A 259,669-nucleotide genomic window follows, 5' to 3' on the forward strand; every position below is an offset into this window, starting at 1 on the left:
CAGGCCCTCAGTAGGGAAAGTGCCGAGTCCTAACCATGGGACCACCAGGGAATTCCCTATTTCCACTTTTTAAAAAGTTATAATCTATTAACTTTCCACCAGTGGAAAAGGGGGTTTAGCTTTCTCATGAGCCCCACCATGACCACCATACATTAACACTCACTCTTCCCACCCCCCACTATAGTTTTATCAAAATTTAGTCAGATCATTATTCACTGTTTACATTACTTGAACAATGTAAACCACTTTCACAACTAAGCCATGTTTCTTTTCCTTCTCTGAAAATCTTTTTGTTTTTCTTGCTTTTAGTTTTCTCATTTTTTAAGATTTTTAAAAACTTAATTTATTTTTTATTTTTGGCTGCATTGGGTCTTTGCTGCCTGCACACGGGCTTTCTCTAGTGGCGTGCGGGGGCTACTCTTCATTGTGGTGCACGGGCTTCTCATTGTGGTGGCTTCTTTTGTTGCGGAGCACGGGCTGTAGGTGTGCAGGCTTCAGTAGTTGTAGCACATGGGCTCAGTAGTTGTGGCTCGTGGGCTCTAGAGCACAGGCTCAGTAGCTGTGGCACACCGGCTTAGTTGCTCCACTGCCTGTAGGATCTTTCTGGACCAGGGCTTGAACCCATGTCCTGCATTGGCAGGCTGATTCTTAACTACTGCACCACCAGGGAAGCCCCTGCTTTTAGTTTTCGATGCACGTTTCACTATTTTATCCCCATAACCTCCCTTTGCTGGATCTTCTGTTTCCTGGCTCCCATATATTCCACTTTATTAGTTTAATACCTCTTTTTGGTGGGGCACATCTTCCAGTAGCTTCCAGAGAAAAAATATATGGGTGGCCAATTTTCTGAGATCTTGCATGTCTGCAAGTGTCTTTATTTACTTTCCACTTGATTGGCTAGGTATAGTATTCTATATTAGAAACCATTTTTCCTCCAGAGTTTGAAAGCATTGCTCTATTGTTCCCTAGTTTGCTGTATTGCTGTTGAGAAGTCGAATGCCATTATTTTTCCTGATTCTTTTGCATGGGAAGATTTAAATATCTTTCTGCTGTCCCGAGGGTTCTGATATTTTGTAATGATGTGCTTTGGTTTTGCTCTATATGCATGTTATGGGTCAGACACCGTGGTGGGCCTTTCAGTCTGGACACTCATGTCTGTCAATTCTGGGAAATCTTTTTGAATCAATAATCTTAATAATTATTTTCCTTCCATTTTCTCTGTTCTCTCTGTAACTCCTAATATTCACACTTTGTTCTTTCTGGAAGCTCCTCCGATTTTCTTATCATTTCTTCCTATACATGTTCTTTTGATCTACTTTCAGGAGATAGTCATAACTTTTCTTTCCCACTCATCTATTGAATTTTTGTTATTATACTTTGTTCTCTGAATGTTCCTTTTTAAAAGCACCCCATTTTTGTTTCATAGGTGCCACATCCTCTATCTCTGAGGATATTAATAGGTTTTTAGAAATTTCCTGTTCTAAGAATAGTTCCTGTTTCCTCCAAGTTGCTTTTCCCTGCTTGCTTGTTGCTTCAGCATCCGTATGCCATGTTATGAGCTTTTCTCTTATGGGCCTAAGATCTCTACTCATATTTAAGAGTAAGAAACTAAAAAGCTGTTTGGAAATTATGCGAATGGGTTGGGTTTGTCAACTGTGGATGCATTGTGGAATGACCTAGCTAGACCATTTTGTTGAAAATCCCAGTGATTTAGCATCTTTAAAATTTTTCCCTTTATGATCAGATTGTGCAGAGAAGTCTGCCACCTCTTGCCTAGAAAGGGGGAAAGTCTTCTCAGGGGTCTCATGATTCAATATGAAAACTTCCACTTATTAACTATGTTTTCAGATTAGTACCCCCTCCCCCCCACATACTCTCATACTCATCTCTCTCTTATTCCAGGCACTACTGTGGTGACCAGTGCTGCTTGGGCACTCATCACATTCCCACAGATGCAACTTAACAGCCTTACCATAGCCCTGTATCATATGCTTCTCACCTCCCTCCCCGGGCCTCTCTGATGCTGTAACGTGGGGATGTCATGATGACCTGCTCTATGCTCATGTAGGCAAAACCCAGAAGTGTAGGGGAATTAACACTCCATGGGGTAAAGTTTTGACTGAGGGACATGGGAGCTAATGAATAAATGCTTTCCATCTCTCCCCTCAGACTCATGGCCCTGTAGGATCAAGCAATCATCCACGCACAGCAGTGGCCATGTTGGCTAACACCTCCCCATACTGGCTTCTCCTCCTTTTCTGCCTTGTACCCCTCTTCATTGCTTTTCTCCGTGAGATCACACTTCCCAACAAAATACTCATTCCCAAGTCTTTGTCTCAGACTCTGCTTTCTGAGATACCTTAGCTAAGACACCTCAGCTTCAACTATCCTTCAACTCTCCCCTTTCCCACACTGATCTTGCTAGCCCGGGCTCTCAGTTTTAATCAGCCTGAGAAAGTAACACTGACCCTTAACTGCCATTCAGAGAAAACACAGTGTTCTCGTTTAGTCATTGATCACAGGAAAGTCCTATTCTCATTCTTTATCATATTTACTCTCTTCATTTTTTTCCTTTGATCCAACTTCAAATAGAAATATAATAATAATACCTGTATAAATAAAAGTTAGGTTTAACTAAACAGAAATTTTGAGACCACCTAAGGGGGGAAAAAGATACCACAGAATTTCAGTATAGTATAAAATATCTATACAGTCCCTATAAGGTTGGTTTAATCAGATCTGATACATATTTCCCAAATCAAATCTCGGAACCAGAGTCAGACGTTTGAGATATAGACTGTGCTCAAAAATCCATTTCATACAGTGACTGTATCTACTTAAGTAAAGAGTTCTTCCATAAGAGATAAGAAGCATATCAGAAGGAAGTTTTTTAAAAATGCAAAACTATTTCAATCCCATCTATTCTATCCTTGGAAAATATACTACTACCCCCATCTCTTTGAGCTTAGAATCAATTACCCAAGCAAATACATGTCCTAGTTACTATTGCTATGTAGCAAATTACCTCAAAACTTAGTTGTGCTTCCAGAGAGAAAAAAATACAAAGCATTAGGAATCAAAATGGCTCCAGACTTTGCAACAGTTGCACCAGAAACAAGACGACAATGGTGAAACACTCAAAATTCTGAAAGAAAATTACCTCCAACTTGGAATTCGATACTGAACTAAACCTTCAAGTAATATTGAGTCAGATAGGGAGGGTGGGAGGGAGGGAGACGCAAGCGGGAAGAGATATGGGAATATATGTATATATATAACTGATTCATTTTGTTGTGAAGCTGAAACTAACATACCATTGTAAAGCAATTATACTCCAATAAAGATGTTAAAAAAAATATTGAGTCAGATATGCAAAAGTTTCAAAAAAGATTCCCTTCCCATGAACTTTTTTCAAGAAGCTACCGAAGAATGTGGTCTACCAAAACCAGAGGGTAAAACAAGAAAGAGAGGGCATGGATACAGGAGGACTAGAGCTAGACCATAGTCTACTTACGAGCAGAAAATGACTGTGCTCATGTCAGGCATCAGTACCTGGCCCCTGCTCAACCCCACCAGATGCCCCCCAAATGGAAATCTTTCATTTCCCGGAATCGTTCACAGCCTTGCTCCCTGAATTCCCCAAAAGGGCCCTTCTGAATTTTCAGGAAACTTGAATCCATTTAATGCCCACAGACTATGATGACCTTAGTCTGCTCGGGCTGCTGTACCAAAATGCTATAGACTGGGTGGCTTCAACAACAAACATTTATTGCTCACGGTTCAGGAGGCTGAGAAGTCCAAGATCAAGGTGCCAACAGATCCCTGTCTGGTGAGAGCCTACTTCCTGGTTTGCACATGTCTGGTTGTGTCCTCACATGACAGAGAACAGAGAGAGAAAGCAGGCTCTCTCTTGTGTCTTCTTATAATGGCACTAATCCCACCATGAAAGCCTCACTTTAACTACCTAATTACCTCCCAAAGGCCCCATCTCCAAATACTGTCATACTGTGGAGGTCAGGGCTTCAACATATGAATTTGGGGGGAACACATTTAGTCCACAGCAACGACTGAGTCTAACAGTGGCACTTTTGTCCTCTTTCTTTGCACAGCTAAATTTGTGCTTCTTACTCAGTTTTCAAATCTAAACAGCATATTGCTTAGAAATCCGTACATTGGAGGTAAAACTAAAAAGAAAAGCAAAGGAACAAGTCATCCTCCTGAGGGAAGATGGAGGGGGAAGGTGACACAGAGTATTTCTGAGATCATTTTAGATGGTGGTACAGTTTTTCATTTTATTATTACTCAATAAACTGTATATTATGTTTATATACTTTTCTGTATGTATGATTATCTCATAATTTAAGTAATATAGAATTTAGACTCATCTGATAAAGCTCTTTTCTCTTGTACCTCGGATGTCATGAAATTTAGTGACAGAAAGAACAAAACGTGGCAAAATGCAGTCCAAATCTGGAACCTGGCTCTTAGCCACATTAATGAGCGTTGGTAGTACAAATAAACCAGAACAGAAAGAGTTGACCACACTGCATCTAGATAAAGGGGCAAATGATTGCTTTATATTCCTTTAATTTAAATTGATTTCATATTTTATAAATGACACAAATACCTATCAAATTTTCTCCTGCACTCCCTTTCCTATCTTCTTATTGTCATATGACCTAGAAACCTTGATAATCCATAACTCATCTCCACCTCAGTATTCAGTTAGTGTCTAACTCCTATTGATTGTACATCTAAAATAGCCCTTGTAACTACCCTTCTCTTTCCATTACTCTGCCCTGGTGCTGATGTAGAGACCCTTCTGAGAAACTCTGATTGTTATTATATAATCTGCAAGCAGGCCTCCCAGACTCCAGTTTTTACCTTCTTCAATCTATCTTCAACAGTGCCACCAGAATTCAGCTTCTAAACTGTAGACTTTTTTTATTGTGGTAAAATATATGTATCATAAAATTTTACTATTTTAATCATTTTTAAGCATACAGTTCAGTGGCATTGAGTACATTAATTGTTGTGCAACCATCACCACCATCCATCTCCAGAAATTCTTCATCATCACAAACTGAAACTCTGTACCCAATAAACAATAACTCCCCATTCCCACCTTCCCTAGCCCCTAGTAACCACTACTCTACTTTCCATCTCTATGAATTTGACTATTCTGGGTACCTCATACAAGTGGAATCATACAATATTTGTCCTTTTGTGTTTGGTTTCTTTCAACTAGTATGATGTCCTCAAGGTTCATCTATGTTGTAGCACATGACAAAATTTCTTTCCTTTTTAAGGCTGAATAATAGTCCATTGTATGTGTACACCACATTTTGTTTATCCATTTATCTGTCAATAGACTTTTGGGTTGTTTCTACCTTTCGGCTATTGTGAATAATGCTGCAACAAACAAGGATGTATAAATAGTTGTTCAAGTCCCTGCTTTCAATTCTCTTGGGTATATACCTAAAGTAGAACTGCTGGATCATATGGTAAATTCTTTGTTTAATTTTTTGAAGGACATGCCATTCTGCTTTCCATAGCAGCTGCACCATTTCATAGTTCCACCAGCAATGCACAAAAGAGTTCCAATTTCTTCACATCCTGGCCAACAATAGCCCTCCTAACGTGTGTGAAGTGGTATCTGATTGTGTTTTTTTTTTTTAACATCTTTATTGGGGTATAATTGCTTTACAATGGTGTGTTAGTTTCAGCTTTATAACAAAGTGAATCAATTATACATATACATATGTTCCCATATCTCTTCCCTCTTGCGTCTCCCTCCCTCCCACCCCCCGATCCCACCCCTCCAGGTGGTCACAAAGCACCGAGCTGATCTCCCTGTGCTATGCGGCTGTTTCCCACTAGCTATCTACCTTACGTTTTGTGGTGTATATATGTCCATACCTCTCTCTCGCTTTGTCACAGCTCACCCTTCCCCCTCCCCATATCCTCAAGTCCGTTCTCCAGTAGGTCTGTGTCTTTATTCCTGTCTTACCCTTAGGTTCTTCATGACATTTTTTCCCTTAAATTCCATATATATGTGTTAGCATATGGTATTTGTCTTTCTCTTTCTGACTTACTTCACTCTGTATGACAGACTCTAGGTCTATCCACCTCATTACAAATAGCTCAATTTCATTTCTTTTTATGGCTGAGTAATATTCCATTGTATATATGTGCCACATCTTCTTTATCCATTCATGTGATGATGGGCACTTAGGTTGTTTCCATCTCCGGGCTATTGTAAATAGAGCTGCAATGATTTCCAGTTCCCTATTGATTAGTGATGTTAAGCATCTTTTCATGTGCTTATTGGCCATTTACATATCTTCCTTGGAGAAATATCTGTTCAAACCCTTGCCCATTTTTTTTAATAGCATGTTTTTTGTTACTGTCGTTGAGTTGTAGGAGTTCTTTACATATTTTGGACATTAATCCCTTATCAGATATGATTTGCAAATACTTTGTTTCATTCTATGGGTTGCCTTTTCACTATCTTGATAGTATCCTTTGCACAAAAGTTTTAAATTTTTATTAAGTCTGATGCATCTATTTTTTCTTTTGTTGTCTATGCTTTTGATGTCCAAGAAATCATTGTCAAATCCAATGTCATGTCCTAAGTTCTTTTCCAGGAGTTTCATAGTTTTAGCTCTTATGTTTAGTCTTTGATCTATTTTGAGGTAATTTTTGCATATGGTGTAAGGTAAGGGTCCAACTTCATTCTTTTTACATGTGGATATCTTTTTACATGTCCAACTTCATTCTTCTTCATTTGTTGAAAAGACTGTCTCCCACCCTGCCATCCCCCCACCCCCCCATTGAATGGTCTTTGCATCCTTGTTGAAAATCACTTGATCATATGTGCAAGAGGTTATTTCTGGGCTCTCTATTCTATTCCGTTGGTCTGGATGTCTGTCCTATGCCAGTACTACACTGTTTTGATTACTGTAGCTTTGTAGTTAGTTTTGAAATAAGGAAGTGTGAGTCCTCCTACTTTATTCTTTCTTAAGACTGTTTTGGCTATTCAGGGTCCCTTCAGCTTCCCTATGAATTTTAGGATGGATATTTCAATTTCTGCAACAACAAAAAAGGCATTAGAATTTTGATAGGGCTTGCATTGGACCTGTAGATTGCTTTGGGTAGTATTGTCATATTAACAATATTAAGTCTTCCAACCAATGAACATGAGATATCTTTCCATTTATTTATGTATTTTAAAATTTCTTTCAGTAATATTTTGTAGTTTTCAGTGTACAAGTCTTTCTCCTCCTTGGCTAAGTTTATTCCTATTTTATTCTTTTCGATGCTACTGTAAATGTACTTGTTTTTTCAAAGTGTAGATTTTTATCCTGTCACTTTTCTGCCCCAGAAACTTTTCATGTCTCTCCATTCATCTTCAGAATGGCATCCAAACAAATATCCAAATGACATTTCAGGCTTTCACAATCTTGGCCCAAACTCCCTTTTCTGCCTAATTTCCTACTTTCCCTCAGTTTGGGCTCCCCAGCCATGCTGATATGCTTACAGTTTCCTGAATTTCCATACATGTTCATATCTCCTTGCTGTAAATATTTTTTCTCTTAATCCTGCAGCCTCAGATGCTATTTTCCCCATTCTTTTGACATCAAACTCTTCAAATCTCATCCCAATGCTGCCTCTCCCACAAAACTCTTCTCTGACCCCTGCAATCATCAATTTTACCACAACTTCTGTGTTCATTCAGAATGACCTTTGCCTTAGTTTAACACTTATTTTCTTGTAGCTAATGTGTGCTCAATTACTAGGTGACCTTCCTAATTAGACAGTTTAGCATTCCGTTCAACAAATATCTACTGAACATTAACCAAATTCCAGGCAATGTACTTGACATTGAGATACATAAGAATAAGAGAAAGTCCTGCCTTCAAGGAGCTTCACAAGCTAGTAGAAGAATCAAGCATGTTAATAAACCAATAGTGCACAGGTGATAGTTTAAGTATTGAAAAGACACAGAGTGTTATAAAAGAGAGGATGGCTAAGGCTGTCTGGGATGGAAGCTGTCAGGGGAGGTCTAACAGAGTAGGTGATACCTATACAGGATTTAAAAGGAAACAAGATGGGAAGAACATTCTCGACAGAGGCACAAGGCTTAAGACACAAAACAAAAACTAATATTTAGGGAACTAGAAGCAGTCAACATCCCTGGAGTGGTGTTAAAATTCAAGGGGCAAGTAACAGATCATGAAGGGAGATGCTGACTGTTTCATCCTTTGAACTTTTAGGCAAAATAGTAACCTGCTGAAGAGTTTCCAGCATATCCCATATCAGCGGTCCCCAACCTTTTTGGCACCAAGGACCGGTTTTGTGGAAGACAGGTTTTCCACGGGCAGGGGTGGGGGAGGGGGGATGGTTCAGGCGGTAATGCCAGCGATGGGGAGCGATGGGGAGTGGCAGACGAAGTTTCGCTCACTCACCCGCCGCTCACCTCCTGCTGTGCAGCCCGGTTCTATACCGGCCTGCGGCCCAGGGGTTGGGGACCCCTGTTATATATCACTGTATATAGGGATATGTATATCAAACATGTAATTCTGGTAGCAGGGCATTCCCTGGATTGGAGTCAAGGGGGAAGCTTTGAAATTAAAAAGTACCCAGGACTTCCCTGGTGGCCCAGTAGTTAAGAATCCGTCTGCCAATGCAGGGGACGTGAGTTTGAGCCCTGGTCCGGGAAGATCCCACATGCTGCGGAGCAACTAAGCCTGTGCGCCACAACTACTGAGCCTGCACTCTAGAGCCCGTGTGCCGCAACTACTGAAGCCCGCGCACCTAGAGCTCTTGCTCCACAAGAGAAGCCACCACAATGAGAAGCCTGCGTACCACAATGAAGAGTAGCCCCCACTCGCTGCAACTAGATAAAGCCTGCGTGCAGCAACGAAGACCCAACACAGCCAATAAATAGAAATATAAAATTAAAAAAATAAAACGTACCCAAATATTTAAGCTACCCACCTGTTCATTTTAATATATATCATTAGTAAAATAATGACTTCTATTTATCCTGCTTATATTCACTGGGGCACACACATAAATGACTATTTCTAGGACTAGACTGATACATTTATTGACAATTGAACATGAATGAAGCTCTTGGTTGGTTAATAAAAATCAAGCAACATCACAGATTTTTGCTCCTTTAATACAGATCTATGTCAATGAAGTACCAATTGGGTTTCCAGCAGGAAAGCTTATCTTGCTACAACAGCTGTACTTCTGGGAGGGCTTGTCTTTATCAAATTTTTGATGGAAAGGAATAATAAACACATATGGAATTCATGTTAAAAGCTTTTCAAGAGAGAGGACAAACTACCTTCCTCTTTCAAGATTTTTTAAATGATCCCCAAGCATGCTAATTGAATGACAGACTTAGGGAATTTTGTTTTCAATTTAACTTGTTCTTTGTTAATAAATTTAATACTTGTTTTGCTTGTTGTTAACCCATGAAGAGTTGCTATTCAGTATTTTGTAAGGTAGTTTTTATATTTAAAGAAATGAATTGTGGGTGGTAGTGAGTTCTCAGCTGGTCAAAGTCTGTTGTTGCTACAGGGTTTATCTAAAATTACCTTCATTTTCTGATTTGTTCATGATTACATTATGTTGAGGGTAGGATACAAGAAACTAATTTTTTTTCAGAAGTATTATATAGCAAATTAAATATTTATCTAACTTATGAAAATAGTTTAGAACAAAAATGGATGACTGATGGAACATTTTTCTGCTGAGTGTTTTTTCTGATTATTTTCAGCTGTTTATATTACATGGTGCTATGTAATAAAATGCTCATGAATGTCATGAAGATGCTTATGTATGCTCATATGAGCATCTGCATTTATGGGGAGAATTTTTTAAAAAATTTATTGAAGTATAGTTGATTTATATATTGTATTAATTTCTACTGTACAGCAAAGTGATTCAGTTATATATATATTATTTTTTGTATTCCTTTCCATTATGGTTTAGTACAGGATATTGAATATAGTTCCCTTGTGTTATACAGTAGGACCTTGTTCTTTATCCATTCTATACATAATAGTTTTCATCTGCTAATCCCAGAATCCCAGTCCATCCCTCTCCCACCCCCCCTTGGTGAACACAAGTCTGTTCTCTATATCTGAGTTGGTTTCTGTTTCATAGGTAAGTTCATTTGTGTCATATTTTAGATTACACATATAAATATCATATGGTATTTGTCTTTCTCTTTCTGACTTACTTCACTTAGTATGATAATCTCTAGGTCCATCCAAGTTGCTGCAAATGACATTTCATTCTTTTTTATGGCTGAGTAGTATTCCACTATATATATATATATATATATATATATATATAAAATACACACACACACACACACACACCCCACATCTTCTTATTGCCTTTATGGGGAGAATTTAATAATTTCTATTATTCTTACCATCATTGCTCCACACTTATGGAATTTGAAAGCGAGAAGTATCCTTAAAGATCTTCTCATCGGAATTAGAAAACTGAGGTCCAAGGAGGTTAAGTGTCTTATCCTAGGCCACCAGTTTATTGGCTGAACCACAATTAGGGTTCAACAATTCCAGCATTGGTGCTGTGCCCTTCCCCCCATACAGACACCATTATCTTCATGACCTAACATGGGGGTCATCTATAGGGATGGAGCATTCTGGAGTTGGGCAGTGCATAATCCAGCATCCTTGTCCCTGTTCTCTCCAGGGTTTTTAGTTTAAAGAAGGTAACACTATAAAACTAATGACTGTGACATGGATAAAGGTAAGTAACATAGAGTAGGTATAAATATTGTGCAATGAATAGACTCCACTGCATATTTTATAAGTTTGTTATGTATGTAGGTGAAGGTACAGGGTTCAGGGGAAAAGCTTTACATTTAGAGCACAGGAGGAGTCAGTATCTTATTTAATCCATACAACAACCTTAGAAGTTATTATTATTCCTATTTTACAGGTGAAGCAAAGGAGGTAGAGAGGTTTAAAAACTTGCAAATATCACATTGCTATTAACAGGCAGGACCTGGACTCACAATCCAACACCCACATCCTTGACCACTATAATGTATCTCAACCTTTTGTGATTTGCAACCTCCCATTAGGAATTTTCTTAAATTGTATCACCATTTGCGCATGGCATATGATTAAGTGAGTATAAATTAAGGTATTTATTTATTACTGTGATGGTTAGTTTTGCTGTCAATTTGGCTAGGCTATGGTACCCAGTTATTCAGTCAAACACTCATCTAGGTGTTGCTGTGAGGGTACTTTTTAGAGTGATTAACATCTACAATTAGTTGACTTTAAGTAAAAGAGATTATCCTCAGTAATCTGGGTGAGCCTCATCCAAATCAGTGGAAAGGCCTTAACACCAAAACTGAGGGTTCCCTGAGGAAGAAATTCTGTGGTTTGCACTTGTCAGCTCCTGCCCAAGAGCTTCCAGCCTGCTGCTGACCTGCCCTACGTACCTCCAGACTTGCCTAACCAGATCCCACCACCATATAAGCAAATTCCTCGAAATCTCTTTCTCCCTGTAGATGTATCCTACTGGTTGTTTCTCTGGTAGAACCCTAATACAACTCAACTGTTACTTAAGATTATATTAAAAAGTTCATTTAAACATAATTATTATTAGTTGTATATATAATTTAAATTTTTTGCCATTTAATAAACCCTGCTGTTTAATTTACCTTAAAAAGATATTATAAAATAAAGTATGTTTTTTTCCCCCCACAAATTACCTCATGTTTGGTTTGGGGCTCGAATAAGTAATAACATGTGAATACATTTAAAGATGTCTGTGTCAAAAGTAGACATAATTGCTGTCATGCCCATATGCTTGAAATTATTGCATCTTACTTTTTAGAAAAAAACAATTACTCTGTTTTTATAATTTTCCAGTTTTTTTTGGTAAATGATGAAAGCCTCAGGCTGTTCTTTGTAAGCACTTCTTTGTATTTGACGTGGTAGGGGAGGAAGGTTCCAACTTCTGTCTGAATAGATGGGTATAATTCAAAATACTTGTACATTGCAGGTTTGGCGAGATTTCTGATAATATTAAGCACGTGAACCTGCCAAAATGGTAGCCAGTAGCCACATGTGGGTAATGATGCCAAAAACTCAGTCTCTGTGCACTGGTGCTGAATCAAATTTCAGAGACAGAGTTTTGAGTGAAGTAGAAAAGGATAGCTTTGTTGTTTTGCCAGGCAAAAGGGGACACAGTAGGCTCCTCCCCTCGAAAACTGTGTGTCTCAACCCGGGAGGATTTGGTGAGGAGTTTTATAGCAATGGTTCAAAGATGGGGTTGCTGATAAGATTAGGGTGTGTGCAGGAACTGCACTCCTTTCATCTGGTCTCAGGTAATCTCTTGATGAGCTTTTCTGGTTCCTTTAATCTGGCCTCAGGTGGTCTTCCGTGGAATGAAGAATCCTGACATCTTCCATTTGTTAGGGGTTTTAGATCTATAAAGAGCTTAAAGATATTGTTATGTGCATCCCTTGAAGAACCAGGATCCTGCCCCAAGGCTGCACTATTCTTTCTTGGCTGTTCTTCCCTTGTCTCTGCATCCCCTCCGTTCCCTGATTAGCAACTGTTTGAATCTGCCCTTTGGGACTCAGGGAAGATCACAGAACCTGGGGTCTGTTCCTTACAAACAAGGAACGGGGTACACAGAAAGGCTTCTGTGGCCAGGAGCCCCATAGGGTCCTGCTCGGTTTCAGTACTAAGGCCTGGAAATGTGGCTAGTGGGACTGAGGAACTGAATTTTAAACCTTACTTAATTTTAATTAAAGTTTAAAAATAGTCGATTTATTTTTGGAAAAAAGGTAAGTATATTTCAAGTAACTTTAATATGTGAATCTACTTTTTCAAGTGTAAATTTAGTGAAACCTAAATACGCATCAGGTATTTCCAATGAAAATTCAGCATCCAAATAGAAATTTACACTAAAGGTAAAATACACATCACAGTTTGAATTTAGTATGAAAAAAAAGTAATTCAAAATATCTCATTCATTTTATATTGAAGATATCGCATTAAACTGTCAACTGAAATAAAGAGGCAAAATGTAAAAGTTGTGAGTTAAGTTCTGTTCTGGGACCTTACTGAGGTCTATAGCCTAGGAGACAGCCTCTCGGATAGCTCTGAGGAACTGCTCCACAGATGTCAGGGAGGAGCCAGGAATATATACGAACTTTTTTGCTGTGAAAAACATTTGTAGTCAAGCATGAAAAGGTTACTGCTAATCACAAAGAACAGACATCTCAATGATTTTAGTGCTTTTCTACGTTTGGGAAGATGTTAGAATCTCGGGGTCACTGAAATTTTTCCTTAGCTATGTTTCTTATTTTTCCAGGGGCCAGTTTATCCAAAGTACAGAATGCTTCCTGTTTTTCTCCTTCCTGAATTCCCCTCAGGGTGCACTGTCCGTGAGCCACTGCAGTGGCTAATGGCTGGAATCTTGTACAAGTGGAACGGCAGGCAACATTTTTTTCTTAACACAACAAAATACATTATAAAAACAAATTTCAGCAGTTTCTTCAAACATTTTAAAGAAGCGGCTACCATAAGTGTAAAATTACATACGCGGCTCACATTTTATTTCCAGTGGCCAGCAATGACCTAGACGGCGTGGCAAAGAGTAAAAGCCCCCCAAATGGTGGCTATCATTTGTGTGACAGGAATGGGAACGACATTCCTTTGTGAAGATTAACAGTGCTTAACAGTGAACGTTGAGAATTTATACAGTACCCCGTTGGTTTCTGTAAGCCCCTCAAGTTCTTTTTGCAACAGGAAGAGCTAGAAAATAACAATTCTGGAGGAAAAAGAGGTAGCAGCTATTTTAAGGAGAGGTTTTAGATTCGTCACTTCAGGCTTGGTACCACGCTCAGAAATAGAAAACTGTGCCAAGTTTCCAGACTCCCATCTCGGTGCGTGCCCTATGGCAGCTCCCAGGACCTGCGGCCAAACCTGCGGTCTTTCCCGAAAACTTCTCAATTTCTTCCCAAAGGAGAAAGGCCCGAGTCTGCGAGGCTCCGGCGCCACCGACCTCCGCGCTCCGGGTGCCCAGTCCAGCCCCAAAGGCGGCTCGAACAGCACACTCGCGGAGGCGGGCGCGCCGCAGGAAAGCCCCAGGCCGAAGCCGCCCGACGCCTGCAGGGAGCGGCGGCTGGACAGCGAGCCACCTGGGTCGGCGGCGGGCGGACCCAGAGCCGGAGACGCCAAGCGCCCGGCGCGCAGAGACCAGCTCAGGGATCAGCAGCCGGAGGCGGGCTCCACTCCCCTTTCGAATCCCGAACGGGGCTGATGACGAACACAGGGAGCGACGGACGTACACACGCCCCGCGCTCGCACGACAGTACCGTGCAGGGAGCGGGAGGGAGCCTCGGTCCGTCACCGGCGCGACCAGCGTTTCGCGTCCTCCACTCCCTGCGCTCCCGCCACTTCGGCAACCCGACACCCGCCTACCGCCTCCGTCCGAGGCCTCCGCCGCTGCGAGGCTCGCGGCTTCCCTCCTGTCTCTTTAAATGGTGGGGCCAATGGGCCGCCCCTGCAGCTGCTACCGGGGTGGCCCCGCGCGCCGCTATTGAGGGGCGAACCAAGATGGCGGCGGCTTTGGCTCTGTGAGGAAGACGGAAGAGGCGACGGAAGAGGCGGCGGCGGCAGCGGAAGAGGCGGCGGCGGCGGCAGCGGCGGAGGGAAAAGGACTCTCAGTAGCCAAGAGCGCTCGTGCGCCAGGGGGCTCTCGGAGTCTCCCGCGTAGTGGTGGCAGCTGCAGCAGGACCAGGCGCCGGTCGGCTTCGGACATTTGAAGCAGGGGAGCGGAGCGCAGTCCCCGGCTGCGGTGGCAGGGCCAGGTATAAGGAAGGAAAACATGGCGGCGGCGGCCTGAGGAGGCGGCGGCGGCGCGGGAAGCAGCTTCACGGAGATCATGGCGGAGGCGGGAGCAGGGCAGTGAACGGCGCCGCGAGTTCCTAGCGCGGCGGGGCGGGAGGCTGCGAAGCGCTGCGTGGCCCCCTCGGGGCGGCCGGCCTCGCCGGGCCTGGACAATAGCGCCGAGGAGCCGGAGGCGAGGAAAGGCGGGGGCCAGAGCTCAGGCCCGGCGGCGGGCCATGAGGGCGGCAGCGCGGCCCCGGGGCGGCCAGCGGCGGCAGTGAGGCCGGGGAGCCCTCCGCTCGTGGGCGTCCTCTCGCCTCGGCTCCCGCCTTCCCCGGACCCCCTTCCCGGGCGACTCCGGCGGGGCCTTTGCCCCGGCCCCCGGGCGGCACGATGACCGACACCCGGCGGCGGGTGAAGGTTTACACACTCAACGAGGACCGGCAGTGGGACGACCGGGGCACCGGGCATGTGTCGTCCGGCTACGTGGAGCGGCTGAAGGGCATGTCCCTGCTTGTCAGGGCCGAGAGTGACGGTGAGTGAACCCCTCGCGGCGGGACCCTCGCCTCGCCCGCGCCCCTGGGCCACCTGCCCGGTCCTGTGGGGCTAGCCGTCCTCTGCCTGAGAAGACGGAGGGAACGGAGGCGGCGGCTTGGGCCGCGGCGGCCGCCGCCTCGGGGGAGGACGGGCCCCCGGCCCCCCTGTCCTCCCGGAGCTGCCCGGAGAGCGCTCCAAGTGTTTCTTTCTCTGAGTGCCCCGTCGCACTTGTGCGGGCACGGGCGGAGCCAGGCGCGTCTGAGCGGTGCCGCCGGGGCGTGTGCAGAGGTCGGGGGCCTGGGAGCGGGAGCCCGGACCGTGCAGTTACTTTGCACAAGAGTGACCTTGAGAAAGCTACTGATTAAACCGATCTTCTGCCTTAGTTCAAGCGTCTGTAAAGCAGCCATGAAACTTTTCTCGGAGCTGAGAAAGTTCTTAGCTGTTTAACTTTTTGAAGCATAAACATTTTGTTGTGCTTTTCTTCTTCTTTTTTTTTGTTTTTTAACGTATCATTGCTGCATCTTTCCGATCCTGTTGTAGGTGGGCAACCCTGGTTCTGGATCTGGCAACTCTGCACTCGGCAGAGGAAGTGCTTCTTTGCCGTGGGAAGAGAGATTTGTGTTCCCGCAGCGTTAGTTGTCTTTTTCGTTAGAAGTGCAGAACTTTGTGTGTAGTTTCACTGGGTAAACGCCCTGCAAGTTTGGAATCATTTTATCCGAGCATTTTATCCGTTGCTTAAATGTATATTCATAATTTGGTTCAGCTAACAGGTGGGGAGAAGTTGGCAGAAACCTTTAAAACCTTTCGAATCTGCCCTAGGGATGCATGTGTTTCACATATTTTGAAACAGCCCTTCAAGTTCAAAGACCACGTTGATTGAAGATAAGTGTTTCACATTTTTAAAGACTTAACGCAGTTTAGGGATTGCCACTTCCTCCGGTGGCGTACTATGAATTTCCCTTAAAATGTTCATATCAAGTAAAACTTTTTTCAAAATAGTTCCTTCTGAATTTGAAAATCTGCCTTGTAACGATAGCCTATAATTTTATGGTAGCTGAGTTTATTACGATTGTAGGTCTGTATCTAAATTACTACAAACTCATTTCAAGGACCTTTAATGGGACTTCCTACCCAGAACTCCAATTCCACGGAAAACAAATAAGACTCACCATTCTGTAATTGAAGACTGTAGGGACATTGCTTTTCAATTTGAATTGAAAGAAAAATGGTAACTTGGAGTATATTGCCCACAGATTACTTTATAAGCCTCCCCAAAATAACTTAAAACTGGAGAAAAATTATTTTTCCTTGGAGGCATTTAAAGGGTTTTGAACACATTGGGTAAGTTTTTCTGAGGCCTATATTATTTGTCTCTTAAAATACAAGTTTGAATGTGAAGTGTTAGTGTACTTTTCTGTATGACTATCATATAGTAACCAACTATTCTAACTTCTATGTTTTTGCTTGTTTGGAAAACTTTTTACATAGTGAGTTGGAAAGTATAGGCTTTATAGGTTCGGTTAATCGTGTAGATGTGAGATGAATTCTTTGAAACCTCATAATAATTTGAAATAAGACATACCTTCACATCACGTGTTTAATTGGACTCATTATACAAAGTCCTTTGTTTAAAGTATTTTTAAGCATTAAGTCTTAACGTCATATTGTCATAGGGAATCATACTCTTCTAACACAATAATATAGGAATCCGGGTTTTTTCCATTTTTATCTAATAGGGAAAGAGCTGAAATAAACTGACTGTCCCCTTGTAAATTTATAAGCTGTTAGGAAAACTAAATCCAAAGAGTAGGCTTAGAAAATTCCAGGATACTTGTGAAATACTTTGTAAATAATCTTTAATTTGACGATTTATGGGTTTTTTTTTCCTAACAGGAAAACTCCAAATAGGAATAATAGTCAAAATTTATTGAGTGTCTACTGTGTGCCGGAGATTCTTCACTTGTATCCTCTGGTGTCCTCTTGGTGTAGGTACTGTTATTAGCCATATTTATAGATCAGGAAACTGAGGCTCAAAGAAGCTAAATAACTTAAAATCACATAGCTAGGTTAAAAAGCAAGGAAGATCAGTGTTCGAACTGAGGTGGGGGAGAGGTGTCAGGGATTGAATAAGACTTCTAGACTATGACTTGAAACTAGTATTATGAATTACTTAATTAGTAATAGTGTGTATTTAGTAATGTTAGTAATGTTAATAGTGTGTTTTAAACCCCCATATTATTGTCTACTTGTATTTGCTGCTTTATACTTAGATTCAAGGTTCATTTCAAAGAAAATGAAAACAATTTTTAGCCTAAAGATATTTAAAATTATAGTTTATCTCCAAGCCACATGTGGGAGTTTTGTATTGGCTGCTAGCTTGGATTATCCATTATTGTGTGCTTCCCTCATTTTCCACTACAGGATAATTGAGAATTTTCTTTTTATTGCGATGAGCAAAATGGAAAGTTGTTTCTGGTTTTCCATAAAATGAGTCATTTATCTTGTTAGAGGAGCATATACACTTATCTAAAAATCAGGAACGAAATTTCTGAATGGAAGTATTTGTGTATTCCCTGTTACAGGGCATAGCTGTCTGGGTAAGTATGCCCTTCCCCTCTGGAGCTGAGTGCTTGGCAAATCTGTAGCTCTCCTAGCCTTGGAAGAGAGATGTCCCACTAAGTTACTGAGCCCATTTTCTGGATTGCATGCTTATTCAGTAGGTTCCTACTGGCAGATATGTTGTAGGAACATATCTTTTTTTAAAAACGAAGGTAGATTACCTCATTACCTCATAGCCATGTACCTGCAAAGTTCCATCCTCCAATAAAGATTACTTAGTATTGTTTTTTTTCTTCTCCCAGTTTATGCTGTCCCTGTTAGGTTGGTGAAGTGAGGGTAATGATGTCATCCTTTACTTCCTCTCTCACTTTATGTTCAAATCATTCTACTTGTTTTCTCCGTTATTATTTTTACCACCTCCACCTGCCAATTTTAGAATTGATAAAGTAAAGAAATTGGAATTTCTCCACACACTGAAGGATGTCTTTGAACATAAAATCACGTCTATACTCTTTATTCTGGATTACTTTGCCAATCATCAAGAATAGTGTTCTTGGGGCTTCCCTGGTGGCGCAGTGGTTGAGAGTCCACCTGCTGATGCAGGGGACATGGGTTCGTGCCCCGGAGCGGCTGGGCCTGTGAGCCATGGCCGCTGAGCCTGCGGCTGGGCCTGTGGGCCATGGCCGCTGAGCCTGCGCGTCCAGAGCCTGTGCTCCGCAATGGGAGAGGCCACAACAGTGAGAGGCCCGCGTACCGCCAAAAAAAAAAAGAATAGTGTTCTTATATTTGGTTTTCACTTTAAGTTTTATGAAGTATATTTTACGTTTCATAATGATTTTAATTCTGACTTGTCTAGTCAAAGTTAAAAAGATTTCATTTTCATTGTTATTTGAGGCATGAAGAAATGAGACATGAGGAAATGTTTTGTTCAAGGTAGTGCTGCTAGCTAATGGTAAAAACTGGAATCCTGTGCTTCTTCCTCTTGGTAGAACTTGGTTGTAGGTAGATCTGCCTCTACTCCTACTATAAATAGAAAAGGAGGTCAACAGTTTGGGTAGGAGAGTCTGTTTTGTGTTGTTTTGGCTGCGGTGGTGAGAAATAAACAGAGATAGCATCAGCATTTTTTATGTTATTCTTATAAATCAGTAAGTAGTATATAATCTTGCATATAGTAAGCACTCCAAATTTAGCTACCAAGAAGAACCCAGTGTCAGTACTGGGAGAAATATTTCACTTTGAAAAGTTGATATAAATGTGCTTTTTTTCTCCTGTGTAGACCTACTTTGTGGAAAATTAATAGGCTTAGGATAATCAAACCCTTATTTTCATCTGTTGCATGTGATAGCTTTTGAAAGTTTGAGGGCCATTGGCTACACTGGGTATACCTGATGGGGTTGGAGTGTAGTGAAGGCTTGACACAGGGGTGGGACCTTTTAACATAATGCTACCAAGTTTTTTTTTTTCCCAAGCCTTCATTTTAGGTTTTAAATGCCATGTGTAATCTGTGGTCCACAAAATTGGGAGGGAGGGACCTGGAACACAGACCTGCTATAGGTTTGAAACATACACTAGTCTCCTATCATCATGAGATTTTGGACTTCCATTAATTCATTTTGATGGTGTTTTCTTTCTCCTAAGGAAGCATAGTACCTAAGCTCTTGCCCTTAGCTTTGACCGTTGATAATCTCAATATACTGGAAAAGCCAGTATATTGCCAGTAAGATTGAACTGTTTACTTAAGAGCAGCAGACCTGGAAGCTCTTCATTCTGAAATCCTTAAGTATTTATCCAAATCTGAACTGAGGTCAGGATCTAAGTTTCTTAACTGCAAACCAGATACTCCCGTATTACCCGAATCTGATTGATTGGTTGGTATTGAAAATAAAGCCATAAAATTATAGAAACTATAGTATTATCATTTCTCCAGTGAAGGGAATTGATATCTTCTGAACAAGTGAATTTTCCAGCTAAATTAAACTGTGTAAACAAGGTTAAAAAATCTCAACAATTTTCATGGAATATTTCCTAAATACTATATATTAGAAGGTTTTTCTTAGGCAGTCTAATGAGCCTGTGTTGGTTAGCCTTTTATTTGTAATGTGTTTCTGGATCATTGTTATCAGTACTAATTTTTCTACTATTCAAGATTATAGTGATGCCAGGGAAATGATATTCTGATCATGCTGTTAAAGAAAAGTATTGAGTGCTGGTTATGTGATAGGTTCTGGGGTAGGCGCTTTAATATAAAATTTCAGTTAATATTCAAAAGCAACCCTAAGAGGTATTATTTTTTTCTAACCATAAGTCTTGGTGCATTGATTCTTTGATTGGATAGTTCTGGGGTCTTTTTTTCCTGTACCCAGCCAGAAATCTAGACTTTTTTTTTTTCCCAATGTAAAATCTTCCCATTATAAAAGATTTGCATGAATTTAGTGTATGAGTATGTTTGTTAGAACTAGGAATCAAACAAGCTGTCTGCTGGCTGGATCTATACTACAGGCACTAGTTTTAAGTTCTCCGATTTCAACTCTTCAGATGAGACTTCATTCTGCATGTACTAACTACCCTCCCCCATCCCTGGAGGTGTTTGTTTTGTTTTGATAGGGGTGTATTGGGGGTTTGCAGCAGGATACTAGAAAAGTTCAGGAGGAACCAAGATGTGAAGTAGTAGGGAGGGAACGTTTTTAATGACCTAATTGTTTATACCCATAATTGTACTGTTTGTTTTATTGTCACTTTTTCTTGCTATCAGTCTATGACAGCTTTACCTGTAGTTGTCTTGGTGATGTTATGAGTGGCATTTCCCCTTCTTTACCATTGTCCCCCCATTTCCTGAGTGTACAGATCTCCTTGTTATCAGTATATTTGGGGCCTCTGTTGGTGTCATCTCATCTAAAACTAGCATAGTATTCCACTGTATATATTGAATTCACACAGTACAGTGTTGGTGGCATAGAGTAACATTTCTCAGATTTTTTCCCTCAGGATACCTTTATAGTACTAAAATTGAGGATCCCTAATAGCTTTTGTTTATGTTTAAATAAAAAATATCTTTTGATATTTAGCATATTAGAAATTAAAACAAGACTTTAAAAATCTTTTCTAAAGCAAGAATTCAGTGACAAGAATGTCACTGTTTTACAGTTTTACAAATCTCTTTATAATGTCTGGTTCAATTTTTTTTTAAGTGTTCTTTTCTGCTTCTGCATTCAATCTGTTGCACTATCAGTGTAGACACTGTGAGAAAAATAAAAATGAAAATGGCAAATAATCTCTTAGTAATATTATGAAAATAGTTTTGATTTTTCTAGGCCTCTTGAGATCCCCACACTCTCCAGCTGGCTCATACATTGTTTCTAGTTTTTTTTTGCCTTTACAAACACTGCTAATGACATCTGTATTCATATACTTGGCACCTGTATGAGAGTGTAGGATAATTTCCTAGGATTGTTGGACCAAAGAGTAGTATGTGTTTAGAAGCTTTGTAGATAAAGGCAAATGACCCTCCAAAAGGGTTGTGCTGATGTTCAGTTTGGGTAATAGTAAATGAGAATTAAGGACCCTCTTTATTTTTTGAAGAAGTATATGTGCAAATATGGCCTTGCACGCCTGTCAGAATCTTGGGGATGGACTCTGACAAGCATTTGCTGTGCAGGAGTATTTAGTTCACCTGAGCGTGGCTGATTTTGCTAGTGGTCTGAATGATAGATTCTGCAGTGACAAACTTAATTACATGTATTGATGCATTCCCCTTAGCTACATCAATCTCTCGATTTTTGTGTTTCCATATTTCCTTCCCAGTCATTCAGGTGGGAAGTGGGAAGACCTTTCTCAAGTCTTGATATTGGGGTTTGCTATGTAGGCTTGTCTTTCTCTTGTCTGTGTGAGTGTCTTTCTCAGATGTGTGAGGAGATGGTGTCATGGTGGGGGGTGGGGGTGAGAATGAATTCCTCTTGGAGGATAAAGGCATCTATTTCATTGGATAGGATGAATGTGTTCCTCAAATAAATTGGGGTGGGGGGCTGTTTTACGTATGTGTTTCAGTTACTAAGATATACTGGATCTACCCATTATCAAAAGCATTGTGTTCCCCTTAATGAGAACTTTAACTCCCTTGATGTCATTTAAGGTCTTCTATTAAGGAAAATTTTCCTCATTTCTCCCCTTGTTATCTCTGCTACCATGATAAATGCCTCACACCTATAGTTGAACTCTACATCCCCTTCCATACCCACTTATTACTGGGATGGAACTACTGTTCCCAGTACTGTAGCTGTAGCAATTGATAACAAATAAACTTGTTGGGGGGAAGGATTGTGTAAATGCATATTAACACTCAGCTGGATCTTTTTCAGTTGATTGGATAAGTGCTTATAATTTTATTCAGTAGAAACTATGAGATGGGAGTGGGGAACCTAATAGATGGACTAGGAATAAAACTAGAAATGTGTCTTTTCATTATTATCTTACTTAGCCCCCCAGTTAAAAGGCTGTTTCCCATATTCCAGCCTCTACAGCCTACTGACATCTTGGGGAACATGATATTTGGGGACCAGAGCTGGACTTTCTAAAGTTATATCTTAGACTAAAACCATTGGATATGGCTGAAATGGTTTCAGGAGAGATGCTTCCCCCTGACATCTTGAATGGCCCAGGAAAAAGAAAAACTTACCAGAAGCTTCTAGTATGTGCTTATTCTTGTTTTCACCAGCATTTCGGAAGGGAACACTTCATACTTTGAATTTGTGATTGATTTTTCCTTTTTAGTCATCCTAACACTGTAACACTACCGAGTTTTGAAACAAATGCAAAAAAAAAAAAAGGCAAAAAAACTTGTACTCAAAAAATAATAGTTGGTGTTGGTGTTTTGTTTTAGCAGTTGCCAAGTCAGGTGTGTGGGTTTTTTTGTTTTATTTTTAAATTATTTATTTTTGGCCGTGTTGGGTCTTCGTTGGAGTGTGCGTGCTTCTTATTGCCATGGCTTCTCTTGTTGCAGAGCACGGGCTCTAGAGCGCAGGCTCAGTAGTTGTGGCGCACGGGCTTAGTTGCTCTGCAGCATGTGGGATCTTCCCGGGCCAGGAATTGAACCTGTATCACCTGCATTGGCAGGCAGATTCTTAACCACTGCACCACCAGGGAAGTCCCAGGTGTGTGTTTCTTGAAATCACAACTTGAAGTGATAGCTCCAGCCCCTATGCTGTGTGTCATTTTACCCCTTCTCTTAAACTTAAAAAAAAAAAAAAAAAAAACTTTTAAAGTATAATACATCAAAAAGGTACACAAATCTTAAGTATTCAGCTTGATGAATTTTTCACAAAATAACCAGCACAAAGACGAAGAAACAACATAACCAGCACTCCGGAAACCTGCTTCATGTCTCTCTTCAGTCACTATCTCTCCCCTTCCCCTCAATAACCTAACTTCTAACACCATAGATTAATTTTTGCCACTTTTTGAACTTCATGTAAATGGACTTATGGTATATACTTTTCTCTGAGGCTTCTTTCATTTATGTTTGTAAGGTTCATATACATTTTTGCATTTACATATATTTGGTTCATGCATTAACATTGCTGTATGATATTCCATTGTATGAATATTTACACTTTAGCTTTTTTTTAACAGAATTCACATGCCATCTCATTCAAAGTGTATATAGTTCCGTATTGTCTAGTATATTCACAGGGTTATGCAACCATCACCACAATGAGAGACCATTTTGTCCTCTAAAAGAAATCGTGTACCCATTAGCAATCACTACCCATTTGTTCCCCCTTCCTCGCAGTCCTAAACAGCCACTAATCTACAAATCCTCTAAATTTGCAAATTCTGGACCATTCATATAAATGCAGTCCTAAAACATGTGGTTCTTTGTAACTGGCTTCTTTAACTTACGTTTTCAAGGTTCAGTTACAGCATGGATCAGAACTTCATATCTTTGTATAGCCGAATAGTCTTTCATTTTATTTACCCATTCATCAGTTTTTGGACATTTGGATTGTTTCCACTTTTTTGCTGTGTGTACACAAATTTGTGTGGGCAAATGTTTTTGTTTCTCTTGTATGTACCTAGGAGTGGAATTGCCCGTAACTCTTTTTGAGGAACTGCCAAATTTTTCCAAAGTGGATGCCTTTTTATATACCTACAAGAAAAATGTATGAGGGTTCCAATTTCTCCACATGGTTGCCAGCTCACGTCATTGTGTGTGTTTGATTATAGGCTTCCTAGCTGGTGTAAAATGGTTATCTTTTTGTGGTTTTGGTTCGCATTTCCCTAATGACTAAAGGTGGTGAGCTGCTTTTCATGTTTATTTTCCATTTGTATATCTTCTTTGGAGAAATATCTACTCGGATCCATTGCCCATTTTTAAATTGGGTTATCTTTTTATTATTGAGTTGTAAGAGTTCTGGATGCAAGTCCCTTATCAGATATATGATTTCCAAATAATTTTGCACATTCTGTGGGTTCTTTTCACATTCTTAATGGTATTGTTTGTAGCATTTTTTATTTTTGTTTTTAATTTTGATTATGTCCAGTTACCATCATTTATCAATGATGTCTGATTTTTTTCCTTTGTGCTTTTGTGCAGTTTGACTTTTAAGGTGGCATTACTTACTTAGTTTGGTTCTATGACATTAGATCTCTTGCATCTTCTGAAATATGTTATAAAGTAATCCATTTGTTTCACTCTATTATTTATGTAGTTTTCTGCGGATTGATTGTTTTTTGAGGACATGATATATTTCAAAGTAGGGTTTTTGGAATGTATTTTCTCATAGAAACATGTTTTGAATATGATTATATGCCATGACTCATCTTTTAAAAGTTTGATCCATAATGTACTTGACATACTTTGTGATTTCATTGGGAAATAATAGGGTGCAATTTTTGTTCTAGTAATTAAACAACAAACAGTGAAAGAATATTTACAGAGATAGTTGGAAATTTTAATACTTTTAAGGGACTCTAGGCATTGAGTTCGTTTGCTTGCTGCTTTTTCTTCTTATAAATATATCACTAGACAGCTCTTAGTAATTACCAAAATAAAAATTCGTTGATTGTGCATAAAGAAAATTAAGGGGCACTGGAAAATTTATTTTGATTATTGTGGCAAAAGTTGGAAAAATGGGAAGAAGAGTAATCAGGCTTCCTCCAGAATGTGAGAATATTTGTCTGAACCTCAGTGAGCCAAAAATAGTAAAAAGAAAAGAGCTTAAAGAAATGGGGTGTTGAGTACAGGTGGAGAAAATAGGGAGACTGTTTAGTTACCTTAAGTACAGAAAGGGTAAGAGACAGATTTTGGGTTAAGCAGTTCACCTGTGCTATACACTGGAAAGATTCAAGTAAAGTGGGAAGCTTTCTTGTGCACAAGGTGTTTGCAAATTAAGTCACTGCAGCTTGGCAAATGCTGGTATTTTACTATATATATTCAATATCACTGAGCATCATTACCAGCCCATGGTAGTGAATGATCAGTAAATTAGTAACACGGGGCAGTATCATAAACTTAGTAAACAAATTTTAACATAAAGGCAAAACTAGTCAAATTTGGAAATGTTAAGAGTGCCCTTTTCTCAAGTGTCTAGCCACTATTTGGAATGGATAAAGCAACTGTTTAATGTAATATGAGAAGAGTTGAAAGCTTTGGATGAGAGACAGCTGCAGAGGAAATGCTTTTTCTCAAGTATTTTGGGTCAGAACTTGGCTTTAAACTGGAATTGGTTGAGGAGGGGAGAGGTATACATTTAGTCTTAAAATTTGCTTTTTGTGGAGACATACAGATGGCCAACAGGCACATGAAAAGATGCTCAACATTGCTAATTATTAGAGAAATGCAAATAAAAACTACAATGAGGTACCACCTCACAGCAGTCAGAATGGCCATGATTAAAAAGTCTACAAATAACAAATGCTGGAGAGGATGTGGAGAAAAGGGAACCTTCCTGCACTGTTGGTGGGAATGTAAATTGATACAGCCACTATGGAAGACAGTATGGAGGTTCCTTAAAAAACTAAAAACAGAGTTGCCATATGATCCTGCAATCCCACTCCTGGGCATATAGCTGCAGAAAACTAATTTGAAAGGATACATGCCCCCCAGTGTGCATAGCAGCACTGTTTACAATAGCCAAGACATGGAAACAACCTGTCCATCGACCGGTGAATGTATAAAGATGTGGTACCTGTGTACAATGGAATACTACTCAGCTGTAAAAAAAGAGTGAAACAATGCCATTTGCAGCAACATGGATTGACCTAGAGATTATCATACTAAGTGAAGTAAGTCCGACAGAGAAAGACAAATACCATATGATATCACTTATATGTGGAATCTAAAATATGACACAAATGAACTTATCTATGAAACAAACAGACTAACAGATATAGAGAACAGACTTGTGGTTGCCAAGGGGGAGATGGGGTAGGGGAGGGAATGAGGGAATGGATTGGGAGTTTGGGGTTAGCAGGTACAAACTATTACATACAGAATGGATAAACAACAAGGTCCTACTGTATAGCACAGGGAACTATATTCAGTATCCTGTGATTAAACCATAATGGAAAAGAATATGAAAAATGTGTGTGTGTATATATATATATATGTATAACTGAATCACTTGGTTGTACAGTAGAAATTTAACACAACATTGTAAATCAACTATACTTAAATAAAATTTTTTATTATTATTTTGCTCTTTGTCACAAAGCAGTAGTTATTTTCTAATACCTTGAGTCTTACGATACTGCCGGGGAAAAACAGAAATGTGCAAATTAGCTTATTCTGAGAAGTAAATTGATAATTTGAAGATGGAGAAGTGTGATTTCTGTATTAAACAGAAATATAAGACTTTCTGAAGGTGAATCATAATGTGGGGATGTACTTGGGCAATGGATCATATCCTTGATGTTTATAGACTTTTACCAGTGATTTCTTATTTTCAGTCTTGAGAGAGACCAGATTTTATTTATAATGCTTATTTGCATGTTTTAAGTTATTTCTCTAATAATACTGTATATTAGAGATTTAATCCCAGATCATCTGGCTTCACACTGTGCTGTTTCACTACCTTCTGCTGCCCAGGAGTTGTTAGATTTCTCTTACTATCTAGTGCTCGCTCTTTAGATGATCGTGTCTGTTTTGTTAAAAGTAAACATGTATAAAGCAAGCATTTCTTAGGTTACAGGCTATTATATTTGAATTTGTATTGTTTTAAAATAATATTTCCTCAACTGAAGTTGTATGTGCATCAGTCCTTCAAAAAAGGAAATGTGTGTATATGTAAGGGAATATAATTTTGCTGCTTTACAGTTACATAATGGAATGTGTTTGTTTTTTCTTTTTCCTCTTTCCTAGGTTCTCTACTTTTAGAGTCCAAAATAAATCCTAATACTGCATACCAGAAACAACAGGTAAAATTTTGAAGATGTTCTTTATCTTGCATATTATCCTCTCGATTTGGTGATTAAATGAAAATTTGCCATCTGATTCCTTACAATGAAAATTTTGGAGTAGATTATAAGATGCTTTGCCAGTCTAATTCTAAAATCCAGTTCTACCAATCTCTGTATATATAAAGCAGTCTTTTAAATTAAAGAAAAACTTGCTTCAAGTTAAGCTAAGTTCTAGATATTTGACTAACTGAGCCTTATTCTCAAAAGTTAAAACCTAAAACGACAGTTTTCTTGTTTCTACCTAAAGAGAATTTAAAAAGTGACCACTGATGGAATAATCAGCTACTAACACAACTAAATGGTAGAAACTCCTTCCTTCACTGTTGTAAATGCTAGTGCAGGAGGAACATTCATATCTCTATACAGCAACTCAGTATAAATACGAATCTGATTTCTTATATAGCCTGACTGGGACCTTATAATGATGTAAGTTTTTTAAGAACTTTCAATTTGAGTACACTCTCTTTCTTGTACCCTTCTGATGCAAGAGATATCTGAAAGTAAATCTCTCACTTAATACTTGCAAGCACTGTCATCAAAATTGGTATTTATTTCAGAATATACCCATGTAGATAATACTGAGTGCTTTACAAAGCCAATGAAATCAGTATCAGTTCCCTCACTGCCCTGAAGATGCAGATATAAAATAACTTAAAATACACTACCAACACATTTATATTACTTTATAAATATATAAATATATAACTTTATAAATTATAAAGTGCTTTGCTTCATCATTGACTATTAAAATACTACTAGAGGCAAGTTAGTTTTATTTTGCACATAAGATGATGCCTAAAGATTGTGGCTTGCTTGAGGTCACACAGATAGTACCTAGGAAATCGGATATTTACTCCTAAATTTATATAACGGTGATTTATTTGTCCAACAGGTATTGGTACAATATGAAATATTTTCTTGATGGTTCAGTGGTCTGTTAAATACACTTTGTTGCATTTGGTGTTCTTAAGAAAACCCTCAGGTTAGATTGCAATGGCTGGAGACTAGAGTATTATTTGGTTTTGATATTCTATACATAAATTAACGTTTTGAGTTTTCAGTCAGCTGAAGAGTAAAAGCACATCCTAAGAAAAAGAAAAGATCAAGTCTCTTTTGAGGATGAATGAACAAATCTATATGTCTTAACCTATAGGCTGTTGGATGATAAGCAAGCAGGATGATTTGGTGAAAATTAGGCTCTTCAAGGAAAACAAGAGTAATTCCTAAAAATTTTCAAACTTATGAATTTGTCAAATGGATAACTAAGAGCGTATTTCTATCTGTGCCCTGATTTAAGCCTCCAAATGATTCTGAATATACATTGTAACAGAGTAGTTGCTTACAATTGTCTTAAACTTACCTTATTACTAATGTGATAGTGGTTTTAGACTTCTTCCAATAGATCTTACCTTATTACTGGTTTTCAAAACAGTATGATCCCATTTATTTAAAGACGAAACTGAGGCCAACTGACTAATTTCTGACATGTTGATCTTACAATGTTAATGTAAATTATTTTGAGCTGGAACAGCTACTCAGTCACTGGAACAGATTGCTTGCCTGGGATCTATGATCTCTTGAAGTTCTTGAAGATAATAAAAAGGGGTCTTTGAGCTCTTTTTTAGAATTCTGAGTAAGATTTGCGGATTTATCCTCTTAGTAATGCTGCACAGCCTAATCAGAGGATTGTTTATTTACTTCTGGCTGGCATCACTTTAGTTCAGTAAGAGACTATTGGTCTCATGATTGACAGTTAAATAATTGAACAGAGTAAATATGCAATTTAGCAGACAAATTTTTAAACATGGGATCCATTTGTGTACAATAAGTGGTGTCCTTACGAGGTACTGAAAAGTATTAGAAATTACATAGATCTTTTAAGATACCTTAAAATATAGTCATGTTTCCTCCTCAATACAGGAGCTTTTATCATTTCAGTAGATGCTCAGCCAGCCTTGGCTTGGCTCCTTTCAGTTACTTATTAGATTAAATTATTTTTCTTTATATTGTGTTCACATCTAATTTCTACTCCTAATTCGTCTCTTTGGACCAGTTTGAAAAAGGCTACATGGTAGCTGTTACATTAGGCTTCGTTTTCAAATGTAACTCTCCCTAGTGCCATTCACAAATTCTTAATGTGATTCATAGATCCCTCTGGAAGGCTCTTTTTTGAAATGGTTAATTGCTCAGAAACAGTGTATGTGTTTATTTATAGTCAGTAATTTCAAAAAGATACCTTAGACCCTATAAATATACCATGCATATTGTAGAATACAGACTATTTGTACTACAGGAAATATAAAGTGGTCTCGGTATTATAATTGTAGTGTCTTGCTGAGATTACATCTTAGTAAAAACTGTTGAACTGTTTATTAAACTATCATTAAAAAAACAAAAATTGGTATGAAATGAATAAAAGGGTGGTAGGTGGTAGGAGCATCTTGCTTCTTGAACTTTGGTGAAAGTTAAAAAACCTCTGTCCAGGTAAATGCTCACGTTACAAATTTAGCCAATAATTTCAAGGGCGTCATGGGCCTCAAGTGCCCCAGGTAAAGAACACCTGATGCTGAAAGTTAGAGAGGAGGAGGAGCAGCTATGTTTATTAATCACATCCTCCTGACATGCCCTTGCTACTGAATACTCAGGACTTCCTCTTTGAGCGTTTTGACTAGAGCATAAAATGTAACTTAATGTGCAAGCAAAGGATTGATATAATGTTTAGTTTGTATCTTTTGATATATTTAGATTATGTGCTCAATTTGTAGTGCTTTTCATATATTGGTTCAACTTCTCCTTAAGGAGAATGTTTTCATTTTATAGATTGGATAAAGTGAAGTGCAAAAAGGCATTGGAAATTACTGACATCAGTGTTACAAAAAGTAAAAATGAGTACCGTTCTCAATTCCCTATTGCTTTGTTCATTTGCCTTATACTTTGAAGTAGTTTGTGATAATATATGTTAATCATTCAGACTTCTTTTCTCTCAAGGACACTTTGATTGTGTGGTCTGAAGCAGAAAATTATGACTTGGCCCTTAGCTTTCAAGAAAAAGCTGGATGTGATGAAATTTGGGAGAAAATATGTCAGGTAATTTTAAAAATCAGAAAATCAACATGCTTTCTTTTTAAGCATTTTGTTTTTTGCTGTGCTTTATGCTAATGCCCCAAATTTTAAATAGAGACACATTTCATATAGATCTTCTAAATTCACTGCTGTCTGTGAAAAAGCTTGATTTATAGGAAAGTACAGTTTATTGACATTAATCTACCCAGCCCAGACCTTTTCTGAACTCCAGAGTTTTATATCCAGCTGCTTTTGAGAGCTCCTCCATGAGTGCTAACTAGCATCTCAAATTTAATAGTCTAAGACTGAACGTAATCTCACCGAGATTTGTTCATTCTCCTAGCTATCTCTCTCATCTCAGTAAATGCCACCCAGTTGCTGAAGCCAGAAACGTGTTTATCCTTCCTTCATCTTCTATATCCATTCAGTCCCTCAATTGTAAGTCTTAAATGCATTCACTTATCTTCATTTTCATTGCTGTTAGTTTACTAAGCCACCATCATTGCTTGCCTGGTTCATTGCTTTCATTCCCAAATCTGTACCACAGCTGGAGTGATCTTTTTAAAAATGCAAGTCTGATCGTGTTACCCCTTGTTCAGTAACTTCTTATGGCTCTTGACTGTCTCTTCAGTGTCATCACGCATGTTCTCAATTGATTCTGGAATTCCTTAATGGTTCTAGTACCTCAGTCTAGTGATAAAATCTCCACAGTCTTTTGAGAATGGTCATTTTTTATGCGCTCCGATGGCTAAAGCCACTGGTTCTTGTTATGGACTTATTTAGACCATTACATCCTAAGGATGCTTTCTCTATCTTCATGTTTATTTTATCTGGAGAATAAATAACTTTCAGGAGATTCTTTAATTCATTGGTTCTCAAGGTGTGGTCCTCAGACCAGCAGGATGAGCATGACCTGGGATCTGTTAGAAATGCAAATTCTGAGACCCCCATCCCAGATCTACTGAATCAGAAACTATGAGTAGGTACCAGTAATTCTATTTTAACAAGCCCTCTAAGTCAGATTTTCTCTGTAAAGGGCAAGATGGTAAATATTTTAGGGTTTGTGGACCATACAGTTTAACAGCTATTCTGTTCTGCTGTTGTACTGTGAAAGTAGCTATAGATAACACATAAATAAATGGACATCGTTCTCTTCCAGTAAAATTTTATTTACAAAAACAAGTGGTGGTCCAGGTTTGGCTCGTTTGTCAACGCCTGCTTCAGGTGATTCTGATGCAGCCTGAAGTTTAAGAGCCACTGACTTAGGAGAAGCCACAGTGCTCTTGAGGCACAGTTTCTCCTTAACTTGCAGGATTTATTTCTGCTATATAATTCTACTTAGCTGTGTTTTTCATAAATTAACCTGCCTGTTAAGCTGTCCCTTTCCTTCTCTTAACATGTGAAAAGCTAACATGTTTTTATGCTTTCTTCATGTTTTCTTTGCTTTCTGTCTCATACAGTTGTTTTTACAGCATGTTCCTCTAGATTTTTGTCATGTGGAGTTCTTCCATAGAAAGAGAAGAGATTAATGAGCTCAGGGTGGTGCTGAAAGCACCCGTTATTAAGAAAAATCTTGTTCTCTTTCACCTTTCTAAGATGAACAGTCCCACCCTGGACACAATCTTTTATTGGGTCAATATTTAACTCAGACCTGGACTCAATCTGTTAACCGTCATGCCTGGCTCTCCTTTAAAATTGTTGGGGTTTTATTATGCTTCTCCTTAGTCTGTAACACCATAAATTTTTCCGTCATTTTCTCTTGGGGCACAAGTAGTAGTACTTGTATACTTTGCTCTACAGTAACTTTCCTGGGAATCACTGCCTACTTCGTTGTTCCTTTCTGATCTTCCCCTCCCAACTTTTACATAGTTTATGTTCAAGATGTCATTTCTCAATGACTCTTATGATCCTGGCTGTACTTCTCAATTAATTTCTGGATCCTGGCTTATTTTAGCGAATTTACTGTATTGTTCTCTGAGATCTTATGTTTCTCTATTTCTTGAACTCATCATTTTTTTATCTAGAAACAACTAAAAAATCTCCACATTATCTAGTACTCTCCTTGATAGCAGTTATGTCTGGGTGCATCTCTTTTTCCTTTTTATATCTTTATGATCTTCACATTCTCATTTGCTTCGTATCTGTCCAGATTGACTTCTGAGATTTATCCTTTCTCATAAGGAAAGCTCTCTCTTCTAGCTTAGTCTACTTTCCTTTTTAAATTTTCATTCTTCTATTGCTTCTCTTCTGAAAGTAAGACTGAAACATATTTGTCAGATTATTACAGTTTCACCATGTTTCCCTGAGAAGATCAAATTCCTAAACACAGGTCTTTTTGATTACCTGTTCAGCCTTCATATTTGCAAATTAACTCCAGAAGATGGCATTTTTCATTATAATAAGGGCTCTCATCCCTTATCATTGGTTTTGTAAACAAACCCCTACCATTTTTCTATAGGTAGAGCCATAGCTTGAATACTAGGAGTCTAAAGCTGTGATGAGATCTTACGTAGTTTAAAAAAATCCAGGGCCAACTTGAGACCATGCCAGGTAAAAGCTGTGAATGTGCCTAGCCTCCTTTTAGTGGTGCTGCCCACTGGGTTAAGGTCAAGACGGTATTGCCTTGCAGCATTTTTCTAGACTTAGTCCAGGACTTCTTCCCTTCTAGTATCCATCAACATCTCTTAACCATGCTAAGCAATTTAAGTTTGTTGGTCATTTCATATAAGGCCTAAGTTTTCCATCCCTTTGCCATTCATCTTGGCCTTTTGGGCTGGTTTAGTGGCAGTGTCTCAAATTACAGGGCCAAGATAGCAAAACTCATTTCATTCCAAAATACGTCTTTGACCTTTTGTAAAAATTTTCTTTTACCTTAAAATGTATTTAATTGTGAAGACGTATAAGTTATCTTTTTATAATTAGAGCCCCTACACTGACATACAGTTGGGGTTTATGACAAACTTTAGAGCTTCTAGGGGATCATGAGAGGTATAGGTTTGGGTGTGTAGAAAGGAGAACTTCCATGGTTTGGTTACTTAACTTTAAGCAGGTATTCCTAGGGGATAGCTCTGCTACACATAGGTTGCAGTTACTTTTTATGTGGTTTTATTTTTGTGTGGGTGCACTTGTTTCCCACTCAGTTTTTCTTAATCATCATTTTGGGCTACCAACCAGCGTTTTCATACCAAATCAGTGACCTACTTTGGTCCAAAGCCAATTTGTAAATGCTCTTGGCCCTTGGTTTCTAAATTAACTGATATTAAATATTTTTCTTATTGCTTACAATTATATATTTTTTCTATGGTCACAGTATTTGAATTTTACTTAAACTTTGAAGAGTTTTGTGGCTCTACCAGAGCACAGTGCTAGGAGTGTCTGAGATTTGCCCTGGTCTGCTGGAAAAGAGGCCATGGATATAAAACGTGAGTGGATGTTTTACCACTCTATATGTTATGCGTCTGCAGGGCACTGTAAGTCACAGTCACAGTTAGTTTAGTGGATCTTTAGAATGTTTCCGTTGCTGGCAAACCTTGTACTTACAAGAAAGCTTATTCCATTTCTGAACTTTGAACTTCCTTCCTTAAAATCGAAAGGGTATGTTATTTGTAGAAATGTGTAGAAATGTGTTCAGGAAAGTAGGCAATTGTGTCGAGCTTTGTTTTTTTTTAACATCTTTATTGGAATATAAATTGCTTTACAATGGTGTGTTAGTTTCTGCTGTATCACAAAGTGAATCAGCTATACATATATCCCCATATCCCCTCCCTCTTGCATCTCGCTCCCACCCTACCTATCCCACCCCTCTAGGTGGTCACAAAGCACCGGTGTCAAGTTTGAAGACTTAAAGTTTGTCTAGTCTTAAACTTGAAAATTACCATTAATAGTTTTCTTATAACATCTCTTGTATCTAAGAATACCATTTAGATTTGCTTTGATTATACTTTGTCAGCTATCATAAATCTTGTTTACTAGGTTCAAGGAAAGGACCCATCAGTGGACATCACTCAGGACCTTGTAGATGAGTCTGAAGAGGAGCGTTTTGATGATATGTCATCGCCAGGTTTAGAATTGCCATCTTGTGAATTAAGTCGCCTTGAGGAAATTGCAGAACTTGTGGCATCATCTTTACCTTCCCCCCTGCGTCGTGAAAAACTTGCACTAGCACTGGAAAATGAGGGTTACATTAAAAAGCTCTTAGAGCTTTTTCATGTGTGTGAGGATTTGGAAAATATTGAAGGACTGCACCACTTGTATGAAATTATCAAAGGCATCTTCCTCTTGAATCGAACTGCTCTTTTTGAAGTTATGTTCTCTGAGGAATGTATAATGGACGTCATTGGATGCTTAGAATATGATCCTGCTTTATCACAACCACGAAAACATAGGGAATTTCTAACAAAAACAGCCAAGTTTAAAGAAGTGATTCCCATATCAGATCCTGAGCTGAAACAAAAAATTCATCAGACATACCGAGTTCAGTATATACAAGACATGGTTCTACCTACCCCTTCAGTCTTTGAAGAAAATATGTTATCAACACTTCACTCTTTTATCTTTTTCAATAAGGTAGAAATTGTTGGTATGTTACAGGTGAGTTAGATCATTCTTTTTTTTCCTACTTAAAAAGATACTGATTGCCTTCAACAGAAATAATTTTCTGTTCCTTTTAGGCACACAAATTGAATTTTTAATTTTTGTCTAAAGGTATGTATTTTGGTGATATTACAAGAGATTATAATATATAATACTGTGGGACCAGAAGGTTGTGTTGGATTAGGGGTGATAAATGTAATTTAAAAAAAAAAATCTAGCTTGAAGAAATAGGAAAAGGATCTTAATGAAACACTTGAATGTGGAATTTTAGGGATATTAATCTATCAGTTATGCATAGAACAGAATAGATTGGAAGAGGAAAGAAAAATAAAAGAGAAGCCAAGAAATATGTCATTAAATATAGAATACAAATTCTATAGCATTTATACAACTCCCAGGTAATTATTTATTAGAGGTACAGCAGATGTTGGCAAGTTATAGCTGCATGTCTCCCTACCAAGAGGCATGCTTTTGTAATGGATGAGAGTGTGGGGAGGTTAGGCTAGAGTATGAGTTTCAGCTCTGCCTGTCACTTAATAGCTATGTGGCTTGGGCAACTTTCTTAATCTCTTAAAGCTTCAGCTTCCTGATCTTAAGGTTGGTGATATTAGTACCTACCCTATAAGGTCATCTGAAGATTAGATCAGATGCATGCCTATAAAGCATTGAACATGATACAAGACTCCTGAGTATTATTTTAAAGTATCTATTAATAATTGCCTATTAAACTCCAGATTTTCTTTTTAGAGTATGCCCAGTCTCTTGGGTGTGGTGTGTTAGGGTGCTTGCATCAGAACTGCCTAGGATGCATCCTGGATTCTGCACATAGCACACAATCCAAATGTCTGAGCTGGCTGGTAATCTGCATTTGTAACACCCCCAAAGTCAGAGAATCTCTCAGTAATTTATCCCATGGTGCATGAATTAGTCTAGTCCAGTTGAAGTATGTTTGCATAGTGCAAAGATTTGTGAGTTGCACACTTCCTGTGTGTTTTGTTTCTTCATGCTCAAGATGTTGTAACAATAACAGCTGTATGATATGATTTGAAAGCTATTGTAAGACCTTACCTCAGATCTACAAATAAAATAATTATTTGAAACCTGGATTTGAATTTAAGAAAGAGGCAAATAAATGTCAGTTAGAGCTGCTTGGTAGCACATGTTATGAGTAAAACAGTACATTTAATTTTTGTCTATTCCTTTTTAGAAAATTGCTGTATTTTCAGTGACCCTGGTTTTATCACCTTAATATATATATATATATATATATATATATATATGAATTTAGATAGAAAAGTCAATTTTACCAAAACTGCTTTCCTGAAGCTAGTGATAAGTCCAGTTCACGTTGATTAATTTGACATGTTTTCCATTCATTTAAGACAGACAAATAACATAGGCAATACAGTCTGGTAAGTACAACAGTATTCCTTGACATAGTGTATTGTGATTGATAATGGAAGAAGAAGGGTGTTCTGGTACCAATTTTCATTTGTTCTTTGCTAAGGAACTAGTTTTTGCTAGCTACCTAATAGATCCTCTGTTCTGGTCTAGTTCTGATTTCTGGTCTCCTTGGATAGTCCTAAGCACTGCTGGTCCCTTTCTTCAGCTCCACATGGTTCTCATTTTGTTATATAGGGATTTGTCACTTCTTTGTTTTCTTGGTCTTCAGACCTGTAAAATGCCAGTTTTACTCATTAAGTATGAATAATTTCAAGTTGTTAAGTCTTTGTTTCCCTACAATACGCTCTGTAAAATGCAGGCTGCCAGTGCTGTAGGTCTTTCTGTTTCTCTTGATGCTGAGCATTTATATTGAAAGTGCTGCTATGAAGGAAGGTGAGTTTTACACATTTTTTGACAAGGAGTAATTAAAGCAGGTTCTTACCTTGTACACAGTCATAACCCTTACTGTTGACTGATTCTTTGTAATACTGTTGAACCTTCTTAATTCTCTGTACTTCACAGAAGTTCAGAGAATCTTTTTTAATCATTTGATTTCCATTTGGTGGGATATATTATGTCTGAGATGGATCTTGATATTGGATGCCATTTGAGGTGTGGCCTATTTGTACACTGCAGAAAAAGTAAAGGTGGAATAGCCAAACTAATTTGGTGTCACAGAAAATGTTTCTTGAGCACCTGCAGCAGTGAATAAGGGGTTTATAAACTAGTGGGAGATACACACATACATACATACGTACACATACATATACATGTATATATATACACACACACATACATATATACATTTAGACTTAGGCATGTCTGTAGGGCATGTAGTGTTGAATTTATTTCTACTAGCTGAGGTAGTATGGAATTAAAACAAAATCTTAACTAAAAATAGTGACAAAAAATTGAACAGGCAGTCAGGAAGGCTCTACCACCTACCTGCTAACTGTGATTGGGCATTGGGTAAATTTCTTAATCTGTCTCAATTATAAAATAAGGAGGTAAGATAAGATAACATATGAGGTTATTTCCAAGTTCTATACTCTAACTTTTACATGCCCAGATGAGTATCCTATGAGAGATCTTTTGAATCATTTCTAAAATAATTTAATACAATTTAACATAGAATAATTTAATAATTATTATATGTCTGTAGGTGGATAGCTTCAAATAATAGATGTTTCTTTAAAAGTTCTGAATTTAGCTTTTTACATAATTGAATCATTTCTGGTTTTAAAACATGAAGGAAGTTTTATCTTTATTTGAGTGGTTGTAGAACCTTAACTTCTAAAGTTAAGATTATGAAACCCTATGAAAATCATGGGTCTACAGACCATGTTTGTTTTTGTAAATAAAGTTTTATCTGAACAGAGCCATACTTGTTCATTGACATTGCCTGTGGCTGCTTCCTACTATAACAGCAGAATTGAGTAGCTGTGGTGGAGTCCGCAAAACCTAAAGTGTTTATAATGTGGCCCTTAACTAGACTTAAGAAATAGAGCCTTGCCGAAATATAAAGGATAATCTTTGTACAAATCCCCAATTTATCCTTTCATAGTTTTTTCCTTCTCTTTTAAAAAACAGCATTGCCAATACCATCTTCCCCTTTTCCAGTTATTGCGATTTATATCTTCTGTATTAGCGTTTTGAAAATATATTACACTGTTACTATTAGCATAATTAATTTATCCTTTGATTTCACAGGAAGATGAAAAATTTCTGACAGATTTGTTTGCACAGCTAACAGATGAAGCAACAGATGAGGAAAAAAGACAGGAATTGGTAAGAAATTTGATATTATGGAGGGCATGAAGCTAAAACAACACACCTTTTATATTCACTTATCCTTTTTCCTAATTTCAGGTTAACTTTTTAAAAGAATTTTGTGCGTTCTCCCAAACGCTACAACCTCAAAACAGAGATGCTTTTTTCAAGACTTTGTCAAACATGGGTATATTACCAGCTTTAGAAGTCATCCTTGTAAGTTTGTTTCTCCTTATACTTAATTACCATCATATTTTTAATCCACAAAATAGTATATTTCTTATGTAGCATGCAACTGTTTGATTATAGCCAATATTTAATATCAGTTGTGTATTACATAAAGTTAAAAAGCTATAAAATTCTAGTATTAGTCCTTACAGAGAGTACTGAAAGGACACATACAGGAATTTTCCATATTTTTAATATCGATAATTTGTTAACTTTGCAGCCTATTAGTTGAAATGTTAAAGTAGAAAAAAAAACAGGAGTAAAAGAAAGTATAACTTTATCCATAGAAAAAGAATTTTACATAAGCAGAATTTCCTTGACCTCTCTTTTTTTATTCAAATGTTCTCTTATAATTTGTTAGGTTTTGGATTTATATAGCTTCAAGTTCCATATTTTTGTTATTATAGGAGAAATAAGTGCTTTTTATCTGCAGGGCATGGATGATACACAGGTGCGAAGTGCTGCTACTGATATATTCTCATACTTGGTTGAATATAATCCATCCATGGTACGAGAGTTTGTCATGCAGGAGGCACAACAGAATGATGATGTAAGTAAGAAGTTAACAGAGCAAAAAATAACCAACAAGGTAAATATTATTTGCACTAACAGTAAGTATTTATACATGGGAAGCTATAACTGTATTTATTATTCATTTCTTAAAGATTTAAATAGTTGATGTTTGAGAAGAGTGTAGCCATAATATCATGGCTTATTCTTCCCTAACTGGCTCCTGTCTCAGTTTATAAATTGTCTTACAGCAGTTGTTAATGCTCAACTTAAATTTCTTTAAAAATTTTTGAGATCGGGCTTCCCTGGTGGCGCAGTGGTTGAGAGTCCGCCTGCCAGTGCAGGGGATACGGGTTCGTGCCCCGGTCCGGGAAGATCCCACATGCTGCGGAGCGGCTGGGCCCGTGAGCCATGGCCGCTGAGCCTGCGCGTCCGGAGCCTGTGCTCTGCAACGGGAGAGGCCACACAGTGAGAGGCCCGTGTACTGCAAAAAAAAAGAAAAAAAAAATTTGAGATTAAGTTTCTTAATTCAGAAGTTAATGTGCTATGTAGTGTTGTTTAAATCATTTAATCAATAAATTGTTCTTCTATATGTGGAATTATGAATAACTTCCCTAGGAAAACATTGGCTTTGCTAGGGATAGAGTCTCAAAATCATCAAGAATGACGAAGCACATTCCTTTGGAAAGTGTTTAGGGTGCTTTCTTTACTGCCTAACCATAGGGAACAAGCTGTTGTGTTGTGTACACACACACACACACACACACACACACACACTCACTCACTCACTCACTCACTCACTCACTCACTCACTCACTCACTCACATTCACTCACTCACTCACTCACTTACCCATCAATTTCAGAGTCGGTGAGAGAATGTATCCTGGTGATGTGAAAGGTTCTCCCAGAGTCTGTGGTACATGGCTTATGTGGAAGCCGTAAATGTTTGTGCTCTGTTTTCTTTTCAGATAATTAAACCAATCATCCTGATTTTTTATTTTCTCTTTCCCCCATAAAATCTTGGAAGTAACTTTTTACTTAAGAATAAACTAAGATATTCTGCCCTCAAACAGAGAGGGTAAAAAGACAATCTCTTAGAAAAAAATATATGTAGAATTCCAGCCTATCATATTTTTACAAAATGAGGAAATAGACTTTTTAAAGAGATCGTAATGTGTTGTGATGTCAAAATGAAGTGGAATGCCTAGTAACTTCTATATTTAACACTTGTTTACAAAATTGTAATGTCAGGGTAGGTGCAGGAAGTGCCAGTTTGAACTGTTGAATATTATGTCACATTTTGCTTTTATAAAATAGTCCTATCTTGAAAGCCTCTGTGTGTGTGTGTGTGTGTGTGTGTGTGTGTGTGTGTGTATAAAATAAAGGCTATTCTTGTTGGCGCTGTAACCCACTAGTTGAACATACATTGATGTACTTCATTCATACACAGTCGTCTTCTTGATTCCCAGTCTTGATTCGTTATTTCCATGTATGTCTGCATTTTCTCTGTCTATCCTACCATTGTATATATAGGCAAGAGCAGGGATTTTTCTCACTGAATGCCTCTCAATTTTTCCTCTTCAGCCAGGAAAACCAGTCATAGTAGAGCATCAGGAAAACTAAGTCAATTTTGTATGTCATTTGGAATATCTATAATATATTTGTTCTCCTGTGTGCTCTCTAAATAACGTAATCTTGTTTCCCCCAATTTCAGACATTCAGGTACCAACTAATTTTTTCTTAAATTTATTTTAAATGGAAACTTTATATCATTTCCATAAATGGAGAATAGGTACAGTTATCATCTGCCATAAATAGAAGGAATCTATAAAAATGCAGTGAAAGAACAATGTTATAAATTTTAGCTGAACATTCTTACTGTTAAAGCCCGTTAGCTTTCTTCAGAAGGGAGATTTTGTTATCCAGAGGTGTAAAAGATCTGTTAGCACCAAACTGAAACTTTGTTTTTATTTTCATCGGGATTTAAAGATAAATCCCCTTGATTAAAGATAAATTCTTTTTGGTACTATTTGTGTAACGTGCCAATACCATACTTTCGGAAAACTGCTCTGTATCCATTAAAGAAGTCAGTCAAGCATTTCATTTTGTTTGCAGTTAAGATAGCCATAGCTAGGTATAATGCTGTAGCATGTCTCATAGTATATGCTTTTTCCATTCCCTCCTATAATAAGTGATCCTTACTATGTGTATTTTTCTCACCAGGATATTTTGCTCATCAACCTTATTATAGAACATATGATTTGTGATACAGACCCTGAACTTGGAGGAGCAGTCCAGCTTATGGGCCTCCTTCGAACATTAGTTGACCCAGAAAACATGTTAGCTACTGCCAATGTAAGCTACGGGCATTTTTCTCTTTTTCATACTAGTATAATTTTTATTGCTGGTAGGAACCAATGCAGTTAAAGTTCATGGAAGTGTTTTCGATTCCTTAGAAAACAGAAAAGACTGAATTTCTGGGTTTCTTCTACAAGCACTGTATGCATGTCCTTACTGCTCCCTTACTGGCAAATACAACAGAAGACAAACCTAGCAAAGGTAAGGTAATACAGGTTGGTAGTTAAGTTCTTGGTTCTTGAATTCTGAAACTCAAAAAGTTGGTGTTAACCTAGAGGTTTACTAATATATTTTCAAAAGAGGTAATTTCAAGGTAAAATTTCTTTTAAAAGTGCTATAATCAGAGGTAGTAGAACTGTGAAAGAATATACTAGAGATAATTTTTTGCTTTCAGAATTTTAAAAATATTTTTTGTTAAAGCAATATTTGTATTTAGTTTGCATTTACATGTATGAAACAAATAGAAGGAAGAAGCTATTAGAAGATTCATTTTATTTGTACTCCAGGTGTGTAGATACAGAGCAGAGCTTGTGCTTAGTATTAAGCAGTTTTTCTTTGCATTGAGGATTATTCCAAAGTAGGATTATTTCTGCATTTTATTCCTTTAGCTTTGTGTGTGTGTGTTTGATTTAGAAAATAGTTTTAGGGTCTTCATTGGGAAATTCCTTATTGAAGCTTTGAGAATAAGTAAGTTATTTTGTCATATGAATTATCAATATAGTATATTTAACTTATGACACCACTTAGAATAAAATGTTAAATTTACCTTTTTTAATGACTCTAGAATCAAGTCTTGGAAATGTGATACTAATTTTTCTTGTCTACTTTATTCATAGTAGGTAAAGCTTGAGGCTTCTTTCCAAACCCACATGTTCAATTCATCAAACATTTATTGAGAACCCATTGTGTGGAAGGCACTGTGCTATATATATAATCTTTAGGGGTTAAATGGGAGAAATAAAAAGTGAGTAAAATAGTTTTGGAGGCTTATTGCCTGGTGAGGAAGATAAGCCAGTAATTATAATTCAGCGTGGACTCATTATGTGTAGTAAAAGGAGGCACAAAGTACATGAATCAAAGGAGCAGAGAGAGTAGTTCCATCAAAGCCAGATGATGTGTGGTAGGAGGACCTCCTGTGATATCTGTATATCCGTTGAGGGACATAAGACATGGTAGAGCATTCTTGCCCTCTAGAATGAAACAGATCTAATAGATTTGTATCCCAGTTTGCCTTACTAATATTTCACACCTGGGTCTTGTGACACTAATTCTTCACAGAGTTATTTAAATTAAATGTGAAAAAATGGAAAGCACAGTTCTTGGCACATGGTAGGCATTCAATAAATGTTAGTTCCCTTTTCCTTAACTTTAACATATTTGGGTTAATAGAAGGGATTTTACTTGATTAGAATTCGGATTCTTAATTTGGGGAGGAAAAGAATATAAGCCATTAAATATAATTGTGTTTTGTTTTGTTTAGATGATTTTCAGACTGCCCAGTTGTTGGCACTTGTATTGGAATTGTTAACATTTTGTGTGGAGCACCATACCTACCACATAAAGAACTACATTATTAATAAGGACATTCTCCGGAGAGTGTTAGTTCTTATGGCCTCGAAGCATGCTTTCTTGGCATTATGTAAGTGTTGCTTCTGGTAGAATTACTTATTGTCTGTATATTATTATTGTTATTTCGGTGTTATTGCCTGAGAAGAAAAGATCACTGATTGCAGGAGACCGAGGTTCTAATACTAAACTACACTGATAATGTACTTTTGCCATATTTTGATCAGGTGATTTTCCTGACTCTTCTTTCTCAATATACAGTAAAGGGGTTAAGAGTGTACCTACAAAATGTATTAAAGTATTATTAAAATGGCACCTTAAATCATTTTATTTGCCGTATTTATTTTTGACTTTATATAGCATGACAATCACAAATTGGACATTCTTGTGAGACCAGAGTCTCACACTGAGTCATGAAGAATACATTTGTAATTTGGAAAACATAGCTAATAGCACCGAGTTTCCAAAATACATTTTTTCTAAATTACAGAATGCCTAGCACAAATGCCTGCGGATGGTCTGTTCATTAATTCCACAAATATTTTTCCCCCAGCTTTACTGAGACATATTTGACATATGACATTGTGTTACCTCAGATACTTCAGAGAAGGGGTGACAGACCACAGCTGTGGCCAAATCCAGTCCATGGTCTGTTTTTGCACAACCTGGAAAGTGAAAAATAGTTTCTGTGTTTTTAAAGCATTGTTCAAAAAAAAAGCTACAGAGACCATATGTGGCCCACAGAGCCTAGAATATGTATTCTGTAGACCTTTATGGGAAAGGTTTGTCACCTCTCGTAGAGCAACAGATAGTCTTTTAACAAGGCTGTTCTTAGTTATACATGTTTTTCAAAAGTTGACTTTCACTGTATTCTGAAGACCCTAGTTTACAGAAGTAAAACATGTTTCTGAATTAGAAATAGGTTAACCCAGAATATTCTTGATCATGTAGCAGTCAGCCTTCTTTGGTAAGTTGGCACACCAGTTTTAAGAGTACCCTAGAGGCTCAATAAGAGATGTCTGTTGGTAACTAACTCTTTTTGGCCTTTTGGTTTTTATGGGTAGGTTTGGTTTTGTTGTTGTATAAAGGCATCATAATCATCCAGTAATTAGAAGCCTGAACATATACATCCATTTTTGCTGTCTTTTTTTACTTCATTTTAAATCATTTTGCTTGGGAATTCCCTGGCCGTCCTCAGTGAGTGGTTAGGACTCTGCACTTTCATTGCCGAGGGCCTGAGTTCATTACCTGGTTGGGGAACTGAGATTCCACAAGCTGTGCAGCGCAGCCAAAAAAAATGTTTTGCTTAATTGACTTTTAAAATATCCTTAAATTATGAAAACATTGTTTATAAGGATATTTCTGACATTGATATATTCTGTCAACATTTTATCTTTAAAATGGTATTCAAAATAGAAAGTCTAATGAATTTTTCTTAGAAGGAAACCTATTAGGGTGACACTTGTTATAGTTGAATTAGTTTTTCAGTCTGGTGTACACACTGCAGTATGAACTGAGAATACATGTGGTCAGATGCTTTTCAGCCAAAAGGAATATTGCATATAAAGGGCTCTTAAACTCATATTCATTTTCCTTATAAACCTATCATAGCAAAAGTGAGAGTCCCAAAGCAAGTTGAGAGGAAGTTAATAATGAACACTTCTTTGATTTGTTCTTTCATGTCAACATAGAAGGTTTTGTTTGAGTGTAGGAAAGGGAGTTTGAGCAGATGGGATAGAACGGGAAAACTGAATAAATTTAAAAATTAGTTTTATTTAAATAAATTTAACACCTACTACCATGTTTTATTCTAAGATATGCATTTATCATCTCAAATCAAGGTGAGTCTTAAAATTAATGGCATGTCATTATGATTGGTAGCTTTTTTTCTTTGTTTTGTTTTCTTAGTAGTAGAAAGGAAGGTTTTTTGCAATCAGTGGCATCTTACATTTGATGAAGTATGATGCATACCTAGTATTAGGAAAAAGATGATTGACCTGAAGTCAGTTGTCAAGTGGCTCAGAGTTCATTAGGAGGAGATAGTCTGTAAATACCAAAACAACATCAAAAGCACTATATCGAGGTGTGCTTGGATGTATAGTGGAAATGATTTATTCTCCCTGAATGAGGCAGATCAGGAAAACCTTGCAAAAAGAAGTAAAGTAAGTTGTGTCTTGATCATGGGAGAGTGTGAAATTCTTGGTTGAATACACAATTAAGATGAACAAATGTGAAAGTGTGGTATGTTAGAGGTTTGGTATAGGTAGAACACATGAGTCTAGTGGGAGAGTGGCAGGAAAGGGAAAGGCCTTTTCTAAGAGTCCTTCATCTCATTTTGCTTACAGTATTGCAAAGAAAATTTCTCACAGTTCAGTGAGAACTATGAAGAGAATCATGACAAATTAATGAGTTTATATTGTAGGAAATTATGCTAGCAAAAATCTTAGTTATGTTTTATTATTTTAATATTTTTCAAACTAAGTTAGGTTATCATTAATTAAACCTCACTCTTTCTCAAATGATTCTCACTCAGTGTGGCTCTCTTCCCAGGATTGAGAATGAGTGGCTTCTGAAAGAAGATGTCAGTCATTAGGAATGCACTCTTTAGGACTGGCTATACAGTAGGAGTTTTAATCAAGGATTTCTAAAAGAACTAAGCATAAATTTGCAGAGATTTACTATCTATTCAGTCTTAGGAAAGAGTACATTAAAATATTAAGTATAGTTTTTTTTTTAAGGGAGATTTTATAAGTAGATTTAGATGTCCACTTGTAAAGACAAAAGATTGGTTAAATGTACACAGTTTGGGGACTTTGAATTTTTTATACCTGCTGGTTCTTAATTATTATACTTGTATCATATTTAAAGACGACGTAGTCAAGTCTGTGAGTGAGAACAACAATCCTATTTAGTCTTTATAGGTTAGATATGTATGTGTATAAACACACAGACACACACACAGTTTTATCATTCTTGGCCTTTACCAGATTCTTGGATCTTAAATTGTAGCTTTTTAGTTCCTACCTATATGTTGTCTGGCTGTTTTTTAAAATACGGAAATCTATAAGAAGAATGAAGTAGAGAAGAATTTTGTGGTAGATGCTTTTTTTCAGCTATCATTAGTTACATATGCAGCAAAAAGTTTCAGACTTACATAAAATGTCATGTTGTGTAAGGTAAAGATTTATTATTTGTTTTAGAGATGATTGAAACTAAGCGTAAGAGATTCCTGGCATGTTAATAAAGGTTAGAGATGTGAGTGGTAGCAGAGTGCACTTTTACATTGAAAATCCTACATTTGTGCTAACTTGACCTATCGCAAAAGCTTTCTCTAACCTCCTTCGAGCAACTTGACTTCATTAGAACTCACTGGTAAATTTTTGAAAGTAACTTTATTCAACAGCAAGAATAGTGGTTGGACATTTTTCATGCAAGTTTCTTTTTGGGGAGAGGTTTGGGTGGAAATGACACGATTCTTGATATAAATAAATGAGGGCAAATGAGGAGCAAAACAAAACAAAAGCCCATTAGAATTACCTTCTGTCTACCTTGGCAGTTTCTGAACAAAACTGCTCTTGAGGAGATGGCAGTGGAGCCAGCTGCACACTCTGGTCTTAGCGAGTTCTAGGGAGGGAGTTTTCTTTTCACTTCCCCGGGAACTGCGTGCAGACCACAGGGTTCAATTAGTGTGTGTTATGGTAGGACACAAGTCTTCACAAAGCCTGCAAAGTTGGAGTAACAATTTTTAAAATAACAGCACTTGCCTTAATTACTAAAAGCTTAAAATTTGGCCTATTAGCATGAGCTCTAAAGTATTGATTTTTATTCTAACAAGTGGAACTGCCTAAGTTCCTTTGTCAAGTAACATTAAAAAACAAACAAAACAACAACAACAACAAAAAACAAGCTCTCAAATCATTGTTTTGGGAAAATAAACCCTTATTAGGCTTTGACTTATCACAAAGAAAGATGATGCTTATTGTTTAAAATGTCTTATTTCACCATGCTTATGTATTTGAAAATACTCAGTAGTTTAAAAAATAAAATGCAATTACTCTTCTATAAACTATTTTGAACTCCCTGCCCACAGTGTCTCTTTAGTAAGAGACACTGTTAAATAAGTTGGATTGTTAAGGCAGTTTATAATCAACTGTACCTAATTGGGCATTCACTTGTGGACCTCTTTTCTGCCAACTAAAGAAAAATTGAGCTGCTTTACTCCTCTGCCTTCCTACCCAGAAACCGTGTCAGCATGGTTGCCTGGCTACCTGCTCATGAAGGACTTGATTAATAACAAATTGGCAATTTAACGAGCCACTTCCATGATCTCCAAAGAAACCAAAATACAAACACAATATTTAATCTTGCCAACCGAAGACGATGTGACTGCATGAAGTGAGTATGCTTTTTTGAACTGTTTACAATAACTGGGGCATTAACTTACTGATAATTCCATTTAGGTAAAGAGGGCTTTGTTGAAGTCTAGCTGTCTGAGTATATTTGGATCTTGACGAATGGTGACTTAAGTAACTCCCCATACCTCAAGATGTAAATATACCTTTTAATCTGTAAGTTAAAGCCTAATTAATTGTAAAAAGGAAAACTAGGGGAAAAAAATAAAAAGCATACTCGCTGCAGTAAGCATAGAGGACCACATTTTAAAAACATCCTGTAAACTGATTCCTAAACTCTGGGAAGGCAAATTTTGGGTCATGCAGATTTCTGTGGGTTTACGGCATTTCTACAAACACATCCAAAAACAAATCAATGTAAACACCATTAACCCTGATAAGAGTGTCCAAAAATAAGGAAGATCAAATTATAGAGTGGATTGCCCTAATAAAACAATGTTTTTTCTGTTGTTTTGAAGGTATATACAAAAGGATATATTTGGAATTTTCTCATCTTAAGTAGTATAATAGGTTAATTCATTTATTAGCCCTAGCTTAGCTCTAATTTCAGATGTAAAGTACATTTTGGTAATCAGTAACTTATTTCCAGAATTCTTCTGGCTCTCTAAGACTTGTGTTCTATGGTGACATACACTGCTTTTAGAATACATTTTTCTGATAACCTTTTTGTAATCCTTATCTTTAGGTTCATACTTCTGGAAGCAGTAACTTATTACTGCATGAAGAACTATGTTTATTTAACAGGTTTTTTTGTAATTCTAAAATATGAAGATATGGTATGTAATTTGAACAACAATGCCTCTGTGTTTCAGGTGCTCTTCGTTTTAAGAGAAAGATTATTGGATTAAAAGATGAGTTTTACAACCGCTATATAATGAAAAGTTTTTTGTTTGAACCAGTAGTCAAAGCATTTCTCAACAATGGATCCCGCTACAATCTGATGAACTCTGCCATAATAGAAATGTTTGAATTTATTAGAGTGGTAGGTTCTATACTTTTTAGTTAGAATTTTGGTTTTGTTTGAGCAAATCAAATATGCATTGTTGGTATTTTGGCTTATTTGAGATTATTATATTTGGAGAGAATTTTTGAAAGAAAACCAGTGTTACCAAAAGCTTATGAGAGATTCAATTTGAACTAACAAAAACCAAAATAATCTCTCTCAGCAGCTAGTTTCAAACTATCTCAGGATAGTTTGAAAATTGATTTAACACTGTCACGGTAGTCATTTTAAGAAAGTAAAATTATAGTTGGCATAAGTATTCAGATGTGTTTTTTGTTTTTAACTTGGAGGTTTTTTGAATTTTCCTTGACATTCCTCCATATGTCTCTAAAGAGTAAATTTCATTCTTTAATGATACAGTAGGCTGGTAGTTCTCAAACATTGGTGTGTCTCAGAATTATCTGTGGCATGCTTTTTTAAAATTTCGGTAAAATAAACATAACAAAATTTGCCCTTTTAACCATTTTTTAAAGTGTACAGTTCACTGGCGTTAAGTGTATTCACATTGTTGTGCAATCATCACTGCCATCCATCTCTAGCACTTTTCTGTATATATGCCTAGGCACCACCCCAGACTTACTGAATGAGAATCATCTAGGGTAGGACCTGAGCATTTACTTTGGAAAGAGCCATGGATAATTCTGAGGTACACCAAAAGTCAGGGGCTATTGAAGTAGCCAGTATTTGTTATGCCCATTTGCATTTTTTTGTCCCTAAGATTGGATAATAATTTTAAGAAATTAAACCATTTTGGGCGGGTTTATGAGTTCACTACAATTAAGCCTCATATTTTGCTAATTTTTCCTATCATTTTTTATTATAATTCTTTTTTATAGGAAGATATAAAATCATTAACTGCTCATGTAATTGAAAATTACTGGAAAGCATTGGAAGATGTAGATTATGTACAAACATTTAAAGGATTGAAACTGAGATTTGAACAACAAAGAGAAAGGCAAGATAATCCCAAACTTGACAGGTAGATTACCACATATTTGAACCTATTCATTCAGTGACAAGTTTATGATGGTAGCTCTTTTTTGCTTGTTAATTATTTAGCTTGGCAGCAGAGGGGGAAATAAGCAGATGGAGGTTGTAGTTTTCTCTAATGGTCAATGTAAATGTTTTCCTGACGGTGTTAGGTGGGTATCAGTATGATTTGTAGACTTTTCTCAGGCATATATCAAGTTAGATAATGCAAAAGAAAAAAAGCAAAACACTGATATGGCAATAAGGCTACTTTTGTGTCCAAAGTAAAATCAGAATATTATTGTATTTGCTTTGCTTTAAGGTTACAAATTATTTTAATGCAATTGTGTACATTTTTTTCTAAATACCTGAGTTCACATACTTGTGGTATATTTTAAAATCCATAAATTAAGACTTGTTAATTCGTAGTGTTAGCAAGTTTAATAACTGATCTGTAACAGTACAATTTTGATAATGGGAATTTTGATTCCACTACTTAACACTAGATATGGTGGAGTGTAGTTTTTTGTTATATGCTAGGTAAAATCTGTTTTTTTTTCCCCCACCTCTGTGTGTATAAATCTGTATTATTCCATTTATCTATTAAGACTGTAATTTGGGATAATATTTGAAGACAAAAGTCTTTATATGAGTCTATTAATTCTACTTTCTTCTCTTTACTCATAGTATGCGTTCCATTTTGAGGAATCATAGATATCGAAGAGACGCCAGAACACTAGAAGATGAAGAGGAGATGTGGTTCAACACAGATGAAGATGACATGGAAGATGGAGAAGCTGTCGTGTCTCCATCTGACAAAACTAAGAGTGATGATGACATTATGGATCCAATAAGTAAATTCATGGAGAGGAAGAAATGTATGTTGAAAAGATGGGCAAGGAAATATTGAAGGCTTTCTCACTCTAGGTTTATCCTTTTTTTCTTGACAGAATGATTAGTATCTACTTTGTGTCACAACAGATATTAAAATTAAAAGACTCTTGCTTTATAGAGTGTGAATTTAATAGCTCTGTTGTGAAGGTATAGACTAAATTTTCCTAATTTGTCTTGAGTGAGATATTTCAGAAGGGTAGGAACACTGAGTATAATACTGAAGGTCTCCTTCCTTCTCAGTAGTAAAGTCCTGTGGATAAGGATGCTTAGTATTTTGCTAAGCTTTGTTCATAAACTGAATTTCAGTGTCGCTCTCTGGCAAAGGAGTAAGCTAGTTAATTGTGTTTTTAGTGCCACCTCACTTGGAGGTTTTTGAAAAGATGAGTATGGGTGACAATTATTGACAGTATTCTCATTTTTAGTAAAAGAAAGTGAGGAAAAGGAGGTGCTTCTGAAAACGAATCTTTCTGGTCGGCAGAGCCCAAGTTTCAAGCTTTCCCTCTCTAGTGGAACAAAGACTACCCTCTCCAGCCAGTCACCTGCAACAAATCTGCCTGGTTCTCCAGGCTCACCTGGATCCCCAGGATCTCCAGGCTCTCCTGGATCCATCCCTAAAAATACATCTCAGACGGCAGCTATTACTACCAAGGTATGTTTTTGACTCCCAGACCTACCTAATTTAAGCTTTCCCAACAATAAAATTGTTGTGACTAGTAGTCCCTTTGGTTACTGTCTTTTGGAACTGATTTTAACATTTGTGAACTAGGGAATAATTCTCCCACCAGCAGTTGAGAAATTTCTGAAAGTTTTTATGACCAATTCAGAAGTTTGAATATATTCTTATTTTGGTTGTTTGCATTTTAGCACCTTAAGTTCACATTTGTATGTGTCAAAACATTTACAGAAATTTTAAAGTTAAATTATTATTTACTTTTATCAGCTTTCCCAATTAATACCCAGATAAAGACTTCGTAGGAAGAATATAATCTAAATATCTGGACACTCCTAACTTAATTTTGTCAAGCAAGGTTTATAAAAAAGAATTAACTGTCTACTATCACTAACATTTCCTTTAGGAAGGATCACAATTTTACCACCAAAAATGTAGGAAAGACATAATCTCAGAAAAAAACAATTCTTTTGGCTGCCTTATGTTTCCCTGGACTAGCAGTTAACAGACTGGCATTTGGGATTCATTGATCTACATCGAGACTAAAGTGAGCTACAGTGGTTTCTGGTGAAGGAGCAGGGCTAAAAGGAAGGAGCCTGGATGAAATAATGAGGAAGGGACAGGGCAGAATCACTTTCCTAGCCTCCGATAGTCTGTCTACCCTCATTTCTAGTGGTCTGTTTATTTTCTGTGGTTTTAATTTTGATGCTGTTTAGACTCTGTTAAAGAAAATTTTTTTAATGCATAAAGTCTTAAAAACTTAAGTTTTGAATTTTAAATTCAGTAATTAGTGTTTATCTACTGGGTGTTTTGCAAGGATCATAAACTGCTTAAAATTTTATCATGGAAAACTTGGGAAATATGTAATGAATTTCAGCTGCATACAATCTCACCTCCCAGAAATAACCAGTTAGTATATTGGGGTGGGGGTATATCCTTTACCAGACTTAAGACATACGTATTTGAAAATGTAGTGTTTTCTTAAAGTAATCCTTATTTCCGAACAGGGAGGCCTCGTGGGTCTGGTAGATTATCCTGATGATGATGAGGATGATGATGAGGACGAAGACAAGGAAGACACGCTCCCTTTGTCAAAGAAAGCAAAGTTTGAGTCATAATGGCAGCTGCCTGTGATCAGTACCTGTTGAGAAAACTGGTTCTCTACCCCTCCCCACTACAAATCTATAACAGAGCAGTGGCCTCTTGTGAATGACTGATACAGCTCAGCTCGCACACTTGACTTCTGCTCATCAAGTGCCAATTCAGTGGAGCAGGAGGAGGGGATAATTATACATTTAGGGGGAAGACTTACACCTTCGAGGTCTAAGCTTGGACCACACATTGCCCTTTTCTCAGGGAAGGAAATGGAAACGAAAAGCCAACAGGGCAGGGGTTTTGTAAGTGGAACTCTGGATTGACTGGTCAGTTGCTACAATCAGAATATGCTTTCTCGGACCATGTTTGAGACTCAGAAGAATAGGCTTTTCTGCCCTAATTCTTCACTAGTTAAGAATGCCAGCAGTTTCTTTGTATAAAGAGACCTGCCTTTAAAATCGTACATTCTGAACATTTTAGTCAAGCTACAGCAGGTTTGGAAAAACCTCTTCGGGGGAGGGGCGAATATGAGGTTTCCTCTTTTTTATCTGTTCCCTTTGCCCTTCAAACTGCAGATTTTTTTTTTAAGTGGGGATTTGTCCCTACTTGATTAAAGATTGAGTGGAATTCTAGATGTGGTCATTTGTGTCATAATTTTTTTTGTTTCATTTTGTTTTTGATTTTTTTTTTCTCCTGAGTGTATCCTTAGTTGTTGAGTATATATATTTGGGACCATTAAAAACTTTTTTGATGTAATATAACCTAACGTTGTGCTGGTACCTGTTTTACCATGTGTAATTTTTGTTCTCCATCACAGTTCTTAATTTGTTTAGAGTTTTATGAAAGATGGAATAGTTTTTATTGACAAAAGCAAAGTAATCTTACAACTATGTGCATACAAAAAGCAATACTATTTTGTGACTAAATATTTTATATTAAAATTTACATCAGCAACTGTCTTGAGAATTCAGGGAAATAGAGTGGAATTTAAAATTTCAGCAGTTTTGTTAAACCTAGAAACATAAAATTAGTAATCCAAAGAGATTCTGAAATTTCATATCTTGGGAAAATGATGGTACATTAAATCAAAATTGAGGATGAATAATTTAAAAATAACGTATTTGACTTTTGAGTAATAAAAAAAGTGAAGAGTAAGAGAAATTGTATTAGTTGTATTTTTTTTTTCTTTTTTTTAATTACTCCCTTTGGAATACCAGTTGGAGTTGTAAGCGGTGGTTCCTAAATAAATACCTGGCCAGAGGACCATCTGATACCACTTCATTAAAACAGTATGTTTAAATAGGTTCTTTCTTTGTCTTAGGTGTGCTAAAATTCTTTTAAGGAAACGAACATAAATATCTCAATTCCACATACCCTCACTTTTTTAAAGTGAAGATTTTAGAACTTACTGAAGAATGTATTTGCAAATGTGAATAAAAATCCATATCTAGGAAAAGGATACTATTTTAAGTATCATATACTTTAACTGGATAATCTAGCAAGCACTGTGTGCTTCTACCTTAGCTCCTCTTTTGCTTAGCCCTCAGTACATTGCGATACCAAAAACAAGCTTATATGGAATAGTTGCATAGAAAACCAGAAAGCAACAACTTGCCACAGTCATGAAAAGTCTCATTGTTGGCTAATTTTTTTTTTAATGAAACTTTGGGTGCATTATTAACTGTAAGAGTTTAAGTGTATTTCACTACAGTATAGCGCTTCTTCTGGGCCACAAGTTCTGGCAATTAATCATTTTAATCAACTTATCTTGCAAATAAAGAGAACAGAAACTTAATAGGATGTAAGTTAATTATATTATGTCTTCCTTTATTACGTAGAAAGTCCCGTGTGAAATGTTTGTGCCTTAAACATACAGTTTAAACTGACCTTTCTGATTGACTCGTGGAACATGTATTTGTCTTGGTATTCTGGGGGTTCTTGGGTAGTGGGAAGAACCATCCCTTGTTTTTATGAATTGTGGTCCAGTATATTAAAAAAAAAAGATACTAACTATTGGCCTTCAGCATTTAAGGGATGCCCTTTCATTGATGGACAGATGGGTTACTGAAGCGGAACTTCACACATGCTGCTACAATAGGAGAAAAGTCTAAACAGCCGCTTGTTTCATGGAGGAAGACTCTTAGCAATAAATTGCTAGAAACACAATACTTGAATTGACACAGTACCGTCTGACTCAAGTCCACACTTTCAAGTATAAATACTATTTTGATAACCGATGTGAATATAATAATGTAAATACGTATTTTAATGATACCTGTTGGTTCTTTTGCTCATTTTAAAATGAAAAACTTCACTTCTCAGAGTGAGTACCTAGCAGTTTCTGAAAAAGATCTGTAATTGCTACAGAAAACACCCTGACATCCCATCTTGTCCAGAAATGCTATCCTGGCATTTTTTTGGTAGAATGAAGCCTGATGGGTTTTCTCTGCCTGATTGATTGTACTCAGATCCTGCATGTCATTTTCTCTGGAACACCAATGTTGCTGCAAGTCAATTTTGTGAATTTGGAACTGAGGGGGAGACATGGAGCAGGGGGGAACATTCCTCTGTTTTTATTCTTTATTTAAGCAGTGGCGTTCGTTTGTAAAGCTTGCAAGATTAGAACAGCAAGGAGTTTACACTGGAAGATTTCTTTAAGTGGATAACTTTATGTTATCAACCTATTTCTAGTATTCACCATGAATAACTTTGTTTAAACAGCATGGTAAAATCCCTTTGGGGGAAAATTTAGGACCTTCGAAATTCTTCTATACAAGGAAACTTTTTCTGCCGTAACATCCATTTTGAGCAAGAGAATTATAGAAACATTTTTACGGGATGGATTATTGTCTACCGTTATAGTGGGACATTGACACGTGAGGAAATGGGGCAATCATCAGTATTTGTACTCACTGCTAAATCAGTCTGATTTTCCTCTTTGGCCTTAATGCTTCTTCATCTTGGCTCTTTTGAAAGGAAACTGTAGAGAGGCTCTCTTCAAATAGATTAAACGTCCTAACTGTTGGAGTCAGATGTCTTGGTCCTTAAAATAACTCTAGTTGGAGACACAACTTTCCTTGACCTTTCTGCTCTCCTAGGTAAGTTCTTCCATGGACTCAAAGGGCATAGTGATTTCTTCAACATGATGCTAAATCGGCTTAATTTCCGTATATTCCCACCATGGTGTAAGTCACATCCTACCTGCAAATTCAGTGGCCCCTTTCCATCTTTATATTACTTGACACTTAGGCAGCATTTGCTACTATCCATTGTCTTCTTGATACCTTATTCTCTTGGCTTCTCTCACATGTGCTTTAACATTACTGACCTTTCTACTGTTTGATAGTTCCCTACTTTACCTCTTAAATGCTGGGATTCACTAGGGTTCCATCTTGGGTACTCATCTTCCCAAATTCCAGCCAGCCACATAATGTCCCTGTTCCAATCGTCCTGTGCTCTAAAAGACTGCCTTAACCTGTCACGTGCCCCTCTGAATGCTCTTCTTGCCTTGCCTGCTGATGAACTCATTTATCATTCAGAAGTGCTCCCCTGATACTTGGGACTCCATCCTTGAAGGAAGGGGTTATATCTTTTTCAACTTTGTATCCTTAGTATCTAGCATGATACCCAGCCCACAGATGGATCTCCACATGTTTATTGGATGAATAAAGGAAAGACTGAGTAATGTGCATGCAGTATAGAGACTGGGAAAGTCTTTTAGCTGATGCCCTTACACAGTCAAGTTTGACTCATTCTTGACCATGAAATTCCCTCTGTGGATATAAAGGGAGGACTCAAGACCTCTGTCCCGTCCTTCATACCTTTGAGCCTTAGGTTAACAACACAAGGGGGTATTTTTGGTTCATACAATTAGCATATCTTGAGTCATTTCAACAACCACTAAAATTCTACTTAGACCAGTTTTCCTGGTCTGTTCATCCTGGGCTCCAGCATCTCTAACTCTAACTCTCTTACTGGTCTGTTGGTCACAGTTCTTCACCTGTAAGTACAGAACCCTGCCTTTTATTGCTAGACTTAGCCATAGCTGTAGATTTCACAAACCACTTGCCTATTGGTCTGATGTTTATTTTATTAAATCTCATGCTCTAAAACTTTTATATCTTGGTCTTTTTCCTGGGGTGTGAGTTCCTAGAAGGCAGGCCCAGATTTAGATGATTAGGTATATAGGTAGATTGGTTGGGTAGATAGATTTTCTATGTAGAATCAATGGATACTTCACAAGAATAATAAAAGGGATGCATTTTCTTCATTGCTGAAAGAACATTTTAGATAACGAGCCTGAAGAATGTGATCACTCAAACTGTAGCACTGCATTCTAGCATTAAATAACCTTGTACAGGAATGTGTTGCTGCTGTCTTGCAGAAAAGAAGCAGATTGATTGATTTTACTTTAATGCTGGTGTAATTCACAAAGCAAAACCTGAATTGCTACTTCAGGTTTTCTCCTTCTAAAGTACTACTCTGGAAGGAGATGAGGAAATAATGATGATACGTTTCATTAACAACTTCCTAGATGGTTCTCTGGCTCATAGGTGTCCCAACAAAACCAAGAGTGCAGAAGAAATTGTCTTTTAGAATTCTCGGGTAGCTTTCAAAAAGGCTCTGAATGTGATTTGAATTATTAGTGAAAACCTTTTGCCCAAAGCCCTGCCAATTCAAGCGCTTCTTGGACCTACACTGGAAGACTAGAATGGGGGTGGCGGTTGGGGATGGAATGAACAAGAGGTTGAATGAGCACTCAAGAAACTCACAGTATGTGCTCCACACATGTTGATTAATCAAATTGATACCAAGAACAAATTTCCTGGGAGAAAGTGGTGTAAAGCTACAGAGACAAGGTGTAATTGCAACAGCATAGTCAGAATGTCCTGAGTTTGAATTCTTACTCTGCTACTGAGACCTTAGACAAGTTCCTTAAGCCTTGGTTTCCCCATCTGTAACGGGAGTAACATTACAAGACAAGTGTGAGGACTGTAGAATGAACGTGTGTGTGTGTGTGTGTAGATAAAGCAACTATCCCAATGGTATATATTCAGTAGATGGTAGCTATTTAATATATTAATGTAGTCCAAATCTGGAGAGAGATGGGTATGATGATTTTGTCTTTAAAACTTAAAACTGGGGCTTCCCTGGTGGCGCAGTGGTTGAGAGTCTGCCTGATGATGCAGGGGACACGGGTTCGTGCCCCGGTCTGGGAGGATCCCACATGCTGCGGAGCGGCTGGGCCCGTGAGCCATGGCCGCTGAGCCTGCGCGTCCGGAGCCTGTGCTCCGCAGCGGGAGAGGCCACAACAGTGAGAAGCCTGCAAACCGGAAAAAAAAAAAACTTAAAACTATCCATTTTCAGGAGTCAATTCAGTCTATACAGTGGGGGATTGATATCCAATATATTGGTTAAAAGTACATTCAGGACTGGCAACATGACGAGCTTGGCAAATCTGCCCCACACAAAATAATTTAAAAACTGGGTAAAATTGTCAAAACCAACCATTTCAGGACTCTGGACATTAGCCAAAGGTATATAACAAATTGAGAAGAGTTCATTCAAGAATCTTCTTTTTAAAAAGCGAGAGTCTGGCATTTGGCCTGGGGTTACTCCCATGCCCATCTTCCACTATTCCCTCAGCTCAACCAGCTAGGTAGTTCTACCAATGCAGGACAGCTGTGAAAACAAGCAGTTTCATTACTGGAAGTGGCTGACTTGATTCGAGTGGAGGAAAAAAAAATACATGCCCTCGGTTGTTCACAAATTGGTTGTTCACAGAAACAGTAGCCTGACCAAGAAAAATAGAAGATTCAAATTACTAAAATCAGAAATGCAAGATATTTGGTTGGGACACTGTTACAGAAATGAAAAGGATTACAAAGGAATACTATGAATAACTATGCCAATAAATTAGATGAAATGGACAAATTCCTAGCAAGATATAAAATAATAAGAAATAGACAAAAATTTGAACAGACCAATTATTAGTAAGGAGGTTGAATCAGTAATCAAGAACCTCCCAACAAACAGAAGTCCAGGACCAGATGGGTTCACTAGTGAATTCTACCAAACATTTAAAAAAAATTAATCCCATTCCTTCTCAAACTTGTCCAAAGTTTAGAAGAGGAGGGCACACTTCTGAATTCATTTTATGAGGCTAGCATTACCCTGATACCAAAACCAGACATGGATGCCACAAGAAAATAAAATTATAGGCCATATCCCTGATAAACATAGATGCAAAAATCCTCAATAATATAATAAGCAAACTAAATCCAACAATACATTAAAAAGATCATATCCATGGTCAAATAGGATTTATTCCAGAGGTGCAAGGATGGTTCAACATCTGCAAATCAATGTGATAAGTCCCATTAATAAAATGAAGGATAAAAACCATATGATCATCTCAATAGATGAAGAAAAAGCATTTGACAAAATTCAACATCCATTTATGATAACTCTTAACAAAGTGAGTAAAGAGGGAAAGTACCTCATCATAATAAAGGCCATATATGACAAGCCCACAGCTAACCTCATACTAATGATATAATAAAAAGCTGAAAGCTTTTCTTCTAAGATCAGGAACAGGACAAGGATGCTCACTCTAACCATTTTTATTCAACATAGTATTGGGAGTCTTAGCCATAACAATTAGGCAAGAAAAAGAAAAGGCATCCAAATTGGAAAGTAAAGTAAAACTGTCACTATTGGCAGATGATATTATATAGAGAAAACTAAAGAGTCCATCAGAAAATAATTAGAACTGATAAACGAATTGAGTAAAGCTGCAGCAACAAAATCAATATACAGAAATTGATGGTGTTTCTAAATACAAATACATTATCAGAACGAGAAATTTAAAAAACAATTCCATTTACAATTGCATCACAAAGAATAAAATATCTAGGAATAAATTTAACCAAGGAGGTAAAAGACCTATACATGGGAAACTTTAAGACACTGATGAAAGAAACTGAAGACACAAATGAATGGAAAGATATTCCATGTTCATGGATTGGAATAAATAATACTGTTAAAATGTCCATACTACCCAAAGCAATCTACAGATTCATTGTAATCCCTATCAAAATTCCAATGGCATGTCTCACAAATAGAAAAAACAATCCTAAAATTTGTATGGAACTACAAAGACCCTGAATAGCCAAAGCAATCTTGAGAAAGAAGAACAAAACTAAAGGCATCACATGTCCTGATTTCAAACTATATTACAAAGTTATAGTGATCATAACAGTATGGTATTGGCATAAAAACAGACACATAGATAAATGACATAGTACAGAGAGCCCAGAAGTAAATCCACACATATACAATTAATTTATGACAAAGGAGTCAATATATAATGAATGGGGAAAGAATAGTCTCTTCAATAAATGGTGTTGGGAAAACTACAGCCACCAGCAAAAGAATGAAACTAGACCACTATCTTACACCATACACAAAAATAAACTCAAAATGGATTAAAGAATTAAATATAAGATCTGAAACCACAGAACTCCTAGAAGAAAACAGATATTAAGCTCCTTGACATCAGTCTTGGCAAAGATCTTTTTGGATTAAGCAACAAAAGCAAAAATAAACAAGTGGGACTACATCAAACTAAAAAGCCTCTGCACAGCAAAGGGAACCATCAATAAAATGAAAAGGAAATAAAACAAAATGGGAGAAAATATTTCCAAATCATCTATCTGATAAAAGGTTAATCCAAAATATATTAGGAAGTCATACAACTCAATAGCAAAAACCAAATAATCCAATTAAAAAATGGGCAGAAGACTAAATAGACATCTTTCCGAAGAAGACATACAGATCACAACAGGCAGGTGAAAAGGCGGTCAGCATCACTAATCATCAGAGAAATGCAAATCACAACCACAGTGTGATTATCATGTTAGAATGGCTATTACCAAAAGCACAAGAGATAACTAGTGTTGGCGAGGATGTGGAGAAAAGGGAACCCTTGTGCACTGTTGGTGAGAATGTAAACTGGTGTGGCCACTATGGAAAACTGTATAAAGGTTCCTCAAAAAATTAAAAATAGAACTACCATATGATCCAGCAATTCCACTTCTGGGTATTTATCCAAAAAACCCCAAACACTAACTTGAAAAGATATATGCCCCTCTCCTCCATATTCACTGCAACATTATTTACAAATAACCAAGACATGGAAGCAACCTAAGTGTCCTTCAATGGATGAATGGATAAAGAAAATGTGGCACATATATACAATGGATATTATTATTCAGCCATAAAAAAAGAAGGAAATCTTGCCATTTGCAACAATATGGATGGACCTTGAAGGCATTATGCTAAGTGAAATAAGGCAGACAAAGAAAGCCAAAGTATGATATCACTTCTATGTGGAATTTTATAAAAACAAACCAAACCCATAGATACAGAGAACAGATGGGTGATTGTCAAAGGTGGGGGATGGAGGGTGGGCAAATAGTTGAAGGGGGTCAAAAGGTACGAACTTCCAGTTATAAAATAAATATCATGAGAATGTAATGTACAGCAGGATGACTATAGTTAATAATACTGTATTATATTTTAAGATCTACTCTCTTAGCAACTTCCAAAGTTCCTATCACAAGAAAAAAAAATTGTAACTGTGGGGTGATGGATATTCACTAGACTTATTGTGGTGATCATTTTGCAATATATACAAATATTGAATAATTATATTTTACACCTGAAACTAATATAATGTCATATGTCAATTATATCAATAAAGAAGAATTAGACAATTTGAACAGATCTATATAATACATGAAGAGATTGTATTAGTGATCAAAAAGCTACCCATTAAAAAGAAGCCATATGGCCCAAATGGTTTCAAAACTGAATTCTCTAAGTTTTTACAAATTCTTCCAAAAAACAGAAGAGGACTCATTCTGTGAGGTCATTATTCCCTGATACCAAATCCAGACAAAGACATCACCAGAAAACTACAAAGCAGTATCTTACACATATGGTCATAAAAATTCTCAACAAAATACTAAGGAATGAATCTAGCAACAAATAAAAAGAATTAGACACCATGACTAAATGGGATTTATCCCAGGAATGCATGGTTGTTTACCATCTGAAGAATCAATGTAATACACCATATCAAAAGAAAAAATACAAAACCTATATGATCATCATCACAGATGCAGAAGAAAGCATTTGACAAAAGTCAACCCTCTTTCATGATAAAACACTCAACACTCTGGGGAGAGGGAACTTCCTCAACCTGATAAAGGACATCTACAAAAAACCTATGGCTAACATTGTATTTAATGATGAAAGAATGTTTTCCACCCAAGATCAAAAACAAGACATGGATATCTGCTTTTGTTACTTCTATTCAACATTGTACTGGAGGTTCTAGCCAGGGCAATTAGGCAAGTAAATAAAAGTATCCAGATTGGTAAGGAAAAAAGTAAACCTATTTGTAGATGACACAATATTACATACAGAAAATACTAAGAAATACACTGTAAAACTATTAGAACTAATCAATGGGTTCAGCAAAGTCTCAGGATACAAAATCAATAAACAAAAATCAATAGTATTTCTATACATTTTCAATGAATACAAAAATGAAACGAAACAATTCCATTTACAATAGCGTGTGAAATTAGGAACAAATTTAACAAAAGAAAAGCAGAGTTTATAACCTGAAAACTATAAAACACTGTAGAAAGAAAGAAGATCTAAATAAATGGAGAAACCTCCTGCACTTATGGACTGGAAGACACTATTGTTAAGATAGCAATGCTCTTCAAACTGATCTACAGATTCAATGCAATCCCTGTCTGAATCCCCACCTGACTTGTTTGTACAAACTGAAAAGCTTGTAAAATGTATATGGAATTGCAGGGGACACAAAATAGCTAAAACAATCTTCAAAAAGGAAAAGTAGGAGGACACACACTTCCAAATTTCAAAATTTACTAGAAAGCAACAATAATCAAGAGAGTGTGGTACTGGGACTTCCCTGGTGGCACAGTGGTTAAGAATCCTCCTGCCAATGCAGGGGACACAGGTTCGAGCCCTGGTCCAGGAAGATCCCACATGCCGCGGAGCAACTAAGCCCGTGCGCCACAATTACTGAGCCTGCACTCTAGAGCCCGCGAGCCACAACTACTGAGCCCCATGCCACAACCACTGAAGCCCGTGTGCCTAGAGCCTGTGCTCCGCAACAAGAGAAGCCACCACAATGAGAAGCCCACGTAGTGCAACGAAGAGGAGCCCCCACACGCCACAACTAGAGAAAGCCCGCGCGCAGCAACAAAGACCCAACACAGCCAAAATAAATAAATAAATAAATTTATTTTTTTAAAAAAAGAGTGTGGTACTAATATATAGAAATACAGATCAATGAAATAGAATTGAGAGTTCAGGAATAAAACCACATCTCTGTGGTCAACTGACTTTCAACAAGGATACTGTTATTGGCTGAACTATGTTCCCCCAAAACCTATATGTTAGAGTCTTAACCCCTAGTACCTCAGATTGTGTCTGTCTAGGTCTTTCAAAAGGTAACTAAATTAAAATGAGGCTTTCGGGTGAGTCCAAATCCAACATGACTGGTGTCCTCATAAGAAGAGGAAACTAGGACACAGATACACACAGAGGGAAGATAACAATCTTTAAGCCAAGGAGAGAGGCCTCAGAAGAAACCAACCCTGCCGACACCATGATCTTGGACCTAGCCTCCAGGACTGTGAGAAAATAAATTTCTGGTGTTTAAGCCACCTAATTTGTGATACTTCATTACCACAGGCAGACCTAGCTAATAAAGGTTTTGGTACTAAGAGTCGTTCGAGAGAACAGAATCTTAAGGATAAATTTTCTAACTTGTTTTGAGATTTCTGGAATTGGTTCTCTAATCTGATTAGACTTAAAGGCACTAATGACTCCATTTCCAGAAGTAAAGAAAGCACAAATAGTCCATGGTGTGATGTGGCATGGAGATATTCAAAATATCACCAGTGGACCCTTCTAATCAAATACTTGTAAGAGGCAAGGTTCTGGGCAATCATGTATATGATACCATGGAACATTTTTGGTCAAACTAACAAGTGTAATGAGATTGGCTGGTTGTTCCTAATTTCACTGAACAAAGTAGGGAAAGAGAAGGATGAGCTCAGAGATTCAAATTTCCAGTTCAAACCCCACATAAATGACTCAGATGCTTCTGTGTCTTCCTGAAAGAGATCCTAACCTCCTATAGCTGTAAAGCAAACATTGCAGAAAATAAAACCCAGAACTTCATGCTGTGAGTGGCTGAATTACGATGCAGATTGCATTCTGAACCTCACAGGGTATATACTGTTAAAGCTGGAGCATTGACTGGTGTTGTAGACTAGACTGTGTCCCCTCACAATTCACACGTTAAAGCCCTAACCCCCAGTGTGACTGTATTTGGAGCTAGGGAGGTAATTAACCTTAAATGAGGTCATAAGGGGAGGTCCTTAATCTCATAGGGCTGGTCTTTATAAGAAGAAACACTGAAGCTCTCTCTGCACTTGTGCAGACGCAAGGCCATGTGAGGCCACAGCAGAAGGCGGCCGCCCGTTAAGCCAGGAAGACAGCCCTCACCAGAAATCAAATTTGCTGGCATCCTGATCTTGGACTTCTAGTCTCCAGAACTGTGAGAAAATACATTTCTGCTATTTAAGCTACCCAGTCTGTGGCATTTTGTTATGTGGACCCGAGCAGAGACTAATACAATTGGGAAGCAGTGTGATCCTGAAAGTTGTGATAAAAGATATTTTCACATAGCGAGGTCTGGGGAAGTCATTCTGGCTTATACATGAGTTAACTTGAATTTTATGCTAACGAAAACAGCCTGTTTGTGGCCTATCGAGCATACACTGTACATCTGCTTTAATTATTAAAGAAAAGGGCACACTGACCAGAAGTAAAGAATGTCCATGTTAAAAATAAAGATTAAATGCCTCCCTTCCTGGGATGCCCCTGCTGGTCCCCCGTCCAGGATGACTCCCTTCCCAGGTGCCAAGGCCATATTGACTCTCTGTGTACGTGCTGAGCCGTTTTTCTCTGAAACCTTGAAGGAAGGCATCCCTGACCTGTCTGATGTTCTTTATTCTGACAAGACACAAAACTGTGCTGAAAGCCATGCTTCTCCAGAGCAGTTCCTCACAGTTATCCGAGAGGCTGTCTTCCAGGCTACAGTCCTCAGTTTGGCTCAGATGAAACTCATTTCCCTTCCTATTATAGACTGTTTATTGATTATTTTCATCAACAGTTGGAATGGGGATATATGCAGAGATCCTGACGAATCTGGGAGCGGAGAACCCCTTAGTTCCGATAAGTCTTCTTTGCCAGCCTATCCAAGGAGATTACCCTGCTTTGCCTGAGAAAGCTGTAATGGTCCCCCTTGCGGTAGCTGCCTTGCCAGACCCTGCGGCCTCACCTCGGTGCCCACAACCCACCTCCCCTTTGCTTCTACATCTATAACTAGACTCAAGTCCCTTCAGGCTCCTCAAGGTGGGGTAAAAAGTGTGACCTGGGCTTCCCTGGTGGCGCAGTGGTTCAGAGTCCACCTGCCGATGCAGGGGACGCGGGTTCGTGCCCCGGTCCAGGAAGATCCCACATGCCGTGGAGCAGCTGGGCCCGTGAGCCATGGCCGCTGAGCCTGTGCATCCGGAGGCAACGGGAGAGGCCGGCAACGGGAGAGGCCACAACAGTGAGAGGCCCGCGCACCGCAAAAAAAAAAAAAAAAAAAAAAGTGTGACCTATGAGGCGGCGCACTATTCCAAAAAGGACCACACAAAATTTCCAATTAATATAGAAATCCGGGGAATGTGTGTGGGAATGGATATTAGAGTATGAGAAAATGGTGGAGGGAACAAGAAGGTGGGTCAAGCCGAATTTATTTATAGGGCGCCACTAGGCAGAGATTCTGTATTTAATGTTGTACTTCAGGGGGTTAAACAGGGTTCTAACAGTTTGGCTGGCTGAAACCCGAACCAAAAGGTGACTCCAGTAAAAGCGAAGCTGAAATGCCAGACCTGCCTTGGGATACTACAGAGGGAAGGATCCGAAGGCTTAGGGAGACGGGAATGTTAGGGACATTTGTCACTTGGAGATCTGCTAACCCATCCTGGGTGGATACGATACACCTTTCACTACACCCAAGGGATCTGTGAGCCGAGTCCCAGCCACCTGGAAGAGCTGCGTGACCCACCATTCTTTTCTGTAGGTCAGGAGTTTCGGTGGGAGCTGCTGCAATTAAATTGGGCAATCTAGGTGCCACAGGGGTGACTGGATCTGGGGGGCAGGGGCCAACACACAGCACGTGAAGGGAAATGCCCACAGTGGACAGACCTTCGAGCAGTGCACCTAGCTGTCCATTTTGCTTGGGAGGAGAAATGGCCAGCTGTGTGATTATATACCAGTTCATGAGCTGTAACCAGTTGTGTGGCTGGATGGTCAGGGACTCAGAAGGAATGTGATTGGAGCACTGGTAACAAGGAAGTCTGGGAGGAGGTATGTGGGCAGACCTCTGTGAATGGGCAAAAGCCACAAAGATATTTGTTTCCCCCGTGAACGCTCACCAAGAGTGACCTTGGCAGAGGGAGATTTTAATCAAGGGCACAGGATGACCCATTCTGTGGATACCGGTCAGCTTCTTTCCCCAGTCAACCCTGTCATCACCCCGTGGGCTCATGAGCAAAGTGGCTATGGTGGCAGGGATGGAGGTTATGCACAGGCTCAGCAACATGGACTTCTACTCACCAAGGTCAACCTGGCTACAGCCACTGCTAAGTGTCCAATCTGCCAGCATCAGAGACCGATACAGAGTCCCCGATATGACACCATTCTCTGGAATGACCAGCCAGCTACCTACCTGGTAGTAGGTTAATTATACTGCACAGCCTCCACCATGGAAGGGGCGATGTTTTGTTCCTGCTGGAATGGACGTTTACTCTGGATACAGATTTGCCTTCCTGCACATAATGCATCTGCCAAAATTGCCGACTGTGGTCTTGTAGAATGCCTTGTCAACTACCATGGGACCTTACACAGCATTACTTCTGATCAAGGAACTCACTTCACAGCAAATGAAGTAAATGCATGGGCTCGTGGTCATGGAACTCCGTGGCCTGACCATGTTCCCCACCATCCTGAAGCAGCTGGCTTGACAGAAGATGTTGGAATGGCCTTTGGAAGACTCAGTTATAGCATCAGCTAGGTAGCAGTACCATGTAGGGATGGGGCAAGGTTCTCTAGCAGGCTACATATGCTCTGAATCTGAATGCTGGCTGTTTCTCCAACAGCCAGGATTCAAGGCTCCAGCGATCAAGGGCTGGAAATGGGCATGGCACCACTATTACCCCTAGTGACCCACCAGCAAAATTTTGCTTCTTGTCCCTAAAACCTCATGTTCTGGGGCTTCCCTGGTGGCGCAGCGGTGGAGAGTCCGCCTGCCGATGCAGGGGACACGGGTTCGTGCCCCGGTCCGGGAAGATCCCACATGCCGCGGAGCGGCTGGGCCCATGAGCCATGGCCGCTGAGCCTGCGTGTCCGGAGCCTGTGCTCCGCAACGGGAGAGGCCACAGCAGTGAGAGGCCCGCGTACCACAAAATAAAAATAAAAATAACTCTTTCTCTCTCTCTCTCCCTACCGTCTCTCTCTATATATTATAAATAGACATAAGTACAGATACACACACATTTTATTGGTTTGCTTCTCTGAAGAACCTTGATTAATACAGATACCTAGATCAGTCAATGGGGAAAGGATAGTCTTTTCAACAAATGGTGCTGAAATGATAGATAGCCACATGCAAAAGAATGAAACTCATACAAAAATTAACTCATAATGGATCAAAGCCTTAAGCATAAGAGCTAAAACCATGGAATTCTCACAAGGAAACATCGGGGTAGAAATTTCTGATCTTGGATTTGGCAATGGATTCTTAGATATGACACCAAAAACATGAGTAACAAAAGACAAAACAGATAAATCAGACTTGAAATTTAATCAATGTTTAAAACTTTTGTACGTCAAAGGATACTCAAAAGGATGAAAAGACCACACACAGAATGGGAAAAAAATATTCAAGTCATACACCTGAAAAGAGACTTGTATCTAGAATATATTAAGAACTCCTGCAACTCAAAAATGAAGACAAATAACCCAACTAAAAAAATGGCAAAGGATCTGAATAGACATTTCTCCAAGAGAGATATACAAATGGCCAATGCCATGAAAAGATGCTATACAGTATTAGCCATCAGGGAAATGCAAATCAAAACCAAAATGAGATGATACTTCACACCCACTAGGATGGCTAGAATGAAAAAGTCGAATAATAACAAGTGTTGGCAAGGATGTAGAGAAATCATAACCCTCATACATAACTGGTGGGAATGTAAAATGATGCACTTTGGAAGACAGTCTGGCAGCTTCTAAAATTAATGAAAGACATAAACTAGCAATTCCACTCCTAGGTATATACCTTAGAGAACAAAAACATACATAAATGTTTATAGGAACATTATTCATTAAGAGTCAAAAGGTGGAAAACAACACAAATGTCCATCAACTGATTAATGGATTAAAAAAATGTGGTATGTCCATACAATGGAAAATTCAACCAAAACAAGGAATAAATTACTAATACATATTAGCACATGAAGGAACTTTGAAAATATCTGCAAAGTGAAAGAAGCCAGTAACAAAAGACTACATACTCTATGAATCCATTTATATGAAATGTCCAGAATAGGCAAATCTATAGAGACAGAAAGTAGATTAGTGGTTACTTAGGGCACAGGAAGGGGGGGAAAAGAATGTGACAGCTAAAGGATATAGGGTTTCTTTTTGAGGTGATGAAAATGTTCTAAAATTGACTGTGGTGATTATTGCAATATCTAGGAATACATTGAGTTGTACACTTCGAATGGGTAAATTGTACAGTATGTGAATTATCTCAATAAAGCTATTTTTAAAAAGAAAAAAGGGTCTCAAAACAACGATCTAGTTTCCACTCTTAGAAGCTAGAAAAAAAAAAAAGAGGAAATGAGACCCAAATCAAGAAGAAAATAAAGACTAGAAATCAATTAAATTGAGAATAGAAAAACAGACAAATTATTTTCCTTTCGGAAAAAAATCAAAGTTGATAAACATCTACCTAGAATTATCAAGGGAGAAAAAAGAGAAGATACAAATAACAAACAGCAAAACTGAAAGCCGAAAGGAACATCAATACAGACGCTCTAGACATTAAAAGGATAATAAGAGAATAGTATGAACAGCTTTTTGCCCTAAACTTGACAATTTAGATGAAACAGAAAAATTCCTTAAAAGACACAAACTACCAAAATTTAATCAAGAAGAAATAGATAACTTGAATAGTTTATATCTATTATAGAAATTAAATTTGTAGTTTAAAACCTTCCAGCGATTAGAACTCCAGGCCAAGATGTCTTCACTGGCAAATTCTACCAAATATTTAGCAAGAATAATGCCAACTGTACACCTCTTGGAGGATACACAGAGGAGAGAACATGTTCTAATTCATTTTATGAGGTCAGCATTACTTGACACCAAAATCAGACGAAGACATTACAGAAGAAGAAAATTCCAGATCAGAATCCCTCATAAATACAGATGTGAAAATTCTCAACAAACTACTAGCAAATTGAATCTAAGAACACATAAAAATAACCAATCATCATGGCCAACTAAGGTTTATCCCAGGAAAGCAGGGCTGGTGAAGCATTTGAAAATCAATTAATGTAACCTACTATATTGATAAATGTGACTATGTAACAATATATAATGTTTTCATGGCAAAAACAAACACCATAAGCAAAGTCAAAAGATAAATGATAAACTGGCAGAAAATAGTACAACATATATCACAGATAAAGGGGCAAAACAATCTTATACGAAGAACCTTTAAAAATTTTTTTAGACATCCAATAATCTTATAGAAAAAATGGACAAAAGATTTTTAAACAGGTAATTCACAAATCGAGATTCAAAGGTAGCCTATGAATATGATGTTCAAGTTCACTCACAATTAGAGAAATGCAAGTGCAAACTACACTGAGATTCCATTTCTTTCTGACGGGACTGCAAAGGCTCAAAAGCTTGACAACACCCTTTACTGGTGGCGTGGTGGTGCAAACAGGTACCTAGGTCTGAACATCTGATCATAAAACGGTGTTTTCAGACCCCAAGAGTTAGGACATTAGTCAGAGCCTGCAACAGGCTCTAAAAACGCTTTGTCCTGTTCTGCCTTGGCCGTATGAGCAGAGATTTTCAGGTAACTTTTCCAACGACCAGGAGAAGTCAATTTCCTGTTGATTTTTTAAAAATCTCCTTAAACAAGTAAGCCTTTGTTGAAGATATGCTCACTCTAAAGTGCTGAACAACAGACACCAGTCTCACCTATAGACTGTTCCAAATGAAAACATACTACAAGTCTGGAGTTTTGAAGTGAACCAGCCCGGTCTGGGACTTAGAGAACTGCCCTCTTTGCTTCTTCCTGCCGTCTCTCTCCTCACTCTGTGACACTTGGGTAGGCCTGTACGTTTCAAACCTTGTTTCTCCTCCACTACCCACATACTTCTGATGCCAGACACAGCTGAACATGTTTATACTGTGATGTGTCGTTTAATCCTGCATCTTTACAGTAAATCTACCTTTGCCAAAATGGTGGCTCATGCTAGAGGCCAGCTGGCAATGAAAGGGTGAATGGAAGCAGTGCATTCTAGACCCTTGCTTCTCCAACTTTCAAGTGCACAAGAATCAATCAGAGATCTTGTTAAAATGCAGATTCTGATTCAAGTTGATCTTGAGAGGGTTCTAAGGGTTTGCACCCCTACTAAGCTCCCCGGTGACACTGATTCACAGGCCAGGCCTTGCGAAGCAACAGGCTGTGCAAGGCGTTTGGGTCGGGCTCCCAGGGATGGCGGCATAACGCAGTCTTCCTCCCTACCCCAACATTCAGGGAATCACCAACTCTTCTCTCCACCTCTTCTGCTCTAGTTTGGACCCTAATCATCCTTCAGGTGCCTTTTCCCCTCTCTGATCCATCCTTTGAGACTGCACAGAGATGATCTTTCTAAAATGCCAGCCTAACCAAGTCCCACCCTGCTTCAGCCCTTCTGATGACTCCTTCTCTTCCTTAAGATAATGTCTACACTCCTTATCTGGGCCCCCTCAGGCCGCTCACAAGCTGGCCCCTGCCAGCCCCGCCAGCATCACCTCCCTTTATGTCTGTGCCATGTGGGGTTACCTGCAGTTCCCTCCACATGCCCTGCACAAGGAGTGCCCACCTCTCTGCAAGACGAACTCTTGTTCACCCTTGAAAACTCTGGTCAGAGATCACATTCTCAACAAAGCCAAGGGTTAACCACATTCTCCTCTGTACTATTTCTATACCTTATACAGGCTTTCCAAGATGTTCTTTTAAAGTACTTGGTTCACACACTGCTCCCCCCTGCTATGCACCATAATGCTCCCAAGGTCAAGAACCACGTGTTAGTCTTCACTGTGTTCTCACTGAGCACAGAGTTCCGAGCGGACACACAGCTTTGCGATCTGGCATGTCTTCCATGGAATCAGGATGAGAGCGCATGGGACTCATTCTGGAGGCCTGGCTCTCAGGTGTGAATCTGCCAACTCCTCAACCTAACTCCTCCATCACTTAACCTAACTCCTCCACTGAGACGCGATGATAAATGACGACGTAAGTGAGAACGCTGGGAAAGATAGCAAGTGCTGTAAGAATTTTCCCAATTAAAACAGTCGCTTCTCATTGGTCCCCTTTGGTATGCCAAGCACTTCACAGTGATGCTCCCAACCCTCACAACATCTGTGTGAGGAAGGTGGTAGGAGCCCATTGTGCGGACAGGCAAACCACAGTTAAGAAAAGTTAAGAAGCTCATTTAAACTGACACCACTAGGATGTGGAAGAACCAGGACTCAAACCCAAATCTTTGTTGGCCCCAAATGCACACATTTTCTAGTCAGGTTTCATGTAAGGTTTTCTCAATACATAAAGGTATATTGCCTCATTTAATAATCCAGCTTCATAACAAATGACAACTTTTATTTTTATTGGCCTCAATGCAGCTTTAAAAAACACTAAAGATTTAACTTGACCTGTGTTCATTTCTTACTCCCTGTTGAGAAAAGGTTCCTGTCTTTTTTTTTTTAATAAAAATTTATTTATTTATTTATTTTTGGCTGTGTTGGGTCTTCGTTGCTGCACGCGGGCTTTCTCTAGTCGCGGTGAGCGGGGGCTACTCTTTGTTGCGGTGCACGGGCTTCTCGTCACAGTGGCTTCTCTTGTTGGGAGCACGGGCTCTAGGGACGTGGGCTTCAGTAGTTGTGGCACACGGGCTCAGTAGTTGTGTCTCGCGGGCTCTAGAGTGCAGGCTCAGTAGTTGTGGTGCACGGGCTTAGTTGCTCCGTGGCATGTGGGATCTTCCCGGACCAGGGCTCGAACCCGTGTCCCCTGCATTGGCAGGCGGATTCTTAACCACCAGGGAAGTCCCCATTATAAGTTATTTATATATATATTGGGTGGGCCAAAAGGTTCATTCAGTGTTTTCCATAAGATGGCTCTAGTAGCACTCAGAGCCATTCATTCGAAACAATTTTGCTAGATTGTATGTGACAGCTGTCATATCAGGGTGCATTTAAAAAAAGACATCAAAATTGGTGAATTTTTGTGTAGCCATTTTAATATTGAAGATGGAAGAAAAAAGCCACATTTTTGGCATATTATGCTTTATTATTTCAAGGAAGGTAAAAACGCAACTGAAACACACAAAAAGATTTGTGCAGTGCATGGAGAAGGTGACTGATCGAACGTGTCAAAGTGGTTTGCAAAGTATCATGCTGGAGATTTCTTGCTGGACAATGCTCCACGGTTGGGTAAACCAGTTGAAGTTGACAGCAATCAAATCGAAACAATAATTGAGAACAAGCAACGTGATACCGTGTGGGAGACAGCGGACATACTCAATATACCCAAATCAAGCACTGAAAATCATTTGCAACAGCTTGGTTATGGGAATCACTTTGACTGGGTTCCACATAAGTGAAAAAAACCTTCTTGACCATATTTCCTCATACGATTCTTCACTGCAGTGTAATGAAAATGTTCCGTTTTTAAAACAAATTGTGACGGGCGATGAGAAGTGGATACTGTACAATAATGTGGAACGGAAGAGATCGTGGGGCGAGCAAAATGAACCACCAACAACCACACCAAAGGCCAGTCTTCATCCAAAGAAGGTGATGTTGTGTATATGGTGGGATTGGAAGGGAGTCCTCTATTATGAGCTCCTTCCAGAAAACCAAATGATTAATTCCAACAAGTACTGCTCCCAATGAGACCAACTGAAAGGGGCACTTGACAAAAAACGTCCAGAGTTAGTCAACAGAAAACGCATAATCTGCCATCAGGATAACGCAAGACCGCAAGTTTCTTTGATGACCAGGCAACAACTGTTACACCTTGGCTGCGAAGTTCTGATTCATCCGCCGTATAAGTTTCTTTGATGACCAGGCAAAAACTGTTACACCTGGGCTGCGAAGTTCTGATTTATCCGCCGTATTCACCAGACATTGCACCTTTGGATTTTCATTTATTTCAGTCTTTACAAAATTCTCTTAATGGAAAAAATTTCGATTCCCTGGAAGACTGTAAAAGGCACCTGGCACAGTTCTTTGCTCAAAAAGGTAAAAAGTTTTGGGAAGATGGAATTATGAAGTTGCCTGAAAAACGGCAGAAGGTAGTGGAATAAAAGGGTGAGTACGTTGTTCAGTAAAGTTCTTGGTGAAGACGAAAAATGTCTTTTATTTTTACTTAAAAAACCGAAGGCACTTTTTGGCTCACCCAATATATATATACACTTTTCAGATTCTTTTCCATTATAGGTTATTACAAGTACTGAATATAGTTCTCTGTGCTATACAGTAGGTCCTTGTTGTTTATCTATTACATACACAGTAGTGTGTTTTGGTTAATTCCAAACTCCTAATTAATCCCTGCCCCCACTTCCCCTTTGGTAACCATAAGTTTGTTTTCTATGTCTGTGAGTCGATTTCTGCTTTGTAAATAAGTTAATTTGTGTCATATTTTAGATTCCACATGAGTGATCTACTTGTCTTTCTCTTTCTTACTTCACTTAGTATGACAATCTCTAGGTCCATACATGTTGCTGCAAATGGCATTATTTCATTCTTTTTTATGGCTGACTAATATTCCACTGTGTGTGTGTGTGTGTATGTCTGTATCTATATCTATATATACCACATATTCTTTATTCATTCATCTGTCAATGAACATTTAGGTTGCTTCCATATCTTGGCTATTGTAAATAGTGCTGCTATGAACACTGAGGTGCACGTAGCTTTTTGAATTAAGAGTTTTTGTCTTTTCCAGATATATGCCCAAGAGTGGGACTGCTGGATTATAACTCTATTTTTAGTTTTTTAAGGAACCCCCATACTGTTTTCCATGGTGGCTGCACCGATTTACATTCCCACCAACAGTGTAGGAGGGTTGCCTTTTCTCCACCCCCTCTCCAGCATTTATTATTTGTAGACATCTTGATGATAGCTTCCCACATGACTAGTGTGAAGTGATACCTCATGGTAGTTTTGATTTGCATTTCTCTAATAATTATAGATGCTGGACATCTTTTCATGTGCTTTTTGGCCATCTGTATGTCTTCTTTGGAGAAGTGTCTATTTAGGCCTTCTGCCCATTTTTTGATTGGGTTTGTTTGTTTCTTTAAGATATTGAGTTGAGCTTCCCTGATGGCACAGTGGTTGAGAGTCCGCCTGCTGATGCAGGGGACGCGGGTTCGTGCCCCTGACCGGGAGGATCCCACATGCCGCGGAGTGGCCGGGCCCGTGAGCCATGGCCACTGGGCCTTCGTGTCCGGAGCCTGTGCTCCGCAAAGGGAGAGGCCACAGCAGTGAGAGGCCCACGTGCCACAAAAAAAAAAAGAAAAAGATATTGAGTTGTATGAGTTGTTCACATATTTTGGATGTTAACCACTCATCAGTTGCACCGTTTGCAAATATTTTTCCCATTCTGTAGGTTACCTTTTCATTTCATTCATGGTTTCCTTTGCTGTGCAAAAGCCTTTAAGTTTAATTAGGTACCATTTGTTTACTTTTGCTTTTGTTTTTTGCTTTCCTCCAGGAGTTTTATAGTGTCCAGTCTTACATTTAGGTCTTAATCCATTTTGAGTTTATTTTTGTGTATGATGTTAGAGAATGTTCTAATTTTATTCTTTATATGTAGCTGTTCAGTTTTCCCAGCACCACTTATTGAAGGGACTGTCTTTTCTCCATTGTATATTCTTACCTCCTTTGTCATAGATTAATTGACCATAAGTGTGGACCGTTGAGTATGTACATTTATTTCTGGGCTTTCTATCCTGTTCCACTGATGTACGTGTCTGTTTTTGTGCCTGTACCATGTTGTTTTGATTACTGTAGATTTATATTCAATAGTATAATCTGAAGCCAGGGAGCATGATACCTCCAGCTCCGTTCTTCTTGCTCAGAATTGTTTTGGCTATTTGGGGTCTTTTGTGTTTCCATATAAATTAAAATATTTTTTGCTCTAGTTCTGTGAAAAATGCCATTGGTAATTTGACAAGAATTGCACTGAATCTATAGATTGCCTTGGGTAATATGGTAATTTTAACAATATTGATTCTTCCAACCCAAGGACATGGTATATCTTTCCATCTGTTTGTGTCATCTTCAATTTCTTTCATCAGTGTCTTATAGTTTTCAGAGTACAGGTCTTTTTCCTCCTTAGGTAGGTTTATTTCTAGGTATTTTATTCTTTTTGATGCTATGGTAAGTGTGACTGTTTCCTTTTTCTTTTTCTGATAGTTCATTTTTTAAAAAATATTTATTTATTTATTTGGTTGCACTGAGTCTCAGTTGTGGCAGGCAGTCTCCTTAGTTGCCGGCTCATGGGCTCCTTAGTTGCAGCTCGTGGGTTCCATAGTTGCAGCTCACTGGTTCCTTAACTGCAGCACATGGGTTCCTTAGTTGTGGCAGGTGGGCTCCTTAGTTGCCGGCTCATGGGCTCCATAGTTGCGGCTCGCCAGCTCCTTAGTTGTGGCATACGAACTCTTAGTTGAGGCATGCATGTGGGATCTAGTTCCCTGACCAGGGATCAAACCCAGGCCCCCTGCATTGGGAGCATGGAGTCTTATCCACTGTGCCACCAGGGAAGTCCCTGATAGTTCTTTGTTAATGTATAGAAATACAACAGATCTCTGTACATTAATTCTGTATTCTGCAACTTTACCGAATTCATTGATGAGCTCCAGGAGTTTTCTGGTAGCATCTTTAGGATTTTCTATGTATGGTATCATGTCATCTGCAAACGGTGACAGTTTTACTTCTTCCTTTCCAATTTGGATTCCTTTTATTTGTTTTTCTTCTCTGATTGTTGTGGCTAAGACTTCCCAAACCATGTGAAATAAAAGTGGGGAGAGTGGGTACCCTTGTCTTGTTCCTGATCTTAAAGGGAATGTTTTCAGGTTTTCACTGTTGACTATGATGTTAGCTGTGGATTTGTCATATATGGCCTTTATTATGTTGAGGTAGGTTCCCTCTATGCTCACTTTCTGGAGAGTTCTTATCGTAAATGGATGTTGAATCATATCAAAAGCTTTTTCTGCATCTATTGAGATGATCTTATGGTTTTTATTCTTCAGTGTGTTAATGTGGTGTATCACACTGATTGATTTGCGAATACTGAAAAATCCTTGCATCCCTGGAATAAATCCCACTTGATAATGGTGTATGATCCTTTTAATGTATTGTTGGTTTCAGTTTGTTAGTATTTTGTTGAGGATTTTTGTATCTATGTTCATCAGTGATATCGGCCTGTAATTTTCTTTTTTTGTGATATCTTTGCCTGGCTTTGGTATCAGGGTGATGGTGGCCTCACAGAATGGGTTTGGAAGCATTCCTTCCTCTGCAGTCTTTTGGAATAGTTTCAGAAGGATAGGTGTTAACTCGTCTCTAAATGTTTTGTAGAATTCACTTGTGAAGCCATCTGGTCCTGGACTTTTGCTTGTTGGGAGTTTTTAAATTACCAATTCAATTTCAGTACTGGTAATCCGTCTGTTCATATTTTCTATGTCTTCCTGGTTCAGTCTTGGGAGATTGTATCTTTCTAAGAATTTGTCCATGTCTTCTAGGTTGCCCATTTTATTGACATATCATTGCTTACAGTAGTCTCTTATGATCCTTTGTATTTCTGTGGTGTTGGTTGTAGCTTCTCCTTTTTCATTTCTGATTTTATTGATTTGGGCCCTCTCCCTTTTTTTCTTGATTAGTCTGGCTAAAGGTTTATCAGTTTTGTTTAACTTTTCAAAGAACCAGCTTTAAGATTCATTGATCTTTGTTATTGTTTTCTTCATTCTATTTCATTTATTTCTTTCCTTCTGATCTTTATGATTTCTTTCCTTCTACATTCTTTGGGTTTTGCTTGTTCTTCTTTCTGTAGTTGCTCTACTTGCGTTAGGTTGTTTATATGAGATTTTCTTGTTTCCTGAGGTAAGCCTGTATTGCTATAAACCTCCCTCTTACACCTGTTTTTGCTGCCTCCCATAGGTTTTGGATCATTGTGTTTTCATTTTAATTTGTCTCTAGGTATTTTCTGACTTCTGCTTTGATTTCTTCAGTGATCCATTGATTGTTTAGTAGCATTTTTTTAAGCCTCCATGTGTTTTGTGTTTTTTGCAGTTTTTTTTCATATAGTTGACTTCTGGTGTTATAGCATTGTGGTTGGAAAAGATGTTTGATATGATTTCAATTTTCTTAAATTTACAGAGGCTTGTTTTGTGGCCCAGCATGTGATCTATCCTGGAGAATGTTCCTTGTGTACTTGAAAAGATTATGTATTTTGCTTTTGGATGGAATGCTCTATAAATATAAATTGAGTCCTTGTGGTCTAATGTGTTATTTAAGGCCTGTGTTTCCTTATTGTTTTCTGTCTGGATGATCTGTCCATTGATGTAAGTGGGGTGTTAAAGTTTCCTACTATTGTTGTGTTACTGTTGATTTCTCCTTTTATGTCTGTTAATATCTGCCTTATATACTGTGGTGCTCCTATGTTGGGTATATATATATTTACAATTGTTATATTTTCTTCTTGTATTGATCCCTTGATCATTATGTAGTGTCCTTTGTCTCTTGTAACAATCTTTATTTTACTTTTTTAAAAAAATTTATTTATTTTATTTATGGCTGCACTGGGTCTTTGTTGCTGCACACTGGCTTTTCTCTAGTTGAGGCAAGCAGGGGCTGCTCTTCATTGTGGTGGGCAGGCTTCTCATTGTGGTGGCTTCTCTTGATGCAGAACATGTGCTCTAGGTGCATGGGCTTCAGTAGTTGTGGCACATGGTCTCAGTAGTTGTGGCTTGCGGGCTCTAGAGCGCAGGCTCAGTAGTTGTGGCGCACGGGCTTAGTTGCTCTGCGGCATGTGGGATCTTCCTGGACCAGGGCTTGAACCCATGTCCCCTGCATTGGCAGGCAGATTCTTAACCACTGCACCACCAGAGAAGCCCACAATCTTTATTTTAAAGTCTGTTTTGTCTGACATAAGTATTGCTACTCTGGCTTTCTTTGGATTTCCATTTGCGTAGATACCCGTTTCCATCCCCTCACTTTCAGTACATATGTGTCTCTAGATCTGAAGTGAGTCTCTTGTAGGAGGCATATATACTGATCTTGTTTGTATCCATTCATCCATTCTGTGTCTTTCAGTTGGAGTATTTAGTCCATTTACATTTAAGGTAATTATCAATATGTATGCCATTTTGTTAATTGTTTTGGATTTTAAAAATTATTTATTTATTTATTTGGCTGTGCCAGGTCTTAGTTGTGGCATGCAGGATCTTCGTTGCCACATGCAGGATCTTCATTGTGGCATGAGGGATTTTTTTAGCTGTGGCACGTGGGGTCTTTTAGTTGCGGCGTGCAAACTCTTAGTTGTGGAATGTGGGATCTAGTTCCCCGACCAGGGATCAAACACAGGCCCCCTGCATTGCGAGTATGGAATCTTAGCCACTGGACCACCAGGGAAGCCCCTGGATTTGTTTTTGTAGGTCTTTTTTTCCCTTTCTAGTTTTGTTCTCTTCTCTTGTGATTTGATGACCGTCTTCAGTGGTATATTTGGATTCCTTTATCTTTTTTTGTGTATGTCTATTATAGATTTTTGGCTTGTGGTTACCATGAGGTTTTTGAATAGCAGTCTATGTATATTATATGCATGATTGTTTTAAGTTGCTGATCTCTTTATTTCAAATGCATTTTAAATACCCTGCATTTGTACTCTCCTCCCCTCATGATTACTGTTTTTCACATCATATTTCACATCTAATTGTTTTGTGTATCCCTTAACTGCTTATTATGGATACAGATGATTTTACTACTTTTGTCTTTAACCTCCCTACTGACTTTGTGTGTGGATGACTTCCTACCTTTACTATATGTATGCCTTTACTGGTGAGCTTTTTCATTCCATAATTTTCTTGTTTCTTGTTGTGGCCTTTTCTTTATCACCTAGAGAAGTTCCTTTAACAGTTGACGTAAAGATGATTTGGTGGTGCTGAATTCATTTTGCTTTTGCTTGTCTGTAAAGCTTTTGATTTCTCCATCAAACCTGAATGAGGGCCTTGCTGGGTAGAGTATTCTTAGTTGTAGGTTTTTCCCTTTCATCACTTTAAATATATCATGCCATTCCCTTCTGGTCTGCAGAGTTTCTGCTGAAAAATCAGCTGATAGCCTTATAAGAGTTCCCTTGTATATTATTTGTTGCTTTTCCTTTGCTGTTTTTAATATTCTCTCTTTAAGTTTTGTCATTTTAATTACAGTGTCTTGCCATGTTCCTCTTTGGGTTAATCCTGTATAAGACTCTCTGTGCTTCACTGGACTTGGGTACTTGGGTAACTATTTCCTTTCCCAGGTTAGGAAGGTTTTCAGCTATTATCTCTTCAAATATTTTCTTGGGCCCTTTCTCTCTCTCTCCTCCTTCTGGGACCCCTTTAACGCGAGTATCAGTGTATTTGATGTTGTCCCAGAGGTCTCTTAAACACTCCTCATTTCTTTTCATTCTTTTTTCTGTTTAGCAGCAATGATTTCCACCACTCTGTCTTCCAGCTCACTGATCCATTCTTCTGCCTCATTTAGTCTACTATTGATTCCTTCTAGTGTATTTTTCATTTCAGTTATCGCATTCTTCATCTCTGTTTCATTCTTTATATTTTCTAACTCTTTGTTAAAAACTTCTAACTTCTCACTCTGTATCTCCATTCTCCTCCCGAATTCTTTGATCATCTTTACGACCATTACTCTGAACTCTTTCTTGGGTAGACTGCCTATCTCCACTTCACTTAGTTCTTCTTCTTGGCCCTCTGTAGGAGGCGTCCTATGCATCCCAGCAGAGCACTTCCCTTGCATCACCCAAGCTATATGCTCTAGGGGTTCCCCCTAAGAGAGCTGCATGGGTCCTTCTGTCATGGCAGGCTAACTATGAGGGTGGTCTGGTAGGCCTGGTTGGCCCCTAGTCTGAATAGGGTGCCAGGCCCTGCCTTGTATAGATGCAACTGGCTGTTGTTTAGTGGGGCCTGGTCACAAGGTGGCTGGCTGCAGAATCCTAGGGGGCCCCAGGGCTAGTGCTGGCTCACTGGTGGGTGGAGTCAAGGTCCTGGTCCTGAAGACTCTGGGGCTGCTGCCCACTCCCTGGCACGTGAAGTCAGATCCTGGGGTTAGTGCCAGACTACTGGCAGGCAGAGCTGGTTCCTGGAATCTGGCTGCAGGGCCCAGGGATTCCAGAGCTCATTTTAAATCACTGGTGGAGTGGGGCTGGTTCCTGACACAACTGGGTGTGGGGTCTGGGGTGTCCTGAAGGTTGCACTGGCCTGCTAGTCAGCAGGGCCAAGGCCCAGATGGGCTCAGGGTAAGGTCGGGCCTGCTTTGTGGGGTCACAGTTTTCTTGCTTCTGGTGTCTGCCCCCTGGTGGATGAGGCTGGTCTAGAGGCTTCTGCAGGCCTCCTGGCAGGAGGGGCCTGTACCTGTTCACTGGTGGGTGGTGTTGGCCCTCTGGTGCGCTAGGCCATGTCTAAAGGTGGCTATGGGCTCTTTAGTCTTTAGGCAACCTAAAAATCCAATATGTCAACTACCAGGAGTGTTCACACAGCTAAATTTTCCCCAATATTCACAAGTGTCTATGTTCCCAGCATGAGTCACAGCTGCCCCTCTCTTCGCCAGGAGACCCTCTGGGACCAGTAAGTATGCCTGGCCGAGGCTAATATGAAATCTGCTTCTGCCCTGGGTCCCAGCACATGTGAAATTCTGTGTGTGCACTTCAAGACTGAAGTCTCTATTTCCCTCAGTCGTGTAGGACTCCCGCAGTTAAGCCCGGCTGGCCTTTCAAGTCAAATGCTCTGAAGACTTGTCTTCCCAGGGCTGGACACCTGGAATGGGAAGCCTGATGTGGAGCTCAGAACTCTCACTCCTGTGGGAGAACCTCTGAAATATAATTATTCTCCAGTTTGTCATTTGCATACCTGGGGAGTATGGGATTTGATTATATTGTGAGTCTGCTCCTCCTATCCATCTTGTTGTGGTTCCTTCTTTATATCTTTAGTTGTAGATCTTTCCTGGTAGGTTTTGGTTCTTTTTAAATCAATGGTTGTTCTGCAGATTTTGGTGTGCTCATGAGAGGAGGTGAGCTCAGGGTCTCTCTACTCCACCATCTTAGCTGCTCTCCTCTATAATTCCACTTATTTCAATACTTCAAGAATTTCCAAAATGTCAGATCTGTGACAGAATATAGAACTATTATAGAAGATGACTTTTTATTCTATATGCTTATATTTCATTTATTTTACACTGGTTTATGCAGAAATTATTCTGAAAAAGTTGCATTTAAATCAAACCTTTAAAATGAAAAATGAAATATCAAAGTTAAATGAATTCAACTGAGAACTGACCATTTACTGGACAGTTGTGACCAACCCTGCAGGCATCAATATCCACTCAACTTATTTTTTAAGGTCAAGTTTTCTTATGTAGGTTTGACTTTTTAAAAATATTTTTAAGCTTTTCCTCTAAGATCAGTAACAAGGCAAGGATGTCTGCTTTCACCACTTCTATTCAACATAGTACTGGAAGTTCTAACAAGAGCAATTAAGCAAGAAAAAGAAATAAAATACATTCAGATTGAGAAGGATAAAATACAATTATTTATGTTTGCAGACGATATGATCTTAAATGTAGAAAACCATAAAGATTCTGCAAAAAAAAAGAATAAATGAATTCAACAAAATAACAGAATATAAAATTAAAACTCAAGAATCTGTTGTGTTTCTATGCACTAACAATGAATAATCAGAAAAGGAAATCAGGAAGACAATTCCATTTTCAGTAGCTTCAAAAAGAATAAATACTTAGGAATTAACCAAGGAAGTGAAAGACTTGTATAATGGAAACTACAAAACATTGCTGAAAAAAGTTAAAGGAGACATAAATGAATGGAAACACATCCCATGTTCATGCATTGGCAAGACTTGGAAAATGTCAATAGAATTGACCCTTGAGCAGCATGGGTTTGAATTGCATGGGTCCACTTACATGCAGATTTTTTTTTCAATAAATATGTATTACAGTACTACATGATATGAAGTTGGTTGAAACTGTAAATGTGGAGCCTTGATTACAGAGGGCTGACTATAAAGTTATATGTGAATTTTCGACTATGTTGGGGGGGGTGGCATCCCTAACCCCCCTGTTGTTAAAGGGTCAACTGTATTATCGAAAGCAATCTACAGATGCAGTGCAATCCCTACCAAAATCCTAATGATGTGTTTTTGCAGAAATATAAAAACCACCCTAAAATTCATATGGAAGCTCAAGGGACCCCAACTATTCAAAGCAATCTTGAAAAAGAATAAACCTGAAGAACTCACACTTCCTGATTTCAAAACCTACTATATAACAAAAATAAGAGTTGGTTCTTTGAAAAGATAAACAAAATTGACAAACGTTTAGCTAGACTAACCATGGAAAAAAGAGACGAGAACCAAATCAACAAAATTATAAATGAGAAAGGAGACATTACAGCTAATACCACAGAAACAAAAAGGATCATAAGAGGCTACTATGAACAACTATATGCAAACAAACTAGACAACCTAAAAAAATGGAAAAAAATCTTAGAAACATGCAACCAACCAGGACTGAATTAGGAAAAAACAGAAAATCTGAATAGACCAAACACTAGTAGGATATTGAATCAGTAATCAAAATCTCACAACTAAGAAAAGCCCAGGGCCAGATGGCTTCACAGGTGAACTTTAACAAACATTTAAAGAAGAATTAGGGACTTCTCTGGTGGTCCAGTGGCTAAGACTCTGCGCTCCCAATGCAGGGGGCCCAGATTCCACCCCTAGGTCCCACATGCTGCAACTAAAGATCCCACACGCCACAACGAAGATCCTGCATGCTGCAACTAAGACCTGGCACAGCCAAATAAATAAATATTTAAAAAAAAGAAGAATTAACACTAATCCTTCTCAAACTCTTCCAAAAAAATATAAGAGGAGAGAATACTCTAAAACTCATTTTATGAGGCCTTATACCAAAGCCACAAAGAACACTACCAGAAAAGAAAACTACAGGACAATATCCCTGAAGAATATGGATGCAAAAACTCTCAACAAAATACTAGCAAACCAAATTCAGAAGCACATCAAAAATATCATTCACCATGACAAAGTGGGATTTATCCCTGGGATGCAAGGATGGTTCAACATATACAAAATCAATGTAATATATCACATTAATAGAATGAATGAAAAAAAACATATGATCATTTCAATAGATGCAGAAAAAGCATCTGACAAAACTGAACATTCATTTATGGTTTAAAAAACTCTTAAAAAACTAGGTATAGAAAGAATGTACCTAAACATAATAAAGGTCATATATAATAAGCCCACAACTAACATCACATCAATGGTGAAACGCTTCCTCTAAAATCAGGAACAAGACAAGGGTGCTCACTCTCACCACTCCTATTCAACATAGTACTGGAAGTCCTAGCTAGAGCAATCAGGCAAGAAAAAGAAATAAAAGGCATCAGAATTAGAAAGGAAGAAAAAATTGTTCATATATGCAGATGACATGATTTTATATATAGAAAATCCTGAAGACTCCCCCGACCAAAAGTGCTAGAATAAATGAATTCAGTAAAGTTGTAGAATACAAAATCAACATACACAAATCAGTACCATTTCTATACACCAACAATGAATTATCTGCAAAAGAAATAAAATGATCTCATTTACAATAGCACCAAAACAGCAAAACACCTAGGAATACATTTAACCAAGGAGGTAAAATACCTAATCACTGAAAACTATAAGACACTGATGAAAGAAATTGAAGAAGACACATGAATGGAAAGGTATCTTGTGTTCACGGATTGGAAGAATATTGTTAAAATGTCTATACCACAAAAGCCATCTATAGAATCAATGCAATCTCTATCAAGATTCTAATGGCATTTTTTTTATAGAAGTGGAAAAAACAATCCTAATATTTATATGGAACCACAAAAGAGCCTGAATAGTCAAAGCAATTCTGGAAAAAAATAACAAAGTGGGAGGCATCACCCATCCTGATTTCCAGCTATATTTTAAAGCTATAGTAATCATAACAGTATGGTATTAGCATAAAAAAAGACACAATGGAAACAGACCAATGGCACAGAATAGAGGCTCCAGAAATAAACCCATGCACAGTCAACCAATATTTAACAAGGTAGCCAAGAATACTCACTGGAGTCTCTTCAACAAGTGGTGTTGGAAAAATTGGATATTCACATGTAAAAAAATGCAACTAGATCTCTATTCCTTACAAGAGTTAACTTGAAGGTGGTTCAAGATGACAACATAGAAGATCCTGAAATTACCTCCTCCTTCAGACACACCAAATCTACAACTAAATTTGGGGTAATTTTCTTTGAAAAAGACCTACAAACTAGCTGAGCAACTCTTCACATTAGGCAAATGAGAAAAAGGAAACACGGAAGCAGGTAGGAAAAGCTGAGACACAATCTTGCCAGAAACCCCACCCCTAGGGCAGTGACCCACAGTTGGGAGGGAACTCACAAACCTGGAGCTTCTCCCTGAGGAGCAAAGGGTTCCTACCTTACACTGGACACCACAACTTTTTTTTTTTTTTGGCTGTGTTGGGTCTTAGTTGCTGCGCACGGGCTTTCTCTAGTTGCAGCGAGCGGGGGCTACTCTTTGTTGTGGTGCACGGGCTTCTCATTGCAGTGGCTTCTCTTGTTGCGGAGCACAGGATCTAGGTGCACAGGCTTCAGTAGCTGTGGCACTTGGGCTCAGTAGTTGTGGCTCATGGACTCTAGAGCGCAGGCTCAGTAGTTGTGGTGCACGGGCTTAGTTGCTCCATGTCATGTGGGATCTTCCCAGACTAGGGCTCAAACCTGTGTCCCCTACATTGGCAGGCAGATTCTTAACCACTGTGCCACCAGGGAAATCCCTGGACACCACAACTTTTAGGACCTGCACCTGAGAGACAAGCCCCCAAAACATCTGGCTTTGAAAACCAACGGGGCTCACAATCATGAGACCCTAAGGGCTGCAGCAAACTGAGAAATGACCCTTAAAGGGCTCATGTGTGAACTTACTCACCCCAGGGCCCAGTGCAGAAGCAGCTATTTGAAAAGTACCCAAACTTTATATGAAAGAGATTCATTTGATAACCTTAAAGCATCAGCCACAGGGGCAGGAGTCTTCTGGGATACTCTCTGGGGATGGAGGCTGTTGGGTGCCATTCTATGCTCTCCCTCTGCCTTGCTGAAGGCGGGGGCGCGGGCATCATCTTTATCCCCATCCTCAGTGGGCACCACCTTCACACTCGGTCTCTGCTGTAATCCGGAGCGCTGGCAGCTCCTGGAGGGCAGCTTTTACACGTCAGGTGCCCCCGCTTTTATGTCTGGTTCCCAGGTTTTTGTGGCTGCTGTCCAGGGGACACCCCTTGATCATTGAGCTCTGGTGGTCAGTGGGGCTTATACTTACAGGTCCCAAAGGACTGTCACCAATAAAGAAAGAGTTCTTAAACGGTTATGACCTTCAGGGCACAGCAAGAAGCAACAGACCCCAGGAGCTCAGTCTTCCTCTGAAAGCAGCCTAGTAGTTTATCATCATAGCTGCAGCCCGAGGGGAGCTGACTGTAAGCCTTCCAGAGACCTCGAAGGGTGGGTACCACCTTCACCCTCTTCCTTTCTGCGACCCCAGAGCACCAGTAGAGCTCTTACACATGTCTGGTGCCCTGGATTTTGTGGTTTTCCCCCAGGGAATGCTTCTTGATCACCGGCTCTGGTGGCCTGGGGGGGCTTGTGCCCCTGAGCCCCACAGCACAATAACAATTAGAGAGACAGTTCTTGGCAGACAGCACCCCCAGGGCACTGTGCAGACAGCAGACTGAAACACACCCCCAGGCCTTCTGTGAAAAAGGCCCACTTGCTTGTCCTGGAGCTTCTGCCTGAGGGGCAGGCTTCAAGTCTGGTACACATCCAGGTGCCTACAGAGATGCTCTCGGGGAATGTAGGGCAGGGGACTCCGTCTTTACGTTCTCCCTCTGCCTTGTTCCAGCTTGCCTGTATCTCCCAGAGAAGAGCTTTACACTCATTTACAGCCCCAGTTTTCGCAACTTTCACCAAGGGGACACCTCCAAACTGACGGACTCTGGTGGCCAACAGGGCTTATGCTTGCAGGTCTACAGAGCTCTGCACAGTTGGATACTTTATAACTGCATACTTAAAAGCTGCTGCCTGAGGGTCTGGCTTCCAATCAGCCTGAATCTAGGTGCTGAGATCCTCCCGTCTGAGACATGAACAGGTCTTGGCACATCCTCAACTACTGGGAGCCATTCAAAGTAAAATAAGCTCGCTTGCACAATCATAAAGGCTTGAAAGACAGCCAAGAGCTATAGGGCAAGTGTGAATGCCAAAGTTCATCTTCTACATGTGGCCACTCCTTCAGGACGAAGAGAGGTGGCTGTTTTATCTAATGCACAGAAACCAACACGTAGTCAAGCAAAGTGAGGAAACAGAATATGTTCCAAATGAAAGAACAGGAATAAACCTCAAAAAAAAACCTTAATGAAAGAGATAAATAATTTACCTGATAAAGAGTAATGGTCATAAAAATGCTCAGCAAACTTGGGAGAAGAATAGACGAACATAGTGAGAACTTCAACACAGAGAAAATATAGAAATTAGCAAATCGAAGTCACAGAGCTAAAAAATACACTAACTGTACCGACACTAGGGGGGTTCAACAGTAGACTAGATGAAACAGAAGACAAGATCTGTGAACTTGAAAACAGGGCAGTGGAACTCATGCAATCATATCAGCAAAAAGAAAAAAGAATTTAAAAAGTGAAGACAGGGAATTCCCTGGCAACCCAGTGCTTAGGACTCGGTGCTGTCACTGCCATAGCCTGGGTTCAGTCCCTGGTCGGGGAACTAAGATCCCACAAGCCACATGGCATGGCCAAAAAAAAAAAAAAAAAAAAGTGAAGACAGCTTAAGGAAATTATAGGACAACATCAAACACACAAACATTCTCATTATAGGGGTCTCAAAAGGAGAAGAGAGAGAGAAAGAAAGGTGCAGAAAAGTTATTTGAAGATAGAATGGCAGAAGACTTCCCTAGCTTGGGGAAGGAAACAGACGTCCAGGTCCAGGAAGCACGGACAGCTCCAAATAAGATAAACATAAAGAGATGCACACAAAGACACATTATACTTAAAATGTCAAATGTTAAAGACAAGAAGAGAGTCTTAAAAGGAGAAAGAGAACAACAACTTCTTCTATATAAGGGAACCCCCATAAGACTATCAGATATTTCAGCAGAACCTTTGCAGGCCAGAAGGGAGTGGCACAATATATTCAAGGTGATAAAAGAAAAAAACTTCCTGGCAAAGTTAATATTCAGATTGAAGGAGAGATAGAGTTTTGCAGACAAGCAAAAAACTAAAGGAGTTCATCACCACTAAACCAGGCTTACAAGAAATAAGGGACTGCTTTACACTGAAAAGGAAGGGTGCTAATTAGTAACAAGAAAATATATGAAAGTATAAATCTCACTGGTAAAGGTAAATATATAGTAAAGATAGCAGACTATTCACTTATAAAGCTAATATGAAGGTTAAAAGATAAAAGTAGTAAAAATAACTATAACTACAGTAATTAGTCAAGGGATACAGAAGATAAAAGATGTTAAATATGACATCAAAAACAAAAAACTTTGGGAGGGAGTAAAAATGTAGAGCTTTAGAGCATGTTCAAACTTAAGTCATCAACTTATAATAGATTGTAACAAATATAAGTTATTATATCTAAGTCTCATGGTAACCACAAAGCAAAAACCTGTAGTAGATACACAAAAGACAGTGAGAAAGGAATCTAAGCATACTACTAAAGAAAGTCATTGAAGCACAAAGAAATAGAGCAAGAGATGAAGAAAGGGAGAGGAACTACAAAACATCCAGAAAACAATTAACAAAATGGCAATAAGTATATATCTATCAATAATTACTTTAGATGCAAATGGACTAAATTCTCCAATCAAAAGACAGAGCAGCTGGATAAAAAAACGAAAAAGAACACCCCAGTATATGCTTCCTATAAGAGACTCACTTTGGATGTAAGGACATGTATAAACTGAAAGTGAAGAGATGGAAAAAGATATTCCATGCAAATGAGGAAACCAAAAGAAAGCTGGGGTAACTATACTTACATTAGACAAAATAAACTTTAAAACAAAGACTGTAAAGAAGCATAGCATTACATAATGCTAAAGGAGTCAATCTGACAAGAGAATATAACATTTGTAAATATTTATGCACCCAACATAGGAGCACTTAAATTTATAAAGCAAATACTAACAGATCTAAAGGGAAAAATAGCCAGCAATACAATAATAATAGGGGATTTTAATACCCCAATTACATCAATGATCATCCAGAGAGAAAATCAGTAAGGTAACATCAGCTTTAAAGGACACTTTAGACCATACGGCATTAACAGATATATACAAAACATTCCATACAAAAGCAGCGGAACATAAATTCTCCTTGAGGGCACATGCAACATTTTTCAGGATAAATCATATGCTACGCCACAAAACAAGTCTTAGTAAATTTAAGAATACTGAAATCATATCAAGCATCTTTTGTGACCACGATAGTATGAAACGAAATCAATTATAAGAAGAAAACTGGAAAATTCACAAATATATGAAGATTAACAACATGCTGATAAACCAGTGGGCTAATGAAGAAATCAAAAGTGAAATTAAAAATACCTGAGACATTAATGAGGGATTGCTTGCCTCGGAGGCATTTCACAGAAGCAGGCTTGGTCCTGACCAGCAGCATCCTAGGCTGTCAGGATAGACACAAACTGGGGCTCTTCCATCTGTGAAATCCCCCAAATCACAGCTGCTGACCTAGAATTTTTTAGACCCTCTCAGCCTTTTAAGGCCGAAGGAACTCAGTGGCGAACACCCCTGGGGAGGTCTTCCTTTCCTTGTTACATCTTCAAATTAAATTAAGGTGAATGATCACAGCTAAATTTGAGAAATTATTAGCGCAACTGTCAATCAAATTCTCTAGATGGAAAATATTATTCTTTAGAACAGAATCTGAGTTCAGAACCCATCTAGGATTTTTCAGCACCCTTGGGATCAACTTAAAAATTCCATTACCTTTCTTTCCAACGTAGACGTCCATCAGGGTAATGTGGTGGGGTTTTCTTCCAAGGCACTCAACTTGACAAATCTGGTCACAGAGAGGAAAATATTGGTAAAGATGTCAAAACTAACAGACAATGGCATTCAAAATATTTGGCCCATCTCTAACCTTAGTCATTTGCCCTAGTGAAGTAAAGCAAAGAGCTAGTTAGTTGGGGGTTTTTTGGGGGGTAGATTTTTGGAATTAGTGTAGATAATAATTATTTAGCTCCTACATTTAGATCTAAGAGTGAATTTTTGCATATAGTGGGAGGAAAGGTATACTTTTTTTTTTTTTTTTTGCCTTGGCATCTTTGTTGGAAAGCAATTGATTGTGACCATAAGGGCTTATTTCTGGACATGCCATTCTGTTTTATTGACCCATATGTCTACGTTTATGCCAATACAAGGTTGTCCCAGGGAATTCCCTGGCAGTCCAGTGGTTAGGACTCCATGCTTTCATTGCCAAGGGTGCAAGTTCGATTCCTGATTGGAGAACTAAGATCCCACAAGCTGTGCGTTGCGGCCAAAAAAAAAAAAAAAAAAAGATTGTCCTGATTACCTTTATAGAAAGCTTTGAAACCAGGTAGTGTATCCCAACTTAGTTCTTTTTCAAAACTGTTTGGCTCTTCTATGTTCTTTGCATTTCCATGTAACTTTTAGGGTCAGGTTGTCAAATTCTATTATACCAAAAAAGATTTTCGTGGGGATTATGTGAAATCTCTAGATCAATTTAGGGAGGACTGCCTCTTTAACAATAATTGAGCCTTCTAATTGATGTGCATGGTACACGTCTCCATTTAATCAGACGTTCAGGTAAGTATCTCAGCAATGTTTTAGGAGTTTTGGTGCATAGTTCTTGCACTTTTTTGTTAAATTGATTCCCAAGTATTTTGTTCTTTTTGATGCTATTGTGAATGAAATTGCTTTTTAATTTCATTTCTGAATTGTTCATTGTTAGCACATTAAAATATAATTAACTTTGTAAAAAAATAAAAATAAAAATACCTGAGACAAATGAAAACTGAAATACAAAATACCAAAATTTATGGGATGCAGTAAAAGCAAGTCTAAGAGGGAAATACATAGTGATAAATGTTTGCCTCAAGAAACAACAACAATCTCAAACAAATAACTTTATACCTCAAAAAACTGGAAAAAGAAAAACAAAGCCCAAAGTTAGTAGAAGGAAGGAAATAACAAAGATCAGAGTGGAAATAAATGGAATACAGACTAAAAAGACAATAGAAAAGATCAATAAAACTAAGAGCTAGAAGTTGGTTCTTTGAAAAGATAAACAAAATTGGCCAACATTCAACCAGACTGACCAAAATAAAGAGAGGAATCAAAAAATAAGATCAGAAATTAAAAAGGAGACATTATGGGCTTCCCTGGTGGCGCAGTGCTTGCGAGTCCACCTGCCGATGCAGGGGACACGGGTTCGTGTCCCGGTCTGGGAAGATCCCACATGCCGCGGAGCGGCTGGGCCCGTGAGCTGTGGCCGCTGGGCCTGTGCATCCGGAGCCTGTGCTCCGCAACGGGAGAGGCCACAGCAGTGAGAGGCCCATGTACTGCAAAAAAAAAAAAAAAAAAAAAAGGAGACATTACAACTGATCCAAAGGATGGTAAGAGACTACTATGAACAACTATAGAACAAACTGGACAACCTAGAAAAAATGAGTAAATTCCTAGAAACATACAACCTTCCAAAACTGAATTATGGAGAAATATAAAATCTTAATAGACCAACCATTAATAAGGAGACTGAATCAGTAATCAAACACTTCCCAACAAACAAAAGTCTAGGGCAAGACAACTTACTGGTGAATTCTACCAAAACATTCAAGGAATAAATATCATTCCTACTCAAACTCTTCCAGAAATAAGAGGAAGAAACACTTCCAAACTCATTTTATGAGACCAGCATTACCCTGATAATGCAAAACCAGATAAGGATGCCACAAGAAAATTATAGACCAATATCACTGATGAACACAGATGCAAAAATCCTCAATAAAATATGAGCAAGCCAAATTCAACTATACATTAAAAATGATCATATCCATCATCAAATGGGATCATCCCAGGGATGCAATCATGGTTCAAAGTCTTCAAATCAATCAATGTGATACACCATTAACAAAATGAAGGATAAAAATCATACATGCAGAAAAAGCATTTGACAAAATTCAACATCTGTTTACGGTAAAAACTCTCAACCAAGTGGGTAGAGAGGAACTATACCTCAACATAATAAAGGCCATCTATGACAAGGCCACAGCTAACATCATACTCAATTGTGAAAAGTTGAAAGCTTTTTCTCTAAGATAAGAAACAAGATAAAGATGCCTACTCTCACCACTTTCTTTTCAACATGGTATTAGAAGTCCTAGCCAGAACAATTAGGCAAGAAAAAAAATAAAAGGTATCCAAATCAGAAAGGAAGAAGTAAGACTGTTACTGTTGGCAGATGACATATTATATATAGAAAATCCAAGAGACCCCACCAAAAACACTACTAAACTAATAAACGAATTCAGTAAAGTTGCAGGATACAATATCAATATACAAAATCTGTTGCATTTCTACAAACTAATAACTATCAGAAAGACAAATTAAGGAAATAATCCCATTTAAAATTGCATCAAAAAAGGGACTTCCCTGGTGGTGCAGTGGTTAAGAATCCGCCTGCCAACGCAGGGGACACGGGTTTGAGCCCTGGTCCAGGAAAATCTCACATGCTGCGGAGCAACTAAGTCCGTGAGCCATAACTACTGAGCCTGCAATCTAGAGCCCGCAAGCCATAACTACTGAACCCGTGCACCACAACTACTGAAGCCCATGTGCCTAGAGTCTGTGCTCTGCAACAAGAGACGCCACTGTAATGAGAAGCCCATGCACCGCAATGAAGAGTAGCCCCCGCTCACCGCAACTAGAGAAAGCCTGCACGCAGCAACGAAGACCCAATGCAACCAAAAAAAAAAATATTGCATCAAAAAAAAATAACATACTTAGGACTAAATTTAACCACGTAGGTGAAAGACATATACACTGAAAACTATTAAGACATTGATGAAAGAAATCAAAGACACAAATAAAATGGAACGATATTCCATGTTCATGGATTGGAAGAATTAATATTGTTAAAATGTCCAAGCTGGGGCTTCCCTGGTGGCGCAGTGGTTGAGAATCTGCCTGCTAATGCAGGGGACACGGGTTCAAGCCCTGGTCTGGGAAGATCCCCCATGCTGCGGAGCAACTGGGCCCATGAGCCACAACTACTGAGCCTGCGCATCTGGAGCCTGTGCTCCGCAACAAGAGAGGCCGAGAGAGTGAGAGGCCTGCGCGCCGCGATGAAGAATGGCCCCCGCTCGCCGCAACTAGAGAAAGCCCTCGCACAGAAACGAGACCCAACAGAGTCAAAAATAAATAAACTAATTAAAAAAAAATGTCCAAGCTACCCAAAACAATATACAGATTCAATGCAATCCCTATCAAAATTCCAATGGCACTTTCCACAGAAATAGGAAAAAATAATCCTAACATTTATATGAAACTATGAAGACCATGAATAGCCAAAGAAATGTTGAGAAAGAAGAACAAAGCTGGAGGCATTATACTTCCTGATTTCAAACTATATTACAATGCTGTAGCAATCAAAATAGAATGGTATTGAATAAAAACATCACATATGTCAATGGAACATAATAGAGCCCAGAAATAAACCCACCCATATATGGTCAATTATTTTATGACACAGGAGCCAAAAATATGCAATGGGGAAAGGACGTTCTCTTCAATAAACGGTGTTGGGAAAACTGGACAGCTACCTGCAAAATAATGAAACTAGACCCCTATCTTATAACATACACAAAAACTAACTCAAAATAGATTGAGTTGAATGTAACACCTGAAAACAATAAAATTCTTAGAAGAAAACATAGGCAGTAAGCTTCTTAACATCAATCTTGGCAATGACTTTCTAGATCTGACACCAAAAGCAAAGGTGACAAAAGCAAAAATAAACTCAGACTAAAAAGGTTCTGCACAGCAAAGAAAATCATCAACAAAATGAAAGGCAACCTATGGAATGGAAGAAAATATTTGCAAATCATATATCTCATAATGCGGTTAAAATCCAAAATCTATTAAAAAAAAAAAAACTCATACAACTCAACAGAAAAAAACCCAAATAATCCAATTTAAAAAATGGGCAAAGGACCTGAACAGACACTTTTCCAAAGAAGATATATGAATGGCCAACAGGTATGTGAAAAGATGGTCAGCATCATTATACTCATTAAGGAAATGCAAATCAAAAACCCGAGAGATCACTTCACACCTGTTAGAATGGCTAGATTCAGAAAGACAAGAGATGACAAATGCTGGCAAAGATGTGAAGAAAAGGACTCCTGTGGATGGTTAGTGGGACTGTAAACTGGTACAGCTGCTATGGAAAACAGTACGGAGGTTCCTAAAAGAATTAAATATAGATTTACCATACGATCCAGCAATCCCACCTTGGGGTATATACCCAAAAGAACTGAAAGCAGGGTCTTGAAGTGATACTTGTACACCCATGTTCACAGAAGCATTATTCACAATAGCTAAAACATGGAAGCAACCCAAGTGTCCATCCACTGATGAATGGATAAGCAAAATTCAATATATACATACAATGGAATAGTATTCAGCTTTAAAAAGGAAGGACATTTTGCAATATGCTACAACATGGTTCAATCTTGAGGACATTATGCTAAGTGAAATAAGCCAGTCACAAAAAGACAAATACTGTGTGATTCCACTTAGTCAAAATAATAAAGACAGAAAATAGAATTAGGTTTTCCAGGGGCTAGAGGGAGGGAGAAGGAAAATTATAGGTATAGAGTCAGATTTACAAGATGAAGAGAGCTACGGGGATGGATGGCGGTGAGGACTGCACAACAAAGTGAATGATTTAATAAAATTAATTAAATTGTACTGAACTGTACACTTAAAAATGGTTAAGATGGTAAATTTTATGTTATGTATATTTTAACACAAAAAATTATGAAATTAACATATGCTCATCATAACAAAAAGTAATTACATTAACAAATACCCAGTCTCCCCCCCTCCTCAAAGCTGTACAAATTATTTAAGCTCCTATCAAATTACAGAGATGCCATTAGCTTACATTGATGAGCCAGCATTTTCTGGGAAGGGGAGAAAATTCCTTTAGCAGAATGAAGAACATAATTAAAATACTGCTTCTGTCTAAGAAGCAATGCAAATAAATTATTTTTCATGCAGAAATGAACAAGAAAAAAATTTAAGTCTCAGACACATGGAGTGAAAGCCAAGGTCTGGAGGGACAGGCAGGGGATAGAGGGCTACTGCTTAGTGTTTAGTAGATGGTCTGTGTGTTTGCTTCCTGAAGCTTATGCCCCAACCCGATGGAGACTTAGGGGAAACAACTCTTATTAAAGTAGTGGTAGAAGGGGGCAAAAGATGAGACGACAGTGAGGAAGATACCTTTATAGACCCTTTTACATGCATCACCTGAACCTCAAAATTACTCTGTAACGTCATACAGGGAAAATGTTCTTATTCTGATTTTATGGAGTAAGAGGATTTCTAGGAAGTGCCTCGTCCAGGTCATCCAGCCCTTTGAAGCCTTCCACCCCGGCAACCTGGGCACCATCCAGTTTACCTGACACCCTGCCTCATGTAGGAACAATGATGCTGAGCCAGCTCCTTCTGAATGGGGTGAGATGGGGTTGAGCCAATGAACTGCTGATGCATCAATGATAATGAATCAACACAGCAGCTAACTGACCCCAAAACAGAAATTCCTGACGTGTTTGTGGCGCAGGGACTGTCAGTATCCCCTAGTGACAAATTCTCTCCCCAGGAAGGGAAATGTCTTACCACAAACATCAGAAAGCATTTGTCCAATGTATTTCTCAGTGTGAAAGATTATGCTTATCAAATAACTTTACAGATCACCTCCTTGTCTTTCCAGAAGAGTTGGGGTCAATGTGAAAAAAATTTTGCGTGCACAGAACCGGGCTTCTAAACAGAGAACATTCTAAACATTTTACCTCTTTTCCAGCTGATTTTACAATATAGGCAATTAAGTAATCAAGGAATTAATGAATTTCTGGTGCACAAGAAAACCACATAAGCTCGAAGTTCTTCTGCAGTCTCCCGCTTTCTTTTCTGTCACCCTGACTTCCACACTTCTCTTTAGGGACCCCCTAGCCGACTTGGCTACTGGGGCCACAATCTCACCCCCTCTCACCAGCTCAACAAGGTACTGCAGAACTCGGCTGCAATACCACATTTCACCGGTAGATGTCGGAGCCCCAACACTTGACAGAGTCAACGTTCACATTTCTGACAAGCAAACCAGGAGCCATTTAGCGCCTACTGTATACTCGCCGACAATTATGCTAGGCGCTTTCAGGTCAATACCGCACCGGTGGGCTCATCTGGGAAACGCGTGAGGATTCGATTAGTTAAATTGTATAAAGTGTTTTGCACAATGACTGAATCGTAGTGTGAAATTATTACCGGCCCAAGGTGAGGCGGCAGAGACCAGCCGGGGTCCACCGCAGCTGTCTCAGCAGCGAGGTCTGCGTCTGGGCCCAGGGCTTGCTTTCCATCCAGTTGGGGCACTTGTCCTTTTTCCTGTCGCCTACCACCAAGCTGCTGGTACGTCCTCCAAGTTGGGATCCGGAATTTGGCTCCCCTCTGGCAAAGCGACGGTGGTGTTGGTGGGTGGAGGAAGGGGGGTCACAGTTGGGGCGGGTCCAGGGCGGGGCAGCTACATCATCCGCTTTCCTGCGGGCACTTATAAAAGGCGGGCAGCCTGGTAGGTGGCACGGTGGGGCGCAAGACGTCGCGCTCCTAAAGTCTAAACTCAACACAAACTTTTCTCCTTTGACTTCCGGGCCTGCGCTCTACCTGCCCGCGAGACCGACCCCGGCACCTGAGGCACGCGGGCTTGGCCCTCCCGCCGCGTAGCCGGGCGGGGACTCGGCTGCACCTGGGAGGCTGCACTCGCCTGGGGCCGCCAGTCTCGGGCTGGTGGGCTCCGCTGGGCGCCCAGCGTGCGGCGTACCCGGGTCGACTTCGGCGGGCAGGGCGCCCCGGTCGCCCGCCTCCCGGGGGAAGGACAGGCCGGGACCCACGCTCCGGTGCTCCGGCCTGCACTTGGCGCTGGGGCCCTGTGGCCGACGCACACGCGCAGAGAGGAGCCAAGTGCCGGGGCCCCAAGCGCGCGGAGGCTGTGCTCGGCGTAGGCGCGCGGTGGCCGCCCCAGGTGCCGGCAGCCGGGACGCCCCCTCCCCCTACGCACGTGCGGGCCGCCGCCCCCTCCGGGCTACCAGCGCAGCCGCGAGGCGGCGCGCCAATCGCCCAGGGCCGCCGAGGGGCGGGGCCGCTGCCCGCATTGTTCCTCCCCGAGCGGCGGGCCCTCCCCTTCCCCCAGTCCCGGGCGGGGCGCGGGGCCGCCGAAACCGCGGAACGTGGGCTCGCGCCCCGCCTTTGTCTCCCGGGCGCGAGCCGGCGCAGACCCGCCCCCGCCGCTCGCTGCCAGAGCCGCTTTGTGACGCGGCGCGGGGGACGGGGTCGCGGGGTGCTGAGCCGGCGGGCACAGCCTCAGCATGGACGTGACCGTCTCGGAGCTCATGGAGCTCTTCCTGCAGAGCCCGCTGGTGACCTGGGTGAGTGTGCCCGGCCCCTCGCCCCATTGTTGGGGCACTAGCTCCACTCCCGCCCGCCTGCAGTCGCGGCAGACCCGACCCGGCCGGGTTCCCGGAAAGCCCCTGGACGCAGAGGATTCATCAGGTGCCCCCGGCCGGTCATCAAGTGTCCCGGAGTATGGGGGTATTTCCAGCTCTGGAGCCCGCGCGCCCGGTGCAGGACCCCGCCGCGCTCTCGGCCCGGCTGGGGGCTGAGCGGGTACACCTGTTCCCACCGGGGCGTTGGGCCGGAGGCCCTGGAGCGACAGTCTTCCGGTGGTCACCCTGGCCTCTCATGGCTTTGACCATTCGAGAAAAGGACCCATTCCCCAAAACATCCTCGTGTAGTTTCTGAACCCCTGAGACCAGCGGGCGGATGGCGGTGGGGATTAGGGGGATCCCAGTGAGAACGTGTACAGGCTGCGCTGGGCGCACTGATTTCCAGTGGATTTGAGACGTGAGAAATTTATTGAAAAGTCCCTTTTATTTTTTTTTTCCGCTCTGACACGCCGGAGAAAAGTGGCGAGGAAGTTTTCTTTCTGCTGTCTCGCGTCTGTTGCCTGGCGCGGGGAGGGGAGAGAGGCCCTGGAGAAGGGTGCTGTTTGTTGAAGGGTGGGTGGTCTTGGGTGACCCCCTCCTGCCCACAGGGGCTCTGCCCGCCTGGAGAGCTTTAGACTGTGCGCGTGGAGGTGACTTTTCCTGCCTTTCTCTCCGTGTCCCCTACCCGCAGGTGAAAACTTTTGGCCCCTTCGGAAGCGGCAACCAGGACACCCTGACAATGTACATGGATTTAGCGGACGGCATCTTTTTGAACCAAATCATGTTGCAAATGTGAGTTATATTCGGGGAGGAAGGAAGGAGGGAATGATGCCGCAGCAAGTCGACATTTAAGGTTGTAGAAATGGAATGTGAGGTTGCAGTGGAGGGTTCTTTGCACGTCGGGCCACTGGTATCTCAGCATTAACGTGTCTTTTCGTCGTTTGTGGGGTATGGAGAACTCCAGGACAGTGGGTTGGCAGCTTGTTTGATGAAAGGAATTTGAAATTGAGTGACTGTCATCCACATGGTGTAGATAGTGCAATTGACTTCGAACTCAGGGACTTGATTGTTGTTTGAGTAATGACACGAAAAAACCCCTTTCTTTTGGGGGGCAAGGAACTGTAACGGAGAGTGTCTGGTTACAGGAAGTGTCGGGTGGGACCGGAGCATCCGTGAGTGACTATAAAGTTTCATTCGAGGTCAGGACGCCTGTGTTTCTGAGCTCCCCTTCATCTTCCATTTTCAGTTGCCCCAGAGCAAGTACAGTTGGTTAAGTCCCTTCTCAGGAACTGGATTTAAAGTCACTGTGTTGGGAGAGGCGCAGGGAGCCAGAATACTGTGGTACTGTTTGTCTTGACGCTTGAGGCTTAAACAGGGTCTTGGTGGAAGTTACACTTGCTAGCATGTTGGTCTGACCACATCCTTTCCTGTTGCTGAATTCTGCAGAGCCTGTCTGATTGACAGCCTGCCACATGTAGGTGTTGGCTCCTGCCGCTGCATTCTGTTTTTAACTCAGGAACTGCAGGGAACATATTGGCATTGAGTGTCAGTTATGATTCACAGGCACTTGAAGCAAAATAAAACATCCTGATGTTCTCTGTGGATCAGGCCCTTACGCTCACCTACTCACCTGCAACTAAGCAAATTGTCATACTGGAGCATGAACCTGTTAGCTGATGAGAATCAGCTTCGTTTTTGGCCCGCGTGGGAGGAGGAACAGTCAGCTTTGGTATATTCAGAAAATGGCTTAAATACATCTACCTACAAAGATCTATTTTAAAAAATTTCCCGAGAACATTGCTTCTTTGGTTTAAGAAGTTACCTGATGTCGTGCTCTGGGAGATACATCTCAGTCTTAATGTTTTTTTTTTTTTTTTAAGGCACTACCACTGTTACCAGTCTTGAGTTTGATTAAATTCTAAAGAGACAAATCTGTTGTCAGCTTTGGCAGCACGTCTCCAAGAACACTGATGAGAAGTTTTCCTCGGGTTGTCTTGTGGCATATTCAGGTTCTGGCAACTCTTCCCCCCTCATCCTGTTAGACCCCGAAAATTGCTGGATTCCATGGGTACAGCAACCTGTGAAACTTAGAGCTGTCCTGTTTAATTAAAAAAAAAGCAGCAGTGTCCCCCAGCCTTTTCATTCAGCTTTTACACCCAGGCGAGGGGAGAACAAAAGCCCTGGGACTGTTTCTCTTTCTTCCCTGACCTTTGGAATTCCTGAAGCGTTTACCAGTTGCTTGTAAATCAGGAAAGCCTGTTGGACCATTCCTTTGAGAAATGCCAGCTCATCACTTGTTCACACTCGGCTCGCGGCTGAATTCAGTTGGACGGGCTTCTCCCTTCCCCTTGACAGTTTGAAATGTTATTTTCTCCTCTGTGCTTCGCCAGGGTAATCGTGCTGGAAGTGGGAACTGATACGTTTGCAGCTCTTCAGGCCTCAAGCAGTGCTTCTGGGTCCTCTGGCCAGGGTTGGACACCGAGGAGGGGACAGTGGGGAAGATGGGTGGCTTTCCAGAAGGAGGAAATCAAGGAGGGAGAGGCACAAGCAGCACGCAGTTGACTGACTGACTGATAGGAATGACCCTGTTCCAGGTGATAGATATCAGAGCATTGTTCGCTCTTGAAAGTGGGCAGGGATTGACTGGAAAGGGGGCACAAGTGAACTTCTGACCATATATTGACTGGAGTATATTTCATCTTTCAGAACTCATCAAGGTGTAACTTAAGATATATGCATTTCACCTTAAATGTAAAAGTTACCTCGGGGGGACTTCCTGGGTGGTCCAGTGGTTAAGACTCTGTGCTTCTAATGTAGGGGGTGCGGATTCGATCCCTGGTCGGGGAACTAAGATCCCACATAAAAAATTACCTCAAAAAAACAACAACAACGAATTTCAACCCTAGTGTTGAAAGCCTAGATAGCCAGCTTGGGTTCAAACCCTAGGTCTCTCTCATGCATGCTTTGTGATGCTGGGCACATCACTCAACCTCTCAGTTTCCTCACCTGTAAAGTGGGAAGGAAAGTACCTTCCTTAAGAGATGGTTGTGAGGATTAAAGGATGTTAGTAATTAGCATAGGGCCTGCCACTTAATAGGTATTGGCGTTGGTTATGTAGTTACGCATCCACCTTCTTAATCCAGAAAGGATTTGGGGCACCCCCTAAGAGTTCTTTTTTTTTTTTTTTTTTCCTTTTCTGTCCACCTTTCTCCTACATTCCTAGTCTCCTAGATTACCGCATACTTCTTAGCCTTAGCTCGCTCCCAACAAGATCTAGGGCAAAACTGGACTCTGGGACCCATATCCTAGCCCCACATCTAACACTACTTAAGCCTGTTTTCACTTCTCCCAAGTGGAGACATGTTGGGCTAACTAGCAGGTAAGTGACAAGGCTGTTCTGCCTTATCTCCCATGCTAGTAGCCCCAACTGTCTTCAGTTCGCCTGTTTTGATAAATTCTCTCCAAGTTGGTAGGACTTGAGAAAATTGCAGAGAGCAGTGTGCTAACCTGTTGCTGGAGTTCAGATAAGAGGCGTTGTTACCTAACACTTCGGAGCCATATGGAGGCTGGCTGGGGGTCACGTGACTGCACCTGGGCATTGTCTCTGGCAACTGAAGAAGGCTGCGGTAGTAGTCTCTGGGCCCTGGCCTCCTAGTGACATCAGTGCCTGGAAGCTGGAAAGCCCTGTGGGCTCAGCTTTCAGGGGAGGCCCAGGTCTAAGAGAATTCCTGAATGAAAGTGAGGCATTGAGTGGCGTGGATGGAGATGCTTGGGAAAACTTGCTGAATAGCTCCTCTGTAAATGCAGTTTCTCTGGGTACCTACTGGTAGTCCAGGGAAAAACTAGGTGTCTGATTCACTTTGGACACATTTTTCATGGTCTCATAGGAAAATTAAGAGCTTCGACTCTAGCATCAGGCAGACAAGTTCAAATCCTCCCTCTGCCACTTACTAGTGCTCTTATCTTGGGCAAGTTACTTAAACTCTCTAAGCCTCAATCTCCTGATTTGTAATAAGGGGGATGGTATTTTATGGATTTGGGGAGGATTAAATAAGATTATGCATTATGCATGTATAGGAAATGCCCAGCAAATGTCAGTCATCATTATTGTTAGCGTGGAGCCCAGAGCTGGGTTTGTGTGTGTGTGCCCACGTGCGTGTGATGGTGTACATCTGTGCACGTGAGAGTGGACACCTGAACTGACGCAATGGCTGTTGAGTTCAGCTAAGAACTTAGGGCTGGCTGGGACTGAGAGCTTGTGCCTGGGCAAGGCCTGCGTTAAATCCAACACTGTTTGCTTTGTTCAGACTCCTTTCTAACCCCTTGTACTAGCTGCAAATTTACGGATAATGTATTAGTTATTCAGAAGCCGGAAATAGCCTCAGACCAATGTGAGAGTTCCTTAGGCTTCTCAAAAGCATGTGAATGATAATATTTTTCCTTAGTGTGCTGGAGGAGGAGTTATGTTCCCATTTTGCAGATGTACAAGCTGAGGATAAAGGGGCAGATACTGATTAGTTGAATGAGTTTGTGTTGGTGCTAGAGAGTTGGAGCAAGAAAGATTTTTACTCATGAACTTGAGTGATACTCTTTCATGGCTGCAGCATATGATACTCTTCATGGGGCCTTTGAGTCTGTAAAAAATTACACAAAAAAATTCACGTCTGTTGGAGGGAGGTCATAACATACAGATGAGCAAAACGAACATTGCCTATAATTTTACCATGTCGAGGTAGCAGAATTAATATTTTGGTGTTTCCCAGATGTTGTCTATGGTATATACGTAGAATATGTGTTCCAAATGTTCTCTTATACAAATTTGGGCTCCGGCTACTGTGTAACACCTTTTTTATTAACCTGTGATAGATTATCAACATCTCCATCATCTGTATCAAACGTAGTTTCTCATTCAGGGTTTTTTGGATTCATTTTTAAATTTAGGAAGTCTTTGGAATATGATGAAAAGTTGGGGGCTGGCCTTTTCACAAAGGAGGGAGGCAAGGTTGCTATAAATCTAAATTATAGTTCTCTTTAAAATTTTAGGGAAAGTTGATTTCTTTTTTTCAAGTTAGAAGTTTTTATCAGAAGGAAGCCCCGGGGGCCCACACTTTGGACTTGTATCTCTCCAAGTTCGGACAAGCTACCAGTTGCTTTGTTGCACCCTTGTCTCTCTCCTGTCCTCTGACATCCTGATGTGGGGCTGTGTGGCTTTGCTTTCTAGGGCTGTCATACAAAGAAGATCCTTATTCTTAATGATGGCTTTCAGGCAAACAGTCTTGCAGTGGTTCTATGATGTCCTCTTCCTGGGATCGAGAACCAGGTACCACGTGTACCAGTGCGGACCTGGCCTCCCTAGAATGATAACCTTTTAGTACCGGAAGGATCCTGTGGCCATCTTGCAGATGAGGACAGTGGGGCCCAGAGAACTTTGGCCAGTCCTGGCCCCATTTCCAAACCAGAATCAGTAGCTCCTAACCCACTTCTTGCTGAGGGACAGGGCGGGGTTACACAGTGCTGGGCAGAGTGGGGATAGGCCTTCCTTCACCATAATTGACTTTTGTTCGATTTGTTTCCTAATCCCTCTTTACCCTGAGAGCCTGAGTTAAAGGAGGGAGTGCTAATGATCATGATAATTAGTCTAATTACTCATATAGAACCCCCTCCCCGACCTCCGTCACCTGACGGTCTCCCAGGCCCCGACCCTGGATCCTGGGTGTGTGTTGTGCCATTGCCCGTGCAGTGAATGTCCACGTTTGCCAAGGTCTTCCAGCTTCTGGCACTCCTCAGGGGGTCCCCGTCTGACTTAATGAAAGCTGGGACTACAATAGCAACAAAAAACAGAAAAAGCCCTGCATGTTCTGAAGTTCTGCTATTTTAGGAAGCACGCTTGTCACGTTATGAAATTGCTTCTCATCTCTTAAGGTGTCTATCGTAAAGGGAAGAGAACTGCACCCTTAAGATAAATTACTTTGTCGTGCTAGGTGCACTTCTGTAGCTAAAATGCCTTTGTGGTTTAAATTCTGAATGCCTCCTCTGCTGCTAAATTAATTGCCACTGAACTGTTAACCTTTATTTTCTCAGTAATGAATGGCTCCAGGAGAAACATGTAACATGTAAATGGCTTGGCCAGATTCTAGTACTGTGTGGGGACAATAAGAAACGTTGTCCCCGGGCTTCCCTGGTGGCGCAGTGGTTGAGAGTCAGCGATGCAGGGGATGCGGGTTCGTGCCCCGGTCCGGGAGGATCCCACATGCTGCAGAGAGGCTGGGCCCGTGAGCCATGGCCGCTGAGCCTGCGTGTCCAGAGCCTGTGCTCCGCAACAGGAGAGGCCAAAACAGTGAGAGGCCTGCGTACCGCAAAAAAAAAAAACGAAGAAAAAAAAGAAACGTTGTCCCAGGACAGTTGAAAAGAGGTCCTCTGGTTGTCCCAAGGAGCCCATGTGACTGTTTTAGGAGATACAGGATGATTGAATAAAGTCCATGGCTGATTATTGCATGTGATTCATAAAGGGGTTTGCATATACACAATACAGTGTAGGGACTCATAGTGTTTATATCAGATATTTACTTAATGGTTGAATTTTAAACAGCTTGTGTTATTAAGAAATTGTGCTTATAGTGGCATTTGAAGTAATTGCTATTTTTAGATTTTTTTCCTGTTTGTCAACTTTGTATAAATTATTGGCTTTGGATGAGCTGAATGGCATTGAAATTGATTTGCGTAACTCCCCAAATTCCCCTTCTTGTCCTCTCATCATCATCATCATCATCATCATCGAGGGGCCCGAGGAAGGAGGAAGAGACCTGTCTCTCCTCCATCACAGCAGCCCCTGGAAGGCTCAGCACCCTTAACACAGGGCTCGGATGACGGAAGAAACTGTGAAGACAGCCCTCATTTGAATGAAACATCCTTTGTGGTGCCTTGGGACAGTTGAATGGCACGGAGGGCTATGTTAGGAAAAGCTGTGTGGGCTACATGGGGAGAGGGAAGAGAAATCCGTTCTGTTGAGTCTGTTCTCTTCAAATAGGAAATATTTTTGACACTGAGAATTTTTGAGAAATGTCCTGTATGTAGATGAGTGAAATTATAAATCGCTTGATTCAGATTTCTAGTTTCATCACAAGCAGACCTGACTTTTGCCTGAGATTGGAAAATAAATGACGCTTTGGGGGTTTCCCACAGGAATTATTTGTGTCTCTTCACATTTCTCGTAGGGTGTGTTGTACACCACATAGTATCGCATACTCATGGTGGTGGTTTTTGAGATAGAATTGTGCCCCTGGAATGTGAATCACAGGCAAGAGCAATTCGGTGACATAGGCAGGAGACCGGTTTGAAATGAAACATCAATGACTTTACTGGTTTATGAAGTCAGAAAGTGTACTGTTTCCCCCTTTTCCATCTTTCTTGATATTTCCCGTATTTCGCTTTGGTCAGCTTTGGATCCTTTTTAATCTTCAGATATATTGGGGGGTAGGTTATTGATGTTTACACAGTGCAGCTTTTGGGTCTGCACTGACACTTGGTTGTTTATGGCTGCTCTGGGGCCAGAAATAACATTGCTTAAGGGCCGGTGGGGGGCTGAGTGCTTGGGGGGGGACAGGAGGTGATGTGGCTCCCTGGAGGTCCACGGCTTGGCAGCGGCAGAATTAGGACTTGACTTGAGCCACTCTGTCACAGCTGCATAGTAACCTAGGCTTGGAGAGGACCGAATGCTCAGTAGCGCCTGGGGTAGGATGGGGTGTGACAGATGCTGGGAGATGCAATGTTCCATTCTCATTTTTCTTCCCCTAGAGATCCCAGGCCAACAAATCAACGCATCAACAAACACGTCAACAATGATGTGAACCTTCGCATTCAGAACTTGACCATCTTGGTGAGAAACATTAAGACCTACTACCAGGTAAGGCGGGCCCCCCCCGGCGCCGCCCTCCCCGGGTTCTGTGCGTCCGGCAGTACCGTCATTTGAACCGTTTCCCTACAGGAAGCCAAGAGGAAACGGTGGTCAGGCATCTGCTTGTTGAAACTTGGTGTGTTTGCACATGCATCCCTCTTTTTGGCATCGTGAGAAGGGTCAGAGGTGGGATTGCTTTACTTTGTCCAGGGAATGTTCTCTGAGCCGTGTGCGAAGCATCGTGCCAGGTGCTGTGAGGGCCCTAGAGACGAGCCTTGGTTTTCAGCCACGGCCCAAGCACACAGTCGAGTGGGGACTGGCTGGCACGGGCTCTGGGAGGGGCAACCTGACACGGTTATCACCCACAGCTCCGTGAGTCTGTACAGGAGTGATTCAAAGGGTTGAGGGACAGAAGGGACCACAGAAGGGTTATGTTCAGGACAAATATATAATCAGTGAGCACCCAGCTGGCAGACAGGAGCACCGGGTTCACAGTATGGGGTGTCTGCTTGTGAAATGCTCCCCATATCTCATTAGCAGGTAGTCGGTGGGTCAGACAGGAGGGCCCAAAGGGGGAAGGGCTGTGAAAATCCCCATCCGAGCCTCGGGAAGGTTGAGTGAGAATCTTTGATGATGTTCATGATCTTTAGATAGCCGGCATTGATGGGAAACATATTTAAACTTTGCACCTCAGAGCCCTGATTGTCAAACTTAGCAGTGAAACTTTTTCCCCCATATGATTTTCCTGAGTCCCCAGGTGAAGCCCTAGCAAATCTCATTGACTTGAGGGCTGGGGGACTCTAGCGCCCTCAGCTCAGCCCCTCTTTCTCCAGGGCATCTCTGTGGGTTCCCAGGACCCCAGGGAACACAGTTTGAGAATCACTGCTCAAGAACCAGTCTCCTTCCAGATTCACACTGGGGTTTCACTGAGCCCTCTGCCTCTGAGACCTCCCCTAGCCCTCAGCTTCCTGGGCTGTAACTTAGTCCTGGTTCTGGGGCTTGGGAGAATCTTCAGAGTCATGAGGACCCTGTCACCATGAGGAAGCCCTCCACCCAGCTGTGGCTTCCCTCTCTGCCCTCGTGCGGTGGTGCTGGTTCAGAGGTCACTGAGGTCGCTGGCCAGGCGGCCAGGTGGAGCTTGCACTGTGGCGCTGGGCTGGGTGCTGGGTCCAGTTCCTGCACAGGGCTGTGGTTGCTGCTGGATCTGAAAGAAGGAGGGAAAAGGAGGGAGTGGACAGTGTCTTGGGTTTTCTGAGATGATTATTTCCACTTTCCTCCCACTGGGGTCGGGGTACATGAGAGGGGGCTTGGGGTGCTGGGATGTTTTGCTTGTGTGGCCAGTTCAGCCCCTTGTGCTCGTTCCATGGCCCGCTGGTGGCCCAGCACCGTGGACACTCCGAGCGGCCTTTGGGAGGCTTGGCATCAGGCCCATGCTTCAGTAACAGAGGCCAGCTGTGCTGAGGAGGGGTCTGGGGGTGCGGGAGAGCCCTGTGAGAAATGGATCTATAAGGGTGACGGGGGTTTGTTTCCTTGCTGAGGAGAGCCAGTGCCAGGGCTGGGCACGCTGTCAGCAGGTGGGTCTCAGCTACTGCTTCCCTCGTGACAGCCGCAGTCAGGGGAAATGGGTGCTGCCAGTGAACTCGGGCCTGGGTGCGGAGGGGGCTGCCTGGTGGCCGTGGTGATTGTTTAGCAGCTACTCGGGGCTTGATCTCTGGCTGCAGGCACCATTCATGGTAAGCAGTGCTTTCGACGCTGTGTGCTAAGTGCCAGGGGAAGCAGGTGGTGCTAACAGTTGGAGACAAGACCCCTAACTCTGGACAGGTGAGTCTCCTGCCCCAGGTGTGGCTGGGAGGTGGTAACCCTCCCTGCAAGCACTGGGGTGGAGGTGAGGTTTCTGGCTCTGTACGCAGCACGGAACAGTCAGGTGCTTGCTGCAGGCTGTTTGGCCTGGCAGGTGCTGCCCTCTGGGCTTGGCGGCCCAGTAGGACACATGCTGGTGGCACTCAGCAGCTCTGACAGTCCAGTCTGGGCCGGCCAAAGGGCTTGAGACCCTCTACTTGGAGGTAACGTGCCCCTCTTAGGGCACTGTGCCGAGTTCCAGAAGATGGGAGACAGTCACAGGAAGGAGACGATCTAGTCCATTCTCAGGGCCCAGAAAGACTTATGGGTAGAAAAGAGGACCCTGCATCCTTGTTCTGTTTCTGCGCTGTGAGCTCTTTGAGGGCAGGGCTGCTGTGTATTGGCAGCCTCAGCTCCAACCTGGAGCAAATGTTTGCTGAAAGCACTTGCTAAAAGCCATGAGGCGTCCCTGACCCTCAGCCAGCCCTGCTCCCTTGGAGGAAGCTGGCAGGACACTGCCCTTTGGGTTGACACAGCTTAGGTGTGGGCAGTGTTCTGTTGTGTATTTTTTCCTTCCAACTTATGATAAAATAAAGTTTAGTTCTGGTTATATAAGTAATATGTGCTCTTAATAAACAGCTTAGAAAACAAACAAGTAGCAAGAAGAAAAGAACCACTCATTACCCCACCACCCAGAGACAATCACTATTAACATTTTTAGAGCTTCCTTCCAGTTTTTGCGTGAATAGTTTTTTGTTGTTGTTTTGTTTTTAACATCTTTATTGGAGTATAGTTGCTTTACAGTGGTGTGTTCGTTTCTGCTTTATAACAGTGAATCAGTTATACGTATATCCCCATATCCCCTCCCTCTTGCGTCTCCCTCCCACCCTCCCTATCCCACCCCTCTATGGGGTCACAAAGCACCGAGCTGATCTCCCTGTGCTATGCGGCTGCTTCCCACTAGCTATCTATTTTACATTTGGTAGTGTATATATGGCCTTGTCACTCTCTCACTTTGTCCCAGCTTACCCTTCCCCCTCCCCGTGTCCTTAGGTCCATTCTCTACATCTGCATCTTTATTCCTGTCCTGCCCCTAGGTGCTTCATGACCATTTTTATTTTTTTTTTTCAGATTCCATATCTGTGTGTTAGCCTACGGTATTTGTTTTTCTCTTTCTGACTGACTTCACTCTGTATGGCAGACGCCTGAATAGTTTTTGTTCTACACCGTTGTGGTCGGGACATACATACAATTGCATACCCTGCCTGTTTTCCTTACCACCTGACCATTGTAGCATAAACATACAATAACAATAATGGGTTATTATTTTAAAGGGACATTCAAGGAAGTTTCCCAAAAGAAGTACTGCCCAGCATCCCCTTGTGAGAGAGACCCTGCAGGTTGTAAGGGCTTGGGGTGAAGTGAGACAAACGTGGTTCTTACTGTGGCTGGGGTGGCTGGGAGGGTGGGAGGTCACCCCTTCGGGAAGGGGACTTCCTCTTGCCATGGCATTGCAGTAGACACACCAAGGTCATGGAGTCCAGCCCCGGGTCTAGTTTGCAAAGCAGTGGTTTGGCCACCCCCAGGCTGTCCCCTTCTTTTCTGAGGCAGGTGGGGCAGGGACAGTCAGCAGGGACAGGGGCCTCTCGTGAATAGCGTGGGCTTCTTTCACAAGGAAGCTCAAGTTTTGCCCCTGAAAAGCCCTGGAGACAGAAAAGGTCCTTGACATTTTTCTGGGGCAGAGGACAGGCAGTGGGTGAGAACCGGCACGGCCAGGTTCAGTCTGACCACCAGTGTCGCAGGCCTCCCTCTGACCTGCTGCTCGGACTCTTCCGGGGTTGGTGCCCGGAATCGGCATTTTCAGAAGTTCCCCAGCTGTTTGAGTCTTAACATCCTTCCGACAGGATGGGGAATCAGCAGGCTAGAGATAGAGAGGTGGTTCTCAAAGTGTGGTCCCCAGACCAGCAGCATCAGCATCACCTGGGAACTTGTTAGAGATGCAGGTTGTCAGGCGCCTCTCCCAGACCTGCTGTGGAGGTCCAGTAGTCTGCATCTTAACAAGCCCTCCAGGTGATTCTGATGCACATGCGTGGGAACTAGTGGGTTAGAGCATTTCTAGTGATGTCTAGGAGGGGCACCTTCAGCCAGGTCTCCTGGGGCGGAGAGGGCTCAGTTCTCACCAGGTAACTCCTCTCCATCACATACAACGGACACACATCTCATCTGCCCCAGGACGGGAAGAGGAGAGGCTCTGAGGAGAGAGGCTGCAAAGATGAGGGGCTGACCAGAGGGAATAGGTGTCACCGAGGGAGTTGCTGGGAAGGGGCAGAGGAAGCCAGAGTCGGACAGGACCTTGGGAAGAGCTCCCAGTTCAGTCTGTGAATTTTAAGGAAGGAAAGGTTGATCAGAACGAGCATCTATAAATGGGACATCTGCGGAGAGGCCTGGAGGAAAGGCGGGCCTGGACCAGAACCGCACGCTGCTTTGAGCCGCCTGGCTGGTTAGCGTGGAGCCCAGCATCACATGAGGCTTTTTTTTTTTTAAATTGGTCCCTCAACTCACTTCTTTTTTTTTTTTAAGATTTATCTTTATTTATTTATTTATTTTGGCCGTGCCGGTTCTTCATCGGGGCATGCGGACCCTTTGCTGTGGCATTCAGGGATCTAGTTCCCCAGCCAGGGATCGAACCCGGGCCCCCTGCATTGGGAGCGTGGAGTCTTACCCACTGGACCACCAGGGAAGTCCACATGAGGCTTGTTTTACTCACTCAACAGCCAAACTCTTTTCCATCTGAGTCCTTTTCAGTTAAAATTTGGATTTATAGAATGGTTCATTGTTAACATTCAGAGCCTCGAGTGTGGACATTGAGTGCATGTTCGTTTGATCATGGAATCAGTAGGAACATAAGGCAGTATACGCGGAAATCCCCGGTGCAGCAGATGGCTGATACCTGCTTATCCTTGGTGGGTTGCTCATGGTGTCAACTGCCGTCCCCTGCCCTGGACACCTGTGATCTAGGTCCTTCTCGCGACTCTTAGAGCCTCATTGTCATGTGAAGTTTCTGAGGTTTCTTTGGCTTTCTGCTGGTGGGAAGCACTTCACACGGCGGCCTGGACAAGTGCAGTGTGTGTTGGTGGAGATGTAAGTCTTCATTGCTGACTCACATGTGGATATCGATCCTGAAATCGGGACCCTCAGGTGCATGTAGGGACCCGCCTGCAGGACTGACTCTGAAATGGGAAATTGGCTGAGTTTCTCTGAGCATCTCCCCTCGCTGGCCAAGCACTGGGACAGGCAGCTTTCCTTCTGTGGGCCTCCTGAGTTCTCATCTGTCCCGAAAGAGGGTGGGCCCTTGTGGTTCTGAAATTCCACAGTCGCATAATGGCCAGAGACCACCAAGGTTTAGAGTTTCAGGTGACCTCGAGGAAGCTCTGCATTAACGAGTTCCTGGAACTCGGCTCTTCTGGTTTCTCACGTGGTTGGAAGGCTAGAACGGATCCAGAATATTGTTCTTTATCTCAGAATGGTTTCTTCTCAGCAGAAGAAACGGTTCAGGGTTGCCCTATCTTCTATAATCTCTTTTTTCCTTCATTGCTTTGAAAAATTAAAAATAAAACAGTACAAATGGTTATAATGAACACCTGTGTATCTGCTCAAAATAAATATGAACATATGTGAATATTTTTCATATTTGCTTCAGACCTCTCTTTCAAGAATCTTTTTTCTGATTGAAGTCTCCAGTGTGCCTCTACTGCATCCAGTTATCCTTCCCTCCCTCCCTGGAGGTACCGCTGTCGTCAACTTGTGTGCGTATACGTACTGTTTTATGTCATCTCTTCAGATAAAACCTCCATATACTGCCTGTACCTCTTGTCCACTCAGCCTTGCTTTTGCTTTTGCGATCTGTCAGCTTTCTGTGGCATTTGTATTAGATAACCATGGGCTGACTACTAAAAGTTAGAATTATCTTTAGGTCTGTGCACACTCAGTTTGAAAAAACGAAAGACTTGTCAAAAGTAAGAACAGAAGGAAATGTGTATTTGACATTGTTGGTGGGAACAAAGTAAACTGTCTCATTCGTGTAGTCTCAGGGTTTTTAGGTAAAGTGATGTCTCCTTAGGTGGGTATGATGTGCTTTGCTTTGGTGGATAGGGACAGTGTTCAAGGGAACTTAGAGTCTGCTCAGGCCCTGTCTACAGGTACCAGTGGCTTTTGCTTTATGAGTAATACAGTGTATTGAATTTGTAGGGGAGAAATTACTTTGTCCACTCTTTAAAGGTTAAAGAGTAAGGCTGTGAGATGGGTATTCTTGTTGTAGCTTATATCTATGTTTTGAGGAAATTAGAAGTAATGTTTTTGATTATAATTTCTTTTTAACTTTTTTTTTAACATCTTTATTGGAGTATAATTGCTTTACAATGGTGTGTTAGTTTCTGCTTTATAATAAAGTGAATTAGTTATACATATGTCCCCATATCTCTTCCCTCTTGCAATGATTGTAATTTCTGATTACAGATTGGGAAATATAGAGAAAATTAAATCTGCCCACTATTTCATCACCTAGGCATACCATTGTTACCATTTTGGTATTTATGCTTCCTGACTTTGTGTCTGTTACTACATGTGTTTCAAGGAGTGGGTTGTATGTGACCTGTGTGGTGAGCGTTTTCCCGTGTCATTAACTATTCTTTCGTAATATGAGTTTTAGTGTCTACGTGGCATTTCATTATGTGGCTGTACCACTGTCATTGATATTGAGTTATTTCTGTCTTAGAATTATAAACAATACCCCATGAACATACTTGGTCCATAAATCTTTCAACAACTGTTTTTATGTTCTTAGGATAAATTCCTAGCATGGAATTCCTGCGTCAGAGGGCATGAACACTTGGAGGACTTTTGCTACTTATTGCCAAAATTACCTTCTTTACAGGCCTTTTGTTTTTCTTTACTGAATTGCACCTTTGTGCCCTTCACCCATTGTGATGGTACCTGTTACAATGGCGTATTCTATGTTGCCACTGAACACTGAAGTTTTCTGTGTCTCTGCCATGTGGACGAAGGTCTGAGATTATTTTTACCGTACATCTGGGCGAACTGCCTTGTGTTGGTGGGTCACTGGATCCTGGTTTGGAATCTCCAGCAGGGTTATGGCGTGGTGACCGAACACAGCAGTGAGGCGGGGTGGTCCGGACGTAGGACCGGGAGGCCTTCGTCAGAGGGGGTCCTGTGCCCCATCCCCATATCAGCAGTGGGAGCCTTTGTCTGCCGCAGACTTGACCCAGGAGATTACCGACTTCCCTGTGAATACTTTCAGTCTAAAGTTTAAGAGAAAGCCTTCCAGACTGAGTTGGAAGGTGAGACTGACGAGGGCGGGGGTCTGTGTGGACCCCACCTTTCCTCTTTCCTTCTTCTTCCTTCCCGTCCCCCGTTCTCTCTAGTGTAGGGTGATGAAGTGTGGGATGAGGAAGCCGTGGTGGCCCTGCCGGGGCTCACCCAGTTCTCTTCTCTGTCCCCCCTCCTTGTTCTTAAGGCCAATCTCCATGCCTGAGATGCTGTGTCTTGTGGGGTGGGAGATGGAGCAGGTAGACCAGCTGCTAGAACACCTGTGTGTGCACAGGACATGGATGTCACGGGACACGGGAGGGAGTTTCCCAGCCTGGGAAGGGGCGAAGCTCACAGAGAGCTTTCTGAAGGGGGTGACGCTTGGCCTGAGTCCTGAAGGATGGGTAGGGAGCTAGACTGGCAGAAAATGGGGTGCATGGGGGGTGTCCTGGGAGAGCAAAACCTGAAAAATGTAGAGACATAAAGCAGCCGGCAGGCTGTCACCTCTGAGTGGCTAGAGCTTGGGGCTTCCGTGAGGAGTGGTGATGGTGAGGCTCGAAAGATACGGAGGTTCCGGAGGGCGATGCCATGCTAACGAATTTGAACTTCATCCTGAAGGACTTGGGAGTCGTTATAGCATTTTTAAAGAAGAAAGTTTAAAACAGAAAACTCTTGACACCCGTATTGAGGATGGATTGGTGTCAGGAGAGAGTGGGGAGTCAGGGCAGGTCATGGTGGCCTGGACCAGAGCAGGCGCAGAGGAGAGAGGGGTATTGGCCACACGGGGCCGGGGACGGCAGCTTGCTAGGTGCCCCACCCAGAGCGAACATCTGGGGGAGGATAAAGTGCTTTCTCAGGCCTGGGAGAGCTGAGCCCTGCAGCAGGGTGCGTGCCCCCCGGGCTTCAGGGCAGGGCCCGATGGGGTTGAGTGGCAGTGGCTCCAGGTCAGCCCGACAGGGGCTGGAGCGGGGCTGCAGCAGGGTGGCTTCAGGGCCACCCGCATTCTCTTTCTCCACACTAAGCAGAAGGCGGCTAGTCCTGACCTGTGACCCTCCCTGTCTTGCTGGCCAAGGATGGAGCGGACAGGGCTTCGGACACCTGGTCATGGGCCACTCAGTCTCACACCTTTCCAGAGGCGGGTTTGTTTCTGCAAGATGTGAGACCAAGTGCCAGTTGGACTTGGTTTCTTTTTTTCTCTTTTCAGAAGAAATGCTATGGAGGCGTAATGAATAGTAAGCAGGCACTTTGGGACCCAGCTCTGTGCCCCAGTCAGAAGGCTGAGAGGAGATAACTGGGTGCTTGCTGTAAGCCACGCACTATGCTAGGAGCTTTCAGCCCTGTCACAGTGAGGAGGAGACTGCTGTCCCTGTTTTACAGATTAGGAAAGTGAGGCCCGTGGAGTAAGGTGCGGAAGCCCCAGGGAGCGGCAAGTTTTCTTGGTCGTCGGCTGCTTGGGGAAACGTCTAAAAACGAAGCTTTCTGTGGTCATGTAGGGAGCTGGCTTGCTGTGGGCAGACCAGCTGTTCTGTGAAGGTGGGCAAGGCCGTTCAGGATATCTGCACCAGTGTGGGATGGGTCCTGAGCCCGAAGGCTCGCCAGGCTGGGAGTGCTGCCTCCCCAGGGTCTCCTGCTTGGGCTCCCCCTTACTAACCAGATTTCACACCAGCCAGCAGCCTCAGAGGAAGGGGCTAGATTGCTTCAGGCGCCTCCTGAAACCAGCACTTCCGGGGCTGGGCAGTGGGTGGGACAGAGGGAGCAGCTGGCCTCAGACTTCACCCTGCTGCATCCGCCAGAGCAGCCGGAAGCAGAGAATCAGGGCTAATTGCAGAGGGTGGGGAGGGGTGAAAGGTGGGTCTGAGGTAATTAGCGGAGCCAGAATTTGACCAGGCCCTGGCGGCTTAAGGCCTGGAGACCCGGGGAGGAGGGTGGGAGGTGGGGTGTGTGCGTGTGTGTGTGTGTGTGTGTGTGTGCGTGTATGCGTGTGCGTGCGTGCGTGCGCATGCACAGCTGTTGACAGAATCTTTCTGGTCTCTCTGGGCTCCTCCTCCTGGCCTTGAGTCCAGTCCTCGAAGTGCTGGGGGTTTCCCTGCTCTCTCTGAGCGGCCAGGCTCTCCTTTGCCTTGAAGGAAAGGAAGCAGCTTTCACTTGGAGTCTTCCCTTTGCACCCGGGATGGCCCCTGAGGCCCCCGTGGGCTGCCGCCTTGCTTTGGTCTGTTCTACACGGAGCTGAGCCCAAATGCGCGGTACACAGTTGGCCCTAAAGACCTCCTCGCGTTTGCAGATCTGGACTTCCTCAGTGTTTCTGATACATGTTCTCTTGCCATGTGTTTACTTTTTTATCTTTTGCTCAACTGTTCTCTTAATCCATGGGCATTCGTTTAAAGTGTTAAGTTTTCGAGCCCTTCATGGAAGGTCCGTGCACCCAATTCCTTTTGTAACAAAAAGGAGGGAAATGGATTTCTCAAGTTTGTAAAAAGAAAAAGAGTCTCTCCCTTGCCTTGGGTTTTGGTGTTAAATGCCAAGATCAGCGTGTTTGATATTATAACTGGTTTGTGAGAGGGACTCATGGGGGAACTTGCCTGGGCAGGCTTTGCCCTCCATAAAGCTGGCTGCGTGGCTCGCGTCCAGGGCTAATAACAGTTTCTCTTACTCAGCTGTTCTTTGTGGAAAGGCAGTTTCTCTGCTCCTTTGCCGTGGCATTCAGGGCCTTGGTCCTTTGCGATATAACTTCAGTCTTATTTCTCTAGTAATGAGAATGACAGAGTAATGAGGATGAGGCGGCGCTTGTCTTAAGTTGGTGAGCTCAGCTGGGATTGTTGGAGGGGCTGCAGCTTGTACCCCCCATTCTGAGTTTGAAGTTTTGAGAGGAGGTGGAGATTTCAGGAGGGTAAAGAGGCTGTCAGCTGAATGCTGCGAGGGTTCCATTGGTTTGGGATTGGGTTTCAGCAGGTTAAGGGAAGAGGGATGGTGCTCTAAATATGGGGCCACTCTCTGTGGGAACAGGGGGGTACAGTGTAACTTCGGGGAGGAGCCTTGCGTTGCCCCCCATAGCTGCCCACCCCCCTGGGCTGGCCCTGGCATCGGCTCCAGCTCTGCAGGGAGAAGTCAGGTTTGCTTTCTCAACTCCGGGGTAGGCGCTTAGCCGCCACCCAGTGGAAGAGGATGAGCTAGCTCTGTGGGGTCGCTTCTCCAGTGCCCTAGAAGTTCAGGAAGGTGAAGCCAGAGGAGGAAGAACAAGGTGGAAGGGGAGAGGGCAGAAGTAAGGGCGAGTCATTTAATTTTTTCAAGGGTCTAGAAACTTGTGTGTCACTGTTCCTAACCATATGACTTGGGGTGCATCATTTGATTTCACCTCTAAAATATGGGTAACACCATATTACCGGTCGTGTGGGGCTCAGGTGAAATACTGCCTAGTTTCTGAGTCAGTGAAGAACAGTAATAGCGCTAGCTCGTCCTCCCAGGCTGACTTTGCGGGGCCGCTCCCGTGCATTCACGCTCTGCAGATGGAGGGGCCACGTCGCTTCTGTAGGTGGAAAACCGGAGACACGGGAGATGCACACCAGGTACAAATAGGAAGAGAGGAGGAAAAGCAGCTCCAAGCTCCTTTGTCTGCAGAGGCAGAAGGTGGAGTCGCGGGCTCCATTGAGCTCACCTCTCAGAGTTGTGGCCTTGGGTAATTCCATGTCTGAGAGTCTTTCTTGTGGGAAAAGTGGGGATATTAATAGTGCCTGCCTCAAGCATTGCAGCGAGGTTAAGGAAGGGCTTTGGACAGGTTCATGCTAGGAGTGCTAAGATGCCCACCCGTCTAGCAGAGGGGGGAGGTCGTTACAGAGACCCGCCGCTCTGGGCTGTGCTTCCTTCGTTCGTTAGTGATCGGATTATGGAGGGGCCCTTCCAAAGGTTACACTCTGATTTACTTGGATTAGCCCAATACGCGTGCGCGTACGTGCTTGACTCTTGCCCTACACATTTTTCTCCTATATGCATTTTTAATTTAAAGCATACTGTTTGCTTCCAGTGAACTGACTGTCTGAGGCACATTATCTCTTGGCAGCCTCATGACTGTCTCTCCCACCAGCAGTGACACGCCTTAAAAGTAGGTACCGCATCTCTGTCTCTGTTCGCCTCTTACCACACCAGCATGGAAACATGCCTGCCATCAGTCAGCGTGTGCGAGTGACAAGATGCAGGGCCACAGAAGCCGTGACACCGAGGAAGTCAGAGAATAACGTCATTGCGTTCAGGGAACATATTACTGGCCTGGGCCCAGGATCTATCTCCAGGCTAAAATCACCCTATAAAAGTCCTCGACTCCTTCCCCATTTCTAGACAGTTGAATAATTGGAGCACAGGGCCCTCCTTTATTCATTCTCTGTCCCTCGAGTGCCTGACACATGTCAGGGACTTAGGACCTGACTGTGAAGGGGGTCAAGGGGGGCAAACCAGGATGGAGATGCAGTGCAGTGGGGTGAGGGGGAGACCGGAGCCTTTGAATTCCACTCTTACAGGGGTCCCCCGCGGCTTTCACGCTGACCTGCAGGCTTTTCACATGGTGTTTGCTTTGTTGATGTAGATGCCATATGCCAGGTACCCGGGAGGCTCAGTCCCTGGGGGGTGGAAGTTAAATTGATTGTTTTCAACTTTGTCTAGCCAGCTTGGCTCCCTTGAGCTTGCCAGTGTTTAGGCTTAATGACTTTGAAACTTTAAAAATAAATCCCTCCTTTTCCAAACCACAGTAACCAAACAGGCGGTCCTCCTGTTCTTGGAACCAGTCAGAAAAGTTGATTTCCCTTTACATTGTGGAATCACGGTTGCTTAAGATATCAGAAACTCTAAAGCAGTTTTGACATTTCTGTGCTAAGTTGGTCTTCTAAACACCTTCCTCCCCCCATTGTTCGGATGAGAATTTGTGACATTTAAATGTTACAGAGTAGAGCTTACAAAATCGGATTTTTCCAAGGTGAACAGACTGCGTCTCAGATGTGGATGTCCCAAGCTTGAGATGCCGAAAGAAGAAATGGTGGTTTCTGATAACTCCAAGCTCTCCTTGAGCCACCTGAGACCGAAGCTTGTCCAGACTTTTAGAGGAAGGCAGAGGAGGACTGAGGTGTGGGTCGCCTGGGAGGATGGCCGCGCTCGGGTCTCTCCGGCTTCTCTTCTCACCTACCATTACCCTGGTTTCTTCCTTTGGGAGGGAAACTCCTCTCAGGCTGCCTTTACCTTGTCAGCCCCTCACCTGCATCCCAGGGGAGCCTCAGGCCAGTGTCCTCCCCATCATTCTGGAAACAGCCGGCAGCTGAGTCTGTCACCCCTGCCCCCCTGCAGCCTCTCCAGGGGCTTCTCCTTCTCCTGCACAGGTGGGAATCCCCTCGCCCACCAGACACCACACACAGCGCTGTGACCTGGGGCAAGCAGCCCGACCCCTCCAAGTCGTTTCCTCCTCTGTCCAGTGGGGATAACAACCAAACTCGAAGCCCTGGGTCGTGACAGTTCAGAGAGGGTGCCTGCGTGTGAGATGCGTTGGCTTGGTGCTGCTGTAGAGCTGCAGCTGGTGAGGGTGGACTGTGCTGCTTCCTGGGCTGCAGTGCTGTCTGTGCTGCCCCGTCCTCTGCACTCAGGCGTCGTGCCTGGGCACTTCTCCCGCCGGAGCACCTTCCCTTGGTCTGCCTCTGTGAAGCCCACGCAGATGCTCTGAACCTGAGTTTAATTATTTTCATTATCACCGTCATCACACTCTTCAGCTCTCATCTGCTTTCTCTGGGTCCTGCACGAGTTGGCAGGCCTCCCTCAGGGCAGGGACTTTGGCGACCTTTGCTCTCCCAGGGTCTAGGAGCACAGTAAATGCCAGCTGATGGGATGCCGTGATACCTGCTTCCATCCCGTGAACTGGGTCCAAAAGAAGCAGACGTGACTGGCCCAACCGTGCCCGCCTGGGCCGAGGGTCCTCCCTGGGGCACGTTTATGTGATGGGCTGGACTCTCAAATGTTCCTACTTTAATGCGTGGCCTGTACTGAAATTCTGGGTCTTTATTGACCCTGGGGTTCAAAAGGTGGGATAAATTGATTTCTAAAGGCGGGCAAAGCCACTTTGATAAGCCTTTTAATCTCGTGCTTTTTAAACAGAAAGTAACTGGAAGTGGGACCAGTGAAGCCTTCCTCTGTTTTCTCCCTTTGGAAGTATTCTCCTCTGGTTCTGACCGAGGTTTCGTCCCTTGCTCTGGAAGGTCAAAGTCAGGACCTCAGAGCTCCATGTCCATAACCATCCCCAGCTCCAAAGTTACTGGGTTTGGTTTCGGGGGGGGGGCATGGTGGGGCACATTTGGGAAGGGGTGATCCAGTGCCTAAGTTCATAGGTCATTTAAATTCCAGGGTGTGTTTGAACTCCTCCTAGGTGCAGTCTCAGGAAGGGAGAGCTTGAACCCCTGGAGATGGCCGGGTTGGTGGGAACAGGGTGAGCTGGAGCAGCTGTTGTGGTGGCCCAGTGGCTGCCACCTTGAGAGATCCCAGAGGTTTGGGAGCAGACAGATGGAGTTGGGGGGTGAGTTCATCGTCTGGCTTTGAAATCCAAGTGTACGTTCAGCTGTGGTTGGAAACAGTTTAGAATGTGTGAGAAGAGGTAACTAGACTTTATTCTAGAGTAGACCAGAAATAAATAAGAAAGGAAGAATATGGTATGCTCAGGAGAACTTGACTTTTGGTCTTCTTGATTTGGAAATCACCTTTGACTTTTAAAAATCAAGGAACTGGGGCTTCCCTGGTGGCGCAGTGGTTGAGAGTCCGCCTGCCGATGCAGGGGACATGGGTTCATGCTCCGGTCCGGGAGGATCCCACATGCCGTGGAGCGGCCGGGCCCGTGAGCCATGGCCACTGAGCCTGCGCGTCCGGAGCCTGTGCTCCACAGCAGGAGAGGCCACAACAGTGAGAGGCCCGCGTACCGCAAAAAAAAAAAAAAAATCAAGGAGCTACACCCACTTTCGTGGTGTTATTCACAGAAGCCAAAGGTGGAAGCAGCACAAGTGTCCATCTGTGGATGAATTGGATTAAGAAAATGTGGTGCGGGCGTCCCTGGCGGCACAATGGTTGGGAGTCCGCCGGCCGATGCAGGGGACACGGGTTCGTGCCCCGGTCCGGGAAGATCCCACATGCCGCGGAGCAGCTGGGCCTGTGAGCCATGGCCGTTGAGCCTGCGCGTCCGGAGCCTGTGCTCCACAGCAGGAGAGGCCACAACAGTGAGAGGCCCGCGTACCGCAAGAAAACACACACACACACACACACACACACACACACACACAGAAAATGTACATGCATACAATGGAATATTATTCAGCCTTAAAAAAGGAGATTCTGACACATGCTCCAGCATAGATGAACCATGTGGACATTACGCTGAGTGACATAAGCCAGTCACATAAAGACAAATACTGTAAGGCTCCACTTGTATGAGGTACTTACAGAGCAGTCAGACTGAGAGAGACAGAAAGTATAATGGTGGTTGCCAGGGGCTGGGGGAAAGGATGCTGGGAATGGGGAATTAAGTGTTTAATGGGATGGAGTTGAGTTTTGCCAGAGGAAAGGAATTCTGAAGATTGGTACAGCAGTGTGAATGCACTTAACACTACTGAATTGTACACTTAAAATTGGTTAAGGTGGTAAATGTTAATGTGTATTTTATGTGGTCTTTCTGTTACGTGTATTCTACCATAATTGTACCCAAAAAGGGACTGAACCCACACTTTTTCCTTCTGGAGGCCCTTGTTCTCTCCATTTTCTCATTCACAGGTGCACCTGGGATGCAGGCAAAGGAAGTATAATAGGATGTTTCTACTCCATTCTGTGGACTTGGGGATTTTCTGTGTTGTTTGGGGTTTTGTGTTTGTTTCTAACTCGTTCAGGCTCTGGGAATAGAATGAGACCAGCTGTTGGCTCTTTGCACGTGGAACCTGGAAGGTGGCTTCGGGGACACCTTTAGGAGGATGCGGTGGGTGTGACCGTGGGCTGTTAACTCCTAGGGTCCAGCAGCGTGGACCTGGAACAGCTAGTTAGAAAACCAAGAAGTTGGTCTGGTGGGTGCTCCAGCCCAAGGTTGTACAGTCAGGGCTTAAGTTAACACTGATGCAGCTGAGGTGCTAGCTGTGTCATCTCTGCATTTAGCATAGAGCACGAGACGCGATTTGGGCATTGCACTGCATTAGATGGGTCCCCACCCTCTCCAATGTGGTAATGAGGTGGAGATGCTAGGAGCATGAATTGAGAGGAGGATAGAAGGTTTTTGTGGAACGTATGGCCGTGTGCCAGATGCTGGTCTCAAGTATTTTCTGAAGGAATGAAGAGGGCATCCAATAAGAATGTCCGTGATGTTAATCATACAGGGTGTGGAACCTCAGCCCCGGCTTTAAAAGTGGTGGGTCTTTCCCACTTAGTGGCTAAATGACCGTACATGGCTAGCGGAGCAGATCGCTCAGCATTTCTTTCCTTTCCATTTTTTTTTTTAACTCCTTCTTTTTTGTTTGTTTTAAAGAAAAAACTTTTTCTCTTGGAGTCAGCATGGGGGTTTTTCCACATTGAAGCACTCAGTCTTAAGCCTGGAGAGCCAAGATACTCCTGTTGGTGATGGGTAGTCCTAGGGTATGAGGACTTCTCAGCAGTTCATGCCTAAATCAAACCATGATTAAACTGTCAGAAACAGAAGCATCCCTTTCTTTTTTTTCTTTTCTTTTTTTTTGATGCTCAATGAACATTTATTTTTTTTTTACTGAAGTATAGTTGATTTACAATGTTGTGTTAATTACTGCTGTATAGCAAAGTGATTCAGTTGTACTCACACACACATATACATATACACTCGTTTTTTATATTCTGTTCCATTATGGTTTATCACAGGATACTGAATATGGTTCCTGGTGCTATACAGTAGAACCTTGTTGTTTATCCATTCCATATATAATAGCTTACATCTGCTGACCCCGATCTCCCATTCCACCTCCCCGCCTTGGCAACCACAAGTCTGTTCTCTGTCTGTGAGTCTGTTTCTGTTTCACAGATAGGTTCATTTGTGTCATATTTTAGATTCCACATGTAAGTGATATCATATGGTATTTGTCTTTCTCTTTCTGACTTACTTCACTTAGTATGATAATCTCTAGTCGCATCTATGTTGCTGAAAATGGCATTATTTCATTCTTTTTCATGGCTGAGTAGTATACCGTTGTATATTTATACCACATCTTTTTTTTTTAGCAGTTTATTAATTAATTTATTTTTGCCGTGTTGGGTCTTTGTTTCTGTGCGAGGGCTTTCTCTAGTTGTGGCAAGCGGGGGCCACTCTTCATCGCGGTGCGCGGGCCTCTCACTATCGCGGCCTCTCTTATTGCGGAGCACAGGCTCCAGATGCGCAGGCTCAGTAGTTGTGGCTCACGGACCTAGTTGCTCCGCGGCATGAGGATCCTCCCAGACCAGGGCTCGAACCCGTGTCCCCTGCATTAGCAGGCAGATTCTCAACCACTGTGCCACCAGGGAAGCCCTACATCTTCTTTTTTTTTCTTTTTTTTTTCTGGTACGCGGGCCTCTCACTGTTGTGGCCTCTCCCGTTGCGGAGCACAGGCTCCGGACGTGCAGGCTCAGCGGCCATGGCTCACGGGCCCAGCCGCCCCGCGGCATGTGGAATCTTCCCGGACCGGGGCACGAACCCGTGTCCCCTGCATCGGCAGGCGGACCCTCAACCACTGCGCCACCAGGAAAGCCCAACACATCTTCTTTATGCATTCCTCTGTCAGTGGACATTTAGGTTGCTTCTTGGCTATTGTGAATAGTGCTGCTATGAACATAGGGGTACGTGTATCTTTCTGGAGTAGAGTTTTGTCTGGATATATGGAAGCATCCCTTTCTTCTTGAGGTCTTTTGGGTCTAGGTCACTGATGTCAGCTTTGGACTTGGAATCACATGTGTCTAGAAGAGCGGTTGGCGACTTGGCCCTGACGAAGCCGGGGAGGATGAGGAGGGAGGTGGTGGAAGAGGCCAGGGTGCACAGCGCCCGCTGTTCCCATTCTGGCGTCTGGACTTGGAGGGAGGGCCGATGGAGCCACTTCTTTCTCCTCACTTACCCCTGCCCGGCCCGTAAAGGCCCCACTCCGTTAGCCGTTAGCTGCTGAGGCTTTAAAAGGAACTAATTTGACCCTCGTCCAGGCAGAGGACAGGAGTGTTCCCTGCACGCTTGGATTTCCTTGGATTTGGTGCTGGTCTGGCGTCCTGACTAATGTCCTGCCTTGGGCTGGTGAACAGACTGGGGGAGGAGTCGTATTCCATCTGGGAATGAGCTTTCCCCGCCCCTGCGAGGGAGACCTTGGCCCACTGTGCAGAATCAGGAACCTGGATGCTTTCTTGTCCGCCTTGTATTTTTATCACGTAGATGATACTAATCAGAATAAAACCTTGCCTAAGAAGAGAGAAGGCAGATGTTCCCCACCGTCCTGCCAGCTCAGCACATTAAAGTGGTTGGTAGTTCACTGTCCTTTGGAGCCTGTGGCCGTTCCCTGGGAAGGGAATCTGGCTTTCACGGGGACAGCTGATGGCTATTAATACCCCGAGGAAGTCCTCTGTGCCAGCCACAAAGGGGAGGGGTTAGCGTCTTCCTCCCCAAGCATGCTCTGGGCCACGGCCCACTGTGAGAACACATCTCTTTCTTTGGTTGAAACGTCACGTGTTGCGCTCCTTTTTTAAGTCGTCTTCTGTGTCCCACAAGTGGCTGTCTGCCTTGCCATGTGCATCTTTTGTTTACAGATCTGTCTGAGAGCTTACTGTGAGCATCTGAGCTGAGCCTGAGCACAGACGCAGGCTCGGTCTGTTCTTCGAGGTTGCTGTAGCTTGTGTCACACAGGAAGGGCTGAGGCCCTCAGCCAGGACCTAGAGTCCCCATGGCAGAGATGACAGACACCCTAGCCTGGGGCATTTCCAGAGCAAGTGCCGCCTGGTCCCTGCCCGGACTTCAGAGGGCGGGAGGCCTGGGGGTTACAGGGTGGCATCAGGAGCTGTGGAAAGCTGGGCTGAGGAGGCCCAGAGCTGCAAGGAGGGGGATTGGGTAGGGGTGGGGAGAACGGGGAAATGGGCTGTGGCCATGTGGCGAGTTATTAGCAGAGCTGGAAGCCAGTTCCCACGTGACACGACAGAAACCTGGTCATAGTTGGCTGGGGCTCATTACCACCCATCCTCTCTTTTTCTTGCTGGCCAGGGGCACAGTCGGGACATCCCTGGGCTTCATAAATGTTCCCCTGCATTGTTAAGCCTCAGGTGACTCTAATGGAGGGTTTTGAACGAGTCCCGTTGGCGTGTGGCTGGTGGAATGTTAAAGCCGGAAGTGGCCACGGGTGTTTCTGGCCCCGCCGGCCGCAGAGCAGGATGCCGGGGAGCTCCTTCCACGCAGTGTGGAAGCCACCTCTCCAGAGAATGAGAGATTCTGATGCAGCTGGTCGGCGGGCTTGGGTATCAGTATCGTTGAAAAGCTCTCTTAGGTGCTTCTGATTAGATGGTTCTGACGTGCAGCCAGGCCAGGAACCACTAACCCTCTCCCCCAGCTCCTCGTTCAGCAAATGGGGAACGAGAAACACGGGCCATCCAGTGGTTTTCTTTGGTCCTTTCAGCGATTCTAAGTCACAGGCAGTTTGAGTCCAGGACCTGAGGTCTGGGCTCCTGTCCCCTGAGGTCGCCTCGTCCCCTCCTGGCCTTGCCTTCCCGGCAGGCATCCAGGCATCAGCCAGGGATCTTCACGAGGCTGCCGAAAGCCTCGTGGAAGTCGCCGGAGGGGCTCTGGCTCGTGTACCTGGTGTGGGCAGATGGGTCGGAGAACACCTGAGTCTGCTTCCTGGTGACTTTTCCAGCGTGACAGGGCGGGGCAGGAGAGCCCGGGATTTTCTGTTTGCACCCGGCTCTGAACTCTGAGGAGCGCGCTCACAGGCGCGGTGCCATCTGGGTGTGGCTTCTGTGGCACATGCCGCCCTGGAGGCTGGGCCTGAGCGGGTCGCAGGGAGGAGACGTGGGGCAGCCCGCGGGCCAGGCCTCCCCGGGCTGAGGCCTGGCTGCCCCTACCTGGGGGTCCCAGCACCGCGGTCAGGAGAGCATGGAGCTCCACAGGCGCCCCCAGGGGCTCACCTTCTCAACACGGGCCTTTGAACCTGACCGGCTTGGCTTCAAGCCCCCAGCGGTAAGGCTGGAAAACACACACTGTTGTTGAAGACCTGGGCGACGGTGCGTACATGAGCTTATCGCTCCTGCGCTGGCTGCCATGTGATGTAGTTATCTTGTTTTAAATTTCAAGCATCCAGGGCTTCCCTGGTGGCGCAGTGGTTGAGAGTCTGCCTGCCGATGCAGGGGACACGGGTTCGTGCCCCGGTCCGGGAGGATCCCACATGCCGCGGAGCGGCTGGGCCCGTGAGCCATGGCCGCTGAGCCTGCACGTCCGGAGCCTGTGCTCCGCAACGGGAGAGGCCACAGCAGTGAGAGGCCCGCGTACCGGGGGAAAAAAAAAAAAATTTCAAGCATCCAGAGAGGTGTCAGGAATGTCAGGTGCTTCTAGTCCCGTTGAGCCCCTTCTCCGTTGAGAGTCCTTTGCAGAAAGCCCTGGGTGCCCCTCACCCCCATCCCGCTCCAGGCTGGCAGCCTCTGAGAAGGCCCTCCTTCCCCTGAGCTCCTGCTGTGTGCCCTCCGTCTCCAGGGCCACCCTGGGAGGTGCTGCGGATGCAGGAACTGAGGGGCCACCGAGAGGTTCAGCCACGTCACTCGGCCACGAAAACACCTTTACCAGGTTCAGAGCCCAAACTATCTGACGGCAAATTCCACAGACAGATTAAACAATACTTGTGTGAACATTTTGTGTTTCCAACCTTGAGGTTCATTTTCTTTTCCAGCACAAGTCCTTGCATTAGCGGCTGTGCAGTTTTTATGTGAATGGCTGCACCAAAAGCTGATACCACCTTGGGCCTGATCTCTCTACTTCCCTATGCCTCCGTTTCCTCGTTTATAATATGGGAGTCACAGCAAGGTTGCGCTGAGGATAAGTCAGTGTATTTAAAATAAAAGAGGAGGGCCTGGCACTTAGGGCGTCAGTATTTGCAATCCCTGCTACGGTTGCAGCTGAAAGCAGAGGATGCCCAGAACTGGCCCGTTGCAGTGGGCTCTGGTTGCCCTCTCTGGTGCCATAGTAGGTTCTAAGGCCCCAGAGGTGGTCCAGGGGACTAGACTGGTGCATAACCCACGACAGCAGAGCCCAGGATCCCGCAGGCCATCCCAGCGCTGGGCGTGAGGAGGAAGGGCCTAGGGAATCAGTGAGGGCTCCCTCCTGGTTGAACAGTCATGTCACACACTGTGATGTGGGTGTCATGGGAAGCCCACAACATGCCACACAGGCTGTGTGGGCAGAAGACACAGATTACCCTCTAGAATGGAGACTGCCAGCTACCAGGCCAGGGAGGAATCCAGATGTGACCGTGGCGAGGATTGTGTATGCGCCCACGTGTGCAAATAGACACAAGCCCTGTCCTAACACGAGTCTGCTGCTGCATTTGCTTTTTTAATTATAGGTTCATCATAGGAGAGAGAACACTCAGTCATTAAAGGACTATAAAAAGTATGAGGTAGATGATTCAGGTCTTATTACCCCCATTTGTCAGATGAGGAAGTAAAGCCCTGGGATGCTAACTGACTTGCTCAGGGTCACCTACAGCTAATGGCTGTCAGGCCTGACGTTGGCGCCCAGGCCTTTGTGCTCCTGGTGCAGTGTTTTCTTCTGCGTCGTAGGGCCTCTGAAGTAACACATGTGGATAGTTTTTTCCGAGATGAGGATGTGGGTGGAGATGGGCCGTAAGCAGCGAGCCATGTTCCCCATCCAGGATGAAAGTAGTTGGGGTTTTCAAACCCCAGAATATCCAGACACCTGTTTGGCACACCCTGGACTACCCAGGAAGGGCACCGGCTCCTGCCTTCAAAGCTACCTGCCACCCGCTGACCTGAAGCCTGTCTCCAAGCACAGGTTTCATTCCTGCCTGTTGGCTCACTTTCTCATTGAGGCTGCGGGAGGCTCCCGCCTTCGTGATGCGTGCCTGGGTACCACTGTCTGTCCGAACTGGAGGTGACGTGGGCCGTGGGCCCCAGGGGGCGGGGGTGACAGGGAGTGCGGCCCTGGCGTCTTTTCCCCTATTAAAGTTACTTGGCTTCGGTTGGACAGCAGAACCCTGGGTAGGGGAGAGATGGAAAGGCGTGTTGGACCCTGACAGTGGTTGGGTGACATTTGTTGGTAGACCTCTTTTTTCCCTAGATTGTTAGACATATCCAGAGTCCTGTAGATCAGATCCCTGACCAACAGCCTGCACTTTTCACCTGGGTTCCTGAGGTTTGGGGTCCTGCAGACCTGCGAACCGAAACCTCAGAGCAAACCCAGCCTGGGGCACTGTGCTCCTGGTAGACCTTTCCTGTGTCAGAAAGGGAGGATTCGGCGGTGCAGGTCTCACCAGGTGGCTTGTTGGAAAAGGCTCTGGGGGGTCTAAGTGATCACGTTGCGTTGCTTTACGGGGAGATGTTACTTCGAAAGAAAACAAAGAAAAAATTTGTCTTTAGAGAGTAGGGACTGTATTGTCCTTGGGTGCTGGGTGGATGGTGACCTAAGAGCCACCCTCATGCTGTGGATTTGAGGGGCGGGATTCAGGGCATCAGCTGCAGCACATGCCCTCCTCTGGTGACCAAGGGTGTGCCACTGGGCCTGGGTCCACTTGGGGACTGTCTGGACCAGGGAAGTGAGGACCTCAGGGCCCAGGGTCCAGCAGTGCAGGAAAGAGTGGCTGATGGTGGGGGGATAGTCAGCTGCCTTTTTCCCTGTGCTAGTGCACAGTTCACAGCACAATAGTGAGAGTCAGGGTCTTTTCTCCTGAGAATATTTAGATGATCCTCGTGGCGTGGATTTTGATGCATTGATTCTCTCACTTCAGTCTTACTGGACGCACCAGGGCACGTGGTCCCCAGGTGTGATGCCCTCTGAATGCCTTCCCAGGATGCACAGGGTGCCACGGTCCCCCAGGTGTGGTGCCCTTAGGATGTCTTCCCAGGATGCACAGGGCGCCTGGTCCCCAGGTGTGGCTCTCCAGGAGGCCTCTCCCTCACACGGATGCAGAATTGACCTTCATAGTGGAGATAGAGGGATGCTGCCTTTCTGCAGGTTTCACAGCGTCACCTGTTACTGGAAAAGTTTACACGCACAGATAAATTGGTTTGCCTCACTGTCGGGAAAATGGACCTCATGAAGTCTGATGTGGCCGCATTCCGATGGTACAGCCCTCTCTGTTGGCGACTCCTCCCTGCCCCAGCACGCAGCGGACAATCAGATGGTTTACAATCTGTGGGAATGCTTGTGTCTTTTCCCAGCGCTTCGTTTCCCCGAGAACAGCGCTGTTCCCAGGGGTGTCCGGTTTCCCACTGCCATTCACCAAGCCCCACACCGTCCTTAAGCAGCAAGAACTGGTTTTACCAAGTAAACCGATACCTCCATGGGTATCCTGGGCGAATAAGGATGGGGCGGCTTAATAAGTCACTGGCGGACCTTTGAGGAGGCCGAATGGCCCTGGCTCGTCACCTCTCCTGTTTCTTAACACTCGAGTGGTCAAGCAGAACGAGGGAGGGCCTCCCCTTGCCTCCAAGTGGGGAGGCGGGCTTGCTCCATCGAACAAAGCCGGTCTTGCCTGGGGCCCACTGTGGCCCCCTGAAGTTCCTGGCCAGACCCCCACTGGAGCAGGGCAGGCCTGGCCCTTTAAATAGACTCCCTGGGAGCTGGGCCTCTCTGTCCAGCTGACTGCTCCAGGTGCAGGGGCCTGGCAGAGCCAGGCCACAGGGGTGAATCTTTCACCCCATCTCCAGCTCTGCAGCTGATGGTGAGGCGAAGGGGCTCCTACAGGCAGCTGTGGGCTTGTAAGCTTTTTACGTGCTTTGGCGGGAAGGCCCTGGGGCTTGGGAGCCTGACAGGTGCTGAGAAGGGGACGCAGCGGAGCATGGGAGCCAGATCCCCTGGGGTCTTCAGCCAGAGTCTCACCTTAGCTCCGAGGCTGCGGTCAGTGCCTGGAGGGGCTGCGAGGAGGGAGGACAGCCCCAGCCTTGCGGGGGACAGGGAGGCGACTTCAGGAGTGAGGCCCTCCTTCCCTCCTGGAGCAGTTGCTCCAGGCCTGTGCCACAGGGTGTCACAGAGGTACAGTCAGGATGATGCCGCGTGTCCTGAGTGGGTACAGGTTAGGATTTAAAGCTGGTGGCAGGGCCAGGTTTGGAGGGTGTGGTTGAGTCTGTGCCTCGTGTCCAGGAAAGCTGTGGTCTCCCCTTGAGCTTTCTGTAGAACACCAGACAGTCTGGGACCCAGGGGCCACCCGCTCATGCTTGCACCCACTTCTCAGACTGAAGTTAGACTTGGTTTTATTCCCCAGCCGTGGGGGCTGTGTCTTTTCCCTTCTTCTCTCTCTCACCTGCTGGTTGGCTTCCTTGGGGCCCAGCGTGGATCAGCTCGGCCCTGGGCCTCCAGGAGGGATGGAGAGATGAGCAGGTGTCCTCCCTGTTCTGGAGGAGCTCAAGGTTAAGACACTGCAGAATACAGTGGAGGCTGGGCTGGAGACGACACAGCTTTGTAAGGGCCTTCATTCCTAACAACCAATTCAGAGTCCAGATACTCTGGGGAAGGATTAACCGTTCCCACTCTTTGTGTAGTCTTCTCCTAGGTGCTGTGTTGTGGGACCACCGTGTTTACGGCGTCCTTAGAAACCGGCTACTCCAGGGAACGGCAGGTGGGTTTAGATGGCATCTCTTGGGTGCAGATGGATTAGTTGTGGCTGCTCAGAGTGCTGTGTTGAGAAGAGCTGGGAGGCCTTGCCCTGGATCTGTGGGCAAGAGTGCTTTAATCGATTAGCGATGTCTGCCATGCAGGCGAGAGGAGGAGGCGAGTAGTGTTCCCTGCACAGTGTGTGTTATCTCTGATTTTACAGATGAAGAAACTGAGGCCCAGAGAAGTTGTGACTTGTCTCCGCGTTTGGTGTTGGGTCTGGAACTGGAGCCTAAGGCTGCCGCTCCCAACCCAACGCTCTTCCCACTGCCCTGACACTGAGGAGCCCATCCTCGCAAGGGGCCAGACGTACAGGCGTGAAGCAGTGAGGAGAAAGTACCAGACTGGGCCCTTCAGGAAATACACCACAGAAGAAATCAGGATGGAGGCAGGGAGATGGGCTTGGACAGGAGAGAGGAGTGAGCTGGGTCTTGCAGGAAAGGCCTGATTTGGGTGGAAGACAGTTCTGACATCCCTCCATGAGGGCTCTCACCCAGGCTGTGGGCAGAAAGGGCAAAAGCTGCCACCCTCAACTCTCTCTGTGTGTCAGGTTTGAAAGTGCTTTTCTTCAGGAGCAGGAAGAATGGGTGACTTTCTGGGCATTGAGAATGCAGAGAAGACAAAATCCTAGACCCCAAAGGTTCTTTCCACGTTTGCCAGCTGGTTTGTCCCGCCTGCCCTTTGCCCAGCACCTGTGCTCTGGCGGTGTTGAGACCTGGGGTCTGTAGCCCTTGCGGTCCCTTCGGTAGCGTGTGATGCGTCTGGTGGGTCACAGCCCCCTTCATAGGCCAGGCTCCCCACGGAGTAGCCTCTGCACCTTTAACTTCCACCCAACCAGTGCCTCTTTGGGAGCCATTGTGCGATGCCCATGTGGCATATTCCGTGATGGGAGCAGCTGCTGTCAGCGGGTTAAACAAAGGGTGGATCAAGGCATACGCTGCCTCACGTCTCCCGTTTTTAGCTCATGTTTCTTGCAGGATGAGGAGTCAGTTTGGCCCTTACAGGAGTTGCTTGATTTTTCCACCAACCACGTTACTCCACCCTTGTGTGTCGTCATTCCCCCCATTTCACAGTCTCCTTGGCCAGTGGTTGGAGTCACAGAGACCTGCTCGGGGCAGGGGGGTGCAAGTCAGAAACGCTGCCTGGAGCCTCTGCAGGTTCACCAGCAGGAATCCTGTATCTACGCTCTGCCCGCCCCTTCTTCCTCTTCCCCGCTACCCTTCTCTCCCTCCCACTTCTGGGCTGTCCTCCAAAAACGTTCAGAGTGCTTCATTTTAATAAGCACATAGGGAAAAAAATGTCAAAGCATGTAATTGTGGTTATGTTAGAAAACACCAGTATTCTTTAGAGATGCCTTCTGATGCAGGGGTGAGATGACAAGGTGCTGGAGTTTGCTTTAAAATTTTTTTTTTTTTTTATAACAAAGGGAAGAAAGATGGATGAAGCAAATCTCGCACATGGTTGAATTGGCATGTTGGGTACATGGGGGTTTACTGTACTGTTGTCTCTCCTTTTATTTACCTCTGAAATTTTTCACGTTAACAGTGTTTAAAAGTGTATAAGATTCTACTGAAAACTTTGTGTGTATAATTTTTGGTGCTCTTCCATGAAACTGCTTTAACCTGCTTAGAGGTGCATGTCTGGCTGACATGCCAGCACTTTGCTCTGTGTCCTTGCTTCTTCCTCCTGCTTGTTGAAACTGATGTGCTCCTTTGTGTAGCATTTTCTGAAAAGTTGTAGTACATTCAACCACCCCAACGTGACGAGAACTCTATCAATAACATTTTACAAAGGTTTTGGGTATTCTTGCACAAATGGCAACGTGAGTTTTGTTTTTATTGGATAAACATTTATTGAGCATCTCTGTATGGAGACAAAACACATATGAGGGAATGAATGCTGTGGGGCAGGGGCCCTGCCACTCTCAAGATCAACTAGAAGCTGGGAGGTGCGGGTCCTTTTAGGATCCCACCCCATAGCACGGAGGTGCTTTCTCACAGTGGGTTTGTTCAGGCCCCAATATCTCACTCCCTTTTAAGAGACTGTAGCATCTATATTCAACCCCAAACACCTTTGCCTTTACTTAAATTTTCTCATCCTGTTCTCAGGGTAAACTCTTTCTCCACTAATTAAACTGCTTACAGGCAGAGGAAGTTGATTTTTTTTTTATGTTGGTGTCAGGCAGGCCCACTGGAAATGGGGAAGGAGTCAGGCAATCCAGTGGGAAGCCCAGGTGCCGGTGTAGGTACAGACCTGGCCATGGAAGGCCGTCGCTGGCACCTGGCGCCTAGGAGAGGAGGTGCTGGGATGGAGTGGAAGGAGGTGAGCTCACGGAGTCCTCTCTGGGGCACTGTCCACATCCTACTCACGTGGGCTCAACGCGAGATGAGGAGTCAGGGGCGGTGAATGACGGACTGAGAAAATGCTGGCCATGGGAGGCCGGGCCAGACTTCGCAGTGGCTCGTCCCGTGGGCCCCCAGAGACAAAGGCCAGATTCTGTCCTCAGACTGTCCTGGGGTGTCTGTGTTTCAGCCCTTGACCCCAAGCTTGACCCTACTGGGATGTACTTCTTGATGTAATCCTCTGACTGCAATGTCATCCTTGCCCTTCCAACCCTCTCCCTCCGGCAAGAGTTGGCCAGTTGAGTGGGAGGCCTTGGCGGGAGGGACACCAGGTTTTAGAGTCACGTTGGCTGGGGGCCAAGAGCCAGCTGTCTCACAGAGTAGTTTGTGATGCTGGGTCACCGTTTGCTCCGTGTGAAGGAGGCGCTGACCCAGGGAGTTGGGAGGGATCAAAGGTCTTGGTGGCCAGTGTGTCGCCAGTGATCACTGCAGTGTTTCTCATCCACTGCGGAGGGAGTGCAGATTGGTGCAGGCGCTTTGGAAAACAGTCTGGCATTAAAGCCTAAAGCTCAACGTCCACGTGCCCTCCGGCCCAGCTGATTTCACGCCTAGGTGTATACTGGAGAGAAACTCCTGTGCGTGGACTCCGGGAGACTTGTACAAGAGTGTTCACAGCATTTCTGTGCGCAACAGCAAAAGGCTGGAAGCAGCCCAGATACCCATCAGTGGGGGAGTGGATGAATACGCTGAGACGTGACCATACAATGGAATATTATACAGCTGTCCAGACAGATTAACTGCAGCAGCACGCAACGATGTAGATGAATTTTAGCAGTGTCGTAAATATTAGGTAAAAAGAGGATGTGCTCCCAAAGATTACATACAGCACTAATCCTTTTCTGATAAAGTCAAAAGTAACTAAAATAAATGTGCTTTTTTAGGAACATTTTACAGATGCAGTAAAACTGTAAAAAAAAAAAGGCAGGGGAATGTGCCCTTCTGATTGAGGTTGGTGGTATCTGGGATGGGAGGGGTCGGGGTGTGGAATGGGGCACCGTCTGGTTAGATGTAGGTTATTGTCGAGGTCCCAGCCTTTGCTGGGGGTGGTGGGTTTGCAGGTGGTTAGTACGTTGTGAAAAAAAACTAAATGAAAGTGAGTCATGTGTGACTACAGGTGAATGCCAGGAGCCGGGGATTGTGATGAATAATTAACCCAGTTCTGTGCACGTCAGGTCCAGCACTCCCCCACTCCCACCCCAACTCGTTTTAGCAAAGGCTGTGACGGCCCAGTATTCGCTGGGCTGGGGCGGAGCCTACATTCCCGTTGCTGCTCCTGCCCTACCCCCCCACTCCCTGCTTTTGTCCGGCTCAGGCCTCCCTCCACGGTGCCTGCTGGCTGGAGTGACCTCGGCCGGCTTGTGGCTTTGCTCTCCCTTAACCGCTTGCTTCCTATCTGTGTCACACAATCGGTGCCTTGTTATATATGGCCTCACCCACTAATCGGTTCCACATGTGTGTATCTTTCTAACGCGATGGTTATTTCCACAAGGCCAGAGGTCACGTTTTATCTCCTCTTATGTGGCAGATCACTCCCCTGCTCCTGTTCACGCGCCCCTTCTTCCCTAGTAAAGGAGCCCCCAGCCTCCCCTCCAGCTGGGCATGGCCATGCCGCCGAGGGACACGTAAGTGGCAGCGTTGAGCGCTGCTTCTGAGAATCCTTCCTGAGAGGAGGTGGCAGCATGCCTTTCCTTCTTCCCCCTTCCTGCTGCCTGGAGTGCAGTGCAGCGCCCAGGTCCCTGACCCCCTGGGGTGGGGGATAGGGTCTCGTGGTCTGCTGGTCTTCTAATAGCTTGAACCCTGGGTAAGTCCCTATTTCCATGTCTTCGTGGCTCACAGATGTGTGTAATTCTCGAGGATACAGCATGTCACCGCCCTGCCCCCGTGGCCCTGAGCACCGTGAGTGCGTAATGATTGCACCCTGAGTCCTGTGGATTCAAAAGGTCAGCAGCACCTTCAGTTGGCACCTGGACTCCGAGGAGCCGGTGCCGGGTCCTGGGCTCCACCCCCCTGCAGGTGACCTGGGCAGGTCACCTAACTCCTGTGAACGCCACTAGATCTGCAAGTTGGGAACCGGGCCGGCGACAGCAGAGGTAAAGCAGCAAAGATGGTCAGCCGTGCAGTGCCGCGTGCCTCAGACACTCACTTGCTCGGAGTGTAATTTTCACGGCAGGCTCCACTGCAGAGTCGTGAAGGCCCTCGAGGCCCGCCCCCTGCAGCGGCCTCACTTTCCCGGAATGGACTTGCGGCCTCCACCGCACATCTGCCCCTGTTGAAGATGCCCCTCCCGGCCTGGTGCTTCTGTCCCGCCCTGTTCCCTGCGACTCCTCAGCTCTGCGGACAGTGTGAGATGAGATGAGCTGGCTCTGTCAGATGGGGGAGCTTCATTATAGCTTCTGTGTAATTTTTTTTCTTTAGCAAGCTGTCTCGGTGGACACAGGGTGAGAGCCGCTCTTTACAGGGGGGCTGGTGGCCCTGCTGGTGTGTGGCGAGTGACGGGGGGCAGCTTATGTGTGCATGGAGCTGCAGCCAGAGCCAGACCTGCCCGGAGCAGTTCTGCACCGTGTTCGGCCACGTTCGGCCTTGCTTTCCCGGGTCTGCGTGGCCAGGGTAGTGGCAGCGTGACCGTCGGCAGAAGAGGCCTTCCCTACCGCGGCAGGCCTGGCGTGCCTGTGGGCCCTCAGCCGTGGCCCGAGCTAGCGCCCTGGCTTATCCTGCTGCCACCATCTGTCCCCGGGCTCGTGGCCCCAGCTGGGAGGCACAGCACATCCCGCTTCTCTGCATCTTTCCTCTCTGCTCCTGGGGATTTATGATGACCGGTCGCCGGCTTTCCAGCGTTCCTCCTCTCCTTTGCATTCATTCAGGGAACGTGTATTTAGAGCTTGTCCCGTGCCCGATGAGAGCCCCGTTCCCGACTCTGCGCTTGAGAGTGGGGACGGTTGACAAATGCCCGTCTCCACCACAAGTCTGAGTTCCAGGAGGGCAGAGATCCCATGTGCTTTCACTCGCCATCACACCCCCAGCTCCTAGTGCGCTGCCCGGAGTAGACCTGGGCTTGTTTTAACAAGTAAGTGCTTGCTGAATGTATGGAGGAGTGAACGAGTGAATGTAAGATCGAGGCAGTTTATGGGAACACAGAGGACTGTGGCTGAGTTTGAGGAAGCAGGTGCAAATAAAGTAGCCCCCAAAGCCAGCTGCACAAATGTCCTAAGAGAAGCACTTAGGTATTTTGAGGCTCTGAGAGGGCAGGACAAGTTGCTCAGGGCGAGAAGCCTGACGTGTTTATTGACAGCCTCTCCCGGGGCCTGAGTGACCCGTGAAGCCTTTCCTGGCCACTGCGGCCTGCGGGGACCACTCCACCTCCCAACACCTTGGGGTCCCTTCTGAGGATGCCCGTGGGCTCTGAGCTCACTGGGTTCATGTCTCTTCTCGCCAACCATGCTGTGAACTCCCTAGGTTCAAGCCCCAGCTTGGTCATCACTAGCCACGTGACCCAAGGCCCAGCTGTGCATCTCAGTTTATTCCTGTGTCACAGTTCAAGCACCTGCCCCACAGGACACAAGATGGTGTGGACACCCTGGAAAGGGTTGGACCAGAGTGAGATGTTCCTCACACGCGCCCCCACCCTATGCCTAACAGAGCCTCCGCGTTACTGTGTGCTCACTAAATGTGCAGAGGTGGGCCTTAACTCTCTTTGGCTTGGCCTGGAAGAGTCCACTTGCTGCAGTGGCAGGGTGGGCAGAGACTGCCATCCTGCTCAATTCGGGCTCAGGAACAGCTGGTGAGGGTGCCTGTATTTGCTTGAAGTGTGGGCTCTCAGCTGGCCCTGCGGGAGGCTGGGCAGCTGGCCTGCCTTGTGACCAGGTGCTGGGGCAGGTCTGCGTGCCTTAGTTCTCCTGCCTCTTCTGAAAAGTTCTTTAAATCTGGTGGCCCTTACACCCACCTTGCTCACATCTGAAGAAAAGCTTCCCTTTTCTTTTTAGAGAATGAAAGTTAGCAGATGTAAACTAGTGTATCAATGTATAGGATGGATAAACAACAAGATCCTACTGTATAGCACAGGGAACTATATTCAATACCCTGTGATAAACCATAATGGAAAAGAATATGAAAAAAAAGAACGTTCATATGTGTATAAGTGAGTCACTTTGCTGTACAGCAGAGATGGGCACAACATTGTAAATCAACTACAATAAAAAAATTTTTTTTAATAAAGAGGATAAAATTTTTTAAAAAATGAAAGAAAGGGTTTTTTTTGTTTGTTTGTTTTTTTAGGTCCTCAGATCAGAGCCTCATGCAGTAGGGCCCAGTGATCTAACTGTGGGGTACTGTTTCTGCCCCTGTCCTACAGGATCCACATTCAAGGTCTTCACCTTGTGAACACACACACCGGCCTGGGGCTCGTGGCCCTTCATTAGCTCATCTGACAAATGCCGAGTGAGCCCCTGCTTGGTGCCAGGCCCTGGGGGGCAGTGGGGAGGGAGATAGTCCAAGTGTCTACTCTGGGGAGCCTGCAGCCTGGTAAGAAGACTTGGAAAGTGAAGCTGGTTTAGCAGAGGAAGTTCAGGTCACGGGTTTATAACCAGTGGCAGAGGATTACTGGTCCCTCCCTCACATCCCTTCACAGTTTTATACCATGTTACAGTGCTTATCACACTGGGTGGGTTACACAAGGGTGTGCCACGGCCGATTAAGTCCTGGCTCAGGCAGACATCACTAATCAATTATCGCACTCTCTGCCTCTGAGCCCAGACCTGGCCTCAGAATCCTTCTTAACACAGCACTCCAGATACCGCTACCAATCACCTGTGCCTGACACCCAGGCTTAAACCCTCTTTCTAACCCCTGGTGTCGTGGTGAGTTACTCGTGTGAGCACTCCTTGTGCCTCTCAAGGCTTCAGAATGGGCTGTCAGACCGTGAGGACCACTGCACTGCTGGCTCTGGTTAGGCTGGGCCACCACCAGTATCGGGCTCAGTGGGACTTCACAGCATGTTCTAGTCACCTTCCCATTTGCTGTCCCCTCTGCCTGTAACTCTCTTATTCCACATGTCCACCTGGCATGCTCTCTCTCTCTCCACTTGTGTTTGTTCAACTGTTGCTTAATCAGAGGACCCTCTTTGACCACCTGTCTGTAATAGCTTTATTTTCCTTCACTCTTGGGTCGTCCTACCCTTATTTTTCTTCTTAGCACTTCTTACTTCCTGGCACGTCGCATGACCTTTTCATTTACCTCTTTGTCTCCCTCATTTACTATGGGATCCCCAGCAATGAAAAACATTTGATCAAGTGCATCTTGTGTTGGCAAATCCTAGTGGGCCAGGCGTACCCCCTGCCAGTTCGGATTAAATGAGATAATACAAAGTGTGGAGCCCAGGCTCTGCTTTAGCATCGTTCAAAAGAAAGTGTTCTTTGCACTCTAGCTGGGGGAGGGCATGTCCAGTTGAGACCTTTCCTCCCTGTGGTCAGTTGGTTCAGTTTAGCCAGCAGCTGGCGAGCGCGTCTGCCACGGGCAGTACATGCAGAGGCCAGGGTGGGCGAGGATACAGAAGTGAGCACGCTACAGTGCCCTACCCCTGGCACCCAGGGTTCCCAGTCACCTCGAATGTGGGGTACACTGCGCTGGGGCTCAGGGGGCACAGATGAGGTGATTATTTCCAGCCGAGGGGTTTGGGCAGGGAAGGAGGCGCTGGAAGTGGGTGGAGGGGTGGAGAGCATTGCATCAGGTGCCCACCCCGCCAGCATGGACAGCTGCCTTGAAGTCGATACCATCTGTTGAGATTTTCACTTCCTGCTGAGATGGTAGTTATTACACACTTGTTTCTTAACCTTTCTCCTCCCCAGTTTTTCAGCTGTGTCCTGACTTGCCCTCCCCCAGTTTCCTGCTATAGAATAAGTTCTTGGTGACAGAATGAAAGAACCTTCCAGAGTTTCTTGCTCTCTGGGTGAAGTCTGACCATTTGTTGCAAACTCTCATGATGACGAGAAGTGACTGGCTTGCAGGATTTGTTTGCTTGTACCACCTGTTTCACCGGCAGCTTTTTCAGAGGGGCACGCAGGGGCGCGGGGAGCAGTAATGCGGTCTCACCTCGCTCCCTTATCCGCCACAGAGACTTCCCTGCTCCCTCGGTGCTCCCACCGAACTTGACCCACTTCTCCAGCCTTTACCATTCTCTGAGGCTCAAGTTCTGTTGCTGTGCCCAAGGCGCAGGGATCGCTAATCAACCATGCTCACTTTGCCCCTGGAGCCAAGACCTGCGCTTAGAACTCTCAGCCTAGCACCCCGCCAGCCCTTCAGCGTTGAAACCTCTGCCACCCTTCGCAGTGGAAACTGTCGTGTGTGTGCTTTTCTCTTGAGACCAGAGGGAAAAGAGAGAAAGCAGGAGCAAAGGAGGGACACTGAGATGCTCCTGCCTGGCCCTAAGCCCCGAGGGATAGAGCAGGAAAGGGGTGTGGTTGAGCCCAGGGGTGGGGAGGATTTCCCCGGGCCTGGGGATCTCCAGGACAAGCCCCTGCACCCCAGTAGCCGTGGCCGTCTCCTTATGGGTTTCACTTTCCAGTCGCTGCAGGCCTCCTGCATGTGTGCACAGCAGGGCTGTTCTAAGTTGGGACCCTTGAAGCAGGAGGAGGCAGGCGTGCTTGTTCTCCCCGAGCGTGTCTGGGACAGCACCCATTGGGGGCCTAATTACATGCCAGGCGCTCCTGTGAGTTGGGTGTGATACCCCCCTGCCCAGCCACCTGGGGGGGTTGAAGCAGTGATAGGCTGGCGGTGGACCTGGCTAGGGGACTCCAGAGCCACTGCTGCCGCTGTGGAGATAAGCACAGAGCGGGTGCCAGGCCCTAGCTCCCTGTGCAGGGCTTCTCTTTCTCCATTCTGGGGCTGCAGTGGGTGGGGGTGGGGTGGGGGGAGACACAGGGTGGGGGAGGGTCTTCTGTTACTTCCTTTGCCTTTGTTGCCACCTGGACGGCACCTGCTCTTTGTTTCCATTTTAGCCGAATGCTCCCTCCTCCTGGAAGCCTTTCTGGATTAGTCCTCCTGTGTGCTCCCATCGTCCCCCAGCTCAGATGCCTCACATCCGCTCTGTTACGGCACCAGGCTTGCCAGCAGGCCCGTCCCCTGCCAGGCTGTGGGCTCCCCGAGAGCAGGGCCCCGCCCCGTGCACACACCCTAGACACCCTCACTTCTCCCTCTCGGTTTTGTTGAGCTTGTTTGTCTGTCTGCATTTCCTGGATTTGAGGACAGAGGTCTTGTCTGTGTATTCTGCCACCACCACCTGACCCCCGGCAGGTGCCCAGGAAATACCGTGGTGTAATTAACAGAGTGAACGGCTACCCTTCTGCTCTCCCTGCCCGCCGGGCCCCTGCCCTGGGGCGATGGGCGTTAGGGAGCAGTGATGCCCCGAGGCCTGCGATGCTCACGCTCTGTGGTGGCAGCGGTGGCCTGGCTTCCCTGCCTGCCTCTCCCTGCCCTCGCAGGTCCTGGCAGGCTGCCACCTGCCGCTGATGCGCCCACGCACACTCTGCTCCCCCGTGTCCCCCGGGAGTGAGGGAGCTGGTGCGGCACCGTCTGGTAGTGGGTAAGGGCTGCCGGGGTGTGCCGCCCGCCCCGGCCCTGCCTGCCTGAGTGGTGGGTGGAGCAGAGTGGGGCACAGTGGCTGCGGAGACGCGTGATCCCCAGCCCAGCTGCTTGCTGGGACAGGGGACGGCCGCCCCTCTCCCGCTGAGCTCTTTGGGCATGCCCAGGGCAGAAGGTGCCAGGAAACCAGCCTAGAGCTGCCACCTGGCGAGGGTGCAGGGGAGCAGGATGGGTCCCGTGGGCCTGGTGGTGTTGGTGGCTCCACCGGCCCCGCATGACGCATGTCCCCACCCCCACCTTGCTGTGACCCCGCACACTGCGCTCTGGCCTAAAGGTGGTGCTGGCTGTGAGCCCCGTGCCCTCCCTCTGCCCATCAACAAAAATGTTAACTTTTGCAAGAAGCCCAGGGAAGGGAACTCTACAGCTGCTGATTTGTAGCTCCAGGATCCCTCACCACCATAAAATAGGGTTCTTTGCATCAACCCCAAGCACGGATGATGCTGCTTTGCTGGGAAGAGAGGACAGGGCAGCCCTGAGCCCCTCTAGGCTCAAGTGTGAGGATAGGTCCACCCTCCCTCCCCATCCTGCCTAAACGTCTAAATCCTTCTTCTCCCTCCTCCAAATCCCCACTGCAGCCTGGTCATGGCGTGTAGTAGGCCCTCAGTAGATACTGTTGAATAGAAGTGAGCTCCTTGGAGGAGAGGAAAGGAGCCCTAGGGTAGAGCTGAGAAATCCTGGCTTTAAAGACCCAAATGGGGACGCTACACCCCCTGTGATGTTCCTCTCCAGACCTCAGTTTCTGTGTTCCATAGATAATCTATAAGGCTCTACCGGTTTTCTTTCTTTTTTTTTTTTTTTGTGGTACGCAGGCCTCTCACTGTTGTGGCCTCTCCCGTTGCGGAGCACAGGCTCCGGACGCGCAGGCTCAGCGGCCATGGCTCACGGGCCCAGCCGCTCCGCGGCATGTGGGATCCTCCCGGACCAGGGCACGAACCCGTGTCCCCTGCATCAGCAAGCGGACTCTCAACCCCTGCACCACCAGGGAGGCCCTATTTTTTCTTTTTTTAAATATTTATTTATTTTTGGCTGTGTCGGGTCTTAGTTGCGGCATGTGGGATCTTTCGTCGCGACGTGCGGGCTCGGTAGTTGCGGCGCACAGGCTCCAGAGCACGTGGCCTCTGTAGTTGTGGCGTGTGGGCTTAGTTGCCTCACGACACGCGGGATCTTAGTTCCCCGACCAGGGATCGGACCTGCGTCCCCTGCGTGGGAAGGCGGATTCTTAACCACTGGACCACCAGGGAAGCCCCCTGTGCTGGTTTTGAGTTCTGATTCTCACCACCCTCTGCTGTTGGCTGGGGTGGCATGGGTCCAGCTCGCCATCGCCCCTGCTGCCCCTCTGCTTGCTGGTGGCCTCACCACAGACATTCTTCCCTAGAGCCCAGCTTTAGCTGCTGGTGACGAGGCTTGTATTTACCATGGAAAGTGCTTCCTGAGACACCATTTATGGGCAGAATTTCTTCTCAGGAGATGAATGTGGTGCCCTGCCCGTGCTTCTGGAGCTGCCCCCACCACCTTCCTTGGTCCAGGAACTCAGCACAGATGCTTCCTAGCATCAGAGCAACCCAAAGGGAGGGTGGCAGGCGTTCTCGGGGACATTTGAATTGTCCTCCAGTCCCGTCCCTGTGGGTTCCCCCGGCTCTCCTGGGACGTGTGGGCCCTTGGCTGTTTTCAGAGTTGGCAGCCCTGAGCTAGTAACTATGAAGATGTGCTGTGCTTCTCTGTGCCAGCACCCTCACCCCCCCAGGGAGCCAGCCGTCCCTTAGAGAAGGTCCTCCTCCTGTTATGGGCGTGGCTCACAGAGGGACTGTGACTTGCCTGAGGTCACACAGCCAGTAGCTTTGCCCTCACTTGGTGTTTGAGTTTCCAGGTGTTCCTTCCCACACGTCTCTTCCTCCTGGGTCAGCTCAGAGGAAATATTTGTTTTCCTCTCTGGGAACAAAGGCTGGGCTTGGTTTGTTTCTGTGAACGCAGCCATGAGGAGAGGCAGTCACCAAGTGTTCAGGGGTAGGGGCTTTTCTGACGATCTGGGAACCGCAGATGGCCCAGGTTGGTGGCTTTAAATCGCTGGGTTCTGAGACTCGGTGTGGCCTCATTAGGGGAGCCGGTGCTCCTAGGCTTGTGCGGACCTGAGCTAGTTTCAAGCCCTGGGGACCCCAGGCTTAATTGAAACGAGGTGGAACAGATGGGCTGAGTCTATCAGCAGCTTTACGTGACAGTCTCTTAACATAAAAGCACTTCATTACCCACTCATTTCGCTGGGGCTTCCTGCCCCAGTCGGAGGGAACGTGGCGGAAACGAGAGCCTCTCGTCCAGATGGAATCACAAGCACATGGCCTGTGGGCCCGTCTCTGAACAGGCGGCCGAGGATAAATCATCAGGCTTACGTCTCCGCTCAGCAGCTAAATTAAAAAAATCGCTCTCCTGGCTGTAACATCGCGGAACGTGGGCCGTGTCGCTGCGTTTGGGGGTCAGGTCCCCGTTGCTCTCAGATGGAGTAGCATCGAGGGAGGCATGATTGGTTGGGGGTGGAGGCAGCAGGCTGTCACTAGGGAAGGTATGAGACAAGCGTAACTCTAGAAAGTGCCCCGGTCTGTGGTCTCGGGGAAAGCTCACCAGCCCAGAGCACCCAACCTGGCCCTCGCTCTGCGTCCCGCCGTCAAATCCCTTTACCAGCGCTGTGCTGTGGTTCCCTCCGACTGGAAATCCTAGTGATTCTTGTCCTGACCCCTTCACATGATGTTGGGAGGAGGAAAGAGAGGGGACCCTCTCTGTGTTTGGGTGTGTGTTTTTGTTTGGGCCACGATGTTGTGGAAGGGAGTTCAGGAACCCCTCTTGGCCAAATCGAGGTGGGAGTCTGGAGGAGTGCTAATCGATGGCAGGAGTATAAGCCCTGTGATGTGTGCAGAGACTGCCAGGAATACTGCTCCTGACTTTCTCGGTCTGTCCCTGTGAGCGTCTCAGCCTTTCAGAATCCCAGAGGCGCCTCACCTGTGTGAACCTTAGCCGTGCGGTTTCTGGAAAAGTTACGGCTGTGGGGTTTGCAGTCTCTCCTCCTCTCTTGGGGCACTGGAATAGACGCTGGGGACATTGGAATACGTGTGGTGGCTTTCCCATCCGAGTCACGTCTACTGTTTAGGAATTTTAAATTCCCCTTGCTTTGCTTTGTTTGCTCATAAAACTATCACATTTGGGATTTTACAGTTGGAAAGCCTGGCGTATTCAAACCAGCATTACAAATTCACTTTGAGATGTTTTGAACTTTGGTTAACATCTACAAGCTGTGGGATCTTCAGGCATATGGTGGGCGATTTGGCTAGGTAAAATAGGAAATAACAGGGGGGTGAAGTAACTTATAGTAGTGGAGCAGAGTAGTTAGTTTTCAGGACTTGGTCCTCTTGTTCATGTGAGAAAGAGAAGACACCACTTCCAAAAAAGAGACTTGAAAAAGAATAGAACCTCACTCAGTATAAATTTTGAGGAATATTTTCTGATCGGTCTCCTTTTGTCAGCTGTCACTTAGCTGCTTTTTGCTGCCTGTGCGTGGGGAGTCACTGGCGAGGCAAAATGTGAAAGTGCCACAGAAGTGGGAGGGTGAAACATTAGGAGTTGAGGGGAAAGAAACTCATATATGATTAAGGGCATCAAGGAGGGCTTCATGGAGGAGGTGACATTTTCACTGAACTTCGGAGGATGGATAGGATTCTGACTGGTGGTGATCGGGGCCAGTGATGGGTGAGGATGAAAGAGCGCCCCAGTGGGAAATGCAGAGTATGTACAGTACACTGTAACCAAAGGTTTGACCTGCTGGCCACACTTAGCAGCTAATACGTTTCCTGGCTCTCTCCTACACCTGCGGGACTCTAAGCATTCTCCGCAGCCCAGTTGAGAGGCTGCTGCCTCTGAGACGTTTTCCCAGACTTGCCTGGGCAGAGTTTGGCAGTGGCCCCCATGCTGTGCTGCTCCGGCACCTGTCCTTCTGTGCCGTGCCGGTCTACCTCCCTGCCTTTTCCACCAGCTGAGAGTTCTCAGCTCACAGCTAGGCCGCTCGTGTGTGTTTCTGAGTATCTGAACCCCAGACTTAAAGGTGTGCTTGGGTGCGCACTCAAAGCTGTTATTACTTGTGTTACTGATTCTCAGTATTGGATAGGTCTCTGTGTTGCTTGGACTGTGTGGACTGCACATTTTGCTGTCTGGACCATCCTGATCTCCTTGGCAACCATGAGCATCATCTTCCTCCTGGATGCCTCGTGTGGGTGTTTGTCTTAACGTCTCTGGGATCTCCCTCTCATTTCCTCTATGTTAACAACTCCTTTTCAAACTCTCATGGAGGGTCATTCTGTGCACCTGAACTCAAGGCATTTAGCAGCGTTTATTCTTCCTTCCTGGCAAAATGTCGAGCCATAAAATTCATTTGGCAAGAGAAAAGGATTTCTTCCCATTTTGTTGTGAAATCATTGTGCTTAATCCAACAATCCCACTGTTTCCAATGGAAACTGAAGATAACCTTTGCCACAGACACACAGAGTGTTTCCACCCTGCAACTTTCCGGGACCTTTCCTTTCTTCCACCAGCGGAGAAAGTGACCTTTCTGTTTGAGCATGCACAAAGGTTGACATGAGCCTTGGCACGATTTTAAGCCTTTTCAGCGAGGCCCCTACGTTGCCTCAGGCGGTGGGTGAACTTCTCCGGGATCCCTGAGCCTCCGTTTTCCAGGGACTGGTGGTCTGGGAGCCCACCCCTTCCCCCAGGGCCTCCTGCCTCAGGTCCCAGCGCAGGGCCCAGGGCTGTAAGCCAGCCTCTGCCCTCATCCCTCAGTTCTCCTGGCTGGCATCTCTTCTTCCTGGCCGATGGAGGCTTTGCAATTTCTGATGGGGGATGCTGGAAAAAGTTTGATTGGGGGGGGCGGTGATTAAAAGAATCAGTAATCCACGTCATTTTTTGTGTTGGATACGTTGTGAATTGTCTCCGGAGAAAGGCTTTTTTTTTTTTTTTTTTTTAGTGGACCTGTCATGTTCACGGTTCAATATCTAGTAAATAGATGCTGCTGACATTCTTTGGGGGAAGCCATGCCACAGGGTTAAAATAATTTAAGGTGTTAGAACCACATTACAGAATCTTTTTTAAATGTTGGGAAAGCTTGCTCTTGTCCTGATCGCTCTAATAAAGAGAGTTCTGGGGCTTCCCTGGTGGCGCAGTGGTTGAGTCCGCCTGCCGATGCAGGGGACACGGGTTCGTGCCCCGGTCCGGGAAGATCCCACATGCCGCGGAGCGGCTGGGCACGTGAGCCGTGGCCGCTGAGCCTGCGCGTCCGGAGCCTGTGCTCCGCAACGGGAGAGGCCACAACAGCGAGAGGCCCGCGTACTGCAAAAAAAAAAAAAAGAGAGAGAGTTTTGTCATTTTAGTATATTTCCTTTGAGGGTTTCTTCTTTTTTAGCATATCTTTAATTTTCTACATTCAGTTAGGCATCCTTTTATTCATTTCAGCATTCTTGGCCCTCTTCCTACCCAGGATCGCGGCCGTACCTTCCATCACCTAACCAGTCCCCAGCGTCAGTTTGCGGCACAAGTCCTCAAGTGCCGCTCCCTTACGCACACCCGGTCATACTTGGATTTGTATTTTGAAGGTGGGTGTTTTAGAGCCTCCACTTAATATTCTCCTGTTGACAGTTTTGTGGTGAAGTAGATAGCTTGCTAGGAGTTTGGGGTACACACACTTATTCTCAGAGGTAAGTTGAGGGGGTCGGTTTTGGGGGGGCCGGAGCTGAGTCCTCCTGTTCCAACCAAGGGAGGAGGTCCTGGAGAAAGCACGGCTTACCTGAGGGCTTCCAGGACATTCACTGCCATGGCTCCGTGGGTGCTCTATTTATAAGTCCTGGATAGAGACTGGCTGGAAGGGAATTAGGAGGCCCATCTCCCACAGGGACTGGGCAATTTGATGGAGACAACTGGGCGACACGCAGAAAATGAGCTTCACCTGCAAGCCCCGGGAACCGCAGGTCACCTCTGGCCCAAGGGACAGACCAGGTGGAGTGAGGCATCCAGGCTTGTCCTGGGGTCCCTCCCAGCTCCCTCTGTGCGGCCCCCAGCCTCTGCCTTCCCTCCCCCTGTCCCCCTGCCTCTCCCAGAGCCCCACCTCCAGAGGGCAGTGACGGATCCCCCAGATCTTGTTACCTCAAGACTTAGCACCACCTGCACATACGTGGAGGCACTCGGGAAGCCTCGAAGCTTCCTTGGGAGGAGTGAGGTTTGAGGGAGTTTGGGAGGGAAGGAACGTTTAGGCTGGAGCACTGGCCTGTGTGAAGGCTGGTGACAGGAGGGATGACGAGGGCCCAGGTGACTCCCGGAGCCAGCTGGGAATCACAGCCTGGGCCCCATAGTGGGTTCTGACATGTGGGGAGCCGTGCTCACCAGCAGGGACGAGCGTTTGGTGTCGTGGGTTCAGTGAAGCCACGTGCCTGGGTGCTGGTCTCGTTTACTCTCGGGGGGCTGGGAGGTCCTGCCACCACCAAGGCCACTTGCTTAGTTGTAATCATGTGTGAGTTCTGCGCATGACCTGGTGCCTCTGAAATCTGCTCTCCCGCTCCTGCATCATCCTTCCTGCCACTAGCAGAGCTCTGTCACCTGTGAAGCCTGGACTGGGGCACCCCCTCCCGTGTCCTGGATTTTCCCCACTGGGTACGTTTGTACTTGTCATGAGAGGATTCTAATAGGAAGGGAGCGTCTTCCTTCCACTCGGCTTCCTGGTTCTGAGAGCTTCTCTCCACCTGTGACCCCTGGGAGCCAGTGCCACCGACGGCCCCTCGGCACTCCCCGTGTGCCCCCAGGTTGCCTCTGGAGGGTCCAGATCAGGAAGCTGTCAGTCCGAGGGCGGTCTGAGTCTCTGGGCTTATTGACACTGTGTGCGAAACCAGATGCAGCCCCTGGGAGCCCCAGCTGGGGTGCCAGACGCTTCCTGGAGTGTCCTGCCCGTCCCATCCCTCCCCGAGGTGTAGGGCCTTGTTTGTGTCAGGACAGCCCTGGGAGGAACTTCAGAGTCGATAAGATCCTAAATTTTAGATTTGCAGCCTGGCTGGGGTCAGGTGGGTTCTTTCCTCTTGTACTTACAAAGAGCTTTCTAGCCCCGACCCCCTTGCTACATGAGAATCCAAGTACCACCACCCTGCGCTGACCTACTTTTGTGACTTTTCTTTTAGTTGGTTTCAAGTGGTTAGCAATGAGGTCTCTCCAGCATGCAGTTAGTGCAGTTGCGTTTAGGAAAAGGAGAATCTGGGGTTTCCCCAGCATCTTATACTAGGATCTCAGAACACACCTAAAGCAGGTGCACAGAGGAGAGGGAACGGGGGTACAAAATCTGCTCTGGATCTCGGTGCTTAAACCCACCCCCTGCCCTGTTCCTGCCTCTCCGCAGCCCAGTTCTCTGTGGAGGGAGGGCAGGGGGTCTCTGGGAGGGCTGCACCCCAAGCCTGACTCTTCCCTCCTGCCATCAGGCCGCAAGGATGGGACGAGACAAGAGGCCGCAAGGCTCGTGTGTGCCCTTATCCCTCGTCCTGGCCTCGGGATGTGACAGTGTGCTTTGTTTCTGCCTTTTCAAAGGCCCGGGTGGCACCAGGAAGGCTTGTTGGCACATTTGGGGGCTACCCAGAGCACACCTTGGGGCCTGTGCGCTCCGTCCTCGCTCCGTGTCCCCACTCCCGCAGCCAGCCGGGGTGTGACCAGTGCCCGCCGAGCCCGCCCGTGTGTCAGCTGCGGGCTGCACAGTGGCTTTCTGTTCTGAGTACCAGGCAGGAGGGGCCCCTCGTCAGCAGCCTCCTCACGTAGCCGGAGGGCCTGGCCCGTCGCCCTGGAGGCCCCGCCGCCCTGAGGGGACGCATTTGCGCAGCTTTCCTCAGGGAATCCCCTCGTCACCAGTGTTGCAGAGCACGGCAGCCGCTAGCACATCACATGTGGCTGGCGGGGCCTCCAGATGTGGCTAGTGTGACTGAAGAAGTGAATTTCTAATTTGTTTAGATTTGAAAGCTGATACTGGATTCAGTTACTGGAAACTTCTTAAGTGTGTTTGGAACAACTTCGGTTTGCGACTCTGCTGATTCAGATCGTGTTTCCAGTGACAGTTTAGCATCTGAATTGCCATGTGCTGTGAGTGTAAACTACACACTGAATTTCAAAGACTTAGTGTGAAAAAAGAACGCGAAGTGTCTCATTCATGGTTTTATGTTGGTTATGTGGTGGAACAATATTTTGGAAACGTTGGTTTAATTAAAGTATATGATTTGTATGTTGTCACTCGTTTCTTTTTACTTTTCTAAGGTGACTACTAAGAACATTTGAAATTAATGTGTTTCATGTTGTATTTCTGCTGGCCAGCTCTGACCTTCGTACTCAAACCTCTGAGCCTGTTTTTGCTGGAAATGTGATTGGTGGTCCTTTGGCGGGAGCAGTTAAGGTCTTGGGGGTATCTTTGGCCCCCAGATTTTGGATTAACTTTTGGGAGGCCCATGATGTTTTGAGAGGAACACATCATGGAAACATTGTTAATAAAACATTACTTCTTAATTGTGCAAGTGATACATATTTCTTGTGGGAAAATTAGAAAATACTGATTAGACAAAATGAACCATCCAGTTCTGGAAGGAGAATACATGGATTTTCCAGCAATATTTTCTAGCAGTGTTTCCAGCAGTCTTTTGCTTAGGTAATCATAAGCATAAAAATACCACTTTGCATTATTGCAATGCAGAGACCTTCAAGATGATTTCTCATTCTGTATCTCCTTCATAAACGTGTGCACCCTTCTTCAAGCACCCTGATAAATAGGGCTGGCACTCCAGACAGTTGGACCATGGCAGAGGAAACCAGCCAAGACTTCAAAGGGAACTGTAGCTGGTTGGACAGTGATAAGAAGGAAATCTTCTAGAAGTTGGGCTGAGCACTTGAGTTTAGTGTTGAGACTGGATAGGGACTCCATGACAGGATGGACCCATCTGGTTGGGAGTCCTTCCTTTTGCTAGAAGTGGATTTACCTGATTTTACTCACAGTGTGTGTTTTGCCCCCAAGGAGGGACTATGGAATCCTTTGGTGAGCTCATTCAATTGAGAAACAGTTTTTTCCGCGTTGACTTTTCCAAGCCCTGAAGGAGAGCTGAGGCTGTAACGCAGCTCAGACTCTGTCCAGCACTGAGACTTGTTTGAGAAAACATTGGCCACCTCTGGTGAGGTGACGCGTGACCTCAGATAGTAAAGAAAGACATCCTCCAACACTGAGTGCAGAGGGGCCCGTGTGTTTGGGAGTGGGGTACTCCTCCTGGTTTAACATCCCCTCCCTCCCCTCAATTTCTGGTGTGGCAGGAGCCACGGAAAGATAATAAGGAGAGTGGCTCAAATCATTTTGTACATTCTGTGAAGGTGTTGGCCTCTCCAGGCGTGCTTGCCTAGGCCACCATTGATGCGGAGCACAGGCTCTGGACGCGCAGGCTCCGCGGCCATGGCTCACGGGCCCAGCCGCTCCGCGGCATGTGGGATCCTCCCGGACCAGGGCACGAACCCGTGTCCCCTGCATCGGCAGGCGGACTCTCAACCACTGCGCCACCAGGGAAGCCCGGAAACATTTTTTTTAAAGGCGTAAGAGGAGCTTTGTTGGTCAAGAGTTTCTTGACCACTTTTGTAGGACCAAGAATACTTAGGAATCCTACTACCTTGCTTGTCTTCTGTAAAATTAGATTTTTTTATCTTCCGATTTGTGAAAAGCAAGGCACATCTGGGCGGGGAAGACCAATGTGCCCTGAGAATTGCTCTGGGAAGCATGAGTGGTGGGTCGGCACACTCCAAGGAGAACTCTGTTAGCCATCCCTACCCCAAGGGGACATGGCCGATGGCTGGTGCCTGGGCCTTCTTTCAGAGGCCCTTGGTGTGAGGGCAGAAGGCAGCTCACTTCCCGTGTGTCCCCTCTCTGACGGGCACAGAGTAGCTGTGATTTATCCCTCCCCCAGGGAAGTCACTGCTGAAAAGAGAGAAGTCTCACTTACAGCCTGTACCAAAGACCTGCCGAAAGCTAGGATCCCAAATCGTCAGCTTGTAAAGACGCAGTAGCATCCCTTTAATCTTTATTCTGTATTTTTTAATTGCACAAGCAAACCATACCGTAAAAATAAAGACATCTTTTAAAAAGAAACTCCTGATCCTGCTAATCTAGCATCTGATATATCTTCTTTTTCCCAAAGTCTCTGTGCACACGCAGACTTAATTTTTATTTGGTAATAATCAAGGCGGAAGCACAATGCGCTTTTTTGACTTTTCGCTTACTGGTATCTTAACTATTCCTTCCTGTTATATGGTGTTTTCATAGTTGCTGTTTAATGGCTGGCACACTCATCCCCCAACTTGGTAAACTGTAATTGTCTTAATCAGTCTTTATTCTGTTTTCTGTGCTTAATGGTATCCTTTCCCCTTTGTTTCTGTAGGAAGTTCTCCAGCAGCTGATCGTAATGAATTTGCCCAATGTCTTGATGATTGGCAAAGACCCGCTGTCTGGTGAGTGAAAGCCACCCCCCCCCCGACACCCCCCCCCACCCCCTGTAGAGCCTGGGCAGGGCCATCAGCCCTGGGCAGCTGTCAGAGGCAGAGCTCTGGCTGCCAGCTTGGAGCCAGCACAGTGAAAGCACGTGATCATTCGGGTGTGATCGTAAAGGGCGGGTTTATTACCCTGAGGCATCACGCCAAGAGCGCATTTCTTCCTTAAGAATATATCCTCTGACCCCTGGGATTGGAGCCCAGAGGCAGGCGAGGCCTCGGGCTTAGGGCCCCGAGTTGTATGGTGGACCCCCAGGGGTCTCTCCTCACACCATCGTGGGGTGTGGTCTCTATTGGCAGGAAAGAATCTTCGGAGGGAGCTAATGTCCCTTCCGCTGGGATCCTGTGCTGCTTTATTCCCCCCGTGGTAGATCTCACCGGGACAGCCTGTCGTGTGTCTGTTTTCACGTCTCCCTCTGGTCTCTGAGGCCTGAGTGGGCAAGGTTCTAAGTCCTAGTCTCGGACACTCGGTGTGACTTTGAAAGACTGAAATGTCCTCCTGGACACCTTCCAGAGAGCCAGGGCTTAGTTCATCCCTGATAGTTAACACACTGGGTTGGTTAAACAGGGCGATAGATTTCCTCCCCTCCACCTTTGTGTGCGTTCACCTGGACCCGTGGCTCATGGATGAAAGCTTGCAGGCCCCAGGGACAGATGTGCTCGCTGACTGGAACTTCCCTGGTTCCCGTGGAGACCTTGTTAGCCTCCTGGGCTAGGTGTGGGGTCCAGGAATGCAGGAAGGATCCCACACGTTAGAGCCTTTTGCAGAAGGAACTGAAGCTTCCCTCTGTCGGTCCCTCCGCGCCCTGCTCTCCCTGGAGTCTGGCTGTCCTTGCTCCTGTCCACGTGAGCTCAGTTGGCTGGAGAGCAGAGGAGTATACCAAGTGACCCGTCGAGGACATTCCTCATAGAGGAGCCCTGGCCCTGAGAGCAGCGGCTTCTGGGGCCACCGGGTCGAGGGCAGCCGAGCATTTAATCACTTTGTTCGTGGAGGCGGTCCTCCTGGGCCCCACTTCCCTTTTCGCTACGGGAGCCAAAGGAAGGGGGTTCCTTGACCTCCTGTTCATCTTCGGTGCCGCTGACCCGTGAGCACCCCCAGCCTTACACACTGGCTCTGCACAGCGCACCCAGGCCCACCTGGTGGCCCCTCACCCTTCCCCACTTGGTGCGTTAATAACAGGCAGCCCTTGGTTCGCGCCACCCCCAGCTCTGCCTTAGGGCCATTCGTTTACTGGCTTTATTTCATGGTTCCCCCAGGTAGAGGACTCAGATGCAGCCCTGGGCTCCAGGGACAGTTGGGACTCCTGTGTTTCTGCAGTAACATCAGGAAAGTAAGGGTCTGCTTTGCTGAGCAGAACTGTGCTGCTTGTCCTGACTTATTTGAGGGGCTGATGTTAGAAGAGAGATGCCCGGAGAGGTTGGTGGTTCAGGCTTAGTTCTACTATTCCACCTGCTCTAGAGACAACATCGTAAGATGAGGAGAGGAAGGCAGTGGAGCAGGAAAGAAGGATGCTCCCTGCTTGAGCCTTTGGTGAGCCTACCGTGTGCTGGGCATTGGACATGCATTTAAAGACGGAAAGGAAAATGTGCTTCCGGGGTGTGACCGTGCCATCCCGTTTATAGATGAGAGAACGGCAGCTCACGGAGTTGAAGTGACAAGCCCTCGGTCACTTAGCCCATGAGCAGAGGGGCCGATTGGGAATTTGCTCCATCCAACGCACGAGCCTGAGCTCCGGTCCATTATCACACACGGACAGGCGTTAGGTTGAGCTGTAGGCGATTGCCAGCGTTCAACCATTTGACCTACAAAAATGACGGTGGCGTATGATTCAATCTAATACTAACCACGTCCTCCTCCCCCACCCAGGCAGCATGTCAGCCCATCACCCCATCATACTGCGTAGTGTGCCACCTTCCCGTTGTCAGTGCCCCCCCCCACCTGCTGCCATTTGGAAGCCTGCCCTCTGGGCGCCCCTTCTCCGGCAGGCACCTCCACTCGCCGGAACCCTGGCTCCAGCCCTCCCGCTAGCTGAGTCTCTGTTCTAGCCCCTTTGAACCACATGGGGCCAAGAGACTGTCCACATGCAAGGAACCCAGGTCGCACCTCGGGTCTGGCGCTGGACAGAAACACCTGCAGAGATGTGGACGCTGATTTTTTTAATAGCTTTATTAATGTATAATTTGCATACCATGAAAATCACCTATTTTAAGTATACAATTTAGTGATTCTTTTCATAAATGGACAGAGTTGTGCAACCTTCCCCAACAATCCGATTTTAGAACACTGTGGGGAAGCCGCTTTTAAGCTGACAGGTGAATTGCCTGCCCTCTGGTCCCCAGCACCATATAGAATCAGTGCACGTCAATTGAAGAGGTTCTGGCCCCAGTTCTGATGGAGAAGTTGGATTGATGAGATGGGGAGCCCTGGGAAAGTTAAGGACGAGAATCCCAACGGCTGCAGCAAGCTCAGAAGGCCCCTGGCGGGCAGGGCCTGACTGACAGCAGCTTCTGAGGGCTCTGCTGAGAGGGGAGGGGCTGCCTCCCCTGAAGTCAGGGCTGGAGGGATGAGACCTGGGCGCACGCATGGGTAGGTTTTGACAGGAGTGTCGGGGGGCTGCGAGAGCAGAGGAGGTCGGCAGGAGAGGTGCACCATCGAGAAGACGCAAACATGAGTGCCGGAGACATATTTGTGGAATAGTGTTTTCTGTTTTAAATTGTAAAAATAGATGCGTGAAGCATTTGGGGTTTCTTTTAAAATAGAGAACAACGTTGGTTTCTTTCTCGCGGGGCGGCTTTTTTTACGAATCCTGCCACATGGCTCAGGAGCATGTCTGTGCTCTTTTTGGCAGATGTTGACACTGTACTGCTATTTATAACATTTCAGTTTTTGGTTATTTTTTGTTTTTGGTAAATGCACGTCAGTGGAGCCAGGGCAGGGGCAGGACAGATCCCAGCAGAACATCTAGTCCAAACACACACACACGCACGCACGCACGCACACACACACTCACTCTCTCTCTCTCTCTCTCTCTCTCTCTCTCCTCTCTCTCTCTCTCTCTCTCCTCTCTCTCTCTCTCTCTCCTCTCTCTCTCTCTCCTCTCTCTCTCTCTCTCTCTCTCTCTCTCTCCTCTCTCTCTCTCTCTCTCCTCTCTCTCTCTCTCTCTCCTCTCTCTCTCTCTCTCTCTCTCCTCTCTCTCTCTCTCTCTCTCCTCTCTCTCTCTCTCTCTCTCTCTCACTAAACGGTCCCAAGACACCAAGCATTTATCCCCCTTCCTCTGACCTAAAAAGGAAGCTGTCATGACTAACACTATTAGAAGATTTTTCTGTATGTCTGTCCTTCTGCACCCATCAGACAAAAAGATGTTCTCTTTTTTCCTACCCTGGATGGGATTCAAGGACGGTTTAGTGAATGTGAGAAAACACTTCACGTACTTTAAAACTCCATCCTCAGCGTCTGCCCTCCTGGCCCCCAATCCCCCCGATTCTCTTATTTCCTGTTTGTACCTCGAATGACCTCTGGATTTCCTCTCTGATTGTGCGTGATTTTATAATCATCTCCCTGGATACCCGTCCGCGGGGAAGCATCTGTCCAGCGCCTCGTTACTGTAGATGCTGCTTCTTGGAGCCTGGCCTGGGGTCCTACGGGACCCTGCTCTAACCCTCCCTCGCGTACAGTGGCGTGTAGCAGAAAAGCCTTCCCCGGTGGCTGGGCCGTGTGTGGACCCCCAGGACTGGATGTTGTAGGGTGTCCTTTGTCTCGTTTCCAGTTGGCCGAAACGTATCCTTCTCTCCTACCTCACCCCCATTCCTCAGGCAGTGCCCTGGCTTTAATTTCCAAACAGCTGAGCTCTTCTCTCCTCCTGCCCCGCTGCCCACCGGTTCCAGCCACCACCATCCTCCTGGCTAGCACCGGAGTGGCCTTCTGTCTGCCTGCCTCTCTACCTTTGCCCCGTGCTGTCTGTTGCCGTCTGTTCTCAACACAGCAGCCGGTCCTCGTAGAAAGTTAGATTATGTCACTTTTCTCCCTGTGCTGTGCACTGGCTGTTCCCTCTGCCTGGAATGCTTTTCCCAGATACTCACAGGAACAGATCCTTCCAGTCTTTGCTTGCAATATCGCCTGCTCGGTGCAGCCCATCCTGATGACCTCCCTGTTTGCAGCTGCGTCCCTCCCTCGTCCTCAGGACTCCCAGTGCTTTTATCCTGCTCTGCCTTCCCTTTCTTCGGCAGGAATCTTGGGGGTTTTTGTTGTTGTTGCCAATGTCTTCTAAGTGTCTGGAGCAGTGCCTGGCACGTAGTAGGTGCCGAGTAAATAGAGCATAAGCGCTGGAGACCCACTTTGTCGTTTCCCTCTCCTGTCCCCACTTCCCTCTTCCATCAAGCTAGTGATCCTTACAGATGTTAACCACATGCTGTCACAGGTACAGCGGTCAAGTGTCAGTGGTCAGGGTCAAGTGAGAGTCGACCTCTGCCCAACACCATGTGTGTGGCTGCCCTAGGCCGGTAATGATGCACTGCAAACGGCCTGCACCCCCATCTTGCCAGCTGTGCGTCCATGAAACATATTTACGTGGCTTATGGAAGAGCGTATTCTACATGAGAACCAAGAGATCCCAGTGTCCGCGGCATCTGTAAAATGAGGGAAGGCCTGGGCCAGAACTTCAGGCTCTGGTTTCTCAGCAGCCGGGCCTGTCAGTGTGCCACACACACGAAACAGACTAGATTTGTCTGACAGGAAGCCAGGGTGTTAGCAAATTAATTTCTGCAGTGAATCATAGAGCAGTCATGCTGGAAGAGAGCACTGTTTTTTCTTCCAAGGTTTGTATCTAAGAGCAGACTTTCAGACTTGTGAATTGCTGACCACTCCTAAGCTGTTTAGAAAGGAAAGGGTGGAGCCATGTAGGTGTAGAAACCCAGCCCAGAGAGGGGAGGGAACTCATTCAGAGGCACACAGCATGGTGGTGTAAAAGATGTATTTATTACCATAAGTTACGCAGATGGTTGTATATGTGGACAGTCAGCCACTGGTTCCAAGCCGGAGGACCAGCCACTGTCATTATTCTGCCTGGTGTCTCTTGAGTTCTAAATGCCAGGCGAGATTCCTGGGTCCAAGGAGGGGCTGATCCCGTATTCGCAGCCTACGGGGTCCTGTCTGTGAATACAGCTGGAACCTTTGAGGATAGCCTCCCATTCGTTGCTGTCTGGTGATCTGGTCCTCGTCCTCAGTTTTTTCTCTCGTGATGGTGACAGAAGGGGCTTGCAGGGACAGAGAAAGCACCTTGAGGAGTCTGAGATTCTGTGCCCCCAGATTCTGTAAATGTCGTTCCTTCACGGCTCGTGCAGACCTCTGTTCTCCTGCTGCTCTGACCAAAGAAACCAGAAGGCCAGTTTCTGACCCTCCCAAATAGAAGACGGGAACGCGCTTGCAGCGCTCCTCCTCACAGAGGAGCTCAGCCCGAGCCCCCCTCCAGCTTTCTCTGTCAGATGCCCACCATGGGTGCAGTGGCCATGGAGACGAATAGGCTGTCTCTGTTCAAGGAGCCCCCAGTCTGCGTTGGGGCAGGAGGGGAGGAAAGTGTCCATGACTAGCCTGTTCCAGGGCGAGAAGCAGTGCGAGCATGCTTCCCACAGAGTGCAAGGCGGGCAATCAGTTCTGCCTGGGCAGGTCAGGAAGACTTCCTGGAGGAGGCCGTATGTGGCAGGGCCTCAAAGAACCCTCGACAGCAGCAGAGGGAGGTGTCCAGGTGTGACAAGTTCAGAGGAGTGGAAGTGTGCTGGCAGTCCCATGAGGAGCAGCAAGCTCAGGGCACAGGGAGGAAGTCTCTGTCACAGCTGAAGTTTAGGTTTCAAAGGCCAGAGGGAAACGGAACTCCTGAAACTCCTTGGAATTTAATATTTAACCCTCTAGGATTTACTTGCTCTCCTATCAAGGGCGTCCTTGAAGTGCTTCTCGGAACCCACGGAAACCTTCCCTCACTGCACCGCTCTGCCTTTTGAAGACGAGCTGCAACCCCTGAGGGCCACTGCCCCCGGGGACTGGCTCACCTCCAACCCCGGCGACCGGAGAGAGGGCTCCAGGTCTGGTTTATTACAAACGGTCTTCCTGCCGCTGAGATTGTTCTTTTAGAAAGCGGGCGGGCTGCCTTCCGTCCCCTGCCACCTTCCTGCGGCTCTGCCCGCCCCAGTGCCCTGCTTGCCAAGTGACATGGTGGGTTGAGGGTCTGCCGTTAGGTGTTAATGAGTGATTCTTGAGTTCTTTTTCCCAACCCTAAGCTATTTTTTCATTTCTCCTGAATTCTGGTCTTGTTTATATATATGTATAAAACTTCGGTGTTTGCAGAAACCTTAGGTCCTTTAAATGAGGAGGGAAGAAGTAAGTAAATAAAGAAAAGCTAATCTCGCCAGGCATCCGATCCTCTCCGTGCTTCCTGTTTTCTCCTGGAGGGAGCACGTTCAGAAAAGCACCCACACGCGATTTCACGGGGCACGGCTTGCGGCCTGCTCCCTTGCTTCTGTGCTGCCTGCTGGATTGAGAAATGAATTCTCCGGTCCCTGTAGAGCGCAGGGGGTTGCCGGGCCCTTGAGCTGAATGCCAGCACTTGGCTCTTCCAGGAACGTGAAAAGCTTGGTTAGCAGCAAGCACAGCGATCGTTAGAGCACGGCCAGATGCCAGCCTTCGGAGCAGGCGCGGGACCTGCCTGGAGACCAGACTTTGTTTGGTCACCTCCTAGTGATGGGCTGTACACAGAGAGGGGGCTCCCCAGCTGCATGACCGTGCATGGCGTCCAGCGGGACTGCTCTCTGTGGCCGTGGCTGCCCGAGGAGGAGGGATGAGCTGTTATTTGTCAAAGGTCTCTACGTTCACCGATACTATTGGGGCTTTGCATTTTCTGCCTGGTGCGTGGGAGGGACCCTTTCTCAGATCACCTCCTGCCTCTGCCACCGTCTCACCTCCAGCCGGTGCAGACTCTGGGCGGCAAGCTGCATTCTGGTGGTTGCTGCTCCTTTTCTGATCTTTAGTCGTTTGGTGCTAGGGAATGCATTAGTCCTCAGCTTCTGTGGCCTAGGCAGGCTGGGCTAAGGAGGCATTTTTGACGATGGCGCTGTCTGAGGGGCTTGACGTGGCTGTTGAAGTTGCTCTCTGGGAGTGGCTGCCTCGTGGCATCTGGGCAGAGGTTCTCGTTACCCACACAGGGTGGTGTGAGGGATCCCTGCGGGTGGGGGCAGACTGGGGGGGGGTGAAGGAGAGACGGTGGGATAACGGGGCCCTGGGTCAGGGTACGCTCTGGAGCCCCCCACATCATTTCAAACGGACGTGTGACTTCGAGCCTGCGAAGTCCACATGTGATAACCGTTTGCTGAATGACTAATAAATGGGGGAGTGCCTGGTGGGGGTCACACGGGTAACGTTCTAGGTGTAAGAAATCTAAGTGAGGGTTTCCTAGGAGTCGCTCTCCAGGCTGTGAGGTGGTATGTAGAGGTAGGTGCTTGCCTCCCATCCCATGACCTGCGACAGGTATTACGGAGGGTCCCTAAGTGCCCACCCGCAAGGAATTACCGTATACACTGTTCCTCGTGGAACCCAAGGTAACCGTGTTAAAATAATAACAGCTTTTCTCAGTGTAAGCAGAGCCCCCAGGAGGGCCCATAGAACTGTGCCCTTGTGGGTGAGTCTTGAGATGTCATTATGCATTGAGGAGAAACAGGGTCACGTTCAGTGCAGTGCTATTTTCAAATCGATGAGACAGCCCCATAATCAATCATCCTTATGAAATGACTGGTTTTTAACTAAGAAACCAGGGAAAGCACAGTGAGTGGTTGACTCCAGCACATAAGTCAGAGGAGAGCAGAATGTAGAATTATTAAGAAAAAAAAATACGCACATACACACACACACACACGCACGCACGCACGCACGTATATCTCCATCCCAACAAGATTGGAAACTGAAAATGTCTTTTCTCCCTGGGACATGATGCTAACAGTTACCATCAGTCACTCAATCAGCAGACACTGGCTAAAGACCTGCACTGTGGCATTGGGATCAGAAGCTAAACCAGAGAGAGCCCTGCTCTGGAAGGAAATGTTAATAAGCAATGGCAGTTTCAGGGAGGGGGATGGTAGCGAGTTAGGCGAGAGCAGGTGGTGACCAAATCTCAGTTCTGTGGCTCAGCTTGTCTGAGCCTCCTCTTGTTTGTAACATGGAGCTAATACTGGCCTTTGGGGATTGCTTTGGGGATTAAGTCAAATGATAGCATGTTATATGAAAGTGCTGTAATGGTCTGTAGACGTGAAGGGCACTTGTGGAGGGCAGGATTAACTCCAGTGGGTCAGTCCTTCCAGGCTGAGAGGGTTAAACCCTCACCCTGGCTGGCGACTCACGGACCGAGGGCCTCTGGGGTTGTGGTCCTCCTGGAAAGGGTTGTTTGCCTTCCTTTGTCTAAATCCCCACCTTGACACCCCAGTGATCACTTATACACAAGATTGATTTTCCGTATCCAGAGAATGTATGAGCATTCAAATGACTGCGTCTTAGAGAATCAAAGAGTAGAGCCAAAAGGACCCCACTGATTGTGTACCAGGCATGGAAGCTGGGTTTTGTTTCATGTGCCAGCTTTCATCGCGTGTCAGGCAGTGGCTACATCAGGCAGTGCTGTGTTCAGAAGGATTCTGAGGCCTCCTTCCAGGCTCGGTAAGAAAGTGTTATGATTGACTAGTTATGTCTGCCACAGACTCAAGATCAGAAAGTCAGAAAATTTTCCAATCCTGATCTGATTCAGTCTCCACATTTTAGACGCTGGTGTACTTTAATTGCCCCACTATATTTCTATCCCCAGGTCCACCTTTATCACACGTGCGGTATCAGTTTCCCTTCTGTTTTGGAAGCTGATTGCTACAAACATCTGTAGCTTTATGTATAATTTAGGTCAGCCTATATGCGTTCCATTTATGCTAAGAAAGGCTGGAGTGAGTTTCTCTGTGTCAGGACTCCAGGAAGCAGGTAGTAAAGTAAGTAAGTAAGATTTTTCTTAGACTCGACCATTAGCTCAGGCTGTCATGGGATTCCCCCTGGGGTTGTGGGTAGGTGTAAAGGGTGTCTGATGTGTTCGGCCCTCCCCCCTCCATTGGTTGCTTGTGACTCACTAGGTACAGAAATCCCCGTTGCTTCCTACCCCGCCTCCCATTTCTCATGAAAACCCACTTTAATAAGCTGAGGCACAAAGCGTTTATAATTTGACAAGCACCGTATTCTCTTGTGTCTAGGCCTTTGCATGTGCTATTCCCTGTGCCTGAAGAGCCCCCAGATCTCTCCTCATCCTGGGGTCTCAGCTCAGAAGTCATTTCCTTTAGGAAGCCTTGACTGATCCTTACTGCAAACTAGTCCTTCCTCTGGGTTCCTATAGAAGTTGCTGGTTTTCTTGGTCTGAGCTCAGAGGACTGTGTTGATTACGGGCGTATTCTCAGAAAGTACCCAGCACCTAGCAGGTGCTTGGGAGGGAGCTGTCTGTAGAGTTGTTTCTTCTTTGCCTGTGTAACTGTGTCACTGAGCCATCCTTGCCAGCAAGGACCCAGTAGAGAGTCTTATATGTGTTTTCGAACTATTCAAAACCCACAATCTGGTAGATTTTAAAAATAGTAGAAATCCTGAGAGAAATTAGGCATCAGCTTTCCATGAGCAATGAGGGAACTTCTGCTTTTCTCTCTCTCTCTCTCTCTCTCTGTCTCTCCTTTTTTAAGTTTCCTAGGAATTTGTGTAGGGATAAAAAGCGCAGGATACATTTGTTATAGCGAATGTTTTTATTCACTTAGCTTGGTGAGAATGAGCACAGCGCTGCTTCACGTGAATGAAGGCAGAGGTGAATTTCCTAGTGCCCTGTTCACCACCAAAACTCTTACTTTAAATAATTATTCCCTGAACATTTTTCTAAAATGAATTCTCTACTTTTAAAATCCTTTTTCCCCTTCTGTTACAAAACCTAGCAAACTGGAATTCCGTACTTTTCCAGCAGTGCTCTGGACCAGATTTTGTTTTTTCTTGCTCTCTGATGGGTGTAAATGAATGAATGAAGGGATGAAGGAATGACTCACGCTTGTCATTGTGTCTAGCTGCAGGATGCTGAGGGAGCAGAGCCCTTCATTCTTTCACTGAACAGCCTCAGACTGTAGTTTTAAGCCCTCGTGCATGTGTGCAGGGTTTCTCGTCTCTTCCTTGCTATCCCATAACCGGCTTATGCCCTCACTGCTCACAGTGGGCCTTTCTTGTGCTCCTTTCCACTTTTAATTTGCCGCTTTCATCTGCTGTAGGCTGGGAGAGTGGGTCATCAGAGTTGCTCAAGTTATCCAAAGTATGATATAATTAGGTCCTGTGGGGCCTTTGCTGGGAAGAGCACGTAAAGATTCTTCGTGAACTCTGACCTCTGTTTGAGCTGGTCCAAGGCCTTTAAAATGCTTTCTTCTTGTGTGTCAGCTCTGCTGGCTCCAGCACCAGGTACACGGCCTATGAAAGGTGAATCACTGCAGACGAGGAGCCTGGTGACAGCTGGGAGGGGTCTGTACTTGTTATATCCACCAAAGGGCTTACGAGGGTCCCTTGCCAGTCATCTGGGGACTGACCGTGAAGGGACAGAGGTGAGGACAGCCACCTGGGCTGGCATGAGCACTGTGGCCAGGGGAAGATTTTGGTGAGACTGATTGGAGTTTTTAATACACTGGTGGGTATGTCCTTTTCTTTTTGTCAGAACTAAAACCATGACTGATCACCACCTCAGCCTTAATAGAGAAGTGAGTCATGGTGGTGTTACACGTATTTATGTCTATGGATTAGAGCCTCTTGGGCCAAATAAAAGGCCTCAGGTGGGAAAAAAAAATCCATTAAAGTCTTTGAGAATTTTTCCGTTTCAAACATTGATCAAGTCCTGTGCTTATTAGCAAAGAGAAGGTTTGATCATCGTGGGTTGATCTGCAACACCAGACCCGATTGACTCTTAAGAGTGTGGAATCTGAATGCTCTGCAGGGACCCTTTTGTCCAGCCCCCCAGCCCGTCCCACCCACCTTCAGACTAGGCGGTGGGAAGGGCGATGCCAAGCCCCCAGTTCTGAGACTCGACCATAATAATGTCATCTCAGGAAAAGTTGTTTTTAGCTATTTCTCAGGTGAGAGGTATTAGGATGAACTCACATGTTACTCCATACACGCCTGACACCCAAGGACCGACCCGAAGTGACCCACAGCACTGGTTCTTAGACGTGAGTTTGGTTTTCTTCATCCCGGGTGTTATGGATGAGCCTTGGACCATTTTAAGCACAATGTGAGCGGGTGTTGGTAAGCCTTTCAGGGAAACAGTGCTTTTCCTAGCATGTCCCTTCTCCCCCAGAGAGAACAGGATATTATGAAAAGGGCAGAAAACCGTAGAGCTTCTCACCCGAAGGGCACCCTGCACGTCACCCAGGCCAGCTGCCTCCCTTTCACAGATGTGGAAACTGAGACTGGGAAACAGAGTACGGCTTGTTCCCGTCACAGGCCTCCTGGTGACCACCTCAGGTCTGGAGCTCCTGTATCCTGACTCTGTTTATTTAAGTGACTGATAAACAGATGAAGACGCATTTGGCCTCAAGCATAATGGAAAAGACACAGTATAAAATGATGAAATACGATTTTTTGGCCTGATTGGCAAAGCTGAGAAGGAGTAGTAAAGCCGTGTTGGTCTGGGCATGGGGAAGTGGGACTTACGGTATATTGGTTGTGAGAGAGAAAAATGGCAGAGCCTTTCTGCAGGGCAGTTTGGAAGTAGGAAAAGCTTGAAAGATGAGTTTATCCTGAAGGCAGGAGTCAGCATATCCATAAAGAATTAGCTGTAAGATGTTCTTTGTAGCATCGTTTAGATTAAAATATTGAAAAATCGGATCTCTGGAAAGGGAGTGGTTGAATTTGTTTGTGGCCTTTGTACAAAGTAAGTATGAGACGATCAAAAATGATGTGTGTGTCGTGTCTGGGACTTGCTTTGGGGGATGCTCCAGCCACACATTGAGAAACAAAGGCGGTGGCGGTGAGGAGGAGATGGAATAAACGTGCAAAATGCTGGTAACGTGAAGTGGGTGCTGAGCATGGAGGTTCGCTTTACTCTTCTCCTTCATCTGTTTGAGATCTTGCAGGATGGAAGGGCAAGTTTGTGTCCATTCTTATTTCAGAATCGATTGAGTATTTTCCTGTGGGGACTGTTCTCATCCATTGTACTTTGCTTACCACACACACTAAAAAGCGATGCTCACGTTCATTAATTATCGTGGAAAGATTTTATGATATATGTGAACGGAAAAGGGCCACAAATAGTTATGAACAGCATTCTCATTTGGTTTAAGAAAAAAACAAACCCATATGGAGAAAACAGATGGAGTGTGTACACCTTAAGTGCATATCACTGGGTAGAGAGGGTTTTTTTTAGCTTATTTGATTTTTTTTTCCCCCTGCAGCAGATATGTATGTATCACTAGTGAAAGTTTACAAACAGTTGAGCGTAATTAACTATGTTGCTCTTTTGATTTAGGGAAGAGTATGGAGGAGATTAAGAAGGTGCTGCTGTTGGTGCTGGGCTGTGCTGTTCAGGTAGGGATTGGGCAGGGGGCAGAGACGAGGGCTCTTAGGTTTGGGTTTGTGGGGATAAAACACCCCCTTCGGTGAGGTAGGAGTGCAGCTGCTTTCAGCCCAATAGGATGGAAGGTCGCAGGGTTCCTGCGAGAGACCTGACACCGACTTAGGCGGCAACCGTTTCTAGCACCTTGGGCAAGAGGCCAGGTGGGGATCCCTGGGGCCGGGTGCCATTAGCAAATTGTCCCCAGTGTAGGAACATCTTGAGCAAGGATCAGCACACAACCGGTGGGCCAAATTTGACCTGCCACCTATTTTTGTAAATAAAGTTTTAGGGGGACACAGCCATGCTCCTTCCTTTACATATTACCTGTGGCTGCTTTCACACTACACCAGCAGAGCTGAGACCCGTGGCCTGTCCAGTCGAAGATATTTTTTGTTTTACCATCTGGCCCTTTACAGATGAAGTTTACCAAGTGCTGCCCTAAACCAGCTGTTCTTGATCTTTACTTGTTTAACAATCCCCTGGAAAGCTTGTCTGTGTCCCACCCCCCCCCCCGGTGTTTTTAAAGACAACCCCCCCACACAGGTGATTGTGATATAGGTAGTCTGAGCCGCTTCTAGAGAAACCTCAGTTGTGAGGGGCTGGCTGGTAGGAGGGCAGAGCACTCTTGATTATAGAAGAAAAAGCCAGGGGTGGGGTAGGTGTCTCCTTTTGAAACTATTGCTGTGGCTCTGGCGGCCCCAGGTTACCCTTGTAAAACACTTTCATTAACACTTGTAACCCTCCACAGTGTGAGAGGAAAGAGGAATTTATCGAAAGAATCAAACAGCTGGACATTGAGACACAGGCCGGGATCGTGGCCCATATACAGGAGGTAGGTGGGGAGCTTTGTGGGGCTGAGCCGTGGACCATCGCTCCCATGGCATCCAGCAGGCAGGCCCTCTCCACCAGTGAAAAGTCTAAAGGGCACATCACCCATGAATGATTCTGCTAATTTTAGGTTTCAGACACTACAGGCAAATTGATTCGATTTGGAAAGGTGGCTGTTAGCAAGCTAAAATAAAGTGGCGGCTAAAATGAAAAAAACTTTTTCAGAGACTTCAATCAAGTCTTCCTTTGCCTCTTCTTCTTGCCTAATATGGACTCAGACTATTTTTAAGAGCTGTCAAGTGGTTTAGGCTCAGAATTTGATTTACAGTCCCTGAAAATGTATCCTGGCAAATGTCACCCTGCTTCAAATGGTTGATCCTTGGAGAGAGAGATTCACTGCTTCTGTCAGTGACGTGGCAGAGAAACAGCTGCCGCCCCTTGGGAAGTTAAAAACCAGCGAGTCCCAGAAGGGCTGTATCCGGAGACTCGGCCCCCTGGGTGGGGTCAGGAGGGCTCTGCGCTAAGGGCAGCCCCTCCGCCCGTTGACTTTGGCAGAGGTGGTATCAACTGAAGGGGTAGTTGCCCTGGAAACCAAGCACCCGCCTGAAAGTTAGTTCCCTGACCTCCACCCCACCCTCCTCCAAAAGAAGCCTTGTACGTTTTAATCATCTTAGGAGGTATGGTTCAGCCTTCCATCTAATTGGACAGATGAGATAAATGCATGAAAAAGACATGAGCAGGAGCACGTAGGAGCAGGTGTGTAACTGGCAGAGGCAGCTGAACACAGAGCTCCCCACGCCGGCTCTGGGGACAGCCTGCTGGGCTCCCGCAGCCGGCTAGGGCACTGTGGGTTGCAGACTCTGAGTCAGGATTTGAAGGAGGAGGTGGATGCAGCGTATGGCAGGTAGAGGGTCCAGCAAAGCCCGTCAGGCTTGTAGGAAATATTCTCAACCATTCGTGTCAGTGACCTGTTAGCCTAAGTACCATTGTGCCTTTTAACTTTCCTCGTGTGTCTGTGTGTTTTGAAGATGTATCTGAGGACTAGGTCCTCGAGACTAGCTAGGTCTGTGCCACTCACTGTCTCCCCTTCCCTGTTCAGCCAGCAGGATTTTTTTTTTTAAAAAGCATGCACCCAAAAAAGAAACCCTGCGAGATTATCAAGTTCGGTGACTGGCTGTGGGAACAGGACTTCAGAATTAGTTGGGTGCTTCTTTTCTTTTCTTTTTTTTTTTTTTTTTGCTGTACGCGGACCTCTCGCTGTTGTGGCCTCTCCCGTTGCGGAGCACAGGCTCCGGACGCGCAGGCTCAGTGGCCATGGCCCACGGGCCCAGCCGCTCCGCGGTGCGTGTGATCTTCCCGGACTGGGGCACGAACCCGTGTCCCCTGCATCGGCAGGCGGACTCTCAACCACTGTGCCACCCGGGAAGCCCAGTTGGGTGCTTCTTAAACATGCAGCTGCCCGGGCCCCACGGGAGATCCATTGAGTCAGAATTGGGAGCAGGACCATAAGCCTTAATTACAAGCTCCTTGAGTTACTGGTGTGCAGCTGTGGTTGCACCCCTGGACCCCCTTTCCATAGACCTTTCCCAAACACTGGTATGGAGCAGGCCTGGAACCCGGCCTCTCAACCCCAGTTCTGGGCCTTTAGGGTGCCCCGTACAGTGGGGTGAGATTTCTCCTAATTCTTGGAGATTTACTGAATCCCAGCTTTTCTTCGTAAGGGAGGAGAGGTAAGAAAGCAGGTGTCTTTTGAGAAACTGAAGGGCCCTGTCTTTGTTTCTTTGTTTTTAAACTATTCTCTCTCTCCATATACTGCTCTGAAAAACTTAAGAACTTTTTTTGCTGTGCCTCTCTGAGGGGATATCCCTGGTTTCTTTTCGTTTTCCCCTGTTGAGGCTTGAGTGTGCTAATACTCACCTTCCCTAACTGGAAGGATGGGGACTCAAAATTGGATCTTCTGCCTCCTCCGGCTGGTCTGGGGGTGTCGGGTTGAGAAGGTCAGGTCGGCAGAGTCATTGCAGAGGCTGCCCGGCGTAGACGTAGCCATGGGCCTCCGCTCACACCTGATGAAAAGGGAAGATCCAGGAGGTCTTCTGTGGCCTGTGGGGATGAGATACAGGCTTACCTGAAAATTGTTTTAGACGATGAAATATTTCCCCAAAAGTAATGTAAGATCGTTATGCACCCAACGTTCCAACATAAGATTTTTAACGTTTGCCATATTCGCATTAGATTCTTTTTTTAACACACAGTCCCTCTTTGCACCGGTGGCATCCCTAGGACTTACCTTCTTTGTGTTGTAAATTGGTGCTTCGGTAAGCATATCTGAGGGCAGTATATTTTTAGGGAAATACTGTATTATAAGGAGAGCCCTCTGGTGTTAAACAAATCCGTGTCCTCTTGGAGCCGGTGTTGAGACTGACTTAACGCCCGGCCTGACCTGTGCTGGTGGGACTTGGCTGAGGGGCGTCTGCACTCGCTTGAGGAGCCCCCCGCTCTCCACGGAAGATCTGTCAGTGAGGGTGAATGACGTCAGGGGACCGGGTCAGCTGTGACCCCACCCCCTGACTGCGGGGTCGGGGAGCTCCCGGAACCCCCGGCCGTGCCCTGCCCACCTCTGCAGCGCCTGACCTGTGCCCGCAGGTGACCCACAACCAGGAGAATGTGTTCGACCTGCAGTGGTTGGAGCTCCCGGACGTGGCCCCGGAGGAGCTGGAGGCCCTGTCGAGGAACATGGTCTTCCACCTCAGGCGGCTCATCGACGAGAGGGACGAGTGCACGGAGGTGCGTCTGCGGGTGGGTGGTGGACTGGCAGGTCTGGGAGGGACGCCTGGGCCCTGGCCACGCGGCCACCCTCCTCGTCCTGACTCTTCGTCTCAAGCCTGCTGCCCCCTGGTCCTGTCTCTCTGGTTCCTGTTGGCGGTGGGAGCCGGGCACTTTCCCTGCAGCCAGCAGTCGCCTCCGAGAGCCCCGTGGGAAGGCATTTAGCCGTTCATCGCACGTGGAGCTCAGAGACCCTCCTCGTTCACGTGCTCCTTTTGACATCCCGTTACTCCTGCTGCCTCCTGGTTTCCCAGTCTCGGCCGACGCCTCTCACTTCCTTCTGGTCCGCTGACCACTGTGCCCCAAGTTCGGGTGCAAGCGCTCCTTCCCTTCCCCCGCCCGCCCCGCTGCAGCTGATCGTGGACCTCACCCAGGAGCGGGACTACCTCCAGGCCCAGCACCCGCCCAGCCCCCTCAAGTCCTCCAGCGCCGAGTCCACCCCGAGCCCCACCAGCAGCCTGTCCAGCGAGGACAAGCAGCACCTGGCCGTGGAGCTGGCGGACACCAAGGCCAGGCTGCGCCGCGTCAGGCAGGAGCTGTGAGTCCTCCGGTCGGCTGGGCTGTTGGTTCTGCTCTTGCACTGTGTGTCACGAACACCCGTTTCTAGCACGTGTGGTGCGGCGGACAGGAGAGCTCTGACTTGGGCCCTATAGAGTTAGCTGGGCTCCGCCCTGAGCGCCGTCGGCGACCCTTCCCGGGCCTATACCAGGAGGGGTTCTACCAGGTCTCTAGGGCTCAGGCCGTCTGGGCTTAGATGACCACCCACTGGTATGGTTTTTGGCTGGAGGGAGGATGTGGCTGGCCCCCGTCTGGTGAGCCGTCCCCATTGCCCGCAGCTGGTGAATATGCCACTTTGCCCATCACCTCGGCAGCTGCCTGCCTCCACCTCGTCACCAGTGGGCCCTGCTGCCTGCCTGGCAGTGAAGTGGTGTCACTGCGGCCGGGGTCTCCTTACCCCTGTTCCCCCAGAGGGAAGCCCGCGGCCCAGTGGACGCAGTTTGAGGGTGGACATCGAAAAGTTAAAAATGGAAAAGACTTTGAGTCAGGAACGTTTCTGCAAGCCCCACGTGCCGTTCCCCTCCTCATCCCCAGAAGCGCAGTTCCCTTTCCTTTTCCTGCTGGGGGCTTGCAGGGTGGCGGGCAGGCCCCTTCACCACACTCGCTCCGAATCGCCCCCAGGGAGGAGAAGACAGAGCAGCTTGTGGACACCAGGCATGAGGTAGATCAGCTGGTGCTGGAGCTGCAGAAAGTCAAGCAGGAGGTGAGCGGGGAGGCCTGTCTGTGTGTCCGCGTGTGTCGAGGGGACGGGGTGGGGCGGGGCTGGGGCTCCCCGGTAGCTGTGGCCCAGGGGTTCGGGCATGCAGCAGGGGGAGCTTCCAGCAAAGGCTTCTGTTTCCTTCCCGCTCGAAGTAACACTGCCCGAGAGCCGGTTGTCCTGAGAACGGCTGAGGGGGTGACTGTTTCTTAGTGACAACGAGCGGGGACCCCACGCGGTGGCCTGCACGTGGAGCCCCTCGGCCACCGAGATGTCCTGGAAGCGCTGCGCTTCAGAGACTTGGCCCCCTCTTCCCTCCCCAGAGGGGTGCCCTAAGCTAGGCTCCCCTGTCTCTGCCTGTCTCCCAGAATATCCAGCTGGCGGCTGACGCCCGGTCTGCTCGTGCCTATCGCGACGAGCTCGATGCCCTGAGGGAGAAGGCGAACCGTGTGGAGAGGCTAGAGATGGAGCTGGTGCGCTGCCGGGAGAAGCTGCACGACGTGGACTTCTACAAGGCCCGCATGGAGGTACGCGCCCAGCCTCTGGGTGGATGCAGGGGAGGGTGTCGGGGCTGAAGGGGGCACAGAGGCCAGGATCCAGGTGGGGTTACTGATGCTTTGCCCACCAATCCTGACTGCCTCGCATCAGCTGCAGGTTCCTGGACTCTCCTTTCTGAGAAATGAGGTGTTTTGCCCCCGTTGCCAGTCTTGGGGTTTGGAGATGGGTTTAACGAGCGGGGTGAGATCAGGATGTCAGGACGTACTGAGTGGCCTGTTTGACGGTAAGAAATAACCCCCAAGTCGCTTCTCGCCAGCTAGGTGGCTTTTGAAGGGGTTGAACACAGGTCGCGGGGACCCTGGTGTTGCCCTCTCCCTGCTCAAGGCCTCCTGCCCAGCTGCTGGCAGGCGTGCGTGGGGATGGCTGTTTGGCCCTGACATGCTCCCCCCCAACTCCTGCCCTGCTGTAGATGGGCCCTGGGGCCCCTGGGCTGGGCGGAGGTGGGATGGGGAAGGCTGTGCTCCAGGGCCCGTGAGTTCCTCAGACCTACTTAAGGAGTGTTTGTTCCCTGAGGAATGTTAGTGGCACATTGGAGTCAGTGCATTGTCCTTGCAAACCACCTGCAGACGTGCCATCCGCCCTGCTTAGCCAGAGGCTTCGTGTGGACCTAGAGCCCTGAGGGCAGGGCCTGGGTCCTACCTGACTGCCCGGGGAAGAAGCATGAGTTTTTGTCTCTTCTGGAACAAGACAGTGTTAGGTGTGACGGGCAGTAGGGCAGAGAGAGGAGCACGGCCGTGCTCTCGAGCTCGTTCACGGCTGTGGACAGCCGCCATGCAGGGACGCTCCTCTGCATACAGGGGGGGTGACAGGCAGCGCAGGTGCCCTCCCCCGGAGCCTGTCCAGTCTCACTGCTGAGGAACAGCTGCCTGTCACAGAAGGAAGAATGCATTAGTGCCACGTGGGAGGAAAGGTGAAGGACGGGGATTCAGGGCGAGGGCGAGGTTAATTTTGGTTAGAATAATATGGAACACAAATTTCCATGTTTTGTTTTTAAACTTCTGGTGGCTTTCATGTGGGTCCTAGTCTAGTTTACATAAGGATTAAAACAGCAAGGAGAGGAGAGCGCCGTGGGCACCCCTAGGTACAGGGGGACTATTTGGGGGGGTTGCGCGGAGTGGTCCTTGACTTGCTTTTGCAAAGCATGGTCGCACCTCACTGCTGTCAGGGCACGGGGGTTGCTGTCCAGAGGGCCGCGTGGGAGGAGGACAAAGGCAGAAAGGTTGCCTGGGAGATTCCTGTTGTCCCACGTTGTGTTATTGTCTGAAATTCCCAACACTGAGGACAGGTGCATTGGTGCCGTGTGTGTCCTGGGTAAAGATAAGGTGGGCCTGTCTCTGCTCCTCTCTGGGAGTTACAGCTTCCTGGTCTGTGCTGGCTCTGAAAGAAACAGTAGTCTGAGATGCAGAGACATAGCAGGGCACGGTCCTAGCTGCCACACCAACTTGGTGGGTGTTGGGCAAGTCTTGTCCCCATCTGTGAAAGGAGGAGTGGTCTGGGCATCTCTGAGACCCTTGTGCCCTGGCGTCTCATGACACAGGAGCACATTTCCAATGAGCTTACGCTAGCGAGCTGCTCTCCACAGAGATGAGGGCGCCTGGAACCAATCCATGCAGTGATTGCTGGGTTATTGGCAAGGCAGTCAGGAGCTGGGTTAATGGTGCGGTGCACACACACATCCCATTCTTATGATATCCCCCCGCAGTGCCCAGGTTCAGGAGGGGAGATGGGCTACGGTTTGGTCTGCCCTGCCCATCCGGCGGGGCCTGGGGAATGGGGCCCCAGCGCGACTTCCGCCCTGGCCAAGCCCCTCTGACCCCAGGCAGGGTCGCTCACCTGTGCTCTGGGGTTCCAGCAGCTCTCCCCACAGAGCGCAGTTCGTGAAGTCAGAAACTACATCTCTGTCATCTTCAGCAGGGGCAGGTGCTCAGGATACATTTGTTGACTTGAGTCCCATGCTTAGGATCCTCAGGTTGCTCTCACCTTTAATTTTTTTTCCCACCTTTAATTAAAAAATTCAAACCCTTCCCACTCTCCCCCGACCCTCTCGAGCTACCCCGGTCCCTCTCCGAGCCTGTCTGAAAGGAGAGAACACCAGCGGTGTCCTTCATTGCCTCACCTTCTAACCCAGTCCTCCAGGTCTGCCTCTCCCTCTGCTCACCTGAAACCATGCTTGAGAATCAGGGTCCACGACTCCTGTGCCAGTCCAGTGGGCACTTCCCAGCCCCCCCCCCCTCTCTGTGGGCTTGGGCGCCACCACCCTCCGCCCCTCACTCACCTGGCTTTCCTGAGTCCTGAACTTCATCTTCTTGGGCCCGTGCGGGTGGTGGTCACCTTGCTCTGCGTCTACCATCTGGCCTTTCTCCATGACGTCTTCTCTGCCTCCTGCCCCTTCTTTAGCTGGTACGTACAGACTAACAGGTCCCAAATCTTCATCTCTGGGCTGAGCTTCTCCCGCACTCCAGACCTCAGTCCGTCTCAAGGTCAGCGTGTCCAAATCCAGTGTCCCTCCCTCCCTCCAAGCCGCCCATACCGTCTCTAGACCGGACTCACCGTCCACCGAGGCAGGTACTCAAGCCAGAGCCAGCTCGGCCTTGATTCTTCTTCTCCCCCCGCTCCCGCAGCCCCAGGTGCTGTCCATCTTCCAGCGCCCATTTCCCCACCTCCCAGCCTGTCCCTGGCCGAGGCGGATGTTCGGAGAGTGAGTCCCAGTGCCCGGCCGGCCTTCTCCATCGTTGCTTGTTCCCATTATTCCAGTGCCTGTGCAGGAATAACATATCTTTATTCCAGAATGCCCTCCACAAGCATCTGAGTTGGCCGTTCTGCCCCCGCCTCTTCTCGTTCACACCTGCCTGGGCTGCTGCCAGAGTGACCTTTCTAAGAGCTCCTCAGGCACCTCCCCGTTGCTCTTGGGATAAAGTCCACACTCCACCCCTGCTTCTGACACCCACTCTGGCCCCCGTGGAACTCTCGGCTCCGGCCAAACCGAGTCCCCTTCAGGTCCGCTGGTGCCCCCTGAGGCTCCTCGGCCCAGCGCCTCTCCCTGACACAGGGAGGGCCGGTGAGGGGTGGGCAGGCCACCCTCTGCGGGCTGCATCCCCAGCCCCGCCCCCCATTCCTTTAGGCCCCTCCTTACCGCCAGGCAGACTCATCGCGTGGTGTCGTCATGATGCATCCCCTGTTTCCCACCCACACTGGCAGCTCCTTGAAGACAGGATCTGTGCCTTCCTGACCTTGAGTCTGAGTCCCTTGGTGCCCACATTGTCCAGCTCAGAGATGGCCAAACTACCATCAGTCCCGGGGCGGTGTCTGACCCACCATCAGCTCTTCTTTTTTTTTTAATATTTATGTATTAAACAACCCATACGTTGTTAGTATAGACATCATGCAAGGTTAAAACATACTCAAACATCAAGATCCACATTCAGGGCTTTCCTGGTGGCGCAGTGGTTGAGAGTCCGCCTGCTGATGCAGGGGACGCAGGCTCATGCCCCTGTCCGGGAGGGTCCCACGTGGTGCGGAGCGGCTGGGCCCGTGAGCCATGGCCTCTGAGCCTGCGCGTCCGGAGCCTGTGCTCCGCAGCGGGAGAGGCCACGGCAGTGAGAGGCCCACGTAAGTTCTAGAGGCTGGAAGTGTGGGGTCTGGGTGCCAGGGTGGTTGGGCTCTGGTGAGAGCGCTCTTCTTGGCTTGCAGATGGTTGCTTTCTTGTTGTGTCCTCACATAGCAGAGAAAGAGGAAGAGGAGTAAGAGAGAAAAAGAGAGAGAGAGAGAGAGAGAGAGGGAGGGAGGGAGAGAGGGAGAGAGGGAGGGAGGGAGGGGGAGAGAGAGAGAGAGAGGGAGAGAGAGAGAGGGAGAGAGGGAGGGAGGGAGGGAGGGAGGGAGGGAGAGAGAGAGAGAGAGGGAGGGAGGGAGAGAGGGAGAGAGGGAGGGAGGGAGAGAGAGAGAGGGAGGGAGGGAGAGAGGGAGGGAGGGAGGGAGGGAGAGAGAGAGAGAGAGGGAGGGAGGGAGAGAGGGAGAGAGGGAGGGAGGGAGAGAGAGAGAGGGAGGGAGGGAGAGAGGGAGGGAGGGAGGGAGGGAGGGAGGGAGGGAGGGAGACAGCACCATCAGCTCTTACGAGCAAAGTGTCACTGGAACACAGCTACGCCTGCTCGTTCACACAGCCCGTGGCTGCTGTTGAACCGTACCTGCAGAGCTGAGTAGTCGTGACAGACTTAGGGCCCGAGAAGCCAGAAATATTTACTCTCTGGCCCTTTACAGACCCATGATCTGGCCCACGGTAGGTGCAGTGAGGTTTTAAATGAGCAGCAATAACTGTGTGTTGATGCAGCCTTTTCCACACACCAGGAACTAACTGTGCTAAGCTCAAACCGTATCATCACATTGAAGCCTCCTGGCGGCCTGGTGAGGTTGAGTAGCCAGCGTCTAGGTCCTCTCCTTTTTTCAGATAACAAAACTGAGAAGAAATTAATAACTTGCCCAGCATCGCAGTTGGCGAAGAGGTGGACCAAGGTGGCGTTGAAATGCCTCTCTCCACCTCTGGGACCCCAGCCTTGCCAAGGAAGGAGGAAATAAAAGGGGTGGGGTCACGCAGACAGAAGGGGTGCAGGGGAGGGGAGCTGGGGGAGCGGGTGACGGCGGCCACTGCCTCAGACACCATGGGGGCTAGAGGGACACCCGGCCTCAGGCAGTTCATGTCAGCACCTGGGCATCACATTGTAAGCCGAGAATGTTGAAATGCAGGGAACCAAGATCACCTCGAGCAGGGAGACCTCTGTTCCCACTTGGGACTCTGTGTTTCCTAATGACTTTTAAGGAATTTTGATAAAATTCAGTAGAAGGAGAAGTTAGAGCAGGGCAGACCTGATGCTTGGTTTATGGTTCAGTCCGCCACGCTCCTCGAATCAGAAGTTTAAAAGCAGGCTGGTGCTCTATGAAGCTTAAGGGGCTGCAGCAGAACCAGACGGAGGTTAGCGAGGGGCTTGGGTGCTGTGGTCCCAAGTGCAGTGGGCAGGAACCCGTTGTTTCTTTGGTTCTATCCCACCCCCTGGAGTTTGGTGCTTTTGTTAGCCTGTCGCTTGGTGACGCTCAGCGAGTGCTGCCCTGAACAGTGTCTCGCGGGGGGGGGGGGGGGGGTGGTGACAGGATGGTGATAACAGCAGCCGACCTGCTTACTGGGCTCGGGCCCTGTGCAGGACTACTTCACGTGCGTTATCGCCTCTGATCCGCCCTCAGCCCTGTTTTCGTGCCCAGCAGAGGACGAGGGATCGGTGGTTGAGAGACATGCGTTTGCTTCAGGCGCCACGGCTGGTAGCGCACGTGGCTGGCGGGGGACCGGAGCCATCGGCCCACTTTCCCAGTCACTGCTCCTGGTCATCACGTAGACGAGCGGGGGCAGCCCTCCAGCCATTTGGGGACCAGCCGTCGGGCCTGGCCTGCGATTTCCTGAACGTGGCCCCTCAGCTGTTTGCCGGGCTGGGTCAGGCCTTTAAGTAGCCGCCTGATTCAGTTGGGGTCAGGTCCTCAGCGGCGGGCTGGCCTCGGGCCCCTGCCCAGAGGCGAGGAGGCGGGCGTCTCCCTGGGGGCCGAGCCCTGGGCTTGCTGCGGGAGCTTGGGCTCACTTTCTTGCAGATCTGGCTTCTCGCTTCTGAGGCGGTGAGGTGTGCAAGGCTGGTTATTTCTGTTGCCTAATATATAGTGGAAGTTGATACCACCAGAAAATTGAGATGTTTATGAATAGTACTGATGGTTGGAAGTCATCCTACCCAGTGCTGTATTCTGCTCCTGGTCACCCTTGTCTGTCCCTGCCTGTTGGAAATCTCTGAGGCCTTCAAGGCCCACCTCGCATGCCACCTGTGATTCCCCCTCACGGCATGATTCAGCTGACAGGTGTTCATTGAACACTTCCGTGAGGCCCGCAAGAGAAGTGGAATAGCCTGCCCCCAGGGGTTCACAGTCTGGGGGAGAAGGACAGGCCAGCTCACCATTGCCTCACAGCATACCCAGGGTGCTCTGGGAGCCCAAGTACCTGACTCAGCAGGTGGGACAGAGAGAATCTGCCACCACTTCTCAGAGGGGCCAACTCAGGCTGGGCTTTGGAGGTTGAATAGGAGTTGGTCATGAGGATGAAGGGGTGGCCTGTGCTGTGAGAGCTCAGGGCTGGGAGTGCTGGTGTGTAGACCTGTTGGAATGCCAGGTGAGAACAGTGGGGATGGGACGGTTGCCAGAGAGGGGGGACCAGGTCTTCTTCCTGCTTGAAACCCCTCTGTTTGCTGTGGCTCACACTGTTATTGATAGTCTGGGCCTCTTATCCACATGAGCCCCTTGAGGATGGGTTGCAGGCAGCTTGAGGGCGGTGGAGAGAACACAGGTCTGGAACTCTCTGGCCCAGCTTCGAGTCCCAGCTTCACCCCTTGCTGGCTTTGTGACTTTGGGCTTATTCCTTAATTTACCCAAATCAGCCTCTTCCTCCGTAGGAAGGCACTGTTCCTACCTCCCCCAAGGGCCATTGTGGAGAGTGAGTGGGGCAGGGACAGGGAGTGCCTAGTGCAGGGCCAGCCACATAGCGGACATCATCTCCAACAGAGAGGGCGCCCAGGGAATTTATAATTTCAATGATTATACCTCTTACGGCTGCCGGGCTTTGATCAGAACTATGTCCGCTGACCAGAAGGCTTGCAGTTTTCCCTCTACCAAGTATCTTGGATTCTGGCCTTTGCAGGGCGAATGAATGGGTGGTGGATAAGCAGAGCTCCCTGCCCAGCTCCCAGCTGTTAGAACCCAAAAGCAGGGCAAGCCTTAGAACACTGCCCACCGGGAGAAACGGACACGTTCCCCTGTGTGCATGTTCACCAGCTGAAGGCATTCAGGGGAATCTCAGTCCCCCAGAGATGCTGAGTGGTGCTGGAAGGACTCTGGGGAGAGGAGAAACCGAGAAGCCCCTTAACCGGTGGGGGGTGGGGAGCAGAGATGAGGTGAAAGACCGGAATCCCTTGTGTGTGCTGGGCTGCACGCACAGGACCAAGAGCTCCTCGGACCCCTTGCCTGTGAGGGACCCTGCAAGGGAACAGCCATCATATTCTACACCCAGCACGTGCCGGGCACACAGGAGGCCTAGGGACTTATTTATGGGGTTCACAGTCTTAAAGACTCCCTGTTTCCAGGACATCGCTGAGAACTGTTGTTTTTCCAAGAGTATGTATGTAAAATGTTCAGATACGAGCTGTGCATTGAATGAAAGCTTGTCTGAGTAGCTGTTTTTCCCCAAGACCCTGATCAGTGGAATGAGTGTTGAATTGAGAGGACTAGACTCAGTCCTTGAGCCTGGGACAGACTCTCAGCCCCACCCCTTCCTTGTTGAGGAAATGGAGGCTCAGCGCGGTCCCGGATCTGTCGGTGGAGTCCACTTGTCCGACCAGACCAGGTTACAGATGTCACGTGCCTTTGCACTGTGGCCGGCATGGGAAAAGTTACCTTCCCGGATTTAAATATTTTCTTTCAGTCGAGAAAGTCCATTTGGCCTGACCCGATGAAAAAGGTGGAGGTGCTCAAAAGTGGAGACAAAACTCTCGCAGCTGCAGCCCTATCCCTGGATTGTTTGTTCTGGTCTCGGAGCTCTGTCGTCCTGAACCAGGTGTCTTTATCTGATGGTGCTCCTGTCTTTTTTTTGCTGCCCAGGAGCTGAGAGAAGATAATATCATTTTAATTGAAACCAAGGCCATGCTGGAGGAACAGCTGACTGCCGCTCGAGCCCGGGGCGATAAAGTCCATGAACTGGAGAAGGAGAACCTGCAGCTGAAATCAAAGCTTCACGACCTGGAATTGGTATTGCAGGCTGTTGTCGCTCAGATCTGTCTAAACAGATTGGGGAGGTTTCGGGTTTGTGCTGCGCCCCTCTCTGGCTTTTCCGTCACTGGGTTTGGTGCCACTCCCGACACAGTGACTCGCTGACTGCAGAGAGTAGCTCGCCCAGCTCAGCGGGCTCGGATGGGCACCACTGAACGCCTACAGACGGGTAGGACGGTACCTCTGGGTTGCTTTTCTGTACGGATGAGCTAACGTGTGTGTCTTCTGCAAGCAGGGTCTCTGCTGGCTTTTACGGTGTGGGCTGAGCTGTGATCTGTGAGTTTCTTTACAGGCTTCTCAAGGCATGTTAGGTTCCCTAGAGCCTCGAAGCCACCTGTCACCATGGTACTTGCTCTAAAGCCCTGGGCCATAAGTCACTTAGTTCAGACATCATTCAGTTAGAGACCTCGGCTCTCTTGTCACCTCCGTTGCCAGTCAAGGTATCTTTCAGTGGCTGTAACTCTCACAGCTGGGCCCCATGTTGGACTCGTTTCTGTGCAGGGAAGTGAGCAGGTGCCTGGGGTCCATTCATCCTCGGGGAATGAGGGTGAATGCACGGGGGCCGGGGCCTGTCCAGAGGGGTCCCCCCGGCCACGTTCTCCCTCCGTCCTTCTTCCTGCGCTAGGACCGGGACATGGATAAGAAGCGAATAGAGGAGCTGCTGGAAGAGAACATGGCCCTCGAGATTGCGCAGAAGCAGAGCATGAATGAATCCGCCCACCTCGGCTGGGAGCTGGAGCAGCTGTCCAAGAACGCAGACCTGTCCGACGGTAGGTAGCGCCCGGTGCCGGGGAGCCAGCCTGGCTGAGGCCACTTCCTCATCCACGGAGCGGAGCCCTCAGCTCTGTATCTTCCATGTCAGGCCATCCATTCACCCCAAGTAAGTAGGATTTCCTTCAAGTGCCATTTGGAACTGTTTCATTACCCTTCTCCCCAAGGAGAACATGAGGGGTCTGGCAGCCTTGATGTCAGGACATGAAACACAAATCAAGTGTTGCCAGGTTTCCCAGTTCCCATATGGACGGTCCCAGGAGCTTCCAGATTACAGCACGCTGACACCGGAGGGCATCGTAGGCCTGTCTGTGGACGGTTGAAAGCTCTGGATGGCAGGAGACGTCCCCAGTGGTCACTAATCCCCACTAGAAATGTACCTTGGGCATTATTTCCTCCATTCATTTGCATAATTGGGCAAGACGGATGCAGTCTGTTCTCTGTCTCTCTGGGTGGGAGCTGCTAAGAGGCTGCTTCTCACAGGACCCCAGCCTCTTCTTTTCCCTCCTATGCTTGCACCGCTGCCTCTGCGCAGACAGATGGGGTGTCGGCCAGGGGAAAGTGGGTGGGGCAGCAGTCAGCACCGCAGCAGGAAGCTTCGGCGCCCAGCAAACAATAAGCCAGTTCCTGTGTTCAGAAATAGCACACGTGCCCCCGATAGTGCGAGTTATTGTTTAGTTAGAGCTGGACAGAGCGAGGTAGGGCTTTTGGCTGGTTTGGGGGCTGCTTTTTCAGTTCTGATAAACACCCCCTCAAATAATGGCAAGGTCGTTGAGTGTAGCTGGAAACGTCTTCTCTTCGAGGGGTCCCATCAGTTCCAGACAAAAAAATCAGCTTATTAAACTGCTCATCTCTGAGGGAAGTTAGTCGTATCTGTGCTTCGGTGCCCGCACACTGTGCTGGGGGCTGAGGGTGGGGTCACTCTGATTCCCGGCTCTGGGAGGAGTACAGGTCCGTCGGGGAGGATCACTGCCCCCTGGCAGAGCGGAGAAGTGGTGCAGGACTCCTGGGACAGTCCCAGACCAAATGAGAGTATTTCTGTTAGAAACCAGGGTGACCTGTGGGGTCAGAAAGCCTCACTCCTTTAGATGACTACTCAGTACAGTCTGTGGGCCCTTTCAGGTCAGTGAGCATGATTTATGATTTATTCTTGGTGTTGCCAATTCCCGGTGCTTAGCTGGGAGCTGATGAACATTGACTTGAATGAAGGCATGATGCAGGCAGAGCCTGAACATACTTTTGCATGTGTGGTGTGCTGCCTTCTTGATTCAGAAAGACCTGGCTTACAGTCTTGGCTCCTTCACTGGAGGTTAGCTGGGTGACCTCTTTCAGACCTCAGTTTCCTTATCTGCAAAATGGGGATAATGAAGCTGCCTCATAGGAGGAGACAGTGAAACATGATGCCATGCCTGGCCCACGGCCAACAATAAGGGACAGCTGTTCTTGTTGCCAAGGTCTTAATGAAATACATCCCATCACTCTGGTTGCTTGGGGTGCTAATGAGCGTAGCACTCAGTAGTAAGCTGTTATGTCATAGTACTAGTCTTTGAAGCACTGGCTTTTATGGAAGAAGAAAGGAGGCTCGTGGTCAGTGCTGTTGTTTAACTTGTAGGACCTGAGGAATTAGTCCCCACGAGTACAGAGTTTCAGTTTGGGATGATGAAAAAGCCTGGAGGTGGGTATTGGTGATGGTTGCATAACAATGGGAATATAGCTAATGCCACAGGACTGTACACTTTAAAATGGTAAATTTTATGTTAAGTGTATTTCACCCCAATTAGAAAATGTCCTTTTTTCATGAATGCTGCCAAGGTACTGCCCCAGTGATCCCAGGCTGAGAATTAGCTGAGTTTTAGTTGAGATTTGTTTCATTAGTAGCGTGGTTTCATATGTTGCAAGCATGTGTGCTCACGTGCGTCAGTGCTGGGCCTGGGTCAGAGCCACGGGCACTCTCTCCATCTCCACTGCTTCACGGCCTGTTGTTGCTTGGGGTCTTGAGGACGTTCGGGCTTGTTGCGTCTGAACTGCTATCCTCAGTGCAAGATGAGAACTCAGAGAGGGTGGCACGTGCCTTTCAGTCCTTACGATCGCCCAGAGGATCTGAACACACACACCCTTGTTTCTAGCTTGATGTGCTCACTAGGGAAGCCATCGTCCTGTATGTACCCCTGCCCCTGGGGTGATGAGTAAGAAGCAGGTCGGGGCGCAGCCCTCTTAACAGTGCCATAAGGCTCCCAGAGCTGAGTCCGTGGCACTGATGGGACGGGCGGGGACGGAACAACACCAACCCCTTCTTTCAAGGACTTCCGTACACGTTCCTTTCTCCTCCTGAAAAAGCCCCATGACTTACCTAACGTCATGCACCTGCTGGTGGCAGGAATGAGCTAAGAACTGCCATTCCTGAATCTCAGGTCTATGCCCCCCTTCTCCATTTGTATTCGAGCTCTTTGAAAGAAAGCAGAGTAGATAATCTCCCTTTTTCTATCTTTAGCTTATATTTTCATCGCACTTAGCATTTTTAAAGCAGTTTACATGTACTATCTCATATTTTTGTCAATGTAATCGTGAAATTAAAAAATGAAATCTCTGTCCAAAGGACCTTATTCAGGGATGGCAAGTACTGGGCATATGTGCCCACAGAGCCTTCTGCCACCAGTGGCAGACATAACTAGTCGATTACCGTGCCCCTCCTGCTGAGCCACCCAGACTCCCACTAGTCTCAGAGCTGGCACAGAAAATGTCGCCTATTTGCCATCTCTTTTAGGCTCTAAGACCCTTGAGTTGTACCGTCGGTCAGCTTGGTTAGCAGCTTGGTAAGAAGCAGATCCTGGCAGTTAACACAGTCTTAACGTTTGCATTGGCTTCTTCACTGTAATCTGCTTTCCTCTTAAGCTCTGGGCCCAGCTGAGCCAGCAGAGGGACTGAAACTGCCTGAGGGACTTTGAGGCACTAACAGCGACGGCAGCATGTGAAATGGGGGGCACCCAGCCAACCTATGGGAGCCCTTCCCAGGCCCCTCAAACCTAGGGCATGGGGGCCCGATGGCCCCGGCTCATGGCGGCCCGATGGCCCCGGCTCGTGGCTGGAAGCAGAGGCTCCTGGATCCTGGGCCTGACTCAACTTTGTGCTTTAGCCTCCAGGAAGTCGTTTGTGTTTGAGCTGAACGAGTGCGCCTCTAGCCGCATCCTGAAGCTGGAGAAGGAGAACCAGAGCCTCCAGAGCACCATACAGGGGCTGCGGGACGCGTCCCTGGCGCTGGAGGAGAGCAACCTCAAGTGCGGGGAGCTGGAGAAGGAGAATCACCAGCTCAACAAGAAGGTAACCTGGCCTAGGCGAGGGGACACCCCTCCCGCAACCCGGTCTGCCCTATAGAGGCTAGTCGGTGGCCAGGCAAGGCAGTCAGGTGTCGGTGAGGATGCGCCGCTGGGAGAAAAGCAGAAGCCAGTGCGGCCGCAGTTAATTACACAATAACAGAAGCACAAGAGCACTTGCGAGAGGAGTTAAGAGGCAGCGTGGCTTGTGCCTGCACTGCCTTGAGGGTGCGTCTCGGACAGTACTTGACCTGCGAGTGCCTCCTCGTCTTCATCTGTGAAGTGGGGTTCCTGGGCTTCCCACCTAACACGTGTTGTGTGGACTCCGTGGGCTAGTGTATGTAAGGAGTCTGGCACGTGGTAAGGGCTCAGTGAAAAGAAAACGGTAGACTGTGAAAAAGCATAGGATGGGTCATAGGGGAGAGGAGGCAACGATGTAAGTCACACCTACGTGTGGGGGGAGTAGGGACCACCGATGGGCATTTTAGGGCACTGCTGGTGGTAAAACAGGATCAGTGCTCACTCCTTCCTCTCAGTCTACGAGATGGAAAAGAAGAGATGGCTGAACGGTATTTGCCTTTCAGGACAGCTGCTGGGTCTTCCCAGGAACAAAGGAGAACCCAGACATCTGGGAGAACAGACAGAGGCTTACAGAGCAGTCTTCCTTCTACAGTTAGGAGGACCCCCCCCCCCCCGCATTTGCACTGGGGATTCAGTCTCAGGTGCAGAAAGGGGCCGTTGAGAGGCTAGGGATCGCCTCCAGGTCTTGGTCACTCCGGGTCAGAGGGCCTCAGAACACCTAAGCCACACTGCGATGGCGCAGTTGCATCGTGGGCTCCGAGCGCACCAGCTGTCAGAGTCCAGCTGAGGAAGAGGACGCGAGCCCCATTGCTTGCTGACCGCCATGCAGGCCTGGTGCTTTCGGGTGTCCCACCTACCCACGAGTCCTGCCAGTGTCATTCTCTGCTGCACAGGCAGTGGGAGGGGCACGGGCTGCAGGGAGAGACCTGGGCTCCACTGGTCCTGGCTGTGCTGGTCCCTTATCTCTGTGTGAGGCTTGGGACAGCCCCTCCTTCTGTGAACTGGTCTCTGGAGCCCCCTCATGGGACCTCCCAGGCTTGATTACTCGCTCTTCTTGTCCCTTTGAAGCATCGTGTGCCATGCAGCATTTCGGCCGACAAGCATTTTGTCCTGCCTTCGTAGGACAATAGAAAACCCCACCCCATCTCATGCGATGTCTCTCAGTGTGGAACAGCACGGGGAAGGCAGCTAGGCGGTTTAGGTTTTTTAGATTCACATGGCCCTAGCACGGGAAATGTCTTTATAAGTGGCAGTTCGACCTTGGCCAAGATAAAAAAGAATCAGCCTTTAGAAAGATGAGAACCGTTGACGCTGTGGGTCCTCACGGGTCTGCTGCAGAAAGCCCGCAACGTAATAGCGCTGGCCCGGCTCCCAGCAGCCCTCTGAGATGACCGCTCACGCTTTTCCCCGCCCTCGTGTCTCACTCTGGCCCCTCCTCTGCACAAACAGGGTGGCAGTGGGTGCTGCCTGCCCGGCATTACTCCTCAGCCCCCGTCTCTCAGGCCCCACCCTCCTGCTTCCCCTCGGGGTCAGTTCCCTGGTGGGACACCAGCCCTCTCCTGCCACGGTTCTTAGGAGGCATGTCTTGGCATAGAATCCCTGGCAGGAGGGAGGTGCCACAGTTCCCAGGCCCGTCCTGTGTCTGGTGCCGGGATCCCTGGGAGGCGGCCCTCTGCCCGCCAGAGCGCCTCTTCCCGACCTGCTCAGTCTGCCCGCGGCCTGAACAAACCTGTCCTGGCCCAGCAGCTGTGGTTTTGCTCTCTCCCCCCAGAGCCCAGCACTGACGGTGCCCCCTAACATTGGATGCGTGGACACCTCAGCCCCAGCTGGAGGGCTCACTGGACCCTAATCCATCTCAGCTCACCCCAGTTTCCCTCCTCCAGCCTCAGCCATCCCACCCTCCTCGGCACGCCCCCACGTGGCCTGTCTGGGCCCCAGCTGACACTTGTCAGTCAATCAGTGAACCCCCAGGTCCCGCTGGTGCCAGCCTGGCTCTTACCACACCCCAAGCATAGGCCAGGCTGCGAGCTTGCTTAAGTCTGAAATGTCTGTGGAAACCGTAGTTCCCTGAAGTTAATATTCTCCCCTCTAACCCACAAAACTTCCACGGACCGTAGAGAAGCTGCCTCCTTCCTGCGACTGTGAATCTGCCTTGATGTCCTAAGAATTAAGAATCCTTATTTTCAGGGGAAGGGGCAGCCCTCTGGGGGCCTGTTACTAGAAGGAAAGAGCAGCCTGGGGCTGAGAGGCAGGCCCCCCGGCACCCACATGCCCTGGGACCCGGAGTGGCACCTGCAGCCCAAGGCAGGTGCTTTGGGAAGGAAGGACGGGAAACCTCTCAGGGCTGGAAGGCCTGGAGCTAGCCCACATCTCCGCCCAGCGAGTTCCCCCCGGGGCACCGAGGTCCTTCAGGGATGGGCTCTGGTTCCGTGGCAAAAAGAGCCAGAAAAGGAGAGAGATAGCTTGGGTGTGGGACCTGGGGAGATCACATCTTTAGACCAGAAGCAACAGCAACGAGAAATGCAGAGGTTGGAATAATGTTCCTTTCTCTGGGAGAGAAGGGGCAGCAGGGATAGGCTATTAACAGTAAGGTTGGGGGTAAGCCAGCAGGCCCCCCTGATTGTGAGTGAGGACTGGGGGGTCGGCCACGGGGGGTGTGCCCCAGCTCTGCCCCGTCCTCACTGCGAGGCCTCGGGCCAGTCGCTGAGCCCCTCTGGGCCCAGTGTCCTCCTGGGTATCTGGTTGCCTTTGTTCCCCAAGGCCGTTGTCTCAGGCATAGGCTTTACCATCGGAGGTGATCCCTGGTGCCCTGCCGAGTCCCAGGCCTTGTGCCGGGAAGTGGGGCAAGGATAAGGAAGGATTAGAAATACGTTCTTGCTTTTGAGAACCACTCGGGTGTTTGCCGTGTTATAGCGTGTTTTCCTGTGGACCCCAGCTGGGTGGGGCTCCCCAGCCCTGGGGTCCCCGGGTTGGGGCCCCCGGGTTGGGGCAGGGGGGGTTGAGGTGCTGCCGTGATATGACAGTAGGAGTATGAGCTCGGCCCGGCTCTCCCCGCCGGCAGGGGAAGAAGCTTGCATGCTGCTCCCTCCTGTGAGGGTTTGAGAGCTCCCAGATCTGTGAGCCAGGAAGGCAGCATGCCCCTCACCCAAGGACAGGTACGCAGAGCCTGCTTTAGAGCAGTGATCCTTCCGGGAGCTTCGGAAACCTCCCGTGCCAGGCCCCGGCCCGGATGGGCTGAACTGCAGCAGGCTCAGCCCTGCTGCTCACGGGGGTCGTTGGGCATCTCGGGGTCGTGGCCCGAGGTCCAAGGTCTTTCAGAGCTTCGAGAGCCATCTGGTCTTTGCAATCTATTTTTTCAGGACAGCCATCCCAAACCAGTACATCAGGATCATTTAGGAGCATGTCAAAATGCAGACCGGCTAGTCAGGAGCTCTCTGGGTGGCCGGGCCCGGAGCGCTCATGGGGAGGGGCAGCGAACATCGCTGCACCCGCCGCCTGCTAGGCGTGTGCCGAGCACGACACAGTGACAGAAGCTCTCAAGGATGCTCGCTGCTGGTCCTGCGTCAGTTACAGAAACTTGCTCGTGGTGATGTCATTAGTAGGGAGGGACTGGACTCTGAACTCTGTCCCTGTGACACCAGAGTCATGCCTCTTTCCCAACTCCAGTCCCCCACGCTGAGGGGTTTGGCGTTGGCGGGAAGGGAAGCAGCGTTGGCAGGAAGGGAAGCCCTCGCAGTGCAGACACCAGCATGGGCATCTCCTAGGAGCTCAATCTCAGGCCCTGCCCTGGACCTACTGAGTGGATCAGGATTCACCACCTGATCCAGGTGTTAGACACGATGAAGTAGCTAGTTCGTGTTTTAGGAAGGTCAGGCGGGGTGACCCCAGCAGAAGAGCTCGGTGTCAGGGAGGTGATTGGATGGTTGTCCAGGCCAGAGGGAAGGTGGCCTGGCCCTAGCCAGGCAGTGGCGGTAGAGCAGCTTGGGTAGAGAGGGCAGGACTTGGGGACAGAGTTACTGGAGGGTGAAAGAGGAAGGAGGGACATAGCGGAAGACCACTCTGAGCAGCTGGGCGAATAGGTGTGTCACCAAGTGAAGTCCGTGGGACATCCAGTGGTGGTGGCCCCGGGCATGTGGTCTGACCCTTGGGAAAGCGGACAAGGCCTGAGATGGGAGCAGGGAGCCCGGAGGCACTTGGGCACATGGCAGTGCGGGTGAGGAGAGGTGGGCTAGGAGGAGGCTGACTGATGGTGCCCCTGAGCTGGAGATGCAAGTCGTGGGTTAGGAGCTGAGGCTAGAGGGGGCAGGGAGGTCCCTTCAGAGCAACGCCTGGACACTTGCCCTTGAGAAAAGTCCCGTTAAAGTGTTCTGTGAGGGCTGATGAGTTTTGGATTTATTTTAAAACGTAGTTCACTTCGTGAAGCCAACTGTTGCCCGGCTGGGTCTTTTGGGTCTGCAGATCGAGAAGTTACAGACCCAGCTGGAGAGGGAGAAGCAGAGTAACCAGGATTTGGAGACCCTGAGTGAGGAGCTGATCAGAGAGAAAGAGCAGCTGCAGAGCGACATGGAAACCTTGAAGGCTGACAAAGCCCGGCAGGTAGGCACCCCCGGAACAGATCCCTCTCCTGAACCCCTGCCTGCAGGAGGGAGAGTCCGGGATTTAGCCATTTCCTGGGAATGCATCGGGGAAACGTGCATTACCAGGTACCTAGCCTAGCTGCAGCTCAAACCAGCAACTCTCAGTCAGCTGTGGGGGGCACTGGCAGTGCCTGAAGACGATTTTGATTGTCATGACTTGGGGAGGAGAGAGGAGATGCTCTTGGCATGTGGTGGGTGGAGGCCAGGGATGCGGCTAAACGTCCTGCAACACACGGGACCAGCCCCATGTGACAAAGAATGATCCAGCTCCAGACGTCCACGGCGTCCCGCTGAGCACCCGAGGTTTGTTCGCCTCCCACCACAGGAAGTCCCGGATAGGGGGCAGTCCATGCTGGCGCAAAGGCTCTGTGATGCCGTGCAGGGGCCAGGCCTCTCCTCCCTCTGCCAGTCTTAGCAGTGGCTGCCACACACCCTGGAGGGCAAGGGGCAGAGGGAAACCCTCCCGGGACCTTCTGTCACATCTTATTGGCCACACCCAACACATGACCACCGCTACCTGCGAGGGAGCCTGGGGTATCCGGTAGTTGAGTTTTTCAGCCTCTGATGTAGAGCGGAAATGGGGGGAAGGGATGGTGCCACGTTTCGTGAAAAGACAGGCAGGGCTTCTGCTCAGGTGTGGCTGACGTAGAGGGCAGAGGGACAGGCGACAGGCAAGGCAGTTTCAGACGTGTGCTCTTGAGGGAATAACGCAGAGAACCCTGCTGGATGAAGGCGCTGAGGAGCCCTGGTGCAGGGCTGTCCTGAGGAGCTGCTCACGCTGAGCCCTGGAGCAGGAGGGGGAGCCAGTGATGCTGAAGGCCGCTGGGGGCAGGGGTGGTCCAGGGCAGAGGGAGGATCCTGTGCAGGGGCTGCGGGAGGGGAGAGGCGTGAGGGGAGCCCACAGAGGTGGCGGCCAGGATAAACGTACCAAGGGAATCACTATCGTTGTTTTACGTGAGAGGGAGAGAGATGGGGTTTATGTTTCTAAATCATCCTGGCTGCCATGAAGGCATTTTAATTTGAACTGTCTCCGTAGGGGTCTCCATGCTCTTCACCTTGTGTCCATATTAACCCCTGGGAACGTTAGGACTTCTTTTATTTTCTCACTGAAGTATAGTTCAGTTCTGGTGTACAGCAAAGCAGTTCAGGGGGGAGTGTGTGTGTGTGTGTGTGAGAGAGTGTGGTGTGTGTTTGTGTGGTGTGTGGGTGTGGTGTGGGTGTGTGTGTGGTGTGTGTATGGTGTGTGTGTGTGTGGTGTGTGTGTGGTGTGTGTGTTTGTGGTGTGTGTGTGTGTGGGGTGTGCGTGTGGTGTGCGTGTGGTGTGTGTGTGTGTGTGTGGAGTGTGTGTGGTGTGTGTGGTGTGTGTGTGGTTGTGTGTGTGTGGTGTGTGTGGTGTGTGTGTGTGGTGTGTGTGTGTGTGGTGTGTGGTGTGTGTGTGGTGTGTGTGTGTGTGTGGTGTGGGTGGTGTGGGTGTGTGGTGTGGGTGTGTGTGGTGTGTGTGTGGTGTGTGTGTGGTGTGTGTGCGTGGTGTGTGTGGTGTGTGTGTGGTTGTGTGTGGTGTGTGTGTGTGGTATGTGGTGTGTGTGTGTGGTGTGTGTGTGGTGTGTGGTGTGTGTGTGGTGTGTGGTGTGTGTGTGTGGTGTGTGTGTGTGGTGTGTGTGGTGTGTGTGGTGTGTGTGTGTTGTGTGTTGTGTGTGTGTGGTGTGTGTGGTGTGTGTGTGTGTGGTGTGGTGGTGTGTGGTGTGTGTGTGTGGTGTGTGTGTGGTGTGTGTGTGGGGGGTGTGGGGTGTGTGTGTGTGTGAGTGGTGTGTGTGTGGTGTGTGTGGTGTGTGGTGTGTGTGGTTGTGTGTGGTGTGTGGTGTGTGTGTGGGGTGTGTGTGGTGTGTGTGTGGTGTGTGTGTGTGGTGTGTGTGGTTGTGTGTGGTGTGTGTGTGGTGTGTGTGTGTGTGGTGTGTGGGTGTGTGTGTGGTGTGTGTGTGGTGTGTGTGGTTGTGTGTGGTGTGTGGTGTGTGTGTGTGTGTGTGTGTGTGTGGTGTGTGTGGTGTGTGTGTGGTGTGGGTGTGGTGTGTGTGTGGTGTGTGTGTGTGGTGTGTGTGTGTGGTGTGTGTGTGGTGTGTGTGGTGTGGTGTGTGTGTGGTGTGTGTGTGGTGTGTGTGTGGTGTGGTGTGTGTGTGGTGTGTGTGTGGTGTGTGTGTGGTGTGTGTGTGTGGTGTGTGGTGTGTGTGTGGTGTGTGTGTGTGGTGTGTGTGTGTATGGTGTGTGTGTGTGGTGTGTGTGTGGTGTGTGTGTGTGTGTGGTGTGTGGTGTGTGTGTGGTGTGTGTGGTGTGTGTGTGTGGTGTGTGTGGTGTGGTGTGTGTGGTGTGTGTGTGTGTGTGGTGTGTGGTGTGTGTGTGTGTGTGTACTTTTTCAGATTCTTTTCCATTATAGATTACTACAAGCTATTGGATGTAGCTCCCTGTGCTGTACAGCAGGACCGTTAGGCTGTTTTTTGGATTCACAATGGGGTGGTCTTTTAGGGCCTATGCTTTAGTCCCCCAGATTAAATCAGACTTCAGCCCCAACTCACCGAAATACATTTGTGCAGCAGCCGCTGTCACTCCTGTCGTGTCTTCCCGCAGATCAGGGACCTTGAACAAGAAAAGGACCATCTCAACCAGACGGTGTGGACGCTGCGGGAGAGGTCGCAGGTCAGCAGCGAGGCCCGCACGAAGGACTTCGAGCAGGAGAGCAAAGCCCTGCAGGGGACGGTGACGGAGGCCAGCGGCCGGCTGAGCAGCCTGGAGCTGGAGCAGGTGCAGGAGAAGGCGGGGCAGCTGGAGGAGCTGCAGCGGGAGCTGCGGCGGCTGGAGGAGGAGAAGGGGAGGCTGGCGCAGAGGGTGAGCTCCCTGCAGGCGGCGGGCGAGCAGGTGGACGCCATGGAGCGCGAGAGCCGCGGGCTGGCGCTGGAGAACCGGCAGCTGCGCAAGTCCCTGGACGCCCTGCAGAACATGCAGGTGCAGCTGGCCAGCCTGGAGCTGGACAACAGGCAGCTGGACAAGGAGAACCTGGAGCTGCGCAGGACAGTGGAGGCCATGCGCTTCACGGGCGCCAAGGTGGCGGAGCTGGAGCGGGAGAAGCAGGAGCTGAGGACGAGCGTGGAGCTGCTCAAGGCGCTGGGCAAGAAGTCGGAGCGCCTGGAGCTCAGCTACCAGAGTCTGAGCGCCGAGAACCTGCGGCTGCAGCAGAGCCTGGACAGCAGCGGCCAGAAGGCGCAGGCCCTGGAGCGGGAGCTGGGGCAGCTGGAGGCCGAGAACCAGGCCCTGCAGCGCGACCTGGAGGCTCTCCGGCTCGCCAACAGGCAGCTGGAGCGGGCCGGCCAGGACCGGAAGGCGCTGGAGCAGGAGGTGGCCCAGCTGGAGAAAGACAAGAAGCTGCTGGAGAAGGAGGCCAGGCGTCTGTGGCAGCAGGTGGAGCTCAAGGACGCCGTCCTGGACGACAGCTCCGCCAAGCTATCCGCTGCCGAGAGGGAGAGCCGCGCGCTGGACAAGGAGCTGGCCCGCTGCCGGGAAGCAGCCGGCAAGCTGAAGGAGCTGGAGAAGGACAACAGGGACCTCACCAAGCAGGTCACCATGCACACGAGGACACTGACCACCCTGAGGGAGGTGAGACGGGGGCGGGCGGCCCCTTCGGTGGGGGTTGGGCAGGGTCACCGTGCTGCCCGACAGGTGCTTCTGCAATAGAGGTGAGACAGGGAGAGGCCCCTGGCATTTGTCCCCTGCTTCTAAACAGAATGATGCCCAAAAGCATAAAGAAGAAATAGAAATCACCTGTTATGATCTTACGGCCCAGAGATAACCAGGGCTAACAATCCAGCATATTTTATTTCTTCTTTTTTCCTTGTCCATTTGTGTATACACACACTTGATACCCTACCTTCTCCATCCTAGCCCTGTTCTGTTTCTCTCTATTACTATACTTTTCTCATTACGTTAAATAGGTTTCAAGCCATGATTTCTAATGGCAGTGAGGTATTGATTTTATGGACTTACTGTGATTTCTTTCTGGACATTTAGATTGTTTCTGATTTTTCCCACGATTTTAAATAACACTGGGACTGCCCTGGTGGCGCAGTGGTTAAGAATCCGCCTGCCGATGCAGGGGACACGGGTTCGAGCCCTGATCTGGGAGGATCCCACATGTCGCGGAGCAGCTAAGCCCGTGCGCTACAACTACTGAGCCTGCATGCCACAACTACTGAGCCCACATGCCTAGAGCCCGTGCTCCACAGCAAGAGAAGCCACTGCAATGAGAAGCACACGCACCGCAAAGAAGAGTAGCCCCTGCTCACTGCGACTAGAGAAAGCCCGCGTGCAGCAATGAAGACCCAACACAGCCAAAAATAAATTAATTAATTAATTTTAGAAAAACACTGGACATCCTTGCACACACGCACCTTCACGAATGTATTTATTTTCTTAGGATATATGCCTAGAAGTGCAATTACAGGATGAAAGGGTGCGACTGTTTTACAGTTTCTTGGTGAATATGTGTCTTACTTTTCCCTGGTAGTTTTTGCGTGGCTCACCCGGGCTTTCCTGCAGCGCCACAGGGTGAGTCACTGCTCTAGTAAATGACTCCAGCGTCTGAGTGGCCCATCACAGAAGCCGAGTGTCCACACGTGTGGAAGTTCCATGTGACTGTTCACAGACACCTGGTGCCCTCCATAATGTGGCCCGGCTGTCCCACAGTGGAGCCCTCTTCTGGCTCCTCTGCCTGCAGCAGGAAGATGAAGAAGAGAAGGACCACACTTCATGGGGCAGAATATGGTCTCATAGCCGCACCTGACAGCCAGGGAGGTTGGGAAATGTGTTCCAGCTGTGTGCCGAGGAAGAAAAAGAAATAGACTTGGTGACCACGGAGAGGTCTCCACATTAAAAAAAAGATCACTGAGTGTCAGTGCAGGCAGATCAGTACACTGTTGGGGAGAGATGCAAGACACCAACCTGACCCATAGCCCCCGCCTCTGTAAGTGTAAGTTAGGTTATGCTGCAGTAACGAATGACCCCAGAATCGCAGGGCTTGTCACATCCAAGGCTGGTTTCTCTTTCACGAAAGTCCAGGTGACTCTCTGGAGAGCTCAGCATCCCAGGCGGCTTTGATCTCACGGCTCCACCATCTCAACGTGGGGTCCGGGCATTCCCCGAGGCAGGGGAGAGGCAGCTGGAAGGTCACACACTGGCCCTTCCATGCTGCAGCCAGGGAGCGACCCCGGAATGTTTGGCGAGCACCACCCTCCGTCACACTGCCGTTCCAGGCCTTGGGGGGGTGTGTGGTAGGGGGTCCTCGTGTGTGCAAATAGCTGTGACACTGGGCAAAAAACGGTATAACTCCCTGGAGAGTTACAGAGGTGTGGACTAGAGTAAGTGAACCCCTAAATGAGGTCAACATCCACTTTTGAAGAGTAAATCAAAACCAGTATTTAAAGTAAAATCTTTCTCCTCTTTATACTTTGTTCTGAGTTCTCTGCAATGAGCTAACTAGTTATTGATCCATTACTGCGTGGAAAAGGCAACCACGTTCACAGAATTCAAACCTGCTCCTCAGAGGTCACCATAAGTGGTATTTCAGACACTTGTCTGGATGTGTTTGGAGCACGTTCGATCCTTCCTGGACACGCTGCCACGTGGTCTGGTATCTTGAACTCCGGGGGCTGGGAAGGTGTGCTCATCCGTTCCCTTTGGAGGCATCCCTGAGGTTCACCGTCCCCACAGAACCGCCTGCTTGGCCCTCGAGACACCCAAGCTGGCCATGGCTCGAGAAGGTGGTCGCTCAGCCCTGAGACTGGCCTGCGCCAGGCCCTCCTGCCGTTTCCGCTGGGCTCTTTTCCCACGCTTGTCCTCCCTGTCCCCACAGGACCTGGTGCAGGAGAAGCTGAAGAGCCAGCAGCTGAGCAGTGAGCTGGACGAACTGAGCCAGGAACTGGAGAAGCTTGGCCTCCACAAGGAGCTGCTGCTGCGGGATGACAGCAGCAACGGTGACACGTGAGGACCCCTCCCTGGGTGGCTGCAGGCTTTCTCCGCTCACGCCTGTGTCCCAGCGCCCCCGCACCCTGCAGGCTCCGCGCCCCAGCCCCACCCCCGGAGCTCAGTTTACTTTTCACACCCGAGGGCCTGTTGTCACGCGGCACTTTCTGTCCAGGGCCTCCTTCCTGGACATTCCAAGGCGGGAGTGGAAGGAGATTCTTTTGTCCAATGAAAAGGCTTCTGAACTTTTTTCTAGTTAGGCTTTTTTCGAGCAGTTTTAACTTCACAACAAGAGTGAGGAGAAGGTGCGGAGATTTCCTGTAGAGCCCCTGCCCCCGACGCGTACCCTCTCCCACCATCAACACCCCCACCAACACCTCATCATCACCCAGAGTCCACGGTTGACATCGGGGTCATTCTCGGTGTTGCATGTTCTGTGGATTTTGACAAACATATGATAACCTGTATCCACCCCTATAGCGTCATACAGGGTATTTTCACTGCCCTAAAAATCATCTGTGTTCTACCTGTTCGTTCCCCCCTCCCTCCACCAGCCCTTTAATTTTTTTAAATTTTAACTCTTGCTGCCTTTGCCAGCAGTGCTTTCCTAAATCATCTCGCTTTTCAAGGAAATCCAACACCTTGGACTTTTGTTGGTCTTGTAACCAACGTGATGTCCTTTAGGTGTGGTGAAAAGGCCACACAGATTTACCGCTTACCTAGCACTGTGGTCTTGGATGGATTCCTTAACCTTTCTGAGACTCTGTTTCCCCATCTGTAAAATGGCCATAACAATACATGAAACGACGCCTGGAAAACTATAGCAGTGATGTTTCATTGACGGTGTCCCAGACATATCTATGCCAACAGCCTGGGGAACAGCTCTAAGTGATGGTTTTTGACTCCTGCAGTTCTTCTGGGACACATCTTGCAGCGTGACGCGGAAACCAGCTTAGTGGGGGAGGGGTGTGTTGGCAGCTGGGAGACTGGGAGCTTGTGGGTAGAAGAGGCAGATGAATACTACTGTGTATTTGTATTTTTCAGGAAATACAAGATTTTGGAGAGCATAACTGAATCAGCATTCAAAACAGCACTAGCCAGGAAAGAAGAAAAGATTGTGTTCTTAGAAGCACAGATGGAAGAGAAGGCCAGCCTGACTCGCCACCTACAGAACGAGCTCCAGGTGGTAAGAGCAGCCCCCGTAGGGTCAGGCCATGGGTCCTGGCTGTGAGGTCCCTGCCTCACCTTTCCCAGCCCCTCACCTGGGTAGCAGAGGGGCAGCCTGGATGCCCGTGTTCTGGAGCAAGTGTCGACGGAGTGGACCCCTGAGGCTCGGGAGGGAGAAGCCTGGCTGCGCTCACGTGGCTATAAAGTCGGGACTGGGTCCCGGCTGCTGCCCGGCAGTCACCTCTGCAGGGAGGGGGCAACGTCCAGGATGGAGGTCCTCCCCGCAAGAGCAAAGGCAGGAGTCTGGCGGGTCCAGTTCCGGGCGAGGGGTCGGGCATGCTGAGGGGGGTGGGTTTGGCAAGGGGCCCCGAGCCCGGCCTCTTCCTGCCCCAAGTCTGCTTTCCCGTTCTCGCACCCGCAGTTGAAGAAGGAGTGTGAGATCCTTAGGAAGAGCCAAGAAGAGGGGAAGCAGGTGCAGAACTCTTTCAAACACCCTGTGGGGCCGTTGGTCGAGGGTCACCCGGGGAAGGAGCGCTGGGGGCCCAGCCCCAAGGAGGCCACGATGGAGCTGCTCCGTGTGAAGGACCGGGCCATCGAGCTGGAGCGCAACGTGAGTGGGGAGAGGCCACTGTCGACAGTTCTGCAGACGGAGCAGGAACTCCCATTACCGGGAAGGACCCGGGGTGTCAGAAGCTGTTGAGATTTATCCAGGTCTCGTTGGCCTCTTCTTGAGTTCCCTGGCAAGTCCCGTTTGCTCCTTGCCACTTGAGGTCCCTTCAACCTTTCTGACTGAAGGGGCAGGTCCCCCTTTTCCCCGGGGACTTGCTCTATGCTTCCTGCACTGGGTCTGGGGCATCTCCACCAGCACTGTTTCCGCAGTGATCTGTGTTTCGGTGCTCTTCTGGGGGTCGACAGACCACGGTCCGCCCCCTGTTTTCATAAATAAGGTTTTATTGGCCCACAGACACACCCTTTGCTTACACATCGTGTGGGGCTGCCTTTCCACGGTGACGGCAGGGGTCACTGGTTGAGGTAGAGACCCTATGGCCGGCAAACCCCCAAATAATATTTGCCGTCTGGCCCTTTACAGAGCGAGTTTGTCCACGCACGTCTAAACCCCCAATCTTGTTTGACGTCTCCCAACAGCCTTATGAAGTAGATAGTGACTATTTTCCTTTGACAGATGAGAAAGGTGAGACGGAGTTTAAGAGACCTGACCCTAAGCCCCATGCTGGTCAGGGAGAGCGCAAGACCACACCCCACGCGTCCGGGCCCAGTCGGTGGCGTATCTTGCTCGGCCTTTATTGGTCTCACGGAGCATGAACCGCCGCCTTCTACCCGCTGTCACCCGAGCGGGGTGAGGCTTTAGGGCAGGCTCTGGCTCCCTGTTCTGTGCGAGAAGCTCACAGACATGCATTCTCGGGGTGGTCAACAGAAAACAGAGAAAGACACAAAAGACAGAAAGGATGCAGCAGGTTTAGCTCCAGCTCGCCTTTGCCTCACACTCACTCGCTCAGGTTCTTTGCAGCGTCTCCATCATGTATATTCGCTTCTCTTGTGAAAGCACGTACAAAAAAATTTTTTTCTAATTCTGTTGTCTTTCCAAGAGGGAAAATGTTACTTCTCTCATCTGGTGGATTTTGGCTTTGGCCCCCAAAGGGTTCCACGACTCTGTACCTGCTAACCAGCCGTCCCTGCAGCTGCTTAGCAGGTACAGAGCCGGGGTCTGACTGGTCTCATGCTTCCCCCTTCCCCAGAACGCGGCTCTGCAGGCTGAGAAGCAGCTGCTCAAGGAACAGCTGCAGCACTTGGAGACCCAGAACACGGCCTTCAGCAGTCAGATCCTGACGCTGCAGAAGCAGAGCGCCTTCCTGCAGGAGCACAACACCACGCTCCAGACGCAGACGGCTAAGCTGCAGGTGAGGGCATGGCCGGGCAGCTCTTGGCGGGGGGAGGATGCTCTGTGTCTCCTAGAGACTGGCCCCAGCACTCTGACGACTCCTAATCAGTAAGACAAAGCATGGGAGAGTTCGGTGTTCTGTTTTATTTTTGATAGACTCATTGTAAACCGAGGTTCCTAGCCTCAGGATCTTTGAAGTTGGTTTTCAGTGACTGAACACGGCTGCCCAGGCAAAAAAAAAGTTTATTTCCCTGCTTTTCCCTTGCAGTCTTGTCTGTTTCCCAAAATCTGTTTCTTGAGCTGCTGTTAGGAATGACTTGGAAAAGAGGTTCTGGGATCAAATAAGTTTGGTTCGACAGAGTTAAGCACACTTCTTCACTGTAGGACCTGGCAGAGCCTCTTTGAAGCAAATGTGAATTTTTGATCTCTACGAGTGAAGTAAGGTATGAAGTCGCTCCCGGGCTGGTGAGAGCATCTAGCCAAGAGTGTTCTGGACCACACGTTTTAGGATGTTGGCTTTTATTTACCATTAATAGATTGTGGGAAAGTAAATGATCGTTTATTGCAGTTTCTGAGAAAGGTGTTTGAAAATATGTAACGTGTGGGTCAGAGACAATGAATAGGAGACTGGCAAAGAGGTTGGGATTCGTTCTGTTAAAACGAGCAAATAGGATGTTGGTTTGTAGTTTTGTTTTTGTTGGGGTTTTTGGTTACGGTTGTCATATCTTTGTCTGGTCTTGATATGAAGGTAATTCTGACCTCAGAATTAGATCGGAAGTGCTCCCTTCTCCTAAATTTCTAATAATTTTGGACGTTGGATGGATGTTCTGTAAGCGTCAGTTAGGTTAAGGTCAAGGTAGGTTGTTCAGGTATTTTGTGTCCTCAGTGATGCTCTGTCTTTTAAAAATAGGCTTTTAAAAGTATTCAAAGAGGGTATTATTCAGAGAGAGGACCTTATTTGCCCCAAAGGTCCCGTCTGCGGAGAGCGGCTCAGGAGTGAAGCGCCCCGCGACAGTGTGTTGATGCCATCTGGCCTCCAGCAGTTCCTTAAGTCCTGGTAGAACTGTCCTTGGTCCCAGCTGCGTCTTGCCTGCGCCGATGGTCCCTGTTATCTCAGTGTCAGCCTCCAGCCCCCTCTCCCTCTCGGCAGGTGGAGAATTCCACTCTGGGCTCCCAGAGCGCCTCACTCACCGCGCAGTACGCACTGCTCCAGAACCAGCAGACAGCCAAGGAGAGCGAGCTCGAGAACCTGCAGAAGCAGCAGGAAGAGCTGACGGCCACCTACCAGGCCCTGCTGCAGGACCACGAGCACCTGGGCGCACTCCACGAGCGGCAGTCCGCGGAGTACGAGGCCCTCATCCGCCAGCACAGCTGCCTGAAAACACTGCATCGCAACCTGGAGCTGGAGCACAGGGAGCTCGGGGAGAGGTATGTGCCGGCGGGGCGGGCTCCCCTGGGTTCCTGTCCCCGCCTCTGCTCTGTGCCCCTCGGGTCTCCTCTTGGCCTGCAGCTTCACACTGTCCGGGGCACCAGAACTCTCCAAAAGGGAGGTAAATCAAAGTCACCCTTAGCAATTTGGAGTTAGTGCAGCTGGAGACCGAGTGTCGGTGGATCTCCAGGTGGAGAAGGGGCGTCGTGGCCAGTCTTGGCTCAGGGAAACCTGTTGTTGGTGTGGGGTCCCTGCTCCCCTAAGGATTTTCTTCTCTCCTCCCTTTTCTCTCCAAACTAAGAATAAGGAGGAAGTTCACTACAGCTGCCAATTTACAATGACACATCTTGCCCTGGCTTCTCAGTTCTTTTCTTGCCTGTCAAGGTCTGGGCTGCGTTTTTTGGGGGTTTTTTTGCAGTACGCGGGCCTCTCACTGTTGTGGCCTCTCCCGTTGTGGAGCACAGGCTCCGGACGCGCAGGCTCAGCGGCCATGGCTCACGGGCCCAGCCACTACACGGAATGTGGGATCTTCCCGGACCGGGGCACGAACCTGTGTCCCCGGCATCGGCAGGTGGATTCTTAACCACCGCACCACCAGGGAAGCCCTAATTTTAAGTATATAGAAAGTAAACAGAATGGTAGAGTGAAACCCCTGTATACCCACGACTGGCTTCTGCATTTATCACTGTTTTGCCACCCTCGTTTCATCTTTACTTCCCGTTCTCCAGCCCCACACTCTTCTTTTCTTGTAGGTAAAATTTACATACCTTGAAGTCTTAGCTTTGCACTCTGACAGATCGGGGTCCTGGGTCTCGTGTGCATTCGGTCAACCAGCATCACCTGAGCTCCTGCCCGGGCAGATCCTTGATTGTTCCAGGCCGCTGGGCAGGGGCTGCAGGACCCAGAATCTGGGAGCAGGTGTGGTGTGCACATGGCTCTAATACAGGAGAGAGAGGCTCTCAAACACTTGGCACGGGTGGCTGGGTGGGTGAGGAAGAGAAACTGTCCTTGTCCTGTGCTTGTGAGGCGGCCCTGTGGCCAGCGTTCTCCTTGACTCGGCCTCAAGATGCTAAGTAGAGCTGAAGTGCAGGGCGTTTCATCACAGACCCAGGGGGGTTGTTGGGCCAGCAGAGCCTCACGAGGGCATCTGAGGATGCTGTGGGCACGGGGTGATGGCGTTCATTTATCCTCTCACCCGGTGCTTTCTTTCTGCCTCTTGTCTGGAGTCCTCCACCCCTTTGATCCACGCGGATCGCCGTCCTTCGGGGCTGCTAGCCCAAATGAGCATCTTCTGCTTCCTCCTGCACCCATCCTGGATGCATGCGACACTTAGGAAACACCTGGAGTGTACGGGGTGCTGTGTCTAGCTGTGGTAGGAGAGGCATCCAGTTGACTAATGACGTGGAGTGAGAAGCGTTCACTCAGCTCTAAAGCTAGCACGGCGCCCAGCACTCACCAGGCACTCAGGTGTCCTATTATGTGTTGTAATAACATCTTACGATATCCTTCATGTCTACTCAGCAGGAGAAGGTTTTTGCAGGTGGAATTTGGACTGGCTCTGAAGGAAGAGTTCATTGTTGCTTTCCCTGTAATTCTTTGCTCAGTACAGCACAGAACCACTGTGTTACCCAGTACTTTGTTGGACAGAGGCTAGAGGCCCCTTGGGTCTGTCTGCGGCAGGGCTACACGTTCAGGAGTCTGGGTACCTGGAATACAGGGATGATGGCTCTACATTCATTTCGTTTGACACTTAAATCAGACGCTCACTCATTCGTTCTCTTAACAGATACTGAGCACTGTGCCTCGTACTGGGACTCGGTGGTGAGCCAGACTCGCCCGGGTTCTGTTCTGCAGTGGCGTAGCTTACTAACGGTCAGAGAGATGCTTGATCAGTGAGCTTTTCCAAGACGTTACAGCAGGGAAGCGGGAAGCGGGGACCCTGATGGTCAGCCGGAGGCCCTAAGTTGTCAGACCTTGGATGACTTTTCCCAGAATCGTTAATCTGGATGCGAAAGGTCACCCCTGAGAGCCAGGCAGAGCCCCACGCCCAGAACCACGTTGGGGATCCTCTGCTCTGAAGCTAAAGGCCACACAGATGTCTGTGAACAGCTGCCTGAGCAGGCTTCTGAGCTTGACTCCCACACAGGCACAAGTCTGGGTTCCAGTCAGATGGTGCGAGTACAGCTGCGCAGGGACAGGCGGGGTCAGGGTAGAGGTCTGGAGACGAAGGCTGGAAGCCCCCTGGACTTGGGGGCTCTTGAGTCATCGTGAGCTTGGAAGGTTCCAGCAGGTGGGAGGAACAGCCTGGGCTTATCGGGGACTCTGTCCTTGTGCTCTGCTGCCCTCCAGAGATAGCTGTGCAGTACCCCACACAGAGAGACAGAGGAGAAAATACAAAGAGGAAAATGAAAGGGCGGGAAGGAGGGGTGTGTGTGTGTGTGTGTGTGTGTGTGTGTGTGTGTGTGTGTGTGTGTGTGTGTGTGTGTGTGTGTGTGTGTGTGTGTGTGTGTGTGTGTGTGTGTGTGTGTGTGTGTGTGTGTGTCTGTGTGTGTCTGTGTGTGTCTGTGTGTGTGTGCACGCGCGCGTCCCCCGGCAGCTGCCTGGGCCCCCCACTCGAGGTCTGGCAAGAGCAGGAGGGGCTCCCAAGGGAGAGGAGGGCTCACCCCGTCCCCAGTGAGCAGGGATTTGCTGTGAGATTAGCTGTCATGTGCAGTGGAATTCAGCTATTCCGTGGTTTCTTCTAGATCAGTTTGTGTTGCGTGAACGCCCTGTTAAGTCATTTGCACTCCCTGAGAGGAGGGTGTGGGGTTCAGAGGACGTTGTCTTGGCGTTCCCCGGGGGCCAAGGGAGGAAGGCTGCTGTGACAGGGAATCGAGGGGGCCGCGGGGGCATGTCGGGTGGGAGGACGAGGCCTCTGGCCCTGGGGCTGGAGGGGACCCCGAGCCTTCCCGCCCAGGCGCTGCTCGCACCCCCGGTGCCTCTCCCAGCCACCTCCCTCCAATTCCCTGCCATGCAGCCTTGCCCCCTGCCCGCCCCCCTCAGCTCTGCAGAGAGAAGCCGCCAGACGAGCCCCGCTTTCTCTGTGGAGGCTTCGCGGTCTCCCAGGGTGTCCGTCGCCCGTGGGCAAAGAAGGCCCGGGACGGGCTGCCAGCGGTGTGTCCCCTCCCCCAGGCACGGCGACATGCTGAAGCGCAGGGCGGAGCTGGATGAGCTGGAGAAGGTTTTGAATGCCGAGAGGGAGGCTCTGCGGCAGGAGCAGAGGACGAGCGCCGCGGTCGCGAGCGAGAACCAGAGGCTGCAGGAGGAGCTGGACAGGTAAACGCCGGGGCCCAGGGGGCCCACCTTCCCGCGGGCGGCAGCAGCTCACTCACTCTGCTCCCGCTGAGCGGAGGTCAGCCTGCCAATACAGCCCCTGTCATGCTAACAGCTGGATGGTAGCGAGGTCAAAGCGATGGTGCTGGGATGGAAGGGCGTGGTACCCAGGGATAGCGCGTCGCCCAAGCTGGTGGCCCTCACCTCCTGCCCTGAGATGCCGATTGGTTGCGTCAGCCACGGGTACATTCGTCATCTAATGGGTTCCCTGTTTGTGAATTCACCTCCTTGTTGACATTGATCTCTAAGCCCCAAATCAGCGTTCGTGGAGCTATCATGGACATTTGGGTGGCGGGACATTTGGGGTCTCCTGATGCACACATTTCCAACAGTGGAGGAGCAAGGCATTCGACCCCTGCAGCTTATTCTGCAAACGAGCATACTTTTTTTTTTTTTTTTTTTGCGGTACACGGGCCTCTCACTGTTGTGGCCTCTCCCGTTGCGGAGCACAGGCTCCGGACACGCAGGCTTAGCGGCCATGGCTCACGGGCCCAGCTGCTCCGCGGCATGTGGGATCTTCCCGGACCGGGGCACGAACCCGTGTCCCCTGCATTGGCAGGCGGACTCTTAACCACTGCGCCACCAAGGAAGCCTACGAACGTCCTTTCTGTGGCCTGTTTAGTGCCATGGTTTTCGTGTTTTTGTGCTTTGGGGTGAGGATTTTGCTGTTTAAAATGGCCCACGAGCAGAATGCTGTCTCGTGTTCCTAAGTGCGAGGCTGTGATGTACGTTACGGAGAATATGTGTGAGTGAGGTAGATAAGCTTCCTTCAGGCATGAGTTACAGTGCTGTTGGCTGTGAGTACATCACATAAGGTGTCTTTAAACAGAAACCACGTAAAACGAGGTATGTCTTGATCAGCTGACAAAATTGTGTGACCAGACTCACAGGAACCCACCTGTGTGTTTCCCCCAAGAGCTAATTTAGTGTCTCAGGGACCTTATAGAATGTTACTACCAAGAGTAACGAGAATCTACAGAATTACTATCCTTTTTTTTTTTTTTTGCGGTACGCGGGCCTCTCACTGCTGTGGCCTCTCCCGCCGCGGAGCACAGGCTCCGGACGCGCAGGCTCAGCGGCCATAGCCCACGGGCCCAGCCGCTCCGCGGCACGCGGGATCCTCTCGGACCGGGGCACGAACCCGCGTCCCCCGCATCGGCAGGCGGACTCTCAACCACTGCGCCACCAGGGAAGCCCTATCCTTTTTTTTTTAAACAGACGAAGAAACAGGCTGAGATTAAATGCCTTGTTCAGAGTGGATGCTGTAGTCAATGGCAGAGTCAGGATTTGAAGCAGGTCTTGTCTCTGGCATGGCCATGGGTACTGCCTCCTCCCCACCTCTTTGCGTTCATGTGTACCAGGGGCTACAGGCTCCGGTGCCAGGCAGGTCAGGCACGTGGGTGAAGAGTGCCAGTGGTAGACTGGACATGAGTGACACGGAGAATATACACTAACAGGTGTCAGCTGGGAGGAAGGCCTGGGGCCACCAGGTTATCCCTTGGTTTATGCTTTTTCTCTTAAGAGAAGCTGGACATTGGAATGTTGATGTGAAACTTTCAGAATTTTAAATGTTGACCCACTAATTCATTTAAAAAACACTGTAGCCAAACAAGACACATCTGTGTCTAAATTGAGGCCATGAGCCCCTGGTACTTTGAGCTTTCTGTTACAGATCTTCCCCCGAGAAAGCCCAGTTGGATAATAGTTATTATGATGGTGCTAATCTTTGTGGATTTACATCATACCCCAGCATCTCATATTTTATCTCGGGAGTTGAAATGAGAAAGGGGCTTGGAATTGAGAAGAAGAGCTGGGCATAGACAAAGAGTTTTAGAGCAAAAATGTCTGGTTCCGTTTTCAGAAAGAAAGCTTTTAACAACAGAACCTTTTTGTCCAAGTAGGCAGATATGCCAAAGCTCTAAAAACATAAGAGGTCATAACAGTGATGCTCTGTTGAAGTGGGTGTCCGAGCCTGCCTGTTCCGTCCCCCCAGTGCAAGGTGGGGACACCAGGGGTACCTTCATAGAACCCCAAAGAATCCAGTTTGAAAGCCTCTGATTTTGTTCAACTCCCTCATTGTGAGGCCCAGGGAGGTTGTGGTTCGGTCTAAGGTTGCACAGCTGTGACAGGGCCCGGGAGCACCCTTCAGGCCTCAGCCCTGTGGCTCTCCACCCTGCCAGGGTCAGCTTCCTGCACCACCAGCTGAAGGGGGAACACGAGGAGCTGCACAGCCACACCAAGGAGCTGAAAACCTCGCTGAACAGCTCGCAGCTGGAGCTGAGCCGCTGGCAGGCCCGGTTCGACGAGCTGAAGGAACAGCATCAGAGCATGGACATCTCTCTGACCAAGCTGGACACCCACTGCGAGGTGGGGCCTGGGGCTGGGCGGGGTCTCGGGACACCGGGACGAGTCCCCCTGGGGTGACAGCCTTGGGCTCAGAGGGGGTGCGATGGGTCCTTCTTGGCGTCTGTGCTCCAAGACTGTGAAGGTGGTACAGAGGCCGGGAGGAGACCAGAGGCGTTTGAAAGGGGGACAGGCACCACGACTGGTAGGGACGCATTAGAAAACACCTTTGCGTCTGACCTTTGCTTTCTGCAAAGGGTCAGAGCAGGCGCACGGAAACAGCAGAGTGCTGTTTTATCTCTGTCCTCTTGGCTGTGTCCACACGGTTTTTCCGTTTCCTTGCATGTAGCAGCTGCACTGTTCTAGAGGAAGGTCACAGATTTTCTTCCGTGCTTGGGTTTGGCTCACTGGCTCCTCGGGATGGAACTTGCACACAAATCCCCTGGTTGCAAAAGGGGCAGATCTCTGCCTTCTGGTGCACTAGGTTGGAAAGTACCTTCTTAAGCAGCAGACCCCGCTCAGATGAAATTGTAAGCAGACCGCGGGACAAGTAAGACAGGCAAAGTGGATGGCACAGGGCAGAGCAGCTGGGTCCCGTCCCAGCTCCAGGACAGCCAGGAGCCCGGACACAGCTCCTCTTGCCCTTTGTTTGTTGAAAAACACTCTGGGGAGCCTTTTCCTTTGAGCTCACGGGGCGCCACAGATGAGGAAGCAGAGGCCAGGGTTCTGGGATGCCCAAAGGCCCCTCTGGGCTGGGGCTGGGGCCTGTGGAGGAGGTGGGGGCCAGGACACAGGCAGACACTGGCTGAGGGAGCCCCGTCATCATAGGCTGTGCCTCACAGGGCCCTGCTTTAGGATTTCCGAGGGGACCTCAGGCCAGGGCCTGCAGTAGGAGATTGCCACCCAGTCTGTCTGAAGCCAAAGCTTGTCGTTTTCCTGCTACACCAACCATGATAAATGTATTCTAGACAAGAGTTGGCCATCCTCAGCCCAAAACTAAAATCCAGCCGCCAAACCTCTTTCCATACAGCCGTGAACTGAGAATGACCTTTACATTTTATAATGGCTGAGAAAGTGAAAAAAAATGTTTTGTGGCAAGTGCAAGTGGTATAACACTTAAATGTCAGTGTCCATAAGTCAAGTTGTATTGGAACGCGGTCACACCTGTGCATTTACATATTGTCTCTGGCTGCTTTCCTGCTGTAACAGCACAGTTGAGTGGCTGCGACAGAGACCACTGTCCGGCCTGGAAAGCCTAAAATATTTGCTATCTGACTCTTTACAGGAGAAGTGTGCCGACCCTCGTCTAGGACGGAGCTGGCCGCTAGAAATAATAATGTAGCCACCAGATGTAATGTAAAATTTTCTAGTAGCCACAGTAAAGAAGTGAAAGGAAACAGGTGGGATTAATTCTAAGTAATATATTTTGTTCAGCCAATATATCTAAAATGTCATTTCCACATGTAACCACAAAAAGCTCATTAACGAGCTCTTTCACATCTTTTTGTTTTTAGTTAAGTCTTTAGGATCCGCTGTATCCGCCCTTGTGGCTCTCCTCATCGTGGGCTAGCTGTGCTTTAAGTGGTCAGCGGCCACGCGTTGCCCGCGGCTGTCGGATTGGACAGCGTAGCTGCCAAGGGAAGAGGCCGTTTGGGTCCTTTCAAGTTGTCACGAGTGCAGATAGTACTGAGATGGACATCTTGGCGCACGTGGCCTTTGCCTTCTTTTGGAAGCTAGATTCCCAGCAGCAGACTCATGGGGTCACACAGTATTTAAGACGTTGTTGGTCTGTGTTTTAGCTGCTCTCCCGCCTCAAGGGGAACTTGGAGGAAGAAAACCATCACCTCTTGAGCCAGATCCAGCTGTTGAGCCAGCAGAACCAAATGCTTCTAGAACAGAACTTGGAGAACAAGGAACAGTACCACGAGGAGCAGAAGCAGTACATGTAAGGGGCCCGGGTGGGGGACGCCTGTCGACACGGGGGTCCTGGCTTCTCTGGCCAAGACCTGCCCCACTCTGGGCAGGAACAGCCCTGGAGCCTGTTCTTAACAGCCTGTCCTTCTCTCTGTTTCCCTGGAGTGTTTCTGGGTTTCTGCAAGTGGTGGTGGTTGGCTTTCGTTTGCTTTTTAAAGGCTCTGCCCACCGCCAGAAGCTTCTTAGTCTGCTTTTGGAATTAAGTGCACTTCTAAAAATACAGCTGTGCTAGCAAGAGAAGTATCTCAGGGAAAGAATTCACGTCGGAGGCTGAGTGTAGGTGCCACACCCAACCTCCTTCTGTCGCCTGTGGCTGTGTCCCCTGATCGTCTGGTGCGGTGGGTCCCCCGTGTGCCACGGTGTTTGTTTATGTGGGCTTTGCTGTGGCCCCTGCGGTGGTAACCAGGGACCTAGTGGGGGTGATGGGATGTGGGCATACCAGACAGAGGTTGAGGAGCTTCACGGAGAAGTGGGAAGAAGAGCTGGGGTTCTGCTGCCGACACAGGATGGGCCGAAGGCAGGGCAGACGGGGGACATGAAGGTGGAGCACGGCAGGGCTCTCTGGGTGCAGGGAACGTGCGGGAGCCTCAGCGGAGGAGGCTGCCGCGCCTGGCTAACGAGTCGGGATTCACTGGGAAGTGTTTAAAGGGTGCTGGTCTCGCAGGGCCTAGGAAGCTGCCAGAGATGAGGTCAAGAAGAAGAGCCTGGCCCTGAGAACCTTGTGGTTTGCAAGTGAAACGATCCAGGACACATCCGTGGTTCCAGGGGGTTTCCACCGCTCTGCCGTGGTGGTTGAACTGTCCTTGCTCGCGGTGGGAATGGCTGGCCAGCGTAGGGAAGGCAAGAGGAGACAGGCTGCAGGGGGACATGGTCAGAGGCGGCTCGCCATCTACCAGGAGATGGTTTGCCTTGCAAACCGCACTGTAATTTTGGGATAGAAATGACCGTTGCCTGAAGTTGGCCCTCTGTATTCCAGCTGATAATAATTTCCAGCGGACACTGGGCTGTTGCTAACTAGAAGAGTAGGCGCCCGGACCCCAGGGGGATGATGGGATGACAGTTGTGCAATAGAGAGCGTCTGCAGAGGGCCAGGAGTTGGCAGGCTTCCCGGAGGCTGCTCTGAGCGGAGCACTGTGCTGGGGGCCGAGAGGGGCACGGGACCTGCTCTCTGAGTTTGTGCACATCTCTGGGGCGAACCCAGCCGCGAAAGCACTCCGAGCTTAAGGCGGGGCAGCACGGCCGTGAGGACACAATAACAGATCACAGACATCGAGTCAAGGAGGCTGGGAGCCGCGAGGGGTTGGGGCTTGGGGGTCGGGGCCCAGTGGTTCGCAAAGCTGCCACTTTTCGTGATGTACCCCCTTCGTGGGGAGTTCCTGGGAAAGTCCCCAGCTTGGGTGGAAGCTTGGCAGCTTCTTGGCAGAAAGAAGCCTGAGCAGAAAGTTGCCTCTGGCCCGAGGCCTCGTTTTCCAGTGAGGAAGCCGAGGGTCCGAGCTGTAAAGACGGCACAGGTGGTGAGAGGCCGGAAGGGACAGGAGTTGGTGGCCCTGTGGGCAGTGTTGTGTGGAGTCCACCTGCCTGACTCCCTGAGATAAAACAAAAGCACACCCTTCGTATCAGGAAGGCCAGAACTTCCCTCCCAGGAAGCAGAGGTGCCCTCTGGCAGCCCAGGGTTCGAGAGGTGTCTCTTTGGTCTCTTGTGTGTTTTTGAAAATACAAACTGGTTTCCAGCATTTACAAGTCAGGAGATTCTGCTTCACAGTCTGAGTTTCTGGCTGCTCTGAAAAATGGGAAGGTCTCCGTGCCACCCCAGGCAGCGATCTGCTGCGGTGGCCCAGTTGTGCCTCCGTCCCCGCCACACCCTCTGGTTTTTCCAGGCCCGCTCTGTTCCTTATCTTCTCTCTGGACCCTAAAGTCTTCTGAGTTTGTTCCCATGGAAGTTTTCTCAGAAACCCAGCATTGGAATGGGTCCAGGTCAGAGGTCTGAATTTGCTGAAATGACTTTTTCAACCTTGATGCCCACCCAACTCCCTAAGGGCAGACCTCTCCCACCACCAAGGTATTGTTGATGTGCACGCCAGCAGCTGGCCTCGGGTCTGACCCTGAGGTGTCCCACACCCTGAATGGCCTGGCCAGAGAATCCTTGCTTCCGAGCTTGGGTTGTCAGACGGTTCTGGGTTTGCTCCCTTGAGTTCACTCACAGCTAGATCCTGGGTGCTTCAGCAGGCCTCTGCAAGGCGTTAGGGCTTCTGGACCTGTGTCAGATGCTTCCGTTCGCATATTCCCAACTCAGCGACTGTGAGCACTGTGATGTCCGCTGGGCCAGGTCCCAGGCCGAGCTGGTGAGTAAGTTCGTTTGTTTTATTTAAAACTGGCTTGATTGTCTTTTCCCTCTCTCCACAGAGACAAGTTAAATGCCTTACGAAGACATAAGGAAAAACTGGAAGAAAAAATCATGGATCAGTACAAGTTCTATGATCCTGCTCCAAAGAAGTGAGTTGATTTAAGTTTCAGGGACTTGAACACAGAACAGAAAACCTTCCTTGTTCACACTCAGGGTGAAACTTTTTGTAGGGCCTGTGTCTTCCACAGTGACAGGTCACCCGTGTGCACATCAGAAAGATTTTAGAATTTCTTGCAGCCCCATCCTCATGCTTGTCCTGTGAGGGGTGGCAAATGCCAGCTGACCCTGACGAGACACAGGCTTAAGTGAGCCACAGCCCTTTTAATGGGTCAGAGTCAGTGGTTTGGGAGCCGTTAAAGCGGGATGGAAGGGTTGCCTTGTCGGCCTCTTCTCAGGATTTAACGGGGTGCAGAAAACCATGTTTCTGTTTAGGGAAGGAACCTTGGATAGGACACCAGGCCCAGCACTCACAGTCTTCAAACAGGGGCACCTTTTGGCCATATACAGATTCCTCTGGATTCACTGAACCCCAGGGCGGCTTCACAGACATGTCCCCTTCTCCAGAGGGCAGTGGGTTTCAGGGCTGGCTCCATCCCCCAAGACTGCCAGCCTTGTCCAGCACCGCTCCCCCCAGGAGTCGGCCCTGCACGTGGTCCTGTCCCAGCCCAGCCTCAAAGTCAGGATCGCTGTGCACCCTTCAAGGCCTCTCTGTTGAAATCACACAACCACAGAATTTCAGAACCTCAGTCTCAGCCTTCTCTTTGACAGATGGAGAAGTTGAGTCCCAGACGAGGAAACGGAGAGATTTGTGTAAACACAGTGCAATTCAGTTCAGAGCAGGAGTAGAACTCGGGTGTGGTTCTCTCTTTTTTTGTTGTTTTTTTTTCCGGTACGCAGGCCTCTCACTGCCGTGGCCTCTCCCGTTGCGGAGCACAGGCTCCGGACGCGCAGGCTCAGCGGCCATGGCTCACAGGCCCAGCCGCTCCGCGGCATGTGGGATCTTCCCAGACTGGGGCACGAACCCGTGTCCCCTGCATCGGCAGGCGGACTCCCAACCACTGCGCCACCAGGGAAGCCCTGTGGTTCTCTTTTGGTAACAGCAGAAGCCTCCATTTCCCGTTAGCTGCAGCTTCGTCGCTTCCTCATTAAATTGCCTGTTTTTACTTCACACGGCGCCCTCTTCCCTGCTCTCTGCCACCTCACCCGGATTCCTCGGTGCCGGGAGTGGTCAAGGAATGCCAGCTTATTACGCTTACCGTGAACTTTAGCAGAGGATGAGGAGGAGTGTGACGCTGAAAAGGGCATTTTGGCAGAAAAATGGCCATCTACTAGATCATCAGCAGAGCACGACTTCCATCCCGGAGATAATCAAGAGTTAACAGATCACATTAGCAGAGCACGACTTCCTCCCCAGAGATAATCAAGATCTAATAGATCACATTAGCAGAGCATGACTTCCTCCCCAGAGATAGTCAAGATCTAATAGATCACATTAGCAGAGCACGACTTCCTTCCCAGAGATAATCAAGATCTACTAGATCACATTAGCAGAGCACGACTTCCTCCCCAGAGATAATCAGGAGCTAATAGATCACATTAGCAGAGCACGACTTCCTTCCCAGAGATAATCAAGAGTTAATAGATCACATTAGCAGAGCACGACTTCCTTCCCAGAGATAATCAAGATCTACTAGATCACATTAGCAGAGCACGACTTCCTCCCCAGAGATAATCAGGAGCTAATAGATCACATTAGCAGAGCACGACTTCCTTCCCAGAGATAATCAAGAGTTAATAGATCACATTAGCAGAGCACGACTTCCTTCCCAGAGATAATCAAGAGTTAATAGATCACATTAGCAGAGCACGACTTCCTCCCCAGAGACAATCAAGAGTTAATAGATCACATTAGCAGAGCACGACTTCCTCCCCAGAGATAATCAAGAGTTAATAGATCACATTAGCAGAGCACGACTTCCTCCCCAGAGATAATCAAGATCTAATAGATCACATTAGCAGAGCACGACTTCCTCCCCAGAGATAATCAAGATCTAATAGATCACATTAGCAGAGCACGACTTCCTCCCCAGAGATAATCAGGATCTACTAGATCACATTAGCAGAGCACGACTTCCTCCCCAGAGATAATCAAGAGTTAATAGATCACATTAGCAGAGCAGGACTTCCTTCCCAGAGATAATCAAGAGTTAATGGGCGTACTCGACGTTCTGTTCTCCCAAGAGACTAGTGTGAACTCCTGACCCGATACATGCTTCTAACTATCCCCGAGCGCATGCGTGACCGAGAATTCTGTTCTGCCTCCTGAGCCCCAAATAACAGTGGTCATGGTGGTGGTTACTGGCCAGCTTCCCAGGCTGGTGATGGGAATCCCAGCCCACATTAGGGCACCCAGTAACCTGCTGGAGGGGGCAGTGAGGGTTGACTGTGTCCTAAAAATCTACTCCTAACTAGGAAAAACCACTGGATTGGAGCCAAAGCTTTAGTCAAACTCATCAAACCAAAGAAAGAGGGTTCCAGAGAACGATTGAAGTCAACTACAGACAGTCCTCCCCGGCAGCTGGAGTCCCCAGACCCAACCTCGCCATCCACTTCTCAGCCGCTCAGATCCCAGCCGGAGAACCCCGAGGCCACCCCCTCGGGCTCAAGCTGTGCAGAAGAGCGTGACATCCACAAAGGGACCCTGGGAAAAGGTAGGCGGGCTGACCTGGCTGCAGGGGGTGGTCTAAGGGACCCTCTCACTGGACCGGGTAGAGGGAGACGGCGTGTGGCTGTGCGCACCTGTGTGTGTAAGAGCGTGAAGGGGATGTGCTGTGTACACACACATCTGCCTCCATAGGTGTGTTAATAACCAAGAAAATACAAACCCATGTCGAGCGAGAAGCATTGCTAATCCTGTAGATGGTGGGAGGGACTCAAACCAAAGCTGGTAACCACGCAGGCACCAGAGGCAAGCTCAGTTGCATATGTTTGGGGGTTTCCTTGTACATGTCAGAGTTGTAGAGTAGACTATTTCTGTAGGGAGATCTCCGGCACATTTAACAGGCAGCGTGCACATGTGCGATCTTTTGCAAGCCCACGTGTGACTCCAGTCTTTTTAGCCCTTAGATAGGCAGCCAGGTTTTCTTCTGCAGCCTGACCCGGTCTTCAGTCTTACCAGCCAGGGGGCCCGGCTTACCTTTCCATGAGGGCTGCCATTTGGAGTTTGCCAGGGGTTCTGAAATGGGTTCCTAGTTGAATGTGCTTTATTCTGTCAAACTCTAAGAGGCTATCAATTATAAACTGCCCAATTACTTTATATAACGCTGGCAATCAAATGATGCAGTGCTTTAACACTTAGAATTTTTATTGTACTCTTGTTGAAGAGCTCTTCTAGAAGACTTAATTCGACAGATTTTTGTGTACACACATAAAAGGAAAATATGAGTAAAATATATCGGTCACGGCAGTGACAGTTCTGTCACAGTTCCATCTGGCCCCAGTGGTGACTCTGAGACACTGTGGAGGCTGCATCCTGATTTCAGTGATGTTAAGATGGGGCGGTGGGGGTGGGGATGTGCATCTTAGAATCGATTAAGCACAGCAGTTACTTCAAACAAGGTTAAATTTCCAAATTTACTTTTAAATATCATTTCATGGATTATTTATGCCAAAACTGCAGCCTGAATATTTGAATCTTTATGAAAGACACCAGGACTTTCTGAAGATCAGGCCTATGCCTGAGACCCACACACTGTCGGGGGTGGTGGCTGACATTATAGCACTAAGGGCCTGTGACAAGCCACCCTCTGAGTGTGACATGTGCACAAGCCTTTCAGGAGGCCACATTCACCACTTCAGGTACTGCTGTGTCACTTTCAAATGCACAAAAGAAAATGCATTCACGCACACATTGTTTGGGGACTAATGCTTGCACTCCCGTTCTTTACAGGAGGTCAGATGAGGTAATAGGCTCTTGTGCAGATAAATGATAATGAAGCTTAACATTGGTTTTTATCTAGAGGGGATCTGTGGCCCCAGGTTTGCATTTTGACTGTTTAAATGTTTTGACATCTATCACCTCAATTTGTATTAAAGTTGACTTAATTAACTATAACCAGCCTAACTGAGTCAGGAAAACTTTCAGAGGAAAAGAAATGCTCGTGCCCATCCATGAACGAGCAAGTCAGTGATGATCATCAGTAACAGCTGCCGTGCACTGGGTGCTTTCTTTGGGCTCAGCACCTTGTCGGCTAATTTACTTTATCTGCCTCGGGTTTAGTCCTAACTACCCCGTGAGGTAGGCATGATAAATCATCCCCTTTTCAGAGCTTAGAAAGTGAGGCTTGACAGGTGAAACACCTGCTGACATAGTAAGTGGCAGAACTTGGATTCAAACAGAGGTCTGTCAACCCTGGAGCCTGAGCTCTTCACCAACAAGGGCACTGCCTGCAGTTAAAGCTGAACCAACAGGCTGCCTAACCAGGGGCCCCGGCAGAGCCATGGGCCCCAGCATCACATAAAGTCGGTCCCTTATCCTGTGGTGTGAGCATTGGCCACCAGGTGGTGCCACAGAGGAAGAAATAATGGAGGTTCTGGTACCAAATTTAACTCTAAATCAGAAATTGGATATACTGGTTGTTTCTGTATGACATGTTCAAAAAGTTAGACCAGTTGTCTCCTCTGATAAGACTCTGTGATTTAAAGGTCATGAATTAGAAGATGCATAGGAGATCTAAAAGCATATAATAATTCTTGGTGTTGAGGGCTTTGGGGTATGAAAAAGAGGTACTTTCATTATTTTTAAACTCATCCTGCCAAAAGAGGTTATTTCAGATATACAAGAATTATTAGTGGATACTTCAGGTAGACCATTTCATTACAGCAGGCCAGAAACGTACTGTGTAGCACGTGAGCCAGATTGTCAGGGAGTCAGTCATTAAAATGGATGAGTAAGAGAAGCCGCGGCTCCTAAATTAATAAACATTCTTATTTAATAATTTCACACTTTGAAATTGAAAAATTGTCTAAGCCCTTCGGCTCCTCGAGCGATACGTAATTCTCTTCACGTGCTGAGTAAGTAAAGTGTTGGCACTAAGATGCCGCTAAATTAATTAAATTGAGGCAGAGCATAAGTGACTCACTGAGTCCTGATTCCGGTCTTGTCGTGGCTATTGTTTCCATCTTTCCTGGGCTGGACAGGATACTGATTTCCTAAGTACGTTGAGCTAATTTAGAGTCATTTGTTATTATTCATTTCATTTATTTCTTGTGTTTTTTTTTTTTTTTCCTTCCTCTCGGGTTATCCTGGGGATAACGATTTAGCAACTCAGCGCAGAGAGAGTTCCTTTTTGAGAAGCAAAAGCAAGGACAAAGACAAGTCTCCAGGGGCCCACCCGGCTCTCTCGGCTCTCTCTAAACACCTGCAGTTCTGGTCTTCCTCTGACAACCCCATCCTCTCCTAACGAGCCCCTCCCTTTTTCCGAGATTGGAGATTTCTAATCCTTTTCCTTTACCATGTGTCTTCATCGTGTATCCTTCTTCATTTCTGAAATTCAAACAAACGAAAACAAAACAAAACAAAAAAACAGTACCTAAAGGCCAGATGACCTATAGCGGACCCCTCCTCCTGACCCCAGTTCCAAGCCAAACTTAAAGTAGCCAGCGTGGATTCTGAGTTCAAAAGAGAAGATGAGTTGTCACACCCTCTGGACCGTTCCTCCAGTACAGCACAGCTGTAGGGGAGCCTCGGGACGTCTATGCACAGGTCCTTTGGCCAGGATGGCCGTGCTGAGTAAGTCCAGGGGCCGTGTGCTGCCCCCCTTCTCTCGCACCTGCAGGCTTTTGTCACGCCCGCGTGTAAAGCAGAGCTGGTCTGTTGTCGCTATGCTTCCTGAAATATACAGTCTCTGTCAAGTGAGTTTTTTTTCAGACTTACCTTTAAGCATCTAAATTTAAAACCGCTGCCCTTTTGTCCTCTTTCTTTGTCAGAGCCCTGAATTGTTGGCTTTTGCCAATAAGGTCCTTTTTAGAGGTGCTCTATGTTTTGAAGGATTTTATTGTGCTCCATTCAAGCGTTTTGAATAATTGCATCGATGTTGCCCAGCCAGAGTTCAGTCCAGAATGAAGTTTTAGGACTGTACTGTCGTTCTCTGACACCTTGGATGCTGAAGTTAAAACAGCAGTGGACAGAAAGAACATCACGCCAATCACACCCAGAGCGGGGGAAAGGCTGGTCGATAGAGGCCTTTAGCTACTGCCGTTTTTTCTGTCTGCAGTCATTGTTGTACCATCTTCATGATTTTGGCCACATCTTTACATCACCTATGTGGTTACTTACATATTTTCCTTTGAATTGACTCACCGTTTCCACTTAAATTTATCCTAAAAGGAAAGATTATTACCTGTATTGTAAATGGAAAACCAGTACCATAAAAATAAGGTAACTATAGGGCTTCCCTGGTGGCAGAGTGGTTGAGAGTCAGCCTGCCGATGCAGGGGACACGGGTTCATGTCCCGGTCCGGGGGGATCCTGCGTGCCGCGGAGCGGCTGGGCCCGTGGGCCGTGGCCGCTGGGCCTGCATGTCCGGAGCCTGTGCTCCGCGGCAGGAGAGGCCCAGCGGTGAGAGGCCCGTGTACTGCAAAAAATAATAATAATAATAACAAGGTAACTATAAAAAATAAATACATACGTATTAAAATGCTGAAGTCGGCTGATGTGGCAATGACTTTGTCTCACGCACCCTGCCTTGGGAACCCTGGGCTGCTGAGGTCCTGGCCTTCCAGGCCTGTCCTCCAAGCATGCTGCGGGAATGGTGCTGTTTCTCTGCTGTTCGTGCTAACTGTGTGGTCATCTCCGCCTCCCCCTCTGCTCCTCATTTTAACCTCACCTGTTGGATGTCTGTCCCGTCCATCCCGCCAGACTTGAGTCTTGCTTCTCATCAAGGTTATCTTTCAAAATCCAAATTTTACGTTGATTTCAAGTCATAAGATTTAGGCACTTAAAACTTCACAGTGAGTCCAGACTTGGAGTGGCCAAGGGGCAGACAGAGTCAGGTCCGTGGAAGAGGCTGGAGAGGGGCCGAGATCCCGACACAGTGGTTGTGGCTCTATGTCTGCAGCCTTGGGGGTGCCTAGAGTGAGACATTATGCAAAACAGCCCCGTCTTAATGCCAGTAGGAACTCCAACTGCATTAAGTTTTGTCTCATTTTTGGAGAGCCCATCCCCTTTCTTATTACTAGATAGTTGGAGGGTTTTTTTTTAATGTTTTTATATAGGATTTTATTTAACTTTGACAAGAGTATGTCTTCATGGTAGAAAATTGAGACTGCAGAAAAGCATAAGATACAAGGTAAAAATCCTTCTTGTAGTCAGTCTCACCATCAGAGATTAAAGGCTTCTTACCCTATTGTTAAGGTGACAGTGAATTTTTTCGCAGATTATAAGTGAAGCCAGTTGGCAAGTTGCGTGTCCTGGACCTTCAGGGCCCCAGCCTCAGATCCGAGTGATCCTGAGCAGACGTCGGCAGGATCTTTTTAAATCAGGGATTTGAATTACATACAGTGCTATGCAGCAGGTGTGCTCTATAGTTAGTATGTTGGACTTTCACCAATATTTTGTTTGTCCTCTTGAGTTTTTCCTTTTTTTCCTCCCAGCCAAAATTTCAGGGCTCACGGTTTGGCCCGTCATTGGAGGTGGGCCCTCCGACACAGGCCTGTAGCCAGGGCCCTCCTGTTTAAGCCACAGCCCAGGAGGTGGGCAGCTCAGCTTTTGTACCTGTGGTCCGTGTGCCCTGCCACCCCTGCTTCTAGGCCTCCGTGTGGCAGCCCGGCCTGAGCACAGGATTCTGCAGCCCCGTTTCTCAGTGTCCTTCTCTGCCCCAGGTCCTGGGGACCTAAAGCCAAAGCGAGGGTCCCCGCACAGAGACAGCCTTGACCGCAAGGATGCCTCTGCTGACCCAGCCATGAAGCCCTGGCCCGTGGAGCCGGGCCCCCGGCCCTGTTCGTCCTCAGCCATCACTACAACCCCTTCCAGCTCCACCCCCATCTCACGGCACCCAGGCCGCACCAAAGGTGAGTCGTGGGCCCCTCACCTTGTCCAGAAACGAGAGGGCCGAGCATCTGGGGCTCAGGTTCCTTCTTAAAGACCCCAGGCTCTCAGGGCCAGGAGGGGTCTCAGGCTGAGAGGTGGAGAGCAGAGTGCTTAAGCTGTGGGCTGGCTCTGGCGTCACACAGACACGGGTTCAGGCCTCAGCCCTGCCTGCCAGCTGGGTGGGTGACTCTGGACAGACAGCTTCACCCTCTAGAGGCCTGATCCCAAGCCACTGGTGGGGAAGCCCCGGGACCCTCTCTCACCACCACCGTGCAGGCCTTGGTGGTACCAAGCAGCTCCAGAAGGGAGGCCCAAGTTTGGGCGAAAAGCAGGCAGCCTCCCTCAGCCCAACTTGGTAGAAGTCTGGAGGTTTATTCTCTACGGAGGATACACAAGAGGGTCTCTGAACTGGAGGTCGGTTAGTAAAGGGGAAGGCACGTTTCCCAAATGAAAAACAAGGAGGTTGCAGGGAAGGCTTTACAAACTGAAGGTCTCCCAGGTTGCCAGTAGCCATGTGTGTTCACATCTTTAGATGTGAGATTAAAACATTCTCCCAGTCATGTGATCAGCTTAAGGAATTCCCAGTTGAATGTCCCCATCAGATCTGGCCAGGTGAGGCCCACGGATACCTGAGGAGAGCCTCCAGTACCAGAGACCAAAACCAGTGTGAGAGGCAACAGAGTAAACAGAAGCACAGACATGAAAGCTTTACGATGTCCGTCATTAATATAGTCATAGATGAGCCAAGCCATTGCACCCATGAAACAAGAATGGGATGCCGCCAAAAGAGCAGTCAGGTGGATGGAGCAGGCACTGGGAAATTTAAAGTTGCCAACGGAGAGGAAGCAGGAAGCTTCAAAGCAAAAAAGACATTCCGCTGATAATTTAGCGATCTGAAACCATCCAAAGAAACAGCTGAAAGAACTGAAAGTGATTGCCTCTGGGGTGTTAGAAATTGGAGAACAAGCAGTGGTGGTGATTCTTCATGATAATACCACCCACTTGGCTCTTGAAACCAGAGACTTTCACAACCTTGGTTTGACAAGCAAAGCAAAGACAGGGTCCCTGCCCTCATCCCAGTTGCTTACAAGTAGGAAGCCCCGCTGGGGAGAAGGTGAGTTGGGTGGGCACAGGGCAGCCGGACAGTCTCTCCCCACTGCTGGCCAGACACTGCAGGCATAGTCACTTACTGTTGGATGTCAGTGGAGCCGTGCCATGTGCTGTCTGGAACAGGCATGCTCTGAGCCCAGCGTGGCAAGGATGTCTGTTGTCCACAGTCATCAGTCTCCCCTGGTTTCCTGGGCCCTGGGGTACAGAGGCCCTGCCTGGTCTTGGGAAAGAGCTGGGAACACCATCTCCCCTCAGTGTACCAGTGGTCTGTGTGGCTCAAGGTCCAGCCCTCCAGGCTAACCCTGGGCTGTCTCAGTCTGGACCCCCATCCCTGAACCAGAGCCCAAGCCTGGAAACATCACTGGCCAGTCACACGTCCGCTGAGCGTGCATGAGGGTCCATCAACCCTGCAACCCCAGCACTGCCCGTGGAGATTCTCTGGCAGCCCAGTTCTCACACTCTGGGTAGTCGTCGCCAGTGGGCATGTAACCGTCTTCGAAATGGAACACCCCGCCCCCACTCCCTGCCCTTAGAATCAGCATTTTTTCAAGTAAATCTAGTTCCTTTTAGAGCAGAATTTAATAATCAAGATCTGGACACTACAGAGTTGTCATTACTTTTAGACCCTTTCAGTAAAGAAAGGACACATAGATATTATGACATATCAATCTTTCAAATTCTAATTTAATATTACAGGGATTTTTTAATTTCATATGCGTGTGTCCTTTTCTTACACAGAAGTCTTGTCTCTTGAAAAATCTACTTACTTTTCCTGAAAATATGCAGTAATGGTAAAAAAAATTATATTATTAACAATAAAATTACTAAGTGATGTTTGTTTTCTGGTAGTTCTTTTAGTTCTGCGATTATATCTCACTAAGGATGCACAGAGTTTTATATTCAAAATTCACTGGAATTTTTTTCTCTAGGTGATTATGTTAGCAGTTTGATATACAGTAAGGTTCATTTGTTTCTGTTTTCAGTGTTAGAGTTTTTTCTTTTTAAATTCTGTTTTTTAATACATAAAATATTTATGTAATTTAAAGCTAAATTATGCAGGAAGGCATGCTTAGGTTTCTGAGTCTCACATCTCCCTTTCCCCTCCATTCCATTCCAGAATCAGCCTATGGATAACCTTTTTTTTTTTGGTTCCTTGTTTATACTTCCAGTGTTTCTTTTTGCAAAAATAAACAAAATAATGCACCTTGATTTTTTTTCGTTTAGCCATATATCATGGAGATCTTCCTCATTCTTTTTAAGAGGCGCATAATAATTAAAATGGTGGTATGACAGTTCATTCAACCAACCAGTCCCCAGAATTTATTCCTAGAGGTAGAATTGCTGGGTCAAAGGACAAATACAGATATGCTTTTCCTAAATAAGATTCCGTATTTTTTAAAAGTTTTCCAGAAAATTCTGATATTAGCCAGGTTTAACGACCAGTAGCCTACATGTCACTAGCCGTGTTATACTGTAGTAATCAAGGCAGCAGGTTTTCATTAAGCCACGACTTTGAGTTGGGCATTAGGGCAGAATTCAAAATGTAGGATTCTCCTGCCTTCAATGAGTTAAAAAAAGGAGTCGTCCCGCCCTCATCTCCAGGAGACAAAACCTGAAAAGGAAGCAATTAGATCATACCTAACTTTTTTTTAAAATTTTTTTTATTGGAGTAGAGTTGATTTACGATGTGTATTCCTTTCTGCTCTACAGCAAAGTGAATCAGTTATACATAGACATATATCCACTCTTTTTTAGATTTTTTTTCCCATGTAGGTCATTACAAAGTATTGAGAAGAGTTCCCTGTGCTCTACAGCAGGTCCTTATTAGTTAACCTATTTTATGTATAGTAGTGTATACATCATACCTAACTTTGGGTGTATCTCACTGCCAGAACTTTTATAATAGGAATTGGGGACAGGGTGGAAACCCTCTTGCCATTTGGTGGGACCCAGGGTCTACTGTCAGAGAGAAGTTAGCAGGCTTGAGGCAGAGGGCATCTGAATCCCTCTCAGAGAAAGGGCAGTTGACGGGTGGCCTGTGCTTCCAGGTCTATCTCGGGTGAGGAGCTGCGGCGGCAGGGCTGTTTCCAGGGAGTCAGCCTCTCCCCTCAGGTGCTGGATTCTCTCCTCTGCCTTCCTCCCGCCTCCTGAAGACAACTGTGGTCTCCAGACCAGAACTGCCGGCACGGCTTGGGCTTGGAGGTTGGGAGGCGCTCCCCAGGGCCCTGAATACTCGCCTCCTTTTGCTGTGTAATCCTTTGGCCAGATCACTGCTTTAGTCTTCGAGTCCCTGTCACTGCACAGGCGGAAATGGGATTTGAAGTTAAATCTAACAGGAGTCGGGAGTGAGGGCCATGCCAGCAGGAGGAGTAGGGGGAGGGATGGAAGAGGCACGTCCACGCGTCCCTCCCTCGCCTCCAAGGGCTTGGCGCGGCCGTGGCTCAGGTGCCAGTCAGAGGTGGCCGTCCGGCACAGGACGCCGTGTTTCCCTGTGGATGTTCCGGGACCCCTGTATCATCACCTTATTTTCACCACAGGCTATAATTCTGATGACAGCCTCTGCGAACCGTCCCTGGAGCTCGAGTTCGCTCCCCACAGGCAGTACGGTGAGTGGTCAGTGCGATGTCCCCTTCCTCCTGGGTTCTCAGTCTTGTTCTTATCAACAGTGCTTTTTCGGGCTTCCCTGGTGGCGCAGTGGTTGAGAGTCCGCCCGCTGATGCAGGGGACACGGGTTCGTGCCCCGGTCCGGAAAGATCCCACATGCCGCGGAGCGGCTGGGCCCGTGAGCCATGGCCGCTGAGCCTGCGCGTCCGGAGCCTGTGCTCCGCAACGGGAGAGGCCACAGCAGTGAGAGGCTCGCGTACCGCAAAAACAAACAAACAGTGCTTTTCCTTTAAGCTAAGTCCTGTATGGAAGTCCAACACACAAAACAGGTGAAAGTGAAGTTGTTGTATGAGGTGGGAATGGGGGGGTCCACAGTTCCTCCAGGCTCCTTCCTTGCCCTCCCCAGGGCCTGAGCATGTGACTTCTGCTTACATACCTCCAGTGACGGGGAAGTCACTACGTATCAAGCATCCCACTTCTGGAGAGTTTAATTCCTTTTGCTTTAAAGCACCCCTGTTTGCCAGGAAGTTCTGGGGACCCACACAGGGAGTGTTGATTTCAGGAAGATCTCTCACTGTCCTCACTTGGATTTTAGTTGCCCAGAGTGGCTCCAAGTTATATTTAGTCTTAGAAATTGTTAGAAGCACTTGCCGTTTGATTCAGGCATATTGTAAATTTAGGCAGAAGGGAAACCAAGAATTATACCAACCTTCTCAAAAATTATAAACAGCTTTGGGTTTTTCTTAAAGTTTTGCAAAAAAAAAAAAGTCATAGGAGGGTTGGAAGGTAATTCTTAAAAAAAAAAAGTTTACATTGAATTCAGTTTATTTCTGATCGACAATAAGTGTTATCTCTACCCTATCCATTGTCTTAAAAGTATTATGATACAAATACAGACATTTCCAATTGACATGAGTAAAGACAGGCTCTGCGATGAAACAGTTTGACACAGGGCGCCCTTATGTCTTTACATTGAGTGGTGGATAACACAACAGCAGAGATCTCCTGCAACATTTGGTAAACCTGAGTAGCCCAATTTATGCTTGTCAGCTGACCAAAAGGGTTTTCTTCCTAAGTATTCTGATTCCTTGAGCTTCTCTTATCGGGAAAAAGAAGGGAAAGGGGTTTTTGATGCAATGCTTAGATAAACAAAAGTGCTTTGGGGTCCCATTGATTTGTATCACAATTTTAGTGAAACTTATTTCCTTTTTAATGAGGGATGTGCTTTTTTTCATTTCAAATATTCCCTTCTCAAAGAGAGGACTTATTCTGCTTTTATATCATGCACGAAAACCATGTATTTTTTGGCTCGTCCCCAAACCCCGTTTGCTAGTAAGTGTTTTCCAGATGCCTTCTATTTGCAGAGAACACATCAGCACGTGGGAACTGGGTGCCCTAAAGACCCAGAAAAACAAAAGCAAACTTGCAGGCAGGAGGGGAGGTAGCTTGTAAGTAGTACGTCTCCAGTTCTCAGTGCGGTCAACACCAGCTGTGTGCTGGGAGGATGCAGAGATGCCAGAAACACAGTCCCCGTCCCCCAGGGGTTCATGGTCCAGCAGGACAAACACTGACACAGGGCAGGCTGATGAGGGCCGTGATGCTGAGTGCTGCTGGCAGAGGGGACCGGGAGAGGTACCCTGCAGGCCTTGAAGACCCAGCCTGCCCTGTGCCGTGTGGGCCGGGTCCCTCCCTGGACCTGGTTATTCACCCTGGGATCCAAGAGTCGCCACCGCAGACCCGCTCAGGCACAGACAGCAGCCGGGAGGGCTGGTTCCCTCCAGCATTTGTCACCGTAAAGGTCAGGTTTTCCCTTTGGGGCAGATGTGAATTTGACATGGATGAGCCGAAGGACAGCAAACAGCTGGGAAAAGCAAATGCCCCCTCTCCTGCTGAGGGTCCCATTCCCGGGATCAGGGAGCTGAAGCCACCTGCACACGGTACACACTCCCTTTCACACACATAACACACGTGTGCTCACACTGCCGTTTCCTGGCTCCCGCCCTCACCGAGCTACACTGTCATGGTCTAGGCAGGAGATTTTCACACGTGTTCCAGAAAGCTCTGTGCAGTAATGGGGGTGGGCATCCCCACCCCAACTCTTGGCTCACCCAGAGCAGCCGGGTTTTTTGTCTGCTTTTTCAGTTCTGCATGAGATTTTCCTCGTTAACAAAATTGTTTTAAGCCACAGCCCTAGACCTAATAAAATATATATATATATACCATAGGCTGTCATTTCTGGACAGTCTGCTGGGTGCCACGCCTGGCGCTCAGGGAAGTTAGCTGTCCTCGGGGGAGAGCACAGAGGATCCCGACGCTCGGCCTTCCTGGGGGCGCTCAGCTTCACTTCGGCACACAGTTACTTGGTTCCATAGTTTTTCTCGGATTAGATGGTTTACCATCGGCCTTTAGGTTATATGTTGGCGTTTCCTTTCAGCGTCCCGGCCGGGGAGCTTGGAGAGCAGTAGAAATGCGTCCAGCGACAGCTCACCTCTTAACCTGAAAGGTGAGCCGGCCTTTCCTTCTGGGCACTTTGCAGTGTATGTGGATCTCTGACTCTGGGCTTATAGTATACTTGTAATTTTAAAAATACAGTTCCCGAGATCCTCCATGCGTTCTGCGTTTGCATTCCTAGGCCCCGTCACGCGGTTGCAAGTGAAGGCCCGGGGTTTGGATGGATTGGGGTTCAAATCCCTTCACCCCTTCTGACAGGCTCTGGGCACCTGGGAGAGTCACCCATCCTCTGAATCTGAGTTACTTCATCTGTAGAATGGAGAGAGTGACGCTAGTTGCATTCCACTGTGGTCAGAGGACATAGTGGATGGCTTTGATTCCTTTTAAGTTTATTTTACAGTGCAGAATACGGTCTGTCTTAATGAATGTTTCCTGCACATCTGAAAAGAATGTGTTTGCTGTCCCAAGACCGTAAACCCTTACGCAAATCTTTTCACTTCTCAGAGTCCACATGACCAGCCTCTAAAGAACACCTGGCACGAAGCAGGTGCTAAGTAAACCTTTAACTATGTGAACAGACAGGAGCTAATGAGTGTGGTGCCGTATAGCTCCTAACAATGGAAACTTTAGCAGAAGCTTTTCCACTTTTATCTCAAGTTACTTTGTTCTGAATTCTAAGCATTCCAGAGTGTTCTTAACATCCAAAATCCCAGCCTGGGAGAAGTGCGCCCTGGGTTCTCAGGCAGTGTCCTCTCTGTCTTAAGTGAGCTGGGGGCAGCACAGAGCCCCCTGGAGACAGAGAGGGGGACTCACGTGTGTTCTCTGTGTCGCCCGCCCCGACCCCAGGTTCCTCCGACCAGCTCCACGGCAGGTCCGAGAGCTTCAGCAGCGAAGACCTGATCCCCAGTAGGGACACAGCCACTCTGCCGCGGGATGCCAGCACCCCGGGGCGCACTGCCCTCAGCCGCCATGAGTACCCCCCACCCCGGAACGGGCCTCTCCCCCAAGAGGGCGCCCGGAAGAGGGGCGCAGCCCAGCCCCATGGCGGGGTGCGGCCCTGCTCAGCCTCCCCGAGCAGTGAGATGGTCACCCTGGAGGAGTTCCTGGAGGAGAGCAACCGGGGCTCCCCTTCCTCCGTGAGTGGCCCAGGGCTCAAAGGGACACAGCGAATCCCTCTTCCTTCGCTCTCTCCCAAACTGGGACAGTAGGCAGAAACCGTGGCAGCAAAGTCACAGAAAGGGATGGGGCGGGGGTGCGTGGCCTAGGTGCAGGGCTGCTTGGGTGGGGAGCAAACCCGCGAGCCAGCAGATCCCTGGGTGTCAGCAGCCAGCCCCAGACCTCGGAGGCTGTTTCTCCGTCTGTGAAGTGAGTGGGCAGAACGTGGTGCCGGCATGGAGGGCAGGGGTGCTGTGTGCCCCGCGCTGGGAACTTCTCAAGAAAAGAGTGACCAGTCCCCCACTCACGGAGTTAGCATCTCACTAGGTTTTGTGGCAGAGCTCGGAATGCCCACTTCCCCTGAGCCTTCACCAGCAGAGATCAACCAGTTTTTTCTATAAAGGGCCAGATAGTAAATATTTTAGGCTTTCCAGTCCAGACGGTCTCTGCTGCAACTACTCGACTCTGCCGCTTTAGGCGGGGAAGCAGCCGCAGACCATCTGTCGATGAGTGGGCGTGGCCGCGTTCCAGTAAAACTTTACTTATGGACATTGACATTTGAATTTCATATCATTTTCACATGTCCCAAAAGACCGTTCTATAAAAAAAATTTTTTTCAATCATTTAAAAATGTAAAAACGATTCTTAGCTCGCAGGCCAGCAAGCTGGACCTGGCCCGGGGCTCCGGTTTGCTGACCTCTGCTCTGCAGCTCTAACCCCCAAACATCACCTGTATTAGGATTCCCTCTGCTGTCACCTTTCCAGCGTCTCCATTTAGCTTTTCTGAAGCTGCATGTCTGTCTTTTACATACTCTGTCTAAATTCAGTCCCATGAGCTATTGGGTTATTCAACAGATGACACATATACTGTCTTGCACTTGAGACCTTTTAAGGTTTAATGCTTCAGTGATTCTCTCTCATTTACCTTAAACAAATACAGTCGAACTTTCTCTAGCCCTATAGTAAACTCTGTGGCCCACATTAATGGGTCACAGTGACACAGAACACAAAATATTTGTTTGGGAGATATTAATTGAGCAGCTCCCGCGTGTGAGGAAGTATGCATGGTGCCTGCGCTAAAAAAACAAAGCAAACCAGTTAATGGGCAGATTTCTATCGCATACTTGCTAGGTGCTCGGTCTTGGGGTTGTCTGTGTATCAGGCACTTACTGTGTGTTAGAAGCTGGAGAACCCAAAGTGGGAAAGACAGAAAACCTGCCCTCCAGAAGTTTACGGTCTGATGCAGTGGGTCTTAAACTCCAGTGTGCATCGGACTTGCTTGGCAGAACACAAGCTGGACCCCAGAGTTCCTGAGATTTTGCATCTCTGTGAAGTTCCCAGACGACGCTCTCACCGTCAGCGTGGGTCCAGGCATCACGCACTGAGAATCCCTGATCTAGTGGAATAAACAAGAACGTCCAGAAATCAGGGGTGCCTGCAACTGGATGGTTCCTCTTCTTAGTCCTTTTCTGATTATGTGCCGGTCCCCGTGAGTTTCCTTTCTCTGGGCAGATCTCAGGGGGTGGGTCCTAAGCAAGGCTCAGGGCCCCTCCGCACTCAGCTCAGACCTGCCCAGATACTCACCGCTGCTTACCTGTCCCTGCTGGAAGCTGATGCTCACCCTCTGAGAGCCACCCGTCCTCTCCCCCTCTGCCCAGGTGCTCACCCCCATAGCCCCACCTGGCACCCCTACCCTCCTCTGAGCAGGCCTGGAGAAGCCACCCATGCCCCCCTTCCCCAAGCACTGATGATGCTGGGGGGAGGGGGTGTCACAAGATGGGCTCCCTGGGTGGCCCTGAAGGTGGGGGTTAAAGAAGTTAGAAGTGTGCAGAAAGGGACCAGGAGGTGCTGAAAACAGCTGCAGAGTCTGACAGGCGCGGGTTCTAATCCCCAATCTGCCACTCTCTAGATGTCTATCTATGACCTCAGGTTTCTTATATATTAAATATTGTTTTAATACAACCTTAAGCAACCCTTACAAGGGTTGCTTTCAAAATTAAACTAAGTTTTTTGCGATTATACCCCGGGTTCCTAGCACAGCGCCTGGCCTGCGGGAAGCACTTGATAAATGGTTCTGGTCCATATTGATGACCCAGGGTCTTACTGCACACACATGCCAAGAGTGAGGCTTCAAACTAGCCTGAAACCACAAGATTGCACCTCGGTCAAGTTGAGCATCCAGATGTTGTCAGGGGCCAGGAGTTGTCGGCAAGTGGCTCCCGAGCTGCTGACCTGTCCTGCGGACTGATGCCCCCTGACAGGTCACAGCGGGCTGGGGTCTCGTTGCAGCAGCTCTCGGCCCCCGATCTCATCGCTGGTGCGGACTCACTTCCCTTCCGCGTTCTGCAGCGTCGGCCTCAGGAGAACCCTCCGCTTGCCTCCTCTAGGCTGTGAGGTGTTGGCAGAAGGCTGAAGTGAGCCTGAACATGGCCATCGAGCTTGGCCCCTGGCGACTCTTCCTGTCCCCACGATGGTGGCAAAGGACACCAGTTCCCTGGCCAGGGGAAGCCCAGCTAGGTGGCAGCTGCTTGAGGGGGACAGTCTAGAGGGCTGGGCCACCTCCCTCTTCTCCTGGACGGTCGACCTTTCTGGTTCCCACCGCCCTCCCCCTGCCCCTTGTGCCTCCTTTCCCCCTTACTTCTCACATGAGGAGAAACATCTGGGAGGCAGTGAGGGTCCTGAGTGTGGTTGATTCTGGCTTTTTGGGAGCTGGTCTTGTTTCTCTTCCTCTCTGCCGCCCACAGTAAAGCCCTTGCAGTGCGTCTGAGCCTGGTGGGCTGACAAAGAAGGTCTGGTCCTGCCGGTCAGCTTTCTGCCCCTTGCTCTGCTTGGTGAAGAAATGGGAACCAGGTTGAAACAGTTGGCCTGACCCTTCCATAAAGTGGATGAGCCTTGTGGGAAGTCATTTCCTCTCTGGACCTGCTTTCTTACTTGTAAAGTTAAGGGGCTACTTGGGAATTCCCAGGCGGTCCAGTGGTTAGGAGTCTGCGCTTCCACTGCAGGGGGCACAGGTTCGATCCCTGGTCGGAGAACCAAGATCCCACGTGCCACAAAGCACAGCCAAAAAAAAAAAAAGAGGGGGCTACTGAGTGGCATCTGGGTCCTCTCCCTGACGAGCCGTGTATTGTCCCAACCCCTGACCAGAGCAGTGTGTATGGTGGGGAAGTTAGGCCTTCAACAGGCCGAGCGGGAAACTTCAGTCCTGGCCATGTGGGTGGCACAGGGGACATCCTGGGTGGGAGGAGGGGTCTCCAAGGCCCCTCTGGCCCTCACTCAGTTCTTCCTCTCTTCCCTGTAGGATGCTCCCAGTTGCCGGGATGACCTGCTAAGTGACTATTTTAGAAAGGCCAGTGATCTCCCGGCCATCGGAGGCCAGCCAGGCCCACCTACCAGGAAAGAAGGGACCAAGATGCCCACCAGCTTCATGGCCCCCACCATCAAGATGCCCGTCACCACCTCCGAGGGGAAGCCGCTGAAGCCCGGGCAGTACGTGAAGCCGAACTTCAGACCCGCTGAGGCCGAGGCCCTGCCCAGTGCCCCCCAGAGGCAGGCCCAGCTGCCCCAGAGCCTGTCCCTGGGCAGACTCCGGCAGGCCGCGATGCCCCCCGCTTCCCACACGCCCACTGGCCGGAGTGCATCCCTGAGCCGGGCCTTCAGCCTGGCCTCCGCCGACCTCCTCCGGGCCAGCGGGCCAGAGGCCTGCAAACAGGAGCCAGGGGCTCCCGAGGCCTCGGCGGGCAGAGACACAGGCAGCCACAGCCTGCAGGGCTCCACACCTCCCAGCTCCCACAGCCTGGCCCGGGAGCGGACCCCGCTTGTGGGAAAGGCTGGCGGCCCCTGTCAGGGCCCTGGCCCCCGAAGCCGGCCACTGGACGCGAGGCGCTTCTCTCTGGCTCCCCCGAAGGAGGAGAGGCCAGCTCCCCTGCAGCAGTCCGCCACGTCTCCAGCCATCGCCGCTGGAGGTGGCAGTGGCAGCAACTCCCAGCTACAGCACTGCTCACCTGCTGCAGCCCCGGCTGCCAGGACTAAGCCCCAAGCCTCCCCGCACTCGGGAGAGGCGGCCACCATCGCCCCCGTCCGGGCGGGGTTCAGCCCCTCCGAGGGGGACGGGGTCCCGGGGCAGGGCTACAGCGAGGGCCTCCCTGCCAAGGGCCCAGGCAGGTCTCCTGACCTGGCTCCCCATGGCAGCCGGGCCTCCGAGGACTTCAGTCGTGGGAGCAGCTCGAAGAGCACGCCGGCATCCCCCGAGCCGGCTGGGGACCAGCAGACCGTGTGGTACGAGTACGGCTGCGTGTGACTTGGCTCCTGGACCGGCAGCTCCTAAACCTTAAAGCTACTGACGCACCTGCTCATCATGATGGCCTTTCCCCGTCTGCCTGTGGTGCCAGGAAAGGGCTTTACAATGAGGAAAGGGTTCCCGTGCGTTTCTTCTGTTTGTTTTGTTACTAAAACACCGTGCCAAGCCCTGAGAGGGTTGCACCCTCCCCCCAGTGTGTAACGTGTCTTCTGTACCTGTAGCCTCCAGCAGCTGGTATCTTTTGAACAAATCCACTTTGGCATGGGGACACTCAGAACGCAGTGACAAACTGACCCCAAAGCAGACACTATTTGAGCGCGCCCCTGTAGAACACTCGTTTGCAACTTGCTGACCTCCACTGAAGTGCGTGTGTATGTGGGCGTGTGCGCACGCACATACACTCACAGGACTGAGCCCTGGTGGCTCTGGAAACGCTACTCCCCTCCCAAAAGCCATTTGATCCTAGGGGAAGCCCCCACTGGCCAAACTACAAAGATCTGGAGGCCCTTGGGTGGCCCTTGGGTGGACCCCAGAGGCAGGCTCGCTGTTGAAAACCAGACACACTGCGGTGCCATTGCTGGGGTCCCAAGCACTTCCCTTCACCCCAGAGCCAAAGCGGCCTTCCAGGCAGGTGGCGGTAGCCTCGCGTGTTTGCCTCCCCGCTGCAGCCAGCTCCTGGGCCCTGCAGGGTGGGCTCCGAGGCCACAGGGCCACCTGCCTTCCCTGACTCGCTTTTCTACAAACACTGGATCTGCTGGGCCTGGGGGGCCGGGCAGAGAGAAGCCCACCCAGCAAGTGTGCACAGCATACAGAGGGGAGGCGTGTACAGGAGTGAGGTGCGCCTCGGTTTATAACGTGGCTGCAGTGTCCCCACTTCCCTGTCTCAGGTGAGATGTTGATTTATTATTGCTGAGTAACTTCTCGTGGTAGAAACCAAATTTCTTTTAATATATTACATATGTATGTACACACTCATGTGAAATATATGTACTTGGAGGGGATCTATTTATGTTCCATGGGGAGTCATTCTTTCCTATCAGGAATCTCACCTGCTGCTTTGTGTATTTGGTCAGATTCCTGGCACGTTTTGTTTCCTGTTTAGTAAAGGTGCTCTTCCAGGGATGCACTAAACCTGGTGATTTTTTTTTTGTAAGATTTTTTTTTTCCCTTTGATTCAATATAAGAAAGAAATGGGAAGCTAAGATCAAATTTACGAGTGCTTCGGGTTGTGTGTTAAATAGCCATTCATTCTGGAACACAAGGACAATTGTAATAAAAGGACATGGAACAGTACTGAGTCCTAGTTTACTCACTGCACATTACAGCAGCATTGACTGGGCTCTGGGGGCTCAGGGTCCCCGCCTCAGCACCCGTCCCTGGAATCCACAGCTCCCTTGGCCGCTAGGTCATCAGAGACTGTGGAGGGCAAGGTGTTTCTCTTTACAGCAGCTTTTTTCCAGACTTGAATTTATTTTAACTTAGTGTAAATTGAATCCTGTTTTGCTATGGGATTTGTGTCCTGGCAGGAGCTCAGCTTAAAGTAGTCCGCTGGATTTTCCCAAGGCTACTCTACTAGGACATGCCAGACCTGGAATTCAGGCCTTGGGGGCCTCAGATCGGAGGCTGATGGAGGGAGGGAAGGAGGAGGGAAGGCAGGCATATAAATACCCACACATGTCGAAATCTTTCTTCTAGTAGATTTCTGTCCAGCTGCTGCCTCAGCGTCTCCTTTGCTTTCTCACCAGACTTTTTCGAGAGGGTCTCCTCTTGTCTCCTCACCCGTTCTTTCCCGAGCCTCTGCCATCTGGGTGTCTCACCACTCAGCAGAGATCCTGCAGCATATGAACGGCGGCCACCTTGCAGGCTTCATTCCCTGTGGCCTTTGCAGCATTTGACCCCTGGCCAGTCTCCCCTGGGAACTCCCAGTCTCTGCCTCGTGATTCTCCCCCTTGTGGGATGGCTCTTCAGCCCTCAGACTTGCCGGCCCCTCGTTCATTCACTCATTCCTTCCACAGACAGTCATTGGAAGTGTCCTGTTGGCCAAGTCCTAGGTTGCGCCTTCGAGACCTCTCCCTCCTTGCACCCCCCCGGGGCTGGTCCCACCCTGCTCCCGGAGTACCGACTGCCCCTCAGAGCCCCTGCCTGGACGACAGGCTTCCTCAACTCCTCTCCCTGGCTTCTCCAGCGACACCAGCCGTCGCACAATCACAGATGCCTGTGATGCGGGCCTCATCCCTCCTCTCTTCACATCCCACGTTTTATAGGTCACATCCTGGACCTGAGAAGGTGTCTGGAATCTGGCCCCCCTTGTCTTAGCCAGCCGTTCTCATCCTAGGTCACACACATACCCTTGACCCTGGGTTTTGGTAGTAGCCTGCCAACCAGTTTGCCTGCCTCAGACAGCTCAGCCCTCATGGTACCTCAGGAGGTTCACCCAGGTGACCTCCACACCTGCCACACCCATCCCTTTGTGGCTTGGTCCTTTGGCTCACCTCAAGGCACACCCAGACCTCTTATCACTCCCTTCTCTGCCCCAGACAAGCTCATACACATCCAACAACTTTCATTACAATCTGCTCCCAGAGGCTCCAGGTGTATCCCAACCCCAACCTCTCTCCGGAACCTCCAGATCTGGTTCCAGCTTGGATGTCCCGAGACACCACCAATGCAAGGTTCTCAACATGCAGTTCCCCGTCCTCCCCCCCATCTCGTCCCTCGAGATAGTGTTTGACGTCCCCCACCCTCCTCCCCATGCCCTATCCATCACTCCATCAGCTCCAATTCTGACACCTCACTAGCCTACACAGCCAACCCCAGGCAATGGTCCCGGGCAGTACCCCGGGGTCCTGTTACTGAGGCGGGCAGCCCAGATCATGCCCCTCCTGAGCTCCCAGGCCCCACCTTCTCTGCACCGGCCTGGGAGACACATGACCCAGTGTCTGGGAAATACCCAGCTGGCCACTGGATATTCGTGCCCACAGCTCAGCAGTGAGTTCTGCCTGGAGAGAGATTTGGGATCATCTGTGAGACAAGAGGGGCTCACCCTGCAGAGGACATGAAAGTGAGAAAATTAGAAAGCATAGGACAAACCTTACGAAGCGCCAGTCAACATTAAACATCCAGCCAAAATGTTTATCCACCAACCTGGGGGAGGGAATCCACACACACACACACACACACACACACACACACACACGTATTTACGGATGTAAAAGATCGTGACACAGAATATATAATACTTTTTGTTGTAAAATCCATACAGCCGATTGATTCTCTTAGAATGCTCTCACTGATTTTTGCCAAACTTGTTTATTTATAGCCAACCTATTCTTGCAACTGACGAACGAGTGTAGTTCCAGTGTGAATGTTGGTTGATTTTTTTTTATGTTAGCAAGTAAGATGAAACTGAACAAGCCAGAGATGTGTATCAGAACTTCACTCATCTGTTGATGATGTGAGTGACTGCTCAGTCAAGTAGCAGTTTCTGATTGTTGGCCAAATTTCCTCAGTTTTTTGTGCTGTTCACATTGTAATGGCTTAGAGACACAGCACACTTTCTTTTTGAAACTAAACATATAGTTTACATGCTGGAATATTCACTGAAGACACACTTTTAAGTTTAATCTGTACTATTCACATTTTCCCCATCACTTTCTTTTTTTTTTTTTTTTTTTGCGGTACGCGGGCCTCTCACTCTTGTGGCCTCTCCCGTTGCGGAGCACAGGCTCCGGACGTGCAGGCTCAGCGGCCATGGCCCACGGGCCCAGCCGCTCCGCGGTATGTAGGATCTTCCCAGACCGGGGCACGAACCTGTGTCCCCTGCATCGGCAGGCGGACTCTCAACCAGTGCGCCCCCAGGGAAGCCCCCATCACTTTCTTAATTAAGTCAAGAGACTCTAGAGACTGCAGAAGACATAAATCAAGCCCTAACTGGTAACACTTGCCAATTTCTGTGGCATAAACACTCTCACCATGGTCGAGTTCAAGCTGCCGCCACAGTGTCCCTAACCACAGAGGTGGAACGAGATGTGCAGTGTACCCTGTCATATAATATTGCTTCCATACAGATGCAACAGGTGTAAATAACCTCAAGAGCACAGGTAACAGTAAAGTAATTAGGAAGTGGCACATTTTGAGTGTTTACCATTGTTTTTAATATGAATTATTCGTACGTTTACATAAATTCATCTTTAATGACGGCTGTGTTTAACAACTGACTTGCAAAATTCCGGGAAATTCACTAATCTGCTCTCACAAGCCAGGGCAGGCCGGCTCCAGCGCACCGCTGGGAGCGCCACCTTTTAGGGATGGGCTGTAAAGGAAGAGACAGAAAACTGGGAAGAAGGGGCCAAGGAGGAGGAACGTGAAAGAGAAGTGCAGCTGGTTTGCAGAGCTGACCAGCCTAGCGGATGCTGCCGTGCGCAAACCGTGTTCTTCGGCACAGGGCACACAGAGGCCACTTGGGCTGAGTCTGGAGGCTGGAAACTCTTCCCCAGGCTTCTCGCTCCTTCCATTTTCCCTGTTCGCCCTTCTCCACCGAGTAGAGCAGGAGTGGGCCCGGGGCGGCTGATAGACCCGAGAGCCAGGGGAACCTCTCCCTCTGTAACGGGGGCAGAGGTCTCCGCAGGGCAGGGTGGACAACATGAAGTCAGGCAGGAGCCTGGAGGGGCAGGGGAGGGGAGGCTTTGGCGGTGGGGGCGGGGTGCGGGGAGGGAAGGGAGGTCCTGGCAGGCCCGGGAAGAGGTGGGGGTCATGGCAGGACTCAGAAATGTTCTCCCCTTTCCAAGCTCTGCCTTTTGGGCCCAGCCCACTGAGGTCAAATTCACCGAGTCACGTGGCAAACCGGCCACCTGCTTTCCCACCTCCCCTCCCCGCAAGAGACCCCAAATAAGCAGGTGGAGAAGAAGCCTCCGGGCCCCTCCGTGTTCCCCACGGGAGAGCAATGGCCCTTAGGAGCCCTTCTGGAAGCCGCACCCCGCCCAGGCCGCTGGGGCCGCCTTGCTCCCGCCGCGGCGGGTCCGCCGCGAGCCTCCGCCCCTTCCTCCGTCTCCAGGTGGCGGCGCGGCGGGGGGGCGAGCTGGAGCCGGAGCCGGCGCGCAGGCCGAGCGCGCCACGCCCCCGCCGGTCCCTGGTCCCTGCCGCCGCCGCTCCGCCGTCCTTCCCTCCCGTCCGCCGGCGTCGGGCTCAGCCGGGCCGGACGGAGCCGCGGCCTGGCCTCCGGCACTGGGACCCGAGAGAGGTGAGTGCGCCGGGCGGCTCGGGTGGGGCCTGGACAGCTGGCGGGCGGCGCAGGGGACCACCGACCTTCAGCAAGGCCGGGCCCGCCCCCTCCTGGGACAGAAGATTCCAAATCCAGTCTCGGATAAAGGCCTCTGGGGGGAGTGGAGAGGGGGAAGGGCCGGGAGGGAGGTCCCTGTCATTCCACGGTACAAATTGATGGTGCTTTGGGGTCCCCCCTCGCAGAGGGTGTGCCGCAAGGGTGGCTTTTGGGGCGCTGCGGGCCAGAGGGGGCTGCCCTGCCCTGCCCAGGGCCCCTGGAGGCGGATCTGCAAGTCCAGCACCGTCCAGATCCCCTGGGGACGTGCCCTGCCCCTGGGTACCTGCAGGCAGGTCCAGGGGAGAGCACTGGGGGAGAAGCCCAAAGACCCAGTCCCAGGCTGGGCGCTTTCCCGAGGGGGAGGAGGGTAGGGGGACTCCTATCTACTGAACGCCTGCTGGTGCCTAACTGTGTCAGATGATCCCTCCATCCATTCTAGACTTTCAGCAAATGGGCCCTCAGCTCGGCGGTCGCCTCAGGTGGAGGGAGCTGTCTCTGCCCAGACAACTCACACTATAGCTGGGGAGACAGACTGTAATTCAAGAAGTAACTAGGGGGAGGTCCGCCTTGCTTCTCCTTCTTGCCCCAAAAGACTAAGCTGACTGAGGGAGCACCTGCCCCCAGCAGTACAGCCCTGGACTAGTCAGCAACCCCCACACCCCCGCCATCAGTGCTCACAGGGGCCCCTTCTGTATCCACACACCAGTCACTAGGAGGATTCCCAGGATACCTGCTAGTCCCCTTGCAGGTTGCAGTTGAGGAGTCATCTCTTCCAGGAAGGCTACCCTGACTGCCCTGCTCTTGGTCAGGTGCTTTTGTATGTTGGACTCCCACAGTGTTGGCTCCTCCTGCCGCGTCCTCCTCCAATCACAGCTGTTATCAGTGTTGTAATTGCTGTGTCAATCCCAGCTTTCCCTTCTAAATCAGAGTTTCAAACACTCAGCCATTCAAGTTCCATTTTATTATATGCATGATGTTTTTCTATGAATATTTTACGTTGGAGACTGGGTTGCTGCAGAACTTCTATTCAGGGAATAGAAACTTGAAACTTGCCATCACTATTTTCCGATCTCCCCTGTGCTCCTCAACAGCTTCTTGGGCAGAGTCCATCACTTGTTTTGGTACCTTGGATACAAACCCTGATACCTCAGAATGACCCCTGGGGTCCCCAACTGAAGACAAAGAGGGTCTCAGAACCCACATTCTAAAGAGAGGTCAAGGCCAAGGCCCCTCCTTCTCCACTCCTCCAGGGCCTGGCTGCCTCGGTGTGTTGGGGACAGGAGGAAGAGGGACGGGAGTTTGTGTCCCATGATGCAGCCTGCCCACCACTGAGATCCTCTTGCCCTGGGTCATCTCTTCTCACTGTCTAGCCTGCGCTGGCCCTGCTGCCCCCTGTGTGGCTCCTCAGGGGCACAAGGCGGAGTTCCTCAGAGGTTCCCCGCTGGCCAGCTCCCGCCCCCATCGGACAGCCCTCCTGGGAGCTGTCAGCTCTTTCCTCCTCATCCACTCAATCTCATAACCCTGTATGACAGTTGCAGGGCGTGTAGGTCACTCACTGTCCACTGGCTGCCTCCTGTCTCTCTCCAGGTTGCTTTTCTTCCTGTCCAAAAAGGCACACTGAGCCTATTAGCACATCCCTTGCCTAAGCAGACCCTGTCCCCTGGGCTCCTCTCCCTGCAGCAGCCGCCCACCCCGCAGCTCTAGGAGAATTCTCCTGCAGAATCTCCTAGCCAGTCAGTGCGCACCTCAGATCCCAATTCCCACTCCCCCCTCCCCAGTACTGAGTGTGTGTGTGTGTGTGTGTGTGTGTGTGTGTGTGTGTGTGTGTGTGTGTTGGGGGTGGGGATTAGAATGGGGAGGTCCTGAAGCAGTGGTCAGACCCATCACTGAGGGACGCTGCCTTCAACTGGACCCCAGTGGTCACCTCCAGGGCAAGAGGAAGAACCCCCAACTCATGGTTCTAGTATACTTAAATACACTTATTTTTAATAAAATTTTAATAGAAATTGTGATCTACTCCCAGAAGTGGAAAATCAGTGCCCCCTGCCACAAAAGGAAGGTAATTAAACAAATAAAAACAAGGAAAACCAAGCCGTGGTATGAAACTTTAATTAGCACCTGTTGCCTGCAGAATATGCCTGAGGCTGGCTCTCTAGGTTACAAAGGGAGATTAGCAAGAATTAAAGTGGTGCTTGAGACATAATGGCACCCACCTGAGACTTTCTCCTTAGTGTGATAAAATGGATTAGGATAGAATTGGACTGGGAATAACAAACTTTTATGGCTAAACTCCTATCAGTCAGCACCTGCTGAGTGCAGAGCACCACACAGAGCCCAAAGCAGTAAAGAACAAACCTTCAGTTCATCCTGTGATGAAGGGTCACTTCCTCCAGGAAGCCCATCCTGATGCGCCCCTTTGTACAAGCCATACCTCCTGCTGTAAGGCTTTTCGTGTTTTATTATAATGGCATATTGGCTCCCACCAGGTCTGTCTCACTCACTTCACTGTCCAGGTACCCCCCGCAGGGCCTGGAGCACAGGTGTTGAATGAACAGATGAATGAATAATGAATGAATAACTAGGCTGACCTCCTTGACTTTGGTCCCACGGGGCTGCTTCCAGTAATGCCTTACCTTCCTCCTCCTCCTCGCTGTCCAAACCCCACATCCTCCATCCTTCAAGGCCCTGCTGAGGGTTGAGCTTCTCCAGGAGCCTGCCCTGAGCTCTCTTGCCCCTGAATAGTCCCTCCCTGGCTGTGCCTATGCCCAGGGGACATTCGGTTCCAGGGTCCAGTGTGTCCCCACACATCCAGAAGGACAGCAGTATGGGTGACACCACAGGTACTCAGTAACTACCGTGGAGTGACTCAACACAGTACCTCCTTCAAGGATGCAGCTGTGTTGGGTCTCGGCAGCTGTACTGAGTTCCCTGTTGCTGCTGTAACAAACTACCACAAACTCAGAGGCTTCCGACAACACAAGTTGATTATCTTACAATTCTGGAGGTCAGAAATGGGATTCCTGGCTGAGTTCCTCTGTGGAGGCTGTAGGAGAAAATCCATTTCATTGCCTCTTTCACCTTCTAGAAGCTGCCTGCATTTCTTGGCTCAGGGCCAACTTCCATCTTCAAAGCCAACCATGGCTGGTGTCTCTCGCCCTACATCATCCTGACGCTCTCCTTCATCTGCCTCCATCTGTCACCCTTGTGATGACATTGGGCCCACCTGGATAGCCCAGGATAATCTCCCCATCTCCAGATCCTTCATCACATCGGCAAAGTCCCTTTTCCCATGTAAGGCAACATATTTACAGGTTCCAAGGATTAGGACATGGGCATCCTTGACAGAGGCCACTATTCTGGCTACCACAACAGCTGTCCCGTGGTACTCTGAGGGCACTGTGGCTGGTGGTATATTAACAATAGCTGACCTTTACCGAGCCCTACGCTGGGCCAGGAACTGTTGGGAGCACGTTACACAACATCCTGTGAGGTAGGTGCCATTCTTATCAGCCTCGCTTCACAGATGAGGCCCTAAGAGGATAAATAACTTGGCAAGTGGCAGAGCTGGGGTTTGAACCCGGGCTGTCTGGCTCCAAGGAACATCTCCTAATTTTGAGGCTACACAGCTTCTCTGGCACCATTATACCCCCAGAACACTAGCCAACAGCCCGGGAGCAGGCCAGGCAAAGCCCAACACAGAGGGAGAATTTTCGCCAAGATTTTCTGGGTGAGACCCCATATAGGCTACGAATTGTTTGCCAGTCATTTCTCATTTCAGCCCTTTCTCACCATCCTACCACTCACACCCCATCGGAGGCACCTAAGCTTATCCAGGGAAGCGGAAGGGAGCTTCCAAGTGTTCCTTTTAGGGGCTCCGGACAAGTAAGTCTGGAAGAGTTCGGGGAATCTGAGCCGGAGGGGCACACATAAGGCTTCCGCAGGCACTGGATGAAGAGGGTGTCCTAACATTTAGTGAGCACCCACTAAAGGCAGGCGTAGTTGTAAGAGATTTATTCTTATTAACTCACTTAATACAACAACCCTGTGAGGTGCTGTTGTTATCCCCATTTCACAGATCAGGAAACTGAGGCACAGAGAGGTCATGTGACTTTCTGAGGTCACACAGCCAGTGCGAAGAGCCACGATTTGATCCATTCTCCATAAGCAAGAGAACCAAGGAAGAGGCTGGTCAACCCCAGCCTGGCCTGGCGCACCCGACTTCAGTCAGCCAAACCCTCTTTTGTGCCTTCCCAGCATAACCTACGATCTTTGCACCTGCTAGGCTGGGCTCCTGCTTTCTGTGTCAACCAGATTTATATTTCATTCTTACACCCATCTCCATTATTAACCCTATTTTCAAGAAGAAACTGAGCCTCCGAGAGGCTAACTTGCCAAAACTCTAATAACCAGAGCACAACAGATACGGGATTTGAACCCAGAGATTCAGATGCTACTGCATCTCCCAACTGCCTCAGCCTGAGAAGCCCAGCCTGAAGTCCTCCAGGAGTCCGCAGCCTAGCCAGGAACACGACACGGGTTCCCCGGCTCTCCAGGTGTGTGTGCTCATGCTTCACCTGGACTTGAGCTCGGAGTTTCCTGCCTTTGGGTGTCCACGTTAGTCACACTCTGTCTGAGAGCCCACAGATTATCTGAGTGGGAGCGGAAACACTGTGGCGTTAGGTCAGTTGTCTGATTAATCAGCTCAGGCCCGAGCCTGCTGGAGTGTGGTTGATGCCAGAAAAGGTAATTTTCAGAAAAACCAGCTCCTTGTTGCCTGAAACTATCGTGGGAGTTGCTTGACTCAGCAGTGGCAAGTATTTCTCAAAAAGAAAATTGTCCACCTGAATGAGGAACTAGGAAGCGCTCAGTGACAGGAAGTCCAGGACAGGGGAATCTGCCAGAGGAGGCCCGGGGCTGAGCGGTGCCGGAGACGAGCTGGCGCTGGGGCTGAGTGAGGAAGTAGGGACTCATTCCGTCATTTGGGGGATAAGGAGAGATTTCCTGTGAGTCTGGCCAGCTGTGCTCATTGGAAGAATGAACCGGAAAAACAGTAGTGTTTTAAAGTAGATAATCCGTATGCTTGTGAAATATGCACACATCCTTCCATTAGTGTGAGTTCGCCGTGAAGATGCGTCTGGCGACATCCACTTCTGCATCAGTCAAGGTCTCTGCGGGAAGCAGGGGCCACTCAGGTGGGGTGACTGGGGAGAGGTTAACACAGGGATGGTTTTCAAGGGTGTGGGTAGCGTTAAGGGGATCAACGCAGGACGGTGCAGCACCTCGGGACTAGCATCTCTGGGGAGCTGTTACTGTCCCAGGCCTGGAGGAGGAAGCAGGGAGAGAAGAGCAGGAGAGAGATTCCAACAGGAGCAAGACGACTTCAGTAAAGAGAGGCAGCCAGCCGGAAGCAACACCGGCTGGGGGATAAATACGCCCCCAGCCCCACTCCCCAGCCATCCTCTGATCCCAGTGAGTGCTTCCCCTTAGCCAAACCCAACAGAAGCCGGAGGGCAAGGGAACCCTGTGATACAGTCAGTAGAGTAGGTGGAGAAGGGTGAAGAGTGGATCTCGGTTGGCCAATAAAAAGTCCTCCACACACTTCCAGCCTCAGACAACAAGCTCTTCCATCCTTTCCATCTGCTGCCATTTCTGAGCCCCTGCTGTGCGCCTCCGCAGGCTTGACACCGGTAAAATGCAAATGCCAAGACCAAAACCCCACAAGAGACTGGAAAAGAAGAAATAGACATAATTGTCACTTGCGCCGGGTATGGAGAAATTCTGACCACGTCTCCAGAGCCCAGCCCAATGTGGGAGAGGATGTCTGTGGGCGAGAAAGACAGTATTAGTGCAGCATTTCAAATCAGCATTCCATGAGCATGGGCCATAATTTACCATTCTCTAAGTCCCGAAAGGTTCTGGAAAACAATACATGCTTCATGTTAACTGAATAAGCTGTTTGTTGTTTATATGGCCAATGCCAGATTTCGTTACAAATTCTGCTGGGCCTGCCAAGGACTGGACATCTTGACACCAAGAGACACAGCAAAGTCTAGCCAAAAGGTGACTTTGCAGGGAGCGCAATGAATCTCTTTGCTTCTCCAAATCTAGCATTTTCTTAGGAAGAACATAGCCAGAGATGCCAACCCTCTATTCCACAGGCCAATTCTGGATCTTGAAGTAAGTGGTATAGGTACCATGCTGTTCTGTCTCTAAAAAATGAAGTGTCAGTCAAAATAGAGTTTGTTTTAATTGAAGACTTTAGACTGTGGAAGGTTCTAGATATGTTTGGACATCTGTAAACAGAGACTGAGGGCTAGAAAAAGAGAGGCAGGGAGAGAGGAACACCAAGTACTGCCACACGGCCCCAACTCCAGAGGCCACCACCTGATAGGTTATAATGTGTACGGGCCCACCCTTGGAACTGTGCAATAGGGCAGCCCTGGCAGGATTCACTTGGTAATAAACTTTCTACACGGCAGGCACTGTACCCCTGAGAGTCCGAATCCTGGATCTAGCAACTGATGATGGACTTTAACACCCCGCTTCTTTCTGGGAGGGATAGGATGAGGCAGAACATAATTGCTGCAGGAAGCAGCTTCGTGGCTGGGACTCCATTCAAGTCCTGGCTCGGACACTCAGAACTGAGTGGCCTTAGGCAATTCACTGAACCTCAGTTTCCTGATCTGCAAAATGCAGAGAATAAAACTGCAGTAAACATTCAAAAGATAAAAGCTATATATAAAAGGGTATTTGGAGTGTACAATAATAACAGCTAACATCTGTTGAACCCTAATAAGTGCTGGGTGTTGAGCTAAGGACTTTACTTGATTTAACTCATGCAATCATCTCAACCTCTTTTTTTTTTGTTTTAACGTCTTTATTGGAGTATAATTGCTTTACAATGGTGTGTTAGTTTCTGCTGTGTAACAAAGTGAATCAGTTATACATATATCCCCACATCTCCTCCCTCTTGCGTCTCCCTCCCACCCTCCCTATCCCACCCCTCTAGGTGGACACAAAGCACCGAGCTGATCTCCCTGTGCTATGCGGCTGCTTCCCACTAGCTATATTTCCATGTCCCCATTTCACACACAAAGAACCCGGCACAGAGAAGTTAAGGGATTTGTCCAAGGTCACCCTACTGGCAGGTAGCAGAGCTGAAATTCCAACTCCGGAATTCAGGCACTCTGGATTTGGTCCAAGCCAAACTCTTAACAACTACTTTCAGTATGGCAATCTTTAAAAAGTATCTGTTGGGCTTCCCTGGTGGCGCAGTGGTTGAGAGTCCGCCTGCCGATGCAGGGGACGCGGGTTCGTGCCCCGGTCCGCGAAGATCCCACATGTCGCGGAGCGGCTGGGCCTGTGAGCCATGGCCGCTGAGCCTGTGCATCCGGAGCCTGTGCTCCGCAACGGGAGAGGCCACGACAGTGAAAGGCCCACGTACTGGAAAAAAAAAAAAGTATCTGTGCATTTTTATGGCATGAGTATAGTTAATCCAGAAAACTCCATTTGTGAAGATTTTGCAAGGAGGAATTTCAAAATGAGGACCAGCAGAAGAGGCTGATGCGGCCTGTGAGAAGAGCCCGCTGGGAGGTTGCTGGGCATGTGCCCAGCAGGAAAAGCAAAATGCCCTGCCTCCCCCTGCTCCCTCGGCCTCTCCTTCCAGGGTATCTTCTGCCCACCTGCCCACTGTCCATTTCCTTCCAGAGACTCACCTAGCAGCCCCGTCACAAAGTGTGGAGCTTTGAGGTGCCCAGAAGAGTCAGCAGAAGGTGAGCCATCAATCTGCCTCTTTACCTTCCTACCTGCACTCCAGCCGCCCTCTAGCCCTAACCCCCGACGTCTGTCCTGACATCCAGCCGCACAAGCTTCTGCAGACTCCTGCAGCACCCAGTCCCAGACACTCGCTTCACAAACAGGAATAGGGCGCCTGGCTCTGAGCCCGGCACTGGACCCGGAATGAGGGTCCTGTAGAGGGGTAGCTGTGGGCCGGTGACCCCAGTGGGCAGTGCAGAGAATTCTGGGAAGGGAGCTAAGGGACCAGGGAAGGGGCTCAGCACGAATTGCCTGGGACGACCAAGAAGGCTTGTTAGGGGAGGTGACGTTCACGTCTTAAAACCGCGGTGAGAGTTCTGGAGATGGGGGCAGGAGGCCTTCTGAGTGGAGATGGACACAGGAGGTAAGGTGTGCAGATGTGAAAGAGGATGCTGAGGGTAGAGCAAAGGGTGGCTTGGGATAGGATGCAGGTGGTGATGAGGGCTCTGGACTCACCTGCTTGGGTTTGAATCTCTTGGCCTCTACTTATTACCTGTGTGACCTTGGGCAGGTTACTTGACTTCTCTGTGCCTCATTCCCCCATGTGTAAAATGGGGATAATAATAGTATGCTGAGGATCAAATGAGTTCATGCGTTAAAGTGCTTAGAACAGTGCTTGGCACACAGTAAGTACTCAGACATTCAGAGCTGTGACTATCGTGAGTGATTTTGTCTGTGAGCTTGTGGGGCAGAGGGCCCTAAAGCCTCCTTGCATTCTCAGCAAAACCGTTAGGAGGTCCCCTGTGCTGTCCCTGGCCACCTCTGCTGCAGGCCCGCTCAAGCCTTGGGAGGCACCCCAGCAGGGATCAGGAGACAGCAAACCTAAGTGCAGACCCACCTCACTGCCCATCGCCCCCTCCCCCCACCCCCGGGCTCGGCACCGAGGTCCAGCAACGGGGAGAGGCGGAGAGAGGGCCTGACAGCAACAGGACACTGCATCTGCTGAGTGGCTACTGATGTGCTGGTGCTGGGGACACAGAGGTGAACGGTACCGCAAGGTCGCTTCATGGACTCTCCTCACCTAGAGGTTCTGATGTGGCTGGAGAAGGACCCTGCCTTCTGCAGCCACGCCCAGAGTGAGCCCACACTGGCAGCTCCGGAGCCTGTCCCCGGGACCCAGGAGAGCTGGACCTCCAAGCCGGGTCTGCGCCACTTTCGGCGGCTCTTCCTGGCCGACGCCTAGCCTGTGGACTGTGGTCACAGCGAAAGGCAGGGCGCTGACGGGCGGGGCTGGGTGTGCCCGAGGGGGACGGGAGGAATGGGGGGAGGGGGGCGGGAATCGGGACACATTGTGGCTCCGTGTTCCGAAGAGGAGGAGGGGAGTCTGGCCGGGAAGCGGGCCGCCAGCGTCCCCAGACCACCCCGGCCGGCAGCCCGAGGACGCTGTGTCCACCCCGCTGGCCGCGCGCCGGCCGTAGGAGGGACGCGGGCGACGCGCGGGGTGACTGCGGCCGGCGCCCCGGCCTCTCGCCGCGCAGGTACGTGCCCCCCCCCATCCCCAGGGTCAGTCCTCTTCCTCTCGCCACCGTGGTGCGGGCAGCGGCCGGCCCCGGTCCCCAGCATCCAGCTCCGCGCCTTCCCCGGCGCGGCCCCGCCAGCACGCGGCGAGGGTGCGGGCACCCGGCCCCAGGTGCGGGCGGGGCGGGCGCCGGGAGCGGGCCCAGCAGGTGCGTGACGGCGACGGGCAGGCGCGGCAGCGGCGAGGCGGCCGGGCGGGATGTCTCCGCCTGCGGTTGCCGCCGGGTTTAGCAACCACCCACTTGGCTGGCACCGTGGCCACCTGGTAATTACTTCCCTTCCCCGCCCCCCCAAAAAAAGTCAGACAGCTAACTCTTCTCCTCCTAGAGCTCGAAGGCACAGGTGATCCAGAGATGCCGTGTGGGCCAGGCTTTCCTTGCCCCAAATCTGCCCGGTCCCTCTCACATGAAGGGCAGCTCATTAGGCACACGGCGGGATTGCAGGGGCCAGAATAAGACCCCCTGCCACCGAGGGAGGGGAAAGCTTCCGTGATTGGACAGAGGAGCGCGGGGGGGGGGGGTGGCTGGTTGGCAGCGCACCCCCCCGCCCGCCTGCAATCAAGCGGGCCCAGGTAATCCTGGAGCTGGAGAACAGACAACCGCGGGGAAGGCTCTTTGGGGTTTAGCGGTGGGCAGAGGAGAAAGCGCTGACTTGGAGCCAGAGGCTGTGTGGCTTTGGGCAGGTCACTTGCTGTGGCTGGGCCTCTGTTAAATGGAGATTAATACTGGCCACGCCACTTCACAGAGGGCTTGTGGGACAAAAGAGATGTGGGAATGGTCTGAAACTCTACAAAGCTGAGATGATATGGTTAGGTTTGGCTTCAACCCCCATGCCCACCAACACACATAAGCTTCCAAAAGAAGGAATGAGGGAAAAGAATTCCTGAGCCTAACAGAGGAAGCACGGCTGGAGCAATGTGGTTGCTTTAGACTATATAGATTAGAGCATCTGTACTCGAGAGCCTAGTTCCAGAACCAGATGGCTTGGGTTCAAATCTGGACTCTAACACCTAGAGCTATTACCTTGGGCAAGTCACATACCCTCTTTTAAGCCTCAGTATCACCATCTGTGAAATGGGCATGATAATAGAGTATACCTCCTAGAGCATGAGATCATGCAGGTAAAGATCTTGCCCTAAAAGCCTTGCAGTGTCCCCTAAATATTAGTTCTGAGTATTCTTGTTATTACTATTATGTTGCACCCTTCTGGGTACAGGACACACTGTAGGGAAAGAAGACTGGTCTAACAGCAAACAAAGAGTGAAAAACAGAGTTTCATCTTTCCTCTCTGGCTGGTCTCAAACAAGATGCCTTACCTCTCTGACCCTTAGTATCGCATGGGAAAAATGGAGACTATTACACTCATCTCACACAGTGTGATAAGCCCTCATGTGATTTTGGAGGGAAAAAAAACAAAAAAACTTTTGTTCCAGTTATCTTTTGTTACATCACAAACCACTTCAAAAGATAGTAGCTTAAAATAGCTCAGCTGTTTTGCTCATGAATCTGCAATTTGGTCAGGGCTTCGTGGGGATAGCTTATCTCTACTTGCAGCATTAGCTGAGATGACCCAGCTGGGGCTGGAGGGTCTTTCTCCAAAATCACACACTCGTGTGGTAATCCAGTTGACCCTGGCTGGCAGCTGGGGCTGTCTCCCAGGGTCTAGGTTCCTCTCAATGTGGGCCTCTCTGAGGCTACTTGGGCTTCCTCACAGCATGGCACCTAGGTTTCAAGAGCAACTATCCCAAGAGACAGGAAGTAGGAGCTGCCAGTGTCTTTAGACCTGGACTCAGAAGCTGATACAGTGTGGCTTCCACTTTATTTTATTGCTCAGGTAGTCATAGAGCCCACCTAGGTTCAAGGGGAGCTCTTGAACCTAGGTGAACCCACCTCTCCATGAGAAGATTAGCAAACAATTTCCAACCATCTTGAACCCACTACAACTCGAAAGCCTTTCCTTTTCCTTTTTTTTTTCTGGGTGCCATGGTAACAAATTAATTAATCTTGGCAGAGACATAGGTTTTCTCCTAGGAGAAGACCAGCAGAGATACAAAAACCATGACTAGGGCTTTATCACAGAGCTTGTTTGGTCAGGGTCAGTTTCTCTGGGTCTGATTCTGGGCTGAGGGAGCAGGCGTGCTACATGGCAGCTCCTCTAGTGTCTGTTTTCTTGGAACCTCTGAGGCTTCAGTCATCAGCTCTGCCAACCCCATGCCTTTCAAACAAGAGGGAGAAGCCAGAGAGAGTAATTTGAATTCAGAAAACTAGATTTTAGCAGGTGGCCCAGGCTGAGTGTAATGAGTATCTCTATACCTCTTACTCACTGGAGACGTCTGTTTCTCAAGAGGGTTGCTGCCCGGGTGTTTGGAGTGATTGCTGTCAGACATTATTCGGTTATTAATTGATAGGTTGGAGCACTCTGGGGCTGGAGGCAGGAGGCTGGTGGGGGTGGCAGGTGGGGAGGGGGGTTGCCTTGGCAACCTTGGGGCCTGTGGTTGGTGCCCTGGCCTCAGAGCAGGAAGGATGCCCCCAGACAGCTCAGACCTTCTCAGACAGACCACAGAGTCTCCAAAGAGATACCAAAGTCTGTCAGGCTTCTGCTGTAATGCATTTTCACATGTGGCCACCCACCCACATGCCCTCAGAGTCAACCCTCTTCCTGTTGCCTCATCCCATATCCTGACAGCCTCCCCCAGTTTGTTAGCTCCTAACTTCAATTTCAGCCACACGGGCCTTCCAGGTGGGCTGCAGAAAGCAATGGAGTTTAGATTCATTTCTTCATTCAAATGTTCAACACATTTTTGTTGTGCATTTTGTGCCAAACCACCTTCTCTCCAACAGAGAACAAAATAGACCCAGCTCCTTCTTCCTCGTAGAGCTTACTGTCCGGAGGGGGAGATGGGCATCGACACACCATCATACAAATTTCCGAGCACTGCATTGAGAATTATTAAAATACAGTTAATTCAGACCTTGACTTGAATCCCAGCGCTGCCACTTGCCAGCCCGGTGACCCTTGGTCTCTTCGGTGGTAAAGCTGGGATAATACTAATTTCCCTGCAGGATTGCTGTGAGGCACCATCAGGACAGCTTGGGGAAGCACAGTGCCTTGTACGTTGAGGTAGCTCACAGCATGTAAGCACCCACCCCTGTGCCCTAGTCCAGTGCCATTTGTCATTCGGATGTCACAGGCCACCTTCAGTCTGTATGAAGAGTCCTGGTCCCAGGTCCCTGGCCAGCTCGAGACTTCTGAGTGGTGAGGCCTTTGTGTTTGATCACGCTGGCTGCCAAGATGGGGGGATGCAAGCAGAGGTCAGAGTGGTACAATGTGAGATGGACTCAGTCTGCCACTGCTGGCTTTGAAGATGGAAGGGGGCCACAAGCCAAGGAATGACAGAAACGTCTAGAAACCGGAAAAGGCAGGGAAATGGATTTCCCCCCATACCCTCCAGAAGAAATGGAAGCCTGCTGACACTTTGATTTTAGCCCAGCGAGACCCACTTTTGACAGCCAGACTGTAAGATAAGAAATGTGTGTTGTCTTACGCTGCTAAATGCTGTGGTAATTTGTTTCAGCAGCAACAGGAAACTAGTCAAGAGCCCTGTCTTTGGAGTCAAACAGCTCTGTAGTTTCCCTGCTGTGTGACCCCAGGCAAGATTCTGGCGCCCTCTGAGTCTTGTTGCCTTGCCTACAAAATAGGGTTGGGGGGGGTTAAAACAGGAAACATTTGGAAGGCGCTCAGCACGTGCTCCCAAAATGGCAATGACTTTGCTCCCTCATCCCAAGTTGCTCCCACCTCTTCTCTGACGCCACTTGGGACGGCAGCAGTGCCAGGCACTATGGGAGGTTCTCTGCTGGTCCTCCTCTGGGTTTTTAAAGCCATCCTAATTCACACCTGGCCACTCTGGAACTTGCAACAATGCGCGCCTTGCCTCGGCTCCCGTGACGGAGGTGTGTGCTGATGTGTAAGGCCTGGGAAGGCCAAGGCCAGCGTTCAATGCGCAAGTCAGTGAAGGTCCCTGTGGTCAAACAGCAGACGGCTCGTGATGGGCATTTCTTGTATTTGTCAGAGCCCTTTGGGAGCCCCCAAGGCCTTTACCCCAACTAGCCGCAAATCAGTAGAGTACCCGTGGGGAATACAGTAGGACACCGTAACAAACGTCCTACCAAGTTGGCCTGCCCATCCTTCACCCTGTCTAGGGAGACTCGGATGGTGGGGCAGGACCTTCTAGCCCGAGGGAGTGGTGCCATCACCAGCACCGCCACCACCATCCTAGTTCATCCTAGTTTCTAGTCCTTCCTTCCTGTTTTAGATTAAAGAAAAAAACCTTAGCACCAAAGTAGAACACAGTAAGGGTGTTCTTTTCTCTTCCTGAGTGGGCATTTCACAGAGGGCCTGGGCTAGCCGATTCAATGTCAGCTTCATCTCTCCATCCGCAGTTCCAAAGGCCAAATAGGAAGGGAGGTGGAGGGGGTCCCTGGCCCTGGGGAAAGGGGAGGACACAGTGCCATCAGTGGTTCCCACAGGTATAGATGCTGACGGTGTAGACAGCCTGTGTGTGCAAGTCCTGTTAGGCTGGGCCGCCCTGTACAGAGAACCAGGGGTGTGCTCTTTGGTCGGTGTGTCCTGGGGGTAGCCAGGCATTCACCACTGAACCGATCCTGCACTCCTCCCCGCACAACTCCTGTCCTTTCATATGGCATCAGGGAGAGCCCACAGACTTCTACACTCGGAAACAGCTTCTGGGGCTTCCCTGGCGGTTCAGTGGTTAAGACTCCGCTCTTCCGCCGCAGGGGGCACGGGTTCGATCCCTGGTTGGGGAACTAAGTTCCCGCATGCCGCGCTGCACAGCCAAAAAAAAGAAAAAAGAAAAAATAGCCTCTATGTCTACAGGCACCACTGCATTGTAACAAGGCAGAGGCTTCTGGTGCAGCTGACAGAGGAGTATTTGCTTGAAGGCCCAGGCCCTGCAGAGGGGGATTTTTCCTGGGCCCCCTACCAAAACAGCCCCCCATCAGGACTGTAGTGATTCACTCTCTGGAGAAGATGAAACCACAGATCACCCAACAAAATAGGGACAATGCACATCCTCAGTGACCCCCACTCATGGTGGACGTTGGCTTCCTGGCTCTAGCAACGTTCCTACAGTCAGCTTCCAAGGGGACACCTTGGAGGGAGGAGGTTAAGCCGATTTGGAGAATCACAGCTCTATCATTTAGCTGTAAGACCCTATCTAGAGCCTTTGCCCCTTTGGGCCTGAGTTTCCCCATCTGTAAAATGAGGCTGAGCCAGGTAACCTCCAGGGGTCCCATCGGCCCTGCCGTGCTGAGGGAGTTTAGGAAAGAGTCCTGAGAGCCAGAAGACCCCATGAGGCCAGAGCCCCGTGCTGGCTCCCCGGTCTGGGCCACGCTGTTTAAAGACGCTGACGCTCGCCTTACTCACGACCCAGAGAATTCCTCTGATGCCGTAGCTCTGTTGGTCTGCAGAACAGGATCCACCCGCCTCCACATCAGTGCTTCTCCTCCTGGCCGCCCTCTGGAATCGCCCAGAGAGCTTTTAAAAACACTGGCACCTTGTCTCCAGAGAGTATGATTTAATTCATCTGGGGTGGGGCCTGGGCAATGGTGTTATTTTTTATAAGCTCCCCGGGTATTTGCTAATGTAGTTGTGACCCACTGACCCAGATGTTGGCTGCTAGCGGCTGAAGGGTGACTGCCCGGAGGTGGGAGTGGAAACAGCTTCCCCTGCCCTTGCTGATGTGCCATTGCTCTTGTGTCCATGGTACTTTCTAGTTATCTGAGCGTCAGCCTGTCTGGCTCAAGTCAGGATCCCTGGCTCAGGGGGTTCAACATCCTGTATCTCCTGGTGGCTTGTAGGTGCTCACAGGTGGTTGGATGGGAAGAATCAGGGCACCCCGCTCCTCCTGCATCTCCCAAGTCCCTGGGGTCCCTGTCCCTAATTCAGGCTTTAGCATCCCCCGCAAGGTCTGGGGTGCGCGGGAAGGCAGGCCCGGGGTGCCTGGAGGGAGCTGTCCCGCCGCCCTCATCCTCTGGCTGGCGAGCGTTCCTCACAGCTACCCAGCCTGACATCAGATCTGAGTTCACATGATTCTGCCTCAGCTCAGGAATGGGCAACCTCCAGCTGGGATTTTCTAGTCTGAGCTGGGAGGAGTGGCCGGCGGGAGATCGCAGGAGGGGGAGCTTGGGTCCTGGCTGCAGGGTCACCCGAGGGGAGTCCGCCAGGGCTGGGCCAGGGGCGTTCAGTCTCCTCCCCGGACCTCTGCGAGCCAGCGAGCACTGGGACGAAGCCGGCTCTTTGAGGTTTGAGGGCAGAGCTTTGCCGGGCGGGCAGAGAGGACCCAGATCCCCTGAGGCTGCTGCTCCCTCACCTGGCGGCAACCACAGTCCCCTTCCTGGGATCCGGACCCTGAGCAGGCGGGGGTCAGTCCAGCTGTTTCTAAACAGGATCATGACCCATGAGCGGCTCCGGAAATCAATTTAGCAGCTCACGCCCTTAAGAAAAACAAAACAGAGTGGAATGATCAGAGTGCATGGCAAGTGGTAGGGTAAGTACTGCTCTGGGTCTATGTGTGTCTGTGTGTGTGATGTCTCTTTGTGCTGGTTACAATGACAAGTGCATTCCTCACTGTGGTCTGTGGTCAAAAGAGCTCAAAGGCAGCGAGTTGGTGCCTAGAAGCCTGGGTTCTGGATTCAGATCCACCCCACTTACTGTATGAACTTGAGCAACTAGGTGAGCCTCTCTGGGCTTCAGATTCTGTGAAATGGGTTCATAGTGTCAGCCCCATCGACTCACAGCCACTTTGTGAGCCCAGATGGGCTTGAACTCTGAGACCGTTATGAGGGCTTTAGAAATGAGATTGTCTCCTTGCTGTTGTTGGATTGAGGCTGTTTAGGGGAAAGCTGGGGACTAAGGGGAAAATGCAGCCTGATTCTACTCCCACCCCAGAGGGAAACATCAACAGCCTCTGAAAAGGGTACTTTTAGGAAATGAAACAGCCCTGTTTAAAGCGTGTTTAAACACGCTGAGGAAACTCCCCAGCTCGGCGTGCCGGGGGTTCCCCCGAGCAGGGCCGCCCGGCCAGTGACTAACTGTGTGCGTGCCGGTGTGCCACCACCGGGAAGAGACGGGCGACAGATTAAACCATTGTTTATGCGGCAGCTGAACGGCACTGGCCACCTCTGCCTTCTGGTTTGGAATGTGCAGGCGGCTCCCAGCTGGAGTCAGAGGCCCTTCATGCCTTTGGGGAGCTGAACCGCTCTTGGACGTTCAAGTCCTCGAAGGCCTCTGTGCTGATGGGCATTTGTCTAACAGTTTTGCTCTTAGTGTTGTGCTGCCTCCTGTGTCGTCTCTCGGTTTCTTAGCTGGATGATAAAATGAGGTAGCTGCAGCAGCTCTGGGTTTTGATTCTTTGCCCCAATCCCCTCCACCTTGGGGACCCCAGCCCCAGGCACACAGTAGGTTTTCCTCCATGGGTGGCGAGGAAATGGTTGACCTGCCGGGTGCAGGGGGCTGGCCCAGGCCCAAGCCTGGTGGCCTCGTGGTGGCACATGTATGGACTGGAGCCTGGCAAAGCCTGGAGGTGAGGGTGGTCACTCTGTAACAACTGTGATGAACAGAAAGATAGCGTGGTGTGAAGGAAAGCGTGGACCGGTCTGAGTTCAAAACCTGGCCTACGTCGTAGCTGTGGAATTGTTGCCGAAGGCTCAGCTTCTCCGTACACCAGAGCCGAATCGCATCTTGGAGACAGAGTTTTGGGTGAAGTAGAAAAGGATAGCTTTATTGCTTTGCCAGGCAAAGGGGGACCCTGGGTAGGGGGGAGGGTCCCACCTCGAAAAACTATGTGTTCCAATCCCAGAGGATTTTATAGCAATGGTTCAAGGGTGGGATTTCCGACAAGATTAGGGTGTACTTTATGGCCTGCACTCCTTTAATCTTGTCTCAGGTGATTGGTCTCCTAATCTTGAGGAGCTTCTCTGGTCCCTTTTTTTTTTTTTTTTTGCGGTACGCGGGCCTCTCACTGTTGTGGCCTCTCCCGTTGTGGAGCACAGGCTCCGGACGCTCAGGCTCAGCGGCCACGGCTCACGGGCCCCGCCGCTCCACGGCATGTGGGATCTTCCCGGACCGGGGCACGAACCCGCGTCCCCTGCATCGGCAGGTGGACTCTCAACCACTGCGCCACCAGGGAAGCCCCTCTGGTTCCTTTAATTTTGTCTCAGGTGGTTTCTTGGCTGCTTCTTCCTTGATTAGCAACTGTTCCAATCTGCCCTTTGGAACTCAGGGAAGGTCATGGAGGCTGGAGTCTTGCCTACAAGAAACAGGGGACAAAAAAAAGGCCTCCATGCCTGGGAACCCTGCAGGGCCTCACTTGGTGTCAGAATCTTGAGCAGCCTCAGTTTCTTCATCTGTAAAATGGGTGCTGGTGAGACTCGTGTTGAGAGAGAGAATGGATGTGCAAAAACGTTCCTGGCATGTGGAGGGCTCTCACTCGGTATGGCTTGGTCCTTCCATCCCATCTACGTTTTTCCATTTATAGAACACTTCGCACCCACTGTGCCTTTGATTTGGGGGAGCAAGCTTTCTGTGGACAGCAGGTAGAGAAGGGACATTCCTGGCAAGATGTAGTTTCCATGGAGGGGTGCCTGTCCTCAGGGAGTGGAAGAAGGGAGAGCTGGTTGTGATGAGGCCCGGGTGAAAAAGCAGGGCCCTCTGCGACCAGCTCAGGCAGCTTAAACAGATGCCAGGTGGCTGGAGAGGAGGCCACAGTGATTCCTCCCTCTCACTTTTCTGTTTCTATTAATAATATTTCCATTGTCCCAGCACCCAACCTCAAAACCCCCCACCCATCCATCCATCTCTTCATCCATCTATCTACCCATTGACCCATCCACCCACCCATTCGTCCATCTATCCACCTGTTCACTCATCCATCTATCCACCTACCCCCTCATCCTTCCACTTATTCATCTTATTCATCTACCTACCCATCCATCCATCCACTCATCCACCCACCTACCTCTTCACACATCCATCCATCTAACAGATAATTTGGGGGAGATTATGAGGACCAAGCACTGAAGAACATCTCAGATTTGTCCCTGATTGTCCCCAGCTCCTTCTAATTAGTTGGCAGTTTCTACAGCTGTTTGTTGTCCCCTCTCTGGCCACACCCTCCTCACACCTAGCTGTTTGTGCCAAGCTACTTTCAGTTCCACACAGGTGCCTGTTCTCTCTCTCTCTGGCATTTGGCCTGTTGCATGCTCTATTTCCACAGGCAGAAACTTCCATCTTCCCTGGCTGCCCTTCCCGCTTCTTCTGGTCTTCGAGCAAAGTGCTGCTCAGGAAGGCTTTTCTAGCTGGGTTAGTTCACCTCCTATGAACTCCCTTAATGTCCTGTACTCTCCCTGGGAGCTAACCCTCTCTTTTCTTCTCCTGTCTCCCATGAGACTAAAAGCAACTTGAATTATGCCAGGGGCCAGTACAGTGCCTTCCATATAATAATAGACACTCAATAAGTATTTGCTGTAACAACGAATAAGTCAATGAGTGGATGGATGGATGGACAGATGGATGGATGATTGGAGAGCCATTGAAGGGTTTGAAGCAGGAGTGATTAGGTTAGGTTTTTGTTTTAGAGGATGGCTTTGAGGGTGGTGAGGCGGAGACAGGGAATCCCATAGGAGGCCGTGCGCTGATTCTGGGGAGGAAGTCTTGACCAAGCCAATCTGGGGCACTGGGGAGGGAGCTAAAGAGGAGGAGTCGGATGTGGGAAGTATTTAGGAGTTGAAAATGGTAGAACTGAGTAATCAAGTGGGTGCTGTGGACGAAGATGAGGGAGAAAGCTGAAGGCCAGCCATCCAACGTGAGTGACTGGGCAGGAGGAGATGCCACCTCCAAGAACAGACTAGTGGAGAAAATGATGAAAGCAGGGTGGGCCTCACAGAGCATGCCCTGTGCCGTGGAAGGAAGCTGGTTCTGTCAGCCTTCCACCTGGGGGTGGGGAGGACGTCTGGGAATCATCAGAGTGTTGACGGCATTGAAATCACAGAGGCGATGCCGTGTGTGTGGAGGAGGTGTTTTCATCTAAACGTCGTATGTGTTTCTTCTTTGCCCTGCAGACTTGAGTATTTCTGACTTTGCTTGCGGGAATTCGCTTATCATCGGCCTGGGAAAGAGGAACCCGCAAACAGTCACACCAGCCCGCCTCACACATGCGTACACTCAGCCCTAGCAAATGATAGGCTTCGGCCAGGTGACTCTCAACAAATTCCTAAGACCTGACAGGACATGTTTTCACTTTGGTTTCCTTTGCCATATTTTGTTGGTGCCTGGGAGCCTGTGCTGATGAATGAATTTTTATCTTCCTGTGGGTAGATTTTATGTGGACTGTGGAGAACCCGAGGTAGATTCAGAGACACGGACGTCCTGGGTGGGTGTCCCTGGGGGACCGCTCAGGTGTGGGCCTGGGATCCAGGGACAGGAGGGCTGGCAAGAGGAGGACGGATGGGGCCAAATTTTGACTCACGGGGCTGTGCAGAGTTTAGGGGTCACAGGCCTCAGCTGCCCCTTCGCCCCTTCCTCTCACCATCAAAACATATAAACAAAAACACAAAAAGCGAAAAACAAGAAAACACCCTTGTGCACTGTTGGTGGGAATGTAAAGTGGTGCAGCCCACTGTGGAAAACAGAATGCAGTTCCTCAGAAAATTAAAAATAGAGCTGCCATGTGATCCAGCAGTTCTACTTCTGGGTATAGACCCCAAAGAACTGAGAGCAGGGATTCAAGCAGTATACCCATGTTCACAGCAGCATTACTCACGGTAGCCAGAAGGTAGAAACAACCCAAACGTCCACTGACAAATAAATGGAAAAACAAAAATGCGGCCTATACATATGATGGAATATTATTGGGCCTTAAAAAGGAAGGAATTCTGATATATGCGACTACGTGGATGAACCTTGGGGACGTTATGCTAAGTGAAATAAGCCAGCCACAAAAAGATAAATTCCGTGCGACGCCACTTATATGAGGTACCTAGAGCAGTCAAATTCGTAGAGACACAAAGTAGACTGGAGGCTGCCAAGGGCTCGGGGGAGGAGGGATGGGGAGTTAGTGTTTAATGAGTACAGACTTTCAGCTGGGGAAGCTGAAAAAGGTCTGGAGGTGGATGGTGGCGATGGCGGCACAGCAGCGTGAATGTGCTTAATGCCACTGAGCTGTGCGCTTAAAAATGGTTGACATGGTAAATGTTATGTTATGTGTATCAAACCGCAATTGAAAACAACGACAAGAAGCACCTCCCTCCACCACCAACGCTGAAATCCAGGCCTGTAGGGCTTCCCTGGTGGGGCAGTGGTTGAGAGTCTGCCTGCCGATGCAGGGGACGCGGGTTCGTGCCCCGGTCCGGGAAGATCCCACATGCCGTGGAGCGGCTGGGCCCGTGAGCCATGGCCGCTGAGCCTGCACGTCCGGAGCCTGTGACCCGCAACGGGAGAGGCTGCAGCGGTGAGAGGCCCGCGTACCCCCCCCCCCCAAAAAAAAATCTGGGCCTGTATCCTGGAGAGGATGGGGAGGTGAGCCCTCCTAGGAGTCCTCATCTTCCAGGGACTGAGAGGGTGTGGGGAGGCTCAGGTGGGGACTAGACATGGCAGGGAGGTGGGACTTGGAGAAAGGAGACCTGGATTCTAATGCCCATGCTTCCTTCCTTAGACTGGCTTTGGGCACGTCACTTCCCCTTTCAAACCTCAGTTTCCTCATCTGTAAAATGGGGAAGTGGCATTCACTTATTCATTCTAGAAGTACTCAGGAGTGCCTGTGGTGTGCCAGGCACTGTTCAAGGTGCACAAGGCCCTCTTGGAATTTACAACCTCGTGGAGGAGACAGATCATCAGCAAGCAGACAAGTAAATAAACAAGAAAAATCTCAGACCCTGATGGGAGCTCTGCGGAGCCATGAAACGGGAAGGTGTGATGGTGATGGTGACAGGGGAGGGGCTGCTTTAGTGGGGTGGTCAGGGCGAGCCTCGCAAGGGGGTGGTGTTTCAGCTGAGACCTGGTGGCAAAGGAACAGCCTTGAGGTGGAGGTGGAGGTGGGGAGAGGGCAGGGGGCAGCACTCCAGGAGAGACTGGAGCGAGGCCAGGCGATGAGGCCCAGAAAGCTGGCCAGTGAGGCTGGAGTGTGGTGGCAGCAGACGAGGTGGGGGAGCTGGGGCCGGATCATGCTGGGTCTTGTAAGAGTCTGGGAGTTTTACCGTGGGTGTGATAACTCACTGTGAAACCGTCTCAGTGGGTTTTAAACAAGGAAGAGGAGGATCCAGTTTGTATTTTGGAAAGATTGCTGTGGCTGCCCGGGGGATAATGGTCAGGGGCGTGACTGGGAGCACTGGGGTGGGGGGAGGCTTGGCCACGGAGAGAGCCACAGGGAGTCCAGGTGAGAGGGGGCAGCTTTGGGCCAGACCCATCTCTCACCCATTTCAGAGACTCTTATGAAAGCCACAGGACCCTTTTCCAGGAAAAATGCACATACTTACATATTTACAAGTTTGAGCCTGTGATTTCCGGGGAAGTCCTCAAGTTTATCCTCCATGAACCCCAGGACTGCAACTGCTGGGCTGGAATATCTCTGGGCCCCTTCCCAGAAGGCTCCGCCAACTTCCAGGTTGAGCCCGGGCTCTGGTGCCTGCAGGGCCAGTCAGGAGCCAGCAGGAGGGAGGCTGCGGAGGGAGAGACCCTGGACAGCAGGTGATGAGACGTTGTTGGTTGTGGAAGGGGCTTCCCGTCTGGTCTGTGAGTCCCAGCTTGACTATGGTGAAGAGACAGCAAAGGGCAAGATTGATCTGCTAATACCACAAAACAACTTAACGCAGACCCTGTTCATTTGGAATTTGCAGCCAGATAGACGATGCATGCTCAAGGAGGGGTGAAAATTGGTTCTTAGGTGGGGTGAAAAAAAATCTTAGATATTATAGTGATTTGTCATCCTCCAAAAGCCCATGATACATAAACAGATATGAAATACATCTGGGTTATTCAAATTTCATGGGGGCAGGTGGTTAGGAAAAAAAAATGTCAAAAAAGTTTCCTTGGACGGATGATTACAAACAACAGCAACAGAAAGGTTAATTTAGACACAGTGAGATTTTTCATCTGAGGCAGAAGTGTTAAATCAATAGAGCAACTCAGTCCTTTCATTCTGATATATTAATTTATAAAGTAGGCCTACAACAAAAAATTTTTATTCTGTCTTGTTCAAATGTATTTGTATATATAACAATCGCATTTTCTTTGTTAAATTCTCAACAATGTGAACTTTTCACTAATGCGAGTAAGACTACCATCTTTGGGCTTCCCTGGTGGCGCAGTGGTTGAGAGTCCGCCTGCCGATGCAGGGGACACGGGTTCGTGCCCCGGTCCGGGAAGATCCCACATGCCGCAGAGCGGCTGGGCCCGTGAGCCATGGCCACTGAGCCTGCGCGTCCGGAGCCTGTGCTCCGCAACGGGAGAGGCCACAAAAGTGAGAGGTCCGCGTACCACCCCCCCCCCAAAAAAAAAAGACTACCATCTTTTATTCTGCCTCATTGCCTTTGGAAAAACAATGACATGCATTTTGACATATTTTATGTGGCCCTGATACTGACCCTGAGGGCAGGTGTTTTCATCCTCATTTTATTTATTTATTTATTTACTTATTGCCCTCGTGGCACGGCTTGCAGGATCTTAGTCCCCCAACCAGCTATTGAACCCAGGCCCCAGCAGTGAAAACGCCGAGTCCTAACCACTGGACTGCCAGGGAATTCCCATATCCCTGTTTTATGGATGAGGAAACTGAGTCTAAGAGAGCGTAAACGACTTGCACAGCCTGTGAGCAGCTGACCCTAGCCTGGTGCTCACGTCTGTCGGTGCCTGGCCCCCTGTGCTAGGTTCCCAATTCCACGGAGGTGAGGTAGCAGTGCCCTGCGGGAAGCTTAGGCTTTTTTCTTGCCAGAGCACAGCAGGATGTGGACCAGGCTGGGCCTCTATTGTGCTGTACGGAGGGGCCCCGAGGAGGGGCTGTGGCCTTACTGACCTGGTCCATTCCTGTGAGCAAGTAGGAAAAATGCGAATGGTGCTGACTGCTGCAGGAGAGTGGCTGGGGCCCTCACTGTTGTGTGGGTTGGAATTGTTCTTCACCTTGAGCTTCCCTGGAGCTTCCCCGGAGCCAGCTCCAGGCCTTGCTTGCTGCACCGAGGGACCAGGAAAGTAAATAAGGGACAGGAAGCCAGGGAAGGGGGATGGGGAGGCATAAGTCACATTTCAGTTGAGTTGGAGTTGGTTGGCTGGATCATCTTCTAAATTACGTGAGGCACTTAGAAGAGTGCCTGACATACAGTAGGTGCTATATAAATGTTGGCTCCTCTTATCCTAAGCCTTTCCACCTTTGACTTTCAGGGCCTTACCCATCACCAGGGAGGCCCGGCCTTTGCTACAGCTTGAACCACATCCTAGAAACAAGATGGCGCTAGAGAGACTGGTGCATTCCTGAGCCCATGAGGGGTGAGGCCCCTCCAGGCCCAAAGATGGGGAACGTCACCGGAGACAACGGCTCGCTGAGCTGTGCCATTGACCACACCATCCACCAGACGCTGGCGCCGGTGGTCTATGTCACGGTGCTGGTGGTGGGCTTCCCAGCCAACTGCCTGTCCCTCTACTTCGGCTACCTGCAGATCAAGGCCCGGAATGAGCTGGGCGTGTACCTGTGCAACCTGACAGTGGCCGACCTCTTCTACATTTGCTCGCTCCCCTTCTGGCTGCAGTACGTGCTGCAGCACGACAACTGGTCCCACGGCGACCTGTCCTGCCAGCTGTGCGGCATCCTCCTGTACGAGAACATCTATATCAGCGTGGGCTTCCTCTGCTGCATCTCCATCGACCGCTACCTGGCCGTGGCCCATCCCTTCCGCTTCCATCAGTTCCGCACCCTGAAGGCCGCCGTGGGAGTCAGTGTGCTCATCTGGGCCAAAGAGCTGCTGACCAGCATCTACTTTCTCATGCACGAAGAGGTGGTGGAGGACCTGGACCGGCACCGCGTCTGCTTCGAGCACTACCCGCTCGAGCCCCGGCAGCGCAGCATCAACTACTACCGCTTCCTGGTGGGCTTCCTCTTCCCCATCTGCCTGCTGCTGGCCTCGTACCGGGGCATCCTGCGGGCCGTGCGCCGCAGCCACGGCACCCAGAAGAGCCGCAAGGACCAGATCCAGCGGCTGGTGCTCAGCACCGTGGTCATCTTCCTGGCCTGCTTCCTGCCCTACCACGCGCTGCTGCTCGTGCGCAGCCTCTGGGAGTCCAGCTGCCACTTCGCCAAGGGCATCTTCAACGCCTACCACTTCTCCCTGCTCCTCACCAGCTTCAACTGCGTGGCCGACCCCGTGCTCTACTGCTTCGTCAGCGAGACCACACACAGGGACCTGGCCCGCCTCCGTGGGGCCTGCCTGGCCTTCCTCACCTGCGCCAGCACTGGCCGGGCCCGGGAGGCCTACCCATTGGGTACCCCCGAGGCCCCAGGGAAGAGCGAGGAGCCCAACGTGCTGACGAAGCTCCACCCGGCCTTACAGACCTCTCAGCCACCCGGAGCGGGAGGGCCCCCAGCGGGCGGACTGGCCTAGCTGTGTCGCCCCATCACCCACGTGCGGGGCGAAGCAAGGCCTGAGCTTGCTCGACAGCTGCTGCCCACTTGGCCAAGGCAGGTGCCTCTTGCTGCTGGAGGGGACGATGGACCTGGGCCACGGGGCCCTGGGTCTGGGCCGCAGCACAACCTCTCTGGGTCCAGGGAACCTGCTGTGGCTGCCGAGTCCGACGGGGCTGCTGGTTGAGTGTGGGGATAAGCTCCGACAGTGCATGGGGGTCGTCTGCTGCCAGCTGGGCGGCTGGTGGGAGGAAGACCTGCTCACGTCCAGGAGGTTTTCAAAGAGAAGCTCGGGTGGGGGACGCAGGGTGTGAGGACATGGAGAGAGGGGCCTGGGAGATGAGAGTGGGTACCTGGGGGCACACCTGCCAGGGCCTTCCAATGCTATTGTCACAGATGACACCGGTCCAAATGCACTGGTGTAATCGGGGAGGTGACACACGAAAGTGTATTGTCATCATTCATACTTGGCCTCACTCCACGAAGGGGTGGGAAGGAAGATGAGTGGGCCCGGAGGTTGGATGGGGAGAAGGAATGTAGGGAGGCGTTTGGGGCACTGGGAGTGTGTGTTTGTGGGGGACAGTGGGGGAGTAACAGGTGGAGGAGAGGCACCAGATACAGCCAAGTCACAGTTTCACAGGCGAGGAGGGTTGAGCAGATTCCCCAAGCCCCAGGGCTGATGGAAAACAAATCCTAGGGCTCCCTGGGGCTCCATAGGGCGATGTCTGTGGTCCTTTAAAGTCAGCATTGAAGTTCAAGGGCCAGGACAGAGGCCTAAAGCAGTACGTCCAGCTGAGTTCCCTACACAGATTCGCCTCAATTCATCTTGTTTCTATCTGCCTTGAAGCACCAGACCCGGAAGCCTGCGACTTTGTGTGTGTGTGTGTGTGTGTGTGTGTGTGTGTGTCCATGGTTAAAATGCCAGGGTCTCCATGACAGCTCTGCCCTAAGCCACTGAGGCTAGGGTCATGTGACTGCTGGCAGTGTCCCCTGCCACACAGACTGGAGTGCCTAGCAGTCTCTGAGAGGAGCATGACATTCTCCCCAAGTTCTTAGAACAAAACAAACAACACGGAGATGCATGCTCTGTTATCTCTCAGCCCAAAGCCCCGGGGTGAAGCTCCACTGTGGTTTAAATAGCCCCTGTGACAAGAAGAGGAGGGGGCCTTGGGCTCGCCTTGCCTCCTTGGTCCTTCAGCACTGCTCCTTTGCCAGATGTCCCACCCCACCCACCTGGAGAGTGACAGTGGGCCCACGGGCCACATGCAGACCAGGGTACTGACCACCCTCTCTTGTTCTGTCCTGGAAGGCTGGTGATGGGGCTCCTGCAACTTTATGCCCAGTCTCTCCTGCAACTTTGTGCCCAATCATATTAAGCCTCTGCCTGGGGGATATACCAAGGACCAGAGGAGCTTCTTGCTCCTCCAGGGACCTGCCCACCTTTTTAGAAATGCTAGCCCTTCAGATTTCCTGGTTGGTGGGCTGGAGCCAGTTCTGACTTCCCCCAAAGACCTGGGATTTGAGCTCTCACAGCTAAGAGGCTAGGTGGGCTCAAGCCCGGGGAGGGACCAGGGATGGGAAGATAGAAGCTGGCATCAGTAGAAGATTTCTGGAATCTGTTAAAGGGCTGCCAGGGAGAATATTTTTTTCAATCTCTCTTCATGTCTCCCCTCCCCTCTCCCAGAAGTAGATTCACCCTGAGTTTCTTAACCCTCCCATCAGAGGTGTCCAAAGACTGATAGCCCAGGGTGGGTGTGCCCTAAGGAAGTGGGGTTCCAGGGCTTGCTCTAGCTCCTTCTGGATGGCCTTCCATAACCTGGGGAGGTTCTCTTCCCCTTCACGGAGGAGGAACTGACCAGGTCTGCAGGTAGCAAAAAAAAGGCCACCCAGCCCCAGACCAGGATTACAAGGGCAATGACACTGGTTGAGACCTCCATGCTTCCTCATTCCAAATTTCCTCCTGTTTTGATCTTAAACATGGACATTCCCATTGGGATAAACTGGCATGAGCTGAGGGCAGTTCTATTTACTATCAAGAGTTGTATTTTTGTATTGTCCTCTCTTTTATGCCAAGTATACATGTGTTGGACCATGCAATGGATTTATGTAGCAAACTTGAGTCTGCAAATAAAGCAAAGTAACCAGCCACAGCTGGAGTGTGCTGCAGTTCTTATGGGGAGGGAGGGTCTTCTAACACCAGGGGGATCTAGAAGGCCCGTGGAATACCCAACAGAGTCAGGAAAGTCCAGGGATTGACATTCTCAGAGAAAACTTGAACAGCAATTAGGGCATGTGTCCTTGATTATCCAGTAGTGGTCAAGAAGGATGAAGCCTTCAAATGAAGTAGGGCCTTCTTCCTCTTGAGATTCATGAAGTGTCTTGAGCTCTGCAGCACATTGTTGCTAATCCACTCTGGGACTTAATTTGGCCACCTCCCCTCTGAAGACAGAACTCAGCCCTGCGGTTTGGAAAATATCATTCCCTGTCCTTGGACACAGGACCCCTTCTGCCCCCTGAATAGCTGCTCCCCACAGTGAGGGAGGGCTTGATCAGTCCCCTCATCACTAGTGAAGATTGCCAAAGCAGGGAGGCCTGTTGTACCCACCCCTTGGGGGGCTCTTCTTACTGTTCGCGTTGTGTTTGGGGAGCCCCACATTTAGTGATCAGCCTTCTTAAGCTCCAGTATCTTCTCAACAGTGGCACCTCCATGTTTATCATGAAAGATTAAATGCATCCTGTTAAAACGTAAATTTGGTTTTAGTCACTTAATCTTTCCCTGGAGTCAGATTCCTGGAGTCCTGGAGTGCTCTGGAAGAATCAATCCTTCTTCCAAACAGACTTATTGGGGATTAAGACTCCTTTCTTTCCTAAGATAAAAGGTGGAAGATGGGGTCCATCTGGTTTGGACTGAAGGTGGCAAAAGCAATTAGATTCCTTTCTCATTCACCACTGTTTCTTAGTAAGATGAGGGCTCATCTTCCTGTTTATACACACTGGTCTGTGGTTTGGCCAGACAAGTGTGGGAGAAATTTTCAGCACAGAATACATCCCCATCTGCTGCTTTTCTCTGGCTGGTACAACCAAGAAAGAGCCAGAATCTGGACCTCCTTGGTTCAATGCTTTTCTGAATAATGTGTTTCTTGCAGCTCATGATCCTGCAGCCTCCAGGAATTCATCTGGCAAGATGATGGTCTTTGATGGCAATAACCCTGGGGTCACAGTGGTGCCCAGTGCTCTGGGGAAATGGTGTGTCAATTCCATTTGCTTTAATTCAACAACTATCAGAAAGACGTTGGTAGATTAGACATTAGATATCAGTGTTAGAAAGTCCTGCAGAGGTCATGATCTCCAATTCCTTCCCTATGAATTATCCCCTGTATATCTCCCCAAAACGACAGCCCAGTTTTTCTGCGAGTACCACCAATGACACCAGTTCACTACTACCCAAGACAAGTTATTCCAAGGTTGGGCAGAAAATCTTAACTCCTAATGAGCCAAAGTGGAACCACTTTTCCCACTGGCCTTAGTTCTGGCCTCTGGAAAGACATGACCCTTTAGGTACTGGTATTTGAAGAAAAGTCTCATATCCTACTTCTCAGTGTTAAATCTCCAAGCTTGTATTAGACAGGGCTGGATTATACTGCAGTAACAAATATACCCCCAAATCACATTGCCTTAAAACAATAAAAGTTTATCTCCTGTTCATGCAAAGTCCAACGAGCAACTACTTTCTGGCAAGTCTTTTTCCCAAGTGATGGCAGTGATTCAGGATTTGCTCATCAAGAGGTTCCATCATCTCGGGGTCTTCCCCTTCCATTCACAGAGGCAGGGGAAGCAGCACAAAAAGAATCTCACAGGGGGGTTATGGCCAAGTCTGGAAGTAGTTGGTATCCCTGCTACTCACATTCTATTGGCCAGATCCCAGTCACATGGCCCCAACCTAACTACGAGGGAGGCTGGGAAATGTAGCTTTCCTATGTGTGCAGGAAGAGGAAGCAGAATTAGTGAGCATCCAGCCAGCCTCTGACACACAGATCTTCGAGCCGCCTCCACTTAGGGTTTGAGCATTCACCTTCTTGTACCTCATCTGAACAACGCCCGCTTCTTCAATTGTGGTGCTTGGATCTGAAGTGAGACAGTCTGTCCAACCCGTGCTGGGGAGAAAGGGACCATTTACCTCACTGTGCTTCTACTGACGTAATGGCCTTTCTGGCAAACACATCACATCACTGACATATACTGAGTTTATGTGGATTGCTGTTAAGCCACACCTCCATCCTGCCTAGAGCAGTGGTCTTTGGAATCTGAGAGTTAGACTCTGTGGAGCCAGTGGAACCCACATGGAATGGGCAGAAAGTAGTAGAATGCAGAGGGCTGGACTAAGGTGGGGCTGGCGGTCAGCAGGGCCTGTGCAATGAGAGGCAGGAAATGACCTCAGAGGATTGCCTTGCCCAGCTAAGCGATGAGGGGGGCACTTGACCAGAGGATAGCCGGGGTCTAAGGAGCCCTGACCCCCTTCCTGGCTCGCTTAACTTCTAATCCCACCTGCAGGGTCTGTGGGGCATGTGCACCTTGATGTGCCCAAGGTCTCCAGCCTGCCCTTGAACACCCACAGAGCATCCCAGGTACTGCTTACCAGGATTCTCTCTCAACATTCCTAGAAATGCCCAGGAATGCTCACACACCTCAGGAATCCATCCTGGTGGATACCCCAGCCCATCTCTCACCCTGGGCCTCCCCACTAGTCCTGTAGGTCACCTCTTGTCCCCCGTAACCAGCTTCTCAAGGTCAGAGCCATGCCTACCATGCTGCCTCAAATGTGGACACAGGCTTCCCCAAAGGACAGCCAAGACTAGAGTGAACTTGAGCAAAACTTTACTAAAGGCTTAGCGGGAATCATATTGTAGACAGAAAAACATAAAAATGGATCCTAGAACGCAGAGCTCCAGTGGTCCCTGGGCTGGATCCTGCTAAGGGCTCCTCTCCTGGCCCTTTCTTGCACCTTAGCCCCTGCCACAGGGCCACAGGCCTGTCTCTCCCTGCAGGGGGACCTTTGAATGCTTTGCTCCAGAACTAGGACCTGTACTCTCAGCTTTCTTTGGGCTCCACCCAGGTCTTAGCCTCTTTCC

General features: G+C 47.8%; 3 protein-coding genes and 1 long non-coding RNA gene across 12 annotated transcripts; 3 read left to right on the top strand and 1 right to left on the bottom strand.

The window, feature by feature from the left end:
* Positions 1-14,237: 14,237 nt before the first annotated feature.
* Positions 14,238-53,833, top strand: PPP4R3A (protein phosphatase 4 regulatory subunit 3A). The gene is made up of 15 exons (XM_060169611.1): positions 14,238-15,444; positions 27,361-27,416; positions 30,447-30,545; positions 34,494-35,111; positions 38,268-38,345; positions 38,427-38,543; positions 38,989-39,144; positions 41,290-41,421; positions 41,523-41,625; positions 42,905-43,063; positions 48,215-48,384; positions 49,242-49,384; positions 50,062-50,252; positions 50,691-50,917; positions 51,946-53,833. The coding sequence occupies exons 1-15, from the start codon at positions 15,303-15,305 to the stop codon at positions 52,054-52,056; spliced, it is 2,502 nt and encodes an 833-aa protein (XP_060025594.1). The 5' UTR covers positions 14,238-15,302; the 3' UTR covers positions 52,057-53,833.
* Positions 46,643-96,327, bottom strand: LOC132531690 (uncharacterized). Its single transcript, XR_009544194.1, has 3 exons — positions 95,479-96,327; positions 88,900-88,972; positions 46,643-46,712 (listed from the first exon to the last, which is right to left on the bottom strand). It is a non-coding gene; the product is annotated as an uncharacterized LOC132531690 (long non-coding RNA).
* Positions 96,328-96,397: 70 nt separating this feature from the next.
* On the top strand, positions 96,398-225,504 carry CCDC88C (coiled-coil domain containing 88C). 8 transcript variants are annotated; one of them, XM_060169031.1, is made up of 30 exons: positions 96,399-96,632; positions 97,381-97,481; positions 104,484-104,592; positions 149,073-149,142; positions 161,724-161,782; positions 162,559-162,642; positions 165,282-165,422; positions 165,815-165,999; positions 166,554-166,722; positions 167,085-167,243; positions 174,946-175,092; positions 175,739-175,883; positions 179,018-179,202; positions 183,735-183,872; positions 186,533-187,555; positions 189,807-189,934; positions 190,961-191,102; positions 191,505-191,693; positions 192,841-193,002; positions 194,134-194,411; positions 197,584-197,727; positions 199,965-200,151; positions 201,927-202,072; positions 204,505-204,594; positions 206,978-207,216; positions 212,387-212,575; positions 216,242-216,310; positions 218,743-218,811; positions 219,606-219,895; positions 221,046-221,390. In XM_060169031.1, exons 1-30 carry the CDS (start codon positions 96,573-96,575, stop codon positions 221,226-221,228), a joined length of 5,280 nt encoding a protein of 1,759 aa, XP_060025014.1. In that variant the 5' UTR covers positions 96,399-96,572; the 3' UTR covers positions 221,229-221,390. The 8 variants fall into 8 exon arrangements, 7 of the variants coding, with proteins under 7 accessions (XP_060025156.1, XP_060025087.1, XP_060025014.1 ...); XM_060168840.1 differs by lacking the exon at positions 221,046-221,390 and adding an exon at positions 223,213-225,504 and having other exon boundaries at positions 96,405-96,632; XM_060168970.1 differs by lacking the exon at positions 221,046-221,390 and adding an exon at positions 223,213-225,504 and having other exon boundaries at positions 96,405-96,632; positions 166,641-166,722.
* Positions 225,505-229,282: 3,778 nt separating this feature from the next.
* On the top strand, positions 229,283-255,061 carry GPR68 (G protein-coupled receptor 68). 2 transcript variants are annotated; one of them, XM_060169408.1, is made up of 2 exons: positions 229,283-229,450; positions 253,307-255,061. In XM_060169408.1, exon 2 carries the CDS (start codon positions 253,405-253,407, stop codon positions 254,518-254,520), a length of 1,116 nt encoding a protein of 371 aa, XP_060025391.1. In that variant the 5' UTR covers positions 229,283-229,450; positions 253,307-253,404; the 3' UTR covers positions 254,521-255,061. The 2 variants fall into 2 exon arrangements, with proteins under 2 accessions (XP_060025391.1, XP_060025468.1); XM_060169485.1 differs by lacking the exon at positions 229,283-229,450 and adding an exon at positions 245,299-245,426.
* The last annotated feature ends 4,608 nt before the right edge of the window (positions 255,062-259,669 follow it).

Source organism: Lagenorhynchus albirostris, chromosome 1 (genome assembly GCF_949774975.1).
Source record: "Lagenorhynchus albirostris chromosome 1, mLagAlb1.1, whole genome shotgun sequence".
In the NCBI taxonomy this organism is placed as follows: Eukaryota; Metazoa; Chordata; class Mammalia; order Artiodactyla; family Delphinidae; genus Lagenorhynchus; species Lagenorhynchus albirostris.

Excerpts from the sequence above, each read along its gene's own strand:
- PPP4R3A (XM_060169611.1), top strand. The coding sequence starts at position 15,303 with ATGACCGACACCCGGCGGCGGGTGAAGGTTTACACACTCAACGAGGAC. Across the intron at positions 30,546-34,493 it reads TTTGGGAGAAAATATGTCAG|GTTCAAGGAAAGGACCCATC; the intron begins GTAATTTTAAAA and ends CTTGTTTACTAG. Across the intron at positions 43,064-48,214 it reads GCATGCTTTCTTGGCATTAT|GTGCTCTTCGTTTTAAGAGA; the intron begins GTAAGTGTTGCT and ends TCTGTGTTTCAG.
- CCDC88C (XM_060168840.1), top strand. The coding sequence starts at position 96,573 with ATGGACGTGACCGTCTCGGAGCTCATGGAGCTCTTCCTGCAGAGCCCG. Across the intron at positions 167,244-174,945 it reads TCTACAAGGCCCGCATGGAG|GAGCTGAGAGAAGATAATAT; the intron begins GTACGCGCCCAG and ends TTTGCTGCCCAG. Across the intron at positions 216,311-218,742 it reads CGCTCCCCACAGGCAGTACG|CGTCCCGGCCGGGGAGCTTG; the intron begins GTGAGTGGTCAG and ends GTTTCCTTTCAG.
- GPR68 (XM_060169408.1), top strand. The coding sequence starts at position 253,405 with ATGAGGGGTGAGGCCCCTCCAGGCCCAAAGATGGGGAACGTCACCGGA.